The sequence below is a fragment of the Pinus tabuliformis genome, chromosome X (genome assembly GCF_031772625.1).
Source record: "Pinus tabuliformis cultivar Carrire ecotype Pingquan chromosome X, CPIR1, whole genome shotgun sequence".
NCBI classification, from domain to species: domain Eukaryota; kingdom Viridiplantae; phylum Streptophyta; class Pinopsida; order Pinales; family Pinaceae; genus Pinus; species Pinus tabuliformis.
The window spans coordinates 823,572,560-823,860,917 of record NC_142308.1 but is presented as its reverse complement, the minus strand read 5'-3'; positions in this window follow the sequence as shown (position 1 = coordinate 823,860,917).

Sequence of the window (288,358 nt, the reverse complement as noted above, 5' to 3'; positions counted from 1 at the left end):
CTGTGTCTTGTGGTGTCTAACTATGTTGATATTTTTCCAAGATAAAATGTAAATTTTGCTATCTTTCGGAAGTTTTTGTAAGGTTTATAATGCTAATGTATTTAGGAAAATTTGGAACTCCAATCCCAGAGTCTGTAAATTACTTGAATATTCTCTGAAGTACAAAAAAATTGATTTTGGAAAAACTATGTAAATGTTTTGATTCTTAATCCAGCTTTGTTAATAATAAATTCCTAACCATTCTGTTTAATATATATATATATATATATATATATATATATATATATATATATATATATATATATATATATATATCACCAATCCATTTACCATGAAATATAAGTGACATCATTTAAGGAATGTGGCAATCTATGGAAATGGGTATGTATTATTTTATTATGGTTTTAATTTTATTAATCACATATAAATAAAAAATACAATAATTAAATGTTAGCTAATGCTTATCACTAAAGTATGATTAACATTTTTATTCAAAAATAAGAACTCCTAGAAATGGGCAAACATTGTCCACAAAAGGGGGAATTAGATATACAATGTATTGTTTCTTATATAAATCAATGGATTGTATCTTACATAAATCTATTCACTTCCATATATTTAGGAGAGTTTACTTTCCTAAAGAATGTATGTATATTCATAATGAATATTGAAAAATAAGATTTAATGAAGATTAAATCCTAAATTTTATCTCATATGGTATTACCATTAATCTCATCATGAATAACTCACCCAATTTTAACCTTCACTTCTAGATATCTAAGTCTTAAGTGCAACACCAAGTTTAGAAATAATTTATTTAAATTTTTAGTATTTTAAAAGCATGAATCTCAAAAAACATATAAATAATAAAAAAAAATTATTATTAAACTCAACAAACTCTCCCTATATTATTAGAATGCACCAGATATTAGTAACCAGAGTAGATTTTAAAATTATTTATTAAAATGACCAGTAGTGTTCTCTAGGTAAATCCTCTCTGCAGACAAAGACAATTCCTCTAGCCCAATAAGTGGGAATAGCAACCAACATGAAAATCTATGAGATACTTTCTTAAATTACAATCGAAATGAGAGAAGAGGAAGGAGACCTACCTTGTTCTGATGCTATAACACACTCCTTTGTTGAAGATACTGATCGATTGCTCCTCAGGCTTAGTCCTTACTTTTCACAACGTTTGAATACCTGCACAAGAGGCCAAACACACAACAAAGCATAAAAGTGCAATAATCATAATCGAATGTAATCCACTTAACAGATCAAGGAGCATTAAGATAAATGATGCATTGATACAAGAATTTATGGAAAGTGAACCAACAGTTGTATATATTAATGCATAAAAGAGGAAGCATACAACCCAGGCCTTGATGTTAGTAAGCCATCCTTGAGTGAATGTCCAAGTCCAATCTCAAGGTCTCCAAGCACTCCTTCTCCAAGCCAAAGTGAATAGCATGTAAGCACTATCTCAGCATAGGGGTGCAAGTAACCAGAGACCAACCATTTGGGAATGGAAGAGGATGAATATATAGACAGGGAGATGGAGTTAGGATCTCATCAAAGATAGGGGAAGGTCCTCATCTCAAGGAGGAATCTCATTGGATAATATCAAAGGGTAATATTGGGCAAATTCGATCACATCCACAATGAACATCATCCAACTCATCCTTGTGGAAGCCTCTAGATCACGAAGCTTCTCCTCCACTTTGGGAAAACTTGCCTTTTAGGGATCAACACGAGTATCCAAGAAAAATATGTGCTGGCAGCGCAAGGCTCATATGGAGCAGCCTACTGTCAGCATGAGAGGGCAGTTTCACAGTCGTACTAACCCTGAAATTGGGGTTTTGAGCTCATTTTCCTCAAGAAAGGCTCAAGGCAATTTTTCATTAGTTTTCCAGGGAGGATATGGACTGCATATCAGGATGGGTACACTGCATAGTTGTCAAGGTTTTTGCACTTCGGGCTATGACACAGGGAAGTGCAGGAGGTGTGACAAAATACTGCATAACAAATGCCCCCTAAAGCATGAAGGTATAACAGGGAGTGATGGATGAGATGCAATGCGAGCTAGTGCAAGGACTAGAACAAACATCGTCAGGAGACCTGCAAATCAAGGATGCATATACATATACATATATGATACCTCTTCCATATATATGAAAACATGAATCCACAGTATGGACACAACCATCCGAATAGAAAGGACCATGTGAAAAGATCCACGGTATGGGTGCAACCATCTGAATGAAAAGGATTGTCAGGAAGTCTAAGATCCATGGTATGGATGCAACCACCCGACATAGAAGGATCATCATCATCATAGATATAAGGTCCCATGGTATGGTCACAACTATTCGTATAGAGGAAACATGTATACAATGATGAATAATATAGAACTCCACGTAGCCTGAGTTATATCAGACAAAACTCAAGGTCTTGTGCTCCATCCCAACCCGATCAAACTACAAATTCTAACATGCAAATGAATGTGTCAAAGTCAAACATGCTAGAAAACCGCCTGATTACCAGCCAATGATGTGAACCATTAATAGGCACGAGAGAAACCACCAATAATGATAATGGATCTCAAGGTAAGACAATAAAATCTGTGAATGTGAAAATGAAGCTAAAGTTGAACACTCGTGGAATCATTTGATTGAAGGCCAATGATGAAAACTTGTCGTCGAATGTGAAGAACTTGTCATTAAGGAATGCAAGCTGTAAGGTACTAAAAGGGAGTTTCTAAGTCACCTTCTTGGATAATGAGATGAAGTCGACAAGAAGTGACCCATCGAAGGAGGGCCATAATGATTCCCTCATCTTCAACACGAAACAAGGAATAAAGTGGAATAAATGAGTATGATCCAGGACTATTGTAAAAAGTGAGATAATGCATAGGTAGTAAACTACAGATAGGACTTCTCTTGAACATATCGATGACACGACTCCGGAGTGTGGCACCATTTGACTCAACATAGGACCAAGGGTCATGACGATGAATTGGAATAGTTATATGAGAGGAAAAATGGATTACCCAAACCCGTAAGGACAAGTGACTAAGTGAGGATATCCCAAATCTGACACGAGAAACATATGTGTGTCATGTTCAAGAGCGACATGCTGCCTATACAAGAGATGTTTCACTTTCACTTTTTCCCCACTATTTCTAGTGAGTACCCAAATTATTTTTAATCACAATCTTGAAGGGGATATCATATACTTTTCATATAAGTTCATTCTTTGAATGAATCCATCCTAGTAAGTTTTATGAATCCTAGGAAGGAGGAACTCGGTATCATAATGGTGACAAGTCTTTCATCATTTAATTTAAATAATTTCGATGGAAGAATAACTTGGTGTCTTTTTCATATTTAAAGAGTTTGAAAAAGAGGTGAAAAAGAAAACTCCATCAGGTCCCTTTTCGTAATTTGTCTCTCGAATCCAAAAAGTTAGAAAACAATATTCGAGAGAACCTCTTGACCATGTCGACCAAGGAATTCCTTTTTCATAAATAGTCAATCTGAGCCCCAAAAAGGGATAAACATATACTAAGATGATGTCAATTCATTTAATTTAATGAGTTCAAAAAGACAAGTACTTGGCAATATTTTCATTTTTTGAGAGTCAGAAAAGAGCTTAACTATGACTCCACCTGGAGGAACGAGTGGTATAAAAGGATAGTAACTAGTTCCAATGATGATGGAACTGCTCAAAACATGTAAAGGTCGAGAGGCTAGCTAATAAGACCACTCATCGCAGATGTTCCTCACGCAAGGGTAAAACAATCAAGTGAAAGCGTATGATTGACCAAAGAGATGGTGACGATGGAAAGGAAAACACCTAGGCTCATCTAACAAAAATAGGTTGATAAAAAAACAATCACGAGAGGTAAAAAGGGAAATGGTTTCATGTTTACACAAGCTTGAAACATGGGAAACTATGCTTGAGTATACTTGAATATGGTTTCATTTTTTCACATGATTGAAACATGGGAAAAAACTATGCTTGGATTTGGTTTCATTTTTACACAAGCTTGAAACAAAGATAAACTATGCTTGACATCAGTTTTCATGCCCCCATCATAATGGCTCAATTCGAGGTTCATGCCCCCAAGCTTCATTTCCTTCACCTAAGTAGACTACTGGTTACTAACAGGTGGATGGAATGAAGGTTCACTTATGATATCAAGTGAAAGAGTCGATTAAGATTTTAGGAGATCTAATAAAAGACTCGAATTGGAAGGGGATTTTGTTTCATTTCTTAATGAGCTTGACACAGGAAAATAACCATGCTCATGACACCTTGTTTCACTTTTTAATGAGATTGACACAAGTAAAAGAAATATGCTCAAGGGAACCTATTTCATTTTTTAACAAGGTTGACATAGTAAAAGAACTGTCCTCATGGTCCTTGTTTCATTTTTTAACGAGCGTGACACAAGACAAGGAACTCTGTTCGACACCTTGTCTCATTTTTTAATGAGCTTGACACAAGTAAAATAACTCTATTCATGGGAGCTTATTTCATTTTTTAATGAGGTTGACATAGTAAAAGAACTATCCTCATGGCCCTTGTTTCATTTCTTAACAAGATTGACTAAAGACAAGGAACTTTGCTCCATACCTTTGATCACATACCAAAAGAGGCCAAGGGTTCCAATATTTTCTCATCAAATGAGAGAACAACACTTTGGAAGGAATACATGTCCAGGGATCCAAATGAAAAGTTGGGCTCTAATTCCCCCAGTACATGATGTACTACATCACCTACTATATCATTAGCATATGTGGGCGTGGAATAGGTGGTCACATAATTAACCTGTGGCAGGGGTGATACCGCTTGCATATAAGAACCATTTCAGGATGATGATTGATTGGGAGTTGATTCAATACCAATGAATGTAATCTAATCAATGATCACAATGCTTCCTTCATGTGGGAAACACATCACTCAAAAGAGGGAGGAGACAAGATCTCCCATGACATAAACATATTCACGGCCAAGGAGTAGATTAAAATCCAACGGGCCTTGGACAACCATAATTTCTATATAGACAATCTTTCCTCCCAAAGTAATAGGTAACTTAGGAAGGATCTCTAACAATTGACTAGTTCCTCTGTTAAAAGCTAACAAATTCTGGGTGACGGGGACAAGCTGAGGAGAACCTAAATCTTGCCAAGAAGTTGAGGACAAGATGCTAACATGTGTGCCCTCATCTATGACTATGCTAAGTACGACCATATGGTAAGCTTGTACTGTAATATGGAAAGGCACATAAGACAAAAGACGATATCTTTCTAGTCGAATCCAATCAAAAGAAGTGACTAGACTACTCAGAGGGGGTGTCATAGGAATAGGAGAGCTTCCCTCTTGCTCTATGGGGACATGAGAGCTACTCTCATGCACCTCGGGAACGAGAGGATTTTCTTCTAGTTCATTTGAAACTAAAGAAACCAGAAGAACCTGAGCAGCATGAGGTTCACTCTCTACCAGAAAGGCATGATTAATTGAAGGTGGAGCTAGGTCTACCATTTTCTCAACCAATGGTTGGTCGAGAATAGACTCACGAGACTCACTTTCAAAGGGAGCGGGCTTGACCAAAGATGACTTTTGATCAATAATTGGATCAACTGGTGGAGGATCAAGGGAAAGCTTTTCATAACCAACCGGAAGACGAGGTTGGGAAGCAGTAAGGTTTTTCAACTCTTTGAAAGCCTCATCCAGAAGAGGACAAGCAATATTCAAGAGAACCTCTTGACCATGTCGACCAAGGTGTTCCTTTTTCATAAATAGTCAATTCCAATCCGAAAAATGGGTAAACATATTCTGAGATGACATAAATTCATTTAATTTAATGAGTTCGAAAAGACAAGTACTTGAAAATCTTTTCATTTTTTGAGAGTCAGAAAAGAGCTTAAAGATGACTTCACCTAGAGGAACAAGTGGTATATAAAAGGATAGCAACTGGTTCCGGTGATGATAGAACTATTCAAAACATGTAAAGGTCAAGAAGCTAGCTAATAAGACCACTCATTGTAGATGTTCATTAGGTAAGGGTAAAACAATCAAGTGAAAGCATATGATTGGCCAAAGAGATGGTGACGATGGAAAGGAAAAAAACCAAGGCTTATCTAGCAAAAACGGGCTGATAAAATGACAATCATAAGAGGTAAAAAGGGAAATCGTTTCATTTTTACACAAGCTTGAAACATGGGAAACTATGCTTTATTTGGAATGATTTATTAATAATTGTTTATTAAAAAAATATGAGAATCATGTTGAAAGAAGGCTTATCACAAAATGTTTAATAATCGTTTGATACTAAAACCATCATATTAAGCTTACATGAGGCCCATTCAATTGACGTCACACATATGATGGTCATCAAGATGGAGGACGATTTTCAACTCACCCATCACTCTCCACTCAATATCAAATGTGATACCTTCATTAATTTTCTTATGGATGATTAGATTCCATCGGGTGAGAGGAGGGTCGTTAAACCACCTCCCATTTCTCAGACAACATTAGATATGAACTGTTGATTAAATATTGCTACCATCTCTAGGTTCCCACACCTTAGCTAGAAAATTTAGAGCTTCCATATTCAACGATTAACATAAATAAAATTTCATTCAACTTTAGGAAGGGTTTATAAAACTAGATAAAATGTTTTGGGTTGAAGCTACATTAAATAATTGACATGCATAAAATATATTACAAGACTTAAATATTTTCCATATAGTTTGAAATCACTTACTTGATTTACTGAGGAGGTGAAATGCATTCCAAAATTAACGATTTTTGTTGAAAATTTGAAGGGAATTTACCCATAATTACTATGAATAATTGAATCGATAAGAAATTAAATGGATTTACATATAATATGTGTTTTCAGGACTTAGGGCTTATTAAACACTCATTGGTTTCTTTGGGGATTTTTCCAAATAAAATTTACCCATGTGAGAAAATTTCATAACTTAAGGATGGAAAATATTTTTACTGACAATTTGTGAGGAATATGAGGTATGTAAATGGCTTTTACCTATAATTTTCCCTCATTAATTATGGAATTATTATAATATGGATTAAATTACTTCTATGGAAGACTATACAAGGAGATCATTACAATCATTCAAGCCAAGAATGTGTGGAGTCCTCAAGTTAAAAGTGAAAGGGGAAAGAACTAAATTTTAAGCCATCTCCAAGAGACAGAAACACTCCTTTTGAATAATGATTTCCAAAATTAAATTTTCTTTTTATCTGACCAAGTAGTTTTTTTTTTGCTAATGCAAGAGTCAGACCTTCTTTTTCATTAATAAAATACAAAATTTACATCAATCCACTAGGAGTTGTGGACCAAGGAAGATACCCAAAAACCAAACAGAGAATGGGCTCGAGGTAAAAGCCCCTACCCATACAAACCAAACCTTTAAACTCTTAAAAGAAAAATAAAGTTGAAGACGGCATCGGAACTAAATCACTGGTCTAAATAGATATCATATTCGAGAGACCCACCAACCCATGAATTTGTAGAGCAAACCAAAACATTATGCATCTCGTGTGGAACAATTTTCATCCCACCAAGAATAAAGAGCATTAACGCTACCTGCCATCTTCCTAACATGCCTCTTTAATCTCCACCATTGAGCTTGTTGACCCAATCCAATGGCAGTGGCCAAATTTGCAATGTTAAGAAGCGCAACACTTACCGACCTGGACCACCAACCTACCTGATCAATCATAGCCATCAATTCGCCTCGCTTGATCCGACAGCTGAGGATCATATCGCACCAGTCAATGTCACCAAACAATAGCATACGATGAGGGTGGTATTCTAGTCGACCCCACCACCATGGGTAGCCCGCTGTATGGAATCGCTTTAAAATCGGAAATACCATTTCCTACTTGCGAGGCCCACAATCGCTGGTAAACCGCCCCAGACCTGGTATATTGTTCATAAATGAAAAACCCATGGAATTGAGGCCATCAAGAGTGCCTAGATTATGACCTTTCATTGTGTCTTCTCTTCCATAACGAAGGAAAGAAGAAACTCCCACCAACCTGCCTTTCTTCGACGAACCAAAGCCACTCGACTGGCTACCACCTAGATTTGCTGAAAAAGTGCTTACCTGGGTTACAATGGTCAAAATTGGCCTGCAACCCACTGTAGTGTCCTATCTAGGGTGCTAGATTAGGCTATATTTATTATCGACCAGGATCAGTAAACTTCGAGGCATGCATCTACAATCTATAGACATAAAGGATTCCTAACTAAGTGTTCGTGATGGTAGGTTACAGAACTTCTTTACGGAAGGTTGAGGTATGTTCCCTATCACTTGGACACTCAGGTCACTCAACTCATCTACTTATCTAAAAACACTGTGTATTACTTAAACCAAGATTTCAATCCCCTTACGAGGATGCTGTGCATAAAACCCTTGTTTAGTGAACACTCAGCATTCAATGTTTATCATTCATGAAAGATGGAAATATACTAAAATCATAAGCACACTTAAAATCCAAATATATGAGAAATAAGGTTCATGAAGATGCTCTTAAAAATAATGAAAGATTAGATCCCTTACAGGATACAATTCAACGATCTCAACGATTAATCCTTCAAGCTACCATCATAAACATTACTCATACGAATTTCTAATTGAATCAACGAAAGCATAAACTGAACTCTAATCACTGTGCATACTATTGAATATTCAGAAGTTGCAAATGAAATGAAATGACAGTATACCCGTTCCACGCAGGGCCCATCCGCGTTTCATAGGTATACTGGACTGTGCTCAAGCAACTATAGAATCAACGCAACAAGGAAATCGTGACTGCAACCGTGTTTTTGGTATTAAGTTCAAAACTCTATTTTCAAAACGATACAATGATAACCACTAACTGACAACACAGAACTGTGTTTACATATGTTTTTACAACGTTTACATTTCGAAATGAATGTACATTCGTGATGCGGCTATTGCCGCTTTTACTATGGCATAGTTTTTAAGTTGTTTCTATTCTGAACCAATTTCAAAAAGGAATAAAACTATAGCGGTTTAGAACCCTATGTTGTTGTTGCTTTTGTCGCCAACATGATATGCTTTGACCGTCATTGACCGTGCCTCCAGGAGCGTTGGTTCTGCTGTAGGATAGGTGTTCTTCCATGCTTGTACATTCTACTTTTCATCCCTACCCTTTGCTTTAGCCTAGCTGTCATGCCATATGTCAAACAATAAACCAATTACAGGATGTTGCAACTTCCTGTAGTCTTTTTATCAAAAATCCCTAATTCTTTAACATAAAACTCATAAATCAATTCTAATGTATTTAACAACTATAATACTATTAACTAATCAATTTCAAGGGGTCTAAGAGATGTATGAAGGAAAAAGGTAGGCAAACGATGTGTTTGAAGAGGAAAAAGGAGGTCAAGGAATGGTACCAACATCTCTCCCCGACTTAATGAATTAGCATGACCTCATGCTAACCTTGATGTGCTTCCTCTGAACTCTGTCCCTGCCTGTACCTCTACTGCCTTCAACAATGTATCCACATTCTTCTTCACCTGGGCATCTTTCTGACCATGGAGCTCATGCTTTAAACTTTTGTACTTTTCCTTGAGGACCTTCTTTTGGTTGTACCATTTAGTGGCCCACTTACAAATATCTGTTTGTTCAGCTTCAAGTTCCTTAATTTGTTCCCTTAACTTTTCATTCTTCTGTTGAGTCTCTTTACTCTGTGCTCTGAGCATTTCATTTTCTTTCTTGATAACTTTTTCCAGCATATTAGCCTCCATTAGTTCTTCCTTTAACTTTTCAATTTGCTTCTCCAGTTTCTTCTGTTTCTTTATGGCAGGTGGTGAATCTTTTTCTTGCCTGTTATTGCTTTCAACCTCCATCTCAGCTCCTGGTCCAGGTTGTGAGTGGGCACTACTTTCAATATCCATCGGCATAGGTGCATTTGATTCAGGCTGGTCTTCTTGTAGCTGGGCCTTTGATGTTCTCCTGGTTCTTCTTGAATAAGTGGTAAAATTTTTATCTTGCTCTGCTTTACGAGCATCCTATTTTCTCATTTTCCTCGTCCTTATACTGCTAACAGGTGGAGGTACCTTGCTTGCTTTGTGTATGGGAATCTCTTCATCGATATCATTCTTGAATCTTGAGTTTTCCTGTGGTTCTTCCTTGTCCTCTTCGTATTTAATTTGGTTAGCAGCCAAGAACTCCTTCCACGTTTTCCCTCTTCTCTACAATTTATACTCAATAAGAATTTTAATTAACCCAAAGTGATATAAGCTCTTGTCTTCGTTACCTTTCTGCTTTTGGATGGTCTTCGACATTTTGGTTAGGCTTTGCAAGAGGAAGTATGGCAGACTGATAACACACTGCCCTTTCAAATGTAACAATAACTTGATATGGTACAAGTAAAAAATATTGTAGCGGCCTTCACAAGTTACAAACTTTTGGATGATATAAACCATCTCGTCCCAGGGATGCACCAGCCAACTTCTTGGGATGCCTTTCTTCCAATTAACAGACAAAACCCTGGATCTGGACATAAATTGGGTCCATGATTTCTCTTTAAATTTCTTTGTCTTGAAGTACTTCTCCCCTTTTGGGCTGATCCCTAGGGCTTGAGCTATGGTGTCTTCCGAAACTCTGAATGAAAAATTACCTATCAGAGCTTTCTCTCCGTTGAATGTAAAAGCGAACTGTTTGGTGACCTCTTCATTACTTCCACGAAATTTCTCTAAAAAGCGCAGCCACTGTATTTCTTTAAGAATTGAAATGCAATCTTCGTGATATTGGGAACTGTCAGATATGCTTGGTTCGACCCTATTGGTCATTGTGGTCGAGAGTTGTGCTCTAACTCTTCTTGGTTTATGTTTTACAAATTCAACAAAGAAGTTTTGATTTGTTACCTTTTATCTTCCGCCCTAATGCTGCTGACCCGGTGGCATCCTCGGCTGTTTAACACTAGCTCCTTTAGTAACCCAACGATGCTCGATTGACTATCTTGTAATAGAGGTTGAACCCAATTATCTACATTTTCCTTTCGTGGCGCTTGCTACTTTCAGTCTTTACTGTTGAAGTCACAGGAGTCGAACGCTGACATAGAACAACTGAAAATGATAATGAAATAACCGGCTTAACTCAATTCATAACATATTCATCTTTTGAAACAGAGGAATGGCTGTACTGGTCGTATGGATGCCATCATAGAAACGATAGAAGCATATATATGAAGTACTGGGATATGATTCCGGGTAGTCGTTTGCATCATTTGGCTTCGTCGGGTGTTTAAATCATAATTCGGCCGTTTCAAACATAATGAACAAGCCCGCATGACATTTGGTTTCCAAACAATTCACCACGTGTCCTGCTTCTGTTGGTACCCGGCCAAATAGAAACGTTGGGATGGCTGTAGGGTCTAATTGATTGGAAACAGAGATTGAAAAGGGTGATATGAGAGGGGATTAACAAAATCGTATAAGTATGAGAGGGGTTGGAGTATTGGAAGATGATAGGGATTAACACTAGGATAACGAGTGATAGGTATGGAGGTGTCTCTGAAATTGATCGTAGCAGCCACAGTTATTAAATTTAACATTAAAAATTAATCTAAGAATTTAAATGTTAAGAATAAGGAATACATTACACTTTTGTTGGTTGTTCAAGCGTTGCATTGGCATGTTGGGTAGGACTAGTCTCTTTTGACTATTCTTTGTTGTTCACAAGAGGTCCCTTGAGATAGACTCGAATACAACGGGTCCCTCTGAGATCTTGAAGATATTCATGCATCTTCTTTGAAATCCGGAGAAAGAATTATATGTATACAGGTTCCTTGATCTTTGGTATTTGATGAAGTCTTGGTGCCCAGCAACCTGTGGATCCTTGTAGAAACTTGATGAAGCTTTGTTGAAGTAATCCTGAAGTAACAGTCTCTTAACAGGTCCCTTTTTATGTGTCTTAAACAGGTCCCATTACTGCTGGTGTTGGTAACATGGTCTTCTAGACAGAACAGGTCCCCCTGCATAATGTTTATAACCAGGTCCCTCTGAGATAAAACAATGACAAAACAACTTCTTTATTGAAATCTGGAATGCTAAAACAAACTGCTTTGGAAATTTACAGTGAGGAGATGAGATAAGAAATCTTTAAGAATTTATAATGGAGAGATAAGAGAACAAAATGCTGATGCTTCTCTCCCCCACTAAAGTGTTGACTTGTCCTCAAGTCATTATTCAGTTGATAAATGAAACAAGGAACAAAAGAAAAGGAATTCTTACCTTCCAACGAATTGGTTTTCAAGTAAGAATTCAGGGTTAGAGTGTGCCAGAGTCTGGTTTTCACATCTAACCCATTGTTATTATTTTTGGTTGTGTTTTTTTTTTTTTTTTTTAGATTTTTTTGTTTTTTTTTTTGTTTTTTTTTTTTTAATTTCTAAATTGAAATGAAATGAACTAAGGCAGTGTCTCAACCTCTCTTTGTTGAGATATTGTTTGGAGAAAATTTTGCTTGCTGATGGGCTTAGTATAAAGTTTCAGGCGATGACCGTTGACAGTAAAGGAATGACCTTCTCAATCAATAGTTTTGAGCTCGACTGAACCATTGTCGTAAGCCTGAATAATTTGGTATGGGCCCATCCAATGGGTGGTAAACTTGGCTTTATGATCTCTGAATTTAGAGTCAAAAAGTAAAGCCCAGTCACCTTCCTTGAACTGCTTCTTCTTGATATGTGCATCATGCCACTGCTTCCTTTGTTTTTGCATGAGGATTGTGGTTTCCTCTGCTTGCTGCCTCATTTCATCCAGCTGGTTCAACTGCTGAATTATTTCTTGTTGTGCTTGGTCCAGGTCAATTTGCAAATCTGCAGCCAGTTTAAAAGTATGTATTTGAAACTCAATAGGAAGAATTACCTCTTTGCCATACACCAACTGATATGGTGTAAATCCTGTAGTATTCTTCCACGTAATTCTGTAAGCCCAGAGTGCATCTTTGAGCTTCTCTTTCCAATTCTTTCTGTTCATTGCCACAATTTTAGTGATGATCCCTTCCAAAGTTTTGTTTGTGGATTCCACCTGCCCATTGGCCTGTGGATGGTAAGGTGTACTTCTTCTGTGCTTGATTTGGTATTTTTCTGTGATGTCCTTCACTAACTTTGAAGTAAATTGAGTACCTTGATCAGTCACTATTTCCCTTGGTACTCCATACCTTACAAAAATCTCTTCAAAAAGGAAATTTACCACTGTTTGTTCGGTGGCTCTAACTAGTGCTTTTGCTTCAGCCCACTTTGTGACGTAATCAATACATACTTAGATGTACTTCTTACCATTGGAGGTTGGGTTAATGGGTCCTATGAAGTCTAGAGCCCATTTTTCAAATGGCTCTAGGTGAACTTGGGGCTGAAGGGGCATCTCATCTGTAGTTGTTGGCCTGCCCATTCTTTGGAAGCTGTCACAACTCTTCACGTACTTCTTGGAATCCTTAAAAATGGATGGTCAGTAGTATCCAAGACTAAGAACTTTGAATGTTGTTCGCTTAGCTGAAAAATGCCCACCACACGGTTCATCAGGGCAAGATTTTAAAATATCAATTATCTCATCATTTCTTACGCATCTTCTAATAATCATATCATAACCAGTGTAAAATAAATCGCCATTAATCCATGAGTATCGAGCACTTTGTTTGACTAGTCTCTTCTTTTCCTTTGGAGTAAAGTATTGAGGTGTCCTTCCTGTAGACAAATAATTGGCCAAGTCAGCATACCAAGGATTCACTATGGAAATTGCAAATAAATTTTCATCTGGGAAAGAATCTTTGACCGGAACAACCTCACCTAGATTTTGCAGTCTAGAAAGAAAATTTGCCACCTGATTCTCTTTACTTGGTCTATCTAACACTGTGATGTTAAATTCCTGTAACAATAATAACCATCTGGTAACTCTGCCACTATTTATTGGTTTATTCATTAAATTTCTAATGGCAGAATGATCAGTATGTACAAAGACTTCATAACCAGTTATATATTGTCGGAATTTATTCACAGCATATATGATGGCAAGTGTTTCCTTTTCTGTGACTGTGTAGTTTGACTCTGCAGGTGTTATATTTTTGCTAATGAAATAAATGGCATAAGTACAAGATTCCTCTTTTTGGCCTAATGAGGCACCCACTGTAGTGTCAGATGCATCTATAAAAATATGAAATGGTAGGCTCCAGTTAGGCCCTCTTAAGACTGGTGCGGTTGAGAACTTCTTTTTGAGTGCTTCAAATGTTTGTTGGCAGTTCTCATTCCAGTTGAAAAGTACATCTTTTGTTAGAAGCTTAAACCAAGGTAAAGCTATTTTACTAAAATGTTCAATAAACCTTCTATAATAGCTTGCATACCCACGGAAACTTCTTACCTCTCTTTGATTCTTTAGAATTGGCAAATCAACAATGATCTTACCTAATACTATCCCTTCGTTTAACATCATAAAGCACTTTTCATTACTCAGGGACAAATTAGCTTCAATACATCTTTTCAAAACTATTTCAAGGTTCTCTAATGCATGTTCAAATGAATTGTCGTACACTGAAAAATCATCCATGTAAACTTCAACACAATCATGAACTAAATCAGCGAAAATAGCTAATACAGCTCTCTGAAATGTAGCTGGAGCATTACAAAGTCTAAATGGCAAAACATTATAAGCATAAGTGCCCCAAGGACAGGTGAATGTGGTTTTGTCCTGATCTTCTGAGGCTATCCTGATCTAGTTGTAGCCACTGAAACCATCAAGAAAAGAAAATGATGATTTCCCAGCTAAGGTGTCTAACACTTGGTCAATAAATGGTAGTGGGAAATAATCTTTGAGCGTTGCTTTGTTCAATTGTCTGTAATCAACACAAATGCACCACTTACCATTTTTCTTGGGCACTATAACCAATGGGGATACCCACTGACTGTCAGAAATAGGATATATAAAATTAACTCTCAACAGTTTTTGCAATTCTTCTCTGGCAATATCCTGGAGCATGGGGTTCATTCTTCTCTGCGGTTGCCTCACTGATTTGATAGTACTATCTGTATAAATATGGTGAGTGCATGTGTCGGGGTGAATCCCATTGTTACACTAAAAAATGTCACCATGACTATTTGCAGTTAGTATGGCTCCATCCACTGTCATACTATCCTCCTTGGCAAGTCTCATGCCTCTGCTCTCCATGTCAAACTTCAAGAAAGAGAGAAAAGTCATTTAAAGTCAATTATCTCTGGTACGCAGTTTCTCTTAGCCTTACCTGCGGGTACGCAACCCAAGTTCACAATACCTGCGTACTTGTACGCTCTGTATGTAAAGGGGTGGGTGCGTACTCCTGTAAAGGGAAAAAGGCGCAAGTTTCACTCCAAAAAAGTTACTTGTGGTCATTTCTAGAGTCTTCTAGAAGCATGTTTGACGTGTATGAAGCGCCTCCAGATGGTTCATGTATACCTACCAAAGAGGAACTTATCCCATCAATAGGGGAGCTATCCCATCCAAAGAGGGACTTATCCCATTGATGGTGGACCTGAATAACTTCCTCTAGAGCACTATAAATACAGGCATTGGGCCAAAGGGAGGAGAGGTTGAAAGCTGAACATTCCTAAGGGTAGATGCTGCTGGAATTAGGACTTCCTTGTAGAAGCTTGTGAGGAGAGATTACCATCTTTACTTGTTTCCATTGGGAGGTGGGTGAGATGATCAGAGTAAGGGAGAACTCTTGTGGACCCTGGGAGGAGCTTGCACAACACCAAGGCTTAGGTTGTAATGGTTCCTTTTGTTACCTTTTAATACAAATTAGTCCATTCTTCTCAACAATTTGTTATTTATGAGTTGTTTCATATACTCCTTGGTCTATATGTTAAATATGTTTTATTTTATGTGATATTCAGGTGCTATTTAATCGTTTGATTGTTGGTGAATGCAGGTTTCGAAGGGAAGGAGTAGCTCATCCGGATCAACGAAGCTGGACTACTACAACAACGTTGGATTACAGGTAGGATCTAAACACTTGATTTCTCATATTGTAAAAGCATATTTAGGGAAGGATTGCTCTTATTTGTCTTGTTTGTCATTAGAAAGGCTTAGGCTTTCTAGGAAGGTCGGTTGTGTCCGCACTAACAACTCTTTCCGCGTGACAAAATGGCGACTCCGCTGGGGGCTCCATGAATGTGTTTGAGTTATTTTTTATTTGATATTTTGGTCTGAGAAAAATTGCTTGTTTTCTGATTTTTGGTTGTCTAGCTGTGTATTTGGGTGGGTTAGCTTAAAGTCAATTTAGTTTTTTATTTTTCTTAGCCTTGCCAGCAGTACGCAGTCTCTGGGTTTAACACAGTGCGTACTTGTACGCACTGCGTCTTTGTGCACAGTGCGTACCCACGCCTGTGTGAACAGATGACCTGCGTACCCCTGTCAATTTTGAGAAAATTTCAATTTTTGCTTTTTTCTCTTTAGATTTTTCTTTTACTTTGTTTTTACTGCCCAGATCCATCAGTTTACTGTCAAAGATCTTCACCTGAACTTGTCCCGTTAGTGTCGAGGGTTTTGGTGGAATTCATAGGGATTTTGCCTTAGGGTTTGATTTTTAACTGGTCCTGTAGTGACTTCGGCGTTAGAGGTTGTCAAACTTTGGATCTCCCTGGTTTTGATCAGTCCTCTTAGGAGTCGGACCTGTCATAGAAGTCACCCTAGTGAGAGACCTACCTTTGTGTCTTCTCTTTGCAAATCTCGAAAAGTTTGTTTATTAAAGCCTTGAATTCCATTCTTGAGAAAAAAGAACAAAAAGATTTCGATTTTGTTTTTTGGTTAGTTTATGATTCTGCATGAACTGATCCTTAGTTGCATTTTAACTAAGTAAAACATCCGGGAATCATCCTTGTAGGATTTTGTCCTCATTATTTTTTGCTTTTAGGTAAAATTCCTTTTAATTTGCTTTTGAGTGAATTTGATTTGATTGTCTTAGATTTGTTAAATTCGATTTGAAAAAATAGTTTTACATGCTTTATTAACATAGAAAAAACACAAAAAATTCTTTTGGAAAAAGTTTGCTTTGGTAGCATTTGTAGACTTTTGGGAGAAAAAGGAAATTTCGTAGAGTAATTAGTGGTCATGAGTGGTATGTTTTGAAAAGATAAAGAGAATTGTTTCTTTGATTGTCTTTACTAAGAAAGTTGTTTTCTATAAAATTTGCATTTTCCAACTCTCTTAGTTAGGAGATTCATTGAAAAAGAAAAGTAGTGTAAATCATCTTAGGTGCATCTTTGTAGTGGTTGCGAGTCGAGTCTACACACCACCAGTTTCATCTCCATCACCTTTTTGTCTTTAAGAAAAACCATAAAATTAACGCTTAAAGTAAAATCAACTTAGTAACTTTTATTTACTAGGGCTCTGAAACACCAATTTAGATCAGGCTAGTGTCTTGGAGTAGGAGAGTAATTAACTCTCCAAGACAACAAAACCAAACAAGTAGCTTATCTTGTGATAGAATAAATCCAATTGTTTCATTTGTACTCTGGGAAAGCTCCTCTTAAAGGAGAAGCACGAGCTCGTGTACGAACCAGTGAGGGGATCAATCCTCCCTCATTGGGAACGACGCCAGACACGCACGTATTACAAACGGTAAACCTCAGATTAACCATTGTCGAGGAGCCAGGGGTCACTTGTCAAAAACCTTGGATTATTGTCAAGGAACCGGCAAGGGGATTGAGCTTGATACTCTGCCCTTGCGTGCTGTCGGAGAGTAGACTGTTCTCCCAGGTGCATTTGTTGCGTTTGGTAACCTTAGTGACCATTATCTTTAGGATTCTACTGAGGTGACGGTGGAGGGAAGATCCCACTGTACCTGAAGCAGACGTCGGCTAGACTCACTTGGATTTTCCGGGGGGATCACTTCACTCGAGACGGTTAAAGTGGAGGAACTTGTGCCAGTCTATTCATTAAGCAGGTTGCCGGGGTAACTGTTCCACCCGCCACTTCTGTACTGAATCTGACGATGTTGGGTTTCATCTCCAACTAGCGTTTTCGGTGTGGAATGCTACTGTTTGTGCTTGGTTTGATGCCCTAGATTCTTTAAGCGTATGATTCAAATTTGTTTGGTTCTTTAGAGACTTTAGGTGGTTTTCTTTGAGATTTTACTTTGTTTGCGTGTGCAGTAGTTAAAAGTTTTTAACTGTGGCGGAATTACCGAGACAGTCCCGTAGACTTCGGGGCAAGTCTCCTGAGGTTGTTTCTGTGGCCGAATTGTTGAGAAAATCCCGTAGACTTCGGGGTGAATCTCCTCAAGAGGTCCCAAGTCATTACGAAGGTTTAAAGGTCCTTGTAACTCCTCCTAGCGGCAGTAGAGTAGGTTCACCAAAAGAAGGAGAGTCTTCGTTGGTAGTCCATCAAGATTACCAAAGTCTAGAAATAGGTTATAATCCTGAAGCAGTTGAAGTTTCTGAGCTTGCTGGTAGTTTTTCATCTACTAGTGATATAGGCGAAGAACCTGAAATATCTGAACCTATTACTCCAACTTCTAGTGTACTAGATTCACCTAGGGTAGAAAGAGTCATCACCGAAAATCTTCCTACTGGTTTGATAGCTATTGAAGAACTTTCCCCAGAGGAAGAATTAGGCGTGTCTACCCTTGAAGATCAACCTACTATTGATCTAAGGGAGCGTGAATCTATCTTTTACAGTCCTCCTAGAAGTACTACTTGGTACCTTTCGTTAACGAATTATTTAGACAAATCAGGGGTAGGTTTTTCTCCACCTCGTACTCCTTTCCACCTGGAGGTATTTATACTCCTGTAAATATGTCTGGTCAGTCGTCTGTGTTTACTCAATCTCCTGAATTTTTCTTACACGGCGGTCCTTCTGTTCCCACCGGGTATCAGTCACTTTCTGGTACCTTTGCGAGGGCATCTCCTCAACCCATTGATCATGGGTTATTAGCTGGAAACAATGGTAATAAACCATTGGGTGTAGGGGACATTTACATGATGTCAGGTTCAGTTCCCGTTTCTCAACCTCAAGGTGGCCAATTACCGCCTGGGGGGCAGCCTCAGTTAACGCCTGGGGGGCACCCTCAAGGTACACAAATTGTGTCTGGGGGGCAGCCTCAAGGTCAGTATGTACCTATGGTACAATACATGCCTCAAGGTCAACCCCAGCCTCAATATGTACCCCAGGGTCAACCTCAGTATCAATATTTACCTCAAGGGTATCAACCCCAAGGGTATCAACCCCAAGGGTATCAACCTCAAGGTCAAGGTCAACACCAGTATCAGTATTTACCCCAAGGTTATCAACCTCAAGGTCAATACTCGAGTCAAGGTTATCAACCACCTCAAGGTCAGTCGTATGTTCAAGGTATGGGAACTATGCCTTTCAGTTATCAATCCTATCCTCAATCCGGTTATGGATCTCAGTATCCTCAACCTGTTACGGGTCAATACCCCGGAATGTTAGTGTGGGATCCCTCACAGGGTCAACAGGTGTTGCAGCCAAGTGTACAGTTGTTACCTCAAACTAGACAACCCGTAGTTTCTGGTTCACCCCAGCAACACAACCTGTCCAGTCAAACGTTCAAACTTCTGTAACTTCGGTAGTTACTCAGCCGCCAATTACAACTAGTACTCCATCTCAAACGGCTACTGCAACTATCGCAACATCTACCGCACTTACTACTGGAGTATCGACAGCTCCGGTTTCTACTGTCTCTGCAACCACCCCTTGTTATAGACATTTTTGTGCCTCGCAACATGGAGCATGAAATGTCGATAATTACAGGGATCCTCAGTCCCTAAACATGTTTTTCTTACCCCTAGAAGAACAAGGTCAGCAAACCACAGCACTTCCCATCAGTTCTCCACCTGAAAACACTCAAAAACAGGCTATTTTTGGATCATGTCAGTTGCTCCACTGAGCATCTGCGCTGGAATGCAACTGCTCCTCCTTGTACCTGCGCTGAAAGTCAAATCTAATGAAGGCTACCTGCGCTGGGCGAGATTGGCCAAGTGGCACAGTCATTCTGCAAGGTGTCAATTGCCCAGGAAGCTTCCAAACTGACACTTGGTTCATGGGATTCGCCCTGTGATGAGTAAGAGGTACTTGATCTCCATGTGTAAGCAAGGATCTCCAAGTGGACTCAAGAACTGAAGTTTAACTGAAGAGGGAGAGGACACAAGGCAGCTTTATGTCAGTCTCAAGCTGACTCATCCTTTCTTCTTCTCTCCTATATATAGAGCTCTTCTATGAGGTCTAAGGAGGCTGGAATTTTGTGTAAAGCAAGGAGGTGCTGTTGGTTTACAGTTAGAGCTATTGGGTGATTGTTTTACTAGAGGTGAAGAGGAGAGTTCTTGCTGCTGGGGAGGTGCTGCTGGATTGGAGCCATCATTGGTTGTAACCTTCTCAGAACCCTGTTACTTCTATCAATAAAGTTTTGCATGTTCTCCTATATACTTGTATTGCATTGATGTATTGTATTTACATGTATATTTGATTCACTCTAATCCATGTATCAGTTATGAGTACTTGTATCTTGTAGTTTGCTCTCTTGTTTTGTGCAGGATCTGTGTGTAGCTGGACCGGCAAAGAGAGCAAGGAGCTGGGAACAAGAGACAAAGAGAGAGGACAAGGATCGACTAAGCGAAAGACACCAGGTTGGTTAATCTTTTCATCCTTCTCTCTGTACTTTCATAAAGGAAATCATCAAAACTTTACTTTCAGTTGTTGCTAAAGACTGTCACCTTTAGAGTAGGGATAGGGTCATCCGCATCGGATACTTTTCCCCACAACAAACTGGCGACTCCACTGGGGAGCCTAGTATCTTGTTGGTGTTTGTAGTATTTTGCTATTCATTTCTTGAAGAAAAGAGTACCAAATCGAAAAGCTTTTGACTATATCAAAAGCGAAGTAGAGGGACTGCTACTCTTGCTCATTTGTTGAGCAAATTCAAGATTTGAACAGCCTATCTACAAAAGACTCTTTACTCTTTGTGATAGATCTTCATCCTCTTGATCATCCCTTAGCCTGTACTTGACCTATAGCTTTTTATTTCAGCAAAAACAGTGCATTTTTGAGCTTTTTATGACCCGGAATTCTTTGTAGACGAAACTCTCGTGAGTCAGTGCAGGCTGTCCACAGGCAGTCTGCATTACAGCGCAGGTGCTCCCTTCGGGAACTGCGCTGAGAGTCAAACTGGCAGACTAGAACCTGCGCTGGTCCAGTTAGCCATTGTCTTGCTCAGCTTTCCCTCTGTGTCTTGGCCCTGTTTTCACTGAATTTTTAGCTGATTGCTTGCTGGTCATTGTACTTGCTGTAGACCACTTCTCCTTGACATTATTCCGCCTCAGTTGTGTGATGAAACTGTGAATGTTCTTTCAGTATTTCTTGTTGCAGTTACAGTTTCCCATTGTGAAAAGCGAACCAGTATAGCTGTGACCTCTTAGATCCTGAACTGTAAAAGTGTCTTTGTGATCTTATGAGCTAGTTTTATTACTGTTCATGGCTGTTTGAGTTTGTTTGTTTTTCATTTCATGGTTTGAATTCATATATTTTGAGTGTTGAAACAAGTACTTGTAAAGCGTCTTTTCATTTAGATAAAGCTTGTTTGTTTACGCTTCAAATTGAATTCGAAAGTCATACAACAGTTTTCCTTTTGTCTACATCAACATTAAAGGAAAAGAAAAGAAATACATGCATCTTGCATTTGCATTTTTGATAAGTTTGTGTGTCTGATCTAGGAGAAAGTGCATTAGTTTGTGCTTTGTGCTCTGTGTGGAAAGATATTGTTTTTCTCTCCCCTCAGTAGTTAGGATTTTCAAAGCTAAAAAGATTATGAAAGCTTGCTTATCATTTTAGCTGCATTTAGGAATTTGTACCAATACATCTCGTGGTGATCCTGAAAGACAAACTGATAAACAAGATCAACTTAAAATATATTGAATGAATCTAAAAATGCATTGTAACATAACGCTCACAGTAGAGGTCTAGGTAGAGACGTGTTCCGGCGTCGTTAAACGTAGTGACTGTCGATCTCTACGAAGGTGGGTGATTCCTCCTGAGGGACGATAGCACTAATACGGACTTGAGCTCTCGCGTACCGTCGCGTATATTGGGAGACCCCTATAGGATTTTATCCTTTATCCTTAGGAAGCCGTGTCGACCGCCCTACTGATCACGATGCAGTGAACACAGCATTCACGAAGATCGACCACCCGTACCGTAAAACGTATTCTGTGGTTTCGCGAAAGGTTTGGCACACCCTCTGCCTAGATCTCCAGAGCAGTTTCTTTTGGCCTTTTTCAAACTCTATAACTGAAAAGGTCCAACCGAGCATTTGTCACTTCGGGCTCGTTAATACATCGAAGGCGACTAGAGTCATCTTTAGCTTTTTCTCGACTCTTAAAACATGAAAAAGCAAAGTTGTGTCTAAAAGCGTCTAATAAAATTCATTCAATACGGAAACATAATTCCCCTTTTTGTATTTTAGTTGATCAAGTAATCCGCAACCGTGGAGGAAAGTCAATTGAAACCCCGTCGTTCAGGGAGGCTTGCGAGTCAACCGCCTTTGTCTCCGGAACCGAGAGTAGTACGGACGAAGCGAACTCGCTTGACCAGATCAAAATCTCCTTTTAAGGTTAGAACGGAAGTTCCAACAACATCTGAGATTCTGGTCACTCCCAATATTTCTGGAATCCCTGCCTCTATTGAAGAAGTTCAACAGCAACAGAAGGATAGTGGTACTGATCCTAGTCTGAAGACAAGTACTTGCATAACTGAACCAGTTCCATCTGAAACCGGTCCACAGAGTCTTGTTGTTCAAACGACTGTCGCTGTCGAAGCAACCCCTTCTTCGGCACCAGAAATCTTTTACGGACCTGACGGTCTTCCTCTTCCTCCTGGTCTGATTGCAATAGAGGAAATCGTAGAGGACCAGCAAGCAAATACTCCAATTCATTTTGGAGTAGGTACCCCTCTTTTTCCTTCTGCATCAGAAGTTTGTCTATCGCCACCAGAAGTTCCTGAAGAATCGTTAGGAAGTTTATTGGATAGACTTAAAATGTCTGAACAACCGTCGACATCTAGGACTGTGCCAAATGACACAGCGATAGCAGAAGCTCCTGCTGCCACTCCAACGATGTTTTCCGGCATACCATCTGTCCCAACTAGTTCTCATCAACTAGAAGGAGTCCACCCAGGGACTATTATGACAACTTGGTCTGTTCCAGTTTGTTCTTCCGGTATAATACCCGGTAATTCTTATGTTGAAATGAGACAAATTGATCCCTTTGGGAATCAGTTTGGGCCATCCAGTCCTCAAAGGCCATCTATACCCTTGAGATCCGGATTGTTACTGTATGGGGGGCAATATGCCCTTTCACTTCCCCTTTCGGGGGGATACCCATACGGCAGTTTTCAACCACATTCAGGTTTGACTGAAGTAACAACGAGTGGTTGGGTACCTATGTTACCCCAACAACCAAGAGTTGTATATTCCATGCAACAATGTGTACCTATGTCTAGTATCCCGACAACGCCAGCAATTGTAACTGTGTCGCAAGTTCAATCGATGCCTGTTGTATGTCAACCCCAAGTTGTAATGCAACAGCCTATTGACCCTGCAACACAACCACAATCGCCAACTGCCGGGACGACACAGATACAAACGGGAACCATAACCCTGCATCTTGGTCCGTCGGTTCGTGTCGCACAACAAAACATGGCTTCACAACCATGGATGGTGCAATACCAACAACCTCAGTTTCAACAGGTGTACCAGGGGTCTGAGCAACAGATCTTTGCAAATAGTGGGCAACCCTATATTCAGAACGGGTTAAACCAACCACTTTACAGTGGCCAAGCCCACCAACCATATCAGTCATATCAACATCAGTTGCATTATGCTGGTGTGCAAAGGCCTACTGCTCAGGCGATTCCATCATATCCTGGGTACGCCTCGCCAAACCTGAATCAGCAGTTGCCATTCATGGCGACCTTAGAATTACCAGATTTACATCGATTAACGAACGATCCAATCGCCTATGCCCATTGGTGGCCAGCGATTCCTCACAAACTTCCCTCGGACATTCCTAAATTCAATGGAAATCCGGGCGAAGACCCGTCGAATCATGTGATGACATTCCATCTGTGGTGTTCGTCGAATACCTTGAATGATGATTCGATAAGGCTTCGTCTTTTCCAGAGGACATTGACTGGTCCGGCGGCCAAATGGTATATTGAATTACCTAGAGCCTCTTTCGACAATTTTAGTTCCCTAGCCACGACTTTCTTAACACACTTTCAGTTACCTATAAGGTACGAAACTGGGACAGAGATCTTGACCAATTTCAAGCAGACAACAGCCACACATATATCTGATCATATACATGAGTGGCGTCGTCATCGCAGAATGGTAAAAACCTATGTTCCAGATCAGCTATTAGCTGAGTGGTTTATAAAGTCGCTTCTGCCGGCAATAACAGAAGATGTGGCCAAGGGAGGTGTCGTAACAGAAGAGCAAGTGATTGCTCGTGCTCAATATTTGGACTTAGTGTATACTCAGTCGGGCACGCTCTATGATAAGATACCTGATGCCCCCAGACCAGAATTTTCAATCCCTCCTCCTCCCGGATCGAATAGTGACTCTCATGCCGGTGATGGCGTGATTGGAATTGCAAACGCTAAGTCGACAAGGGATTCAGATAAGAAAGCCTGTAAGACTTCGAATCAAAAAGCAAATCAAGAGATTCTTGCTTCGGAGGTAAATGTTGTATCTACGGATAAAGGCAAAAACTCCAATCAACCAGGAAGCAAGAAGAATCAAAACAAAGGGAAGAAGAAGAAACAAGGAGAGTCATCTCCTCGAAAAACTTCTTCAAGCCCTCCTCGAGATAGGAAACCACCTTATGGATGTCAGATATGTGATGAGGATCACTGGACGAGAGAATGTCCATACAAAGCTGATCTAAAAAGATTCTTAAAGAGTTCGCAAACTCCAGCTGTGTTAACTGATCTGTTTCCCGATCGAGGAAAAAATCTGGTTGGTAGTGGAAATGCTTCACCGTCGCAAGTGCTTATGTTATCGATATCGAAGCAACAGGATGATGCTTTAATTTTGACAAGGAACAAAGATTACGGGAATCCACAGGTGTCGAACGATAAAGGTAAAGATCAACCTAGCAGTTCGACAACAACTTCGGCAGAAGTTGTACCCCCCATCACACATGAATTAACAATAAAACCGCCAAAGGGAGTAGTACACAAGTCGACATTTAATCCTCGTGCCAGAGCGGCACAACATTATAATATAGTGGAAGATTTGGCGCAATCGCCATCTGCTATGTCAACTCTTGAAGTACTACAACATTGCCCATCCCAAAGGCAGGCATTGTTATCAGCAATTGGTGGGGTGGATCCTAAAGATTCCAATCTTGTATCCTTTGATCACAAAGGATATGATCCTCAGTTACCAGCTCAACTAGCTTTCCTCATCCAAGTGAAAGCCCTCAACAAAACTGTTCATCGAACAATTATTGATGAGGGGGCATCGACATGTATTATGTCGATGAGTTGCTGGAAAACTTTAGGATCTCCAACCTTGACGCGATCATCAACAACATTAAAAGCATTCGACGGAAGGACATATACCCCTTACGGTATCCTTAGTAACTTGAGAGTTGAACTAGGGGGCAAAACAGTAGAAATAGATGTTGAAGTCATCGATGGCAATCTTGACTATAACATCCTACTGGGAAGACCATGGATTTATGCCATGGAAGCTGTTGTGTCGACCTATTTTAGGAAAATCGCATTCCCCTTTCAAGGAGAGATTATGATCATTGACCAACAAAATTTCCTCCCTAATGGTTCACAAGTTACAGGAAGCGTTCCTCTGATCCATGGAAGCGACCATTCGTTTCAAAATATCAGAGTAGGTCTCCTAAAAGACCCTGCCTTAATGGGTACTTTCGCCCTACCGCCTCCAATTAATCTGGCGGGAGTGGCCACGGTGGAAACCTACAAAATGAAATCTAATCCAATCTTCTGGTTGGATTCGGAAGATTCCTAGATATTTGGTTGGCTTCGAGGATAGTTCCTATCTCAGGTCAACCTCGTTAAAAAATGAAAAACCATGAGGATAGTTCTTTTACTATGTCAACCTCATTAAAAAATGAAACAATCCCCTTTCCAGATCTCAATGGTAAACCTTCATTCCAATCAACAAAGTTGAATGCAATGAAGCTTGGGGGGCATGCACCTCGGTTGCATTATTATGCTGGGGGCATATCGAGTAGTTTTAGCACATAGTTCATGCTCGTTAAAAAATAAACGCAAGATCCGAGCAGTTTTAGCACATAGTTCATGCTCGTTAAAAAATAAACATAAGTTTATGAGCAGGCTTTCCTTTAGAGTTCAAGCTCATTCAGAAAAAACGAACCGGTAAATAACCTTTTGAGATCGTAAATTCATCAGCCATAAAAGCCTTGGTCGTGTTTGTGCACCGTCACCTCCACTGTTCATTTGGCCGATCATTCACCTCCATTTGTGTGTTTACCTCTTTTGTGAAACAGCTGCGAAGAGTGATTTCACCTAGCCATCCTTGTGACACTGCCGTGATTGGAAAATTCCAATTTGTACCTGGAATCTGCTGCTATCCCTGTTTATCACTCGTTCCTCAAAAGACGAGTCTTCTTTGAGCTCTTTTCACTGACTCGTAAAATATGAAAAGTTTGCCGAGTTTTGGCCTTCCAGCTCGTTAAACGACCGGAACGCTATCCCTCCTCTAGATTTTAATCTTTTTGGACCTGAGGGATTATGGCACAAAAAGATCGAGCGCTTGTTTTGTTCGGCTCGTTAAAGCAATCGAAAACTCATCCCTTCTGTATTGTTTTATACTTTTTCGGACTTAAGGGATTAGATGACGAAAAAGGAATCATGGAGTTAACTTTCTGTACCTTTTCAGACTCTCTAAAGATGAAAAGGACCGAGTTTTCTTTGTCGTTAGACTCGTTAAAATGATTAAATAGCGACAAACTTGTCTTTAGACGAGAACGAGTTTCCCTATCGCTAATCTCGTTAAATCATAGCGATGGGCTTGCCCGAAGGGTAGGTTATAGAACAAGCATATGTTATCCTCCTCAAGCTTGACAAAAATAAAGAGGTACTGGTCAGAAATGACTGGGGAAAAATTGGGAGAACATCAAAGTTTAATGGTAGCAAGTCGCTCTTGAACATGACACTTTTCCTCCGTTCCACATCGGGTTGGGTTGTTTCATTCACCGGTCTCATCACCATGGTCTTCGCCAAACCATCCACATTTGGGGTAATGCTACCGATCCATCGCATCAGTGTCGCTATATGTTCAAGAGAGGTCATTCTGAAAGTGTCAACCGTGTCCCATCCACTGCCATACATTATCCTTCATCCATTCATGATCGCCACCCTGAATCATATATCACAGTTTGTTTTCACCTCCACTAAAATCATTAGCCCCGTTCCGTGTCATTGATGTGGGATTCATTAAGGCCCTCCTTTGACGGATCGCTTCTTGTCGACTTCAGCTCATTATCCAAGAAGTTGATCTAGGAACAACCCCATCAGTACTTTGAAGCTTGCATGCCTCAATGGCAAGTTTCTCACTTCCGGCGACAGGTATACATCAATGACCTTCGACCAGAAGATTTTGCGTGGCGTTCGACGCCAAGTCCTTTATTCACGCCACGTGAATTGTACTGCAGTACCTTGAGGGTCATTATCATTATCGGTGATTCCTCTCGCGCTTGTTAACGGTTTTCATCATTGACCGGTAATCAAGCGATGTCTTTCCATGTTCGACTTCAGCGAAATTCTCACATGGATCGACTTGTACTTAGAGTGAAGATCGAACGAGTTTGAAGACCCCGGATCTAGTTTCATCCATCCGGGCTGCGATACATATTCAGGAAATATAAAAGCATTTGTCATGTACATCATTGCAGCAGATGATCATCCTACTCAAAGGATGATAATTTCAGCAGAAAATTATCAGTCTACCATCAGACGATCGTCTGTTCTATGTACCAAAATGTATTTATAAAGCTGAGCATGGGAATGCCCGCCTCAGCTAGATCATGAAAACAGAATGAAAAATAATGTATTGTATTGTATTGTATTACAGGGCACCTCTCAGCACTTGAATGAACTTCGGACCCTCTGGATAAAGCATTTCACCCGATAAACGGCCTCATACTTTAGGGGGCAACTGTTATAGACATTTTTGTGCCTCGCAACATGGAGCATGAAATGTCGATAATTACAGGGATCCTCAGTCCCTAAACATGTTGTTCTTACCCCTAGAAGAACAAGGTCAGCAAACCACAGCACTTCCCATCAGTTCTCCACCTGAAAACACTCAAAAACAGGCTATTTTTGGATCATGTCAGTTGCTCCACTGAGCATCTGCGCTGGAATGCAACTGCTCCTCCTTGTACCTGCGCTGAAAGTCAAATCTAATGAAGGCTACCTGCGCTGGGCGAGATTGGCCAAGTGGCACAGTCATTCTGCAAGGTGTCAATTGCCCAGGAAGCTTCCAAACTGACACTTGGTTCATGGGATTCGCCCTGTGATGAGTAAGAGGTACTTGATCTCCATGTGTAAGCAAGGATCTCCAAGTGGACTCAAGAACTGAAGTTTAACTGAAGAGGGAGAGGACACAAGGCAGCTTTATGTCAGTCTCAAGCTGACTCATCCTTTCTTCTTCTCTCCTATATATAGAGCTCTTCTATGAGGTCTAAGGAGGCTGGAATTTTGTGTAAAGCAAGGAGGTGCTGTTGGTTTACAGTTAGAGCTATTGGGTGATTGTTTTACTAGAGGTGAAGAGGAGAGTTCTTGCTGCTGGGGAGGTGCTGCTGGATTGGAGCCATCATTGGTTGTAACCTTCTCAGAACCCTGTTACTTCTATCAATAAAGTTTTGCATGTTCTCCTATATACTTGTATTGCATTGATGTATTGTATTTACATGTATATTTGATTCACTCTAATCCATGTATCAGTTATGAGTACTTGTATCTTGTAGTTTGCTCTCTTGTTTTGTGCAGGATCTGTGTGTAGCTGGACCGGCAAAGAGAGCAAGGAGCTGGGAACAAGAGACAAAGAGAGAGGACAAGGATCGACTAAGCGAAAGACACCAGGTTGGTTAATCTTTTCATCCTTCTCTCTGTACTTTCATAAAGGAAATCATCAAAACTTTACTTTCATTTGTTGCTAAAGACTGTCACCTTTAGAGTAGGGATAGGGTCATCCGCATCGGATACTTTTCCCCACAACACCCCTCAGACATCTTTACCGTTGTCCGGATCTACAATTCAAACTACGGTCCAGATGCCTGTAGGGCAGCCTGGTTTAAGTACTGTTGTAACAAGTCAACCTCAATTTACCTACCAACAGTACCAGGGACAGTACCAATTCGGTCCTGCTGTCCAACAACCGGTTTACCAGTATCAACCATATCCTGGGTACACTTATCAACAACCTCAACAACCCCAGTACGGTCCGGTTAATCCTAGTTTTCCAGGAGGATATAATATCCCTAATGCGATTCATGTTCCTAGTTATCCTAGATATCCTCCTCCTGGGACTGGCCTTGTGACCCAGAGTTTTAGAGATCCTAACCGGCAGTTACCATTTAACGCAACTTTGGATTTACTAGACTTGACGCGCCTAACGAACGATCCAATTCAATATCTTCCGTTCTGGCCGCCAATGCCAAATAAGTTGCCCAGTGATATACCCAAGTTCGAAGGTAAGTCTGGAGAGGATCCGTCCAATCACGTGATGACTTACCACCTCTGGTGTGCTTCCAATTCTATCTCGGATGATTCGATCCGCTTACGTCTTTTCCAGCGTACGCTCATTGGTCTCGCGGCCAAGTGGTACATTGAGTTACCACGGGCCTCTTTTTACAATTTTAGCCAGTTAGCTATCTTGTTCCTAACTCATTTTCAGTTGCCGGTCAGATACGATAACGGCACGGAGCTATTAACTTCATTAAAGCAGTCGACCTCCACCTATATTTCCGATCATATTCATGAATGGAGACGTCGAAGACGTTTAGTGAAAGTTTTTATCCTGGACCAAATATTAGCTGAATGGTTTGTAAAATCATTATTACCGAAGATTACTGAAGATGTAGCTAAGGCCGGAGTAGTTACTGAGGAGCAAGTCATTGCTCAAGCCCAGTACCTTGACTTAGTTTACACTCAGTCGGGTACGTTGCACGAGAAGATCCTAGATCTTCCTAAGTCGAATCAAATTGCTGCTGCTCCTTCGGGGTCTCATGCTGCTGATGGCATGATTGGTACGGTGAATACTAAAAATAAGAAGAAATCCTCAAAGAATTCTTCTCCAATAATAACCTTACCGGACTCCCCGACAGGAGAATCTTCTCCTGAAATTACTGCCGATATTCATGTTGTAGAGTCATCTACGGCTAAATCAAAAAACGGTGGTAAGAAGAAAGGCAAGAAGAAGGATAAAGCAGACAAGGCTCCAAAGGAGAAAAAAGAGAAGTCGGAATCTAACGATGAAAAGCGCAAACCTCGCTATCCTTGTTTAATTTGTGAAGAAGATCATTTCACAAGAGATTGCCCTCATCGGGCAGAGGTTGTGAAAATCGTTAAAGGTTCCCCAACTCCTGCTGTTTTGAAAGATCCATTTCCGAAGCAGGAGAGTAAAATGATAGGTTCTTCCTCGAGTGCCAGTGAAGAACCCATATTGATGATGTCTCATGTACGGATTGCGACTCGATCGCAAGATTATGGTAGTAAGAATCCTGTTGATGGCAAAGAAGCAGAATCTTCTCATTCTAATCCATCAACCTCAGCTCCCGGTTCCGATCCACTACAGATCGAGAAACCTAACCCGGACTTGGTAATTAAACCGCCCGCCAAGGGTATACTTCGAAAGTCTGCTTTCAATCCACATGCGAGAGTAGTTCAGAATTATAACATTGTTGAGGATTTAGCTGTTTCACCCTCAGCAATGTCGGCTTTGGAAGTGCTGCAATCATGCCCAGCACAACGAAAATTACTCTTGTCGGTTATAGGAGCTGTTGATATTCAGGACCCGAACCTGATAATCTTTGATCTAGAAAATAGTACACCGCGTCTCCCTCATCAAATGGCTTTCCAGATTCCAGTGATAGTCAAAAACAGGCCTATTCATTGGACTGTAATAGATGAAGGAGCTTCTACGTGTATTATGTCGATTCAGTGTTGGAGATCACTTGGTTCTCCTTCACTGAACCAATCCCCGACGATTCTTAAGGCCTTTGATGGCCGTGGGTTCCATCCATTTGGCATTCTACAGGATTTGCCTATAGGGGTTGAAGGAAAAACCGTTAGTCTGGATGTGGAGGTGGTTGATGCCCCTCTAGACTACAACCTTCTTTTGGGTCGCAGTTGGTCTTACGCTATGACAGCGGTCGTGTCATCAATCTTCAGAGTTATAAAGTTTCCACATAATGGTAAGATCGTGACGATAGACCAGCTGGCTTACTTTTCATCCGACCCAGCCTCTTCAGAGAGTATCCAACATGTCGGTAAAACGACTATCCCTTACAAGGATGTTGGTGTAGGATTAGTTAAAGATTCCGGTTTACTGGGAACTTTTCCCTTTCCTTCGATCAATGCAGACCCTTCATTCGCATCCATTCATATGATTACTTCAGACACTATTATTTACGATGATCCTTGGATTGTCCCATCTGAATCTGAAATAGACTCCTTCGGTAATGCAATGCCTTTGAGTCCATATGAAATTGCTTATGAGGCCGTGCAGTCTTTTTCCGACTCCAGTTCAACCCAATTCGACCAAATGAATGTGGTCCGTGAGGAATCACTTTTCACGTCAACCTCAGAACGGATAACGTTTCCCGAAGTTGTGTCATCTGACGAACAACTTCGCGAAATCCTAAGTGTAGACGATCTACCATGGGAAGATCTTCATCATAGATCTTCGTTTTTACCTGAGGGTGATGACTTTGAAAATGATTTTTCATCAATTTTTACAGATGAATATGTCAAAGACGCTCAGAATCCCATGAAACATCCTGATTCAGAGTTGAATTTGGGAAATGTTTCCCAAACTATTTCCATCGACATTTCAGTCAAAATCGGAGTTATTGAAAACATTCATATAGGTGCCTCGTGTACAGATAACGAAATTCAAACATACAAGGTCCTATTTCAAGAATTATGTGACGTGTTTGCCTCGTCCTATGAGGAAATGCCAGGAATTGATCCCTCCATTTTTGTTCATGAAATCAAGACCTACCCGGACGCTAAACCCGTTTGGCAACGTTTGCGTCAGATACACCCTAGGAAAGCGGCTGCAATTAAAGCAGAAGTCGAGAAGCTATTGAAAGCAGGTTTCATTTATCCGATCCCGTTAACGGATTGGGTATCAAATATTGTTTCGGTTAACAAGAAACAAGGAACAATAAGAATATGTATCGACTATAGGGATATAAATCGTGCTTGTCCAAAAGACAACTATCCTACACCCTATATCGATCAAATAATTGATGATTGTGTCGGCAGTGAAATATTTTCCTTTATGGACGGTTTTTCCGGTTACAACCAAATCAATATTCTACCTGCCGATCAACCAAAAACGGCTTTCATTTGTCCTTGGGGAACATTTGCTTACTGCAAATTACCTTTTGGACTTAAGAATGCGGGAGCCACTTTCCAACGGGAAATGTCTTACGCGTTTCACGACATCAAGCACATTGTGCCACCGTATCTCGATGATTTGCCTGCTCATTCTTTACATCGAGCTGATCACCTTGTCCATTTATGCACTATTTTTATGAGGTGTCGGCATTATCGAATTCGGTTGAACCCACACAAATGTATCTTCTGCATAGAAGTGGGACGATTGCTAGGATTTGTCGTTTCAAAAGCCGGTATCCGTGTCGATCCCTCGAAAGTCGAAGCCATCATCAAATTGCCTCCTCCTTCGAGTTTGCGCCAACTCCAAAGTTTGCAGGGAAAAGCAAACTTTTTACGTCGATTCATTCCTAACTACGTCGAGGTTACAAAGGGTTTCACCAGGTTGTTGAAACAAAATGCTCAATTTTCTTGGGATGAGATAGCTCAAAAATATTTTGATGCACTTAAGCACGCGTTGACCCATGCACCATTGCTGCATCCTCCCAACTACAACCATGACTACTTTTTGTATCTCGCCGCCTCCCACTCCACCATTGGAATGGTCTTAGTTCAGGAAGACGAATTCGGAACGGAACATGTGATATATTATCTTAGTCGGACGTTAAATCCCACTGAGCTAAAATATTCGCATGTGGAGAAATTGGCCCTGGCAGCTGTTCAGGCTGTCCAGCGTTTTCGTCATTACATTCTTCTCCGTAAAACTACAGTGATTTCGGATTGCAACCCTATGATCTACATTTTAACAAAACAATTGCTAGGGGGCAAGTACTCCAAATGGATTGTTATCCTGCAGGAGTTCGATTTGGAGTTCGAGAAGTCCAAGTCTAAGAAATCCTTAGTTTTTGCTGAATTAATGTGTGACTTCCCGCGTGCTGACACAAAAACTGTGGCAGAGGAACCCATTGCGGACGAATCTCTATTTCTTATCAGCACTTTAGATCCGTGGTATGGAGATATAATCGTCTATCTCCAAACCCAATCCTTTCGGCCTGAAGCTTCAAAATCGGAACGCCGGAAAATTCGATTCCAGTCCCAACAATAAAGAATTATTGGAGATACTCTTTATCGTCGTGGGGCGGACTTGGTTTTTCATGAAGAGGTAGAAAGGGTTTTGAATGACTGTCATTCTGGAGCATGTGGCAGTCATATGTCTGGGTATGCCACAACTCAGAAGGTGTTGCATGCTGGCTATTTCTGGCCGTCCATGTTTAAAGATTGTATCATTGCAGTCTGAGAATGCCACAACTGCCAAGTGTTTGATCGCAAGATGCGCGCACCACCTGCTCCTCTCCACCCTATAATTGCCGTTGGTCCTTTTGCTAAATGGGGTATCGATTTTATTACTTGTAACCCTCACTCGGCCGGGGGGCATGCGTATATCATCCTTGCGGTTGATTATTTTACTAAATGGGCCGAGGCGATGCCTACATTTGAGGCAAGCGGTAAAACAACAACGATTTTCGTATTCAATCATATTATTGCTAGGTTTGGTGTCCCACAAGCGATCATCACTGACCATGGGCCCCATTTTCGAAACATTATGATGACAAAACTTACAAGCCAGCTTGGTTTACACCATGATAGTTCTACTCCTTATTATCCTCAAGCAAACGGTTTGGTTGAATCTATCAACAAAGTTCTAGTCATCATGATCCGACGGATCATTGGTATTCATCGGTCGAATTGGCACAACATGTTATTCTCAGCGCTTTGGGCGTATCGAACCTCAGTAAAAACATCAACAGGGTTCACTCCTTTCCAACTAGTTTATGGTTTGGAAGCAGTGTTGCCCATTGAATGCAAAATCCCATCACTTCAAATGGCTATCGAATTACTCCCAGCTACTTCTGAAGAGGAGAAGCGTCTGTTATACTTAGCTAAATTAGATGAGACTCGACGTGATGCTGCTTTGGCAATCGAGACTCACGCAAAAAGGATGAAAGCTCAGTATGACCGTAACGTGACCCCTCGTAATTTTTCGGAAGGAGACCTAGTGCTATTATATGATCAAGCTAACGATAAATTAGGTGCTGGAAAATTCGTTCCCATGTGGCATGGGCCCTACATTGTCAAGCGAAAGCTGGCAAAAGGGGCCTATGAGTTGGTAGATTTTGATGGGGACTCTTTGGGTAAGCCCAGAAATGGACTTTACCTAAAGAGGTATTATGCTTAAGTGATGGGTATGGAGATTTAGTTAGTTCTAGTTAGGTTAATTTTCTTTCCAGCTGGTATGATTGCTTATTTTAGGCTGTGTGCTTAGTTTAAAGAGTGTGTTTTTGTCGTTATTCTGGCTTATCTTGGTTTTACTCTTGATATTGCAGATGTCGACGCCTCTCCAAACGTACATTGGATTTGCTGATGGTGCTTGTCGTAGTACACGGAATATCTCTTCCGCAGCTTGGGTTATCTATTCGCCCTCTGACGAGTTAGTTTCTATGCATGGGGTGAGCCTCGGTCAAACAACAAACAACATTGTAGAATACAGTGCAGTGATTGAATTATTATCTGAATCTATTTCATTTGGGATTCGGAGTTTGATAGTGAGGTTAGATTCTGAAATCGTTGTATTACAGCTTAATAGGGTCTATGCCATTAGAAATCCAGTGTTATTAAGATTGTTTTTGAGGGTGCGTCTCTTGGAACGTGAATTTGATTACATTGAATATCAGCATATTCCAAGATCTTTAAATACATTAGCAGATGCAATGGCGTCTCGAATGTTAAATAGACGTTTGTAACAATCATACATGTAAATTTATAAACATTTCATCACACATGTTTAACAAAATAAGCCGGTAATAATGATATATATAGATAGGAGTGTGTCAAAAATATACATCGTCTTCGATCATAGGTTGAAAAACACCTTATGATCGGCAAAAATGATAAGTACAAAAAACCAAAAATGTCATATGTGTCTACAAAAGTGACTAGCCAATCACTGGTGGTGCTCTCTATACGAGACCACTGCCCGCGCTACCCTACACAGGAACCTCCTGAAAGGTCCTGGGACTGCGACCACGTAGCGCTGAAGTCGGATAGGAATGACATCTATAGTGGTCTCTGATATATCCTCCGTCAGATGCTTTAGATCCTGTTCCAGCTCAGCTAAGGTCTCTGCGGCCGCATCCTGTGGGGCTGGTGCTGGTACAGCTGGTACTCTCCTCTCAAAAGCCCGGAGGTTGGCCGGATGCCGTGGACCTACATCTGCATTTTGAAAATTTGTGCTATCAGTTTTGAGACGATATATAATAAAAAACAAAAAAAAAACACATAATTTAAAAACTTGTGAATAATGAAGTACCTCTGTCATCCCATTGTTCTCCCTGTGGAAGAACCATGTCCGGATCATTGCGAAAATCCATTCCGGCATACGGAAAATCCTGAATCGCAAAGACTTGGCCCTCCAGCCAGTGAAAGTAACCATCAGGAAATCGAACAACTGCTGCTCCCTCGTCAGGATGCCGGGCCATTACCGCAACCCATCTCGTCAACTTAGGCTCCCGAGGAGCCCCAACTGGAACTGTAAGATGCTAGGGGATTAGCATTGGAACTCTCTCTAGGGCAAAGCTCACAACTAAAGGCCCATATCCAAAGGTCTTCAGCTGTCCTTTCTTTGCCCTGGTTAGTTGGCCCTTCAAGTTGGCCAACACAACATCGCACCAGTTGAAAATGGTGCCTTGGAAGCAATCTATAGCCATCCGCATTTGGGAACCAGTGGCTATGTGCAAAGCGGCAGCGCCGCAAAGTCTGGTAACTGTAAAGGCAATTACCATGAGTTCAGGTCGGGATATATATTTGATTTCTATCCCCTTCTCCTGGTTTTGATTGTTGCACCACTCTAGCCGGAGACTAGCAAGGGATTGGCCACCCGGCCTAGTCCCGAATAGAGAGAGTTTCTCGCCCCTGTTAGGCAAGCCAATGAGAAAGTATATGTCGGAGGACTCTATCTCGAGCTGGTTTTCTCCGATGTAAAAACATTGATCCTGAATATTCCACCTTTCAACCAGCCACTCTAAGAATGGCACCTAGGCCCTCATGCCAGGTATAGCCCAGTACTTGTAGAGACCGCATGCCTTTAACGCATCAATAGAAGGTTGATGACCGATTGCGGCCAAATCAACGTCTTCGTGCTCTCTTTCACGCCAATCTAGCATGGTGAGTGACCTACACACCAAGAAATAATGATTAGAATTCATTAAACAAATTTTGATTGGTTAAAATTGGGGTTTGGGGTTTCAAAATCCGTGTTTCACGGGGTACGCACCCCGCGTTCAGAAGACAAAGCGGCGGTACGCAGCTGTTCTGAAGACGGGCTGCGTACCCCAACCTTTTTCCCATATACGAAAAAGTCGGGGTACGCAAGTCGCCCATGGGGCACCTGCGTCCCCCGAGAAACGCATTTTAAAACCCTAAACCCTCCAAAAAATCAAACTAAAACTTGAAATGAAATTCTAAACGGATGAAATTGAAGAGGAGGATGTTGTGAAATACCTGAAAGAGACGGCGCTCGATTCTGACGGTTGGGTTCTCCGCAAAGTCCACGGGAAGTTTTCTTGTCAAAAGCCCTTTTCTCGACCTCAACAGTAAAATGGTAAAAATGACATGGTAAAAAGTCTTTTTATAGGTTTTTTGGATGAATGAATGCTAAGTTTGTTTATTTTTCACCATGAAAGGACATTTTTCAATGTATTTTTACCCATCTTAAAGAGGTATGAGTAATGTGTCGTTTTTGTGCAGGACAAAAGGACTTTAGAGTAAAATCATCATTTTTCACGAACCAAAACATCAGAGTCATCTTTTAAGCTCTTTTCTAACTCCTAAAACATGAAAAGATTGCTGAGCATTTCTTTTACACTCATTAAAATGAAATTAAAAGACGGTCCCCTTATAGCTCCTTTCTGACCGTAAAAACAGGAAAATATTGCTGGGTTTTTGTCGTTTCAAACTCGATACGGAAATAAAACGACATGTCCTTGATCGCTTTTTACTTTTCAGGTCAAAGACACTAATCATGAAAGTAATCCTTGGTCGCGAGATCAAGCGGTTCTCTCAGGTATTATTTTATACTTTTTCGGGCTTGGGAGACACAAATTTACGAAAAAGTTCACCGTGCAATCTTCTTTAGTTTTTTCAGACTCTCTAAAATTGAAAAACGCCGAGTTTCTCCTATACTGGACTCGTTAAAATTTCACAGTAAAGGACCTGTTCGATTACAAACAGGAACGGACCACTCCTTCTTAGGGTCCGAATCTAAACTAAGTTGGACTCATCCGAAGGATGAGCTTATAATCAAGCATATGTTATCCTCCTCAAGCTTGTAAAAAATAAAGAGGTACTTGCCAGAAATGGTGGGGGAAAAGAGAGAAGAATGAACTGATTTGTCATCCTTTGTCACAGAAGAACCTTATCACCGCTCTTGAACACGACACTTTCCATTCACCTGGGTTGGGAAATCCTTTGCCTTAAAAGTTGATCAAACCACTTTGAAAGTCTTCAACCGTTTCCGGGTATTAACTTTAGGTCAATTGTCACCAAACCATCTGTCGTGTCGTTATGTGTTCAAGAGGTCTCTGCAAATAAACCATTCATATGCAAAATACTTGTCATCCATTTGACCATCCCTGAGTCAGTCCTTACATCAACATTTCTTCAACTTGAACAATGATTTCGTGTTGTGGGCCTGCCCTGAAACGAGTCGCTTTCTATCGACATCAGCACATTATCTGGAAAGATGACTTAGAAATCGTCAGTACCTTGAAGTCTGCATGCATCAATGGCAGGTTTCTCGCCTTTGACGACAGTTTACATCATTGACTTTCAATCGAAGGATTCCGTGACGTGTTCGACATCAACTCATTCATTCACATTTCATGGATTGTACTGGGTACTTTGACAACCATTGACATCACTGGTGGTCTCTCTCACACTTGTTAATAGTTTACATCATTGACTGGTAATCAAGTGGTTTTTACCATGCTCGACATCAACTCATTTATTCGCATGGATAGAATCGTACCAATTCGGGAAGTAGAAATGAAGACCCTGGATCTAGTTTCCACCATCTAGGCTACAAGGAGTTTTGTATTCATTATACAGTAGACTAATCATAAACAGATGGTTGCGTCCATACTGTGTCTACAAAAGTCTATGATTGTGATGTACTGCAAAATCATTCTTGTATCAAAGCAGTAGTTAGTTCATTAGTTAAAATTTTCTATCTGAGTATGGGAATGCCTACCTCAGCGATGATATCATCTTATATATGTATTTTGTGTTGAATATTTGTAGGTTCTGACCGGGTCCTCCGCAAGATACTCCTTGAAATGATAAAGTACTTCACCCTTCCTAGATCATAAAAACCCTAATCTACTACAGGCTTCGCACTTTAGGGGGCAATCTGTTACACTAAAAAATGTCACCATGACTATTTGCAGTTAGTATGGCTCCATCCACTGTCATACTATCCTCCTTGGCAAGTCTCATGCCTTTGCTCTCCATGTCAAACTTCAAGAAAGAGAGAAAAGTCATTTAAAGTCAATTATCTCTGGTACGCAGTTTCTCTTAGCCTTACCTGCGGGTACGCAACCCAAGTTCACAATACCTGCGTACTTGTACGCTCTGTATGTAAAGGGGTGGGTGCGTACTCCTGTAAAGGTCAAAAGGCGCAAGTTTCACTCCAAAAAAGTTACTTGTGGTCATTTCTAGAGTCTTCTAGAAGCATGTTTGACGTGTATGAAGCGCCTCCAGAAGGTTCATGTATCCCTACCAAAGAGGAACTTATCCCATCAATAGGGGAGCTATCCCATCCAAAGAGGGACTTATCCCATTGATGGTGGACCTGAATAACTTCCTCTAGAGCACTATAAATACAAGCATTGGGCCAAAGGGAGGAGAGGTTGAAAGCTGAACATTCCTAAGGGTAGATGCTGCTGGAATTAGGACTTCCTTGTAGAAGCTTGTGAGGAGAGATTACCATCTTTACTTGTTTCCATTGGGAGGTGGGTGAGCTGATCAGAGTAAGGGAGAACCCTTGTGGACCCTGGGAGGAGCTTGCACAACACCAAGGCTCAGGTTGTAATGGTTCCTTTTGTTACCTTTTAATACAAATTAGTCCATTCTTCTCAACAATTTGTTATTTATGAGTTGTTTCATATACTCCTTGGTCTATATGTTAAATATGTTTTATTTTATGTGATATTCAGGTGCTATTTAATCATTTGATTGTTGGTGAATGCAGGTTTCGAAGGGAAGGAGGAGCTCATCCGGATCAACGAAGCTGGACTACTACAACAGCGTTGGATTACAGGTAGGATCTAAACACTTGATTTCTCATATTGTAAAAGCATATTTAGGGAAGGATTGCTCTTATTTGTCTTGTTTGTCATTAGAAAGTCTTAGGCTTTCTAGGAAGGTCGGTTGTGTCCGCACTAACGACTCTTTCCGCGTGACACCCATGCATATCGGTGTAGTCCCAAGCAAATGCTTTCTGGTATTTTCTCAATAGTCGAATCAATTTCTCTTGCTGAGATGAGTCTAGGTGATGGCCTATGTTCAGAGTTTTCCCTGGACTAATCTCTATGATCTGACTCTGTGTGTTTGTGATGGATTGAACTAGAAAAATATCGTGAAATGTGGTTTGCAAAGATTGAATGGTGCATGTTTCTTGAAAATTTTGGGCTAAAAGTACATCTGCAGCATGATATTGGTCGTTTCTCAAATTTTCGGAAATATCAGGTTGAGAAAGGAACAATTCTACCAAATCATTATTATTTTGTTCTTGGAAATCTTAGATTTGGTCAATGCTAAAAATAGATTGTATTTATTCTTTATCATTGTATTTATCATCAAGCCATAAATTGTGTGTTACTGCTTGTGATTGTGCCGATGGATAAAGAGTGAGTTGTTTTCTTTCGGTCCCTCTTGAAATAATCATGTTACCCGATCGACATCCTGTGAATGCATCAGCAGTCGCTAACCATGGTCTACCAAGGATGATAGGGTGTCCTCCTAGATTGGATTTGGGTTGAAGAACTAAGAAGTACACTGGGTACTCCCAAGAGTCTAGTGAAACAATTATGTCCTCCAAAATCCCTTCAGGAATCACTTTAGACCTATCAGCTAGTTCTAGAACAATCGGTGTGTGTTGCAAATTTATGAGCTGGAGTGTTCTCATGGTTTCAAGAGTCATGACATTTATTGCAGCCCCAAGATCTATTAAAGTGTTTGGAATCTGTATGTTGTTAATGATTGTAGTAACTCTGGGGATACCAGGATCAACATACTTTTCCATTGAGATGGTATTTTTCATAAGGCCAGCTAAATGTCCTATAACATGAATGGTTTGTGGATCAATCCTTTTCCTAGTGGGCTTCTTAAGACACATTTCTTTGATTGCTTTAGTGTATATGGGAATGTCTTTTATGGCTTGCAGTAGCGGAATTTTTATATAGACATTCTTGAGCTCATCTAAAACATCAAACTGTGGTATAGACATTGGAAGTTTCATTTGGACCAATCGGTCTGGAAAAGGTGGATGCAATGGTTGCATCTGCTTATCTTTGGTATCATCGTTTGGTTTTCTTTGATTTGTCATTTCATTTTCATTCTCTGTGTTTTCTTCTTGTTTATCTGTTATTGGAGAATCTTTGTGGAGTACCCTACCATACCTCAAGTTGATATTTTGCAAGGGTAGTGTGGGATATAAGGTTCCCTCTTCTACATTGTAGGCTGCCCTCTCTGCTCTGTTATTTGGATTTGGGACAGTTTGAGCAGGAATTTGAGTAGGTCTGGGAGGTTGTGAGTTAGATGGAAATTGCAGTTGTGGTGGATTTATTGGTGGAGGAGCAGGCAGTGCTTGTTGAGTAGGTTGAGGTTGGTAAACAACTTGCTGCTGAGGATACTGCTGATATGGTTGAGGATGTGATGAATATGGCTGATGATATTGTTGATATGGCTGTGAATATGGTTGGTATGATTGAGGATATGTATGATAGGATTGAGAGTATTGTTGAGATGGTCTCCATTGTTGCTGTGGGTGATTTTGGTGCTGCCATGGCATGGGTACATTCCATGAATTCTGAGCATACATTTGATCATTTACAGGAAATTGAAAATTTTGATTTGGAAACATACCTTGAGGTGCTGGCCTTGGCTGCCATGGTCTCTTTGTGCCCATGTAATACACGTTTTCCATCTCTGCATTAGCTGCCATATTACAGTTATGCAAAACCTTAACTTTAGGACAATTAAATATATCATGATGTTCAGTACAGAAAGCACAAACTTGGATGTTTTCAATGGGCAGTCTTTTAAGGCATGTTTCTTCCGACATTTTGGGTAGAAGATAGCCATTATCTGATCTTCATCTTCTTGTTTCTTCTTAGATTTTAGAGTGTCAATTTGGTTCCCTGAGGTGCTTAACAGATCTGTTTTAAATTCTTCTAACAGATTCCCTATTTCAGCCCTTGTGACACTTGCTAAAGCAGATTTTGTGACTTTGGATGACAGGGTTCTTTTTCCAATTTTAGCTTTGCTCCTTGAATACTTTTCGCATAATTCAGCGATTTCTTCAAAAGGTAAGGTAGAAATGTCACCTTTGCCCATTAAATTAATATCATCCATGTATTCCTCTCGGATGCCTCTCAAGAATATTGTGCGGATCAGATCAAGAGGCATAGTTCGGTGTTTGGATTTTTGTAAGTTGTAGACAAACCGTTCTAAGTATTCCTCTAAGGTTTCATCCTCTTGTTGGCTCATTCTAAAGATATCATCTTCGAAATCTTTGGATCTACAATAAGGTTGATATTTCCTTAGAAATATTCTTCTCATGCCATCCAAATCAATTATCGCATGCTCACCAAGCCTCATGAACCATCTTAAGGCTGATGCCTTTAATGTCGCTGGGAAGAGTCTAAACCTATGGGCATCATCTGTGTAACCATATGTTTGACATACAATGTCAAACTCGAACAAGAATGAGTCTGGGTCTTCCGAAGCCATACCATAAAAGTTTGGTAGCACGGATGGAGGTATGTTTTTCATTTTGATCTCATCATCTTCTTGTGGTTCATGTATAGGAAACTTAAAAGTTGACTCTTCTTTGTCTCTCTGTCATTGATTTGGTACTGATCCATCTCCTTCCTCAGCCATTCTAATAGGTTTCTCTGTGTCAGTGTCACTTGTTTTAAAAAGGAGATTAAAGACAGATTGTTCGGTCACTGTGCTACTTTCTCCTTGTGTGGAGGATCTAAGAAAGTGTTTCTTCTGTGATTTATGTGCTAATAAAGTTTGCCTTTCGATGAGAGTAAGTCTTTGTCCTGACTTTTGTTTATCCTCTAATGCTTGTATGGTGACTTCCTCAGCTGGTGTTGTATTCCCTAAAGAGTCTGCTCCTGATAATAGGTTAGTTTTTGGATGGGGGGTTTTTATGAATCTACCTTGATTGTCTCTAAATCTAGGCATAAATGAACATGATTTCTAAATCTATGTTTTTGATCGTTTTTTGTTTATTGAATTTTTTCTTTTTAAATCCTTTAAGTACGCCTCCCCAGAAACGGCGCCAAAATGTAGTGTCCTATCTAGGGTGCTATATTAGGCTATATTTATTATCGACCAGGATCAGTAAACTTCGAGGCATGCATCTACAATCTATAGACATAAAGGATTCCTAACTAAGTGTTCGTGATGGTAGGTTACAGAACTTCTTTACGGAAGGTTGAGGTATGTTCCCTATCACCTGGACACTCAGGTCACTCAACTCATCTACTTATCTAAAAACACTGTGTATTACTTAAACCAAGATTTCAATCCCCTTACGAGGATGCTGTGCATAAAACCCTTGTTCAGTGAACACTCAGCATTCAATGTTTATCATTCATGAAAGATTGAAATATACTAAAATCATAAGCACACTTAAAATCCAAATATATGAGAAACAGGGTTCATGAAGATGCTCTTAAAAATAATGAAAGATCAGATCCCTTACAGGATACAATTCAACGATCTCAGCGATTAATCCTTCAAGCTACCATCATAAACATTACTCATACGAATTTCTAATTGAATCAACGAAAGCATAAACTGAACTCTAATCACTGTGCATACTATTGAATATTCAGAAGTTGCAAATGAAATGAAATGACAGTATACCCGTTCCACGCAGGGCCCATCCGCGTTTCAGAGGTATACTGGACTGTGCTCAAGCAACTATAGAATCAACGCAACAAGGAAATCGTGACTGCAACCGTGTTTTTGGTATTAAGTTCAAAACTCTGTTTTCAAAACGATACAATGATAACCACTAACTGACAACACAGAACTGTGTTTACATATGTTTTTACAACGTTTACATTTCAAAATGAATGTACATTCATGATGCGGCTGTTGCCGCTTTTTCTATGGCATAGTTTTTTAAGTTGTTTCTATTCTGAACCAATTTCAAAAAGGAATAAAACTACAGTGGTTTATAACCCTATGCTGTTGCTGCTTTTGTCGCCAACATGCTATGCTTTGATCGTCATTGACCGTGCCTCCAGGAGCGTTGGTTCTGCTGTAGGATAGGTGTTCATCCATGCTTGTACATTCTACTTTTCATCCCTACCCTTTGCTTTAGCCTAGCTGTCATGCCATATGTCAAACAATAAACCAATTACAGGATGTTGCAACTTCCTGTAGTCTTTTTATCAAAAATCCCTAATTCTTTAACATAAAACTCATAAATCAATTCTAATGTATTTAACAACCATAATACTGTTAAGTAATCAATTTCAAGGGGTCTAAGAGATGCATGAAGGAAAAAGGTAGGCAAACGATGTGTTTGAAGAGGAAAAAGGAGGTCAAGGAATGGTACCAACACCTGCTGAAGACCTAATAGTGGAAAATATGAAAAACATAATGCTCCTGAATCAACTGGACTCTATCTCCATGGCTCTACTCTGAAACACAATCCTATCTTCATCTGCCTAGTCATGACAATTTGCTTTTAACCTACTCTGAGACAGCTCTTTCCAGCTCATCGCAACCCTGTTCTCTGTGCTGATCACACCTTGATTGGCCAGAAGATCCGCCAATTTATTGGCTGATCTTCGTACATGTTTAAAGCTAACTGTACGAAGGCTATGGAGGTGATGCTGAATCCATTGAAAGCCCTGGATTAGCCTCCAGTTCCTTGAGACTTTTTTCGGCTTTGTTCCCCAGTTGATCCTCTTTACCGATTTGATGATTAACTCAGAATTAGCTTCCACAATCACATTTTGTCGATTATCCTATTCCAGGAAATCTAAACATTGCTCCATAGCCATCAATTCCACCATGTTATTGGTGGCTCTTCCTAAATGATAGTAGAAGATGAAAAGGACACTTCCATTCTCATCCCTTAACACACCTCCATAACCAGCGGTGCCCGGGTTTCCTTTTGAAGCCCCATCAATGTTGAATTTCAAAAATCCCTTGGGGGAGGATGCTAGAAATCTTGCTCAGAATCCAGGGAGATTACTTTCCTATCCAGTCCCTGAGGAATAAGTCCTTGCAAACCCAACTCACTAAGAATTCTCAAATTAGCTATTGAAGGTGGGTTCTTAGGGAGATTTCGCACAATAGTGTCGACCATTTCCTTGAGTTGTTTTAAGATCTGCTCAAAAAGGCATTGGGATGGCCTCTTTTCATTCTTGAAGATTCTATTGTTCCTTTCTTTCCAGACATTCCAAATAATGAAGCTTGGCATGATGGCCCATGCTGAGCCAAGAACTTCATTATCTGAAAAGTTTCTTCTCCATTTGTTTAGGGTATTGATGATACTCCCTTTGTCCCTATCAGTCTGTTGGAAAATGGTGGCAAAAGAATCCCACAAACTGGAGGTGAAAATGCAATTGTTGAGAAGGTGCTCCATTGTTTCCTCTTGGGCTTCATAGAGCTGACATCTGGAAGGCCCCAGGACACCCCTCTTCCTAATATTATCCCACGTCAGAATTTTCCTATGCTAAACCAGCCACATGAAGAGTTTAATTTTCATCCAGCCTTGATGTCTCCATAGGTCTTGCCAAATCTTCTTTGGAGCTTGTGAGTTTAGGTCAAGGAGAATGAGTTTTGCTTCCTTGAGATTAAAGGCACCCTTATTATTGTTTCCCCATCTTAGCTGGTCTTGCCCCTCTAACATCAAAATATTCGTTTGTTCTAACATTTTTTTTAGAGTCTCTGCTTTAGCCTTCAGGGGGCTATCATCCCTAAAATCAAAGTTCCTCCAGGTTCTCCATTTTCCAATACTGTTGGTTTGATCCCAAAAGTCTTTTACTTTAGATAACCCTTTGGTATCTGTCTCTTCCTTGAGATCCCTCAAGTCTTCTTTTAACAATATAGGTTCTTGTTGCCATCTATCCTCCTAGAATAGGGCTAGGTTTCCTTCTCTGATTTCCCAGAAGCTGTTTCCTTGAACTAAGCCCTGGTTCTCTCAGGGCTTATTCCAAATGTGTGAGCCCTTTATATTTCCTCACATTCTTATTAGATCATTGTTTTGACAATTGCTGGCATATTTTTATTTCCAAATCAATGCCCACTGAGCCTCTGGGTCTTTTACCCATTGCCACCATAATTTAGCTCCTAAAACCTTGCTTAGAATCTCAGGATCATCCAATCCAAGCCCTCCATAGTTTTTAGGTTTGCAGATTTTTTCCATGCTACCAAGGCCCATTTCTTTATTTCTTCCCCCTTTCCCCAAAGAAAGTATCTTTGTATGGTTCTAAATTGTTGCAGGACTCCTTTTGGTGCTGGGAGAGCTAATAGCATGAAGACTGGGATTGATTGTAGGACAACCTTGGTTAGCACCAACCTACCAGCCAAGTTTAAAGATCTAATAGTCCATTTCCTGATTTTATCTTGCAATTTGTTAATCACTGGCTCCCAAATGCTCTTATGTAAAGGTTTGGCCGTTAGAGGAACTCGAAGGGAGGATCTCCCTTTGAAAGCCCAAAATTCTGGAAATATTTCTCTAAATAGCAATGTGAGTATTAAAGAAAAAAATCTTAGATTTGGAGAGATTAACTTCCATACCTGAAGCCATGGCAAAGTCTCTCAGGATTTGCTTATAAGCTAGAGCTTCTTTGACCGTGGGGATACCCTGCAGCATGGTATCATCAACAAATTGTTGATGTGTTAAGGCCTAACCCTCTTTAGAAAGTTGGAGACCTTTGACTTTACCAACTACTTTAGCATGCTTGATAGATCGACCCAGCCCTTCCATCATGAGTATAAAGAGAAAGGGAGAGAGTGGATCTCCCTGCCTGAGGCCTCTTGAAGGAATATAAGTCTCCGAGGGAGATCAATTAACAAGAATTGAAAAGTTGGGAGAATTAACTAGGGCCATTACCCATATGATCCAGTTGTGATCAAACTTAAAAGCAATGAGAACTTTTCTGATATAGGTCCAATTCAGCTTATCATAAGCTTTGGCTTTATCTAATTGCATGATCATTCCAACCTTCCTATTGATTCTCAGTGATTGCACCACCTCATGAGCTTGAATGATGTTGTTGAGGATTTTCCTACCTTCCACATATCCAGATTGTTCAACCGACACCAGGGTAGGAAGAAGAGGTTTGAGTCTATTGGCCAAAACTTTGGATATTATCTTGTAGACCACATTGCACAAGGCAATGGGTCTAAACCTATCAGGAGTTTGAGCCAATTCCTATTTATGGATCAGGGGGATAAAGGTGGTATTAAGCGCCTTCAATATGGTTTTGTCCCTCCTAGAGTCTTCCACTACATTCAGAATGTCTTGTTTGACTATATTCCGGCAAGCTTTAAAGAAATCTACATTGAATCAATCCGGGCTTGGTGCCTTACCATTTTTCATTTATTTTAGGACCTCACTAACCTCCTCTTCCGACACTAGTCTATTAAGTTTGAAATTTTCCTCTCTGGAAACCAGCTTAGGTATATGTCTTGATATAACCCTGATGGATTGTTCTCTATTTGAACAGGTTTCCTGTGCAATACCACGAAAATGTTGAACCAGCACTGCTTCTATTTCTTCATGAGAATTGAGAAGGTTACCTCCCTTGTCCTTGATCGAAGAAATCCTATTGTGATCTCTGTTCACCATAGTGGATTTGTGGAAAAATCTAGTGTTAGGTTCTCCTTCTTTTAGTCATTGCACTTTGGATTTTTGTCTCCAAAAAATCTCCTCTTGTTTACATAAGTTCTCCCATTCTTGATGATATTTGGTTGCCTGATCACTTCTATCTTTATCAAAACCCTCCATGATAAGGGTTTGGTTGAGTTCCTGCATTTTTCATTCAACATATTTTTTTGCTTCAAAAATATTGCCATATTCCTTCTTGTTCCACTCCTTGAGCCTGAGCTTGATATGTTTTAGTATTTTTTGAAGAAGGAACATTCTTGTGCACTGAATATTCAAATCTTATACCCACCAATTGGCTATTTTTTTGATGAAATATGGGTGGGAGAGCCAGATGTTTTCAAATTTGAAAGGTCTATTCCTAGGGGTACCTATGCCCTGAATTTCTAGTTGCACCGACCAGTGATCAGAGCCTCCAAAGGGGAGAGCTCTTGCAACTGTGTCCTTGTCCTTGAGCATAAGATCCTCAGAGATTATGAATCTATCTAATTTGGAGGCCACATGAGACTCTCCTCCTCTTTTATTGTTCTAAGTAAAGGTGCCATTACTCATTACAATATCCACTAGCTTCATATTGTCTATGAAGGTTTGAAATGCCCAAGAGTCTTTATTTAGAATTCTGGTACCCCCTTTTTTCTCCGACAATGATTTGATCATACTGAAATCACCCCCCAAGATCCAAGGGATTCTTGCATGTCTTTCCCTGAGATCCTCTTGGGAATCTAGAAGCTTGAGTTTACCATCCATTCTTTGGGGGCCATACACATTAGTGACCAGGTAGATTTCCTTATCTCCCATAGGTTGAATGACCACTGAAATATAATCCCTAGATGCATTTGCATCTATAATGTCAATTTTTTGGAGGTTCCAAAGCGTGAGAATGCCTCTCGCTGCATTCTCTTATTTGACTTCTAGAAACTCAAATCTATTGAGCCATTTGCTGTGAATCTCTTTTATTTTTTGAATGGAACATTTAGTTTCCTGGATGAAGATCACATCCGGTTCTACTTGTTTCATCCTATTACTAAGTAATCTTTGTTTTGTTTTACTGCCTAGACCCCTAATATTCCAAGAAGTGAACTTCATTATTAAAGATTTGTAAAGGAGTAACTAGATAGGTCTTTCATCTTACCTGAGTCTATCATTAGCTTTCCACATTCCATCAAAATCTTGTTCTACTTTTTCTTGCCTCTTTTCTTTCCCGAGTTTCTGGGTGCTAAACCTAGTGTGGTTTTCATAGCTTTCACACCTTCACTACCCTGCCTTTCATTATTCCCTTGCTTTTCCAACCCTATGGTTTGAGTTTTCCATATGAACAGTTGTTGAACTCTGTTGAACTCCTTTGGAGGTAACGAATCCACTCCCTCCTTGGTTCCTTGTTTCAACAATCCTTCTAGATCCAGATTCTCTTTCTCAAGAATCTCCTGTAGTTCATGGTCTTCCATCTCCATCTCACTCTGGGTCATTTCCTGGTCCATTTCCAGTTCTGTGTCACTCATCATTTCTTCTTTCAGTTTATTGATGTTTTGTGTTTGCTCATCATCTTCTCCATTCTCCTCCTCCATTGGACTGCCTCCCTTAGCCTGATCTGCTTTCGTTACCATCTCTTCCTCTTCTAGTGCTTGAAACCTGTTCTGACTAGCCTGTTGCCTTTCTATTTGATGTGGTTTCAATCCCCTTTTTCTCCCTTTTCCTTTCTGGACCACTTTGTGAAAGATTTCAGTATCTTTCATGTGTTAGTTTTACTCTTTTTTTCTGTTTTACTGAGAGGGAAATCTCTAAATAGGTGCCCATGCTCATGGCATTTGCGACATCTGAATGGAATGTGTTCATAATCCACTGTTTGCACCCATTCTTCATCAAACACTTCCAAGATTAACTCATCTGGCAGAGCTCCAAAAAGATCCATCTCCACACATATTCCTGCAAAGGATGTGTATTTCCCCTTCTGGTGGCCTCAGAAGCTTTGACAAAATGCCCTAACTTACTTCCTATGGCAGATAAGGATTCCAGTTGCCAATAATCCAAAGGTAGAGAGTAGAGTCTAACCCAAACCAGGACCGAGGTAAAAGTTTCACGTTCTAGGACAAAATTCATAACCCATGGTCACATATACAAGCCTACAATAGCGTAAAAGTAGGGCCCTCCTTCAAACACTCTGTCCTTATCTTCAATATTTGCAAAGACTACAGTAAAGAATCCCTTTGACCCAAGATGTAGTTCTATGCTTCCTTTTGGTTTCCAGTGGTATTTAATCCATGTTTGTAAATCTTTTTCAGTGGGCCATAAACCCATGAATTTACAAATGATTGCATATGTCTACATGTGGTCCCTATGCGCCTGCAAAGCAGGATCATTCAAAACTACTCTGGGAGTGATTGCAGTTTTGGGTTTGCATGGTCCCTTTTGTGCTTTGTCTTTTGTTCCCTGTTCCTTGTCCGGTTCCTCATTTTCTCTAATGTTGTTATTCTCCCCATTTAGAGCCATCCTGCTCCTCTTCCCTATTTCTTTGCCTTCCATCCGAAGGACCTCTATCATCTTCTATTGGTTTTTTACCTTTGTTGGCCACTGCCTGCTTGTAGGAGGGAGTGGAGCTCCATCCTTTACGTCCTTCCATGGAGAAAAAAATCTGCAAGCCTATAACCCTAGCTCAACAATCGCCCTGCCATAGTTTTCCCTAGGATGCACCTTGTTTTCCTTATAAAACCTATCTGACCAAGTAGTTAATAGACAATTATTGAAACAATTATCAGAACATGTGTATAAAAAACCTTTATTTTCTCATTTAAAGGGGTTGGCTCCAAAGGTGTTGAGATAGATATTTGAGGGTCTAATTACACCTAATGTACATATCGATTTGAAATTTTTTTTGAGGTTATATTATGTTCATTTTTGAGTTAATTTTTATTTATGTGTCCTTATTTTCTCTTATTTTTGTTATGTTCTTCTGATTTAAATCTATGTGTTGTTCTTTGACTTGATCAATTGCAACCTGCTCAAGATTGATTTGATTCGTGTATTCACATTGATATACATACTATATGCAATCTATAACTTGAAGTATTTAATTTTGTTGTTTAATTGAATGCATTAGTGCATGACACTTTTGGTCTAATAACAATAACTCTTTTAAATAATATGTCAGTGCATGCTCCCCATTTCATTTTATGTTTTCTTAGTAACCTGCACCAATTTATTTCAATAATATTAATAAACTAATAATTGACTTGAGAATTGTTGGTTTATTATTACAATTAATGAATTCATTCCATATCAATATATACTATTGCAAATTGCATGATTTCTGCGATTTTTTTATGCACTGTTTAGAAGCAATACAATACATGATATTGATTTATGTCTCATTAGTATTACAAAAAATAGTACACTACTTGAAATATTGGAGTATTTTTGTTGGGTTTTATTTCCTTTGTTTTAATATTTATTTATGTTTTATATCATATTTTGTGGTATGGTTAATTACTCAACTTACAAATTTGAATCCTTTTCTGAATTGTAGGTCCTTTGTTATTATAAGTCTCCTTTTCTTTTGTAGCCTAACCACTCTTCATTTAAATGACACTTCCATATCATTAACCTGGCCATGTTTATTTATTCAATTAGAATATCTATTTAAATTACATTACAAGGGAATACCCCTGTGGTGAAAGGGAGGCCAACCATTTTCACCTAAAGCGAATGTCTTCTTGGATTGTCCTTAGTTACTGGGATAATTTGGGAACCAACATTCCTTGGCACCATTGCCAGGGGAAAAATTGACAAGGTTTCATTTCTTGGTAACTAGATTAATCGTTTAAGTCTGTGACCTGCTTGTGAACAAGGTCATAGTTGTATGCACCTTAAAGGTTTTCAAGTATATATTTATCTATTTTTTTATTCACCTAGCGACTCCTTGTTTGCTTAAATGGATTTTTCTGTGGCTTCTATTTCTAAATGATTTTCTCGTCTTAATTTTTGCAATATACTAGGTTTTCCTAATCAAATGTGTAGCATAGACATGTGGGATACTTACTTGCCATGTTTTTGTGAAGATGAGAATGATGATCCTGTTAAACACCTCATAGAGTTCCACAACTACATTCCAAAGATTGGGGTTCATCATAAGGACATACTTATGAAACTATTCATGATGTCTTTGGAGGGTGTTATGCATAATTTTCACGATTGTGGATAAAGGTGAATTCCCTAGATCTAGTGGTATGATCTAAAAAAACAGAAGACTGAAAACATGAAGTTTTCCTTAGAGAAATTAGAGTATGGGAAAGAAGCCTACTTGAAATCTATAGTAATCCTTTCTTTCCTTCTCACTTGTAAGCTCCAATTCTAGCTCTAAGTGTTATAATTAGAACTTGTGCACACGACTAAACAAAAAAAGGATCCACAACATCCATGTAGCATAATCTGAAATATTTATTCAATGAATCAACATGGCATTTAAATACATGAGTGCAAACATAACACAACAAATATAGGAAAACAAGATACTCTTTGTATTAACAAATATAGGAGAGAGTTTACAACCATAAATAACAGTTGACTTTGTAGATTTCTTCCCAAGTTGACATGTCCTTCCTTATCACAAAGCACACCTCAACATAAACCCTAATGCATGAATATGATGACTCCTTTAGGCTCAAAACAGAAACATGAGGGCACTATCAATCTCCAAAAGCCAACCCAGACCTTATGGGATGCAATAAATTTATAGGATGAGTGTAGTAGTTTATGATTTACCATTCTAGGCTTGATATCCACATATTATGGGAGGATAAGAGATAACGTATCCAAGATAGGATCAGATAGGAATTTGAGCTCTCTATCCATGGTAAATAGTTAAAACTACCTTAGAAGCTTCTGGAAGAGGAGGCTTCAAAGATATTTTTTATTTTCCTGAATTTCCAGAATCAACACACCTACAAAAGGGAGTAACATTTGTTGACCAACATTGGTGCTCAGGTATGCAACATGCACTGAACATAGGTGGCTGAACATGCAATGTACTGTGGGGCTAAAGATAGTGTTTTTGAGAAATTTGTCCCAAAAACTCAAACTTTTTTTGGAGAAGCAATGCTTAGGGATTTGTGAAGGGATTATGACAAAATGTTCAAGGATATTTATTGATCTAGTTTGTAGGTATTTTGCGATGATGTGAAAAAATGGCCTATAACGGATTGCCCCCTAAAGTACAAAGTCATAAGTAATGGATGAGGACTGAAGTGCTTTACCTTGTGACAAGTACATATCAAGAACAAATTGGTTGAGATTATCATCTGTTACAATACATATTATCATCATGATATCATTGCTGAGGGGGGCATACCCATGCTCATCATATAAGCTAAAATTACATGTACAATGATCAATAAGTCTCTTCCATTAATGATAAAGTGTGGACCCATACTTGGATAATATTCTGTATGATCATAGCCATCATACTTTTGTGATATTGTATTATTTCTGAAATCACACCACAAATGGATGGAACTAGATCTGGGGTCTTCAATATCGTTCACTTGATCGCTTAATAGTATGTGTCTAACAATGCGATTAAATGAGATGGAGTCGAACATGGTAGACACCATCTGTTTACCATTGAATGATGTAAGTTTCTAACATACGCAAGATAAACCATTGATGATGTTAATGGCTCTCAAGCTACCATACTACAATCCATATGGTGTGAATAAAGGAGCCGAAGTCAAAAAACACATAGAATATTCTGGTCGAAGGCCAATGATGAAGACCTATCACCGAGAATGAGGAAACTTGCCATTGATGCTTGCAAGATCCAAGGTACTAAAGAGAGTTTCTAAGTCAACTTCTTGGATCATGAGTTGATGTCGACAGGAAGTGACCAATCGTAGGAGGGCTTTGATGTATCCCCCATGAACGACATGAAACATGTATCAAGATTTGAGATAGAATAATGTTGATGTAGAGCTAGTTCAGTAACGACATATATTAATGACATATCATAACATATATCAATTGAAGGAATTCTCTTAAACATATCGATGACAATTTATGGAGTTGGCAACATTGAATCAAAACCAAATGCAAAGAATTTTTGATATGGTGTGTGAACCAAAGAGGAAAACATATTTCCCAACTCAACAATAAAAAATATGAACTGAAAGAGTGTCATGTTCAAGAGCTACTCTCTTCCATTAATAGGTCAAGTACCCTATTTTATCAATTTCCCCAACCATTTCTAGTCAGTACCTCTTTATTTTTGATAAGCTTGAGGAGGATAACATATGCTTCATTTATAAGTTCAACCTTCAGATGAATCCCTCTGAATATTTTTAATGAACCCTAAGAAGGAGTGGTTCGGTCCTATCATGTTTGAAGAGTCCATCATTGTTTGATGCTTTTACGAGTCCAGTGAAGGTGTAACTTAACTCCTTTTTCATGTTTAGAGAGTTTGAAAAAGAGGAAAAAAAAGAAAACTCCAAAGGTTCCTTTTTGTAAATTTGTCTCTTGGGCCTAAAAAGGCATAAAACAATACCCAGGAGAACCTTTTAGTCATTTTTGAATAAAGTATTCCTTTTCCGTAAATATTTTATCATAGTAACACCCTCCTCCCATGTCTACCCAAGTAATCGGCCAACTGGGGTAAACATGTGATGAGAGGCTACTATAATTGGATTTAACCTCCTAGGTGAACTTAAGGAAATGAAATTGATGGAAACACATCATACAGACCTTCCACATTAGCTACATGACCCATAAAGATGATCCCAATGCTTCTGGTAACCAACCCCTGGGTCCCACTGAGGTTTTAGGTCACTTGACCTCTGGACGCTCCCATGCTATGGCCCTGATAATGTCCAGGAGGCTCTGAATGCTCTCATGACAAGGCATGCCAGCGTCTAGGGACTATTTTGATCAGTGTTGTGCCAACGTCCCTGAGATTTGAAACACTTTTTTTAGGCCTAGAGCCCAAGTCACTGCTCAGAATTGGAGGACACCTTCAAAACGTACAGATAACAAGGAAACAATGATGAAAATGCAAACACTTGAATAAGCCCTTAACTAGACCTCTAACCATCACAAACATTTTGTCAAACATGTCACGAATATGTAATCTACAGGTGTAAAAAACAAATTTAAGCACAGGGGCCTCATACTTATTTGAGAATTGTTATGGAGCATTATTCCCCTATATCATTTGCTGCATAATCATCTATTGTGTCATAGATACAATTTTCATTCATTTACAAGTAAAAACATGATGAGAGCCATACATAGCTTCTGCCATAAAACATATACATAACCAACATAATAAAACATAAATACCATGAATACATCAGCCATAGAATCCACATATAAGCTAGTACATTTACACATGAAAAACCAAGGGAATAAATTTCTCATTAATGAATGTAGAAACCAATCAGGGATGGGACTTCCACGTTCCACCTCACCATATATTGGATGAGCCAATTCTCTCTTCAGCCAACCATCCCTGTGCCATATTCAAAGCATCAATGTGGGACTCATAACCAACCAAAAAGAACCAAACAAGCATGGGTGCTACTGGAGTACACCATGAGAAATGTTAGTGCCTCCTAGACTCTCAGGCTTTACCGTAATCCACAAGCCAATCCAGGGATTATGACACCATACACTGAGACTCACTCTCCAGGCTTTATCATACATCCTATCCCGAGACTACTAGGCCCAACGAAGAGAAATACACCTCTTGAATTTACCGTATATCCCTCCATTCATCGACAAGGATTCCTAGGCCCACCGAGGCACACAATCTTGGATTTAGCACAACCCACAATCTAGATCATGGGTTACTAGGCCAGTGGATTTACCGTGATCCACAGTCCAGTTCAGGGACAACAAGGCGATGTGTTTGTCATTTCAGAGATCCACCTCACTTAGCTTCAAATCCATTGGAAATCCAACTCAACTGAAGTATGAGAACGCATCTCATCAAGGCTACTAGGAAATGGCAAGGATAGTCTGAAAACACTGTCACACCTGGAAAAACCCATGTCATAACAACAAAAGAACCACATGAAATACCATACATTCCAAATCTAGCAAGGAAAACACACATAAAAATCGATACTTGCTAAGAATTCTGTTGTAGCTGCTTGATCCTGACTTGCTTGTTCTTACTTCCTCCTTCCTTCTCTTCCTTTCTTGACCCAATGCCAAAGTGCTCTAAGAAAAACTCTAAGTGTCCAAGAGAATGAGAGAGAGAGAGAGATAATAGAAGAGATCTCCACCGAAAACCTATCAAAATCTTGCCAAGTGATCCTCATAAGGCTTTTTAATCAATGAGGCCTCTATTTTCTTCAATTTCCATTATTTTCCTTCAATTTCCTCCTCACATGAAACCTATGACCTTTCACCTTCCTTTTCATAAATAAATGCCAAATAATGCCTCTTGCCTTTCCAAAGCCCTTGCCATTGCCTTTTCCAATTTCCTTAGCCATAATAAACCAAATGAACACTCGCACTAGGATATCTTGCCCAGCATTCATCTTGGAATACATGTCCCATCAACTGTGGTCTTATATATTTTACATAAAGTTTTAACTAGGGCTGTTACAGAACTTTCCCCCTTGGGGGAACACCGTCCTCAGTGTTCAATGACACCTATAACTAGAAAGACCACTGAAAACAAAACAAACTGCCCATGAAGCTTTATAACACAGCTCATTGCAATATTTATAATTACCATATGCTAAAACATGACAAACACACCATTTACTAGAGCTTAACAAAACTCATTACGGTATTTACAATAACAACCACATATACTTGTACACATTTTCTTCACCCAATAAATAATCATACTGTCCGTGGAGCTTTATAAACCAAATCAATAAGGTATTTACAATAATATACACATATACACATTTTCTCAACCAACAAATAAAAGGATACAGTGCTTGCATCCAAAAATAGGGAATCCAGAGGCTCACACCTTGACCCTTAAAAGTAGTACCAGGATTCACCTCCTTCCCAGGAAGTCCAAAATCCTCTGTCAAAGTCAAAGCTGCATCCAACGTCCAATGCTATAATCCCGTGCCACGTTTCCTCTCAGTAAACAGTTACCAGCTCATTGTTCTAGGGTGCACTCCCAATGTGCATCTGATTCCATCCGAAAATGCTAATGACAAAAAAAATCTATCCCCAACCTTCCCTTCTCTGCTAAACAGTCCCTCAGACACTCGAGTTGCCCCCTTCCATGCAGTCACTCACCTTCTAAGTTCCCTGACATCCCCTATCCTGGGTGATCCATCCCTTGACAAGGCTTCCTCGCATAAGAAGGTCAAATAACCAAAGCATATACCTGCCTCAAAACCATCATATCGGTCATAGCATGCTCTTGGAAATCAATGGACACTATTGGGTACTAGTGTCCCACAATGTCACTACTCCTGAATGTTTTACGAGTATACTGTTGCATGTTCCAATTCCTTGTGCTGTTGTTGCTAATTATTGTAGTCAATTTCAACCACCCAATCAAGCATTTCCATGCTTCTTTTACCAAGCACATAACTTCCATTAGATTTAAAATAAATTGAAATAAATTCACATCATACCTCATTGGTATCTCTTCAATAAGGTACACTTACAATCATGTTTACTTCCTATCACAACAAGTTGAATTATAATCTTTGACCAAATGATCATGAATAAAAATATCACATCTGGTTAGATCAAACTCAACCATCATAAATGAAAATCATAAATCACATGTAACCATCATAAACCAGAATCATAGATTGCATGTAATCAACATAGAATAGAATCATAAATCACATGCATAATAAAACTGAAATAAAATACTAATACTTGTCCTTTGATCTATCCTTATCTGCTACCTTTGTCTTTATTCCATACATACACCAGATCAATTGCCACACCCGAAAACACCTAGTGCCTTCTCCTCAACCATATGCACATACACATAGTGTGCATCACACACATTCAAACACACACAACATACAATTTCATGTAATACATACGCCTATACCTGACATACAATGCATACACCTACATCCAATGTACAACACAACATAATACATACACTTATATTCGATGTACAACACAATACAATACATACACCTACACTCGATGTACAACACAATACATATATGTACATAGAGTACAACAAAATGAATACACATATCATGATACCACGACTACACCATGCACATACATATTACCACATGCTTGAAACACAACATGTACGACATGTGCACAATACCACATGTACACCAGTACCATATGTATAACATGTACACAATACCATATGTACAAAGCACCACCTGCACAACATGTGCACAACATCGCATGTACATGACACCGCCTGCATAATGTGTACACAACCCCACATGTACACCACACCACCCATACAATGTGTACACAATACCAGAGGTACACAATGCCACATGCACATGTACATGACACGAGATGTACACAACACCATATGTACGACAAGTACACAACACCTCCTACACAAAACACCACATGTACAACATGTACATTGAACCACATGCTCACAACACCACTTGTACAACCATGAGCACAACACCACATGTACATATAACCACATGTACAACATGCACACAACACCATATGTACTTAGCACCACACGTACAACATGCACACAACACCAAATGTACATAACATTGCATATACAACATGTACATAGCAACATATGTACACAACACCGTATATCCAAGATGCACACAACACCATATGCACACAACACTACATATCCAACATGTACATAGCACAATCTATGCCCAACACTAGATATGCAATATTCACACATTACTATCTATACCTCCCTATACATATCATTTCCTAAATAACATTTACACACAATATAAATGCACAACACTGCATGCACACAACATCACAAATGAAACATGTACAACATATACAACATATGTACAACATTAGTACCACATATCCAAACCACACTAACTCCACCAAACAACCTTGCTTATAGTATCCCTCTACCATCCATGCTTATCATAGCATGCTGCAAAGCATATTTTTTTCTTTTCGCTGATGTATCTCTCAACATTAGCCCACAACATAAACATAGACATACTATAATCACATAATATCAATTCATATCCACATGATACTGACCTCAAAGATATGTCAGGCTACTCTTCCCACTTGATTCCTCATGAACTATGAATCTCTTCATGCCATTCACCTGCATAAGAAATCATTCCTCCACAAGAACGATTCCTGATGACCTTGTCAGATAGTGACAGATACATAGATGCACACATATATATAACATTAGCAAAAAAATATTCACGATCTCATTAGAAAACGACATACCTACATACATACATGTATACATATACATCGACACAATCATGATCACAACATAATTACCAGATATCATAAGTTCAAGGTTAAGAGAAATTCCTTTATCCGTGCAACATATGTACAACATCAAGAGAAATAATTCCCAACATAGCTAAGACATCTGACGCCTCAAATATATTTACTTTACCTTTCCTAATTAATTTTCTCATGATTGTCCTACCATCGTCCATTTACACCAATGGACCAAACCAATCCAACTAAATGTTATACGCTTGCTTTCAATTGCCCTTATACATGCACTGAGCTTCATCTAGGCCTTACATAACCTATTGGGTTTCATTCAACTCTTCCTGGGCTCCATTAACTTTCATCTTTCCCAACGAATTCCCTAGACTCCAAACATAAAAGGAAAGACAAGAAAAAATCAAGAAGAAAACCATGGCAAACCTCAACAATACGACTCCACAACCAAAGTGGTATGGTCGTGAATAAGACACAAGAAAAATCACAATCAAGAACAACAAATCACCAAAATATCAAAAAAATAAGACTAACAATAGACACCATGACTCAATCCCCATGGTTCTTAGTGCTTCCAAGGGAAAGCTCAACCTGAGCCTTCTTCAAGATTCCATGGAAATTTCTTTTCCATGCAATCCCTTGCATCATACTGCCATCAACACATAACTATCAATGCTTAAATAAACATAACAATACACTGGTTACCTTACCTTGTGCCAAATAAGTTTCCTTGCAACTGAACACGTCCATAACATCTCTTAAGGGACTCCAATTCCCTTGACAAATATAGCTATAACTGGACACTAGATGTTATACCTGTCAAAAACATAAAAATGAATATAGCACATACCCACATAGTTTTAGACAAGATTAGGGTTAAGAAGACTTCTCGTATGCAAAACAATCATTCATTTGGAATTAGGGTTTCTAAACATAACCAAATGAATTCTTACCCAATTCCTTTCTTTTACCATTTATCTTGTTGCAATTAAGTCTTATTATGCACTATCACATCATCCAACTATTGGTTATATAAACAAATCAATTATTACCTTGTCACACTAATACCAAGTATGTTACCCTGCAGCTACTCACACATGCCAACCACATGTTCCAAATATCAAGACAATCATATCTATCAATTTTAAATCAACCTTTACCAAGACTAACAATCATGTCATAATCTGTTATGAAACCAGCTCAAGCAAAGATAGAAAAGATAGATCAACGCCTTAGAATTCAGCCTCTTCGAGGGGGAAACCTCCTTTACATTACATAAATGAACAATTCTTGGATGATACAAATGAAAATACCTCCTTTCTATATATAGGAGTCTAAGTGGTCCCAATACAATCAAAGCCTACATAACAATAATATTGTAGAGCACAACAGTAACAATAGTGGGCTTCTATGTGGCACAATAGTAACAATATGGGCACTACATGGGTACATCAATATAATAAGTGGGTTGTACTAATAACAATAAGGGGTTACACTAGTAGTATAGGGGCCTAACATGCCCCTCTCCTTCAAAAAGCGTTGTCCTCAACGCTTGAGTAGTTCTTGATGCTTCTGTATAAGATTCTTGTCCTCCCATGTGGAATCTTCAGCGGGTAAGTCCTTCCACTTGATGAGATACTCTGAAATTGATCGATTTTGCAGCTGTTGGGTTCTTGTTTCTATGACTGCTCCAAGTTCCAATATGATTTTTCCTTCTTCTTCAATTTCTGGAAATATTGTTTGAATTGGGATCTTTTGCAACTTTTGAATAAATGGCCATACTTCTTCGTCCTTCTTCCATTCATCCCTTGCTTTGTTTATCCAATCTGGTTGGATAATATAAATAGCACAAAACAATGCTTCCACATCCTCATCCTTGAAGAGTCTTCCCATTCGGTAAGGTCGCCATTTTTTAAGTGCATGTAGTATTGCCAACATTTCCTTCTCATAAATAGCTTGCTTGAGATGTAGCAGTAAAAATACCCAATCACCTACATCAAAACATTTTTCACTGCGATGTTTATCTACCTGTTGTTTCGTTTGATTTTGCACCGAAGTGGCGTTATCCTTTAAAAGTTGGAGAACTTGTTGTTGATGCTCGATGTGATATTTCACTGCTTGAACCTTTTTCTTCTTGATATGTCCTTCTATCTCTAGAGTTTGAGGAGTGGTAATTTCTTCCAATCCTTTACAAGATATGGTTGGATTCATTTCTTGATGCTCGATGTGATCTTTCACTTCTTGAACATTTTTCTTCTTGATGTGTCCTTCTATCTTGATAGTTTGAGGAGTGGTAATTTCATCCATTGAATTACAAGATATGGTTGGATTCATTTCTTCTTTCTCGATGTGATCTTTCACTTCTTGCACCTTTTTCTTCTTGATATGTCCTTCTATCTTGAGAGTTTGAGGAGTGGTAATTCTTGCCAATGCTTTACAAGATATAGTCTGATTCATTTCTTCTTTCTCTGGGGTTGAGTCCTAGCATATATCCTCTTCTTTTGATGTCTCTTGATCCTTTTCTTCCTCCTCTTCATACTCTATGTAAAATAATTTCTTCTCATCACACTTATGACCTTTAGTGCATTTTCTATCACAATTGTAACAAAGCCCTTTTTCTCTTTTTTCTTCCAATTGTTGTGGTGTAACCCTTGTAGGTTGTGGAAGGCCAGGAGAAGAAACACTTCCATCTTTATAGTTGTGAGGGGTAGACTTCCTTGTTGCCATAATTTTACTTTCCAATATGAAACAAATCCCTTTTACTCTTTCCAAATGTTGTGGTGTTGCTCTAAAGAAGGTGTTGCTCTTTGTATCCTCATAATGTGCTATCATTTCCTCCGTGAGAATTGACCACGTAACAAGTTTTTTACGAGAACAAAGCCCTTTATACCATAAAAATTGATCCGGTTCTAAATATGAAGATGCAATACATACCTTTTGTAACAGTGGTACACCATGTAGATCAAAATATTTCTCCATCTGAAGTATCCAATTTACCAGATCCTTGCCATCAAACTTCCTGATCTTGCTTTTTCTTGATTTTAGGACCTCAATCTTGAAACAATTGTAACTCTATACTTGCAGATATTTAAGTTTTGAAATTTCTATATGTAGTAGCCCTCTATTTCCTCTTTCCAATTCCACCAGTCTGATCCAAATTGGATTCTCCAAGAAATAGTTATGCACAATCTTCCAAGATGACCTGATTATAGACCTTTCCAGAAGAACGAACTTGTATGAAGTTCCACGTGTCCATTTTTCGACCTTTGGCTCTGAAAAAGGTATACAAGAAACTATAGTCCGTCCTCTTTGTGTACCTTTTTATGAAATTTCAATCCAATGCTCAGAGCAAAAGTTATGACGATTTTCCCCAGGTCACCTGTTTTGAATGTAATTCAGGAGTCTGCAAAAAGACCAACTTCCTCAGATCATATCTCCGCCAATATCGCGCGAAAAGCTCTGAAATTCGGACACAAGGTTCAGCGTGCTTTCTTCTCAAATGGGTTTTTTTTGCGACTTCTGAAACGTCACAGAAAAAAGGTATAGCGAAAATGCCACGATGACCTGTTTGGAGCTGCGAAACCCTAGAATCCAAAGCTCTGATACCAAATGTTATGAAACCAGCCCAAGAAAAGATAGAAAAGATAGATCAACGCCTTAGAATTCAGCCTCTTCAAGGGGGAAACCTCCTTTACATTACATAAATGAACAATTCTTGGATGATACAAATGAAAATACCTCCTTTCTATATATAGGAGTCTAAGTGGTCCCAATACAATCAAAACCTACATAACAATAATATTGTAGGGCACAACAGTAACAATAGTGGGCTTCTATGTGGCACAATAGTAACAATATGGGCACTACATGGGTACATCAATATAATAAGTGGGTTGTACTAATAACAATAAGGGGTTACACTAGTAGTATAGGGGCCTAACATAATCCATAGTCAACTCATAGTCATTATACATAATGCTACAATTGTCACCTACTTACACTCAAGTGCATATCAATTATCTCAACACATATGTGTTAGTGAAACCATATTAAAACAAGATCATCTCTTCATGCAATATTATAGACACATACTCAAATCATGCAGTTAATCAAACGTTCAATAACAGATAGATGACATAATAGACACCAACACTTAAACACCAAATAGACGACATAATCAAATATTCAAGCACAAAGTAGATGACATAAGCAAGCTCATACCTTAATGTATCTCAGGGAGGCTATATTTTCTACATAATCAATCTAGTAGAATGATATGACTTCATGACATATCAACTCAAACATAAATAAGGTCATGATATCCATAATAGTCACTAGTTAACATGTTCACATCATAAACTCATAAACAATTATCATTCTGTTGTGACCACCAACAACCCTCCTTTTTCATTAGTATTCACAATAAGACTAATGAAATGGGGACCCTTCTAAAATACCAAATCTTAGAATTTAAGATTGCCTTTTTGTTTTCAATAAAACATGATATCAAAGAAAAACTCCCAACAATATGAATTCCTACCTTTTCATGCTTCATGCACATAAAAACATTACAAGTATTGAGCCTCCTTATGAAAGCGCCATATAACCACAAAAGCCAGGCAAACCCTCGTAAGCGGAAAGTCGAGTACTAAGAAAAACTTTAATAAACCCGCTTTTTAAGGATAGCATTGCATCGCAAAAAAGGTCATGGCAGGCATCCCTTACATAAGTAACTCTTTGAAAATGAGAGAATCCGAGAATGCGAGATTGTAAGCCTTACAAAATCATCGCATATCATAGATTTCAAATACCGCAGTGCCACTTAATGAAAAAAAGCCCAAATTTTGTGAAATGCGATGAGCTTCTCGCAAATCGCAGCTGCCTGATGAAACAATGGTTGTTAAAGAAAATACGTTTTGCGATATCGCGATCTGCGATATTGCGAAGCAAATCACAAATCACTTTATTGCAAATGTAAGGGCTCAGATTTCGATGACAGTACTTTCCGTCGTTCAATGCAGAGTTATGAGCATTAAATTTTAGCTTAACATTCCATTGATGGTTATTTATTAAAAACTATTCGGATCTGGTTTAAAGGACCATCTCACATAAGGTGATATCTTTGATATGATTTTAAAAAATTAAAAGCTTTCCCGTCACCTTATTGTTGTTCATTATTCACCATCATCCTTATCGTATCTTTGTTCTATTCTTCCAATTTTTAGGAGCAGTATGCAGAACAAAACGCAGAGCGTAATGGGAAAGAAAGGCAAAGTTCCCACATCTGAAAAATCAGAGATGACTTTGTTATTTACAAACACCATTTGTACTAGGGAAGCAGGGATATCTACCTAGGAAGTCATGTACTGACTGTTAGAAGAAGAAAACTAGAGAATTATGAAGGTTACAGTTACGGCAGATGGACGTGGCTCATCTGAAGCATCACTAACAGAGCTTGCATGCTTGTTTCTAAACCGTATTGCTACGAGGCCGAAGATACTCCCTTACACAGATATGGTAAAATGGATTATAGACCGCACTGATATATCCGATAGGAAATTCAAGGCACAGAGCCAGGAGGTCATGGGGTCATTTACCCCAAATAATTTAAGGCATATGTATCACCTGCTAGAATCCCAGGCCAGTTATAACAAATAGTTTGTGGAAAAATTTGCTAAAGAAAACAAGGATTTAGCAGACTGCACAAAAAGTTGGTCTGCGAAGGAGGAACCATTAAAGAAGGATAAAAATGGTATGTATGCCACTGGCTCCCTCTCTTCTCCTTATTGTTTCGCTATTGCAATGTTATGTAGACTATTTGGGAAGCCAAATATCAATAAGTTTTCATCAGAATGGTTGCCTTTATTGGATGTGGCCACCAATGCAACCATAATGGATTGGGCCCAAATTTTATCAGATAATTTAGCTTCCGCTATTTTAAGTTATCAAACTAAAAGAAGTTTTTCTCAGAGGTTTTACCCTCCATTCTTTTTAAGTTCCTACGTCATGGATGCCATTTGTTTTGTCTCCGATTTTCCCATCATGGGGTGGAAATGGACAATATAGAACCCTCTTCCTATTCAGGTTTATCACAAAGAACTATGGGAATCCAATTTCGTCCCACATTTCTACAAGATTTGTCATGGAGTGATGCTTCCTATTCATAAAATGCTATATAACAAAGATGCCCCAAGATTCTCCCCAGAAGCTGAAATTGACATTCTCCCTGTGGGAAGGTGGTTCGGGGAGGAGTTATTCACATACATTAGGGTATTTGGGAGCATTGCTTCACCTCACATGCTTCCTTTGTATGTCCTCGAAAAACTAATGGCCCAAGAAATAGCTTACCAGACCTGTGGTGTTGGGGGAATGAGCAAAGAACTCAAGAATTCTAAGAAGGCCATTTGGCCTCAATTCCCTGTAGTCTGCGGGGCTTTTGCATTATTTGATTTAGGGCATGCTTTTAAAGAGGTTGATAATATGCTATGTTTACAGCTACCCAAGTTCCCAGGGAGGTAGTACGATCCCTTTGATGTCATAAAGAATTTCACAATGATGGTCAAAATAAAAGTGTTTACTAAAGAAGATGATCTCTTCGATGATTTCTTTCAGCAGAAGAGCACTCTTAGAGAGATTCTGCATATGGCACAAATTCAGTTTGACCATGGAAAACTTCAAGAGTTTAACCATTACAGAGAACAGAGGTTGGAAAATGTCCCGTTGGACAAATTTCACATTGAACCAATAAGGGAGCCCACTCCCAGTATTAGCATAAGTGGAAGTTCAGGAGAAGAGAAGTCTAAATCAAAGTCCAAAAGGGAATCAGCTGAAAAATCCGGTAAGAAGTCAAAGAGTGAACACAACAAAAGTGAAGGGTCAATCAAAGATACAGTTCAGTCTATAGAAAAGCTTGACCAACAGGTTTTGTCCCCAAAACAGGTCGAGACTCTCGCTCCCCTCGCAAAGCCAACAAAGCCAATTGTAGTAGATCTAGAAAAGGAGTGGGATAATTTTAATGAGCTAATCAACACCGAGGAACAGAGTGCAGAGCCACTGATAAACCCAAGGGAGATAGCCACATAGATGATAATAGAAGAGGTTATTAATACTCAAGACACATTGCATATTCCTGTTGCTCCGTCATCCAAAATTGTACTGAAAATAGAGGAGATTTCTCCTCTTGATGTATTTTATAGCCCGCAACATAAGGCCGTTGTCAGGAGAAAAAGGAATAAACTAAATATAGATATTGTAATCTCTCCAGAGGCTGAACCTTTGGATGTTCTTTGGCAAGATCCAACTACTGAATCCATTAGAAAACCTAACTAGGCTCTCTCAGATCGCAGGGGCATATGCTTTTGCAACAATTGATAAAGCAATTGAAGTTCGAATGTTATTAAAAGAAAAGGAGGATAAGATCCTATTTTTGGAATAGAAACTACAACAGGCTTGCATCAGTCGAGAAGCAGAGATACTATTGGCAAAGCTCCAACAAGACTTCCAACAAATGCAATTTAACTATCAAAGCAGTCTGGTCAATAAAGAAGAACAATTACAGACCATGATAAAATTGCATAAGGATGATCCAAAAATTGAAGAATTCATCACAGAAGCCCTTGTCCTCAATGACCAACTCTTGCAACAGGAAGAAACACTCTTCCAAAGGATATCGCAATGGAATTCCCATTGCAAAAAAAGCGATAACATTACAAATCAAGTCGTAGATTTACGACTTGATTATGATTCAGTTTTTAAGAAAGTTTCTAAATTTTTGAATTGGAAAAATTCAGAGGAAGGAAAAGAGCGGAATTTCCCAAGATCGATGAATCTCATAAAGAAATGTTATTTGCGAAATGGATGCACAACTCAAGGAAGTAGAGCAGGCGATGGAGGAAGCAACAATAGCATCAAACAATGTCATTGACTGCATCAACGAAAATATGCACAAAGCAAATTTAATATCAAAGACCACTCTAAGATTCCTCTCAAAGGCACAGCAGCTTCAAACAAGGTGGAAGCAAATGGTAGAGAAAAATTTAGAGTCAATTAAACAGATAAGCAAGTTAAATTGGGACACTTAATAACAGTACCTGGTAAAGCCACATAGTCAATGGATGACTCTGAAATGCCTCATAACTTTCCACTGAGAAGATAGTACCAAAACTTACCAATTCCGTATTCGAAGTACAATTAAAATATGAGGTCAGCCAACCGATGCTCTTGAAGCCCATGCTGGATACTTGCAACTTAAAAGAATAGATGCATGATTTAGAATAGATATAGTTTTAGTTTGACTTTAGTTCATTTTTGCTTAAAATGAGGAAGGTGGTTTAAACCTCCTCATCTACTTTTGTAATATTTATTTTTAGTTTTCATTAAAGTAGTATTTAAAACTCTCTCATGCATTTAGAGAGGGGTCCAGAATTTTATCAAAAACAATTCTTCAGAACGTGTAGTTTGCCCCCCACTGAGGAGGTTTTGATAAATGAATGGAACGAGGTTTATTTATATCTAATTTAGATGTCTGCTACTGAAATGAACTTTTGTACTCTCAGTGGATATTGAATTATTTGAAGATAAATCTATATTGTTGAAGCTCATGAGTAGAACCTATTACCAATGGTACTTTTATCTCCTAATACTTGTTGCTTATGTGACAAGTGATAAATTATTTTTAGTTATTGATATATGAAAGTCTGAATGTTCAGTTGTCATTATTCAACTTTTGTACAGTGAAAACTATTCTTTCTATGCCGAGTATATGAATAACTCATTATGCGATGTGTTTCTCACAATTGTTTCGGCTAATTTCTTATATGAAACAATCATTTTTAATGGATTCATTTCTAGTAGATATTGAATGATTTTTATTAACAATTGCTGTTGGAAATTACTTTAGATTGCATAAACAAAGTGTTACTCCCGGGATAGTTTAAAGTTAGATGTTTTCCTTCATTAGAATAAAATTGCATATGTTAGTTAATAGATAGATTAGATTTAGAATAAGCATTCTCCCCATAAACCTTTAAAAATAAAAACATCATCCCGTTAGTGTACCATCATAAACAAATTGGGAAACTAGTCCCATCACCCCCAGTCAAAGCCACTATTCCAAACGGAAAAGGAGCTACTTTTAAGGTCCAGACCGGGTAGTTATTCCCCTTGTTGTAGGCCCAATTTTCGGGCCTTTCAACATATTTTGCGCTAGAAGGAGAGCATGAACTATGAATGGCGAGCGAATTCAAATCCATAGCCCATTCTGAGAGTAAATCTCCCTCAACATCTCCTCTGACTTCTTCCTCGCATTCTGAATCTCCAATTTCTAAGCAAGATGTTGAGAAAACAACAACCACTGCTGAAAACCTGAACATTTCAGATAAATCCACTCTTGAACCTCATGAAGTTCAGTCTTTAATTCATAAACTTCAAGGATTTTCAATATCGCCACAGAAATCTGAGTTATCTCAAGGCAATGTGACTTCACAATACATTCCTTCCCATCCTTTTACTAGATTACAGAGTGAAAATCTTGGTATTGAACCAAAAGAATTCCCTCTGCCTAAAAGAAAAAGAGCAAGGAAGACACCGGAAGGGTCTAATAGTGAGACTCTTTCATCATCATCCATTTAGTATAATCCATTACAAAGTCAACTATCCACTCCCAAACTCCATATTGTTGTTCAAGAGGGTACTGGAACTTCAACATCGTCTTCCCAACCACTAGTAACCTCATCTGTGCTTTCCTCTGTTAGTATCTCAATGATGGCAGGAAATCCTCCAGCAAGGCCATGGGCCAATCTAGGGGCAGTCACAATGCCTGTACCCTTGAGTCAATTGTCGGCTCATCCTAAAAAATGGCTCCCCAATTTTAACCCAAATACAACTGTAATGGCAAAAGAACACATAAACAACTTTATGTTGTCAATAAACTGAAATGGAGTTACTGAAGAAAATGTTGTTGTTAGGCTTTTCCCGTATACCTTACAAGGAGCAGCTGGGTCCTGGTATTTTTCATTACCATCAGGATCCATTACTATTTGGAACATTTTCCAAGAGCACTTTTGACTAAATTCGGTGATGATAGTCTACAGCGACAATAATCAATGATCTCTCAAATCTTAAACCGAATCAAGAGAACCTATCAAAGATTTCAACTCGCAATTTAATAAACTCTTAAATAAGATTCCTACCACATCTAAACCTAGTGAAGAGGTTTGATTTTAATGGTATATATCCGCCTTACCTTCGAATATAGCAATCTTTGTAGATAGGGCTGCTAAGCCAACATTGGCTGAAAATATGAAAGAAGCGATAGTGATGGAAAAATGTATTCTAGCTTTAGAAAAGAAAAATGCTATAGATGAAAGAAAATCTAAAAAGGTTACTTTTAGAGATGACCCTAAGAAAAAACAATCAAAGGACCCATTCGAGTTGGAAGGGTTACAGAAAGTTTTAAAAACCATGTCCAACGAAATGGTTGATATTAAGAAACAAGTGGCAGAAACCTCTTCCAAGAAACCTTTCAAGCCTTTTAGGAAGAATCCTTCAACCGATCCGAAGCCTCCCAATGCTATAACAAACACAGAATTGGAAGGGAAATAATAGGAAGTTTCAAATGAGGAACATACGGATGATGATGAGGTTGTAGAACTACAAGGAATGTGTGACTTCATTCTTCTGGATGAAGAAGATCAAGACATGTTACCAGTTGCTACCAGAAGTAGAAATCAACTTGATCCTCCACAATCCAGCTCTAAACAGAAAAACCCAAGCCCAGCTTCTAAAGATAAAATCGCAAGTAAGAAATCCTCACCAAAGGATACTCAGATAAACCCACCCCATTCTGATTTAACAACTCCATCTAAAACAGTTATCATTTCCAATGAAATGGAATATAATATTGTTGAGGACATGAAGAAGACTAGGGACAACATTACTTTTCATGAGCTGAGTAAATTAAAGCATCAATAGAAACTACTTTTGAAAGAACTGCATGCAGTACTGATTGCGTCTCTACCTACCGTTGTAATCTCACAAGATACTAATGAAATGAGAAGACCTTCGACTGGTATGTCAAATAAAGTTGATCCAAATGACATTGCTTTAATTGGAGGAAGGTCAAAATCCCATACTCCTCCATTCCTCCTTACCTTTGAAATTTTCAATAAAAATTTTCATAATTGTTTGGTAGACTCTGGTGCTTCATCTAATATTTTTCCTAAGACAGTTTGCACAAAGTTTAATGTCCAACCTCAAACGTTTGCAGTACACATAGTCCAGCTGGATCGGTCTCAAGTCGAAGTTATCGGAGAGATCAATCAAGTAACCATAAAGCTTTCATCGAATCCAAAGGTATGTCAAGTCATTGATATACTTGTTGCAGATATTCCTGAGTTTTATGGATTAATTCTTAGCAGGGATTGGTCAGAAAAGCTTCACGGTTACTTTGCAACCGAATGGTCACACATGTGGCTCCCTTACAATGGTAAACCAAATAAAATAAAGGCTGATTGAGAAAGACACCAAAAATACATAGTAACAAAGTTAGAAGGAGAAAATGAACCTATAGCGTACAACAATAATATAATTGCAAACTATTCTGTTGATTTGTTCTTAGGAAATTTCAATGCTCATACTTTACCTTTTTTAGAAAATTTAGTTTTATCTCAGATAGAAATTTTTTCTCAAACGGATACTTCTAAATGCATTAATTTTGTAGATAGGCCTGTAAATAAATCTTTGTTTTGGAAATTATTTTTCGATGGTTCTAAGTCTAATGATGGAGCAAGAGCACGTTGTATATTAATTAGTCCAAAAGGAGAGAAAACCATGCTAACCTATAGACTCGTGTTCGATTGCACAAATAATACTGTGGAATATGAAGCTCTAGTTCAAGGGTTATACAAGGCAATCAGACTTAACATTAAATATCTACAAGTCTTTGGGGATTCTGAGATTCTTATTAAGCAAGTACGAAATACTATACATTGTCTATCAAGTCACCTAAAGCATTAGCAATCGTTAGTACAAGACCTGACTTCACACTTTATAGCATTTAATATTTCATCTATTCCCAGACTCCAAAATGCTCTTGTCGACCTCCTGGCTAATGTAGCTTCCAAGCTCATTCCCTCAGAAGACTATAGTCCAGATAGATTCTTAATCGAATTAATCATTAGACCCTCCATCTCGGATAATGTTACCAACTGGAGAGTTTTTAACGATGATCGTGATATTGTAAGTTTTCTGACTTCAAAAGGCTCTTATAGTAATTAGATAATTGATGAAGACCAACATGACAAGCAAGTACAACAAGGAAGCACCAATAATTCTATACCCAAATCTATAGTCAAATTAGAATACCTATATGATTTAAAGGACAGATTCAAAAGGTCCACCAATTCAAAACTTTAGATTTTAACTCTAAGATATGAATTAGTGAATCTAGGAACTGACATAAAGCCACAGAATATCAACTTAGGTCTTGGTCTAACTCCCGAGGAAAAATCAGCCTTCATTCGAATCTTGAAACAGTATAAAAATATCTTTGCCTGGAATTACGATGACCTCAAAACTTACGATACTTCAATAATACAGCATACAATTCCGATGATCGCTGACGAAAAACCAGTCCAATAGAAGTTGAGGAAAATCCATCCTTTAGAAAACCAAATTAAGTCTAAAATGAACAAATTACTGAAAGCAAAAATTATTTTTCCTGTTCGACATTCTAGATGGGTTTCCAACCTGGTACCAGTTAGAAAGAAAAATGGAGATATCCAGATTTGTATTGACTTTCGAAATCTCAATAAAGCCTTCCAAAAGGACAATTTTTCACTACCCCCTATGGAACAGATATTACAATCAGTTGTAGGGTCTGAATTGATGTCCTTTTTAGATGGATTCTCCAGATATAGCCAAATTTTAGTCCATCCGGATGATCAATTGAAGATGACATTCAGAACTAAATGGGGCACGTATGCATATCAAAAGATGCCATTTGGATTGATTAATGATGGTGGCACATTTCAAAGGGTCATGGATATTGAATTTAAAGGATTAGTGAATAAGTTAGTGGTGATTTACTTAGATGACATAACAGAGTATTCTAAAAAACGTAGTAGTCACCTCAGAGATTTAAAGAAAATCTTTCAACGATGTCAAAAACATGGAATCTCACTTAATCCAAAAAAGTCATTTTTTGCATTAAGTGAAGGAAAGCTTCTCGGATCCATAGTGTCTAAATTTGGAATCCATATTGATCCATACAGGATTAAGAAGATTTCTGAGATATCCTTACCCCATAAAAAAAAGCAATGAAATACTTTCCTGGTCAGATCAATTTCGTTAAAATATTTGTCCCTGATTTCTCAAGAATTGTGTCACCTATCCAAGCAATGATTAAGAAAAACTCTCCCTTCAAATGGGTCAGGTAGAACATCAATCGTTCAGCCTGATAAAACAAGTGATTATAAATGCCCCATCTCTAGTGACTCCAAACTCTGATCCTTTCATTTTGTATACATTTGCCTCTAAGAAATCATATGCTACAATACTTACACAAGCCAACCAAAATAAAGTCGAAGCCCCAATTGCCTTCTTCAGTTCAAACTTGCAAGGAGATGAATTAAATTATTCTGACGTTGAGAAACATGCTTATGCTGTATTCAAAGCGATCAAACACTTTAGACCCTTTCTTCTCAAGACTCATACAAAAATAGTAGTACAATTTCCAATGGTAAGAAATCTTTTGGTACAGAAAGATGTAGGTAAAAAGAGAGCAAATTGGGTCACAGCCCTGCAAGAATATGACTCTGAAATCAAGCCAAAAAATATTGTAAAAGGTCAAGTTTTTTGCAGGATGTTGGCTGGAGAATCTCACATATCAGAAATGTAGTCCCCAGACAATGAGGTACAAATGTATGAGGTAAGCCTAAACGATAATGAGTCAAGATATGTTGATATCATGTTTTACTTAAAGAATGGAAATTCTCCTATACATTTGAATCATACAAAGAAAGGAGCCCTAAGATTAAAAGCCAAGCAATATCAAATTGTAAATGATGTACTCTTTGGAATGAATTATGATTCTTTTCTTCTTATATTCCTTGAGAAATCTAAAGCTGAAAAGGTATTGCAGGAACTTCATGATGGACCAGCAGGTGGACATTATGCAAGAGATGCGACAACACACAAAATCTTGCGTGCAGGCTACTACTAGCAAACATTATTTAAGGATGCACATAGCTATGTAAGAAGATGTCAAATTTGTCAAATTGCTACTGGAAGACAGAAGAAACCATCATTGCCATTACAACCGATCAACATTGATCAACCATTTGAACAATGGGGATTAGATATAATAGGTGAGATCATTCCTCACTCTTCTAAATAGCATAAGTACATCCTTACAGCTACTGATTACTTTACCAAATGGGTAGAAGCAGTTCCACTCAAGTCAGCAAACTCTGAGAGAATCATTGATTTTATAGATCAATTCATAATTACCAGGTTTGGCTTACCTTCGGCTTTAATGTTTGATAATGCATCATATTTTTTTGGTAATGCTATGACTGAATTTGTGCTCAAAAGAGGCTTTAAACTTAAGTATTCTACCAATTATTACTCGCAAGGGAATGGGTTGACCGAATCAACAAACAAAAACTTGACCAGAATCATTATACGGACCATTGATCGAAATCATAGAAATTGGCATAAGTCTTTGAAGTACGCTCTTTGGGCAGATCAAATAACTCAGAAAACTTCTATTGGCACTTCTCCTTTTAATTTAGTTTATGGGAAAGAAGTGGTTCTCCTAACACACCTAGCTATTCCTTCTTTAGCCTTAGTTCAATTCATCGAAGAAACTCCTTCCTCATCCTTGCAACTAAGACAATTGTAGATTATTAAGCTAGAAGAGGAATAAGAACAGGCCATAATTACCCCATGCACATCATCAACAATTAGTAAAGGCTTCTTTTGATTCAAACTTGGTATCTAGAAAATATTTTTAGCTTGGAGATTTAGTATTGAAATGTGATAAAGCTCATGAAGAGAAAGGCGAGCATACTGAATTCCAACGGATGTGGCTTGGACCATTTCAAATTGTTGAAATCATAGGTCCATCAATTTTCATGTTACAAGACTTAGCAAGAAAAAGAGAGTCTTTACCTATTAATGGGCAGATCCTTAAAAAATACTTTCCATAGAAGATGACCTCTTCTGTTTTTATAAATTATTATTTTTAGCTTGTTTTTCTTTTTGATAATAAAATAGGTTGAAAATGTTTACCTTTGGTTTCCACGAAAAGAATAAGTGTCTCTTGTCAATTTTGTTTTTTCTCTTGTATAAGTGGAGGAGGTTAGGAGAATTAATCTTTATTTATGAAACACATGGTCAAGTGCTATAATTCTAAAAATTTAACTTGTTCTTTTGTTTCAACTTTATGAGTTTTGATTAAAAACAACCTTCAGTAGAAGTTTGCTTCATATCAGTCATGAAAAGTATCAATAACAAGACAAAGATTCTCTACAGAAAAGCTACTTTTAAAAATCTACATTTGTCATCCAGAAGAACTGTTAAGGAACCAATGACTTCCTCCCCACTTTAGAAAATTGTAAGTTTCAAAGAATAATCCAGTTATGCACTTCAAACTTAAATAATAAGAGGTCTCATCAAGAGCCGACTTATCATGATCATAAAGATTATAACTAACTGACATTGCCAAATTGCATACCAAAACAGGGTAATGACTCGAGATTGTTTGAATGAAAAGACAAGGGGTCTCATCATGAGCCAACCTGTTCAGTTAAGTTATAAATCAAGTGAATGGCACTGTCAAATTTGGCCACCAAACCAAGACATTATTCTTTAAGAATTAAAAGAAAAGAAAAAGTAATAAGTGTAGATGAGGATTTATCTTTGAAAATTGCATATTTCTTTAGTAGGATACTGGATCATTGCTGGGTAACAGGTAATCCTATCGAGGCTATGAACGCCTGCTGGCAGTAAAGGCTCTACCTATGACAAATGAGTACACCTAAACCTGATCTACAGAGATGTCTTTGTTTTTATCTTTATAAACCAAGTAATGACTGATGTAAGTACAATGACTAACTTTGGGAAGAAGATAATCAGAATTAGGATAGATGGAACAAGATACTGTTAGCAAATAGCACTGTGTACCTTATATTTCTACAGTAAAGTTTGATTTTCCAAAACCATTTCTGTTTTAGAAGTTTTAGAAAATTCAAAAAATTATCAGAGATAACTGGTTCTTTCAAGTGAATCGCCAATTGTTGTGACCATCAAAAACCCCCCTTTTCATTAGTATTAGCAATAAGACTAATGAAATGGGGACCCTTCTAAAAAACCAAATCTTAGAATTCAAGATTGCATTTTTGTTTTCAATAAAACATGATATCAAAGCAAAACTCCCAACAATATGAATTCCTACCTTTTCATGCTTTATGCGAATAAAAACACTACAAGTATTGAGCCTCCTTATGAAAAGCACCATATAACCACAAAAGCTAGGAAAACCCTTGTAAGAAGAAAGTCGAGTACTAAGAAAAACTTTAATAAACCCGCTTTTTAGGGATAGCATTGCATCACAAAAGAGGTCATGGAGGGCATCGCTTACACAAGTAACTCTTTGAAAATGCGAGAATGCGAGAATATGAGAATGCAAGAATGTGAGAATGCAGGATAGTAAGCTTTACAAACTCATCGCATATCGCAGATTTCAAATACCGCAACACCACATAATGAAAAAATGCCCAAATTTTGCGAAATGCGATGAGCTTCTTGCAAATTGCAGCCGCCCGATGAAACAATGGTTGTTAAAGACTATAGGTTTTGTGATATCGTGATCTGCGATATTGCGAAGAAAATTGCAAAATCGTTTTATCACAAATCTAAGGGCTCAAAGTTCAATGACAGTACTTTCTGTCGTACGATGCAGAGTTATGAGCATTAAATTTTAGCTTAACAGTCCATTTATGGTTACTTATTAAAAATGATTCAGATCTGGTTTAAAGGACCGTCTCATGTAAGGTGATATCTTTGATATGATTTTAAAAAATTAAAAGCTTTCCCGTCACTGTATTGTTGTTCATTATTCACCATCATCCTTATTGTATCTTTGTTCTCTTACAATTTTCAAGAGCAATATGCAGAACAACACACAGAGCGTAATGGGAAAGAAAGGCAAAACTCCCGCACCTAAAGAATCAGAGATGAATCTATTATTTACAGACACCACTTGTACCAGGGAAGCAGGGATATCTACCTAGGAAGACATGTACCGACTGTTAAAAGAAGAAAACCTGAGAATTATGAAGGTTACAGTTACGGCAGATGGACATGGCTCATCTGAAGCATCACTAACAGATCTTGCATGCTTGTTTCCGCACCATATTGCTATGAGGCCGAAGATACTCTCTTACACAGATATGGTAGAATCGATTATAGACCACGCTGATATATCCGATAGGAAATTCAACGCACAGATCTAAGAGGTCATGGGTTCATTTACCCCAAGTAATTTAAGGCATATGTATCACCTGCTAGAACCCCAAGCTAGTTATAACAAACAATTTGTGGAAAAATTTGCCAAAGAAAACGAGGATTTAGCAGGCTGCACAAAAAGCTGGTCTGCAAAGGAGGAACCATTAAAGAAGGATAAAAATGGTATGTGCACCACTGACTCCCTCTCTTCTCCTTATTGTTTTGCTGCTGCAATGTTATGTAGACTATTTGGGAAGCTAGATATCAATAAGTTTTCATCAGAATGGTTGCCTTTATTGGATGTGGCCAACAATGCCACCATAATGGATTGGGCCCAAAATTTATCAGATAATTTAGCTTCTGCTATTTTAATTTATTGAGCTAAAAGAATTTTTGCTCAGAGGTTTTACCGTCCATTCTTTTTAAGTGCCTACGTCATGGATGCCATTTGTTTTGTCTATGATTTTCCCATCATGCGGTGGAAATGGACAGTATAGAACCCTCTTCCTATTCAGGTTTATCGCAAATAACTGTGGGAATCCAATTTCATCCCACATTTCTACAAGATTTGTCATAGAGTGATGCTTCCTATTCATAAAATGCTATATAACAAAGATGCCCCAAGATTCTCGCCAGAAGCTAAAATTGACATTCTCCCTGTGGGAAGGTGGTTCGGGGAGGAGTTATTCACATACATTAGAGTATTTGGGAGAATTTCTTCGCCTCACATGCTTCCTCTGTATGTCCCCGACAAAATAATGGCTCGAGAAATAGCTTACCAGACCTGTGGTGTTGGGGGAATGAGCAGAGAACTCAAGAATTCTAGGAAGGCAATTTGGCCTCAATTCCCTATAGTCTGCGGGGATTTTGCATTATTTGATTTAGGACATGCTTTTAAAGAGGTTGATTATATGCTATGTTCACAACTACCCAAGTTCCCACGGAGGCAGTACAATCCCTTTGATGTTATAAACAATTTCACAACGATGGTCAAAATAAAAGTGTTTACTAAAGAAGATGATCTCTTTGACGATGTCTTTCAGTAAAACAGAACTCTCAGAGAGATTCTACATATGGCACAAATTCAGTTTGACCATGGAAAACTTCAAGAGTTTAACCATTACAGAGAACAGAGGTTGGAAAATGTCTCGTTGGACAAATTTCACATTGAACCAATAAGGGAGCCCACTCCTAGTATTAGCATAAGTGGAAGTTCAGGAGAAGAGAAGTCTAAATCAAAGTCCGAAAGGGAATCACCTGAAAAATCCGGTAGGCAGTCAAAGAGTGAACACAATAGAAGTGAAGGGTCAATCAAAGATACAACTCAGTCTATAGAAAATCCTGACCAGCAGGTTTTGTCCCCAAAACAGGCTGAGACTCCCGTTCCCCTCGCAAAGCCAACAAAGCCAATTGTAGGTAGATATAGAAAAGGAGTGGGAGAATTTTAATGAGCTAATCAACACCGAGGAACAGAGAGAAGAGCCACTGATAAACCCAAGTGAGATAACCATAGAGATGATAATAGAAGAGGTTATTAATAATTAAGACACATAGCATATTCCTATTGCTCTGTCATCCGAAATTGTACTGAAAATTGAGGACATCCCTCGTCTTGATGTATTTTATAGCCTGCAAAATAAGGTTGTTGTTAGGAGACAAAGGAATAAATGAAAGATAGATATTTTACTCTCTCTAGAGGCTAAACGTTTGGATGTTCTTTGGAAAGACCCAACTACCGATCCATCGGAAAACCTAACTATGCTCTCTCAAACAGTAGGGGCATATGCTTCTGCAACAATTGATAAAGCAACTGAAGTTTAAATGCTATTAAAAGAAAAGGAGGATAACATCCTATTTTTGGAACAACGACTACAGTAGGCCAGCGTCAGCCGAGAAGCAGAGATACAATTGCAAAGCTCTAGCAGGACTTCCAGCAAATGCAATTGAACTATCAAAGCAGTCTAGCCAATAAAGAAGAACAATTACAGACCACGATAGGATTGCGTAAGGATGATCCTAAAATTGAATAATTCATCATAGAAGCTCTTGCCCTCAATGACCAACTCTTGCAATAGGAATAAACACTTTGCCAAAGAATCTCACAATGGAATTCCCATTGCAAAAAAAGTGATAACATTACAAATCAAGTCATAGATTTACGACTTGATTATGATTCACTTTTTAAGAAAGTTTCTGAATTTTTGAATTGGCAAAAATCGGAGGAAGGAAAAAGAGTGGAATTTCCCAGGATCAATGAATCTCATAAAGAAATGTTATTTGCGAAATGGGATGCACAACTCAAGGAAGCAGAGCAGGTGATGGAGGAAGCAGCAATAGCATCAAATAATGTCATCCACTGCATCAACGAAAATCTGCACAAAGAAAATTTAATATCAAAGACCACTCTAGGATTCCTCCCAAAGGCACAACAACTTCAAACAAGGTGGAAGCAAACGGCAGAGGAAAAATCAGAGTCAATTAAATAGATGAAAAAGTTAAACTGAGACACTTCCTGGCAGTACCTGGTAAAGCCACATAGTCAATGGATGACTCTAAAATGCCTCATAACGTCCGCCAAGAAGATAGCGCCAACACTTGCCAATTCTGTATTCATAGGACAATTAAAATCTGAGGTCGGCCAACCAACGCTCTTGAAGCCCATGCTGGATATCTGCAACTTAAAAGAACAGATGCATGATTTAGCATAGATACAGTTTTAGTTTGATTTTAGTTCATTTTTGCTTAAAATGAGGAAGGTGGTTTAAACCTCCCCATCTATTTTTGTGATATCTATTTTTAGTTTTCATTAGAGTAGTATTTAAACCCCTCTCATGCATTTAGAGAGGGGTCTAGAATTTTATCAAAAACAATTCTTCAAAATGTGCAGTTTTCCCCCCACTGAGGAGGTTTTGATAAATGAATGGAACGATATTTATTTATATCTGAGTTTGATTTCTGCTACTGAAATGCACTTTTGTACTCTTAGTGGATATTGAATTATTTGAAGATAAATCTATATTGTTGAAGCTCATGGGTAGAACCTATTACCAATGGTACTTTTATCTCCTAATACTTTTTGCTTATGTGCCAAGTGATAAATTATTTTTGGTTATTGATATATGAAAGTATGAATGTTCAGTTGTCATTATTGCACTTTTGTACGGTGATAACAATTCTTTTTATGTTGAGTATATGAATAACTCATTATGCGATGTGTTTCTCGAAATTGTTTCGGTTAATTTCTTATACGAAATAATCATTTTTAATGGATTCTTTTCTCATAGTGATTGAATTATTTTTATTAACAATTGCTGTTGGAAATTACTTTAGATCGCATAAACAAAGTGTTACTTCCAAGATAGTTTAAAGTTAGATGTTTTCCTTCATTAGAATAAAATTGCATATGTTAGTTAATAGATAGATTAGATTTAGAATAAGCATTCTCCCCATAAACCTTTAAAAAGAAAAACATCATTCCGTTAGTGTACCATCATAAACAAATTGGTAAACTGGTCCCATCACCCCCAGTCGGAGCCACTATTCCAAACAGAAAAGGAGTTGTTTTCAAGGTCCAGACTGGGTGGTTATACCCCTTGTTGTAGACCCGATTTTCGAGCCTTTCAACACATTCATAGATAATAATCCCATCTGCACAGCTAGTCTAGATTAATATGACATTATATCACATAATATTAACTCATACCTGAATTTCATAATCTTAACCATTTGCATAGACCAATCCAACTTAGTATGACACATATAACATCAAGATATTAATGCAATAACTCTAATCATCAAGTTATTAACATATAACAACAACAAGTTATATGTCATGCTCATCAACAATATATAACCTAATTATGAAGCTAACTATCATACAACAACAAGTTAACCTATACCAAACTCATCAACAACATATAACATAATAATTAAGTTATCTAACCTAAAACAACAATAGCAATGCATACCACCATAGGTTACTATTATTCATGACTATTCAATACATGTGCATATGACTATACTAATCAACTAGCATCTATCATGTATGTAACCATAGCATCAATAGAATGAAAGCCATACACATAACTGTAATGCATATAACAATCCTTAACCTGCATACCTACATGCTCAACATACAAAACTGTATGATGATATGCTCTTACCCCGAATTCTAGTGCTGCAAACTCACTTTAATGATCTGCATCTACTGCTTTACCTCATTCAGCACATTAGCATCATAACATACCAATAACATCATGATGACCTAATTGCATACAATGACTTCACAATGCATGTTTGACCTACCATACATGCATAACCATAACCATGACAATGCATGCATAACAACATATAGACACCGACATGCATAACCAATGCATACACAACCATAAAATCATGACAACACATCCCACAACATCATCAAACTTCACATGGTGACATCACTACAACCATGATCAACACCATGCATATGAAACAAGCACATGGACTACAATCATAAGGAACACATATGCAATCAACATGAATGCATGACCAACACACCACACATCCAGTCTAAGGGGTGAAACATGGTCTGATACCACTCTGTGATATCAGATATGACCCAAAGAGAGTGTAGCCTACTCTGATACCACTATGTAACACCCTCCTCTCACAACTACCCAGGTAATCGACCAACCGGAGTAAACATGTGACAAGAGGCTACTATAATTGGATTCAACCTCCTAGGTGACCTTAAGAAAATGGAATCAATGGAAACACATCATACAAACTTTCCATATCAGCTACAAGACCAATAAGAACTTGTAAAAATTTCACCTGTAGAAAAAACGGATATATGCAATGTCCTAAAGCATAATACTTGTTCTACTTCTACAAAGCATTAAGCAGAAGCATAATCGAATTTATGAGAAACATCAAGTAGAAACATGCATAACTGATCAAGAGAAACAATCACACATAACACAAGATATATCCAGGGGAAAGCATCAGCATAAAACCCCAACCATGTATTATCAATCAAGTGGAGATCCTCAACAACATACAAAAAGAATCAGCTCAATAGCTATCCTGCTCTCTCTGTAATCAGAAGATGAAGATCATAAACTAACTAGGCCTCAATATATACGCCAAAAGTCATCCAATCTCCTATAATATGTATTTCTCTTGGAAATAGATCCTTCTCCATGCAAGGAATACTTACTAGAAATATCCAAGCATTTGATAGTACATTGTCCCTTATCTAATCTCAACTGGGTCTTTGATAGAACTGATGTGCAACAGTTTTCCATGAGTGAATCCTCAGTTATCTAAAATAATAGTTGTCACATGCATGCAAGCATCAAAAAACTATATTTCATTATTTTAACAACTTGTTAAAATAATCTAACTGGACTTGACTAGTTAGAACCAAGTCAACTGATTCTCTCATTATAGAACTCATACTTATTCCCTCAATTAGTGGAGGAAATTAAGGATAAATTCCTCAATCAGTGGGACAACTTGTGTGCATGCTCACAAAGACTTCAAATTTGAATTTCCTTAACTAATTAACTCAACTGAATTAATTAATTAATATTTACAACTTCTGTTAAGACCAAAATTAATTTTACTTCCTATAGATAGACTAGGGACTGCTATAAATAGGAAGGGACCTAGAAATGGTATTTTTAGAACTTTCTATTTTTAGCAATTTCACCTCTCACCCAATGTGACCAATGACCTCACTGGCCAAACTGCTTTTTTAGCACATTCTAAATTTAAAATTTCTTGTTGCACATTTTTCAACACTCCCTCTCAATAAGAAAGGTTTTCTCTCGAACTCGATTCTATAACTCTGGAATGTTTTGCATGCAACACATCTACCCGGTCCAATTGCTCCAACAACACTTGGAACAAATACACTCCCAACTGACCACTCTGTTGGGCTAGGAACATACTCTAATGCTGAAGCTCTACCTGCTGCAGACAAGTGCTCCCTCTCTGACATCTGCACTACTGCAACATCTCCATGCATCTCGCACCATTGCACACCTTTCTGTGCCACCTAGCACTGTGCGAAACACTTGTGCCTCTCGCATTGCTACAGCCTGCTAGCTATGCACTATCCTGGGATTCCCTGCACTGTCATTCTCTCTGCCGCTCCATCCGCATCTGTCTCTACCCAATCAGTTAGTTCCTGCCACTCCACATCGGGGTTCTTGTAGCAAGGTCTCATCCAAGAGGTTGGGTACCTCAAGGATCATGCCCCTCTTCCTTGGGATGATCAATCCACATCACCCCACCTCCTACTAGGAGGTATGGCTGCATGCGATCCCTCTACCCACCTGGCTCGAAGTTTCCCCCTACTAGAGGTCTTTGCATGAGTAGATGTCTCTACTTGATCTCCACTCAGCTTCCCTTGTTGTGGCTGCTCCAGAATCTCCTAAAGCTACTGCACCAATCGTGGCTCCTCCACGATTGTCTGAGACTTCTTCTGGTTCTGCATGTTGAGAGGTAATATACCCTCCCTCTCAACCACCAAGTCTCTATTAGTTGCCTTGTTGCTCAAGGCTTTGCATGCATCTTGAACCTCAAGAGCATACAGGTTCTTAACCTGTGAACCAATCTGCTTCACCTGTCTAGTGATGATGTGTCTAAGGAAAACCTTTCCCTTAATGAAGACTACATCATAGCCTCTGTCTTCTAGCATCATGACCAACACCAAGTTTCTCTTCAGTCCTATTACATACTTGACATCGGTCAAGGTAAGGTGAGATCCATGCTCCCTCTAAAAAATAACCGTGCCTACACCTGAGACACTATACTTCTCATCATTACCCATCGCTATGAGTATCTGGAGATCTTTCTCCTCCAAAGTACTAAACAAACTCTTTTCCTCGGTCATGTGGAAAGAAGCTCCACTGTCAAGAAACCAACCACTTCCCACCATGGATGAAACCATGCATGCGAAGAGTGTGAAATCCAACTCAAACTATGAAGCAAGTGCCTCACCTTCAGATCCTTCCCCGGATCCCTTCTTGGATTTCCTCCATGGACAATTTGCAGCATTATGGCCCACCTCATTACGATGAAAGCATCGCACTTTCGATTTGTCAACCTTCTTCCCATCATTGGAAGAACTGGATTCGAAAAGAGAAACCTTATCCTTCCCCTTCTTCACCTTACTCGCTAATGCACAGTTCTCCTCATCATGCATGGATGAAGAACTATCTCTAGTGCTCCATCTGATCTCCTCTTGCATCAAATCCGACCATAGTCGTTCCCAATCTGGTAGTTTCTCCCTTCCATTCACCGAGTCTTGGTAGCTATGCCAGCTCTTAGGAAGGCCAAGGAGTGCTAGACTCACCATGTTCTCATCCGGTGTCACGACCCCTACACTTTCAAGCTCATCCCTGCATGTGATGAGCATGGTTAGATACATAGAGGTTTTCTCATCCCTTTCACACTTGATCTTTTGAAGTTTGTCCTTCAGTGCCAGCTTCCTCTGATCACTGCAATTTTGATATAAAGCTTTCAATGTTTTCCACATTGCATGCAGAGTCTCCTTCCCATGGAGGCTCGAGACAATGTGATCTCACACTCCCTCCAAGAGAATTCTCCTAGCTCTAGCCACACACTTCCTCCATTCCACCTACTTAGTCTTGTCAGTAGGCTTAGGAATTTCTTGATCAATGAAATCCTTAAGGCCATTATCTTCCAAAACTGCCTCCATGGCACCATGCGATCCTTCCAAGCTATATAGTTTGAGCTGCCATCAAGGGCATACTCAAGCCTCAAACCATAGAACGCCATCGATGAAATAGATGTGATAAGTGTTAATTGCCTAAATCTACCTCAGGCTGAAAAAGGCAGGTCTAGGGTAACATAAAACCACGCTTAACCTGGTAGCTAGACCTACTTGGTCGGTAGAGGGCTCTCTCCTTGTCAATCTCAGGAAAATATAGCAAATGAGGCTTCAAATGACTGATGTAAAGACTAATTTTAGGCTAGGTATATGCTTAGAGAAGTTTTATTGAATTTTATGGTCGATTGTTGGATCAAATGTGAAAGGCAGTTTTGGGTCTGGGGAATGAACTCAGTCTTGCAAAGGTTTCTGTGGGGCAAGGTAGGAAAATGATTTAGTACTTCAGATTAGGTGTAATGGTGAGTCTTGAGACTGGTGAGGAGTTGGAGAGGGCATGAATGTGTCATGAGTCCTCTTCAAACAATAGAAAACATATAAAACTAATGAAACCCTAAGGTAGAGCACTGCAACATCAATGATTTCCACCTTTATACTTGATTCATTTACTTAGGCAGAAAAGAGAGAGATAATGGCACACATAAACACATGATAACTTGAATTACAAAAGGAGAAACAATACTAAGTCACCTTGCCACAAGAATCCCACAAAATGTTGCAAACCCTGGTTTATTTCCTTTGCCAAATTGCAGAGATGATGTACAATAGTGCTTAAAACATTCACAAGAGTCCAACCTTTACAAATGACTGAAAAAACATATCATATAGACTTCAAAACCACTTGATATATCCATCAGGGGTCGAATCCATGAGAATAGGGGTGGTTTCAACCATATCTAAACTAGGAACACAAAAATAGGCAGTGGAACAACTTGCCTCTTAAACCTAGGAAACTGATTCATTCAACTCTAAACCACCTACAACTGATGTATCTATCTTATCAAGTAAATTTTTATCATTTTTACATCATAGTACATCAATTTACATCATTTCACATCATGAATTTGAACATAAGAGAGAAAAAGTCAAACTAGAAGAAAACTAGGCGAAAAATAGAGTTTTTGAGCAAAATTGGCACTTTTTCATCCTGTGCATAGCGCCACTTTTTCTGTGCGTAGCTATTTTTCCAAGCTGCTTTTGGAGGGATTTCTGAGGTCCAAATTAGGTGTAGGATAGCTTCTTCGAAATCCTAGTGAGTCTACTTTCTGGAACAACTCGATTTTTTTGATTTGGAGTCCATTTTCCCCTCCAAAATTGCAATCTCCCAAGACTGCTTCCTGTGTGGCCCAAAAGTGGCATAAAGGGCATTTTTTGGGTGTTTTTGGCCCTTTTGGAGGTCAAAAACTTGTCAAAATTTAATAGTAATTTTTGAGCATGCATAAATTTTCATAAGGAATCCAAAAATGACAAGTTTTATTCAAATGGAGGTCCCTATCAAAAGAGAGTGCCAGGTGGCACTACGCACCTATCGGAAAAACCTGTTTTTTCCATGAAAAATACAAAAATGTAAAAAATTTTACCAAATTTCTTGAAATTTGGCATGAGTGATCTATGTCAAGTGCTATGCTGAGCCAATGCAGCTTTAGCTAAGATCTTGATCTTATCTTTCTCTTTCTTGCTTCTCAAAGCTTTCCTTAACTTGGCTTTTAGGCTCCTTATCCTTGTTTTACAAATTTTGTTTTGTGCCAAATAGTGATAAGCCATGTGGCGCAACAACTTTTTCTCCTAATTGGATTTCTCAAGAAGCTTCTCCAAGTGAATGTTCACCTTCTCCAACACATATTTCCAGTCATTGTCCTTTTGCTCAATGGATGTCAACTTGCCCTTTTCCCTCTTGGACTTTTGTCGATTTTCTTTAATGACTTGCAGCTCCAGGAGTTCTTGTTTGTCAGTAAGCTGTTTTTTTTCTTGCTGAAGAAAGTTGATAATCCACTTAGCCCTCTCAAGGTTAAGTGATAAGGCCTGGATGTTTGCTTCTTTCTCTTTGATGACCTCCTTGATTCTTGAGCTTTGGGAGCCCAAATCAGTATCCTCCTCCTGAATCAAAACAAAATCTCTCTCCTAACCTTTAGAAGGCCGTTCATCATGCAATGGTTTCTTCCCTTTATCATGTACCTACTCTGTTAAAGAAGAAGGAAAATCCCCTTTCACCCTGGGTGAATATAGCATTTTCATGTGGTTTGATGAAGGAAATGAGACCCCTTCCACCCCAGGTGGAGATAACACTCGTTTGGCGGTTGCAAATAGTCTCCTTGTGCCCTTTTCATAAGTGACAAATACTGGCACACCTGTAGTTTGAGTCTCATGAACCTCTGGCTGATTTGAAGGCCCTCCTTCCTCTTGAAACACTGATGGGGTCACTTGAGGGATTTTGAAAACCTCATGTGAAATTAAGGTATCCCATGAAATATTCAACAAGCTCAGCTGATGCAAAACAACAATCTTGATCAATGAAAAATGATAAATACTATTGAACTATTGAGGAAGAGGTTTCCTTTGCACCAATGTAGTCATTTTCTCAATATTTTTGCATATGAAATAGGGGAGGTTCATCATCCTCACTCTAGTGAAATGCATCAATAATATAACATGGTAAGTGTACAAGCGAGAAAACCTCCCTTCGCAGGTGAAATATTTGATAATAAGCTTCATGAGTGGAGCATAAGTGTCATTTAGGTATCTGAAAGGAAAGACCCTACTGATTTGCTTTTGATAACTAGCCTTGACATAAGACTCATAATTCTCTTTGCCCACAAGCTCTCCTTATTTCCATTGTTCACCCACATTTGGAATACATGTTGCTGCAGCTATGGTTTCAGGTGTCAAAGTGAAGGAAACACCTGCTAAGTTCACTTGGCCATTGTGAAGATGAAGGACAAATAGCCTAGCAAGTTCATGGTGGTATTTCACCCTCTCCACCATCTCACAAAACTAGTAGAAGGACTGATGTTTAAAACATGTTATTGCAAGAGGGAAAACTTGTAACTCTGTGAGTGTGGTGGGCTCCTCCCAGATGTGTTTTCCTCCCTTATGTGGTTTTCTTGGTGCATGAATCTCTTGGGAGGAATCACTCACAGTTTCTTCATCCCTTTCATAAGCTGAATCTATTTCCATATTTGCAAATGTAGAGTGTAGAATGATGAGTATGAAGAGATTTTCTTGAAGTATAGGTGACTACTGTTTTCTTCTTTGGGGTTTGATGGGTTGATTGATAGTATAAGTACAAAGGAGGATTTTGATGATGGCTGTAGGGTTTTTAGGGAATGATAGGGTTTAGGAAAGGGGAATTAGGGTTTGGGGAATAGTGGGAGTTAGGTATACGGCTTAGGGTTTGGTGATAGGGGATAAGGTGAGTGTAAATGGGAGAGGGAAAGGGGAAGGGAATTAGGGGAATTTAGTGCAGGGGGTGGGATGTGGGAAAATCATTCAAGGGATTAAAAACAACAAGAATGACAAAAGCTACAAAACCCTAGATAGTTTTGTCAAGGCAATTTGAAGCAACTAGGGTTTGATTTTTCACCATTCAAAACACCATCAAGGATGACAAAATCTCTTGCTATGGCAAATGGGAGGGTGCACTTACTTTAAAATATGATATTTGCAAATTTGGAGGCTTTGGATAATCTATGGAATGAGTTTTGAGCTTGGTTGACAGGTGCACCGCGCCAACGCCCAGGTGCGTAGTGCCTGGGAGGTGCATCATGCTCGTTGAAATCTCTTTGAAAATCCTATGCCCGGTGCGTAGCACCTGGCAGGTGCATCGCGCCAGTGCCTAGGTGCGTCACGCTGGGAAAAATCTTGAAATTTGCTGCAACTTTCCCTTTCTATCCTTAAAGCGCGATTTTTCTTCTTGTTCTCTCTCACTTTAGCACAAAATGATGTCTTCTCACACAAAGGATCCCTTTAAATACAACTAAATTTAATTTTTCATTTAGAAAAAACCCACTTTCTAAATTCCCTTTTCACTTTACTTTTAAAAACCTTGTTTTTGCAGTGTGGCTCTTTTTTTTCATTTGATGAACTAATGCTTTGGATTTTCTTGTATTTTTTGCAGTGGCTAGAGTGTTGGAGTTTGGCAAGGTGACCAAGGGCTGCAGATGATGCTTTATTACATATGAAAGCAATAAAATTACATAAAATTTGTACATGAAATGGAAAAAACCTTGTTTTCACCTCAAAACATAGTTTTGAGGTAAAAACCCTTTATGGAGAAAATCATCAGTAGAATTTGTGATTTTATGAACTTATTAGACATCCTCATGTGGCTGCTGACCTCTTATTGAGTTTTTGAAGACCATGGTGGAAAACCCTAGACCTAATGAGACCTAAAACCCTAAAATGACTTTTGCAAATGGAATGAAATAAAAATGATAGTGGATGACCTGTACAGGTGAAAATAGGCCAGCGGATGAAAGGCATGAGGGAAATTGACAAAGAACCACCACCATCAGATGATCCATGACCTAATGGAGTGCAGCTGATCGGATGAGACACCTAATATGCATGCAAAAAGAGAAATTTGATCACTGATGGAGGGATGAAGATACCGACACCATCAATAAGAACTTGAGATCTATATCCTGAATAATAAACTTTGAATTTCTCCTGCTAGTATGCTATTCTTTCTTGATCACCTATGCTCTAATACCATGTAGAAATTTCACCTATAGAACAAACCAATATATGCAATGTCCTAAAGCATAATACTTGTTCTACTTCTACAAAACATTAAGCAGAAGCATAATCGAATTCACGAGCAACATCAAATAGAAACATGCATAACTGATCAAGAGAAATAATCACACATAACACAAGATATATCCAGGGGAAAGCACCATCATAAAACCCCAACCATGTATTATCAATCAAGTGTAGATCCTTAACAATATACAAAAAGAATCGGCTCAATAGCTATCCTGCTCTCTCTGTAATCAGAAGATGAATATCATAAACTAGCTAGGCCTCAATATATAGGCCACAAGTCCTCCAATCTCCTATAATACGTATTTCTCTTGGAAATAGATCCTTCTCCATGCAAGGAATACTTACTAGAAATATCCAAGCATTTGATAGTACATTGTCCCTCATTTGATCTCAACTGTATCTCTGATAGAACTGACATGCAACAGTTATCCATGAGTGAATCCTCAGTTATCTAAAATAATAGTTTTCACATGCATTCAAGCATCAACAAACTATATTTTATTATTTTAACAACTTGTTAAATTAATCTAACTAGACTTGACCAGTTAGAACTAAGTCAACTGATTCTCTCATTATAAAACTCATACTTATTCCCTCAATCAGTGGAGGAAATTAAGGATAAATCCTCAATCAGCGGGTCAACTCATGTGCATGCTCACAAAGACTTCAAATTCAAATTTCCTTAACTAATTAACTCAACTGAATTAATTAATTAATATTTCCAATTGCTGTTAAGACCAAAATTAATTTTACTTCCTATAGATAGACTAGGGACTGCTATAAATAGGAAGGGACCCAGAAATGTTATTTTTAGAACTTTCTATTTTTAGCATTTTCACCTCTAACCCAATGTGCCCAATGACCTCACTAGCCAAACTGCTATTTTTATACAAGCTATTTTTAGCACATTCTAAATTTAACATTTCTTGTTGCACATTTTTCAACAGAACCATCCCAACAATTATGGTAACCAACCCTGAGGTCCCACTGAGGTTTTAGGTCACTTGATCTCTAGACGCTCCCATGCTATGGGCCTGGAAAGTCCAAGGAGGCTCTGTATTCTCTCATGACAAGACATATGAACATCTAGGGACTATTTTTCTCAGTGCTGTGCAAGCGTCCCCGAGATTTGAGCCTCATTTTTAGGCCCAAAGCTCATGTCACTGCCCATAATTGGATGACACCTTCAAAAAAAAAATATAACAATGAAACAATGGTGCAAATGCAAACACTTGAACAAACTCTTAACCAGACCTCTACTAGCCATGACAAGCATTTCGCCAAACTTGTCATGAATATGTAATCTACAGGTGTAAAAAACATATTTAAGCATAAGGGTCTCATACTTATCTGAGAGTCGATATGAAGCATTGTTCCCTTATATAATTTGTTTCATAATCATCCATTAGGTCATAGATACATTGTTCATTCATTTACAAGTAAAACATGATGGAAGCCGTATATAGCTGCTATCATAAAACATATACATAACAAACATAATAACAATAGAAATACCATGAATACATCAACCATATAATTCACATATAATTCAGTACATTTACACATGAAAACCAAGGGAATAAATTTCTCATGAATGAATGCATAAACCAACTGGGGATGGGACTACCACGTTCCACCCAACCATAGTGTTATAGACATTTTTGTGCCTTACAGCTATAAGCATGAAATGTCCATAATTCAAGGGATCCAAAGTCCCTAAAGATGTTGTTAGAGCTCCTAAAGGAACAAGGTCAACCAATGACAGCTTCTCCCAGAAGTTCTCCACCAAAAAACCACTCAGAAACAGTCAATTCAGGATCAATTCAGAGGCTCCACTAGCTGCCTATGTTGAAATGCAGAAGTTACACTGACTAGGTGCACTGCAACACAGGTGGAAGCACTACCAGGGTTCGCTGAGCAGGAAATGACAAATGGCAAGCTCATTCAACGAGGTGGAAAGACCATGGAAGCTTCCAGAATCTTCTCCAATGACACTTGCCTCAATGAATTCAACTAGTGATGAGTAAGAGGTTCTCAAACTCCAAGTGGAAGCAAGAACTGACAGAGAGAAGCCACAAGTCAAAACATAAGCTGACTCATCCTCTCTGCTTACATCTATATATGGATCTCTCACCCAGAGGTTCAGGAGGCTGGAATTTTGTACTTTGCAGAGAATTGTTGTTGGTTTGAGATTGAGATTAGCACATTGGGTGATTTATGCTTTGTTAGAGGAGAGGAAGGGATTCCTTTGCTGGGAGGTAGATGCTGGATTGGAACTCACTTGGTTGTATCTCCTCTTGGACTTTCTTATTCTATCAATAAACTACTTGAGTTTCTCCTACATGCTGTGTACCAATGATGTTTTGTTATGCTTACATGTTTAGCTTAATCTGATCTTGAGCTTTTTATGAATGTATATCTGTATCTTTGTGTAGTTTCTCTCTCTTGTGATCTTGCAGGAATTTGGTGAAGCTGGGCCGGTGAAGGAGCAAGAAGCTGGGAGCTACTGAAGAGAGGAGTGATTTGGATCGACAAACTAGCGGAAGACAAAGGTTAGTTACATCCTTCTTCCTCATTTACATTTCATAAAGAAGAATACTCAATTAGTTTACCTCGTTTGTTGCTAAGGCACTATCACACCTTAGAGTGGGATAGGGGCATTCCGAATTGGATACTTTTCCCAACAACAAATTGGCGACTCCACTGGGGAAAGTATCTTGTTAGTTTATTTGTGTTTCTATTGTTGTTCTTCTCATAAACTCAGGAGTGCCGAATCGAAATGCATTTTCCATTTTCAAATGCAAAGTAGAGATCTGCCACTCTAGTCCACTCACTGGGCCTATTTTTATGATCTGAACATCTGATCCACAAGTGCTCTAACAGCCCTTTGTGATAGATCTTAGTCCTCCTTTAAATCATCCTCTTAATTGTACCTAATTGATAGCTTTTATCCGGCCAAAAACTGTAGATTAAACTGCAAATCGTGACCCAGAACCCAGAGACAATTCTCGTTTCTGCTTCAGCGCAGACTCTGTGAAGAGGTTCTGCATTTCAACGCAGGTCCCGTGAAGGATACCTGCGCTGAAGTTCAGTTTCTCTGTGCTGAGGGTGCGCTGATCAGCCTTTGTCTTGTGCAGCTGTGGTTCCCTGCTTCCTTTTGCTCAGTTTTATCTCTGTTTTTTGTAGCCTGTTATCAGTCAGTGTACCTATCTGAAACCCCTTTTCTTTGCCTCAATTCCGCCTCAGTTATATAAAGGAACTGTATTTGTTCTTTGTGTATTTGTTACATCATTTGCATTTTCCCATTACAAAAGTAAACTAGTCATACTGTCGCCCTTAGATCTAGACCTGTCGTAAGTGTCGTTTTGATCTTAGGAGTGAGTTTGTTTGTTGTTCACAGTTGATTGAGCTTTTACTTTTGTCGTTTGGTTTGAATTTATGCATTTCTAGTGTCAAAACAAGTAAATCATAAAGTGTCGTAATCGTCTTTTTGATTTCGAAAAAGGAACTTGTTTATGTTTTCACTTGAAATCGAATTCAAATTTGTACAACAGCTTTCCTTTTAGGTATCAATATTAAGAAAGCGAAAACAAATACATGCATATGTGCATTTTCATTTTGACAGTTTGCATGCTTTGATTTAGGAAAAGTGCATTTACAGTGTGCTCTATGCTCTTTGAGAAAAGATTGTGTCTTTCTTTTCCCCTTGTAGCTAGGATTTTCATTGTTGAAAAGATATAAAAGCTTGCTTATCATCTTTAGACTGCATTTAGGAATTGTATCATACATCTCGTGGTGATCCAAAAAGGAAAACTTCTAAGAAAGATCAACCTAAAATAAATTGAATGAACTTAACAACGCTTTGTAACTTAACGCACAACATAGAGGTCTAGGCTAGAGACGTGTTCCGGCGTCGTAAAACCTGGTCACTGGTCGCCTCACTGATGGTTGGGTGATTCCTCCTGAGAGACGATAAGTGACAGTACGGATTGTGCTCCCACGTACCGTCGAGTATATATTGGGAGACCCCTATAGGAATAAAACCTTTATCCTTAGGAATCTGTGTCGACCGCCCTACTGATCGCAATGCACTGAACACATCATTCGGGAAGATTGACCGCCCGTACCTTAAAAAGTATTCTACAGTTTTGCAAAAATTTTGGCACACCCTCTACCTAGAACTCCAGAGCAGTTCCTTTTGGCCTTTTTCAGACTCTATAACGGAAAAAGTCCATCCGAGCATTTGTCACTTCGGGCTCGTTAAAACATCGAAGGCGACTAGAGTCATCTTTTGCTTTTTCTCGACTCTTTAAAACTGAAAAAGCAAGTTGTGTCTAAAGCGTCGTTAAAATTTATTTTAAACGGAACAATCACCCCTTTTTCCTGAGTTGATCTTTAGGTTGAGAAAATGGAGCCCACCAACCAAGGAATTCCCCTTGGTGGAAATCCTAGTCCCTTCTCCTCTTGGGGAGATGTTGGTGCGCCCCATATGGCCACATTGTCGCTTCCAGGACTGACAATTGGCTTACCGGTCTGGCTCTTCTCAACCAATGTCGTTCAGAACACCACTATTCCTGAACAGTCGAATCAACAGTTAGACCAGTCCAGAGTTTCCCACCATCCTTCTACTTCCTCTAATTCTTCCTCTCCTCCTTCCTCTTCGCTTGATGGAACTGGTAAAACAAAAAACCAAGTTCCTAAGGAGAAGAAGGAAAAGAAGAAGAAGGAGCCAAAAGCGACTGGGGGCAAACAAGTGTCATCTAAAAAAATCCACACACAGCACTAACTAGGCCTAAATCACCATGTGTCATATGCAAGGGAGACCACTTCCACAGAGATTGTCCCTGCATCCCTCAGATACTAAGGGACTGGTCTCCCCGTTTGCACAATTTGGTGGCATCAACCTCTGATAGCCATGTTGAATGCACACCGTCAACTAGCGAAAGTGAAGTCCTTGGACAAAAAGGGAGAGCTATATCCCCCTGTAAACTGTGCGAAGGCAATCATGCCATCCACCGTTGTCCCTTCTTAGACGAAGCGAAAATAGTTTTGGATGATCGTCCGGTTTCACCGTTACGACTTCCTCCTGGATATAAAAAACTCTTGCCGAGTCCTTCGTTAGTTGAAAATCCAGCTGGCCCACTCAAGTGGTCAGCTGAAGTGCCGGTCATTGAAGATGAACCAGCTGAATCCATACCTGACGAAAGTCAAAAGGTCGAGGCAGCAGTTGACCCGGTCTTGCCTTCAGAGGATTTATCTTCGAATGATACAGTCACTGAAGAGGATGAAGATGACACCATCCAAATTCTCTTCATCAACACAGACTCCGACGAGCACGGGGGCAATCCCCCCATTCCTTTATCGCAGGAAGGAAGTTCGTCAGAAAGATACCCGGCCGTCTACTCGGTCCCACCTCCAAGCAACCTAGTTGTCTCCTTCGACTGGAACCAACTAGGCAGACCCCGTTTGCCAGCAAGCATACCATTCAGAATTATCGTCCAAATATACAGAATGGTCATGGTTGGCACCATCATTGATGAGGGGGCATCTATGAGTATCCTTTCCTCTACTGCTTGGAAAGCGCTTGGTTCGCCAGCGCTTTTGCTTGAAATGAGAAATCTGACGGGCTTTGATAAAGGAACCAGTCGACCTTTAGGGATCCTCCCCAATGTGACTATCACATTGAAAGGGAAGACCATTCAAATGAACGTGATGGTCGTTCAAGGACCCTTGGATTATAACCTACTCCTTGGACGAGACTATATATATTGCATGGGAGCCATCGTCTCCTCACTCTTTAGAGTAATTTGTTTTCCGCACGAAGAGTGGTCAAGCTCGTGGACCAGCTTTCATTTCCCGGATCACGCATCGCAAATAGTCATATACCATCCCTAAATGGTCTCTTCACGCAAGAAATGTCTCAACCCATGGTCCGTCCTCCCAATGAGCGCGAGTAATTCGGAGGGATATGACTGGAACCCAGGGGGCATGCGTCCTGGTCTGCTTCGGCAGGAAAACTTTGGGTATAGGGTAGGTTTCTGCGGGAGAATATGACTAGTCCGTACCCTGTCCGTGGTTGGAAGTGGGGTTGTTCTGGAATAAGATTCTTTTTTCAAAGTTATGTGTTTAGCACTCGTTGTCACTCACCTTTGTCTATCTTGGTGGACATCGCCGAAGAAGTGTTTTGTTTGAAAGATTAATAGAACAATCTTTGGGTAACCTGAAAGAGGTAGGCCTTTCCTGGTAGAACAAATGTTTTATCTGCAAATTGAGGGGTAACCTTGAAACTCTGTTTTATACCTGGGGGCATACAAACCTTTTGGAGTGCAAGCAAGGGGCGGCTATTTATTTTTTAAATTTTTAGGTCCTCCCTTTAAACCTGTAGGTCTAACCCTTTAAACTCGTAGGATTAGTCATTTCCGAACTTGCATAATGAAAGGATGCGGGGCATAGCTTTGTAAGGCGCAAGCTCCATAAAAAATGGCATCTTACATGAGACATTCTTATCATATGACTGGATAATCGAGCAGTTTTAGCACATAGTTCATGCTCGTTAAAAAATAAACATAAGACCGAGCAGTGTTTTTCCGCATTTAAGCTCGTTAAAAAATGAACTACCCTCCGGTAAATAACCACCGTGAATGTAACATTATCAGCCACTAAAGCCTTGGTCGTGTTTGCACCGTCACCTCCACTTTTCCATTGGCCGATCATTCACCTCCATTTGATTGTTTACCCATTTTGGGGAACAGCTGCGAAGAGTGATTTCACTAGCCATCCTTGTGACACTGCCGTGATTGGAAAATTCCAACCCTTACCTGGAATCAGCTGCTAACCCGTTTTATCTCTCGTTCCTCAAAAGACGAGTCTTCTTTAAGCTCTTTTCATCTGACTCGTAAAATATGAAAAGATTGCCGAGTTTTGGCCTTCCAGCTCGTTAGAGCGACCGGAAGTGCTATCCCTCCTCTAGATTTTAATCTTTTTGGACCTGAGGGATTATTGCACAAAAAGATCGAGCGTTTGTTTTGTTCGGCTCGTTAAAACTATCGAAAATTCATCCCTTCTGTATTGTTTTATACTTTTTTGGACTTAAGGGATTAGATGACGAAAAAGGACCTTCGGAGTTGACTTTACATACCTTTTCAGACTCTCTAAAAATGAAAAGGACCGAGTTATCTTTGTCATTAGACTCGTTAAAAACATTAAATAGCGACAAACTTGTCTTTAGAAGAGAACGAGTTTCACTATCACTAGGCTCGTTAAAACATAGCGATGGGTTTGCCCGAAGGGAAAATTATAGAACAAGCATATGTTATCCTCCTCAAGCTTGACAAAAATAAAGAGGTACTGGTCAGCAATGACTGGGGAAAAATTGGGAAGAAACTCAAAGAAATTTATTGGTAGCAAGTCGCTCTTGAACATGACACTTCCACTCTGTGCCAGAGTCGGGTTGGGTTGTTTCATTCACCGGTCACATCACCATGGTCTCGCCATACCATCCACCTTTGGGGTAAATGCTACCAATCCATCACATAAGTGTCGCCGATATGTTCAAGAGAAGTCATCCAGAGAAGTCAACCGTGTCCCATCCACTACCATACATTATCCTTCATTCTTTCATGACCGCCACCCTGAACCATATATCATCAGATCGTTTTCACCTCCATCAAAATCATTTGCTCCGTTCCGTGTCACTGATGTGGGATACATTAAGGCCCTCCTTTGACAGATCGCTTCTTGTCGACATCAGCTCATTATCCAAGAAGTTGATCTAGGGACACCCCCTTCAGTACTTTGAAGCTTGCATGCCTCAATGGCAAGTTTCTCGCTTCCGGTGATAGGTATACATCAATGACCTTTGACCGAAAGATTTTTCGTGGTGTTCAACGCCAAGTCCTTTATTCACACCACGTGAATTGTACTGCAGTACCTTGAGGGTCATTATCATTATCGGTGATTCCTCTCGCGCTTGTTAACGGTTTACCTCATTGACTGGTAATCAAGCAATGTCTTTCCATGTTCGACTTCAGAACATTTCTCGCATGGATCGAATTGTACTTAGAGTGAAGATCGAACGAGTTTGAAGACCCCGGATCTAGTTTCATCCATACGGGCTGCGATATATATTCAGGAAAAATAAAGACATTGACATGTACAGCATTGCAGCACAGACAATCATCGTACCAAAGGATGATGATTTCGGCAGGATCATCAGTCTATCATCAGACAATTGTCTGTCCTATGTACATAAAAATGAATTTATAAAGCTGAGCATGGGAATGCCCGCCTCAGCTAGATCATGAAAACAGTATGAAAAATAAAGTATTGTATTGTATCTTATTACAGGTCTCCTCCCAGCATTGAATGAACTTCGGATCCTCCTAATAAAGTATTTCACCCAATAAACGACCTCATACTTTAGGGGGAAACTGTTATAGACATTTTTGTGCCTTACAGCTATAAGCATGAAATGTCCATAATTCAAGGGATACAAAGTCCCTGAAGATGTTGTTACAGCTCCTAAAGGAACAAGGTCAACCAATAACAGCTTCTCCCAGAAGTTCTCCACCAAAAAACCACTCAGAAACAGTCAATTCAGGATCAATTCAGAGGCTCCACTAGCTGCCTATGTTGAAATGCAGAAGTTACACTGGCTAGGTGCACTACAACGCAGGTGGAAGCACTACCAGGGTGCACTGAGCGGGAAATGACAAATGGCAAGCTCATTCAACGAGGTGGAAAGACCATGGAAGCTTCCAGAATCTTCTCCAATGACACTTGCCTCAATGAATTCAACTAGTGATGAGTAAGAGGTTCTCAACCTCCAAGTGGAAGCAAGAACTGACAGAGAGAAGACACAAGTCAAAACATAAGCTGATTCATCCTCTCTGCTTACATCTATATATGGATCTCTCACCCAGAGGTTTAGGAGGCTGGAATTTTGTACTTTGCAGAGAATTGTTGTTGGCTTGAGATTGAGATTAGCACATTGGGTGATTTATGCTTTGTTGGAGGAGAGGAAGGGATTCCTTTGCTGGGAGGTAGATGCTGGATCGGAACTCACTTGGTTGTATCTCCTCTTGGACTTTCTTATTCTATCAATAAACTACTTGAGTTTCTCCTACATGCTGTGTACCAATGATGTTTTGTTATGCTTACATGTTTAGCTTAATCTGATCTTGAGCTTTTTATGAATGTATATTTGTATCTTTGTGTAGTTTCTCTCTCTTGTGATCTTACAGGAATTCGGTGAAGCTAGGCCGGTGAAGGAGCAAGAAGCTGGGAGCTACTGAAGAGAGGAGTGATTTGGATCGACAAACTAGCGGAAGACACAGGTTAGTTACATCCTTCTTCCTCATTTACATTTCATAAAGAAGAATACTCAATTAGTTTACCTCGTTTGTTGCTAAGGCACTATCACACCTTAGAGTGGGATAGGGGCATTCCGAATTGGATACTTTTCCCAACAACAATGCTGGAATTTTTTACTTTGCAGAGAATTGTTGTTGGTTTGAGATTGAGATTAGCACATTGGGTGATTTATGCTTTGTTGGAGGAGAGGAAGGGATTCCTTTGCTGGGAGGTAGATGCTGGATTGGAACTCACTTGGTTGTATCTCCTCTTGGACTTTCTTATTCTATCAATAAACTACTTGAGTTTCTCCTACATGCTGTGTACCAATGATGTTTTGTTATGCTTACATGTTTAGCTTAATCTGATCTTGAGCTTTTTATGAATGTATATCTGTATCTTTGTGTAGTTTCTCTCTCTTGTGATCTTGCAGGAATTCGGTGAAGCTTGGCCGGTGAAGGAGCAAGAAGTTGGGAGCCACTGAAGAGAGGAGTGATTTGGATCGACAAACTAGCGGAAGACACAGGTTAGTTACATCCTTCTTCCTCATTTACATTTCATAAAGAAGAATACTCAATTAGTTTACCTTGTTTGTTGCTAAGGCACTATCACACCTTAGAGTTGGATAGGGGCATTCCGAATTGGATACTTTTCCCAACAAACGAGGAAAACTAGGTGCACTGCAACGCAGGTGGAAGCACTACTAGGGTGCGTTGAGCGGGAAATGACAAATGGCAAGCTCATTCAACGAGGTGGAAAGACCATGGAAGCTTCCAGAATCTTCTCCAATGACACTTGCCTCAATGAATTCGACTAGTGATGAGTAAGAGGTTCTCAACCTCCAAGTGGAAGCAAGAACTGACAGAGAGAAGCCACAAGTCAAAACATAAGCTGACTCATCCTCTCTGCTTACATCTATATATGGATCTCTCACCCAGAGGTTCAGGAGGCTGGAATTTTGTACTTTGCAGAGAATTGTTGTTGGTTTGAGATTGAGATTAGCACATTGGGTGATTTATGCTTTGTTGGAGGAGAGGAATGGATTCCTTTGCTGGGAGGTAGATGCTGGATCGGAACTCACTTGGTTGTATCTCCTCTTGGACTTTCTTATTCTATCAATAAACTACTTGAGTTTCTCCTACATGTTGTGTACCAATGATGTTTTGTTATGCTTACATGTTTAGCTTAATCTGATCTTGAGCTTTTTATGAATGTATATCTGTATCTTTGTGTAGTTTCTCTCTCTTGTGATCTTGCAGGAATTCGGTGAAGCTGGGAGCTACTGAAGAGAGGAGTGATTTGGATCGACAAACTAGCGGAAGACACAGGTTAGTTACATCCTTCTTCCTCATTTACATTTCATAAAGAAGAATACTCAATTAGTTTACCTCGTTTGTTGCTAAGGCACTATCACACCTTAGAGTGGGATAGGGGCATTCCGAATTGGATACTTTTCCCAACAACACATAGATTGGCTGAACAAAATCTCTCTTCATCCAATCACCCCCATGCCATATTCCAAGCATGAATGTGGGACTCATAACCAACCAGAAGGAATCAAACAAGCATGGATGCTACCAGAGTTCTCCATCTACACCGTGAGGAATTTTAGTGCCTCCTAGTCTCTCAGGCTTTTCTATAATCCACAGTCCAATCCATGGATCACTGGGCCCTACACCGAGACCCACTCTCTAGGATTTAAAGTACATCCTATTGTGGGACTACTAGGCCCAACGAATAGAAATCCACCTCTTGGATTTACCGTATATCCCGTCATTCACCAATAAGGATTGGTAGGCCCACCGAGGCACACAATCCTGGCTTTACTACAACCCACAGTCTAGCTCAGTGGTTACTATTCCAATGGCTTTACCATGACCCACATTCCAGTTCAGGGACCACTAGGCCATGTTTTTTTCATTTTGGAGATCCACATCACTTAGCTTCGAATCAATTCGGCAATCCATCTCAACTGAAGTATGAGAACCCATCTCATCAAGGCTATCCGGAAATGGCAAGGGTAGGATGAAAACACTGTCACACCTGGAAAAACCCATGCCATAACAACAAAAGAACCACATGTAATACCATGCATGATAAATTTAGAAAGGAAAACACACATGCAAATCGATACCTGGAAAGAATCATGTTGTAGTTACTTGATCCTGCTCTTCTTTGTTTATTACTTCCTTCATCTTACCTTCTTTTCCTTTCTTGATCCAATGCCAAAGTACTCCAATAAAAACTCTAAGTCTCCAAGAGTATGAGAGAGAGAGAATAGAAGAGAGCTCCACCGAAAACTTGTCAAAATATTTCCAACTGATCCTCAAAATCCTTTTCATCAATGAGGCCTCTATTTTCTTCATTTTCCATTATTTTCCTTCAATTTACTCCTCACATGCAACTTGTAACCTTTCACCTTCCTTTTCTCTTATTTTCCATTATTTTCATAAATAAATGCCAAATAATGCCTCTTGACTTTCCAAAGTCTTTTCCATTGCGTTTTCCAATTTCCTTAGCCATAATAAACCAATTGCACACCCGCACTAGGATGTCTTGCCCAACATTCAAATTGGAATACGTGTCCCATAAACCATGGTCTTATATATTTTACATGAATTTTTTACTAGGGCTGTTACATTAAACTTATACTAGGAAGATATATTTTCATTTACTTTAACGAGTTTGAAAAGATCAGTGCTCAATGATCTTTTCATGTTTTGGGAGTCTGAAAAGAGTTGAAAGATGACTCCTCCTAGAGGAACAAGTGGTATAGAGGGTAGAAATTGGTTCTGGTCATGATGGAACTACTCAAAACACATAGAGGTCAAGAGGAAGGCTAATAAGACCACTCATCATAATTATTCCTTAGGAAAAGGTAAAACAACGAAGTGAAAGCATACGATTGGCCAATCATATGGTGACAATGGAATGATAAAACCAAGGCTCATCTAGCAGAATCAGGCCGATAAAAATGGAAATCATGAGAGGCAAGATGAAAATGGTTTTATTTTTACACAATCTTGAAACATGTGGAAACTATGCCTGAAATAAGTTTGCATGGCCCAAACATAATGACTCAATTCTAGGCACATGGCTCTCAAGTTCATTTCATTCACCTAAGTAAACTACTAGTTGCTAAAAGGTGGATGGAATGAAGGTTGATTTATGATATCAAGTGAAAGACTCGATTGGGAATTTATGAGATCTAATCAAAGAATAGAATTGGAAGGGAATTTGTTTCATTTTTTTAACGATCTTGAGACAGGAAAAGAACTATGCTCATAGTACATTTTTTCATTTTTTAATGATCTTGACACAAGAAAAGGAACTATTCTCTGAGAACCTTGTTTCATTTTGTAACAAGATTGACACAAGAAAAAAAACTCTACTCTGGGAACTCTAGTTATATTAACCATGGCTCCCCAAATGCCATGGCTTCCAAGAAGCTCGCATAAGATGGGAGAACAATGTTCTATAAGGGATACAAATCAAAGGATCAAAGGGAAATATCATGCGCTAGTTCTCCTAGTACTTGATGCACTACATGACCTACTAGATCATCAACAAACATGAGCATGGAATGGGTTGCCACATAATTAATCTATGGTGGGAGAGATACCACTTGCATATAAGGACCATTTAGGGAGTTGGGTTGATTGGGAGTCAAATTAAGACCAGCAAATGAAAGCTAGTTAATGGTCACAAATTTTAATTTTCCTTCATGTGAGAAACACATCATTGTTGTCTAGGCAATCCTCTCTATAGATAGAGACGATCCCTCTAGCCCAATGAGTGGGACTAGCAACCTACATGACAACTACTAGACACTTTCTTAAGTTACAATCAAAATAGGAGACGAGGAAGATGGCCTACCTCATTTTGTTGCTATAATATCCTCCTTTGTTGAAGACCTCTAATTGCTTGCACCACAGGCTTGGTCCTACTACTCACAGTGTTTAAATTCCTGCACAAGAGATCAAGACACAACAAAGCATACAAGTACAAATATCATAATCAAAAGTAACCTACTTAACAGATCAAGGAGAATTAAGATAAATGATGCATTAACATACACATTTATGGAAAATGAACCAATATTTGTATATATTAATATAATAAAGGAGGAAGCATACAACCAAGCCATGATGTAAATAAGGTCTCCTTGATGAATGTCCAAGTCTAAGCTCAAGCTCTCCAAGCACTCCTTCTCCAAGCCAAATGAGTAGCATGTAGGCACAATCTCAGCATAAGGGTGCAAATAGCCAAAGACCAACCATTTGGGAATGGGAGAGGATGAATATATAGGTAGGGAAAGGGAGTTAGGATCTCTCCAAAGATAGGAGAAGGCCCTCATCTCAAGGAGGTAGCTCATAGGTATAATACCAAAAGGCCAAGTTGAGAGGAATCGACCTCGTCAACACTGAACAACCTCCATCTCATCGTTCTGGAAGCCTCTAGATCACGAACCTTCTTGTCCTTTTTAGGAAAATTTCCTTTTAGGGATCATCGCCGGTATCTAAGCCAAAAGTGTGATGGCATCACGGGGCTAGTATAGTGCAACTAGCGACCATCGCAGTTTTTCAGTGTCAGGGGAGCGATGATGCCAAAATTAGGGTTTTAGAGCCATTTCCTTTAGGGGAAGCTCAAGGCATTTTTCCATCATTGTTTTAGGGAGGATCTGAGCTGCATATTTGGATGAGTACACTACATGATGGTCATGTTTCAGGCACTTTGGGGTATGTCATGGGGAAGTACAGTAGGTGTGACAAAATATTATGTAACAGATGCCCCCTAAAGCATGAAGACAGAACAGGGAGTGATGGCTGAGATGCTTTACGAGCTTTTGTAAGGACAAGAACAAATATTGTTAGGAGACTTGAAAATCAAGGATGCATATGCATATACATATATGATATCAAAACATGAATCGACAACATGGACACAACCATCTGGATAGTAAGGAATATGTGAAAGGATTCATGGTATGGATGCAACCATCCAAATGAAAAGGATCATCAGTAAATCTAAGATCCAAGATATGGACACAACCACTCGATATAGAAGGATCATCATAAATGTAAAGTCCCATGGTATGGTCACAACCATCCATATAGTAGAAACATGTGGACAATCATGAATAATACATAACTCCACGCAGCTTGAGTCAGATGGAACAAGACTCAGGGTCTTGTGCTCCATCCGAACTCGATCAAAGTATGAATTCTAACATGCGAATGAATGTGTCAAAGTCGAATATGCTAGAAAACCACCTGATTACCGGCCAATGATGTGGACCATTAACAGGCTTGAGAGAAACCACCAGTAATGAGAATGGTTCTCAAGATACGATAGTACAATCCGTGAATGCAAAAATGAAGCTGAAGTCGAACACTCATGGAATCATCTGATTGAAGGCCAATAATGAAAACCTATCGTTGAATGTGAAGAACTTGCCATTAAGGCATGCACACTCTAAGGTACTGAAAGAGAGTTTCTAAGTCATCTCCTTGGATAATGAGCTGAATTCGACAAGAAGTGACCCATCGAAGGAGGTCCATGATGATTCCCCCATCATCGACATGAAAAAAGGAATAAAGTGAAATGAATGAGTATGATCAAGACTATAGCAAAAGGTCAGACAATGTATAGGTAAAAAACTACAGATAAGACTTCTCTTGAAGATATTGGTGACATGACTCCAGATTTTAGCAAAATTTGACTCAACATAAGACCAAGGGTCATGATGAAGAAATAGAATAGTCAAATGAGAGGAAAAATGGATCACCAAACCCGGAAAGACAAGTGAATGAGTGAGGATATCCCAAACCCGACACGAGAAGCAGAAGAGTGTCATGTTCAAGAGCGACATGTTTCCTATACAAGAGATGTTTCACTTTCACTTTTCCCCACTATTTCTAGAAAGTACCCATTTATTTTTACACAAGCTTGAAGAGGATACCATATGCTTGTTGTATAAGTTAATTCTTTGATTGAATCCATCCTAGTGTGTTTTACGAGTCTTAGGAAGGAGAAACTCAGTCTCTTCATGGTGACGAGTCTTTTGTCGTAAAATTTTTAACGAGCTCGACGGAATTATAACTTGATATCTTTTTCATATTTAGAGAGTTTGAAAAAGAGATGAAAAAGAAAACTCTATCATGTCCCTTTTCGTAATTTGTCTCTCGACCCGAAAAGGTATAAAACTATATTCGAGAGGACCTCTTGAACATGTCGACCAAAGTGTACCTTTTTCATAAATAGTCAATCTCAACCCAAAAAAGGGGTAAACATTTACTGAGATGATGTCAATTCATTTAATTTAACGAGTTCAAAAATAAAAGTACTCGATGATCTTTTCATATATCGAGAGTCAGAAAAGAGCTGAAAGAGGACTCCACCTACAGGAACGATTGGTATAAAAGGATAGCAACTGGTTCTGGTCATGATGGAACTGCTCAAAACATGTAAGGGTCAAGAGGCTAGCTAATAAAACCACTCATCATAGATGTTCCCCAGGCAAGGGTAAAACAACCAAGTGAAAGCATATGATTTGCTAAAGATATGGTGACGATGGAATGAAAAAACCAAGGCTCATTTGGCGAAAATCAGAGGATAAAAATGACAATCATGAGATTTAAAGTGGGAATGGTTTCATTTTTACACAAGCTTGAAACATGGGAAACTATTCTTGGATTTGGTTTCATTTTTACACAAGCTTGAAACAAAAATAAACTATGCTTGAGATGAGTTTTCATGCCCCCAGCATAATGAATCAATTCAAGGTACATGCCCCCCAAGCTTCATTGCATTCACCTAAGTGGATGGAATGAAGGTTCACTTATGAGATCAAGTGAAAGATTCGACTGGGATTTTACGAGATCTAACCAAATACTTGAATTGGAAGGGGATTTGTTTCATTTTTTAATGAGCTTGACACAAGTAAAGGAATTATGCTCATGGAGACCTATTTCATTTTTTAATGAGGTTGACATAGTAAAATAACTATCCTCATGGGAACCTTTTTCATTTTTTAACGAGGTTGACATAGTAAAAGAACTATCCTCATGAGGACCTATTTCATTTTTTAATGAGGTTGACATAGTAAAAGAATAATCCTCATGGCCCTTGTTTCATTTTTTAACAAGCTTGACATAAGACAAGGAACTCTACTCCCTAACCCTTTATCACAACCCAAAAGAGGCCATGGATTCCAATAGGTTCTCATCAGATGGGAGAACAACACTCTCGAAGCGATACATGTCCAGGGATCCAAATGAAAAATCAGGCTCCAATGCACCCAATACATGGTATACTACATCACCTACTAGATCATTAATAGATGGGGGCATGAAACAGGTGGCCACGTAATTAGCCTGTGGCAGGGGTGATACCACTTGCATATAAGAACCATTTAGTGATGATGGCTGAGTGGGAGCTGATTCAGGGCCAATGAATTTAAGCTAATTAATGATCACAATGCTTCCTTCATGTGGGAAACACATCACTCGAAAGAGAGAAGAAACAAGAGCTCCCATGACATAAACATAGTCACGACCAAGGAGTAGATTAAAATCTAAAGGGCCTTGGACAACCATCACGTCTATATAGACAATATTTCCTCCCAAACTAATAGGTAACTTAGGAAGAATCCCTGACAGACGACTAGTTCCTTTGTTAAAAGCTAACAAGGACAAGCCGAGGAGAACCTAAATCTTTCCAAGCAATTGAGGACAGGATTCTAATAGATGCACCCTCGTCTATGACTCTTCTAGGTATGGACATATGGTAAGTCTGTAATGTAATCTAGAAAGGCACATAAGGCAAAAGGCGATATCCTACCAGTCGACTCCAATCAAAATAAGCTACCAAAACACTTGGAGGGAGTGTCGTAGGAACAAGAGAGCTACCCTCTTTCTCTATTGGAACAAGAGAACTACTCTCACGCACCTCGGGAATGCGAGGATTTCCCTCCAATCCATTCGAAATTGAAGAAACCAGAAGAACCTGAGCAATATGAGATTCACTCTCTACCAGAAAGGTATGATTAACTAAAGGTGGAGCCAAGTCTAATATTTGCTCAACCAATGGTTGATCGATAATGGACTCATGAGACTCACTATCAAAGAGAGCGGGGTTGACCAAAGATGAATTTTGATCAATCACTTGATCAACTAGTGAAGGATCAGGGGGAAGCTTTTGATACCTAGTCGAAAGACAAGGTTGAGAAGTTTCAAGGTTTTCCAACTCTTTGAAAGCTTCATCCATAAGTGGAAAAATTTGAATGGGATGATTACCTTCACATAACTTATAGGGAAATTTGACTTTTCCCTTTTTCCCATGAGCTTTACTATTACTAGTTGAGGTCTCGTCACCAGCATGAACTCCAGAGGCTGATGACAAAGTTTGATGTGAACATGCGGACCACACTTCTAAGACCTTAGTAATACTAGGAAAATTCCTAAGAAGGTGGTCACCCTTACCTAACATGCAAGGGAATTTCACTTTTTAGGGCTGATTGGAAGATTTTTCTTCATTAGTTTCATCTCTAACAATAATTGTTTGGTTTCCCCCTTATTTTGTTTATTCTTCTTCATCTTCTTCTTCTTATTCTTAGCTTTTTGGTTACTATAATCCAAACTTTCACGAGGCGAAGAGGAAGAATGAGGTGAAGAAATAGGTGAAGAAGATAAGGGGTCAACTTTAGGATCAACATGAGGTTGATATTGTTCAGGTGGAGGAGAACTCGGTTGAAAAGAAGTTTGGACACTCAGAAACATCGAGGTCAAAAATAACCAAACTGACAGACCAATGGTCAATCCAGGAAGGGACAACGTCGCCATATAGGGAGCACCAGTATTTCCAAAAGAGGGAAAATGCATAAGATTCTCGTCAAAGGGGTTTCCTTGACTGGTAGACTCAGGAAATGTTGCCATTGGCCTCAACCTAAGATCTATTCAAGAGTATTTCCATAGGAAGGATGTTCTGTGGTCAATTAATTGATTTTATAACTTTAGCAAAAATAAATCAAAAAGAGGAAATCTAGGCAAAAGGGTTTACCAAGTATCTGTGAACCGCTATATACACCTCAGTCAAAACCAAGGACTTAATGTATTACGACCAATCTCCCTGACTGTTATGTTTAGTGTATCACATTTACAAGGTGGCTGACTCAGTTACCTAGGGCTAAATGATAACAACCTAATGGGGTCTCCCAATATATACTCGACGGTACGGGGAGCACAAGTCTGTGTTATCATTGTCTAATGCAGAACTGTTTGATGAGAGCGTCCCTATATAATTATCATATTGAAGTGTCTCCTATATACTTGAAAGTATTGGAGAACCTTCTATATACTTCCATACTAGGACACGATTTCACCCCCGGGATACACTGCAGGCAGTTAATGACAACTGCCATGTTTAAAGACGTCAGAACACATTTCTAGCCTAGACCTCTAGATATTTGCGTTAAGTTCCAAATGCTCCTTAGGTTAATTGAGGTAAATTTTAAGTTTATCTTCAATTAACTTTCAGTTTAAAGGCTCAAAATGATGTCACCTGAACACTTATGATGCAACTATATGATAAAAGGAAATCTTTTCATTCGATGAAGGCTAAACTAATCTAGGGAAGAAATTCCAATCAATAATGCATCATGCAAAATGCCTTCCACTAACTTTCACTTCATTCTTTCCAAATGCAATGCAAAAAGTAAAAAATATTTTCACTTTTCACTATCCTAAATGCAACTTTTTGAAAGAAAAATGATTTTGACTTTACTAAGATGCACTTATATGAATTATGTTTTTCTTTTCATTTTGAATGATTTGATGCACCTAATACAATTTGTAGCTTTCAATCACTGAAAAATGTGATCTATTTTAAATGATGAATCTCAAAAAATAACTTTTTAATGCAACTAATCTAATGCATTTTCACGGAAAGTAAATTTTGAAAGAAAGGCTAAAACAAATTCAAAACAATGTTTTAATGATTTCCAGAGAAAACAACACTCAACCAATCAACAAAATCAACATCTCAATGACACCAACAAGCAACAAGCGATGACCAATTGACTAGAAACCCTAGAACTCAATCAGATTTCACTTCAAATCCAATGAGACAAATTTTGCAAATTAATCAAGGCAATCAATAAAAAATACTAACAAATCCAAGCATACAGGATGGGAAAAGACCTTAGGGGCCAAGTCACACTGGATTCTAAGCCAGAAACCTTAAAAATTCTCACATTCAAGGATCAGTACTACTTTAGATAGAAAAACCTGTGATGATTGGGTTATCATTGCTACTTTTAATAGAAAAACCCATGATGGTTGGGGTCATGAGAACTAATTTATATAACAAAAGTAGCAATGATTTTCAATGCGACCAAATAGTGAGGAATTTTTTTTCATCACGACTGTATAGGTAAAAACTTGTGCTGCGAGCACGAATGTTAGAGCTACACCTGTGATGGGTGAGGAATATGGGAAAAACAAAAATATTCCAAGAAACAATCTAGACTTAGCACTCCAAGGCAATAATAAGTGATGGTATAAACCCATACTGATGCACACAAGTCGAGAAATCGACGGTTGGTCAAACTAGTCAACAGATCAGATGGAAGGAATGGATGGAGAGGGTCATGCCTTCCCCAGAGGAGTCACCCTTTTGTTGTCTAGGAAATCCTCTCTGTGGACAGAGATGATACCTCTAGCCCAATGAGTGGGACTAGAAACCTATGTGGCAATCTACTAGACACTTTCCTAAGTTACAATCGAAATAGGAGACGAGGAAGATGGCCTACCTCATTCTAATGCTATAATATCCTCCTTCGTTGAAGACCTCAAATCGCTTACGCCATGAGCTCGGTCCTACTACTCACAGTGTTTAAATGCCTGCAAAAGAGATCAAGGCACAACAAAGCATACAAGTACAAATAACATAATCAAAAGTAACCTACTTAACAGATCAAGGATCATTAAGATAAATGATGAATTAACATACACATTTATGGAAAATGAACCAACAATTGTATATATTAATAGAATAAAGGAGGAATCATACAACCAATCCTTGATGTCAATAATCTCTCCTTGAGTGAATGTCCAAGTCCAAGCTCAAGCTCTCCAAGCACTCCTTGTCTAAGCCAAATGAGTAACATGTAGGCACAATCTCAACATAAGGGTGCAAATAACCAAAAAAACCATTTGGGAAAGGAATAGGATGAATATATATGTAAGGAAAGGGAATTAGGATCTCTCCAAAGATATGAGAAGGCCCTAATCTCAAGGAGGTAGCTCATTGGGATAAGACCACAAGGCCAAGTTGAGAGAAATCAACCTCATCCACACCGTACAACCTCCAGCTCGTTGTTCTAGAAGCCTCTAGATCACGAATCTTCTTGTCCTCTTTGGGAAAATTTCATTTTAGGGATCATTGATGAGCACTAATATTGCAGCAAGGATGTTATAACTCCTGGGCTACCAGCTTTGCTTATCAACTTGGGGTTCGTACAAACTTGGAGTTTTTGAATGGTGAGTGCATGGATGACGATGGTGGATGAAGTGAGGTGCTAGATCATGAATGGGGTGAATTTTAGGGACCTAACAAGTCCATCATTTGCCTTCAGATTGCTTCCAGTAGGATTTTTGGGTCATTGTAATTCCTACAGGATCATCCTGTAGGTTTTCAAGGGATCTTGTAGGAATACAGGGGATCCTATAGAAAACACAGCCTGTGCATAAATCGAAGCAATGGAGTGGAAAAGAGATAAAAATTATGGAGGGATGCATGGTAAGGAGTGAATAAAATGAATATGTGAGTGGAAGGGGTCTCCTTGGGATCCTCTTTTGCTCCTTGACTGTCCTTCTCGCTCACCTGCAAATGGAAATTTCATGATAATTTTTTTTTTTTTTTTTGAAAAAACAACTAGGCTACCTCAAAGAGGTTTTCACCCTAGCTGTTTTCCCTGGGCGCCTCAAGAAAGCTTTTCACCCAAGGATCTTCTTATTCTCTTTTTCTTTTTCTTTCTTTTTTGTCAACATTGGGCTGCCTCAAGAGATTTTCAACCCAAAGATGGAACTTAGGTGCTTCATGGAGGTTTTCACCTGAGTCCTTATTCTTTTTTCTTTTTCCTCAATGATTTGATGAGGGAGGAGCTAGAACATTCTCTACTGTCATCACTATTTTATTGATATCATTAACGAACTCTTGTTTTGATAAAGATCTCTTGTACATTTTTAATCGATGTCCATTAACAAGAAAAGGAATGGCTTCTTCATCTATGGTTCTAATTTGCACTGAAACATTATCATGGCATCTTTCCACAACATAAGGTCTGAGTCATCTTGTCCTTGACTTGCCCATGAAGTATTTATACTTAGAATCATATAACAATGCCCAATCGCCTTCCTGAAATTGCTTCTCCTTGATATTTTTATCATGCCAGATCTTCCTCTGAAGTTGAACTACCTCTGTATGTAGGAGGGTCTGCATTCTGAATTCATCCAAACCATTCAATTGGAACAATCTCTCTTTCTGTGCACTGCTGAGATCCAAATATAGTTGGGCTACCATCCTTAATGTGTTATATTCAAATTCAATGGATAACAAGGCCTTTTTCCCATAGACCAGCTCATAGGGTGTGAATCCAGTGGTGGTCTTCCATGTGGTATTATAGGCCTAGGTGGCCTCAACTAGCCTTTCTACCCAATCATTCCTACTGTTGCTCACCACCTTGGTTAAGATGTTGTCCAGTGCTATGTTGGTCACCTCCACTTACCCATTGGCTTGTGGATGATAGGGAGTGTAGGTAATATGCTTGACCTTGTGATGGCTGAGCAAGTCTTTGATCATGTTGGAGGTAAACTAGCTACCTTGGTCTGTGATCAGCTCTCTAGGGTACCCAAATTTGTAGAATACATTCTCCATTAGGAACTCGACCACCTTCTCTTATATTGTTGCCTTAATTGCCTTGGTTTCAGCCCACTTAGTCAAATAATCAGTGTACACAATAATGTACTATTTTTGCTTTGAAGAAGGGTCAATAGGCCCAATGAATTCCATGCCCCAATTGTCAAATGGCTCGAAAGTCACTTGAGGCTACATAGGCATTTCATCTCTTGGAGTGGGCCTTCCCATCCTCTGGTGCCGATCACACTGACTAGTGTATTTTTTCACAACTAGATGAAGAGTGGGCCGATAATAGCTCGCTTGTAAAACTTTGAATGTTGTCCTCTTTGCTGCAAAGTGAACTCCACAAGGCCCATCATGACAGGTAAGAAGGATTTCAAATACTTCCTCTTCTCTGACACACCTTCTCAAGATTTGATATGGGCCATGTTTTAAAAGATTGCTCCCAATCCAAGTGAAGGGGGAACTTTTCCTGACTATCTTGCTCTTTTCTTTGGAGGAAAAGTTTGTTGGGAACTGTGCTGATACCAAATAGTTTTCTATATCAACAAACCATGGAGAGAGAACTGAAATAGAAAATAAGTGCTTGTTTGGTAACTGGTCATCCACCATTCCTTCTTCACCTATAGGAAAATTTACCCTAGATAAAAAGTCTACAACAACATTTTCCTTACCAGGCTTATCAACAATGGTTAGATCAAACTGTTGTAATAAAAGTAACCATATTATAATTCGAGCATTCACATCTGGTTTGTTCATTAAATATTTGATTGCAACATGGTTAATATGCACAAATGTTTGATAGCCTGTAATGTAATGCCTGAATTTGTTTAATGAATGCACAATAGCTAGGAGTTCCTTTTCGGTCACTGTATAATTTAGTTCAGCCTTTGATAAGTTCTTACTGATAAAATAGATAGCATAAGGCAGTTTTTCATCTATTTGACTTAGGGCTACTCCTATGGCTTTGTGTGAGGCATCAACATGAATATGAAAGGGGAGGGACCAGTTTGGGCCTTAGAGAATTGGTACAATGGTTAACTTATCCTTTAGGATGTCTAAGGCCTCTTGACAACTTTTTGAGCATATAAACTCAGAATCATTGGCCAACAAACCAAATAAATGAGATGCCAACTTGATGAAGTCCTTTATGAACCTTCGGTAGTATCCAAATAACCCTAGGAAACTCCTGACATCTCTCTACTTTTGGGGAGGTGGGACCCTTTGGATGAAGGCTATTTTGTTTGGGTCCACCTACAGTCCTTGCTGAGATATTGAATGACCTAGCATGGTCCCTGCAGTCATTAAGAATTCACATTTTTCAGGACTAAGAGATAGGTTCATTTCAATGCATTTGTGCAACACTTTTCCTAGGTTAGACAAAGCTTCTTGAAAATCATAGCCATAAGGTGTAAAATCATCCATATAAATCTCCACCGCATCATGGACTAATTTGGCGAAAATACTCAACACTGCTCTCTAGAAAGTGGTAGTAGCATTGCATAGGCCAAAAGGAAGGACCCTATAGGCAAAAGTACCCGAAGGATAGGTGAATTTGGTCTTATCCTGGTCTTCTGGGCAGATTTGGATTTGGTTTTACGCATTGAATCCATCTGGGAAAGAGAAAAACCTTTTCCCTGCCAGTCCATCTAGCACTTGGTCAATGAAGGGTAGAGGAAAATGATCCTTGTTTGTGGCTTTTTTCAACTCCCTGTAATTGACACAAATCCTCCACTTACCATTTTTCTTGGGAACTAACACCAAATGAGAGACCCACTCATTGTCAGAGATAGGGTAAATGAATACTACATCTAGCAGTTTTTGTAGTTCTTCTTTGACTATATCTTTAAGAGCTAGATTCATCCTCCTTTGTGGTTGTCGGACCAGCTTGCAACCTTCTTTGATGTATATGTTGTGAGTACACACTGAGGGGTGTACTCCCTTCATTTCCTTGTAACTCCAAGCGAAGGCTTCTAGATTTTCCTTTAACATGTTGCATAGCTTCTCCTCTTCAAGAGAAGAAAGAGATGGATTGATTTTCAAGGTTCTCTCTGGGCCAAATCCTATGGTTTTGACATGGATTGGGTTGGAATCGACCAAGAATAAGTCAATTGGATGATTGTTTTAGGTTTCCTTTACTACTTCTTCTAAAGGTAATGAACCGAGAGTTGGACTTTGGAGTAGGTGTTCAATCAAGTCATCCTCATCTTGTCCTCCTCCTCCCATGGTTTGTTCCAAATCATAAAGTTGGGCGGAATAAACTTCATCTTCATCCTCCTCCTCCAACCATAAAGGTAAATCATGCTCTAGAGAAGGTTGAGCATGAGGGTATAGGACTAACTAATTGGATGAGAGGATAACTAGTAAGCTTGGCCTTAGGTTGGAGAACTAGGAAATCTACAGGGTACTCCTAGGAGTCAATGGAGACCATCACATCCTCCACAATTCCCTCAGGGGTTATAGTGGAATCATCTACAAGTTGTAGAACTGTTGTGGTCTTCCTCAATGACCCTTGGAGATTGAGCTTGAGCATGGTGTCCTTGGTCATCACATTAATGGCAGCCCAAGATCAATCAGAGTGTGTGCGACAATGGTGCCATTGATGTGCACATCTACTACAAGGCTTCCAAGGTCCAAAATACATTGATTATGGTGACATGGATGGAAAGAAGGAGAGGGAGTGTGGAGAGAAAAGGATACTCACGTTATGATCATTACTCATCATGTAGGTTTTTCAAGGGATCTTATAGGAATACAGGGGATCTTGTAGAAAACACAATCTTTGCATACATCAAAGCAATGGAGTGGAAAAATGGAAAAAATGATGGAGGGATGCATGGTAAGGAGTAAAGAAAATGAATATGTGAGTGGCAAGGGTCTCCTTGGGATGCTCTTTTCCTCCTTGACTGTCCTTCTAGCTCACCTGCAAATGGAAATTTCATGATAATTTTTTTTTTTGAAAAAACAACTAGGCTGCCTTAGAGAGGTTTTCACCCTAGTTGTTTTCCCTGGTTGCCTCAAGAAAGGTTTTCACCTAGGGATCTTCTTATTCTCTTTTTTTTGTTTTTTGTTTTTTGTTTTTGTCATCACTGGGCCGCCTCAAGAGGTTTTCAACCCAAAGATGGGACTCAGGCGCCTCATGGAGGTTTTCACCTCAGTCCTTATTCCTTTTTCTTTTTCCTCAGTGATTTGATGAGGGAGGAGATAGAATTTTCTCCACTGTCATCACTATTTTATTGATATCATCAACGAACTCTTGTTTTGATAAAGGTCTCTTGTACAATTTCAATCGGTGTCCATTAACAAGAAAAGTAATGGGTTCTTCATCTATGGTTCTGATTTGCACTGAACCATTATCATGGCATCTTTCCACAACATAAGGTCTGAGCCATCTTGTCCTTAACTTTCCCTTGAAGTCTTTATACCTAGAATCATATAACAATGCCCAATCACCTTCATGAAATTGCTTCTCCTTGATATTTTTATCATGACAGATCTTCCTCTGAAGTTGAACTACCTCTGTATGCAGGAGGGCCTACATTTTGAATTCATCCAAACCATTCAATTGGAACAATCTCTCTTTCTATGCATTGTTGAGATCCAAATCTAGCTGGGTTTCCATCCTTAATGTGTTATATTCAAATTCAATGTACGACAAGGCCTTTTTTCCATAGACCAGCTCATAGGGTGTGAATCCGTTGGTGATCTTCCATGTGGTATTGTAGGCCCAGGTGGCCTCAACTAGCCTTTCTTCCCAATCCTTCCTGCCGCTGCTCACTACCTTGGTTAAGATGTTGTCCAGTGCTCTGTTGGTCACCTCCACTTTCCCATTCGCTTGTAGATGATAGGAAGTGGAGGTCCTATGCTTGATCTTGTGATGGATGAGTAGGTCTTCGATCATGTTGGAGGTAAACTGGTTGCCTTGGTCTGTGACCAACTCTCTAGGGTACCCAAATTTGTAGAATACATTCTCCCTTAGGAACTCGGCCACCTTCTCTTCTATTGTTGCCTTAATTGCCTTGGTTTGAGCCCACTTATTAAAATAATTAGTGAACACAATAATGTACTATTTTTGCTTTGAAGGAGGGTCAATAGGCCCAATGAAGTCCATGCCCCACTTTTCAAATGGCTTGAAAGTCACGTGAGGCTGCAAAGGCATTTCATCTCTTGGAGTGGGCCTTCCCATCCTTTAGCACTGATCACACTGACTAGTGTATTTTTTCACAACTTGATGAAGAGTGGGCCAATAATAGTCTGCTTTTAACACTTTGAACATTGTCCTCTTTGCTGCAAAGTGACCTCCACAAGGCCCATCATAACAGGTCAGAAGGATGTCAAAGAATTCCTCTTCCTTGACACACCTTCTCAAGATTTGATCTGGGCCAAGTTTGAAGAGATTTCCCCCAATCCAACTAAAGGGGGCGCTTTTCCTAACTATCTTGCTCTTTTCTTTGGAGGACAAGTTTGGTAGGAACTATGCTAATACCAAATAGTTTGTTATATCAGATAATCATGGAGAGAGAATTGAAATAGAAGATAAGTGCTCGTTCGGTAACTGGTCATCCACCATTCCTTCTTCACCTGCAGGCAAATTTACCCTAGATAAAAAGTCTGCAACAACATTTTCCTTACCAGGATTATCAACAATGGTTAGATCGAACTGTTGTAATAAAAGTAACCATCTTATAATTTGAGCATTCACGTTTGGTTTGTTCATTAAATATTTGATTACAACATGGTCAGTATGCAAAAAAGTTTGATAGCCTGTAATGTAATGCCTGAATTTGTTTAATGAATGCACAACAGCCAGGAGTTCCTTTTTGGTCACTGTATAATTTAGTTCAACCTTTGATAAATTCGTACTGATAAAATAGATAGCATAAGGCAGTTTTTCATCTACCTGACCTAGGGATGCTCCTATGGCTTTGAGTGAGGCATCAACATGAATATGAAAGGGGAGGGACCAGTTTGGTCCCTGGAGAATTGGTGCAGTGGTTAACTTATCCTTTAGGATGTCTAAGTCCTCTTAACAACTTTTTGACCATATAAACTCAGAAGATTTGGCCAAAAATCCAAATAAAGAAGAGACGAACTTCCTAAAGTCCTTTATGAACCTTTGGTAGTATCCATCTAACCCTAGGAAACTTATGACATCTGCTTTTGAGGAGGTGGGACCCTTTGGATGATGGCTATTTTGTTTGGGTCCACATGCAGTCCTTGCTAAGATATTGAATGACATAGCATGGTCCCTGCACTCATTAAGAATTCACATTTTTTAGGACTGAGAGATAGGTTCATTTCAATGCATTTGTGTAGTACTTTGCCTAGGTTAGATAGGACTTCTTGAAAAATCATAGCCATAAGGTGTAAAATCATCCATATAAATCTCCACTGCATCATGGACTAATTCGGCGAAAATACTCAAGACTTCTCTCTAGAAATTGGCAGGAGCATTGCATAGGCCAAAAGGAAGGACCCTATAGGAAAAATTACCCCAAGGACAGGTGAATGTGGTCTTATCCTAGTCTTTTGGTCAGATCTGGATTTGGTTGTACCCACTGAATCCATCTAGGAAAGAGAAAAACCTTTTCCCTACGAAGCCATCTAGCACTTGGTCAATGAAGGTTAGAGGAAAATGATCCTTCTTTGTGGCTTTGTTCAACTCCCTATAATCGACACAAATCCTCCACTTACCATTTTTCTTGGGAACTAACACCAAAGGAGAGACCCACTCACTATCGGAGATAGGGTAAATGAATCCTGCATCTAATAGTTTTTGTAGTTCTTATTTGACTATATCTTTAAAAGCTTGATTCATCCTCCTTTGTGGTTGTCGGACCAGCTTGCAAGCTTATTTGATGTTTATGTGGTATGTACACACTAAGGGGTGTACTCCCTTGATTTCCTTGTAACTCCAAGAGAAGGCTTCTAGATTTTCCCTTAACATGTTGCATAGCTTCTCCTCTTCGAGAGCAGAAAGAGATGGATTGATTTTCAAGGTTCTCTTTGGGTCGAATTCTATGGTTTTGATGTGGAGTGGGCTGGAATCAACCAAGCATAAGTCAATTCGATGATTGTTCTGGGCTTCCTTTACTACTTCTTCTAAAGGTAATGAACCGAGAGTTGGACTTTGGAGCAGGTGTTCAATCAAGTCATCCTCATCTTGCTATCCTCCTCCCATGGTTGCTTCCAAAGCATAAAGTTGGGTGGAATAAACTTCATCTTCATCCTCCTCCTGCAACCATAAATGTAAATCATGCTCTAGAGAAGGTAGAGCAAGAGGGTATATGACTAACTGCTTGGGCATATGCCCATTCTTGATGGTCATATTTCCAGCTCTGTAGCTAATGTAAGCATTGGATGTGGCCAACCATGGCCTCCCAAGGATGAGAGGATAACCAGTAAGCTTAGCCTTAGGTCGGAGAACTAGGAAATCTACAGGGTACTCCCAAGAGTCAATGGAGACCATCACACCCTCCACAATTCCCTCAAGGGTTACTGTGGAACAGTCTGCAAGTTGCAGAACTGTTGTGGTCTTCCTCAATGACCCTTGGAGGTTGAGCTTGAGCATGGTGTCCTTGGTCATCACATTAATGGCAGCTCCAAGATCAATCAGAGTGTGTGGGACAATGGTGTCATTGATGTGCACATCTACTAAAGGGATTCCAGGGTCCAAATATTTTGGACATATTACTTGCCCCAACATTAATTCGGACAACTGCCCAATGACATTAATGGTAGGGGCATCCATTTTTCTCCTCCCTAGATGCTTGAAGCATTTCTCCTTAATCAACTTATTGTAAATGTGAACATCTTTTATTGCCTAGAGAAGGGGGATCTTTACACATACATTTTTTAGTTCTCCCAAAAGTTTAGTCTCTTCTGGGGTAGGCTAGAGTGCTTGGTCTAATCTCTCAGGAAAGGGTGGATTTACTTTAAGGTTCCTTTCCTCTCTTTCTTCTTCAACCTGCTTAGGTGGAGGGGGAGGTTTGTTATTTGGGAGAACTCTCCCAGATCTCAAGTTAATCTCCTGGATTTCCACAACATAAGCTGGATATGATGTCTCTCCATTGTATACTTGTTGAGCCTGCCTATTGTTCGGGTTCGGATTTGGATGGGCAGGGATCTGGGGTTGCTTGGGTGGATCAAAGTGTAGGAGCTGTGGTTGGGCAGGTGGTGGAGGCAATATAGCTGGAGCATTTTTGTATTGGGGCCTCTACCCATGGAGTGGTGTATTCCACTGAGGTTGTGTTAGAACTTAAGGTTGAAATGACTAGTTGGCTGGTTGGGAATGATACGAAGATGCATTGGACTAAGGAGGGGGTGTAGACCTGGAAGGATGAGCAGGGGGTCCCCAAGAAGGTATAGTTGTGGTTTGGTTGGGGTTGTAATATGTTTGGGATGACCCTTGCATGCCCTGCTGGTATGGTATAGGCCCAGGAGGTCTCCTTTGGTTAATGTAGAAAAGCTGCTTGGTGACCCCTTTAGCTCCTTGATATACAACTTTCAGTCTGGGTAAAGAAGGGCACTTTTCTGTGGAGTGGTTTTCTTCACAGACCGAGCAAATTTCAATACAGTTCAATGGACATTCATTCCTAGGATGCCTCTTGGTGCATCTAGGACAAAAGATGGCCAAGGATCTCTTTGCTTCCTCCTGCTTCCTTTTAATGTTCATGGTGTCCATTTGCAAGGCAAGGGTTTGTAGCATCTCACTTTTGAAATCTTCCATCATGTTTCGAATTTCACCCTTGATGGATGAGTTGGAAGATGATGTACTGGCCATAAGATGACTACCCCTACCCTTTTTCCTAGCTTCCCTAGAATGGTTTCTAAAGACAGTCTTGATATCCTCATAGGGTAATTGGTAGATATCTCCTCCTGCTAACAAATGTAAGGTATCCAAAAGATCTTCTCTTACTCCCCTAAGTAGGACCAACTTTAGTGACTCAGGGTCAAGTGTGCACTTGGCCCTTTTGTAACTGAGCTGGAATCTTTCTTCGTAGTCTTCTAAGGATTCATCATGGCATATGGTCATCTTGAAAATTTGTTCTTTAGTATCCTTTGACTGGCAGTAGTCCCAATATTTGTTGTTAAAGGCCTACTGCATCTGAGCCCAAGTTGTGATGTTATCTCCAGGTAAACCCATGAACTAGCACAATGATGCATCCTTGAGGGTAGATGGAAATAGTTTTAACTTTTGCTCATCATTTGTATAGTCATAGGTTTGGCATATAACAAAAAACTCAAACAGGAAAGTTTTGGGGTCCTATGTGGTCAGGACATGGAAATGAGTTAGGGCAGAGGGGCTTATATTTTTCATCTTAGTGTCCCCATTGGTTTCCCTAATGGGGAAGGCACCCTTAACTCTCTCTCTATTCCCTCTGTCATTTCAGTTTTTAGCCATTGGTTCAGTAGGAATGGGTTCCTCTTCTTCTTCTTCCCCTGTAGGTTCTTCAAATATGACAGGTTGCTCACCTAAGGGTTCCTCCAATTCACAGCCACCAAAAAAGAGAGAAGTTTGGTTGTTGGATGCAGTGGGGGTATTTGGAAAAAATTTCCCTAAGTTGTCCCTATTCCTACGAGGCATGAAAGGAAATATTTTTTGGGTTGGTTTTGTATTCCTTTTAAAACTTGAAAAGTACTTGCAGAATTGAAATTGATGATTGAATGACAATTAATGACAGAATGAAAAAGCTACTTGCTGAATTGAAATCCTACTTGCAGAATGGAAAGGAAAGCAGATAATGCAAAATGAAAGAAAGGAAACAACTAGATTAATTTTGCAGAAATAAACTAATGGCAGAATATTGCAGACAAGAAATAGAAGAAGAGAAAGTAGTAATCACATTCTACTCAGACACCTCCCTAGCAACAGTGACAAAAAGTGATGAGCGCCAATATTCCAGCAAGGATGCTGCAACTCCTGGGCTACCAAATTTACTTATCAACCCTGGGTTCGTACAAACTTGAAGGTGATAGTGCTGTATGCACAAGTAAAAGTGATGGTTCTACTTTTTGTCACTATTCAGCTAGACAGAGACCACTGGGGTTCCAAGCCAGACTTCTATAGAGTTAGAAGAAGCTTGATTCTTTGATGGAAGAAGGGAAAATATACTCTAAGAGAGATTTACTCTACTGTAGTAATGGAAAAGACAACATGTAATGCTAAACCACACCATACCCTAATTAACCATTTAAGAATCTATGCTAAGCAGAAATGCTAAATCAACAATAAAAAAATGCTACTATCTAAGTTGCAGAAGTAAAAAGCATCAAACAATACTAAGGTGCAAGCAAAGAAACTCAACTAAATCTGTTTTCACTTCTTTTTTTTGGTTTTTTAAGAAAAATCAAGTATGCAAACTAATTGTTCTTGTGGATGTGATAGGTGGATGAAAGGTGTTTGAGGATGGCTAGAAGGTTTATGAAGTGTTTGGATGGTGTGGAGGGGTCCTAGGAGGCTTGTCGTGACTTCCTAGAGGCTTCCCATCAATTCGGCCTCAAAACAGGCCATTTCAGGAAAACCTATAGGATGTACTAGAAACCTATAGGATGATCCTGTAGGAATTACAGGATACAACCAAGAGCTAATTGTGAGGTGTTGGAGGTCTTGGGAAGCTTGGGAAAGGTGTGGGATGGGTGGAATGGAGTGTTAGAAGGTCTAGGAGCACTTAGGAGTCAATATCCAAGATTAGATATGGCTAGATTCGCTCAATGTGTTTAGGAGAATTTCAATGAAAAATGATGAAAAACTAGTGAGGGTGTTGGTGAAACAAGGGATGGCTAAGGTGGATGAAGTGGAAGGTGGTTGCTGGTTATGAAGTCTTGGTCTCCTCCTGAAGTAGCTGCTCTACTTAATACATGTGTGTCTTCCAAAAACTATGCAACAAGATACATTTTCATAAACTAGAAAAGAATGAATCAATTGCCTATATTATGCATGAAGAAAGTTGCTGAAGGGAATGAAAGCATGAGTGAGATCTTATTACAGAAATGGAGATGAAAAAATGATGACAATGAAATATGCCTTGCAACATTAACCAACTACTGAATTAAAGACAACAAAGTCCAAAGCTCATACAAGAACTAGAAATCTGTGTTTTTGGGGCTGCTGAAGGGTCCCTTCCTCAAGTCATGGTCCTAGAGGGAGGAAGTGTGGCTAAGACACCTGTTGATGACCTTGTGGTGATCATTTTTCTCCTTGCTAACCTGCTACTTTAAAGAAGGCACAAATGGAAGCAAACTATCACACAACCAATCTAATCTACATTCCTAGTAATGGAAATGAATCTACTAAGAAAATTAACAATTAAGCTATGAATCTACACTAGCATACATGTACAATAAAGAGGAGCCTTGGATGGTAGGTTTGGGACCTAACCCAAGAGCTTCATCCCTCTAAGTTAACTCAGTGCTGGCTCAAAACAAAACTCATTCTTATTACCAAAACAACCGATTACATCAAAAGAAATGTCACAAGTCTTGCAGCTCGAAAATAGAGCAGAGTTTTACAATGAAAATTTGAATCCTACTGAGGTCCTAGGCCTCTCTACTTATACATCTAAAGTCTCCAATGAATTCCTTAAAATTAGGGAGGCTCGGCTCCCAAACTTGAGATAAACTAGTGCTTTGTCTTTCACTTGCTCAGCTGCCTTCTAGTTCTCATGATTTGGCTGTTTGCACTTCGAGCTAATGGAGGAATATTTGAATGGAGGGGTAGTAAATGAGGAGGATTTACCTCCTATAATCCCTATCCCTTGTCCCATTTGAGTTTTGACCTTGGTATTTGCCAAAATTCCTTGCTTTTATCCTTTAATCCTGCATTAAATTCACATTAGACCACAATGCAAAATATCCAACTCTAACTCATCTCATAAACAAAATATAATCAAAAGTATGCAATAAGTTATGAGAATAGTTGGTTTGACTAAGCTAGGAGGTGAATTAAGGCCCATATAATTACCCAATGATGAGGCTCATCATCACCCCCCTACTGAAAGTGTTGTTAATCCTCTTAGCAACTTAGTCAATATCCATATCCTTCATGGCTCTGGTAACCTCTCTGACATCCCATGCCTCTGTTGTGGTCTCCTCTTCTTGTTCATAGAATCCTTGTTTATTTTCTACCTCTTCCCACTGCCTCTTTTTTTCTTCTTCTTTTCTCCTTTCTAGCATCCCTAAGAGTAGTGGTGGACTGAGTTTTAGGCCTATCCAATTGACCTTCAACCTTTGCGTAGATAGCTTATACATAGGTGTCATGTTGAGTGCCTCTATCAACCTTTGAGGGAAGTGATATTCTCTTATATTTAAGCTGTATGGCAGTTTGTTCCATCTCCTTAGGCAAGCATGTATACTATCATCTCCTAAAAGCCTAAACATGTCCTCAAAATGTGAAATTTCTTGCTCTTGGGCAGCAAGATATCTATGTGCCAGCTGAGGATCATTTATAATCAAATTATGGGTACTGACGAGGGACATGGGATTTGATTGTTCAACTCTAATCAAAAGAGGTTCAATTTTCTCTCTTGCCAATATCCTTTTCATCTCTGCATCTCTTGACTCCTCATGGTTCATCCATGACGCCAAAGCCATTAATTGTAGATCTCCTAGCTTGGCATTAGGGTCCCAAACATTCATGTCTGTGAGGGCCATGTTGTGCAAATAAAACTCATCCATTTTGACCCTATCCTCTAGTGTGCTTTGATCACAAAGATCAATAAATTGCATGTAGTCCTGACATGGCATGGTTCCCCTCTGTGGTAGTGTCTTAATTTGAAACTGTAGCCATTGTTCTTTGGGGTAGAGAGCATAGGATTTAGCTGGCATCCTACACTGGATTGCCTCTAAGGAGAGGCTGGCCATACATTCTAATTACTTCTCTCTTTCCTGCAGTTGTCCCCTCAACCATGCATTTTCTGTCTGTTACAGGGAAAAGTGTCTATATAGAACTACTCTATCCCACTAAGGTGTGACAGCTGCCTTAGAAACAAACAGAGAAAAGCTACTTTACCTTTATGAATTATAGATAGAGAGGAACAGAAAGACCAACCTCTGTCTTGCGCTAATCTCATGATTTGATTCCCCTCTTCTTTGATAGTCTTTAGCTACCTGCTCCCTTGCACTCCCAGCTTCACAAAGTACCTGTAAGATCACAGAAGCATAGCACTATACAAAGGCATGGATCTATAATCATAAACAATCTAGGATCATATGTAAATTGACCATACAAATGTAGCAAGCATCAATGACACAAGAGCATGGAGGAAAACTTGAATAGCTTTTATTGATAAACAAGAAAGAGCCAAGAGGAGTTACAACCAGTTGTTCTAACCCAGCATCAACCTCCCAGCAAAGAAGCCCCTCTTCACCTTAAACAAAGCTTATATCACCCAACAATCTGATGTTTGTCTCAAGAAACCAACAACAATTCCTTACAATATGCAAAATTCCAGCCTCTGGATCTCTGGGATGAGGGATCCATATATAGATATCTGTAAGGGGGATGAGTCAGCTTGTGATTTGAGTAGTGTCTTCTCTCTGATAGTTCTTGCTTCCACTTGGAGATTGATGATCTCTTACTCATCCTTGGTCGAATTCAGTGAGGCAAGTGTCACAGGAGAAGATTCTGGAAGCTTCCATTGCCTCTCCACCTCGCGGAATGACACTACCATTTGTCATTTCTCGCCCATCGCACCCCACAGAAGGGATTTTTGAAATGAAACACACCCACACAGTGTATTTAGGTGAGATGCAATGCACTTAGCCAGTGGAGCAGTTGAAATGATCTTGTTTTGACCAATTCTGAGCAGTTTTTCATGGAGAACTTCTGGGAGAAGCTGTAATCTTTTGACCTTGTTCCTTTAAGGGTTAGAACAAAACTTTTAGGGACTTAGGAGCCCTTGATTTATGGACATTTTATGCTTGGGTTTGTAGGGCCCAAAAATGTCTATAACAGTTGCCCCCTAAAGCATGAGGTCCTTAATCTTTTGATGTTGGGTGAAATGCTTTATTATGAGGATCCGAAGTTCTTTCAAGCTGGGAGGAGACTTGTAATAAGATACAATACAATACATTATCTTCATAATATTTTCATGATCTAGCTGAGGCGGGCATTCCCATGCTCAGCTTTATAAATTCACTATCATGTACATAGGACAGACAATCGTCTGAGTGTAGACTGATGATTCTGATAGAGCCATCATCCTTTTGATTGGATGATTATCTGTGCAACAATGATGTACATTTGATGTCTTTATTTCCCTGAATATATATTGCAGCCTGGATGGATGAAACTAGATCCAGGGTCTTCAATCTCGTTCGATCTTCACTCGAAGTACAAGTCGATCCATGTGAAAGTTGTTCTGGAGTCGAACATGGAAAGACAGCGCCTGGTTACCAGCCAATGATGTAAGCTGTTAACAGGCGCGAGACGAGTCACCGATAATGATAATGACCCTCAAGGTACTGTAGTACAATTTGCGTGGTGTGAATAAAGGACTTGGCGTCGAACACCACGTAAAATCTTTTGGTCGAAGGCCATTGATGTAAACCTGTCGTCGGAAGTGAGAAACTTGCCATTGAGGCATGCAAGCTTCAAAGTACTGAATGGGGTGTTCCTAGATCAACTTCTTGGATAATGAGCTGATGTCAACAAGAAGTGATCTGTCACAGGAGGGCCTTAATGAATCCCACATCAATGACACGGAATGGAGCAAATGATTTTAGTGGAGGTGAAAACGATCTGGTGATATTAGGTTCAGGGTGGCGGTCATGAAAGAATGGAGTATAAATGTATGGTAGTGGGTGAGACACAAGTGAATTCTATGAATGAATTCTCTTGAACATATCGGCGACACTGATGTGATGGATTGGTAGCATTAACCAAAAATGTGGATGGTATGATGGGACCATGGTGATGTGACCGGTGAATGAAACAACCCAACCCGACTCGGACACGGAGTGGAAGTGTCATGTTCAAGAGCGACTTGCTACCAACAAAGTTTCTTCAAGTTTTCTTCCCAATTTTCCCCAGTCATTGCTGACCTGTACCTCTTTATTTTTGTCAAGCTTGAGGAGGATAACATATGCTTCTTCTATAATTTGCCTTTCGGGCAAACCCATCGCTATGTTTTAACGAGCCTAGCGATAGTGAAACTCGTTCTCATCTATAGACAAGTTTGTCGCTATTTAAACTTTTAATGAGTTTAACAACAAAGATAACTCGGTCCTTTTCAATTTTGGAGAGTCTGAAAAGGAACGTAAAGGTAACTCCAAAATTTCTTTTTCGTCATCTAATCCCTTAAGTCTGAAAAAGTATAAAACAATACAGAAGGGATGAATTTTCTATACTTTTAACGAGCCGAACAAAACAAGCGCTCGATCTTTTTGTGTAATAATCCCTCAGGTCAAAAAATATTAAAATTTAGAGGAGGGATAGCACTTCCTGTCCCTTTAACGAGCTGGAGAGGCCAATGGCTCGGAAATCTTTTCGTTTTTTATGAGTCAGTTGAAAAGAGCTTAAATGAGACTCGTCTTTTGAGGAACGAGTGATAAAATGGATAGCAACTGATTCTAGGTAAGGTTTGGAATTCTCCAATCACGGCAGTGTAACAAGGATGGCTAGTGAGATCACTCTTCGCAGCTGTTCCTCAAAATGGGTAAACAATCAGATGGGGGTGAATGATCGGCCAATGCAAAAGTGGAGGTGACGGTGCAAACACGACCAAGGCTTTAATGGCTGAAGTACTACATTCACGATGGTTATTTACCGGGGAATAGTTCATTTTTTAACGAGCTTAAACATGGGAGGAAACATTTGCTCATGGCTTATGTTTATTTTTTAACGAGCTTGAACTATGTGCTAAAACTGCTCGATTAATGCAGTCGTGTGATAAGAATGTCTCATAGAAAATGGCAATTTTTAGAGTTTTGCCCCACATCCTTTCTTTATGCAAGTTAGGAAACGACCAATCCTATGAGTTTAAAGGGTTATAGGACCTACAAATTTAAAAAAATAAATAGTCGCTCTTCGCTTGCACACCAAAAGGTTTGCATGCCCCCAGGTATAAAACAGAGTTTCAAGGTTACCCCTTCTTTATTCCGTTAAAACATTTGTTTTACCGAGAGAGGACTACCTCTTATAGGTTACCCAAATATCGTTCTATTCACAGCGCAAAAAAAACATTTCTTCGGAGACGTCTACCGAAATAGACAAAGGTGAGTGAAGGAGATTACTCCACTCACATAACTTTGACAAGAGAATCTTGTTCTAGAATAACCCCCTCTTCCAATCACAGACGGGAGTAAATACTAGTCATATTTTCTCGCGGAAACCTACCCTATACCCGAAGTTTTCCTGCTGAAGCAGACCAGGGTGCATGCCCCCTGGGTTTCAGTCATGTCCCCCCGAATCACTCGCGCTCATCGAGTGGATGGACTGGGGATTGAGACATTTCTTGCATGAAAAGACAATTCACGGATGGTATATGACTATTTGCTATGCGTGATCTGGGACATGAAAGCTGGTCTATGAGCTTGACCACTCTTCCTTTATGCGGAAAACACATCACTCTAAAGAGTGATGAGACAATGGCTCTCATGCAATAAATATAGTCTCGTCCAAGGAGTAGATTATAATCTAGGGGTCCTTGAACTACCATTACGTTCATGTGAACGGTTTTCCCTCTCAATGTTATGGGCACATTTGGAAGGATCCCTAATGGTCGACTAGTTCCTTTATCAAAGCCTGTTAGATTTATCATCTCAGGTAAAAGCGATGGCGAACCAAGTGCTTTCCAAGCAGTTGAGGAAAGGATACTCACAGAAGCCCCCTCATCTATGATGGTACCAGCCATAACCATTCTATATATTTGAACAATGATTCGGAATGGTACACTAGCTGGTAAACGGGGTCTGCCTAGTTGATTCCAATCGAAGGAGACAACTAGGTTGCTTGGAGGTGGGACCGAATAGACGGCCGGGTACGACTCTGACGAAATTCCTTCCTGCGGTAAAGGAACGGGTAAATTGCCCCCATGTTCGTTGGAGTCTGTGCTTATGAAAAGAATTTGGATGGTGTCATTCTCTTCGGTGACTGTATCATCTGAAGATGGAACCTCTGAAGGCAAGACCGGGTCCACTGCTACCTCAACCTTTTGACTTTCGTCTGGTATGGGTTTAGACGGTTTGTCTTCAATGATAGATGCTTCAGCCGACCACTTGAGCGGGCCAGCCAGATTTTCAACTAGTGACAGACTCGGCAAGAGTTTTTTATATCTAAGAGGAAGTTGTAACGGTGAAACTGAACGATCATCCAAAACTCTTTTGGCTTCGTCTAAGAAGGGACAATGGTGGACAGCATGATCACCTTCGCACAGTTTACAAGGAAATCTATATTTTCCTTTTTGTCCTGGGGCTTCACTTTCACTAGTTGACGGTGTGTTTTCAACATGATCATCAGAGGTTGACGACACCAGGTTGTGCAAACGAGGAGACCAGTCCCTTAAGATCCGAAGGATGCAAGGACAATCTCTGTGATAGTGGTATCCTTTGCAAATGACACATGGTGATTTAGGCCTGGTCGGTGCAGTGTGTGGATTTTCATTAGACGATGCTCGTTTGCCCCATTCGCTTTTGGCTCCTTCTTCTTCTTCTCTTTCTTCTTCTTTTCCTTCTTCTTCTCAGGTACTTGACTTTTGGCTTTACCAGCCCCATCAAGCGAAGAGGAGGGAGGAGAGGAAGAATTAGAGGAAGTAGAAGGTTGGTGGGTAACTCTGGACTCGTTTAATTGTTGGTTCAATTGTTCAGGAATTGCGGTGTTCTGAACGATGGAGGTTGAGAACAGCCATACAGGCAAGCCGATTGTCAGTCCTGGAAGCGACAATGTGGCCATATGGGGTGCACCAACATCTCCCCAAGAGGAGAAGGGACTAGGATTTCCTCCAAGGGGAATTCCTTGGTTGGTGGATTCTATTTTCTCAACCCAAGATCAACGTAGGAAAGGGTAATGAATATTCTGTTAAAATAAATTTTAGACACTTTGACACAACTTGTTTTTTCAGTTTTTAAGAGTCGAGAAAAAACAAAAGATGACTCTAGTCGCCTCCGATTTTTAATGAGCTTGAAGTGACAAGTGCTCAGATGGACCTTTTCTGTTAAGGAGTCTGAAAAGGAACGAAAGGGACTGCTCTGGAAATCTAGGTAGAGGGATTACCAAACCTATCGCAAAACTGCAGAATACTTTTTACAGTACGGCAGTCAATCTTCCCAAATGCTGTGTTCAGTGCATTGCGATCGATAGGGCGGCAGACACGTATGGATAAAGGATTAAGCCTATTGGGGTCTCCCAAAATATACTCGACGGTACGTGGAGCACAAGTCCGTACTGGCACTTATCGTCTCAAAGTGGAGGAATCACCCAACCATCAGTGAGAACAACAGTTACCAGGCTTTACGACGCCGGAATACGTCTCTAGCCTAGACTTCTAAATGTTATGCGTTAAGTTCCAAAGCGTTGTTAGATTCATTGAATTTATTTTAAGTTGATCTTGTTTATGAATTTTGCCTTTCAGGCTCACCGCGAGATGTAGATGCAATTCCTAAAATGCAATCTAAGATGATAAACAAACTTTTTATCTTCTTTGTGCAATGAAAATCCTAGCTACTAAGGAAAAGAAAGACAGAATCTTTTCACAAAGAGCAAAGAACACACTCTAAATGCACTTTCCTAAATCAAGCCAATCAGACTGTCTATATGCAAATTCACATGCATGTATTTGTTTCCGACTTTATTAGTATATGAATGCTAAAAAGAAAGTTGATGCACAAATCTGAATTTCTTTTCAAGCGACAAATATCAACAAGTTTCTTTTCGAAATAAAAAATGGAGACGATCATAACACCTTACGATTTTGAAATGAATACTTTTTCTTGACACTAGAAAATTACAAATTCAGACCAAAAGCAATAGTAATAGGATAATCGACCATCAACAACAATCAAACTTTTTCCTACAATTGAAATCGACACTTGCGACAGTTTCAAATCAAAGGACGACAGTACGATTATGCTACTTCTGCAAAGGAGAACTGAAAATGACTCAACAAACACACAAAAACATCTACAGTTCTTTTGTACAAAGGAGGCGGAATAAAAACAAGGAAAAGGGGTTTCAAACAGACATATATTGATCACAGGCAGCAAAATTCAGGAATAGAACTAGAAAGAATGAATCACAGAAACCAAAACTGCACAGAGCCTAGCCTGATCAGCGCACCTGTAACACAGAGAATTTGAAATGTAGCACAGCTTGTCCACTTGGGAAGTGCGCTGAAGTTTAGATTCTCTGAACAGTACCTGCGCTGGGCCAGAAACGAGACTCTGTTTGGGTTCCGGGTCACAGTTTGCAGTTTAGTTCTTGGGTTTTGGCCGAGAAAAAAGCAATCAGTAATGCAACAATCAGGGGTAGATCTAAAGAGGATCTAAGAGCTATCACAAGGGCAATCAGATAGTTTGTGAATCAGTTGTTTAAATCATAAACAGATCCAGTAGATGGATTGAAGTAGCAGTTATCTACTTTGCATTTGATATGGAAAATGCAGTTCGAATACTACCTGTAAGTTTATGAAAAAGAAAACAAAGAATGATAAACAAACAAACTAATTCGTCCCCAACGAAGTCGCCATTTTGTTACAGGGAAAAGTGTCTATATAGAACTTCTCTATCCCACTAAGGTGTGACAGCTGCCTTAGAAACAAACAAAGAAAAGCTAATTTCGTTTTTCCTTTATGAATTATAGATAGAGAGGAAGAGAAAGACCAACCTTTGTCTTGCGCTAATCTCCTGATTTGATTCCCCTCTTCTTTGATAGTCTTTAGCTACCTGCTCCCTTGCATGCCCAGCTTCACAAAGTACCTGTAAGATCACAGAAGCATAGCACTATACAAAGACATGGATCTATAATCATAAACAATCTAGGATCAGATGTAAATTGACCATACAAATGTAGCAAGCATCAATGACACAAGAGCATGGAGGAAAACTTGAATAGATTTTATTGATAAACAAGAAAGAGCCAAGAGGAGTTACAACCAGTCGTTCTGACCCAGCATCAACCTCCCAGCAAAGAAGCCCCTCTTCACCTCAAACAAAGCTTAGATCACCCAACAATCTGATGTTTGTCTCAAGAAACCAACAACAATTCCTTACAATATGCAAAATTCCAGCCTCTGGATCTCTGGGATGAGGGATCCATATATAGATATCTGTAAGGGGGATGAGTCATCTTGTGATTTGATTAGTGTCTTCTCTCTGATAGTTCTTGCTTCCACTTAGAGATTGATGATCTCTTACTCATCCTTGGTTGAATTCAGTGAGGCAAGTGTCACAGGAGAAGATTCTGGAAGCTTCCATTGCCTCTCCACCTCGTGGAATGACACTGCCATTTGTCATTTCTCGCCCATCGCACCCCACAGAAGGGATTTTTGAAATGCAATGCACCCACACAGTGTATTTAGGTGAGATGCAACACACTTAGCCAATGGAGCAGCTGAAATGATCTTGTTTTGACCAATTCTGAGCAATTTTTCATGGAGAACTTCTGGGAGAAGCTGTAATCTGTTGACCTTGTTCCTTTAAGGGTTAGAACAACACTTTTAGGGACTTAGGAGCCCTTGATTTATGGACATTTTATGCTTGGGGTTGTAGGGCCCAAAAATGTCTATAACACTGTCTCTAGTTGATTTCTCATTATAGCTTCTGTGTCCCTTAATCCACTTAGCTCTCTGCCTATTTCTTTGAGTTTCTCCTCCATGTGCCCAATGTCTTCCAACCCCCTTAAATTGGCAATCTGCATCCATCGATGAGTTCTGGCCCTCTCATTCTCAAGCTCGAAGAGTAGTGGGATGGAAAATTTTTAAGGTATGACCCTGCCTCCTTTAATAAACCGATAATAGGAGTCTAAGTTAGGTTAGGGGCTACGTTCCTTTATCTCTGGGTCCTCCTCTTTAGCTTCTTGTTGCTCCCCTACCTTTCTTTCCAATTTCTATGCCTCCTATAGATTCAGTAGAGTATCCTATAGGACTGTTTTTGCTTCCTGTAGATTTTGTTATGGATCCTATAGGATTGCCTAACCGTTTGAGTAAATTTATCTAGTAGTAGGCCTCCTTACATAGGCGATAGGGGACTTAGGGGAATATATTTTGTCTTTTTATGTAGGGGGATATCCAATCTCAATAGGAATTTTGGTTGATGTTTGTGGCTTCCCTTGTCTTATTCTTCTACTCTTTCTTGTCTTGAAATATAGTGAGGTCTGCCTTTGCCTTTTTCCCTTTTGCTTGATTGGGGTGCTGAGAGTAGTGAGGGCAACTGCCTCTCTATCAGTGGCCTCTAGAGACACCTTAGGTGACTCCTCCTTATGTTCTATCCCCTCTGTTCTATTTCCTTCTTCCTCTCTATCTTTCATGTCTTCTTCTTCTTGTAGATCTTCATCATCTCTATCAGTTTCCTCCTTAATTTCCTCCTCTATTTCTTCATCATCCTCCTTCTCTTCTCCCTATTCTTCTTCATCTTCATCATGTTCCTCTATTTCATCTCCTTCTTCATCCATCTCATCCTCATCTCCTTTTATATCTTCCTCCTCCTGTTTTACTTCCTCTTCATTGACAATAGGACTAACATCATAAGTGAGTGCTTTGATGTCATCCTCTATTGGCATGTCTCTAAAAATTGATCATGTTATAGGGGTTTTGAGGTTTTGGAGGGAATATTCAATGAGGTTCCTATTCAACCCATGGTGAGCTAATTGTTTGGAATTCCCATCCTTCACTTTGATGCTTGAATCTATGAGTGATTGAAGCAATAAATATGGTATGTTGAGCCTTTGATGGGGGGGTGTTTCTACTCCAAATCTTAATTCTTCAAGGATCTTGAAATGATAGCCATAAACAACACTATATACCCTCACATGAGATTTATTTGATTAGTTGGTAGCTTACTTCCCTCCATCGATATGGCAGACTTTCCCTCCTTACTCCATATTTTTCCTCAGTGGGTTCTTCACCTTATAAAAAGAATTTTCTTTTGACAACCTGGCTATCTCCTTTGTCTTCTTTTCTCCATGGAATTCCTAGGGGAAGTGTGGTGACCCTGCTGACAAGCTCAGGGGTGAGATCTATAGTTAGGCCCCTTATTACAACAATGGCATGGATTCTGTTTTGTGGAGGTAGGGAGAGAGAAAATTCTTGAGCCACCTCATCATCATACCCTCTAAATTTTTAGAAAAACCCCATCTAGTTATGTCTTATGAAGATTTCAAGCACTTGGGGGTGTTGTTGGATTCTCACAGTGTTTGTGGGCTCTCTCCTATTAAACCCTCCTTTCATCTTGTTGGTGAAGCTTGAGGAGAAAATGAGAGGGTTGAAACAATTTTTCAAATGTAGGAGCAAAACAGAGTTGACTGTGTATTTAATTCCTTTCACACAGTTGCTAAATTTACTCAAATTTAGAGTATCCTTGGTTCATTTACTTGCAAAGGGGAATGTAATTTTAGTGCCTACCTCTTTAGATTGGTTGTAGTGGCCAAGTCCCATGATATCCCTTCTGAACTCTTCTCTTCCAATCCTGTACACAGTCTCTGTGTATCCTGTAGATTGTATCCTATAGGAATTCCTATGCATGCTCCTGTAGGAATTCTTGTGTAGTGAATGATGGATCTTTGCTTCTAGTGGGTGGCCTGGGTTATGAGAGTGACTTGAGTGAGGGAGTTTCAAGGATTTGAAATGCATGAATGCATGGGAAAGATGTTTTATTTCCTCTTATGGTGATTTAGGGTGAGGTGGTGTGCTGGCAGCAAAGGTACGTTGCCATTTTTGGATCGTTGGTCCCCACTACCACCTCATCATTTCCCACTCCTTGTAATCATCTTCCACCTTGTAGATTTGTAGTTTAACTACTTTTTGTCCTACTCCTTCTCTGTCTTTGATTTGACTGCAACCACGTGTGAGAGGACACCCAGTTATGCATGTGCTGACTGAACGAAGGTGGCCAAGTTAACTGGCCACCTTTTCACTTATAAACCAACTATCTCATAACCCTTACAATTTTTGATAAAATGATGCATATGAGAGAGCAAGCGGGATACTTACCTGTGGTTTCAATGCTATGTTGTAGTTGTCAAAGACCAAAGGTGCTGCTATGTATATTTGTTTCATGCCATTCTTCTTCCTCGTCTTGTTGTCTGCTAATGGTTTCTCTATTTTCACAGGTATTTGTGGCTAAAGATCTAATGTTGCTGCTTTGGAGCTCCTGGATCATCCTGGTGAAGACTTGTTGCTGGTGTGATTGGAATTCTGTGGGATAGCTTGCTACAGGATTTCCTACAAGATGTCCTGTAACTACTTCTCCCTCATAATTCTTTAATAATTTTGCTTGCTGGGGCTGTGAGGATGGTGACATGGATGGAAAGAAGGAGTGGGAGTGTGGAGAGAAAAGGATACTTAGGTGATGCTCTTTACTCCTCTTTGTTTCCTCTTTTTTTTTTGAATACTAGAAGAAAACTGTTGAAACTGATCTGTTTTTGAATGGTGAGTGCAAAGATGATGATGGTGGACAAGGTGAGGTGGTAGATCATGAATGGGCTGAATTTTTGGGACCTAACAAATCCATCATTTGCCTTTGCATTGCTACCTATAGGATTTCTGGGTCACTGTAATTCCTACAGGATCATCTTGTAGGTTTTCAGGGGATTTTGTAGGAGTACAAGGGGATCCTATAGAAAACACAGTCTTTGCATAAATCGAAGCAATGGAGTGCAAAATGACAAAAATGATGGAGGGATGCATGGTAAGAATTGAAGAAAATGAATATGTGAGTGGCAGGGGTCTCCTTGGGATCCTCTTTTTCTCCTTGACTGTCCTTCTCGCCCACCTGCAGATAGAAATTTCATGATAATTCTTTTGTAATTTTTTTTATTTTTTTTTTTGAAAAAACAACTAGGCTGCCTCAGAGAGGTTTTCACCCTAGACGTTTTCCCTGGGCGCCTCAAGAAAGGTTTTCACCCAAGGATCTTCTTATTCTCTTTTTCTTATTGTTTTTTTCTCTATTTGTTTTTTGTCATCACTGGGCCGCCTCAAAGGTTTTCAACCCAAAGATGGGACTCAGGTGCCTCATGGAGGTTTTCACTTGAGTCTTTATTCTTTTTTCTTTTTACCTAGTGATTTTATGAGGGAGGAGCTGGAACTTTCTCTACTGTCATTATTGTTTTATTGATATCATTAATGAACTCTTATTTTGATAAAGGTTAGTTGTACATTTTCAATCGGTGTCCATTGACAAGAAAAGGAATGGCTTCTTCATCTATGGTTCTGATTTTCACTTAACCATTATCATGGAATCTTTCCACAACATAAGGTTCGAGCCATATTGTCCTTAACTTTCTCTTGAAGTCTTTATACCTAGAATCATATAACAATGCCCAATCACCTTCCTGAAATTGCTTCTCCTTGATATTTTTGTCATGTGAGATCTTCCTCTAAAGTTGAACTACCTCTATATGTAGGAGGGCCTACATTCTGAATTCATCCAAACCATTCAATTGGAGCAATCTCTCTTTCTATGCACTGTTGAGATCCAAATCTAGTTAGGCTGCCATCCTTAATGTGTTATATTCAAATTCAGTGGACATCAAGGCCTTTTTCCCATAGACTAGCTCATAGGGTGTGAATCCATTGGTTGTCTTCCATGTGGTATTATAGGCCTAGGTGGCCTCAACTAGCCATTTTTCCCAATCCTTCCTATTGCTGCTCATCACCTTGGTTAAGATGCCCTCCAGTGCTCTGTTGGTCACCTCCACTTGCCCATTAGCTTGTGGATGATATGGAGTGGAGGTCCTATGCTTGATCTTGTGATGGTTGAACAAGTCTTCGATCATGTTGGAGGTAAACTGGCAACCTAGGTCTGTGACCATCTATCTAGGGTACCCAAATTTATAGAATACATTCTCCCTTAGGAAGTCGGCCACCTTCTCTTCTGTTGCTGCCTTAATTGTCTTGGTTTTAGCCCACTTAGTCAAATAATCAGTGCACACAATAATGTATTGTTTTTGCTTTGAAGAAGGGTCAATAGGCCCAATGAAGTCCATGCCCCGCTTTTTAGATGGCTTGAAAGTCACTTGAGGCTGCAGAGGCATTTCATCTCTTGGAGTGGGCCTTCCCATCCTCTGGCACCGATCACACTGACTAGTGTATTTTTTCACATCCTAATGAAGAGTGGGCCAATAATAGCTTGCTTGTAACACTTTGAATTTTGTCCTCTTTTCTACAAAGTGACCTCCACAAGGCCCATCATGACAGGTTAGAAGGATGTCAAAGACTTCATCTTCCCTGACACACCTTCTCAAGATTTGATTTGGGCCATGTTTGAAAGGATTGCCCCCAATCCAAGTGAAGGGGGCACTTTTCCTGACTATCTTGCTCTTTTCTTTGGAGGAAAATTTTGGTAGGAACTATGGTAATACCAAATAGTTTGCTATATCAAAAAACCATGGAGAGAGAACTGAAATAGCAAATAAGTGCTCTTCTGGTAACTGGTTATCCACCATTCCTTCTTCACCTGCAGGAAAATTTACCCTAGATAAAAAGTCTGCAACAAAATTTTCCTTATCAAGCTTATCAACAATGGTTAGATCAAACTGTTGTAATAAAAGTAACCATCTTATAATTCGAGCATTCACATTGGGTTTTTTCATTAAATATTTGATTGCAGCATGGTCAGTATGCGCAAAAGTTTGATAGCCTATAATGTAATGCCTGGATTTGTTTAATGAATGCACAACATCTAGGAGTTCCTTTTCGGTCATTGTATAATTTAGTTCAACCTTTGATAAGTTCTTACTGATAAAATAGATAGCATAAGGCAGTTTTTCATCTATCTGACTTAGGGCTGCTCCTATGGCTTTGTGTGAGGCATCATCATGAATATGAAAGGGTAGGGACTAGTTTGAGCCCTGGAGAATTGATGTAGTGGTTAACTTATCCTTTAGGATGTCTAAGGCCTCTTGACATCTTTTTGACCATATAAACTCAGAATCTTTGGCCAACAAACCAAATAAAGGAGAGGCCAACTTGCTAAAGTCCTTTATGAACCTTCGGTAGTATCCTGCTAACCCTAGGGAACTTATGACATCTCTCTGCTTTTGAGGAGGTGGGACCCTTTGGATGATGGCTATTTGTTTGGGTCCACCTGCAATCCTTGCTGAGATATTGAATGACCTAGCACAGTCCCTACAGTCATTAAGAATTCACATTTTTTAGGACCGAGAGATAGGTTCATTTTAATACATTTGTGAATCACTTTTCCTAGGTTAGACAGGGCTTCTTGAAAATCATGGCCATAAGGTGTAAAATCATCCATATAAATCTCCACCACATCATGGAAAAATTCGACGAAAATACTCAAGACTTCTCTCTGGAAAGTGGCTGGAGAATTTCATATGCCAAAAGGAAGGACCCTATAGGCAAAAGTACCCCAAGGATAGGTGAATGTGGTCTTATCCTGGTCTTCTGGGTAGATCTGGATTTGGTTGTCTCACTAAATCCATCTAGGAAAGAGAAAAACCTTTTCCCTGCTAGGCCATCTAACACTTGGTCAATGAAGGGTAGATGAAAATGACCCTTCTTTGTGGCTTTGTTCAACTCCCTGTAATCGACACAAATCTTCCACTTACCATTTTTCTTGGAACTAACACCAAAGGAGAGACCCACTCACTGTCAGAGATAGGGCAAACGAATCTTGCATCTAGCAGTTTTTGTAGTTCTTCTTTGACTATATCTTTAAGAGCTAGATTTATCCTCCTTTATGGTTGCCGAACCGACTTGCAACCTTCTTTGATGTATATGTGGTGAATACACACTAAGGGGTGTAGTCCCTTCATTTCCTTGTAACTCCAAGCGAAGGCTTCTAGATTTTTCTTTAAGATGTTGCATAGCTTCTCCTCTTTGAGAGCAGAAAGAGATGGATTGATTTTCATGGTTCTCTCTAGGCCGAATTCTATGGCTTTGACACAAAGTGGGTTGGAATCGGCCAAGCATAGGTCAATTGGATGATTTTTCTAGGTTTCCTTTACTGCTTCTTCTAAAGGTAATGAACCGGGAGTTGGACTTTGGAGTAGTTGTTCAATCAATTCATCGTCATCTTGCTATCCTCCTCCCATGGTTGCTTCCAAAGCATAAATATTGGCGGAATAAACTGCATCTTCATCCTCCTCCTCCAACCATAAAGGTAAATCATGCTCTAGAGAAGGTTGAATAGGAGGGTATAGGACTAACTGCTTGGACATATGCCCATTCTTGATGGTCATATTCCCAGTTTTGCAGCTAATGTAAGCATCATTTGTGGCCAACCATGGCCTCCCAAGGATGAGAGGATAACCAGTAAGCTTAGCCTTAGGCTGGAGAACTAGGAAATCTACAGGGTACTCCCAGGAGTCAATGGAGATCATCACATCATCCACAATTCCCTCAGGGGTTACTGTGGAATGGTTTGCAAGTTGCAGAACTGTTGTGGTCTTCCTCAATGACCCTTGGAGGTTGAGCTTGAGCATAGTTTCCTTGGTCATCAAATTAATGGCAGCCCCAAGATCAATCAGAGTGTGTGGGACAATGGTGCCATTGATGTGCACATCTACTAAAGGGCTTCCAAGGGTCAAAATATTTTGGACATATTACCTGCCCTAGCATTAAGTTGAACAGTTGACCAATGACATTAATGGTAGGGGCATCCCTTTTTAGCCTCCCTGGATTCTTGAAGCATTTCTCCTTAATCAACTTATTGTAAATGGGAACATATTTTATTTCCTGGAGAAGGGGGATATTTACATATAGATTTTTCAATTCTCCCAAAAGTTTAGTCTCTTACGGGGTAGGCTGGAGTGGTTGGGCTAATCTCTCAGGAAAGGGTGGATTTACTTTAAGGTTTATTTCCTTTCTTTCTTCCCCAACCTCCTTAGGTGGAGGGGGAGGTTGGTTATTCGAGAGAACTCTCCCAAATTTCAGGTTAATTCCTAGATTTCCACAACATAAGCTGGATATGATGTCTATCCATTGTATATTTGCTAAGCTTGCCTATTGTTCAGGTTCATATTTTCTTGGGTAGGCATCTAGGGTTTCTTGGGTGGAGCAGAGTGTAGGAGCTATGGTCGGGCAGGTGGTGGAGGAAATAGAGCTATAGAATTGTTGTAATGGGGCCTCCACCCCTGGAGTGGTGTATTCCACTGAGGTTGTGGCAGAGCATAAGGTTGAAATGACTGGCTGGCTAGCTGGGAATGATACTGAGATGCATAGGACCAAGGAGGGGGTGTATACTAGGAAGGATGAGAAGGGGGTCCTGTTGTGGCCACCAAAAACCCCCCTCCTTATTTAGTATTAGCAATAACACTAGATAAGTGGGGACCCTTAGTAAAAAAATTCAAAAAATTCAATTAAGGCTCATGTATTTTACTCCTTAAGAAAACATCGCATCGTGCAAAGAATGATAGGACATTTCCTTATAAGTAAAAATGATAAACTGCAAGATTGCGACGTGAACTTCGTCACATCACATGCATTAAGAAATGCTCACATTGGAAAACCTTTAAAAATCGCTGATATGCGATATGCGATGTCGCCATATCGCATATCGTAAAGTTGCATAAAAAACACATAACAGTTTAACGATTATAGCAATCTGCAATTTTGCGATACTGCGATCTGCGATTTTGCGATAGTGCGATCAAACGACCTTGCGATAACACAGCACAATGAAATTGCAATAATGCGATGTTGTGATACTGCGATATGAATCACAGAAACATCCCATCACAAATTTCCCTGGCTCAATATTCAAGAAAAGTTTTCCATAAACCAAAAACTGGATACGCGCTTTAACGACAATTAATGAATGATACGCCAGTTGTTAATGAAAGACGGTTCTATGTTGTTCGAAGAGTCAGGTTACGTCAAGTGGCATGTTTTTGTACATCCGTAGAGTTTAAAGCTTTCTTGTCGATTTTTATTGTCATTACTCTTTCCTCACTTACTGCAAGGACAAAAAATAGAAGTAACACAAAGCAATGTGTAGGAAGCCATGAAGGAAAAGGGTAAAGCTCCAATGCTCAGAGATAGAGAAAATATGCCCTCATAAAAGGATACCACATGCAACAAAGCTGCAGATTCACAGATTGTTGTTGAGCTATCCGTTACAGATATTTCATTCACAACCATGGTTGAATGAGTAGTTGAACAATGCTGATATCAACAAGCGGTTTAAGACTCAAGGTCAGAAGCTCACGAAAGCAGTATTTTTACAAATTTTGAAGCTTATACCCGGTGAATGAAAAGCGCTAAAGGCGAAAAACGCATCAGAGAGGCCCGGATCAAAGAATAGAGGTAGTTTCCGATGCAAAATTAGCATCACTGAGAAAATTGCTCAAAAATCAAAGCCTCTAACTGCTCAGTCATTTGTAAGCCTGGAAAATGCAAGAAAGCAATGGTATAGAACAAACTGGAAACATAAAGCTGAAAGAAAAGGCAGAAGCAATTCGAGGATTAACCAAGTAGAACTTGGATTATTACTGGGCATACACAGTAAATCCACATAGCCAGAAGGATGACTCTCGAGTATATCATCGATTTTGCTAAAAAGATGGTGCCAACTCTTACCATTTCTATTTTCTTAGCTCAACCAAAAGCGGAAGATAGTCAGCCGACTCTACCCAGGCAAATATTGAATGCTCGCAACATTAAGGAGCAAATGCAGAAATAGTTAGATATTAGATTTAATTTTTAGAAATAGTTTTGCTTAGAAAAAGGGCGGTCATTTAAACCGTATCCTGAATCTGTGTAATTAAGTTATTTAGTTAGTAGTATTTAAACCCTTCTCATGCATTTAGAGAAGGGTCCAGAAATTTATCAAAAACTTGTCCTCAGAACATGCACTTTTGCACCCTCAGAGGAGGTTTTGTTGAATGAATGGATCAAGATTTGTTGATGTTTGCATTTGATATCTGCTACTGATGTTGCACTTCTGTACTCTTAGTGGATGTTAGAGTAAGGAGAGATAAATCATTGTTGCTTGAAGCTTATGAGTAGGACTAGTCATAAATGGTACTTTTATCTCTTGACCATTTCTGCTTATATGTTAAAGTGATATACAATTTTTAGTTATTTATGCATTATTGCATGAATGCTTGAATTATCATTTGGTACTTTTGTACGGTGATAGCTATTTATTTATGCCTAACGTATGAATAGCTCATTATGTGATATGCTTTTCACAACTGTTTCGTCTAACTTTTTATGCGAAGTGGTTCATCTTTATTGATTTCCTTTCTTATAATCGCTAAATGATCTTTATTACCAGTTGTTATTTGAAATCTCTTTAGATCGCATAATAGAAGAATTACATACCGGGTTAGTATAGATTTAGATGTGTTGTTTATTAGATTACAATAGCATAAAATTAGATTAAAGTTTGAATTAGGATATCTTAGATAGGAACTGTTAGATCAGCAACATCAAATTCTACACACACACACTCATAGATTGGGAAACTGGTCCCATTATCCCCAGTCAGACCCGCTATACCAAACGGATAAGGAGCTGCCAACCAAGGTCTGGACTGAGCAGGTATCCCCCTTGTTGTCGACCCGATTTTCGGGGCTTCAACATATTTGGCGCTAGAAGGAGGGCCTGAACTATGAATGGCAAGTAAATCCAAATTTGAATACCATTCTGAGAGTAAATCACCCTCATCATCTCCCCCAACTTCTCCATTACATTTAAATCCAGAGTCAAAAGTCGCTCGAGTATCAACCGTTGCTACACACCCTGATATTTCAGAACAATCTACTGTTGAACTTCCTGAAGTCGAATCCATGATTCACAAACTTCAGTGATTTTCCATTTCTCCTCAGAGGTCTGATAAATCTCAAGGTAGCATGACTTTGAAGTACAACCCTGCTCATCCCCTGACCAGGCTAAAGAGTGAAAAGTTTGGTGTCCAGCCAACCGAATTACCTCTTCCCACCAGGAAAAGAGTGAGGAAATCACCTCAAGAGTCTGACAGCGAGACTCTTTCGTCAACATCGTCCATCTCAACTACTTCACCGCGAAGTCAACCATCCACTCCACCACTCCAGATCATCGTCCATCCATCCACTGGAACACCCACTACTCTTCCTCAATCATCTACAATCGTAGTATCCTCATCCTCCCAGCCACAAGGATCATCTTCTGCACTTTCCTCTGTTAGTAGTTCAACAATGGCCCAGTCTCCATGGAATAACCCTGGGGCAGTCTTAATGCCTGCACCCTTGAGTCAAATACCGGCCCATCCTGAGAAATGGCTGCCTAAATTCAATCCCGAGGTAGGTATGCTAGCAGAAGAGCACATAAACAACTTCATGCTTTCCATTAATCTCAATGTTACTAATGAAGATGTTGTTGTTCGGCTTTTTCGTTATACTCTGCAAGGAACAGCCGGGTCATGGTACTTTTCATTACCCTCTGGATCCATCACAAGTTGGGACATCTTCCAGGAACAATTCCTAACCAAGTTTGGTGATGACAGGTCTACGGAAATGTTAATCAATGACCTATCCAATCTTAAAGCCGAAACTAGAGAGCCTATCAAGCATTTCAATTTACGTTTCAACAAAATGCCTACTGCTTCCCAGCCCAGCAAAGAAGTACGATGTGAATGGTACATCACCGCTCTACCATCGAACATAGCAATCTTCGTGGACAGGGCCAATAAAACAACCTTAGCCAAGAACATGAAAGAAGCAATAGCAGTAGAGAAACGAATAATAGCCCTGGAAAAGAAATCTACGATAGAGGAACGTAAATCCAAAAAAGTCACCTTCAAGGAAGACTCCAAGAAGAAACAAGCAAAAGATCCATTTGATTTGGAAGGATTGCAGAAAGTTCTAAAGACCATGTCCAATGAAATGGTCGACATAAAAAAGCAAGTACCAGAAACCTCTTCAAAAAAGCCCTACAGAGCTTTTAAAAGAGGTCCTTCAACGGATTGAAAGCCACCCAATGCCATTTCAAATCTTGAATCCGAGGAAGAGGAAGAGGAAATTGCCACTAAAGGGCAGACTGATGATGAAGAAGTTGTGGAATTACAAGGAATGTGGGATTTCATCCTCCCACAAGAAGAAGACCAAGAAGTATTTCCAGTTAGCACACGAAGCAAAAATCAGCTTGATCCTCCCCAAACTACCCCTAAGCCGAAGAGCGCAAGCTCTGCAATAAAGGATAAATTCGCAACAAAGAAAACGATATCTAAAGTGACTCAAACTAGCCCAGTCCAAACAGATGAAACGACTCCATCTAAAACACTGGTAGTGTCGGATGAAATGGAGTACAATATTATTGAAGACATGAACAAGACTAGGGTTAACATCACCCTTTACAAACTGAGCAAGTTGAAGCATCAACAGAAGATAATGATGAAAGAATTACATGTCGTGCCAGTTGCACCTTTGCCTGCCGCTGTACTTTCTCAAGCTTCCCATAACATGGGAAGACCTCCAACTAACGCGATCAATAAGATTGATCCAAATGACATTGCTCTAATTGGAGGAAGATCAAGATCTCACACTCCCCCGTTTCTCCTTACTTATGAAATCTTCAATAAAAATGTGCACAATTGTTTGGTAGATTCTGGTGCTTCATCGAATATTTTACCCAAATCTATATGTGCCAAGTTAAATGTTCAACCATAGAAATCCGCAGTGTGCATAGTTCAGCTAGATCAATCTCAAGTCGAAGTGATTGGCGAACTAAATCAAGTAACCATAAGATTGTCATCCAACCCGAAGGTATGTCAGGTTATTGACATTCTAGTTTCCGATATCCCAGAATTCTATGGCTTAATTCTTAGTAGGGATTGGTCAGAAAAACTCCATGGATACTTCGCATCCGACTGGTCGCACATGTGGCTGCCCTACAATGGTAAACCGAATCAAATAAAAGTTGAATGAGAGCTACACCAGAAGTACATAGTAACGGAGTTAGAGGGAGAAAATGAACCAGTAACGTATAACAACAGCATTATTGGCAATTACTCGGTAGATTCTTTCCTCAGCAATTTCAATGCTCATGCGTCACCCTATTTAGAACACTCTATTTTGTCCCAAGTGGAAAATTTTTCTCTAACTAATAGTTCGAAATGTATCAATTTTTTAGATAAACCTGTAAATAAATATTTGTTTTGGAAATTATTTTTTGATGGTTCTAGATCTCACGAAGGAGCAGGAGCAGGATGCGTTCTGATTAGTTCAAAAGGAGATAAAATCATGCTCACATGCAGACTCGAATTTGATTGCACAAACAATACAACAGAATATCAGGCTTTGGTTCAAGGCCTGTACAAAGCAATCAGGTTATACGTCAAGTATCTTCAAGTTTTTGGAGACTCTGAGATTGTGGTTAAACAGGTATGTAACACTATACATTGCTTATCAGGTCATTTAAAACATTATCAATCCTTAGTACAAGATCTGACTGAGCATTTCATAGTGTTTAATATCTCTTCAATCCCCAGACTCCAAAACGCAAGTGCAGACCTTTTGGCTAACGTAGCTTCTAAGCTTATTTCGTCCGAAGATTTTAGTCCAGATAGATTCTCAATAGAATTAATCTTTAGACCATCCATTCCTGACAACATCACAAATTGGTGAGCATTCAATTATGATCCTAATATCGTAAATTTCCTCACATCTGAAGGATCCTACTCCAATCAAATAATTGACGAAGACCAGCAAAATCGACAATTGCAACAAAATAGCACTAATAATGCTATACCTAAGTCGGTGGTCAAGTTAGAAGACTTGTACGATTTGAAAGATCGGTTTAAGAGGTCTACCAATTCAAAACTCCAAAGTTCAACCTTGAACTATGAATTAGTAAACCTAGGGACCGATGCTAAACCACAAAACATTAATCTAGGCCTCAGCCTAGCCCCTGAAGAGAAACTAGCATATATTCGTCTTTTGAGACAATATAAAAATGTTTTTGCCTAGAATTATGATGAGCTGCAAACATACGACACTTCCATCATCCAGCACACTATTCCCATGATCGATAATGAAAAACCTGTCCAACAAAAGCTAAGAAAGATCCACCCCAATTTAGAAAATCAGATAAAAACTGAGCTCAATAAGTTATTCAAAGCCAGAATAATATTTCTCGTCAGACATTCCAAATGGGTCTCCAATATGGTACCTGTTAGGAAGAAAAACGAAGATATTAGGATTTTCATTGACTTTCGGAACCTTAACAAAGCCTGTCAAAAAGATAATTTTCCTCTACCACCTATGAAACAGATACTGCAGGCAGTGGCAGGCTCAGAATTAATGTCTTTCTTGGATGGATTTTCAGGATACAATCAAGTGTTGGTACATCCTGATGATCAATTGAAAACCACATTCAGAACTAAATGGGGCACATACGCATATCGAAAGATGCCATTTGGTTTGATTAATGCTGGTGCCACATTTCAGAGAGCCATGGACATTGCATTTAAAGGTTTAGTCAATAAATCTGTAGTAATTTATTTGGATGATATAACAGTGTACTCGAAGAAGCGAAGCGACCATCTCAAAGACCTGAAACAAATCTTTCAACGATGTTTAAGGTATGGAATTTCACTTAACCCAAAGAAATTTTTTTCACGCTAAGTGAAGGGAAACTTCTAGGATTCATAGTGTCAAAATCCGGTATTCACATTGATCCCGACACAATCAAAGAAATTTCTGAAATATCCCTACCTCATAGCAAAAAAGCCATACAATCTCTCCTTGGTCAGATCAACTTTTTAAAGAGATTCGTTCCAGATTTTTCACGAATCGTGTCTCCTTTGCAAACCATGATAAAAAAGAATTCAAATTTTAAATGGGGTCAAGATGAACATGAAGCTTTCAACCTAATCAAACAAGCTATTATTAATGCTCCATCTCTAGCAACTCCGAATTTTTCAGAGCCTTTTATTTTATACACATTTGCCTCAGATAAATCGTATGCTGCGATTCTAACTCAAGAAAATCAAGAAAAAGCGGAAGCTCCAATTGCGTTTTTTAGCTCAAATTTACAGGGTGTTGAACTAAATTATTCAGACGTGGAGAAACATGCTTCTGCTATTTTCAAAGTGGTCAAATACTTCAGACCTTTCTTACTTAAAACCCATACTAAGATCATAGTACCGTTTCCAGTGGTAAGGAATATTCTAGTACAGAAGGATGTGGGTGAGAAAAGGGCCAATTGGGTTACTGCCTTACAGGAATATGACATTGAGATCAAACCAGCAAACATTGTAAGAGGTCAAGGCTTCTGCAAAATGCTGGCTGGAGCATCGCAAATTTCTGAAATTCCATATGAAGAGGTACAAATGTGTGAGGTAAGCCTAAACAATGCAGAATCATTATATGCTGATATCATTTATTATCTTAAGAACGGGTATGCTCCTTCACACCTTGATCATACTAAGAAAAGAGCTCTAAGGTTGAAAGATAAACAATATCAGCTCATAAATGATATTCTTTTTAGAAAAAATTATGATTCTATTCTTCTTAGGTGTCTTGAGAAGCTGAAGCTGAAAAAGTTTTGCAGGAACTCCATGATGGGCCGGCAGGTGGACACTAGCAGGATATTACTGTCCCACGCTGTTTAAAGACTCGCACAGTTACATGAGAAGATGTAAAGTCTGCCAAACTACTGCTGGAAAACAAAAGAAGCCGTCCTTGCCACTACAACCATTAAACATCGAGAAACCTTTCAGTCAGTGGGGCTTGGACATAATAGGTGAGATTGTTCCTCACTCTTCTAAGCAGCATAGATACATCCTCACAGCAACAGATTATTTTACTAAGTGGGTAGAAGCAGTTCCACTAAAGACGGCTAATTCTGAAAATATCATTAAGTTCATAGATCAATTTATAATCACCAGGTTTGGATTGCCATCCACTTTAATGTTTGACAATGCATCATACTTTTCTGGAAATGAAATGACTAAATTTGCACTTAAAAGAGGATTCAAACTTAAATATTCAGCTAATTACTACCCACAAGGTAATGAGCTAGCTGAGTCAACAAATAAAAACCTAATCAAGATTATTAAAAGAACAATTGATCAAAATCATAAAAATTGGCACAAGGCTTTGATATATGCTTTATGGGTAGATTGGATAATGCAAAAAGCTTCTATCGGCACTTCTCCCTTTAATTTAGTTTATGGGAAAGAAGTGGTTCTTCCGACTCACTTAGCAATTCCCTCTTTGTCTTTAGTACAATACATTGATGAAGTACCCACTTCCTCCTTACAGCTAAGACAAATGGAAATAATTAAATTAGAAGAACAACGAGAACAAGCTAGGAAAACGCATGCTCATCATCAAGCACTAGTAAAATCCTCTTTTGATTCAAACATAATGACCAGAAAAGATTTTCAGATGGGAGATTTAGTTTTAAAGTGGGACAAGGCTCATGAAGAAAAGGGCAAACATACAAAATTTCAAAGTATGTGGCTTGGTCCTTTTCAGATTGTAGAAGTCATAGGTCCATCAACGTTTGTGCTACAGGATTTAGTAGGTAAGAGGGATCCTTTGCTTGTTAATGGACAAATTCTCAAGAAATATTTTCCATAGAAGATTATTCTTCTATTTTTGTAGAATAGTTGTTTTTTTTCTTTTCATAATAAAACCAGTTGTGAGTGGTTACATTAGGCATTTACGAAAAAGACACCAATTCTCCTTCAGATTTTGAACTTTTCGCTTGTATAAATAGCAAATCTTTTGGAAAATTGATCTTTATTATTGATAGATATAGTTAAAAAATTTAGCCTAGATATGATACTAGTTTCAACTTCAAAAAATTTGATGAAAGCAACCTTTAGTGAAGAAATTGTTTTATCGCAGTACAATGAAAGGTATCAATAACAAAATAAAGATTCTCTGTAGAATAGCTGTTTCCAAAAACTCTATTATTGTCATCCAGAGTTATCTTAAGGAAACAATGACTTCCTCCCTGCTAAGGAAATCGCAACGTTCAGAGGAATAACCCAGGGATACACTTTATCTTGAAGAATAAGAGGTCTCATCACGATCCGGCTTATCATTATCACAAATATTATAACTTGCTGACTTTGCCAATATTGTACACCACAACAGGGCAATGACTCAAGATTGTTGCAATCAAAAGACAAGGGGTCTCATCACGAGCCAGCTTGTTCAGCAAAGTTATGAATCAAGTGAATGACTGTGTCATAATTTGGCTACCAAACCAAGACATTGTTCTTTAAGAATAAAAAGAAAATCAAAGCAATGAGTGTGGATATGGATTTTTCTTTAAAAGTTGTAGGCCACCTTAAGTAGGATACAGGATCATGGCTGGGTAATAGGTAACCCTGTTGAGGCTATAAATGCCTGCTGGTAGCAGAGGCTCTACCTATGACAAATGAACATATTTAAAATTGGTTTACAGAGGAGACTTTGTTTTATCTTTACAAGACCAAGTAATGGCTGATGTAAATAAAAGGACTAGCCTGAGGAAGCAAATAATCAAAGTAGAAAATGGTTCAAACAAAATATCATTGACGGTTTAGAGCATAATGTACTTTATCTTTCCATAATAAAGTTTAATTTTTTGAAAAATTTTCTGTTTTGGAAATTTGAAAAATTCAATAGAAAAACAGAGATAACTGGTTCTTCCAAGTGGATCGCCAACTATTGCGGCCACCAACAACCCCCCTCCTTATTTAGTATTAGCAATAACACTAGATAAGTGGGGACCCTTAGTAAAAAATTCAATTAAGGCTCATGTATTTTACTCCTTAAGAAAACATCGCATCGCACAAAGAATGATAGGACATTTCCTTATAAGTAAAAATGATAAACCGTGAGATTGCGACGTGAACTCCATCACATCGCATGCATTAAGAAGCACTCACATTGGAAAACCTTTAAAAATTGCCGATATGCGATATGCGATGTCGCCATATCGCATATCGTAAAGTTGCATAAAAAACACATAACAGTTTAATGATTACAGCAATCTGCGATTTTGCGATACTACGATCCACGATTTTGCGATAGCGCGATCAAACGACCTTGCGATAACACAGCACAATGAAATTGCGATAATGCGATGTTGCGATACTGCGATATGAATCACAAAAACATCCCATCACAAATTTCCCTGGCTCAATATTCAAGAAACTTTTTCCATAAACCAAAAACTGGATACACGCTTTAATGATAATTAATGAATGATATGCCAGTTGTTAATGAAAGACGGTTCTGTGTTGTTCGAAGAGTCAGGTTACGTCAGGTGGCATGTTTTTGTACATCCGTAGAGTTTAAATCTTTCTTGTTGATTTTTATTGTCATTACTCTTTCCTCACTTACTGCAAGGACAAAAAACAGAAGTAATATAAAACAATGTGCAGGAAGCCATGAAGGAAAAGGGTAAAGCTCCAATGCTCAGAGATAGAGAAAAGATGCCCTCATAAATGGGTACCCCATGCAACAGAGCCGCAAATTCACAGAACGCTACTGAGCTATCCATTACAGATATTTCATTCATGGCCATGGTTGAATGAGTAGTTGAACAATGCTGATATCAACAGGCAGTTTAAGACTCAAGGTCAGAAGCTCACAAAAGCAGTATTTTTACAAATTTTGAAGCTTATACCCGGTGAATGAAAAAGCGCTAAAGGTGAAAAACGCATCAGAGAGGCCCGGATCAAAGAACGGAGGCAGTTTTCGATGCGCAATTAGCATCGCTGAGAAAATTGCTCAAAAATCAAAGCCTCTAACTGCTCAATCATTTGTAAGCCCGAAAAACGCAAGAAAGCAATGGTAAATAACAAACTGGAAACATAAAGCTGAAAGAAAAGGCAGAAGCAATTCGAGGATTAACCAAGTATAACTTGGATTATTACTAGGCATACACAATAAATCCACATAGCCAGAAGGATGACTCTCGAGTATATCATCGATTTTGCTGAAAAGATGGTGCCAGCTCTTACCATTTCTGTTTGCTTAGCTCAACCAAAAGCGGAAGACAGTTAGCCGACTCTACCCAGGAAAATATCGAATGCTTGCAACATTAAGGAGCAAATGCAGAAATAGTTAGATATTAGATTTAATTTTTAGAAATAGTTTTGCTTAGAAAAAGGGCAGTCATTTAAACCATATCCTGAATCTGTGTAATTAAGTTATTTAGTTAGTAGTATTTAAACCCTTTGTTAGGATATTCCGACACATAGGATATAGTTAAGTTCAACTTGGTCTAGTATAGAGTTAGGTTAGAGTTAGGTAAAGTGTGTTTCTTTACCGTTGTACATTTTGTAACTTACAATCCGACGGTCACGATATGTAGTGATCCGACGGTTCACTCTCACCTCGGTATTACCGACACTTGATCCGTGGCTTGACACCCGATTGGTCCATGAGTTCTATTTAAAGCGCATGGAGGGTCATTGTTCGGGTAATCTGTGCATGAGAGAAGCTTATGTAAATTTTCATTCTTTGATTAATAAATTGTCTGTACCCACGTTGGGACAGGCCGTGGACTGTTTCCCTCCTTGCACTCTGAGGGTTTTAACCACGTCAAAAATACTGGTGTATTGATTTGAGATCTGGTTGTGAGCGGTGTCCTCTTGGTATTCTTTCTGAGGAACTTACCCTGTAAATTCCTACATGGTATCAGAGCTATTTGAGGGCCGCGTCCGTTGGTGATCCAAATCTGAAGCCGGTAGAACTGCATGCGGCTGTCGTTTCCTAGATCTGCTGTTTCTGACTGCTTTCGGGCCGAGAGGACTGCTCTGTTGCGTTCAGAGCATCTGTTTCAGTGAGGAACCCCTTTCGTTTCACGCGAAAAGGTTTCCGGTAGCCCTAGCTGCGTCATTTTTCAGATCGGGAGGTATACAGTGTTTTTTTTGCAGTTTACTGTCTTTTTCTCTCTGCTTATTTCGGTTTCGGTTTATTTAGCCTTTTTTTTTCGGATCTATACCTTTCATTTCTGCGTATGCTCTTTGCCCTGCGACTCTGTGCGATCTGGGCAAATCAGAAACAGAAAGAAAGGATTTTTCTCATGCGTATGCTCTTTTCCCTGCACCTTAGTGTGATCTCGGAAAATCAGAAACATTGAGAAAAATATTTAGTTTTTCGGCTAAAAGCTAACTTTGAGATTTTTTTTTAAAATTTCTAGTTTTTTGGCTAAAGCTAACTTCGAGCCGTAAGGTTCGTTTTTCTTTGGATATTCGTGTTGGGTTTTGTGTTTTGTGTTTTGTAGGGGAAAAGAGTCTTCCCAAGGCAAGCACGCCCCCCCCCCCCTCTCTCTCTCTCTCTCTCTCTCTCTCTCTCTCTCAAATATTTTGTATAGATCAATTGGTTCAAAGACCTTTTAAGAGAGTAGAGGTCTTGGGTTCAAGTCTCCATTTTGTGGGGGCGGATTTTTTCATTCCCGCACATTCGCGCACTTTGCCGGCAACGTCAACAATTTTTTTTCAAAAAGCCATAACTTCTTCATCCGGAAGCCTTTTTCAGAGCCGTTTTTTTTAAAACCGCCTATTTTTTCGAGATCTATCCATTGGACCACTTACTTTCAGCATCTTCAGCTTCAGTTGTTTTTCAAAAAATGGAAAGTCCATGCCAAGTCATTCTTGACAGCACTAACTACTTCCAATGGGTAGCCTACATGGGAGATTTACTTAGAAGTAAAGGTCTCTTCAGAATAGCCACAGACCAAGAGAAGAAACCCAAAGATGAAGACAAGGCCGAAAAATGGGAAAATCGACAAGATCAAGCACGTGGTTTGATAGGAATGTCTGTTTCTCCTGATCTTAGATTCCACATTGCAGAAATTGAAACTCCTCATGAAGCATTAGAAAAACTTGCTAAAGTTTTTGGGATTAAAAATGAAATTAGAGCCCATCAACTTGAGAATGAGTTGCTTACTTTGGATCCTAATAATTTTTCTTGCATTGAAGATTTCTTGTCCAAATTCAAGACCCTTAGATATCTCTTGGAAGGTGTTAAAGTTAAGAAAGAAGATGGTAACCTTATTTATTCCATCCTTACTAAGTTGGGACCAGCCTACTCTGTATTTGTTTCCACTTTCCATTCTACCAGGGAAGCTTTCATTTGTCAAGGCAAAGACTACAAGCCCCCTTCCTTTGACTCCTTTTGTGATTCCTTAATAAGAGAACAAGAAAAACTCTTACACCTTGGTCTTCTTAATCTTGGAAACTCTTCCTCGAAAGCGTTAGCCGCCCAGCAGCAACCAAATTCAAAGAATCCTAAGAAGTCTTATCCTCAAAGGAATGGTCCTAAACCAACTCAGCCTCAAGATGAAAGATCATTTCAGCAATATGACAAGACCAATAAAAACAAATGGAAGAAGACTGACAGACATTGTAACTTTTGTAATCGAGATGGCCACTTAGAATCTAAATGCTTTAAGAAGATGGAAGCCTTGGAAGCCGCAATGAAGAAACATAACATCCATCTGGAGCCTACTTCAACTTCAACTTCCGGAACGGCATTTTCTGCATGTCATCGTCAATCATCTCAGTCTGGTTATGCATTAAATGTATCTTCTTCTTCTTCTCATTCTCATGAGTGGCTCATTGATTCTGGAGCCTCTTGTCACATGGCCAAAAACCAAGCCATGTTTTCTTCTTTAAATGATTGTAACACCAAAAATATATATGTTGGTGATGATAGATCTCTTAATGTTGTAGGGACTGGAACTGTTCATCTAGACAATGGTCAGTTCAATGATGTATTATGTGTTCCAAACTTATCCTGCAACCTTCTATCTGTCTATCAGATAACTCATTCAGGTGAAGGTAAAATTGTTGAATTTTCACCTCATGATGTTGTAATCAAGGATCTAAAAGATCCTAAACAGATTCTAGCTACTGGTCTTGCTGATGATTCCAAAAGGTTGTATAAGTTTCACAACTTTGGGTCATCCCATCTTCCCTCAGTATTTGTTGCTCATAATGATGAAGTGAGCAAACTTTGGCATGAGCGGTATGGTCACTTAAACTATCGCTCCCTTCAGCATCTATGTAAAGAAAACATGGTGACAGGTCTTCCTATGGTATCTTGCAAAGATGGTGTTTGTTCCGGATGTGTACTCGGAAAACATCATCGGGACAGTTTTGACAAACGTGCCTCTTGGCACGCCTCAGCCCCTTTACAGCTTGTGCACAGTGATTTATGTGGTCCTCTTCCTGTTGCTTCATTCTCTGGCTGCAAGTACTTCTTAACTTTCATTGATGATTTCTCCAGACGCACTTGGGTATACTTCTTAAAACTCAAGAGCGAAGTATTTACCACCTTTTTGGCCTTCAAAGCATTCGTTGAAAAACAATCTGGACATCAAATTCTTAAGCTAAGAACTGATAATGGTGGAGAATATGTTAAAAATGCATTCATCAACTTTTGCACCGAAAATGGAATTCAAATGCAACATACTGTTCCATACACTCCACAACAAAATGGTGTAGCTGAAAGGAAAAATCGCACCTTAAAGGAAATGGCTAATTGTATGCTGCAATCTAAAGGACTCAGTCTTAGTTTTTGGGCCGAAGCAATTAATTGTGCAAATTATATAATCAATCGCACTCCTACTAAGGTTCTAGAGAATATCACTCCAGAAGAAGCCTGGAGTTCCATTAAACCAGATGTAAGTCACTTTCGTGTGTTTGGAAGTGAAGCATGGGCCCATATTCCAGATGAAAAGCATAAAGCCTTAGAACCTAAGAGTGAGAAATGTACTTTTGTTGGATATTCTGAAGATGTAAAAGGCTATAGACTTATTCCATTTAAGTCCAAAAATGTTATCATTAGAAGAGATGTAAAATTTGATGAAAATAAATCGGCCTGCGAGCCTAGTCCGGCGGATGTGCCACCTCTTCCTATCTCTTCTATCTTTGAAAACATTTCTTCTTCTGATGATGAAAGCGAGGATGATAATCCTTCCCCACCTTCTCAGGATCCTCAACTTCCAAGATGGGTCCGTGCTACTCGGGATGCAGCAGGTGATCTTTCCGGTGATCCTACAGATCAGCGACGTACACGTTCTCAGTTTGAAAGAGCCTCTTCTTTACTGGCTCAAGCTCCAGTAAATCATGATCCTGACACTTTTGCAGAAGCTTCAGGCCATCCACATTGGGAAACAGCTATGAATGAAGAATATCATTCATTGATGATAAATGATACATGGGATCTTGTTCCTCTACCAAAGGGACGCAAACTTGTTAGATGCAAATGGGTTTACAGAACCAAGTATGGACCAGATGGGAAAGTTGATAAACATAAAGCTCGTCTAGTTGCTAAGGGCTTTTCACAGGTTGAAGGCATTGACTACACTGAAACCTTCTCTCCAGTTGCCAAAATGAACTCTATCCGCCTTGTTCTTTCCCTTGCTGCCTCTTTAAAATGGGAAGTCCATCAAATGGATGTTAAATCTGCCTTCTTGCATGGTGACTTGCAGGAAGAAATCTATATGGAACAACCCATTGGCTTCATACAAACAGACTCCAGCCTCGTTTGTCGACTTAAGAAATCCCTTTATGGCCTCAAGCAAGCTCCTCGAGCTTGGTATGCCAAAATGGATAGCTTTCTTTTAGAATCTGGCTTTTCTAGGTGTCATTCTGACAATACTGTCTACACCAAGAAAGTGGGCAACTCTCTCATCATCCTTGTTCTTTATGTTGATGATCTTATTCTTACTGGTAGTGATCCCAACCTTATAAACCATGTGAAGTCCAGCCTTAAAAAGAAATTTGAAATGACAGACTTAGGACACTTACACTATTTTCTCGGTCTTCAAGTCTTGCAATCCCAAGAGGGTATTTTCCTTTCCCAGTCCAAGTATGCTTGTGATATTCTTCGTCATTTTCACATGGAAGACTGTAAGCCAGCCACTTCTCCCTTTCAGTCTGGAGTCAAACTTTCAGTCTCTTGTACTTCTCCTGAAGTTGATGCTACCTTATACCGTCAACTTGTCGGAAAACTCTTGTATTTAACCCATACTCGTCCTGATCTTTCCTTTGCTGTTGGCCTTGTTGCTCGTTTTATGCAAAACCCCCGTGAAAGTCATTGGAAAGCAGCTAAAAGAATACTTCGTTATGTTCGAGGTACAGTACAGTTTGGGATTCATTACAGTGCCAAAGCAGCTCCTCTGTTAGTTGGTTTCACTGATTCTGATTGGGCTGGTGACCTTGATGATCGGAAGTCTACTGCCGGTTATGTCTTCACTCTTGGTTCAGGACCTATTACATGGGCTTGTAAGAAACAGGCTGCCATTTCTCTTTCATCAGCAGAAGCAGAGTATCGTGGTGCCGTGGAAGCTAGTAAGGAAGCCTTGTGGCTTCGTCAGATCCTATCAGAGTTTGGCTTTGAGCAGCAGCATCCAACCACACTTTGGTGTGATAATCAAAGTGCCATTCAGCTATGCAAAGATCCAGTCCAGCATCAGCGCAGCAAACACATTGAACTACACATGCACTTCATCAGAAAGCTCATTCATGACCATGTTCTTGAAGTGCAATATTGTCCAACAGATGATCAGGTTGCAGACATCTTCACAAAGGCTCTCACAGAGGCGAAGTTCACTAAACTTCGATATATGCTTGGAGTTCAGGAAGTTGTCACTAAGGGGGGATAGGCTCTAGTGCCTCCTTCCTTCTCCTATTGTGTCATATTTGTAAATCCTTCAATCCTATCCCAAGTTGTTCTTAAGGGGGGATGTTAGGATATTCCGACACATAGGATATAGTTAAGTTCAACTTGGTCTAGTATAGAGTTAGGTTAGAGTTAGGTAAAGTGTGTTTCTTTACCGTTGTACATTTTGTAACTTACAATCCGACGGTCACGATATGTAGTGATCCGACGGTTCACTCTCACCTCGGTATTACCGACACTTGATCCGTGGCTTGACACCCGATTGGTCCATGAGTTCTATTTAAAGCGCATGGAGGGTCATTGTTCGGGTAATCTGTGCATGAGAGAAGCTTATGTAAATTTTCATTCTTTGATTAATAAATTGTCTGTACCCACGTTGGGACAGGCCGTGGACTGTTTCCCTCCTTGCACTCTGAGGGTTTTAACCACGTCAAAAATACTGGTGTATTGATTTGAGATCTGGTTGTGAGCGGTGTCCTCTTGGTATTCTTTCTGAGGAACTTACCCTGTAAATTCCTACACCCTTCTCATGCATTTAGAGAAGGGTCCAGAAATTTATCAAAAACTTGTCCTCAGAACATGCACTTTTGCACCCTCAGAGGAGGTTTTGGTGAATGAATGGATCAAGATTTGTTGATGTTTGCATTTGATATCTGCTACTAATGTTGCACTTCTGTACTCTTAGTGGATGTTAAAACAAGGAGAGATAAATCATTGTTGCTTGAAGCTTATGAGTAGGACTAGTCATAAATGGTACTTTTATCTCTTGATCATTTCTGCTTATATGTTAAAGTGATATACAGTTTTTAGTTGTTTATGTATTATTGCATGAATGCTTGAGTTATCATTTGGCACTTTTGTACGGTGATAGCTATTTGTTTATGCCTAATGTATGAATATCTCATTATGCGATATGCTTTTCACAACTGTTTCGTCTAACTTTTTATGTGAAGTGGTTCATCTTGATTGATTTCCTTTCTTATAATCGGTGAATGATCTTTATTACCAGTTGTTATTTGAAATCTCTTTAGATCGCATAATAGAATAATTACATGCCGGGTTAGTATAGATTTAGATGTGTTGTTTTTTAGATTACAATAGCATAAAATTAGATTAAAGTTTGAATTAGGATATCTTATATAGGAACTGTTAGATCAGCAACATCAAATTCTACACACACACACTCATAGATTGGGAAACTAGTCCCATTATCCCCAGTTGGATCCGCTATACCAAACGGATAAGGAGCTACCAACCAAGGTTCGGACTGGGTGGGTATCCCCCTTGTTGTCGACCCAATTTTCGGGGCTTCAACATATTTGGCGCTAGAAGCAGGGCCTGAACTATGAATGGCAAGTAAATCCAAATCTGAATACCATTATGAGAGTAAATCACCCTTATCATCTCCCCCGACTTCTCCATTACATTTAAATCCAGAGTCAGAAGTCGCTCGAGTATCAACCGCTGCTACACACCCTGATATTTTAGAACAATCTACCGTTGAACTTCCTGAAGTCGAATCCCTGATTCACAAACTTCAGCAATTTTCCATTTCTCCTTAGAGTTCTGATAAATCTCAAGGTAGCATGACTTTACAGTACAACCCTATTCATCCCTTGACCAGGCTAAAGAGTGAAAAGTTTGGCGTCCAGCCAACCGAATTACCTCTTCCCACCAAGAAAAAGCTAGGAAATCACCTCAAGAGTCCGACAGTGAGACTCTTTCGTCAACATCGTCCATCTAAACTACTTCACCGCGAAGTCAACCATCCACTCCACCACTCCAGATCATCGTCCATTCGTCCACTGGAACACCCACTACTCCTCCTCAATCATCTACAATCATAGTATCGTCATCCTCCCAGCCACAGGGATCATCTTCTGCAGTTTCCTCTGTTAGTAGTTCAACAATGGCCCAGTCTCCATGGAATAACCCTAGGGCAGTCTTAATTCCTGCACCCTTGAGTCAAATACCAGCCCATCTTGAGAAATGGCTGCCTAAATTCAATCCTGAGGCAGGCATGCTAGCAGAAGAGCACATAAACAACTTCATGCTTTCCATTAATCTCAATGGGGTTACTAATGAAGATGTTGTTGTTTGGATTTTTCCTTATACTCTACAAGGAACAGCCAGGTCATGGTACTTTTCATTGCCCTCTGGATCCATCACAAGTTGGGATATCTTCCAGGAACAATTCCTAACCAAGTTTGGTGATGACAGGTCTACAGCAATGTTAATCAATTACCTATCCAATCTTAAAGCTGAAACTAGAGAGCCTATCAATTATTTAAATTTACGTTTCAACAAAATTTTCAACAAAATTCCTAATGCTTCCCAGCCCAGTGAAGAAGTACGATGTGAATGGTACATCACCGCTCTACCATCGAACATAGCAATCTTCAAGGACAGCGCCAATAAAACAACCTTAGCCGAGAACATGAAAGAAGCAATAGCAGTAGAGAAACAAATAATAGCCCTGGAAAAGAAATCCGTGATAGAGGAACGTAAATCCAAAAAAGTCACCTTCAAGGAAGACTCCAAGAAGAAACAAGCAAAAGATCCATTTGATTTGGAAGGATTGCAGAAAGTTCTAAAGACCATGTCGAATGAAATGGTCGACATAAAAAAGCAAGTAGTAGAAACTTCTTCAAAAAATCCCTACAGAGCTTTTAAAAGAGGTCCTTCAACGGATTGAAAGCCACCCAATGCCATTTCAAATGTTGAATCCGAGGAAGAGGAAGAGGAAATTGCCACTGAAGGGCAGACTGATGATGAAGAAGTTGTGGAATTACAAGGAATGTGGGATTTCATCCTCCCACAAGAAGAAGATCAAGAAGTATTTCCAGTTAGCACACGAAGCAAAAATCAGCTTGATCCTCCCTAAACTACCCCTAAGCCGAAGAGCGCAAGCTCTGCAATAAAGGATAAATTCACGACAAAGAAAACGATATCTAAAGCGACTCAAACCAGCCTAGTCCAAACAGATGAAACGACTCCATCTAAAGCACTGATAGTGTCTGATGAAATGGAGTACAGTATTATTGAAGACATGAAAAAGACTAGGGCTAACATCACCCTTTACAAACTGAGCAAGTTGAAGCATCAACAGAAGATAACGATGAAAGAATTACACGCCGTGCCAGTTGCACCTTTTCTTGCCGCTGTACTTTCTCAAACTTCCCATAACATGGGATGACCTCCAACTAACGCGATCAATAAGATTGATCCAAATGACATCGCTCTAATTGGAGGAAGATCAAGATCTCACACTCCCCCGTTTCTCCTTACTTATGAAATCTTCAACAAAAATGTGCACAATTGTTTGGTAGATTCTGGTGCTTCATCGAATATTTTACCCAAATCTATATGTGCCAAGTTAAATGTTCAACCATAGAAATCCGCAGTGCGCATAGTTCAGCTAGATCGATCTCAAGTCGAAGTGATTGGCGAACTAAATCAAGTAACCATAAGATTATCATCCAACCCGAAGGTATGCCAGGCTATTGACATTCTAGTTGTTGATATCCCATAATTCTATGGCTTAATTCTTAGCAAGGATTGGTAAGAAAAACTCCATGGATACTTCGCAACCGATTGGTCACACATGTGGCTTCCCTACAACGGTAAACCAAATCAAATAAAAGTTGAACGAGAGCTACATCAGAAGTACATAGTAACAGAGTTAGAGGGAGAAAATGAACCAATAGCGTATAACAACAGCATTATTGCAATTACTCGGTAGATTCTTTCCTCGGAAATTTCAATGCTCATGCGTCACCCTTGTTAGCGCTTGGAATTTCACCTCAGGCTGAGAAAGGTAAACTCCAAGGTAACATCAAACCACTTAGCCTCGTAGCTAGCCCTACGGGGCAGGAGAGGGCTCTCTCTGGTCTATCTCAGTAAAGATATTCAATGGGCGAGATGACCAATAGGGAAACACTGATTTTAGGCTAGTAAACTGATCAAGAGGTTTAATTTGGGATTTTTAGGTTTTTGGTGGAAAATTGGGGAATGTCAATTTTGGGTGCGGGGATTGGACACAGTTTCTGTAGGGGGTTCTTTGGGGCGAGGTAGGAAACAGTATTGATGCCTTTGATAGAGGTGGATGGATGAGAATGATTGGTGAGGAGTTAAGGAGAGCAAGCAATAACCTTGAATTCCCCTTAAACAGTTGGAAACATTGATATTAAGCAAACTTAAAAGCAGAGCATGACAGTCATGAATTCTACTTTAACACTTCATTTGCCTAATGTGCAGAAGGAAAAGTAAGGAAATGATTCACATAACACACTTACAAGTACAAAGAGAAACACACCATCAATACATGTGACCACAAGAATCCCAAAAAGGACTGCAAAACCCTGGTCTTCCTTTGCCAAAAATTGTAGAGATACAGTGAGTAATACAATAAGAGCTTCTCCCTCAAGAGTCCAACCATGAAAATGAGCAAGAGAGTACATATTTCCCTGCCTCTAGGGGTAGAGCTCACTATCCTAGGAGCTGTTTCAACCAATTCTAAACTAAGCACTGAAAACTAGGCAGTCAAAACAACTTGCCTCTATAAGCTAGGAAACCAGTTCATTCATTTAATTTTCACCTATCTCATGAATGAATCTTCTAGAAGAGATACATAAGTGTAAAAGTGTCATAAAATTACATCATTTACAACAAGGAGGATAAAAATAAACTCCAAAAAGTCAAACATAGTCAAAACTGCGTTTTGCTGAGCTGTAGGCTGAAATCCTGAGCAATTTCCCTGATGGGTCGCGCGCCATTCCTGAACGGGTCGCGCGCCTTTGAGAGCACTTGTGGGGCACTTCCAAGTGTCCAAATGGGGAAAGAGTAGGCTTGTTGGAAAGGTCTGGATGTCTACTTTCCAACCCAAGTGGAATTTATGAATTTGGTGGTCATTTACACCTCCAAAATTGAAATCTCCCAAGGCTGCTTTCTATGTGTCAAAAATGTGGCAGAAAGTCATTTTTTGCTTATTTTTTGACTTTCTGGAGGCTCAAAACTTCATAAAATCTCTTGGAAATGGGTGAGCATGTGTAACTTTTCATGAAAAATCCAGAAATGCTGAATTTTCCCGGAACGGAGTAGCCAAATGAAAGGGTCGCGCGGGGGGTGAGACCCGTTGAGGGGACAAAACCTGTTTTTTGCCTGAAAAGAACAAAATGACCCAAGATGCTAAAAATTTCTTGGAATTTGTGATGGGGCTGAGCTATTTAGTGCCATGCTCCTTCAAGGAAGCCTTGGCCAAGATGTGGAGGGGGTCGGACCTTTTTCTTCGTTTTTGTGCTTTGGCCAACCGCCTTTGGAGGACTTTCATCTTCGCCTTGCACACGTGCATCTGTGCCCAATAGTGATTCTTCATATTCCTGAGAAAGTCCTTATCTTGGTTGGCCTTGGCCAGCAACCTCTCCAAATGAGCATTGACCTGGAGAAGCTCATGGTCATCACTTTTCTCATGGTCGGTTTCGGTTTCTGACATGGTTTCAAGAGCAAAGTGGCTGAAATGTACTGTTGTTTCTGCTTTGAAAACTGCTGATTAAAATGTTGTTTTAAGGGGACAAGAAGCACAAGGGAAATGTTAGGGAAGGGATACTTTAAAGGGAAATTGGGAATAATAATGAAACAGGGAGTTTTAGGGGAAAAATCATTGCATATACATCATTATACAATTTTACTTACAAGGATGTTATGGGAGGTAGGGTTAGGATTTTAATTTTTTGATTTCTTGGGGAGAGGGATAGGGTTTTAGGCTCTTAGCAAATTTGTAAGGGAAGTTTAAATAAAATGATAAGGAATATGTAATGGGAGGTGGAAAATAGGAAAGAAAAGGGATACCTCAAAACAACATAATAAACCCTAGCAATTTTGACAACATTAAGCCCAAAAGCACAATGGAGACTTTTACTTGCGAATGAAGACCTTTAAAAATACAATCATGATCTTCTTGAACTGTAGCAAGTAATAATTTTTCATGATGGAGGGCCTACCTTGCAAAATTTGGCAATTTGTGGTTCCTTGGCAAGTTTGCTGGCGGTTTTGGTAGAGAGAGTGCTGATGGGTCGCGCGCCTCACCCAATGGGTTGCGCGCCTTCAACGGGTCGCACGCGTTATAACTTAACACTGGCAAGGGGCGCCTGACGGGTCGCGCGCCTCCAATGGGTCGCGCGCCTGGTTCAATGGGTCGCGCGCCTTCCCAACTCACACAATTCACTCAAACTCTCTTGGAAACAATTGCTCTATCACTTGAATGCACAATGAGGCTTGATGGAGGGAGATTGGTTTCCTTTTGTCCTGAAATTGATTGATTTGATGCTTTTCTTTGATAATTTTTGCAGGGATAGCATCTGAGGGATCTTGACAAGGGAGCCAGGGTTACATGTTGTCCTTTGAATCATTTTGAATATTTACAATTTTTACAAAATTTTGAGAAATGACCTTGGCTTTAAAAACAGGGTTTTTAAATCCAAGGTGAAAATTAGCTGCACAAGATAGAATCTTTCGAAGAAACACTTTGAAAATCATCCCTCTGGCTTGCTGGGCACTTATTGACCTTCAGAGACATGACCTTGAAGACAAATTTGACCTAAACCCTAGACCTAGAAATTTTGACCTCAAGACAAGACAAGTAACCTTGAAAAAGTTTAATGACTAAAACAACTTGATCCAGCAGTGCCAAGAGGGGAATAAAGACACCAGCTCCTCCATCAGGGTTATGGCATGCCTAATGGAATGCAAGACACTGATGAGACACCTATTTATGCAGATGCAAAGAGCTTTGATCGCTGATGGAGGGCTACTAGACCGACTCTAACATTGGCTCCAATGGGGATGGTAGCTCTTTGGAGGTACCAAGAACCTCAGACCTCTGGGAGAGCAGACCAGTGTTTTCAACCATTGGGCAATGGAGTCAAAAACTCAAGCTGCAATGCATGACTGAAAACTGATGACTTGACAACACAAATTGGCTCTCACTCAACTAAAAACTGACTCAATACTTAAACACAACCGACCAACTGAAAATGATGCTCAAAGGGGAGCTTATTCATCAAAACCTACTCTAACAGTTTCATTCATCACCTGATCAAGTGAAATGAAACAACCAATGCAACCAAGTAAGTATTCTGTCTGCTGGTTGAATTCTCCACAAGTTCTCGCTTATGAATAACAAGAGAGAACTACTGAAAGGCAACTCCCATGACAACTTAGAAACACATCCGTTGAAAGATATGAATTCTCTATCCACCTCCAAAAACACTGCATAAGGATCTTGAAATTCAAGCACACTGGAACTTAGCTCATCCAATGGATTACTTCTCTTTCCTTCATACCATGAATGCAAACTTTGATCTGAGCCTTGTGACGAGACCTCTACTGAAAATAAGAAAGAAACTAGCTGCCGGATCAAATTCATATCAGCACATGTTTCAAGCTCACATGTAGTCAATGGAGAAAGACTTTGACTGCAAACCTCATCCAAAACATCAGCTGTTGGATCATGAAAAAATTGAAAAGGCTGCTGCAATGTATCCATTGAAAATGTATGACATCCTTCTAGCTGTTCATATTTTTCTTGAGAGATTTTACAAAGATTCTGCCTTATAACCTGAAATGCTTCGAAACAAAAGGGTATAGAATCTTCCTGCATCATCAAATCATGTATTTCGTCTTCCACAGCTTCATCTGTAATCTGCCCTTCAATTTCATTTGGTGGTTACAAATCTGATGCTACAGGTTGCTCAAGAATTTTGTTATCTGTCTCATCCTCAACATTAACACTGAGAAATTGCTGATTTGTGATAGGCTGTTCATTTGAAGATTTACTATGCAATCTACCCTCCAAAAACTGAAACGATTCAAAACAGAATGGTACGGAGTCACCTTGAATCGTTAAATAATGTGTGTGCACTTCCAAGTCTTCATCTGCAACTTGACAATCAATGGCTTTCGGGGGTTTCAAATCTGAATATGAGAAGTCTTGAACAAAATTTCCTTTGCTCTCAAGATGATTCAAATCAAGACTTGTTGACATTTGATTTTTGATTGCATGGTAGTTATATCTGATGAACTGAAACGAATCAAAACAAAAAGGCAAAGATCCTTCACTTATTTCAGACTTTGATGCACTTTCCTCATCACTGTCATAGCTGATATGTGATGGCTGAACATTGTATTCAAGCTGCTGAAAGTGAACTTCTTCCTCCTCCCACAAACTAGCTACTGATTTGTCTACAAGATTAGCTTCTGTTTGGAGAACATAATCATCATCATACTGATCATACTGAGGCAAATCATCGGTATAAAACATATCATCAAGCATGCAGGTCATATCAACAGTTATTTCTTCGCCAAGGTGATCTACAAAACAATCATTATCAGATCTATGACAACTAGGATAAGAAACAAAATGTTTTGGATCAGCAACTTGTTCTTCTTCAATCAACGAGCCATGAGTTTGAGCATCATAAGCATTTCTTGCGGTGACCTTCTCCATCATCTTTTCCACTGCACTTACCAAAATGTCAAGTTTCACCTCTAGAAATGTTGATTCGGCCGGATCTATGTTTTTCATCTCTTCTTCTTTCAACCTTGCCCTTCGGATCAGCAGATGCGCCTCTACATTTACTGCACTGTTTTGCATCTCATGAAGTGTTGCAATATCCCTTTCTCTCAACTGAAACTCCATCTCCGGATCAAAGGCACCCGGATAGTGCAAGAGAGTAGATCTAGGAGAAGGCCTTATATCAACTGGCATCGAATAATAAACTTGGTTAAATCTGGCTGAAAATTGTTGTACTGTCTCCCCTGGCAATCTTTTCAGCTGGTTATACTCTTCTACAATCAAGAAAAGGTTCTGTCCGATCATCCACCTGTTGAGAAAAACTTTGACAAACTGCTGGAAATCTGAGATGCTTGCGTCAGGCAAGGCTTTGAACCAACTCTTCACTTTGGCTTGCAAAGAAAGAGCAAAAAGCCTTATACTGATATCCTCTTCATCAACTTCAAAAAGATCTAGAAAATTCTCAACATTCTGCAAGTATAGATCATAGTTTTTGGGGAAAGAATGAAGAACAGAAGGTAAAACAAGAGGTTTATACCGATCTGGAATTTTACAAGGTGTAGGGATATGTACAACAGGTATAGAATTAGTCTTGGTTGCTTGAGATTCATCAATTTGAAGATGGTCATCACAAAATTCGGAAAAAGGATCTTGATCAAGCTCAAAGGTATGCAAATCTTTGGTATTCACAATCTTCAAAGGGAAAGAATCAACTGCAGGCCTGGGATCTTTTCTCAAGCATAGTATACTTTGCAACGCAGTCTTGACATTCTTGGGAAAAGAGAAGAAATAATTTATGACAAAGAACAAAATGTCTTGGATGAAATTCCAACTTGAATACCTGGTCTGTCCATGTTGTCCTTTCATGTTTTTGCTGGTCGAGATCATCCTCCAGTGGAGTCTTTGGATCTGATCTCGAAAATGATTTAGAGTCGCCAAGTGAATGATTTCAGCCTTTCAAGTGTCTGATCGTTTTTCACTATCAACAATCAGATCTGAACTTGATACATGTACTGGGGTAAAATGCAAATGAAGTGGCCGTATTCACAAGCTCACGGAGATGGACTGAAGCAACGTTTATCTACTTCCGCTTATGCAAAGCAAAAGCGTTTCGAAGGCTACCTGACATAACTTCAGGCTCCGTCTAAGACTTATGAAACCAACACATCAACCCACAAACAAGTTTGTTATCCCTAGTATGGTCGCCAATATGTTAGCGCTTGGAATTTCACCTCAGGCTGAGAAAGGTAAACTCCAAGGCAACATCAAACCACTTAGCCTCGTAGCTAGCCCTACGGGGCAGGAGAGGGCTCTCTCTGGTCTATCTTAGTAAAGATCTTCAATGGACGAGATGACCAATAGGGAAACACTAATTTTAGGCTAGTAAACTGATCAAGAGGTTTAATTTGGGATTTTTAGGTTTTTGGTGGAAAATTGGGGAATGGCAATTTTGGGTGCGGGGATTGGACACAGTTTCTGCAGGTGGTTCTTTGGGGCGAGGTAGGAAATAGTATTGATGCCTTTGATAGAGGTGTATGGATGAGAATTACTGGTGAGGAGTTAAGGAGAGCAAGCAATAACCTTGAATTCCCATTAAACAGTTGAAAACATTGATATTAAGCAAACTTAAAAGCAGAGCATGACAGTCATGAATTCTACTTTAACACTTCATTTGCCTAATGTGCAGAAGGAAAAGTAAGGAAATGATTCACATAACACACTTACAAGTACAAAGAGAAACACACCATCAATACATGTGACCACAAGAATCCCAAAAAGGACTGCAAAACCCTGGTCTTCCTTTGCCAAAAATTGTAGAGATACAGTGAGTAATACAATAAGAACTTCTCCCTCAAGAGTCCAACCATGAAAATGAGCAAGAGAGTACATAATATAGATCATCTAACATCTTTCCCTGCCTCTAGGGGTCTACCTCACTATCCTAGGAGCTGTTTCAACCAATTCTAAACTAAGCACTGAAAATTAGGCAGTCAAAACAACTTGCCTCTATAAGCTAGGAAACCAGTTCATTCATTTAATTTTCACCTATCTCATGAATGAATCTTATAGAAGAGATACATAAGTGTAAAAGTGTCATAAAATTACATCATTTACAACAAGGAGGATAAAAATAAACTCCAAAAAGTCAAACATAGTCAAAACTGCGTTTTGCTGAGCTGTAGGCTGTAATCCTGAGCAATTTCCCTGATGGGTCGCGCGCCATTCCTGAACGGGTCGCGCGCCTTTGAGAGCACGTTTGGGGCACTTCCAGGTGTCCAAATGGGACTAGAGTAGGCTTGTTGGAAAGGTCTGGATGTCTACTTTCCAACCCAAGTCGAATTTATAAATTTGGTGGTCATTTACCCCTCCAAAATTGCAATCTCCCAAGACTGCTTTCTGTGTGTCAAAAATGTGGCAGAAAGTCATTTTTTTCTTGTTTTTTGACTTTCTGGAGGCCCAAAACTTCATAAAATCTCTTGGAAATGGGTGATCATGTGTAACCTTTCATGAAAAATCCAGAAATGCTGAGTTTTCCTGGAACGGAGTAGCCAAATGAAAGGGTCGCGCGGGGTGTGAGACCCGTTGAGGGGACAAAACCTGTTTTTTTCCTGAAAAAACCAAAATGACCCAAAATGCTCAAAATGCTTGGAATTTGTGCTGGGGCTGAGCTATTTAGTGCCATGATCCTTCAAGGAAGCCTCAACCAAGATGTGGAGGGGGTCGGACCTTTTTCTTCGTTTTTGTGCTTTGGCCAACCGCCTTTGGAGCACTTTCATCTTCGCCTTGCACACATGCATCCATGCCCAATAGTGATTCTTCATATTCCTGAGCAAGTCCTTATCTTGGTTGGCCTTGGCCAACAACCTCTCCAAATGAGCATTGACCTGGAGAAGCTCACGGTCATCACTTTGCTCATGGTCGGTTTCGGTTTCTGACATGGTTTCAAGAGCAAAGTGGCTGAAATGTACTGTTGTTTCTGCTTTGAAAACTGCTGATTAAAATGCTGTTTTAAGGGGACAAGAAGCACAATGGAAATGTTAGGGAAGGGATACTTTAAAGGGAAATTGGGAATAATAATGAAACAGGGAGTTTTAGGGGAAAAATCATTGCATATACATCATTATACAATTTTACTTACAAGGATGTTATGGGAGGTAGGGTTAGGATTTTAATTTTTTGATTCCTTGGGGAGAAGGATAGGGTTTTAGGCTCTTAGCAAATTTGTAAGGGAAGTTTAAATAAAATGATAAGGAATATGTAATGGGAGGTGGACAATAGGAAAGAAAAGGGATACCTCAAAACAGCATAATAAACCCTAGCAATTTTGACAACTTTAAGCCCAAAAGCACAATGGAGACTTTTACTTGCAAATGAAGACCTTTAAAAATACAATCATGATCTTCTTGAACTGTAGCAAGCAATAATTTTTCATGATGGAGGGCCTACCTTGCAAAATTTGGCAATTTGTGGTTCCTTGGCAAGTTTGCTGGCGGTTTTGGCAGAGAGAGTGTTGATGGGTCGCGCGCCTCACCCAACGGGTCGCGCGCCTTCAACGGGTCGCGCGCGTTATAACTTAACACTGGCAAGGGGCGCCTGACGGGTCGCGCGCCTCCAACGGGTCGCGCGCCTGGTTCAACGGGTCGCGCGCCTTCCCAACTCACACAATTCGCTCAAACTCTCTTGGAAACAATTGCTCTATCACTTGAATGCACAATGAGGCTTGATGGAGGGAGATTAGGGCTTTTATAGCCTTGTTTGAATTAATTTCATGTCATAACCCACTTTATAATGTTTTTCCATGACACTTTATAAACTTGACTTTTTTGGTTTCCTTTTGTCCTGAAATTGATTGATTTGATGCTTTTCTTTGATAATTTTTGCAGGGATAGCATCTGAGGGATCTTGACAAGGGAGCCAGGGTTACATGCTGTCCTTTGAATCATTTTGAATATTTACAATTTTTACAAAATTTTGAGAAATGACCTTGGCTTTAAAAACAGGGTTTTTAAATCCAAGGTGAAAATTAGCTGCACAAGATAGAATCTTTCGAAGAAACACTTTGAAAATCATCCCTCTGGCTTGCTGGGCACTTATTGACCTTCAGAGACATGACCTTGAAGAAAAATTTGACCTAAACCCTAGACCTAGAAATTTTGACCTCAAGACAAGGCAAGTAACCTTGAAAAAGTTTAATGAATAAAACAACTTGATCCAGCAGTGCCAAGAGGGGAATAAAGACACCAGCTCCTCCATCAGGGTTATGGCATGCCTAATGGAATGCAAGACACTAATGAGACACCTATTTATGCAGATGCAAAGAGCTTTGATCGCTGATGGAGGGCTACTAGACCGACTCTAACAACCCTATTTAGAACACTCTATTTTGTCCCAAGTCGAAATTTTTTGTCGAACTAATAGTTCGAAATGTATCAAATTTAGATAAACCTGTAAATAAATCTTTGTTTTGGAAATTATTTTTTGATGGTTCTAGATCTAACGAAGGAGTAGGAGCAGGATGCGTTCTGATTAGTCCAAAAGGAAATAAAATCAAGGTCACATGCAGACTCGAATTTGATTGCACAAACAATACAACAGAATATGAGGCTTTGGTTCAAGGCCTGTACAAAGCAATCAGGTTATACGTCAAGTATCTTCAAGTTTTTGGAGACTCTGAGATTGTGATTAAACAGGTACGTAACACTATACATTTCTTATCAGGTCATTTAAAGCATTATCAATCCTTAGTACAAGATCTGACTGAGCATTTCATAACGTTTAATATCTCTTCAATCCCCAGACTCCAAAACACAAGTGCAGACCTTTTGGCTAACGTAGCTTCTAAGCTTATTCCGTCCGAAGATTTTAGTCCAGATAGATTCTCAATAGAATTAATCTTTAGACCATCCATTCCTGACAACATCACAAATTGGAGAGTATTCAATGATGATCCTGGTATCATAAATTTCCTCACATCTAAAGGATCCTACTCCAATCAAATAATTGACGAAGATCAGCAGGATCGACAATTGCAACAAAATAGCACTAATAATGTTATACCTAAGTCGGTGATCAAGTTAGAAGACTTGTACGATTTGAAAGATTGGTTTAAGAGGTCTACCAATTCAAAACTCCAAAGTTCAACCTTACACTATGAATTAGTAAACCTAGGGACCGATGCTAAACCACAAAACATTAATCTAGGCCTCGGCCTAGCCCCTGAAGAGAAACTAGCATATATTCATCTTTTGAGACAATATAAAAATGTTTTTGCCTGGAATTATGATGAGCTGAAAACATACGACACTTTCATCATCCAACACACTATTCCCATGATCGATAATGAAAAACTTGTCTAACAAAAGCTAAGAAAGATCCACCCCAATTTAGAAAATTAGATAAAAACTGAGCTCAATAAGTTATTGAAAGCCAGAATAATCTTTCCTGTCAGACATTCCAAATGGGTCTCCAATATGGTACCTGTTAGAAAGAAAAATAGAGATATTAGGATTTTCATTGACTTTCAGAACCTTAACAAAGCCTGTCAAAAAGATAATTTTCCTCTACCACCTATGGAACAGATACTGCAGGTAGTGGCGGGCTCAGAATTAATGTCTTTCTTGGATGGATTTTTAGGATACAATCAAGTGTTGGTACATCTTGATGATCAATTGAAAACCACATTCAGAACTAAATGGGGCACATACGCATATCGAAATATGCCATTTGGTTTGATTAATGCTGGTGCCACATTTCAGAGAGCCATGGACATTGCATTTAAAGGTTTAGTAAATAAATCTATAGTAATTTATTTAGATGATATAACAGTTTACTCGAAGAAGAGAAGAAACCATCTCAAAGACCTGAAACAAATCTTTCAACGGTGTTTAAGGTATGGAATTTCAGTTAACCCAAAGAAAAAAAAATTCGTGCTAAGTGAAGGGAAACTTCTAGGATTCATAGTGTCAAAATCCGGTATTCACATTGATCCCGACAGAATCAAAGAAATTTCTGAAATATCCCTACCTCATAAAAAAAAAGCCATGCAATCTTTCCTTGGTCAGATCAACTTTGTAAAGAGATTCGTTCTAGATTTTTCACGAATCGTGTCTCCTTTGCAAACCATGATTAAAAAGAATTCAAATTTTAAATGGGGTCAAGATGAACATGAAGCATTCATCTGATCAAACAAGCTATTATTAATGCTCCATCTTTAGCAACTTCGAATTTTTCAGAGCCTTTTATTTTATACACATTTGCCTCAGATAACTCATATGTTGTGATTCTAACTCAAGCAAATCAAGAAAAAGCGGAAGTTCCAATTGCATTTTTTAGCTCAAATTTATAGGGTGCTGAACTAAATTATTCAGAAGTGGAGAAACAGGCTCATGCTGTTTTCAAAGCGGTCAAATACTTCAGACCTTTCTTACTTAAAACCCATACTAAGATCATAGTATTGTTTCCAGCGGTAAGGAAGCTTCTAGTACAGAAGGATGTGGGTGAGAAAAGGGCCAATTGGGTTACTGCCTTACAGGAATGTGACATTGAGATCAAACCAACAAACATTGTAAGAGGTCAAGGCTTCTGCAAAATGCTGGCTGGAGCAACGCAAATTTCTGAAATTCCATATGAATAGGTACAAATGTGTGAGGTAAGCCTAAACGATGCAGAATCATTATATGCTGATATCATTTATTATCTTAAGAACGGGTATGCTCCTTCACACCTTGATCATACTAAGAAAAGAGCTCTAAGGTTGAAAGATAAACAATATCAGCTCATAAATGATATTCTTTTTAGAAAAAATTATGATTCTGTTCTTCTTAGGTGTCTTGAGAAAGTTGAAGCTGAAAAAGTTTTGCAGGAACTCCACGATGGGCCGGCAGGCGGACACTATGTTGGAGATGCTACTGCACATAAAATCTTACACGCAGGATATTACTAGCCCACGCTGTTTAAAGACTCGCACAGCTACGTGAGAAGATGTAAAGTCTGCCAAACAACTGCTGGAAAACAAAAGAAGCCATCCCTGCCACTACAGCCGGTAAACATCGAGCAACCTTTCAGTCAGTGGGGCTTGGACATAATAGGTGAGATCGTTCCTCACTCTTTAAAGCAGCATAAATACATCCTCACAGCAACAGATTATTTTACTAAGTGGGTAGAAGCAGTTCCACTCAAGACGACTAATTCTGAAAATATCATTGAGTTCATAGATCAATTTATAATCACCAGGTTTGGATTGCCATCCGCTTTAATGTTTGACAATGCATCATACTTTTCTGGAAATGCAATGACTGAATTTGCACTTAAAAGAGGATTCAAACTTAAATATTTATCTAATTACTACCCACAAGGTAATGGGCTAGTTGAGTCAACAAATAAAAACCTAATCAAGATTATTAAAAGAACAATTGATCAAAATCATAAAAATTGGCACAAGGCTTTGATATATTCTTTATGGGCAGATCGGATAACGCAAAAAGCTTCTATCGGCACTTCTCCCTTTAATTTAGTTTATGGGAAAGAAGTGGTTCTTCCGACTCACTTAGCAATTCCCTCTTTGTCTTTAGTACAATACATTGATGAAGTACCCACTTCCTCCTTACAGCTAAGACAAATGGAAATAATTAAATTAGAAGAACAATGAGAACAAGCTAGGAAAATGCATGCTCATCATCAAGCACTAGTAAAATCCTCTTTTGATTCAAACATAATGACCAGAAAAGATTTTCAGATGGGAGATTTAGTTTTAAAGTGGGACAAGGCTCATGAAGGAAAGGGCAAACATACAAAATTTCAAAAGATGGGGCTTGGTCCTTTTCAGATTGTAGAAGTCATAGGTCCATCAACGTTTGTGTTACAGGATTTAGCAGGTAAGAGGGATCCTTTGCATGTTAATGGACAAATTCTCAAGAAATATTTTCCATAGAAGATTATTATTCTATTTTTGTAGAATAGTTGTTTTTTTTTCTTTTCATAATATAACCAGTTGTGAGTGGTTACATTAGGCATTTACGAAAAAGACACCAATTCTCTTTCAGATTTTGAAATTTTCAATTGTATAAATAGAAAATCTTTTGGAAAACTGATCTTTATTATTGATAGATATAGTTAAAAACTTTAGCCTAGATATGATACTAGTTTCAACTTCAAAAAATTTGATGAAAGCAACCTTTAGTGAAGAAATTGTTTTATCTCAGTACAATGAAAGGTATCAATAACAAAATAAAGATTCTCTGTAGAATAGTTATTTCCAAAAACTCTATTATTGTCGTCCAGGGCTATCTTAATGAAACAATGACTTCCTCCCTGCTAAAGAAATCGCAACTTTCAGAGGAATAACCCAAGGATACACTTTATCCTGAAGAATAAGAGGTCTCATCACGAGCCGGCTTATCATTATCACAGATATTATAACTTGCTGACTTTGCCAATACTGTACACCACAACAGGGCAATGACTCAAGATTGTTGCAATCAAAAGATAAGGGGTCTCATCACGAGCCAGCTTGTTCAGCAAAGTTATAAATCAAGTGAATGATTGTGTCATAATTTGGCTACCAAACCAAGACATTGTTCTTTAAGAATAAAAAGAAAATCAAAGCAATGAGTGTGGATATGGATTTTTCTTTAAAAGTTGTAGGCCACCTTAAGTAGGATACAGGATCATTGCTGGGTAATAGGTAACCTTGTTGAGGCTATAAACGCCTGCTGGCAGCAAAGGCTCTACCTATAACAAATGAGCATATTTAAAACAAGTTTACAGAGGAGACTTTGTTTTATCTTTACAATACCAAGTAATGGCTGATGTAAATACAAGGACTAGCCTGAGGAAGCAAATAATCAAAGTAGAAAATGGTTGAAACAAAATATCATTGACAGTTTAGAGCATAATGTACTTTATCTTTCCATAATAAAGTTTAATTTTCTGAAAAATTTTCTGTTTTGGAAGTTTGAAATATTCAAAAGAAAAACAGAGATAACTGGTTCTTCCAAGTGGACTGCCAATTGTTGTGGCCACCAACAACCCCCCTCCTTATTTAGTATTAGCAATAACACTAGATAAGTGGGGACCCTTAGTAAAAAATTCAAAAAATTCAATTAAGGCTCATGTATTTTACTCCTTAAGAAAACATCGCATCGCGCAAAGAATGATAGGACATTTCCTTATAAGTAAAAATGATAAACTACGAGATTGCGATGTGAACTCCATCGCATCTCATGCATTAAGAAGCGCTCACATTGGAAAACCTTTAAAAATCGCCGATATGCGATATGCGATGTCGCCATATCGCATATCGCAAAGTTGCATAAAAAACACATAACGGTTTAACGATTACATCAATCTGCGATTTTGCGATACTGTGATCCGTGATTTTGCGATAGCACGATCAAACGACCTTGTGATAACAAAACACAATGAACTTGCGATAATGCAATGTTGCAATGCTGCGATACTGCGATATGAATCACAGAAACATCCCATCACAAATTTCCCTGGCTCAATATTCAAGAAACGTTTTCCATAAACCAAAAACTGGATACTCGCTTTAATGATAATTAATGAATGATACGCCAGTTGTTAATGAAAGATGGTTCTATGTTGTTCGAAGAGTCAGGTTACGTCAGGTGGCATGTTTTTTTACATCCGTAGAGTTTAAAGCTTTCTTGTCGATTTTTATTGTCATTACTCTTTCCTCACTTACTACAGGGACAAAAAACAGAAGTAACACAAAGCAATGTGTAGGAAGCCATGAAGGAAAAGGGTAAAGCTCCAATGCTCAGAGACAGAGAAAAGATGCCCTCATAAACAGATACCCCATGCAACAGAGCCACAGATTCACAAAACGCTGCTGAGCTATCCGTTATAGATATTTCATTCACAGCCATGGTTGAATGAGTAGTTGAACAATGCTGATATCAACAGGTGGTTTAAGACTCAAGGTCAAAATCTCATGAAAGCAGTATTTTTACAAATTTTGAATCTTATACCCGGTGAATGAAAAAGCGCTAAAGGCGAAAAACACATCAGAGATGCCTGGATCAAAGAACGGAGTCAGTTTCCGATGCGCGATTAGCATCACTGAGAAAATTGCTCAAAAAGCAAAGCCTCTAACTGCTTCGTCATTTGTAAGCCCGAAAAACGCAAGAAAGCAATGGTAAAGAAAAAACTGGAAACATAAAGCTGAAAGAAAAGGCAAAAGCAATTCGAGGATTAACCAAGTAGAACTTGGATTATTACTGGGCATACACAGTAAATCCACATAGCCAAAAGGATGACTCTCGAGTATATCATCAATTTTGCTAAAAAGATGGTGCCATCTCTTACCATTTCTATTTGCTTAGCTCATCCAAAAGCGGAAGACAGTCAGCCGACTCTACCCAAGCAAATATTGAATGCTCGCAACGTTAAGGAGAAAATGCAGAAATAGTTAGATATTAGATTTAATTTTTAGAAATAGTTTTGCTTAGAAAAAGGGCGGTCATTTAAACCGTATCCTGAATCTGTGTAATAAAGTTATTTAGCTAGTAGTATTTAAACCCTTCTCATGCATTTAGAGAAGGGTCCAGAAATTTATCAAAAACTTGTCCTCAGAACATGCACTTTTGCACCCTCAGAGGAGGTTTTGGTGAATGAATGGATCAAGATTTGTTGATGTTTGCATTTGATATCTGCTACTGATGTTTCACTTCTATACTCTTAGTGGATGTTAGAGCAAGGAGAGATAAATCATTGTTGCTTGAAGGTTATGAGTAGGACTAGTCATAAATGGTACTTTTATCTCTTGACCATTTCTACTTATATGTTAAAGTGATATACAGTTTTTAGTTGTTTATGTATTATTGCATGAATGCTTGAGTTATCATTTGGCACTTTTGTACGATGATAGCTATTTATTTATGCCTAATGTATGAATAGCTCATTATGCGATATGCTTTTCACAACTGTTTCGTCTCACTTTTTATGCGAAGTGGTTCATCTTGATTGATTTCCTTTCTTATAATCGCTGAATGATCTTTATTACCAGTTGTTATTTGAAATCTCTTTAGATCGAATAATATAAGAATTACATGCCGGGTTAGTATAGATTTAGATGTGCTATTTATTAGATTATAATAGCATAAAATTAGATTAAAGTTTGAATTAGGATATCTTAGATAGGAACTGTTAGATCAGCAACATCAAATTCTACACACACACACTCATAGATTGGGAAACTGGTCCCATTATCCCCAGTCGGACCCACTATACCAAACGGATGAGGAGCTGCCAACCAAGGTCCGGACCGGGCGGGTATCCCCCTTGTTGTCGACCCGATTTTCAGGGCTTCAATAGGTCCCCAAGAAGGTTTAATTGTGGTTTGGTTGGGGTTGTAATATGCATGGGATGACCCTTGCATGCCATGATGGTATCCAAGCCAATGATGAGGCTCATCAATCATCACTGGTATCCAAGACAAAAGTGTGATGGCATAGCGGGGCTAGTATAGTGCAACTAGTGACCATTGCGGTTTTCAGTGTGAGGGGGGCGATGATGCCAAAATTAGGGTTTTAGAGCCATTTACTTCAGGGGAAGCTCAAGGCATTTTCCATCATTGTTTTAGGGAGGATTTGAGCTGCATATTTGGATGAGTACATTGTATGATGGTCATGTTTTTGGTACTTCAGGGCATGTGATGGGGAAGTGCGGGAAGTGTGACAAAATACTGTGTAACAATCACATGAAAGAATGAAGAGAAAAAAGTTCCTAGGTGATTAAAATAGTCACACCCAAGGAGTAAATTAAAATCCAAAGGGCCTTGGACTACCATTTAATTAATATATAAAATATTTCCTTCCAAAGTAATATGAAATTGAGGAAGTATACCTAACAGTTGACTAGTTCCTCTGTTAAAAGCAAACAAATTCTGGGTAACAGAACAAGCTACGGAGAACCTAAATATTCCAAAGTAGTTGAGGACAAAATACTAACATACACACCTTCATCTATGGGTGTGCCATGTATGTCCAAATTATAAACTTGTACTATGATCTGGAAGGGCACGTAAGGAGGAAGACAATATCCTGCCAGACGACTCCAATCAAAGGAAGTGACCATACTGCTTGGAGGGGGTGTCATGGGAATGGGAGAACTTCCCCCTTGTGCTATGGGAACGGGAGAAGCACTCCCCCGTGCTATGGGAAATGGAGGATTTCCCCCCTATGCCATGGGAACAAAAGGATTTCCCCTTGTGTCATTGGAACGGGAGGAGTTCCCGCTAATTGATTGGAACCTGAAGAAATAAGAAGAACCTGAGCAATATGAACTTCACTCTCTATGAGAAAGGTATGATCAAATGAAGGTGGAATCGAGTCAACCATTTTCTCAACCAATGTCTGGTTGGGAAAAAACTCATGGCATTCATGTTTAGAGAGAGTGGGATTGATTGTAGACAAATTTTTATCAATCACTTCATTAACTAGTGGAGGATTAGGGGAAAGCTTCTAGTAACCAGCCAGAAGTTGCGGCTGAGAAACAATAATGTTTTCCAACACTTTTTAGGCTTAATCTATATAAGGACAAAGGTGAATAGGATGATTTCCTTCACATAAACTACATGAAAACTTCACTTTACCCTTTTTCCCATGGACCTTATGATCACTAGTTGAAGGTTTGTCATCAGCATGATCTCCAAAAGCTAACCACAAAGGTTGATGTGAGCTTGTGTACCACACTTCTAATACCTTGGGAATACTAGGAGAATATATAAGAATATGGTCACACTTACATAACTTGAAAGGGAATTTAACTTTGCGGGGGTTATTGGAAGGCTTCTCCATACTATTTTCATCCGTAGCAAAGATTTCTTGGTTCCCCTTGCTTATATTTCTACTTCTTCTTCACCCTTTTCTTCTTCTTCTTATCTTCCTAGTTACTAGAATCAAGAATTTCACTAGGAAAAGAGGAAGAAAGGGATGAATAAGGCAAAGGGTTAACTTTAGTATCAACCTAAGGTTGATGTTTTTCATGTGGAGGACTACTTGGTTGAGAAGCAGTTTGGACATTCGAAACCATAGGGGTCGAAAACAACCAAACTGGAAAACCAATGGTAAATACGGGAAGAGACAATGTTGCCATATAAGGAGCACAGATATTTCCAAATAGCAGAAAAGGACCAAGATTCTCGTCAAAGGGGTTTCCTTGACTAGTGGTATAAGGAACTATTTCCATTAGTATTAACCTAAGATCCACTAAGGAGATGTTGCATGGTGTTACAGATTCATTTGGGCATATAAACCCCAACTTATAGGATGATGTTATTAGAATTCATCAACCGCTAATACAGTTGTTACATGCCCTAAAGATGTTAGTCATCAGAATGCCTTACTCCCAAAGAAGCTCCATCACAGAAAACATCCAAAAGGTGCCCCTAAGGAGATCAACACAGGAAGCCTTCTATCAGGCTGCAATGCATTGCAGGAGCTACACTGACTGAGTGTTATGCATAGCACTTAGTCCCTCTTTAGCCTGTGATGAGTGAACTTGGGCAAATTTCCATGAGGGTTTGAAGATTCCTTATCCATTAGAAGCCTCTAGAAGTTTTTCAAGTGCCACCTGCCCCTCTAAGTTCACCCTTGGATGACAAATGAAATCAGGAAACATCAACCTCCTATCCCCTCTTTCATGGAACTAATTTCTAAAAATAGAAAGGCATTCATCATCATCATCATTGATGACACAACCTCCTTCACTCATCTATAAATAGATCACTCATCTAAGAGAACTAGGCTGAAAACTATTGAGTTGCAAGGAGATGCTGGTGGTATGAGATTAGAATTGAGTGCAAGTATTGTGATATTGTTGGAATGTCTTGCTTTTCATGAGGTGAAGAAGGATTGAATTGGAAGGACGACACTGGATCGAACTCGCATTGGTTGTAATATTTCCTCTTATCAATAAAGTTTTCGAGATTTTTCCCTTATGCTTGTGTTTATGTTAAATGCATTCATGTGTATATCATGCTTTCGATTCCGTGCTATTTATGAACAATAGATCATTATGCTTTGACGGGTTTTTGTTTCTGTAAGTTGTGTAGGTACTTCTCAAGCGATTTAAGTATGGGAAGGAGTAGCGAAATCCGTCAAGGGAGATAAGGAACAAGTGGAAGTTACAAGTAGGTTCTCTATCCCTTATTTTATCTGTTGTTTATAGGAAAAATTAAGATTGCTTTGACTGTTGTTTCTAGATCAACTACTAGATCTAGAGGGTTAGGCATTTATAGAAACACTAAATATTCCTGAAACAAATTGGTGACTCCACTGGGGAGATCATTTTCCCTTTTTAGTAGCTAAGTAGCCTCTTAGAACATTCCAATATACTATACTTGCTGTCATTTATTGAATTCAATTCTAATCCACTGAAAATTGAATCAAATTTGAGCCAAAAACACCTTCAAAATTGCTCACTGTAATCATTGCACTGTCCTTAACTGAGACCTGTGATGCATTGCAGTTCCCGCATTGGTATAGAGCGATTCAGTGCACTGTCTATCACCATAGCCTGTGTTGATCTCTTGAGGATCATTTTTCCCATCTAGGAGCTGAAGTTTTTGTCAATTTTCATCTTTGATTGAATTGCTTGTTGAATATGAATGATGTCTCATCTCTGAAACCATCCTTCATCTCTTTAATTTGGCCCTATTTAGACTAGGATTAGTGAATGTTTTTTATGTATTTGTTTTTTCATTTGCAATCCACTGTCGAAAAGTAGTTTTGATCAATTGTCGTTTAAGTATAAAAGTGTCATCAAATCGTCATTTTCTTCATAAAGTGAAGTGTCGTAAAGTCCTCCTTCATAGCTAATTGATTGATCTATTTTCTGAATTTGATTTGATTTTCATTTAAAGTTTTGAAAAGCTTCATTTCTTCAAAATTGAAAGTGTCGTTTAGTCTTCCTTTCTCTCTTAGAAGAAAATTTTCGTAAATCGCCATTTTTTATGAAAAAGTTCTGAATCGTTTGTGCATTAGTTTTTCTTATTGCATCATTCACATTAAGAGAAACTGAAAAGAAATACTTGAATTTGCATTTTAGAGTTTCAGTTTGTGTGCTAAAAGGAATGGTTTAGGGAATTTCATTAGTTTTTGCTCTTTTTTGTTTGTTCAAAAGTACTTCTATGCTCTATCCCTCATAGTTTGGATTTTCATTGTTGAAATTAAACGAAAAGAGTGCTTATCATTCTAGTTGCATTCTTAGGAATTTCAGAACACATTTCACGGTGAACCTTCAAAGGCAAATTTCTAAGCAAGATCAACTTAAAATAAACATCAATTAATCTAACAACGCTTCAGAACTTAACGAAAAACATCTAGAGGTATAGGCTAGAGACATGTTCTGACACATTTAAACCTAGTGGCTGTCATTTTCACTGAAGGTTGGGTGATTCCTCCTATTTGATCTAATAAGTGCTAGTATGGACTTGCGCTCCCTGTACTGTCACGTATATAGTCGGAGACCCCAATAGGTTGAAATCCTTTATCTCTAGGAAGCCGAGTGTGCCGCCTTACCGATCACAACACATCAAACATAGCATTCAGGAAGATTGACTGCCGTATGTAAAGTCCTTGGTAATTTCTCTTTCATTTATCACCAAGCTGTATATTCCAATTTTGTGATTAGTTTGGTAAACCCTCTTGTCTAGAATCTCCAGAGCAGTCACTTTCATTCCTTTTTGACTCCTTAAAATAAAAGGATCATCTGAGAACTTGTCCTTTCAGGCTCATTAAACATTGAAAGCGACTAGAGTCATCTTTTGTTTTTTCTTGACTCTTTAAAAATGAAAAAGCAAATTTGTGTTCCAATGTCGTAAAAATTAATTGACCGCGGATAACATCCTCCACACATATTTCTTAGTTGATCTTAGGTTGAAACATATGGCAAAAAATCTGGAGTCCACCAATCAAGGAATTCCTTTTGATGGAAATCCTAGTCCTTTTCCTCCATTTGGAAATATTGGTTCTCCATATATGGCTACATTGTCCGTTCCGGGATTTACCACTGGCTTGCCAGTATGGTTGTTTTCAACCTCCTTGGTTCAAAATGTCGTGATTTCTCCGTAATCAAGTACACCTCCAACTGGAGAAAATCAACCTCCAGTTGATCCTAAAGTTGACCCTTTGTCTTCTTCCTCGTTTGTTTCTTCCTCCCCTTCTTCCTCTTCGCCTGGTGAAAGTATTAGTACTAGTAACCAGGTGGCTAAGAAGAAGAAGAAAGGGAAGAAGAAGAAGAAGGGAAACCAAGAAAACATTGCTTTGAATGCAACATTTGATGAGAAACCATCCATCAAGCCTCACAAAGTTCGATATCCATGCAAACTTTGTATGGGAGACCATCTTCTTCGAAGTTGTCCTGATATTCCTTAGACCTTAGAAGAATGGTCCTCTCGTTCACATCATCCAATGTCATCAACTTTTAGAGATCATTTTGGTGACACACCATCAACTAGTGGTAGTAAAGTTCATGGAAAGAAGGGCGAAGTCAAGTTTCCATGTAGGTTATGTGAAGGGAATCACCCCATTCACCTTTGTCCCTATCTGGACGAAGCCCAAAAAGTGTTGGATAACCGTTCTGCTTCACCACAACGATTTCCATCTAGTTACATGAAACTCTCCCTAAATCCTTCACTAGTTGATGGATTGACTGACCAAAATCAACCGTTGGTCAAACCCACTCTCTCTGAAAGTGAATCCTTTGAGTATATACCCGACCCAAATCAATAGGTCGAGGTAACAATTGACTCGATTCCACCTTCAACTAATTGTACCTTCCCTAAAGATTGTGAAAATGATACCACTCAAGGTCTTTTCATTTCTTTAGATTCTAATGAGCTTGGGGGCAGTCCTCTTGTTCCATCAAGGCAGGAGGAAAATCCTCCAATTCTCGTAACTCAAGGGGTTAATTCTCCTATTTCTATGGGACCCCCTCCAAGTAGTCTAGTCACTTCCTTTGATTAGAATCGACTAGCAGGATTATGCCTTCCTTCTTATGTGCCTTTTCAGATCATAGTACAAGTTTGTAATATGATTGTATCCAGCACTATTATAGATGAAGGTGCATCAGTGAGTATCCTTTCCTCAACTGCTTGGTTCGCCACCGCTTGTGCCTATTACCCAGAATTTGTTGGGTTTTAACAGAGGAACCAGTAAACCATTAGGGATCCTCCCTCAGTTACCTATTACTTTGGGAGGAAAAATCATTTATTTGAACGTGATGGTAGTCCCAGTCCCTTTATATTTCAATTTACTTCTTGGGCGCAATTATGTTTATGGCATGGGAGCTATTGTTTCCACACTCTTTCGAGTGATTTGTTTCCTTGAAGGCAGAATTGTTACCGTTGACCAACTTTCATTTCCCGGTCCAAATATGGCTCCTAGTCAACCATCTTCCTTGAATGGTCCTTTGTAACAATGGTATCATCCCCGCCACGGGTTAATTATGTGGCAACCTGTTCCATACCTACATCATGACGATCAATTCAGTGATGTACAACATGTACTGGGGGCATTTGAACCAGATCTCTCCTTCACGACCTCTTATAAGTTGTGATCAATGGCTTCGAGGATAGTTCCTTTTCTTGTGTCAACCTCATTAAAAAATGAAACAAGGAGTACAAGGATAGTTCCTTATCTTATGTCAACCCCGTTAAAAAATGAAACAAAGAATACAAGGATAGTTCCTTATCTTGTGTCAACCTCGTTAAAAAATGAAACCAACGATATGAGGGTAGTTATTTTACTGTGTCAACCTCGTTAAAAAAATAAATAGGCCAATGAGGATAGTTCCTTGTCTTGTGTCAACCTCGTTAAAAAATGAAACAAAGAGTATGAGCATAGTTCCTTGTCTTGTGTCAAGCTTGTTAAAAAATGAAACAAGGAATATGGGCATAGTTCCTTGTCTTGTGTCAAGCTCGTTAAAAAATGAAACAAGGAATATGAGTAGAGTTCCTTGTCTTATGTCAAACTTATTAAAAAATGAAACAAGGACCCTTGGAGCAAATTTCCAAGTCGAGTCTTTGATTAGATCTCGTAAAATCCCAATCGAGTCTTTCACTTGATCTCGTAAAGGAACCTTCATTCCATCCACCTGATAGCCACGAGTAGTATATTTAGGTGAATGTGATGAAGCTTGGGGATCATGCACTTAATGGTAAAAGTTAAGTTTCCCTATAGTTTATGTGAAAGGAATCACCCCATTCACCTTTGTCCCTATCTAGACGAAGCCAAAAAGTTTTTGAATAATCGTCTTGTTTTACCGCAGTGACTTCCATCCAGTTATAGGAGACTCTCCCTTTCATCATGCTGGGGGCATGTAAACCAATCTCAAGCATAGTTTTTCGTTTCAAGCTTGTGTAAACATGAAACTGAATCCAAGAATAGTTGTTTGTTTCAAGCTTGTGTAAACATGAAACTGAATCCAAGCATAGTTCCCTATGGTTCAAGCTTGTGTAAAAATGAACCCATTTCCATTTTAACCCTTGTGATTGCCATTCTATCAGCCTTTTTTTCATTAGATGAGCCTTGGTTGTTTTCATCCCATCGCCACCATCCCTTTGGCTGATCATACGCTTTCACTTGGTTGTTTTACCCTTTTTGAGGAACAGTTGCAATGAGTGGTCTTATTAGCCAACCTCTTCACATAAATCAACATGCTTGGGAAGTTCCAACATCACTGGAACCAGTTGCTACCCTAGACACCACTCATTCCTCAAAATGGAGTCCTCTTTAAGATCTTTTCAAACTCTTTAAATATGAAAAGATTGCTAAGCGCTTGTCTATTCTAGCTCATTAAACGATTGGAAACGACATCTCTCTTGTGTTATTTTATGCTTTTTCGGACTTGAGGGATTATTTTACAAAAAAAAAACTTATAGAGTTTTATTTTCGTCCCTTTTTCAAACTCTCTAAACATGAAAAGGACTGAGCTATCTTTGTCATTAAACTCATTAAAATATCAAATAACATCTAGACAAGGCCGAGTTTCACCATCATTAGACTCGTTAAAACATCAAATCGTGATGGGTTTGCTTGAAGGTTGAATTATAGAACAAGCATATGTTATCCTCCTCAAGCTTGATAAGAATAAAGAGGTACTGGTTAGCAACGACTGGGGAAAATGGGAAAAAATAGAGAAAATTTTATGGTAGTGAGTCGCTCTTGAACATGACACTTCCACTTCATCTCTGTGACTAGTTGGGTTGGGTCATTCAGTTTGATGGTTATCACACGATTGGTCTATCACACCATCCATCACTTTTTTTTGGGTCAACGCTACCAATTCATCTCAGTGTTGCCAATATGTTCAAGAGAAGTCATCCAGTTAAAACTTCATCCGTTGCAATACTGTAAACCTTCATTTTCGTGACCATTATTCTTGAACCTTGTGTCGTCAGTCGATTCTCATCTCCAAAAATCATTTACCTCATTTCATGTTGTAGATGTGGGATACATCATGGCCCTCCTATGACGAGTCGCTTCTTGTCGACATCAGCTCATCATCCAAGAAGTTGAATTAGAAACACCCTTTCAGTGCTTTGAAGCTTGCATACATCAATGGCAGGTTTCTCGCTTCTGACGACAGGTTGACATCAATGGCCTTCGACTGAATAATTTGCATGGTGTTCGACATCAAATCATTTATTCACACCATGCGAAAGGTACTGTAGTACCCTTTGGGTCATCATTCTTATCGGTGATCCCTCTTGTGTCTGTTAATAACTTACATCATCGGCTGGTAATCAGACAATGTCTCTCCATGTTCGACCTCAGAACATCTATTCACATTGTTAGACTTGTACATTGGGTGAAGATTGAATGAGATTGAAGACACCAGATCTAGTTTCATCCATCTGGGCTGCGATATATTCAGGATTACCAAATCAAATGTACAAATTCCTTACACAGATGGTCATCCTAATCATGGATCACGAATCTATATCTATAGAAACATAAGTCTATATCTATAGATGACTATATGATTTATGTACATGTAATGAAAGTTTATAAGCTGAGCATGGGAATGCCTCCCTCAGCTAGTTCATGAGAAAAAATAAAATTATCATGATGTGTTGTATTGTAATTGATGTAGGTCGCCTTTCGTTTCGAAACTTCCTATTCTCATGATAAAGCATTTCACTCGACATAGATATTTACAACCTCATGATTTAGGGGGAAACTGTTACAGATTCATTTGGGCATATTAACCCCAACTTACAGGTCGATGTTATTAGAATTCATCAACCCTAATACAGTTGTTACATGCCCTAAAGAAGTTAGTCATCAGAATGCCTTACTCCCAAAGAAGTTCCATCACAGAAAACATCCAAAAAGTGCCCCTAAGGAGATCAACACAGGGAGCCTTCTATCAAGCTGCAATGCATTGCAGGAGCTACACTGACTGAGTGCTATGCATAGCACTTAGTCCCTCTTTAGCCTGTGATGAGTGAACTTGGGAAAATTTTCGTGAGGGTTTGGAGATTCCTTATCCACTAGAAGCCTCTAGAAGTTTCTCAAGTGCCACCTACCCCTTTGAGTTCGCCCTTGGATGACAAAAGGAATCAGGAAACATCAACCTCCTATCCCCTCTCTCATGGAACTAATTTCTAAAAATAGAAAGGCATTCATCACGTACGTGTAGAAAATCTCCCCAAATGTTATTTTTGGTGTATCATGAGTGACAAAGTGACCAACTCAGATTCCTAAGGCTGGCTTTCATCCTATGGTGGACTTCCAAAATATACCCGAAGGTACGTGAAAGTGCAGTCCGTATTAGTGTTGTCTAATGCATAACCATTCGATGAGAGCATTACCATATACTTAGAGTACATGGAGTGCCATCAAATATACCTGAAGGTACATGGAGAACGATCCAATATACCTTACGTACGTGGAATACTGAATACCTCCAGAATGTAACGCAAAAAAAGAATGAGAAATCCTATGTTTAAATACGTCGACACACGTCTCTAGCTTAGACCTCTATGTGTGTCATTAAGTTTCAAATGATCCTTAGGTTAATTGAGTGAATTTTAAGAGTTTATCTTGAATTATGTTTTGATTTCGAGGCTCAAAACTCAATGTCACTTGAACGCACCTATGATGCAACTAATATGACAAAAAAACACTTTTCATTTTCCTTTTAACAATGAAAGGCCTAATTAAGTAGGGGAATAATAAATAAATCAACAATGCAACAAATAAGTGATGCAACAATTGATCTACTTAACTTCACTATTCCAATTAAAATCAAAGCCCTATATGCAATGCAAATAATTATTTTTCTTTTCTTTTCTTTTAATGTTTCAAATGCAAAGAAACATATGAATGCAACTTGATCGTTGATGAAAAGAAACCACACAAACTTTAACTGTAATGTAAAAGTTACTTTTCAAATTCAGCAATTAATCTATGCATACAAACCCGAATTGAAAATAATAAATAAAGAACGAAATAAAATCTTATCAAAAAGTTGATGACACTCAGAGGTGATTAACAATCATACACAATTTTCACACAATGGATTTCCTTTATAGAGACACAAAAAAACTAAAATAATCAAGGAAAAATTTATGGACAAAAGTAGAAAAAGGAGCAAGGCAAAGGAATGCAAAATTTTTCATCCTACAGGATCAATGTAGGTGCAAAATAGGAACCAGTGCACTGCAGCGCAAGTGCAGAACAAGAACCTGTGCACTATAGCACACGTACAAAGAAGAAATAGGTGCACTGGGGCACTCTGTCTTAGAACAAAGAATGCGATGAAGCTAATTTGGTAAAATAAGAACACAAGAAACGTAACCAAGCTCAAAAAATTGTTTTCCTAAGGTCAATAACTGTTTGAATAGGTCAATCAAGATCACTATGAGAGGTGAAAAGGTGTTAAGGTCAAGGAAACCACTAAGGGAATTTTCACGATTGCAGATAATGGTGAATTCCATAGATATAGTGGTATAATCTAGAAAAATAGAAGACAAAAAGCATGAAGTTTTCCTTAGAGAAATTAGAGTATGGGAAAGAAGCCTACCTGGAGATTGTAGTAAGCCTTTCTTTCCTCCTCGCTTGTAAGCTACAATTCTAGCTCTAAGTGCTATAATTAGAACCTGCACACACAACTAAAACAAGAAAATGATCCACAAGATCCACATAGCATAATCTAAAAACTCCATTTGAATCAACATGACATTGAAATACATGAGTGCAAACAGAACACAACAAATATAGGAAAACCTGATACACTTTGTATTAACAAATATAGGAGAGAGTTTACAACCATAAATAGTAACTGACTTTATAGATGTATCCCCGTGTTGAATTTTCCTTCCTTTTCATAAATCACACCTTAACATCAACCCTAATGCATGAATATGGTGACTCTTTTAGGCTCAAAGAAGCAACATGAGGGCACTATCAATCTCCAAAATCCAACCCAAGCCTTATGGGAGGAAGTAAATTTGTAGGATGAGTGTGGTAGTTTAGGATTTACCATTCTAGGCTTGAGATTCACATATGATGGGAGGATGAGCTCAAGGAATAAGAGATAAGGTCTCCAAGATAGGATCATATAGGAATTCAATCTCTCTATATGTGGTAAATAGCTGAAATTACCTTAGAAGCTTCTGGAAGAGGAAGCTTAAGAGATATTTTTTATTTTCCTAAATTTCTAGAATCAATGCACCTATAGAAGGGAGCAACATGTGTTGAACAACATTGGTGCTAAGGTATGAAACATGCGTTGAACGTAGGTGGACAGACATGAAATGTGGGTTGGGGCTAAAAATAGTGTTTTTGAGCATTTTTCGTAGAAAATCAAACTTTTTGGAGAAGTGATGCTTAGGGATTTGTGAAGGGATTATGACAAAATGTTCAAGGATATTGATTGATCTGGTTTTTAGGCCTTTTGGGATGATGTGACAATTTACTATAACAAAGGGTAACACATGAATATGGTATAGAAGGATTCCTCTTGGTGGTATTTCATCTTTAGAGGATTTTCACACAATTTTCGATGAATATTATAAAACTATATATTCCTCTGACTCACTTCTTGAATATTGTGGCCTTTCAAATGAGATTTGTAATAAATCTGATTTAGACCTTAAAGAAAGTGAATCTTGTGTTAATGATGAAGTTAGATTCCAGGACGATGAATCTAATGATTCTAATTAAATGTGTCTACCCTCTGAATAACTTTACATCTCGTTTTGGTTGCAAAGAGAACCTTAAGAAATCTAATGATGTAATCACTAATCTCAACTTTGGTTTTTGTTTATTTGATTTCCCTGATTATTATGTGGATAAAGTTTGTGAAGCAGGGCATGTTGAGGAAGAAATTATGTCTATCACAACATCAACCCCATCAATTCATGACTATGTAAATCAGATATCAACTCTAGAAGACATATGTGATAGTGTTTTTAGAAGTTGTAATATCAATCCATATGTTGTTTATGTCGATGATTCTAAGCCACCTACATACGATGTGTACGATGCTGAGTATTTAACCTTTGATCACAATTTTTAATTAGGAGATAGTTTAGATACATGTTCTGATTACAATTACGACTTGATTATCAATAGTTTTATATTGATATACATGAAGGTATAATTGATTCAACACCTTTCCATCTTCCTTACATTGAATCTTTTCATGATAATTGCATTACACAACATACAAACTTTGTGTCTGACCTTAGAGATATTAATGTATTAAATTTTGTGGTCATTATTTTATTTTCTAACTTCATTTTGACTAATCCTATGCCCACTGAAGAAATTAAAGAGGAAGAGACATACAAAAATGCTTTGTATGAACAAGTCACTGAGATTGCAAGGTCTCATTAATCAGAATCCATTAAGGGCTACATGATTTTGTTGAACAATGGATGAGTGCATATTTGAAGAAATTTCTTCAACTTATCAATTAAACATATTTCACGAAATCTTGGTAAATGGATTCTTCCTTTATTTTTTCAACAATTGATTATATTATTGTTTCTTATAAGTATGAAGCCCGGAAAACAGAACCATGTAGCTAGTAAGCTTTTAACCTCGATGCATTGGCTTTACAATTTCATTGATATTTATTTTTATATTAAAACACATATGTATATAAGTTTCTATAGATAAACAAACTTCTTCTTAGGATTAGAATGAACAAAGATGAAATTATTTACATCTTAACGAATCCTTATTATAACTAGAATGGAATATGGATCTATGAGTCCTTAGTATGTACCTTATTAGCAAGTTTTTAATACATATTTAAAGACTTCGTTTGTAAATCAAGGTTGAGGAGTATCTGTTTTTCTAAAGGGATCAAATCTCAATACCTCTAGTAGTCTTGACTTCATATTGAACATTTTTGACCTCTTATTACTTTTCATACTACTTACACATTACTACCAAGATTATTGGATTAATTCATAAGTACTCAACTATAGCCATAAGGTTTGGCTTTCATAAAATTTAATTGAAACTTTGCTAGAACTAGTTAGCCACAATCACAACCATGCAGGAGACCTTCCCTAATCACCATACTACCCTAGGGACATGAACCTATGTTTTCTTGGGTGAGGCATGCTGATATCTCCACAATGGTTATAGATGCTCACATACAGTGGAGAAAAACTAGTGGTGCTAGATTAAAACCTAGTGTGTGATCCTCCCACTCCTTCTATTGAGGTATCTTCCAATGGGGTATGCTGACATCTCCGTCGGGGTTACGAATTCTCACTGATAGCGAAGCAAGGTCAGTGATATTGGACTAAGTCTAATGCATAATCCTTTCATCCTATAAAAACACTCATAAATGGAAAAATAAATAAATTGAAGGGAAACCTATAACACGAAGAGTAAACAAGAATTCAAAAAGTTCCTTATCTTAGGACAGTGGAGACCTATAACACGAAGAGTAAACAAGAATTCAGAAAGTTACTTATCTTAGGACAATGGATGACTCAGTTGGGGCTATGGACACTCGCTGTCAGCAAAGAGACATCTAATTATGGAAAATCATGTTATGCAACAAAACAAGAACTGGATCCCTGATAATTGGTCTCCATAGTTTCAATAAAACCTAATTCTAAATGAAAGTCATCCTTATGAATCTTAATTAGTGCTATCACTTATGCAATTCCTTGATAATTAACTGTAAGCAAGTATGACCTATATATGTTTTGAAATGCTCTTGGGGAATGAGATATATACCAATTTATTATAATGTGTCCTAAATCATTATTGCAGTTACCCCGCTACATTGAATATACAAGTAAATGTCTTATATATGTGAATAATTATCGAACCCATCAATCTTTAAGTATTGGGGCCTCATAATTGTCCTTGTTTCATTCTTGCTATTGATCAACTGAAATGTTAAGATGTAAATTTTTTCCTTCTATTGATTTGCATTTTTGTCTTTGAGTTTACTTTTCCTCATGAATCAACTCCATACCCAATGCAAAGGCATCTGGTTTGCTGTTCTTGATGCCTCACAGGGAAACACCATCCCAAGTAGGATCCAGATGTTGATACGAAATATATCCCTCATAAAAAACTTGAATTTTGCAAAACTTTTCCTATTTCCGTTCGCCTAAACCTCCTGGGATCATATTTGAATCTTTATCGTTAACTCCTAGTCATATAAAAAGGAAAGAATTAGTAAAATATATCAAATGAGATTTAAACAATGAGGAATGAGGTTAATGATATAAGAGACATCATTTAAAGAATGTCACAATATATGGATATGCATATGTATTATTTTATTATGGTTTTAATTTTATTAAGCACATATAAATAAAAAATACAATAATTAAATGTTAACTAATGCATATCACTAAAATATGATTAACATTTTTATTACAAACTAAGAACTCCTAAAAATGAGCAATGTCCACAAAAGGGGGAATTAGATATATATAATGGTTTGTTTCTGATATAACTCAATGGATTGTTTCTTATACAAATATATTAACGTCTATATATTTACGAGAGTTGACATTCCTAAAGAATGCATGTATATTCCCAATGAATATACAAAAATAAGATTTCATGAAGACTAAATCCCTATTTTTACCTCATATAACATTACCATTAATCCATCATAAATTACTCACCAAATTTTAACCTTCACTTCTAAATATCTAAGTCTAAGTACAAGACCAAATTTAAAAATCATTTATTTAATTTTTTATTATTTTAAAAACGAATCTAAAAAAACATATAAATAATAATGAAAACATTACTATTAAACTCAACCACATCTCCCTCTATTATTCAAATGCACCAAAGATTAATAACCAAAGTAGATTTTAAAACTATTTATTAAAACGACCATTGGACATGAGATATGACCCCTTGATTAAAGGTGGCTATAGTAGTAGTGAGAGGGTATAGTTCATAAAGAATCGAATCCATTTCATTGTTCCGATGAGTCATTGGCCATCTGACCGCCTAAAGAAGCATTTTTATGGCTTAAACCCAGCAACTAAGAAGGTTTCCCAAATTCTGTTCCAATCTAAGTTGTTCTTGGCTGTGCCAAAGTAGGCAGCGTGAGCGATCAAGCAGCGATCCCTTTCCCTTTCTTTCCACAACTACTCCTTTTCCATTCAACCTTTTTTTTCTAGAGCTAACCTTTTCCAGATTCCATATCCATTCCACCAGAAGAGCTAACCATCATTTCCAGAGCTAACCTGAAGGCATAAGCAATCTGCCGTATCAAACCAGAATCAGAAGCAATCCGGGAGCTCACCTACAACCTGCACCTTAGCTAGAAAATTCAGAGCCTCCACATTCAATTAACATACATATAATTTCATTCAACTTTACGAAAGATTAATAAAACTTGATAAAACATTTTGGGTTGGAGCTACATTAACTTATGAGAATTCACATGATTAAAATACATTTAAGGAATTAAATATTTTCCATATAGTTTGAAATGGAGTCGTTTACCGAGGTAGAGGAATTGTCCGAATAGGCAAATGTGGCCAGAATTCGGGCAAAAAAATTCAAAAAATCTTGTAGAGGCAATGTTTGAATCGTGATTTTGATGGTGGAAATGGGTTCATCACCATCAAAAACGTCTAGGATACCTAAAATTTTGAAGTTTAACAACTATAACTTGGATTTACAAAAATCAATATCGGATTTTCTCTAAATATAACCAGAATTTCCATAACTTTCCGAGCAATTCCTCTGCCTGGTTAAACTAAGGTGTTTGAAATAACTTACTTAATTTACTGAGGAGGTGAAGTGCATTCCAGAATTAACAATTTTTGTTGAAACTTTAAAGGACATTTACCCAAAATTACTATGAAGAATTGAATGAAGAAACAATTAGATGGATTTAATTATAATATGTATTTTCAAGATTTAGGGTTTATTAAAAGCTCGTTGATTTTTTTGGGGATTTGTTTAAATAAAATGTAAACATTTCCTAATTTAAGGATGGAAAATATTTTTAATGTGATAATTTGTGAGGATACGAGCTATGTAAATAGCTTTTACCCGTGATTTTCTCTCCATTATTATGGGAGAAAATTTAGGATATAAGGTGTTTTGGGGATTTGTTTAAATAAAATGTAAACATTTCCTAATTTAAGGATGAAAAATATTTTTAATGTGATAATTTGTGAGGATACGAGCTATGTAAATAGTTTTTACCCGTGATTTTCTCTCCATTATTATGGGAGAAAATTTAGGATATAAGGTAAGGAAAAGACACCGGATTGCATTTACAATTTGTTATTGGATTATTTAAAAGACTCACTTTTATTTTATGTTATATATGTTATTAATTATGGAATTATTATAATCTTGATTAAATTACTTCTATGGAAGATTATATGCGGATATCATTACAATCATAAGACAAAAATGCGTGGAGTCCTCAAGTTCAACCTCAAAGGGGAAATAACTAAATTTTATACCATTCTTGAGAGACCAAAAACTTCTTTTGAATAATTATTTTCAAAATGAATTTTTCTTTTTATTTAATCAAGTAGTTAAAAGACAGTTATTGAAAAGCTAATAAAATTTTTATATAAAAAAATCTTTATTTTCTCATTCGAGGGGGTTGGCTCCAGAGGTGCCGAGACAAATATTTGAGGGTCCAATTACACCTGTTGTACAGATTGTTGCAAAGTTTTTAGAGGTTATAATATTTTCATTTCTGAGTAATTGAGGGTCCATTGTTGCAAAATTTTTAGAGGTTATAATATTTGTATTTCTAAGTAATTGAGGGTCCAATTACACCTGTTGCGTGGATTGTTGCAAAGTTTTTGGAGGTTATAATATGTGCATTTCTGAGTAAATTTTTATTTATGTGTCCCTATTTTCTCTTATTTTTGTTATGTGCTTCTGATTTAAATATGTGCGTTGTTCTTTGACTTGATCAATCACACTCTTCTCAAGATTTATTTGATTTATGTATTCACATTGATATACATACCATCTGGAATGTATGAATTGAAGTATTTAATTGATTTGTTGTTGGCTTGATCAATTGCAATCTTATCAAGATTTATTTGATTTATGTATTAACATTGATATACATAATATCTGAAATGTATGAATTGAAGTATTTAACTGATTTGTTGTTTAATCAGATGTGTAGATGCATTGGTGCATGACACTTTTGTCTAATAACAATAACTCTTTTAAATAATATATCAGTGCACACTTCCCATTTCATTTTATGTTTTCTTAGTAATCCACACCAAATTATTTGGAAAAGATGAACAAACTAATAAATGACTTGAGCATTATTGGTTTATTAATATAATTAATGAATTCATTCCCTATCAATATATATTATTGTAGATTGCATGATTTCGCCTATTTGTTTATGCACTATTGAGAAGCAATACAATATAGAATATTGATTTTTGTCTTATTAGTATTACAACAAATAATACAATACTTGAAATGTTGGAGTAATTTTGTTGGTTTTTATTTCTTTTGTTTTAATCTTTATTTATGTTTTATGTCATATTTTGTAGTATGGTTAATTACTCAACTTGCATATTTGAATCCTTCTTTGACTTGCAAGTATTTTGTTATTATAAGTCTCATTTTCACTTCTAGCCTAACCACTTTGGGAGGCCAACCCTTGTCACCTAAAGCGAGAGGGTTTTAAACCTGCAGTGAATGTTATTAGGAAAAATACTTGGGGGGGGAGGGGGGGATCAACATTTTTAATTCACTTTAACTTTCAATTTCACATTCAGAATTAGCTACACTATTGTTCTTCATGTAACCTGTGTGCGTACATGACTCTGGTGAATGGAAACCGTGTATATCCAAATTACTTAATTTATCATATCTTTCATTAGTGATTTAACTTAACCATTGCATTATTAATTCATTAACCATCCAAAATGTAGTAAATAAAAAATAAATCACAACACATAAGCAACAAACATAGAACACTTAGGTTTTAGGTGGAAACTCAATGTGGGAGAAAACCACCGTTGTTGTCATCTCTATCTTCTTTCTTATTATATAAAGAGAATATTCATTACACCTTGTACTAGTGTAGAATCTTACTGGCACATAAGAACCTACATACTGGATGCTACAACCTTCATTCATTCTCCAACACCCACTAGAAGGGAGCTACAACACCTTGATCTCGTTTACTGGCTCCTACCAAATGTGAGCACCTATCCCCTGACCAAGTTTACTAGCTACCACTGGAAGGAAGCTCCAACTCCCTTACCTAAGGCTCCAACCCTCAACACCCCTCCTGGACCATGTTTCATAATATTTTAAATTGGAAACACCTATCAAACAATCATCAAACAACTTGTAGGCCACCTTTTATTCACATTGGACCCACATTAATAATAAACCCAAAATGAATCTCAACATTTGAATCACTGAAGCATTGTAAACCAACTGAACCACTGAAACATCAAGTTACTGAACCACTGCAAACAGATCAAGTCAATGCACAATGAAACCACTATAGATATTAACCATCCATATCAAGACATCATTGATAGAAAACAACAAATACAATATAACTCATTAATTTTCATTATTAAGCAACATTGCAAACCTTTACCATATGCAACTCAAAATACATACGCGACTATTATTAAGTAGACCTGCGTATATAAATGCTTATCATGTACAACACCCATGTACAAGTTTCAATATACTCAAAAACATATCTTAGAATATATACGTGACTAACAAGAAACAAATACACATATGTACACAACTATCTAGAAGTAAACCCACATACAAATCTCAAATTACTGAAACATACCTTTCACTATAACATAACTTCACGTTTCACAACTTTAACTATCAAAACTACAAAATTCTTGAAACTTATTTAGATCAAAAGATCACTATAACCACAAATCTGTCATTGATAGCTACTTAAACATTTGCAACAAGCAAATCAATCAAGCATATATATCAACATATCTTCAAATATTTTAGATCCAAGTCTTTTCCTTGCTTCCTAGTGCCAGCCTATTTCATATCAAATCACACATGAATAAACCATTCACTTGCACCCATAACACCTTGATCTCCATCTCCTTATATAGCTTTTTCCTTAGCCAATACCTTAGGTAAATCCCTTGGTAATGTTGTTAGTATTTTTTGATGGGATCAAATAAACGTTACCACCCCAATTACTATGGGAAATTACCATGGTAATGACCCTTGGTGTCCAGATTTCCATGGTTTAGATTATGTACACAACTTTTTATCACAAGACCAATGCATGTGCATGGCCCTACTTCACAGTAACTGCATATAATTTTTAATCTTTACATTTTTCATTTGTCTGTAACTGAACTTCCATTTCTTTGTCCATATCCTCTGTAACATCTGTACCAATATTCCTAATATCTGCATTAGTTCCACAATCATCATATTATCACTATGTTCACATCAAAGACATATTAATCAAGCAAGTTGCCATCAAGGACAACACATTAGCCATAATGCCAACAAATGTCTTCTCGGGTTGTCCTCAGTTACTGGGACAATCTAGGAACCAACAATGTTAATTAATAATAATTATTTATCCTTCAAGTAGTAATGGATGGTTGCATGAAGTGACCAATAGGTTCTCTCCATAACCATACATTCAACCACTACCTTAAGGTGAAGTGTTAGTACATAATAGTTATGAAGATATGAGATGTATTGTTGTGCTAACATAGGAATCAATATGTTTTTATATGACTTAGTCGTTATAAAAAAGAGAGTAAGATATACCATAGTTTGGAAAATTGGTCCTAATGAAGACTTTTATGCTTAAAGTATAAGGCCTTTAATATGATATTTTTTGTTGCATTATTATAAAAAATGGTAAGTTTTTTTAGTTTGATATTTTTATGCCAAGGGTACATGAATAAATTTGACACACTTTTTATTGGCCTACATGAAAATTGAATCATTCATAGACCTTTTAATCATAAGTTTTAACTCAAAAGCATATAAAAGTCATTTTCTAGGTCAATGAAATGGATCACCATCTTCTTTGGCCTCAGATCAAGGTGACTTTCATTTATGATTCCAACTCCTAGGTTTCACGAGGTTAGTTAACAATCAATTTGTAGTTCAAAGTATATGAATCTATTCATTTACAAAATACATCTATTAATTTACATAATACTACAAAAATTTTATTCCCTCCATTGTCTAGGTTAAAGTTTGGGACCATATTGCCTTTAATATAATATAAGTTTACCATCTCATCCATTACCAATGATATATGTGAGTTGAAGTGAGTTAAAAATGCTTTGAAGCAAGACATTTATTGGATTTATTTTAAATGAATATATTTCCCACCCACCAAGAAGCATGTAACAAATTCCACATCCCAAGGGTACCTACCATGGATAAATTGATTCACTATGATGATGAGTTTGGAATAAAACACTTCTTCCAATTTAGGATTAAAACCCAACCTATAATCGCTATGTGGAGATTTGTTGCAATCCCCAACCTCATCTTCCCATTCCCATATGATCAACTTGCCTATATATATAGATATATATATAATCTTTTATATATCTATATATCTATATATATATATATATATATATATATATATATATATATATATATATATATATATATATATATATATATATCTATATATATCTATAATCTTTTATTTTATTGGTTTTCATTCTCTACCTAAGAGGCTCCACTTGGTGGTAATGATCTTGCCTGGGCGGTTCATGGCTCTCTATGTGTTCCAATAGTGAAATAATCTTGCAAATGGAAACTATGTGGGCTTAGTATTTTGAGTGATATATTCCTTCTATGGAAACCATGAGAAGCTTAGGGATGTGAAATTTGGGGCCTACAATTTCATAATTGCAAGTATTAAGAAAGAATCTCTCCTTGTCAATATCAAAAGAATATGGTCAATAGAGCTTGAGATGACTAATGTAAAGACTAATTTTCTGCTAGGTATGTGCTCTGAGGAGTTTGATTGAATTTAATTTTGGTTTGCTGGCTCAAATGTGAAAGGAAAATTTGGGTCCGGGGAATGGACACAGTCTTGCAAAGATATCTATGGGGCGAGGTAGGAAAATGGTTTAGTACTTCAAATTGAGTGAGATGGAGAGCTTTTAAACTAGTGAGGAGTTGGAGAGGGCATGAAAGTCTCAGGGATCCTATTCAAACAACTGAAAACATAAATAACTAAACAAGCCCTAGGTAGAGCACTGCAACATCAATGTATTCTACCTTTATCCTTGTTTCATTTAGTTAAGATGAAAAGAGAGAGATGATGGCATACATAAACACATGTAAACTTGCAATTATAGAAGGAAAAACAATACCAAATCAATTTGCCACAAGAATCCCACAAAGCACTACAAACCCTGGTCTATTCCTTTGCCAAACTGCAGAAATGAATGTAAAATAATGCTCAAAGCATTCACAAGAGTCCAACCTTTACCAATGATTGAAAAAATACTAGATATAGGCAACAAAAAACTCATGCTAGGCTTTAGGGGTCGAATTCATGAGTTTAGGAGCTGTTTCAACAAGATCTAAACTAAGAACTGAAAAGTAGGCAATGGAACAGCTTGCCTCTAAAACCTAGGAAACTGATTCATTTAGTTGCAAACTACCTTTTCATGATGTATCTACCTCCATGAGTGAAATTTTAGCATATTTATATCAAAATACATCAATTCACCTCAAATCACGTCATGAGTTTGACTATTAGAGAGAGAAAAGTCAAACTGAGAAAAAACTAGGCGAGAAGCAGAGTTTTTTGGCAAAAATGAAAAAATTTCATCTTATGCATTGCGCTCCTGTCCCTGTGCGCTGCGCTACTTTGCAGTTGATTTTGGAGGCCTTCTTATGCACTAGATTTTCTCCAAGTGGGCTCGTTGGAAAGGTCTACTTGTCTACTTTCTAGAACAAGTGGAATTTCTAAATTTTGTGTCCACTGGCCCCTCCAAAAATGAGTTCTCCCAACACTACTTCCTGTGTGGCCAAAAAGGGGCAGAAATTGCATTTTTGAGGTGTTTTTGATCCTTTAGGAAGCTCAAAACTTGACAAAATTTCTTGGCCATGTGTGAGAATTCATATTTTTGCCCAAGGAATCCAAAAATGTTGATTTTTCCTCCAAATGAGGTACCTAGCAAAAGCGCGTGCCAGGTGGCGTGGCGCACCAGGCAAAAAAACCTGTTTTTTGGTCCAAAAATTCAAAATTTGCAAAAAGTATCCCAAATTTCTTGAAATTTGGGCTAAGTGTCCTACATCAAGTGATTTGCTGGGCTAAGGAAGCCTCAGCCAAGATCTGGAGTTATCTTACTCTTTTCTCTTCCTCAATGCTTTCCTCAACTTGGCCTTCAAAGTCCTAATTCTTGCTTTGCAAGCTTTGTTTCTCGCCAACTAGTGGTAGGCCATGTGCCTCAACATCTTTTTCTCTCCATTAGCCTTCTCCAGCATCTTTTCCAAGTGCATGTTTGTCCTCTCAAGCCAAGATTCACGATCAGCTTCAATTTATTTTTCAAGTGGTGGCAACTTGGTTTTCCTCCTCTTGGCAGCTTGCCAGTTTTTTCTTATGTTTTGGAGCTCCATGATGGTTTGCTGATCCTCTAACTATTTGTTCCTCTGCTCCAGATAGTTGATTATCTACTTGGACCTTTCCAGGTTGAGAGACAAGTCATGAATGTCATCTTGCTGCTCCCGAATGATCTCCATGAGCTTTGAGCTCAAATCAGTGTCATCATCCTGAATAAGAATGACATCTACCTCTTGACCTCCTGAAGGCCCCTCATCATGTAATGGCTTCTTACCCTTGTCCTTTACCTGCTCTACTATTGGAGGAAATGAGACCCCTTCCACATTGGGTGGAGATAGTACTCGTTTCGCTGCTGCAAACAATCTCCTTGTGCTCTTTTGGTAAGTGACAAACATTGGCACACTAGTGGTTTAAGTCTCATGTACCTCTTGCTGATGTGAAGGCTCTCCTGCCTCATGAAAAACTGATGGGGGCACTTGAGGACCTGTGAAGACCTCATGTGAAATGAAATCCTCCCATGAAACATTCAATAAACTAAGCTGATGCAAAACCACAATCTTGATCAAGGCAAAGTGATAGATGTTGTTATACTGCTGATAAGGAGGCTTCCTTTGCATTAATGTGGTCATTTTCTCAATATTCTAGCAAATGAAATAGGGGAGGTTCATCATCCTCACCCTAGTAAAATGCATCAACAATCTAATATGATAGGTGTACAGGCGAGAAAATCTGCCTTCACAGCTGAAATATTTGATTATGAGTTTCATAAGGGGAGCATATGTGTCTTGTAGGTACCTAAAAGGGAAGACCCTATTGACATGCCTCTAAAAACTAGCCTTGATGTAAGGCTCATAATGATCTTTGTCCACCAAATGTCCCTTATTCCACTGTTCACCTACATTTGGAATACCAGTTGCTTGATCTATAGTCTCAAGAGTCAAGGTGAATGTCACACCTACCAAATTGACCTAGCCATTGTGAAGATGGAGCACAAAGAGTCTGGCAAGATCATGGTGGTAATTGACTCTTGCCACCATCTCACAAAATTGATAACAAGATTGATGTTGGAAGCATGTCACAGCAAGAGGACAAGCCAACAACTCAGTAAGTGAAGTAGGCTCCTCCTGGTTATGTTTTCCACTCTTGTGAGGTCTCCTTGGTGCATGAATTTCTTTGGAGGAGTCACTGACTGTTTCCTCATTTCTGTCATAAGAAGAATCTGACTCCATGTTTTCCAATGCTTGAGTTTTCTTAGATGAGTATGAAGAGATTTTAGATTGACAATAGGTATTTGCTGCTAAAAGATAGGGATTGATGATAAGGACTGTGAAGGGACTGTGTATGAGGGGGTTTGGGATGCTACTTGTAGGGTTAGTGGAAATGGAAGGGTTTGGGAATGATATTTAGGGTTTAGGGTTGTTAATTAGGGTTTGGGATAAGTGAAGGTAGGGATTATGGTTATTAGTTTTAGGGATAAGGGGAATAGGTAAGTGTAAGTGGAAAATGGAAGGATAAAAGAGGTGAATGAGATGTAGTGAGGGAGTGAAAATGGTAGGGGTGGGATTTAGACAGCAAAAACAATAATTTACAAACCCTAGGCAACTTTTTTCAACAAACTGTGCAAGGAACTAGGGTTTAAATTTTTCCCTATTGAATCACCATAAATACTGATGAAAACTCATACATTGGCCATATGGGAGTGTCAACTTACTTTTGGAATGAAGAATTTACGATTTGGGAGCTTGGAGGAAGATTTGGATGAATTTCATGGTTTGAAAACTGGTGCGCCGCGCCCACTGACAGGTGCACTGTGCCTCTCTGGTGCGTCATGCCAGTTATAAATTTCAATATAAATTGCGCTCTGTGTGCACGGTGCAGGCTAGGTGCACCGCACCTTGACCCAGGTGTGCCGTGCCTGCAAATTTTCACTGTATGGATGCAAAATCGCTTCCTTGGCTCAAAAACATGATTTGTGCTTGCTCTCCTCTCCTTTGGCATACAAATGAGCCTCCTTTGACATTTAAAAACTTTATATACCAATGGTTTTAATTTTTCACTTATGAAAACCCACTTTCCTAATGTTTGTCTTTCATTTGCTTTTTAAAACTCTGTTTTGGGCAGTTTGTCTTACTTTTTGCCTTTGATGGACTAAATGCTTTGACTTTTTGTTTCTTTTGCAAGAAATCGAGTGTGGAGGCTTGGCAAGGTGACTAGGGCTACCTCTTGAAATTATTACATATAGAAAAAATGAAATTACATGAAATTTGTACATAAAACATAAAAAAGTTTTTCCTCAAAACAGGGTTTTGAGGAAAAATCAAGCATTGAGCATATGATTATTGAAATTATTGTTGCTGAGACTTTATTTGACCTCCTCATGTGCCTGTTGACCATTATTGAGTGTTTTCAAGACCTTATTGACAAGACCCTAGACCTAATGAGACCTAGAACCCTAAAAATGACTTTTGTAGATGTAAAAGCAAAAAATGACTACAAATGACCTAAATGTATGAAAATGGGCTAGCAGGTAAAGAACATGAGGGAAAATTTATAATATGTTCCTACCATCAGATGATCCATGACCCTAATGTAATGTATCTGATTGGATGAGACACCTAACATGCAATTCAACAAGAAAATTTGATCACTGATGGAGGGATGAAGATACCGACACTAACACCTTCCAAAAGAATGATCTTATACAATGAAGTTGTGTTGTGAAACCTCAAAACATAATGACTCCAAAGAACCTACCTCTAGAGTGGAGTTAACCAATACCCCTATATGCAAGGGTGGTTGCATGTTCCATTCATTTCATCCTACATTACCATGCCCCTAATTCTACATGCTTTACACTATGTTTCCCAATGCATAACAATGGATTTATTAACATAAGATGAAGAAGGGATGGAAATCTAAGGGTTTTTTTATTATCGATGCTACCACTGATTCTACCAATTGTATGATTCTCATTGTTAAAGCCAATTTTTTATGAGGAATTATAGGGTTGAAGTTGTTGTTTCCCTTTAGTACTTATGTAGAGAGCGCTAAGAGGTCAAATTCAAGGTCCCATGCTAAAAAATCAACTAAATTAGTGATGGGGGGAATATAAGGCCTTATCACCATGAAATAAGCTCTAAGGTTCAAACCCGTGCTCATGAACCCCCACCAGGTAAGCACATCAGGCTAAAGGAAGATTTTTGGAGCATACGCACCCTTTTGGTTAAAGTTCAAGCAGGTTAATGGGAAGATCACTGTCCAACTATGCCCGAACAACCCCCAACAACATTTTGGGGGGGTAACCCATGCGAGTGATAGGAAGACGCTACACCCAGAGTTTACAAGTCAACTTGGTAGGTCCATTGATCCAATGGCCCAGATTAATTCTCGGGAGTAACTGATGGATTCAGCGTCTCACTCCCCTACCCGCTGGAGGATGGTGAGGACAACCTGCCATGACGGTCAGTCTACTGGTGCTAATTCAAGTGAGAAGGGAATCCCATGATGTCACCCCCACGTTAGCTAACCATTGGCACCTCTCCACCTACAAAAACCATTCCCACCTTGAATTTTTGAAAATTTTGAACTATTTCTTTGTGAAAATGCCTCCCGGCTTCCATCTATTCTGAAAACACCATCCAACTATTCAGTCGGTCCAAAACAACCTCTCCAATGTTGTTTTCAGCTATCTCCAGGGAAACTAGGTAACTGCTCATTCCCTTTCTGTTTCTAGGAAAACTAGTGTCTTTTCAAGCGACTAACCCTCTAGGTTTGGCAGCTACCCTAGAAACAACAGTTTAAAGTAATTCAACGATTTCTTCTATGTGTAATGGATAAGAGAAAGATAGTAGGACCAACCTAGAACTTCCGCTTAATCCCTTGTTTGATCTCTCTCCCCCTTGACAGAGCTTGCAACTCCTCCTCGTACTTATCCCGCTTGGAGAGTACATGTAGAAACACAGTAACAAAGAACTGTCAAAGCATCTTGATCTATTACAACATACACATTACAGAATTAGATATATAATGAACATATAATAGCATTCACAAATGATAACATTCACAATTTCATAATCATATGGAAGAAAAATTGAAGAACTTTATTAAATAGAAGGGAGAATTACAACCCAGTTGTTTGATCCAGCATCATCCTCCCAGCATCAAGCCCTCTTCACATCATGAAATAGCAAGATAACACCAACAATACAATGCTCTTTCCTCAATTACAAACTATCAAAACTTACTTGCAATTCACAACATTCTAGCCCCTAGATCTCTTAGATGACGGATCCATTTATAGATGTGTGTAAGGGTGTGAGTCATCTCTAGGGTTTGATTAGTGTCATTCCACTTGTTACATTTGGTTCCATAAGAGAAGAGATAACTGAAGTTTAGATCTCTTACTCATCCTTGTGCAAATTGAGAGAGGCAAGTGTCATAGGAGAAGTTTCTAGAAGATTCCATGAGCAACCACCTAGCAAACTGTCTTGGACATTTGTCCATCCTCATCCATCCCACCCTATAGAAGGCCCAAACAGTATGCATCGCACCTGAGTAGTGTTCACTCAGTATGCATCGCACTTGGCCAGTGTAGCAGTCAGTATGGTTTAGTTTAGGCCATTTCTGGATGGTTTTTCAGGTGGAACTTTTGGGGAATGATGTAATCAGATGACCATGTTCTTTTAGGGTATGAAACAACTCTTTTATGGGTTTATGAGCCCTAGTTTATCGACATATAAGATTGGGGTTGAAGTGCCCAAATATGTCTATAACAGTTTCCCACTAAAGCATGAAGTCATAAATCTTAATGTCGGTGAAATTCTTTTTCATGAGGATCCGAGGTTTCGAAACTGGAAGGTGACCTGTATAAGATACAATACAATACATCATCATAATATAATTTTCATGATCTAGCTGAGGCGGGCATTCCCATGCTCAACTTTATAAATTCATTTCATGTACATAGATCAAATAGTCGTTGACAAATGCAGATTGGGGATTCTTCAGATGTAGAGTCATCATCTTTGGTTAGGATGACCATCTGTGTAGCGCCTTTGTACATTTGATGTTTTTATATCCCTAAATATATCTCAGCCTGGATGGATGAAACTAGATCTGGGGTCTTCAAAATCATTCAATCTTCACCCGATGTAAAAGTCAATCCATGTGAAGAGATGTTCTGAAGTCGAACATGGAAAGACATCGCCTGATTACCAGCCAATAATGTGAGCTGTTAATAGACGCGAGAGGAATCATCGATAATGATGATGACCCTCAAGTTACTACAGTACAATTCACGTGGTGTGAATATATGATCCGATGTCAAACACCACGCAAAATCTTTCAGTCGAAGGCCATTGATGTCAACTTGTCGCCGGAAGTGAGAAACTTGCCTTTGAGGCAAGCAAACTTCAAAGCACTGAAAGGGTTGTTTCTAAGTCAACTTCTTGGATAATGAGTTGATGCCAACAAGAAGTGACTCATCGTAGGAGGATCTTGATGTGTCCCACATCTATGACATGAAACGAAGCAAATGATTTTCTGGAGGTGAAAACAATCTGATGACACAAGGTTCAGGAATGGCGGTCATGAAAAATGAAGGTCGAAGGTATTGTAGTGGATGAGACATTAACTGGATGGTGAATTCTTGACTGAATGACTTCTCTTGAACATATTTGCGACACTAAGATGAATTGGTAGTGTTAACCCCAAAAGATGGATGGTGTGAAAGACCAATGGTGAGACGACCAGTGAATGGAATAACTCAACGCAACTCAATCACTGAGATGAAGTGAAAGTGTCATGTTCAAGAGCGACTTGCTACCATAAAGTTTTCAAGTTTTCTTCCCTTTTTCCCCAGTCATTTCTGACTAGTACCACTTTATTTTTGTCAATTTTGAGGAGGATAACATATGCTTGTTCTATAATTTTCCCTTCGGGCAAACATGTCGCTATGCTTTAACGAGTCTAGTGATAGTGAAACTCATTCTTATCTAGGTGGAAAAGTTTGTTGCTATTGTTTTAACGAGTTTAACGACAAGGATAACTCGATCCTTTTCATGTTTAGAGAGTTTGAAAAGGGATGAAAAGGGAACTTTGTCTCGTCCAGAATGGACAAGTTTGTCTCTATTGTTTTAATGAGTTTAATGACAAGGATAACTCGGTCGTTTTCATGTTTAGAGAGATTGAAAAGGGACGAAAAGGAAACTCCAGAGGTTCTTTTTCGTAGAATAATCCCTTCGGTCTGAAAAATATTAATATAATACAAAAGGGATGACTTTTCGATCACTTTAATGAGCTGAAAAGACAAGCACTCAAACGTCTTCGTGAGATAATCCCATAGTTCAAAAAAGATTAAAATGTACAGGAGGGATGGCGCTTCCAACCACTCTAATGAGCTAGAAAGGCCAATTGCTCGAAATTTTTCGTGAGATAATCCCTTGGGTCTAAAAAATATTAAAATATACAGGAGGGATGACATTTCCAATCACTTTAACGAGCTGGAAAGGCCGGTGCTCGACAATCTTTTCATATTTAACGAGTCTAAAAAGGGTTTAAAGGAGACTCGATTTTTGAGGAACGAGTGGTGTCTAGGGTAGCAACTAATTCCAGGTAAGCTTGGAACTTCTCAAAACATGGTCGTTTGTGGGAAGAGGTTGGCTAAAAAGACAACTCGTCACAGCTGTTCCTCAAAAGGGTAAATAACCAAATGGAAGCGTATTGATCGACCAAAAGAATGGAGGTGATGAAAGGTACACAACCAAGGCTCAAAAGGATGATAGAACGACAATCTCAAAGGTTATTTACCGAAGGTGGGTTCATTTTTTAACAAGCTTGAACCGTGGGGGAACTATGCTCGGTTTTCATTTTCATTTTTTTACAAGCTTAAAATGGAAATATATGCTTGAACTAGTTTCTATTTCTACGCAAGCTTAAAACTAAAAAGCTAGAAATGGAAAAAGCTAGAAAAGTCAAAACTAAAAAGCTAGAAACGACAAAAATAAAATTAAAAAGGAATTGAAAAAAGTTTGCATGCCCCCAACATGATGAAAAGGAGAGTCTCCAGTAGCCATATGGAAACTTACTAAGGTTAGGCAGGATGGTTTCCTCCGCAGAATAGAAAAAACACTTCCTTGGCTTCATTCACAGAATAGGAAAAGGTGAATGGTGTGTCAGACCAATCACATAACCTACAGGGAAACTTATCTTTTCAGCTGGGTACATCTGCAAAATAGACAAGGGTGCATGCCCCCTATGCTTCGTTACATTCACCAGACTACTCATGACAATTAGGTGGATGGAATGAAGGTTCATGAGACACCATTGATATAAAAGGACCATTTAGGGATGATGATTGACTTGGAGCTATGCTTGAACCGGGAAATGAAAGCTGGTCAATGGTGACAATTTTTCCTTCATGTGGGAAACACATGACTCGGAAGAGTGTTGAAACAATAGCTTCCATGTTATAAACATAGTCATGTCCAAGGAGTAGATTGTAATCTAACGATCTTCAGACTATCATCACATTCATATGAACAGTTTTCCTTCCCAAAGTGATCGGTAACTTAGGAAAGATCCCTAACGGTTGACTGGTTCCTTTTTTAAAGCCTAACAGATTCTATGTAACAGGCATAAGCAATGGCGAACCAACTGCTTTCTAAGCAGTTGAGGAAAGGATACTCACTGATGCCCCTTCATCTATGATAGTGCTAGATACGATCATTTTGTAAACTTGTACTATGGTTTGGAAAGGTACATAAGAGGGAAGGCGGGATCTTTCCAGTCGATTCCAATCAAAGGAAGTGACTAGACTGCTTGGAGGGGGTACCGAGTAAATGGTTGAATTAACCCATTGAGTTTCAAGAACTGGAGGATTTTCCTCTTTTTGTGAAGGAATGGGTGGATTGCCCCTAAGTTCATCGGATTTCGATGTAACCAAAAGAATTTGAATGGTATCGTTCTCACTCTCTTCAGGAAGGGTACGATCTTCTGAAGGTAAAACTGGGTCAACTGTCACCTCGACCTGTTGACTTTGGTCGGGTATAGACTCATAAGTTTCACTTTTAGAGAGAGTGGTTTCGACTGATGGTTGATTTAAGTCAGTCGATTTTTCAACTAGCGAAGGACTTGGGGAGAGTTTCTGGTAACCAGATGGAATTCGTTGCGGTGAAGCAAGACGGTTATCCAACACTCTTTTAGCTTCATCCAAAAAAGGACAATGGTGAAGGGAATGATTACCTTCACATAACCTAAATGGAACTTTGACCTTTCCCTTCGGTCCATGAGCTTCGCTATCACTAGTCGAAGGAGTGTTACCAACATGATCACCAGAGGTTGATGACACCGGACGGTGCGAATGGGGAGACCATTCTCTCAAGATATAAGGAAAGTAGGGACAATCTTGATGAAAATGGTCTCCTCTACAAATTATGCAAGGAAATTTGGGTTTAGGAGCTTTAATGTGCGGATTTTCACTAGCTGATGCATCCAAAGCAATGGTTTCTTGGTTGCCCCCTTGCTGAATTGGCTTCTTCTTCTTCTCCTTCCCTATCTTCTTCTTCTTAGCCACTTGGCTATTAGCATCACTAATTTTACCAAGCGAAGAGGAAGAAGGGGAGGGAGAAACAAATGAAGAAGAAGGCAAAGGGTCAACTTCAGTATTAGCTGGAGGTTGATTCGATTGCAGAGGAGTTGTGGCATTTTGAACCACAGATGTTGAGAATAGCCATACTGGTAGGCCAATGGTAAGTCCCGGAAGGGACAATGTGGCCATATGAGGAGCACCAATATTTCCCCAAGAAGTAAAAGGACTAGGATTCCCCTCAAAAGGGATTCCTTGATTGGTGGACTCCATATATCTCAACTTAAGATCAGTTAAGGATCAAGGATGTTATTCCGAATTCAATTAATTTTAATGACACTTTGACACAGCTTTGCTTTTTCAGTTTTTAAGAGTCGAGAAAAAGCTAAAGATGACTCTAGTCCCCTTCGATTTTTAATGAACCTGAAGTGACAAGTGCTCAGATGGACCTTTTCTTTTAAAGAGTAGAAAAGGAATGAAAGTGAATACTCTGGAAATCTAGACAGAGGGATTACCAAACCAAACGCAAAACTGCAATATACACCTTGGTGATAAATTAAAGAGAAATTACCAAGGAGTTATGTACGACAATTAATCTTCCTGAATGTTGTGTTTAGTGCTTTGCGATCAATAAGGCGGCAGACTCAGCTTCCTATGGATAAAGGATATAAGCCTATTGTGGTATCCCAATATATACGTGACGGTACGGGGAGCACAAGTCTGTGCTAGCACTTGTCGTATCAACGAGGAGGAATCACCCAACCTTCGATGAAAACGATAGTTACTAGTTTTTACGATGCCAAACACGTCTCTAGCCTAGACCTCTATATGTGTTGCGTTAAGTTCCAAATCGTTGTTAAGTTCATTGAGATTTATTTTAGAGTTGATCTTGTTTAAAGTTTTCCTTTCAATGGCTCACCACGTGATGATCTTTTGAAATTCCTAAAATGCAATCTACAATGATAATCAATCGTTGTTTATTTTGAGCAATGAAAATCCTAGCTACTAGGGAAAGAAGATTACAATTATTTCAAACAAAGAGCAAAGAGCACACACTAGTGCATTTTCCTAAATCATTTTTCCCACACAAACTAAATGCAAATGCAAATTCATGTATTTGTTTTCATTCTCCTTAATGTGAAAAATGCCAAAAAGGAAAACTAAATGCAGTAGAGATCTGAAATACTTCTTTCAAAGCGACATTTTCGACAATTTCTTCTTCAAAAGAGAAAGGAAGACTACACGACACTTTTCATTTTGAACAAGAAAAATTCTTTCGACACTTCGAATATCAAAAAATCAAACCAAATACTTGACGAAAAGTTCAATCGACTACTCAGGGAAGGAAGAATCCATGACACTTCTCTTTTCGAAACAAAACGACAGTTACAACACTTTTTGCATCAAAGCGACAAATCGATTTAAACAAATTTTCGACAAAGGATTGTAAATGACGAATAAATACAAAAAACATTCACTAATCCTAATCAATGGAGGCTGATCTATGTGATGCAAGTAGGCTTCAGTAAGGAGGCACTGTTCATAAGCAGAAAAAAAAACTAAACAATACTGAAAATAAGGACAAAAACCCCCAATTTCTAGAATGGAAATAGGTTCAGTCAATCATCGCACCTGGGTTTCAACGAAATATGGATGCATCACACTTTATAGACTCAATAGGTGCGATTCATACTGGTTTATAGTGGCAGACAATGCGATGGGCCAGAGAGTGCAACTGAAGTGGGTTTTGGCTCAGATGTGCAGTTGTTTTCAGTTATTTAAGCTGAGCTATGATGGACAGTAAAGAGAAAAGTACAGAGGAATGTCTTGAGAGGTCACTGAGCTACCAAAAGGGCATCTAGAATGCTTGTAAGTCAAATGTTTAATTCATAAACTAAACTAGAGATTGACTGAAGCAGCATTCATCTAATATGCAATTGCAGAGCAAGATCAGTTTGAAGGCTACTTGGCTAACTTCAGGCTCTCTCTATAGTTTATAAAACAAACAATAACAACAAACAAACAACTATTCGATCCCCAGCGAAGTTGCCAATTTGTTTCTAGGAAAACTAGTGTCTTTTTGAGTGACTAGCCCTCTAGGTTTGGTAGCTACCCTAGAAACAACAGTTTAAAGTAATTCAACGATTTCTTCTATATGTAATGGATAAGAGAAAGATAGTAGGACCAACCTGGAACTTCCACTTAATCCCTTGTTTGATCTCTCTCCCCCTTAACAGAGCTTGCAACTCCTCCCCATACTTATCCCGCTTGGAGAGTACCTGTAGAAACATAGTAACAAAGAACCGTCAAAGCATCTTGATCTATTACAACATACACATTACATAATTAGATATATAATGAACATATAATAGCATTCACAAATGATAACATTCACAATTGCACAATCATATGGAAGAAAACTTGAAGAACTTTATTAAATAGAAGGCAGAATTACAACCCAGTTGTCTGATCCAGCATCATCCTCCCAGCATCAAGCCCTCTTCACCTCATGAAATAGCAGATCACACTAAAAATATAATGCTCTTTCCTCAATTACAAACTATCAGCACTTGCAATTCACAACATTCCAGCCCCTAGATCTATTAGATGAGGGATCCATTTATAGATGTGTGCAAGGGCGTGAGTCATCTATGGGGTTTGATTAATGTCATTCCACTTGTTACATTTGATTCCACAAGAGAAGAGATAACTGAAGTTTAGATCTCTTACTCATCCTTGGGTGAATTCAGAGAGGCAAGTGTCATAGGAGAAGTTTCTAGAAGATTCCATGAGCAACCACCTAGCAAATTGTCTCGAACATTTGTCCATCCTCGTCCATCGCACCCTCTAGAAGGCCCAAATAGTATGCATCACACCTAAGCAGTGTATCACTCAGTATGCATCACACTTGGCCAATGTAGCAGTCAGTATGGTTCAGTTTAGGCCATTTTTGGACGGTTTTTCAAGTGGAACGTTTGGGGAATGATGTAGTCATATGACCATGTTCTTTTAGGATATGAAACAACTCTTTTAGCGTTTTATGAGCCCTAGTTTATTGACATATAATATTGGGGTTGAAGTGCCCAAATATGTCTATAACACTTTCGCTAAAATTCATTTGACTATTCATTGGAACATGAAGAAGGTGACCCCTAATCCCTCTAAAACTTGTGAGGTTAAACCCTCCTCTAGTGTCAAGCATCTCATGGAAAATAAGGCACAAATTGTAGACCCCTATAGTTCTTACCACCTCGTAAACCTTCGATTGAACTTGTATGGTAGTCATGTTAGAGGGGAAGACCCATTTTTGGTGGTTGATTCAGGCTTGTACTTCAAGATTGCACCTTGAGTTACCATTTCCCTAAGTTTATCTCTTGGATAAAAATTCTTACATAAATGAGAAGAACTATTTTGTCTCCTCAACTAGGGTCAAAATCCATGAGGTTATCCCAGAGCTAATTCAAAAGGCCCTTATTTACCCAAGCTCCTCTGAACCCCAAAAGTTCACATAAGCCACATTGGTCCACCATTGCACTACCATTCCAGCTAATGAACATCAATCCTTTTTGAAAATGGTCCTGGTCCCTGTCCTACAGTCTCTGCTTATTGCTGTGTTGTAGTAGCTACAACCACCCTCCAAAATTTTGCCTTAGCTTCATTTTGGAGCCTTCCTACCAACCTTCCTTAACAACATGTCTTGCCTTGTCAAGTACACAAGTTTCAGTGGTTTTCTAGCAGACTGCCAGCCTATGCACGATGGCTTGTTGCAGCCCCCTCACAGGCTATTTCTTCGGACTTGGTCTAGCTGCAGGCTGAGCATCTCCCTCAAGAAATTGTGAAATTCTGGAGAGGAACCAACCTTCACTCTATAAATTGCGCAATCTTGTCTGACAGTCTGTTGGGCTCCAGAATTGCGCAAAGCTGCCTGTCAAGCTTCACTGGAAAATATGCACAATTTCTCCTAGCAAGAATTCTTAGCCCATGAATTGCGCAATTCTAGGCAGCAATCAGCTGCTCAACCCAGAAATTATGCAAACCTTCTGGGAATCTAGCCCAGCTCCATCCCAGAAATGTGCAAATTCCCCCTCCTCCCCCCCACATCTGAGTAGGCTGTTGCATATGCCACTGAGTTGACCGGTTCCACCCAGGACAAAGAAAAATTGACTTGCATGGATGGGTTTCTTTTTCCTAGAATAGCAAAAGCTACATGCAAAAATCATCCCTAGATTTTAGGGAGCTATTTTTAGTAGCTGGAGGTTACATGCAAAGATCGTTTTAGAATATTTCCTCCAAGTGTCGCTTTTCGTAGATTTGTGGCATGCACATCATGAGCCTCAAAATTATTTATTTGACGCTTGAAATCTCATTTCTTCACATCGATCTTGGAGTTCTAACATCCCACAACACATCTAGGAGTCTTCGACTCATACAACTCAACTATTTTTGGGTAAGCCATCTTAACTTGTCTTTTGCAACATTTCTGTCTCTTTTTGTGTTTTGGCTTGTGTGAGTGTTGTTTTCTTGAATTTTGTGAACGGTTGTTGTCGTTTACATGCATACTAGCTTGTACTTGCACCATTTCAGTTTTCGTCAACATCTCATTGCTGTCGCATGCATGAAACTGTTTTGCACGAATGTTCGCCGATTCGGTGACTTGCTTCTCCCACATGCATGTTGTTCCATTTTTGAATCTTTCATTCACTTTTTTCATACACAATCATTCAGTCTTGCTTACACTTAGTATCTCCATGCATTCACATTCACATTTGCTCTCAGTTGCACGTTGGTGGGTATAGGCAGCGTTAGCCCAGACTCTGCCTCACCAAGACAACATTGCGCCATCCTGAGAGAGAAGGTTCTCTCTTCCTCTCAGAAAATGCACGTTTCTACCCAGTGACTATCCTCCAGTATTGCATTGTGCATTTCTGAGGGACAGTTACTGCTGGCCCAGAAAATTGCGCAATGTAGTCACTGGGCTTGCAACCATTGCTAGCTGAAATTGCGCATTGCGCAATTCCACCAGCTAGCAAGCCAACCTGGATTGCACAATTCCAGTAGCCATCCAGCCTCCCAGAGAACCCAAACTTCCTTTTGTGTAGTTCTGGCAGCCAGTCTCCTAGCCTCCCAGGAAAAGTTACGCATTCCTTTCTAGTCAATCCCCAGGCATGTTGCATGTCATTTCTCAAGTTTCCTTTGGTTTTAGTTGATATATTTCTTTCCATGCATGTCGCTATGTCTCCAAGAGAGCAGGATAAAAGGACACTGACGAAAGTTCAACTGGAGTAGTAGTTGAGCAAGTGTCTACAAGTCTACTGATCTATGAAGACACCAAGATGATTGTAGACAAGGACATAAAGCTGAAATGGCAAGAGGTCAATGATGCATTTGTAGGAAAATTTGGGGAAGACCTCGAAGACTGCTGAGTCTACATGAACATCCAAAAGTCTGGCTTGTACCGGATTACATGCAGGTATCCCTTGCTCCCATGCACAAACATGATACATTGGATCGTCTTGTACACTGATCCTAAGATGATGACATTGAGCAATGTCAGTGGGACGAAGATTGCGACCCTCAGGATTATGAGTAGATGTATCATATGTCAAAGCCCATGATCACTATGGTGACTCCCTTCATCATACCCAACAATTCCAACTGCAGATATATCTTGAAGAACTAGGTGAAGGAGCCAGATAAATTCAGGATGACACTCAACCAGGTCTACAAGACGAAGATAACGTGTAAGGCATATCAATACTTGGTCATCTTTGCATGTCTTCTGTATGGCCAAGAAAGCATGGAAACCTTCCCACAGAGTTGGGTGATCATGTTGGACCAACTGGCTAGAGAAGGAAAAGCATGCAATTGGTCCGAAATGTTGGCTCACCAGCTGAAGGAACAGGTAACAAGGTCTTGACAGCCGCCCAAATGTATGCAAGTAGAAATCTACATGTCCACCTACATCTTGGATGCAATGTGTGCCCGTCAGGAGTTCCTGGGCTTGGAGTGGGCATGGACATTGGTGGAGACCTCTGTGAACACTTATTGTAAGATGTCGTCCTAATGTAGCTTCAGAGGAGTTATCACACGACTTTTCGATCATCTTTCACCTCAGTTTACAAGATGATATTCGAACAAGATCCACCTTACATGTCGAAGGCAGGAATGGAGGCACTAATTGATATAGTAGATTGGTATGCCTCACTGTCCGACACCTTCATACAGATGTACAATGTGGAGAAGCCTCCACATGTTCTACTGAATTTTTCCTTGGATAAACTCGTCGTGCAGGAAGTAGCATATCACATCTCAGCAGGATTATTAGCTAGGATGCACCGGAAGAAGAAGGCACCTTGGCCCACTCTTCCATTTCACATTGGGTTTTACAAGATACATACTTTCAAGCATGCAGATGTTGAAGCAGAGGATGAAGAAATATCCATTCGACACCCGAAGTTATGACCCGTATGACTCGCATTGTCTTGTGAAATACCACTGCACGAGAGTACAATTTAACTAGATCCATGGGGCATTTCATTGGGCAGAGGAAGACCCATGGAGATATTGCTACAGTTTCTCCAGACACAATGAACCGGTCAGCCTCATTGTGGAATGGGTAGCCAAGAAACATGAAGCAAAATCCGAGAGAGCACCAAAAGCAACAGAGGTGAACATACCAATGCTAGACAAGGGCAAGAGGAAGATTGTCGACTGCATGGAGGAAGAGCAAAGCTGATATTTCCAAGCAGAACCACTTGTGTAGAAAGAAAATTTGGCAATAGAGGTGAAGAGGCAACAACATGACAAGAGAAACGCGCAAAGGAAGAGAGAGAAACGAAGAATGGAGGAAACAAAGAAGGAGTTGCATGAGTTTAAGGAGCAACTCTAGAAGGCACAGGAGCTACATAGAGAGGAGAAGGAAGTGCAACAGGAACAGGTACAATAGGGGGCGAAACTTGTACAGACAGATGAAACTGAGCCCGTACAGGTAGTAGACTCATCAAAATAGTTGACATCAGGTAGGTAGACAGGGTGAACCATCATAGGAGCTGGACTTTGATTAGGAGATAGAGAAAGCACTTGAACAGATGGATACATATATGGAGCAACGTGAGTTAGAGCAAGACATCGACCTCAGGCCTCGCCACCAAGAGGTCAACCCACTAGCTTCAATGCATCCAGAAGAGGAGTAAGTCCCAAGCGACCAAGGAGACACCGAGATCCTTGGAGATCAGCCAGAAGGAGAGATGCACAACATCTCATTCGACAAGTCTCAACATAGAGTTGTGTAATCATCTTAGAGTGTCGACTATGGATGATCACACATCTCCTGCATAGTTTGAGAAACAAGTGATCATGTCTGACGTGCGCAAATATCCAATACCATTGGCTGATGCTACTAGAGCATATGCCAAAGCCACTAGCTTGAGTGTTCACTTCCTAATAGCTGAGAATGAGTGAATGGCTAAGGAGCTACAGACAGCCAAGTAGGGAGGAGAATTGGTTACAACATCTGCCTAAGTAGAAATGAAGAAGGAAATACTAGATGAAGTATTGTCCCTTGACACAGTCATGTGGGCATTGTATTCCAAGTTTGGTACCATACATAAGGCAGACGTCCATCTCAACGGTTGGCAACAACGATGTGTTAGAAGAGGACATATCTTGTCGAACATGCATACTGCTTTTGATTACATGCAAACATGGATGATGAGATATAAGGGATACTCATTACACTTGCCTAAGATGATGAAGCCCAGAGTGGTTGAGCTGAAGGCATGCATCCAAAGTTAGATTTGGAACTATGAAGATCTCCCACAGCTCATCACTAGGCTATAGGTTTCCCATGCATATGTATTCAAGAGTATGGATGTGATGCAGGAGCATCAGAATAAGCCAGTAATGTGAAAATCTGTTCACATGTTGTGGCTTGACAGAGTGAATTTCATTTACTGTTTGGTCAATTTTAGATTACTGAGGAAGTCAATTTATCAAAAAGTTTGTTATTGTAATAAGTGAGAGATTTCTTAGAGATATGCATAAGAAACTTTGAATTAAAAGATTTCTGTTAGATTTTAATAATATAATATTTCATTAGTTATTTGTTAGAGGAATTAGTGGAAGAAGTATAGAGAAAATTGTAATAGGCAAAGAGATTCTTTGTAGAGGGCAGAGGGTATGGAGTGATAGCTCAGAGTTGTGAGGAGTGTGTTGTAACAGTGATCATTCTTTGTAAAATTGAGTAAATAACGAAACTCTATCTTTTCCTATATTGTGAATAAAATCACTGTTATATTCATCACTGTATGGCGAGTATAAAAGATTGATGCGGTTGTTTTCTTTGTAATTGTTGAAAGGGTTGTGATCTGTATTTATTTTAACTTCTAGACATAATTAAGTAAGCGGATACGAAGGTCATTAACACATAAATTGCATCAAAATCTTGGAATAGAATGAAAATATACAGTGTTGATTGTATAAGATATCAGTTCTGTGTAATTATCGCATCGGAGTGGGAGAGATTGCCATATCACACCAGGTCGCAATATAAACGGATGCGAAGTGTTATAAATTAGTTTTGAAATTGGATCGGGTACATAATTATCGCATTGGAATTGTGGAATCTGCGATAATTGAGTGACATTTCATTCCGGCGAGATGCGATCTCCAATGGTTATCACATCGGTGTTATGGTAAGGAATAAACACTCGTAGATTTTGCAAGAGCGATTCAAAACCGCCGATTTTTAATACATCGGTGCAGATTAAACATGGGAGAATTGCGATATATGTATGGATCAAACTATTATGAAAGAGTTTTAACGCTATTTGAATGATGTAAATGGTCATGTCAGAGTCGTAAGGAGAATTGAAACGGTTTTTTTTTTATGTGATCAAAGAAAGGACTTTGATTCCGATCTGTCCAAAGGAAAATTAGTGATAGCAGATCCATAGTTAGTAATCGGCAAAGAACCCAGAGCTACCGCTGCATCAAATTTTGGTATCAGAGCAGAAGAAAGGAGTATTTGTAGCAAAGATGCCACCGAGAAGGGGAATTGGTCGAGGGAGACCATAACCAAATGCAGTTCTGTTGGAAGAAGTGCGGAACTTGCGTGCACGAATGGAGACAATGGAGACAGCCCAAAGAAGAGTGCATGATGAGGGAGCTGAGAGTTCTTCAGAAGAATATGATGTAGATGTGGAAGTAGAAGAAGAGAGTGAAAATGTCAAATTCATCAAGATGCTGGCAAAGGTTGGAAGAAAACCCAAAATGGAGATTCCTATGTATGAAGGGAGTCTGAATGCCGAGGAGCTTATGGATTGGATCAGATCCATAGATCAATATTTCGATTATGAAGAGGTTGAAGAGAACAAGAAGGTAAAGTTTGCAGTCACTAGATTGAAAGGTCATGCAGCCATCTAGTGGGATGAGGTACAGACCTCAAGAACAAGAAAAGGGAAATCTAAGATCAAGTAGTGGGATAAAATGGTAAGTAAACTGAAAGCCAAGTTTTTTCCCAAAGATTATCGTTTGAATCTTTTTAAGCAAATGAAAAATCTGAAGCAAAAAGGAGTGTCTGTTATGGAGTACACTGAAGAATTTTATAGATTGAGTATCAGAACAGGGCATGTAGAAGATGATTTGGAGAAAATATCTAGATATGTAAATGGGCTAAGGTATGAAATACAAGATGAGATTAGCTTGTTAAGTTTGAAAACTATTGAGGATGCCTATCAAGCAATTTTGAAAGCAAAGGAGAAAATACTGAGGATACAGAGTCAAAGGAACAGAGGGAAGAGCTCAGCAAGAGGTAGAGGAGCTGCCAGATCTAGAGGAACACAACATCAATTTGAAGCAGGAAGTTCAAGTAGCAAATCACCATAGATAGGTGAATCCAGTAGAGGAAGAGATGTTAGATGTTATGCTTGTGGAGAATGGGGACACATGTCGAGGGCCTATCCTCATAACAAATCAGCAAGCTAGAGGGGTGCAAATGTGGCTGAGGCAGAGCCAGAACCACCTCGACTTATGGGGAAGGAGGAACCACTAGAAGAAGGTGAATCATTACTACTTAGAAGAACTTTGCTGAGATCAAAAAGGAGACTGGAGAACTTGCGAAAAGGAAGAACTTGTTCAGGACTACATGCAAATCAAAGAATAAGTGCTGTAAGGTTATAATTGATAGCGGGAGTACTGACAATCTTGTGTCCACAGAGATGGTAGAAAAGCTCGGGTTAGCAAGGACGACACATCCTGCACCTTACAAAGTATCTTGGCTTTAGAAGGGTCATCAAGTTATTGTGATAGAACAATGTAATGTAGAAATGCAGATCGGTACATACAAATATGTGATCCTATGTGACATAATGCCCATGGATGTATGTCATGTGTTATTGGGAAGACCATGGTAATTTGACCAGAAAGCGATTCACGATGGGAGAAGGAACACATACACCATAGAGAAGGACGGAATTAAACATACGTTGCTGCCAGTGAAGAATGATGTTGACAAAGAACTGCCTGAGAATAATATTATGTTGATAAGTGGCAAAGAACTGCTTCATGAAGTCGACAAGAGCGAAGAGGTACATTTTGCTATTGTAGGGAGGCCTCAGGTAATCTTAACCTCCATGAATTTAAATGATTTGCCTGAAGAAATTCAATCTATGTTAAATAATTACATGGATATCATTATGGACGAATTACCAAATGAATTACCACCGATGAGAAGTGTGAGTCACCATATCGATTTAATACTAGGAGTAAGTCTACCTAATAAAGCTGCATATAGACTAACTCCCCAGGAAAACACAGAGATTGCAAGGCAAGTACATGAGCTGATGAACAAGGGGTTGATTCGAGAAAGTTTAAGCCCGTGTGCTGTGCCAACGGTACTTAGTCTGAAGAAGGGAGGAGAATGGCGCATGTGCACTGATTCCAGAGCTATCAACAAGATAACAGTCAGGTACAGATTTCTTTTGCCCATAATAGATGATATAATGGACTGTTTAAGTGGATCCAGGTACTTTACTAAAATAGATTTGAAAAGCGGGTATCATCAGATCAGAATTCGGGAACGTGATGAATGGAAAATAGCTTTCAAAACCAACAGTGGACTGTATGAGTAGTTAGTGATGCCTTTTGGGCTTACTAATGCACCCAACACATTCATGAGATCAATGAACGAAGTCTTGAAAGAATATATAGGTAAATTTGTTGTTGTTTACCTTGATGATATTCTAGTTTTTAGCAAAAGTAAAGAGGAGCATTTGGAACATCTGAAAGTAGTCTTGAAAACTCTACAGAAAGAAAAACTACTAATCAATTAGAAGAAATGTAGTTTCATGAAAGAGTATCTGGTATACTTGGGATTTGTGATTTCCAAAGAAGGGTTGAAAATGGATCTGGAGAAGGTACAAGCAATCAGGAACCGACCTACTCCTAAGAGAATATTTGAGGTAAGAAGTTTTCATGGACTTGCTAGTTTCTACCGAAAATTTATGAAGGGGTTTAGTCAAATTTGTGCACTAATCCTTGACACCATCAGGGAGGTCAATCATCCATTTCGATGGACAGAAGCAGCTGACAGGAATTTTAATTTACTGAAAAAGAAGATAACAGAAAAGCGAATTCTAACATTGCCAAATTTTGAGAAAGTCTTTCAAGTGGAAACCGATGCAAGTGGAGAAGCAGTTGGTGCGGTGCTAAGCCAAGAGCAAAGGCCGATAGCATATTTCAGCAAAAATTTAAATGATGTGAAAAAGAAATATTCTTCCTATGACAAAGAATTTTATGCCATTATGCAGGCACTAAAAAAGTGGAGGCATTACTTGCTGCCAAAGGAATTCATCTTATATTCAGATAACTATGCTTTGCAGTTTATTAATAATCAGCCAAAATTAAATCAAAAGCATGCCAAATGGGTGGAATTTCTGCAAAGTTTCACTTTTGTAATAAAGCATAAAAGTGGTAAGTCTAATAAAGTGGCAGACGCATTGAGCAGGGTAAGTTTTCTTTTGCAAGAGTTTAAAGTGGGTGTTGTAGGTTTTGATGAAATGATAGAAATGTACAAGGATGATGAGGATTTTAAAGACATCTACACAACAGTTCAGAATCCGGTGAACCATAACAGAAGTCAATGGATGGACTACGTTATTCAAGGAGGCCTGTTATTTAAAGGCAGCAAATTATGTATTCCTAAATGTTCCATGAGAGAGAACAGAATTAAGGAAAATCACAGTGGAGGTTTATCTGGTCATTTTGGACAAGATAAAACCTTCGCTCAGGTGAATGCTTTTTATTATTGGCCTAAAATGCAAACTAATGTTAAAAAGTTTGTTGAGAAATGTAGGGTATGTCAATATGCCAAAGGAAGTAGTCAGAATATTGGTCTATATCAGCCATTGCCCATACCAGATCGACCATGGGATCTAGTGAGTATAGACTTTGTTCTGGGTTTACCAAAAACTCAGAGAGGAAATGATTCTATTTATGTTGTAGTAGACAGATTTTTGAAAATGGCACATTTTATTGCTTGTAAGAAAACTCATGATGCAACCTACATAGCAAATTTATTCTTTTCAGAGATTGTAAGATTGCATGGTTTACCTATAACCATTGTATCAGATCAAGATACTAAATTTGTAGGGCATTTCTGGAGGACAATTTGGAAGAAGTTGGGGACTAAACTCAGTTTTAGTTCAGTGTACCATCCTCAAATAGATGGACAAACTGAAGTAGTGAATAGGAGCTTGGGAAATATATTAAGAAGTCTGGTACATTAGAATCCCAAACAGTGGGATTTGGCATTAGCTCAAGCTGAATTTGCTTACAATGATACACCAAATCGAAGCACTGGAATGATTCCATTTCAGTTTGTCTTTGGAATGCATCCGAGAGGAGTATATGAGCTTAGAAACTTGGGAAAACAGGAATCTAGGAGTGCAAGTGCTGAAGATTTTGTTGAACAAATGAAGAAGCTACAGGAAGAAGTTAAAGGTAAATTGCAGGAAAGCAGCAGAAGATACAAGCAAAGAGCAGATCTGAAAAGAAGAGAAAAAGAATTTCAAGTGGGAGATTTAGTCATGGCATATTTGAGGAAAGAGATATTTCCTACAAAGACTTATAACAAACTGAAACTGAAGAAGATAGGACCTTGTAAAATCAAAAGAAAATTTTCAGCCAATGCATATGAGATAGAATTGTAGGAAGGAATCGGAATATCCCCCATTTTTAATGTTGTAGACTTATATCCATATAAGATTCAATTGTAGAATGAAATTACAGCTGATGAAATTCAAACTGTAGATTGGGATGAACAAGTACCAAAAGCATCCAAGAAGGAAGTGGAAGCTATCTTAGATCAAAGAATGTTCAAGAAAACTCGAGGGCAGGCATATTTCCAATATCTGGTCAAGTGGAAAGAGCAACCAATGGAAGACTCGAGTTGGTTGAAAACAGCTGAATTATAGAGATATGGAATAAACCCAAAAAATCTAAAGGACAAATCTTTTCTTCCCCAAGAGTCTGATGCAGGAGCATCAAAATAAGCCAACAATGTGAAAATCTGTTCACATGTTGTGGCTTGACTGAGTGAATTTCATTTACTGTTTGGTCAATTTTAGTTTACTGAGGAAGTCAATTTATCAAAAAGTTTGTTATTGTAATAAGTGAGAGATTTCTTATTTTAGATTAGAGATATGCATAAGAAACTACGAATTAAAAGGTTTCTGTTAGATTTTAATAATAGAAGATTTCATTAGTTATTTGTTAGAGGAATTAGTGGAAGAAGTATAGAGAAAATTGTAATAGGCAAAGAGATTCTTCGTAGAGGGCAGAGCGTATGGAGCGATAGCTCATAGTTGTGAGGAGTGCGTTGTAACAGTGATCATTCTTTGTAAAATTGAGCAAATAACGAAACTCTGTCTTTTCCTATATTGTGAATAAAATCATTGTTATATCCATTACTGTATGGCGAGTATAAAAGATTGATGTGATTTTTTTCTTTGTAATTGTTGAAAGGGCTGTGATCTATATTTATTTTAATTGCTCGACATAATTAAGTATGCGGATACGAAGTTCATTAACATAGAAATTGCATCAGAATCATGGAATAGAATGAAAATATACAGTGTTGATTGTATAAGATATCGGTTCTGTGTAATTATCGCATCGGAGCGGGAGAGATTGCCATATCACACCAGGTCGCAATATAAACGGATGCAAAGTGTTATAAATAAGTTTTGAAATTGGATCGGGTACATAATTATCGCATTGGCATTGTGGAATCTACGCTAATTGAGTGACATTTCATTCTGGCGAGATGCGATCTCTAGTGGTTATCGCATCGGCGTTATGGTAAGGAATCAACACTTGTAGAGTTTGCAAGAGCGATTCGAAACTGCCGATTTTTAATACATTGGTGCAGATTAAACATGGGAGAATTGCGATATATGTATGGATCAAACTGTTATGAAAGATTTTTAACACTATTTGAATGATGTAAATGGTCATGTCAGAGTCGTAAGGAGAATTGAAACAATTTTTTTTTTATGTGATCAAAGAAAGGACTTTGATTCCGATCTGTCCAAAGGAAAATTAGTGATAGCAGATCCATAGTTAGTAATTGACAAAGAACCCAGAACTACCGCTACGTCAGGATGTTGTTGTGCACACACATGTGATCCCATCTATTTGGACTCTCACCCAAGCGAAGACAAAGGCACAGGTCTGACTAGAGCTTGACCCGTACTTTGACAAGTTGATGTGCATAGCCACCATCCTAGACTTGATGATCAATGCAGACACCATGTGCAAGTATGTTGCTGGTCCAACCACACTCAAGACAATGATGCGCATGCTATTAGACGAGTTGGACAAAGGAGCTTGAGCAATGTACTCAGATGCTATGGAGGCAAGAGTTTGATTCCAAAAAGATGTCACCTTAGAGTACACAAACACCATCGCGGACTACCAAGCTTGGCATTAGTTCGCTACTATCAACCACCATGAGGATGTCAAAGAGTTGGTCTTCCAATAGTTGTCTAAGTCATAGTGATGTTTTGCATGGCTTGCTCAAGCCATTTTGTCTCACATGGGTACATGTGCATTGCAATGTAATGTATTGTCAAGTGTAAGTTCAAGTGTAAGTTCAAGTGTTGATAGTTCGATGTAATAGTCATAGAGTAGATGAAGAGTCACGAGGGTAGTTGAACTGTCACAAAGTGGACTATCAAGGGCCACCCCACCCTTTGCTATAAATAGTCCCTCATAACTCATTGTAAAGGATTTTGGTCAGCCAAGCTTCCGATAGGACTATCTTAGAGAGAGCTTGGACAATATTGTAATGAGCCTTGGCGGTTGTGGTTGTAACGTTCTGCTGTCGGAACTAGTGGTTGGACATGGATGTATTGTATGAATGGAACTTACACTTCCTAATTTAACAGAGCCAACACGTTTCATGCATATTTTTTATTGTATTTAAACTATCTTAAGTACTCTAAATGATATATGTATCTGTCTGCTTACGCATGCATGTGTAGCTATTTTTATATATGTAAATATGAATCTTTCTGAAATGTGTTGTTGGTTTAACCATCACTTTGGATTGCTAGCTTACTTGCCTTCCATGTTGTGATGCATCTTTGCTCATGTTCCCTTCTTAACTCATGCTATCATAGGTTTCCAAGGGGCGCACTCACCTCACCCTCTGTGTGTTAGAACCGCTCATGCATCTTCCTTCACTTACTACATATGTCACACCCTTGCAACCAACAAGGACATATTACTTGCCTCTGTATGAAACCGCGGTCAAGGAATTACCGTACGACCCAATGTTGAGACTCCTACACCAAACGGTCTAATTGGGACTTCTTACCAGGGAGATCTCCTAACATGTTAGCGGGTCCAACACCGTGAACATGTTGATAATTTCCATATAACCCTCTTTGTAGAGCCTATTGATGAGCCCCATAAATGGGTAATTATATGGGTTCATTTTTCCTCCTAACTTAGCTTAATCCACCATTCTCATTAGTTTATTGCATGTTTTTTTATTATACTTATGCTAATAGAGTGAGTTGGGTTGGTCATTATGCCATGGAGTCTAATGTGTGTTTAATGCAAATTTTGGTCAATTTTGGAGATAAAGTCAAAGAGTTAATGGAAAATTGGCAACAATAATTTGAAGTAGACAAGGGAGAGGATTTATAAGAGGGTATCCCCCTCATTTATGACTCCCCACTTCGAATTCTCCATCATGCATCTCAGAGCACAAGCAGCCATATCAATGCACCAAAGAGGAAGCCGAGAAAGTGGAGGATAACTTCTATTCATCTCAAGTTTTGGGAGCCAAGCCTCCCTGATTTTAAGGAAGTTGTTGGGAGATTCAGTTGTATAAATAGAGAAGCCTAGGGCCTCATTAGGTTGGTGGAAGTTAGTCAAATTTTTGAATTTTTGTTGTAGCTTTACTCTTCTCAACTTCGAGCTTACTTTTGTTGATAGTTTCATGTAATCCTATTATTATTTTGATAATGAAGATGAGATCTTGTTTTAGCTAGCACTAAGTTACCTCAGAGGGCTGAAGCTCCTAGGTTAGGGCCCAATCCAAGTAGCCAAGATCCTCTTGTTTTGTATTTATATGCTTTGTTTCAGTTTATGAATTAGTTGTTGTTAGATAAATTTCTTTCTTAGTTAAGAATAGGTTGCTTTTGGTGATTTAAAAGGTTGTTTCCATTTTTTTATGAAACCAGCTCAAGAGAAAGATAGAAAAGAGAGATCAACGCCTTAGAATTCAGCCTCTTCAAGGGGGCAACCTCCTTTACATTACACAAATGAGCAATTCTTCGATGATACAAATGAAAATACCTCCTTTCTATATATAGGAGTCTAAGGGGTCATAACATAATCAAAGCCGACATAACACTAATAATGTAAGGGCACAATAATAACAATAGTGGGCTTCTATGGGGCACAATAGTAAGAATATGGGCACTACATCGGTATATAAATGTAATAAGTGGGTTGTACTAATAACAATAAGGGGTTACACTAGTAGTATAGGGGCCTAACATGACCCTCTCCTTCAAAAAGTGTTGTCCTCAACGCTTGAGTAGTTCTTGATGCTTCTGTATAAAATTCTTGTCCTCCCATGTGGAATCTTCAGCGGGTAAGTTCTTCCACTTGATGAGATACTCTGAAGTTGATCGATTTCCTAGCTGTCGGGTTCTTGTTTCTGTGACTGCTCCAGGTTCCAATATGATTTTTCCTTCCTCTTCAACTTTTGGCAATATTGTTTGAATTGGGATCTTTTTCAACTTTTGAATAATTTGCCATACTTCTTCGTCCTTATTCCATTCATCCCTTGCTTGGTTTATCCAATCTGGTTGGATAATAGAAATAGCACAAAACAATGATTCCACATCCTCATCCTTGAAGAGTCTTCCCATTCGGTAAGGTCGCCATTTTTTAAGTGCGTGTAGTATTGCCAGCATTTCCTTCTCATAAATAGCTTGCTTGAGATGTAGCAGTAAAAATACCCAATCACCTACATCAAAAAAAAATTCGCTACGATGTTGATCTACCTATTGTTTCATTTGATTTTGCACCGAAGTGGCGTTATCCTTCAAAAGTTGGAGAACTTGTTGTTGATGCTCAATGTGATCTTTCACTACTTGAACCTTTTTCTTCTTGATATGTCCTTCTATCTCTAGAGTTTGAGGAGTGGTAATTTCTTCCAATCCTTTACAAGATATGGTCGGATTCATTTCTTGCTGCTCGATGTGATCTTTCACTTTTTGAACATTTTTCTTCTTGATATGCCCTTCTATCTTGATAGTTTGAGGAGTGGTAATTTCAACCAATGAATTACAATATATGGTTGGATTCATTCCTTCTTTCTCGATGTGATCTTTCACTTTTTGCACCTTTTTCTTCTTGATATGTCCTTCTATCTTGAGAGTTTGAGGAGTGGTAATTCTTGAAAATGCTTTACAAGATATGGTCTGATGCATTTCTTCTTTCTCTGGGGTGGGGCCCTGGTGTATATCTTCTTCTTTTGATGTTTCTTGATCCTTTTCTTCGTCCTCTTCATATTCTATGTAAAACAATTTCTTCTCAACACACTTATGACCTTTAGTGCATTTGTTATCACAATTGTAACAAAGCCCTTTTTCTCTTTTTTCGTCCAATTGTTGTGGTGTAACCCTTGTAGGCTGTGGAAGGATAGGAGAAACAACACTTCCATCTTTATAATTGTGAGGGGTATGCTTCCTGGTTTCCATAATTTTACTTTCCACTATGTCACAAAGTCCTTTTACTCTTTCCAATTGTTGTGGTGTTACTCTAAAGAAGGTGTTGCTCTTTGTATCCTCATAATGTGCTATCATTTCCTCCGTGAAAACTGACCACGTAACAAGTTGTTACGAGAAAAAAGCCCTTCATACCATAATAATTGATCTGGTTCTAAATATGAAGATGCAATACATACTTTTTGTAACAGTGGTACACCATGTAGATCAAAATATTGCTCCATCTGAAGTATCCAATTTACCGGATCATTGCCATCAAACTTCCTCATCTTGCTTTTTCTTGATTTTAGGAGCTCGATCTTGAAACGACTGTAACTCTGTACTTATGGATCTTTATGTTCTGAAATTTCGACCTATAGTAGACCTCTGTGTCCTGTTTCCAATGCCACCAGTCTGCTCCAAATTGGATTCTCCAAGAAAGAGTTATGCACAACCAAGATGACCTAATTATAGACCTTTCAGAAGAGCGAACTTGTATGAAGTGTGTCACTGTTTCGACCTTTGGCTATGAAAAATATATACAAGAAACTACAGTCCATCCTCTTTCTGTACCTTCTTATGAAATTTCAATCCGATACCCAGAGAGAAAGTTATGACGATTTTCCCCAGGTCACCTGTTTGGAATGAAATTCAGGAGTCTGCAAAAAGACCAAATTCCTCAGATCATATCTCCGCAAATATAGCACAGAAAGCTCTGAAATTTAGACCTGAGATTCAACGCAATTTCTTCTCAAATGGGTATTTTTTTTTAGCTTCTGAAACATCGCAGAAAAATGTTATAGCGAAAATTCCATGATGACCTGTTTGGAGCAGTGAAACCCTAGAATCCAGAGCTCTGATACCAAATGTTATGAAACCAGTTCAAGAAAAATATAGAAAAGAGAGATCAACGCCTCAGAATTCAGCCTCTTCGAGGGGGAAACCTCCTTTACATTACAAAAATGAGAAATTCTTCGATGATACAAATGAAGAGACCTCCTTTCTATATATAGGAGTCTAAGGGGTCATAACATAATCAGACCTGACATAACAATAATAATGTAAGGGCACAATAATAACAATAGTGGGCTTCTATGGGACACAATAGTAACAATATGGGCACTACATGGGTACATCAATGTAATAAGTGGGTTGTACTAATAACAATAAGGGGTTACACTAGTAGTATAGGGGCCTAACACATTTCAGTTTGCTGTAGAAGGTTGAACAATAATAGGAAAAAGATACAGAAAGGCTAGAAACAGAGCCTTGGCCTCCTTTCCTCCCTTTTTGGGACCATGAACTGAGACCAAGACTCTCTTGCTGCCACAAAAACACAGATTTGCCTTTTCCATAGGATTTCTGGTGTTGCAGTTTGTTAGAAGGTTAATGGTTTGTTGTAGATCTATTTCACCATGCTTATTTCTTCCTTTGCAATAAATTTCCTTCCATGCTTTCTTTCCATGTAGCATTTTTCAGCATTTACTTTCCTAGATCAGAATTTTGGATTAGCTTGATGCAAAGTTCTATTTTTTTTATGTAGCTAGTTTCCTTGCTTGCTTAATCTCATGATGTGAGTTTCAGTTCTCTTGCAACAATCCTCTTCTCACAATAAGGCAGCCAATCAGCCATCACCATTTCTCTTTGATCTATGTTCCACAGGTCACCCCAAAGTCCCTCACAAATCTGCCTTAGTTTTCTGCACTTTTCTCATGAACTGTCCTCTCTTTCCTTGAACAAGTCCAACCATATTTCTCTTTCTTGATCCTTCTTGATGAACCCTAGACACCTTAACACATCACCCTAGCCTTCAACTACCCTTTCCACTCACTTTCCCACCTTCAAAATCTCCAAAACTTCTCTCGGCATCCTCTTGTAGACCTCCTGTAGATCCCTTGCAGCCTCCCGTAGATTTTCCTGTAGGTGTCTTTTTGAAGTTAGATTGCAGGAAAAGCCTCCAGAAGGGCACTTGGAACCTCCTAAGACCCATCAACACCTTCCTACACCTCTGCAAACTCCAAATTCACCCTCCATCGCCACCTAATCGCTGCCACATTCACAAACAAATAAATTACATGCATGACAATTTCACCTAAAAATACATAAAAATCCAAAAATATGTTTTTTTCTCATTTCCTTCTATAAATGTCTTCAGTAGATGTTGTTTACTTCCTAAGCAGGTAATGACATTCATTTTATGGTTTTTCATCTCTCTTTCTGCAAAAGTAGGGTTAGTCAGTTAAGTAGGGTTTACTAGGTTTACTTCACATTTTAGTCTTCTTTCTCTTTCTGCAAGTAGAGTAGCCTTTGTAGGGTAAACTTTCCTTTCTTTCATCATATATAAAGCTTTTTCTGGAATTCATAGAAGTTGGCTTGAGTTCCTAGTGATCTTGTGCCAGCTGACTAAGTGACAGTCTACAGTAAGAACTAGTACTTGTGCATACAACACCATCGCTTCCAAGTTTGTTACGAACTACCAGGTTGATAAAAGTAAAGTAGGAAGCCCAGGAGTTGCAGCATTATTGCTGCAATACTGGTGCTCACCACCTTTTGGCACCGTTGCCGGAGAAGCATCAGAGTATTTTATGATTACTTCTTTTCTTCTTTTTTCTATTGCAACATTCTGCTAAGTAGTTTATTTCAGCAAAAGTAGATTAGTCATTTCCCCACTTTCCTTTCAATTCTGCAATTTCCATTTCAGAAAAAGTAGATTAGTCATTTCCCTGCTTCCCTTTCAATTCTGCAATTTCCATTTCAGCAAAAGTAGATTAGTTATTTCCCTGCTTTCCTTTCAGTTCTGCAATTTCCATTTCAACAAGTTCATTTCAGTTAGTTGCAATTTTTTTCTTCAACTAATTTCAGTTTTGCAGGTACAAGCAGAAAAAGCAAAAATCAACCAAAATATTTATTTTCATGCCTCAAAGGAATAGAGATAATTTAGGAAAATTCTTGCCCAACACCCCCACCACATCACATAGCGACCCTTCTCTCTTCTTCGGTGGCAGTGATCAGGAAGAAACTTTAAGTGAAAAACCAAATATATTTCAAGAAACTATAGGGGAAGGAGAAGAAGAAAACATCCCTCTTGAGACAATGGCTGAAAATAGAAATGCTAGGGGGAGTGGAGAAAGAGTAGAGGGTACCTTTCCCATCTGAGAGACCAATGGGGACACTAAAATGAAGAACATAAGCCCTTCAGCCCTACCTCACTTCCATGGATTGACTACAGAATATCCTGAGACCTTTTTGTTTGAGTTTGTTGTTATCTGTTGAACCTATGACTATGCAGAAGATGAGCAAAAGTTGAAACTATTTCCTTCTACTTTCAAGGATGTAGCATTGTGCTGGTTCATGGGGTTACCTGGCAATAGCATCACAAATTGGGCTTAGATGCAGCAGACCTTTAATAACAAATATTGAGACTACTGTAGGTCAAAAGACACCAAGGAAGAAATCTTCCGAATGACCATGGGAAGTGATGAATCTTTGGAAGATTATGAAGAGAGGTTCTAGCTCAGTTATAAAAGGGCCAGGTGCACACTTAACCCCGAACCTCTAAAGTTCATCCTACTCAAGGGAATTCTGGAAGACCTTCTAGAAACCCTCCATCTACTGGCTGGGGGAGACATCTACCAACTACCTTATGAGGACATAAAGACTATTTTTCGAAACCATTCTAGGGTAGCCAGAAAGAGAGGTAGGGGGAGTCAACCAATAGCCAGTACCTCCTCATCCAGTTCATCCCTCAAAGGTGAAATTGGAAACATGTTGGAAGACTTCAAGAGTGTGATATTGCAGAATCTTGCCATGCAAATGGATACCTTGCATATCAAAAGGAAACAAGAGGAATCAGAGAGGGCTTCGTCCATTTTCTGTCCTAGGTGCACCAGAAGGCATCCTAGGAACAAATGTCCATTGAACTCTATAGAGGTTTTTTCAGTCTGTGAAGAAGATCATTCTATAGATAAGGTCCCTTCCTTGCCCAAACTTAAAGTTGTATACTAGGGGGCCAAAGGAGCCACTGAACCACTCTATTTCATGAACCAAAGGAGACCGCATAGACCTAGACCATACCAGCATGGGATGCAAGGGACATCTCAGGCATACTACAACCCCAACCAAGCCACTTCCATACCTTCTTGGGGCCCTCCTACTCATCCTTCCTGGTCCACACCTCCTCCTTGGTCCTATCCATCTCAATATCATGCCCAACCAGCCGCTCATGCATTTCAATCCTATGCGCAACCACAACCTCAGTGGAATGCATCTCATCAAGGTTGGAGGCCCCAGTACAAATCTCCTCCCACTCTTTTTCCCCCACCACCTGCTCAACCACAACCATTGTCTCCTGCTCCACCAAGGAAACCCTAAATTCCTACCTAGCCTAACCTGAACCCAAACAACAGACAGGTCCAACAAGTATATAGTGGGGAACGATCATGCCCAACATATGGTGTGGAGATTCAAGAGATTAACCTAGGATCTGGGAAGGTTCTCCTAGATAGCCAGCCTCCCCCTCAGGAGGTTGAGGAAGATAAAGAGGAAAGTGAACCGAAAGCAATTCTACCCTTTCCTAAGAGATTATCCGGGACAACACAACCCACCCCAAAAGAAACTGAACTTCTGGGAGAATTGGAACAGTTATGTGTAAAGATATCACTTCTCCAAGCTATAAAGGATGTGCCTATATATAAAAAGGTGATCAAAGAGAAGTGTTTTAGGCATCCAGGCAAGCACAAGAGAGATTCCCCAACCATCAATGTAATAGGACAATTGTCTGACTTGATGTTGGGGCAGGTAATCTGTTCGAAATATCTAGACCCTGGAAGCCCAATAGTTGATGTCCACATCAATGGCACCATGATCCCACATACCTTGATTGAACTGGGAGCTGCCATTAATGTGATGACAAAGGACACCATGCTCAAACTCAACCTCCACGGCTCCTTGAGGAAGACCACGACAGTATTGCACCTAGCAAACCACTCCACCATGACCCCTGAAGGAATTGTGGAGGATGTGATGGTATCCATGGATTCTTGGGAGTACCCTAATGATTTCTCAGTTCTCCAGCTGAAGGCAAAGCTCACTAGGTATCCTCTCATCCTGGGAAGACCCTGGTTGGCCACTACCGATGCTTACATGAGTTGTCGGGCTGGGAACATGACCAGCAAGAACGGGCATATATCCAAGCAACTAATCCTATACCCTCCTACCCAACCCTTGCTAGAACATGATCTACCTCTCTGGTTGGAGGAGGAGGATGAGGATGAAGTCTATTCTGCACCACTGTGTGTAGTAGAAACTGTCATGGGGGGGGAACTGCAAAATGAGGATGATATCATTGAAAATTTAATTCAGAATCCACCCCCCAATGTTTTTCCATTAGAAGATCTAGTGAAAGAAACCCAACACAATCCCTTAACTGATCTCTGTATGGCTGACCTGACCTCTCTCCATGTTAAGAATATAGAGTTCGGCCTAGAAAGAACCTTGAAAATCAACTCATCCCTATCCACTTCCCAGGAGAAGGAACTGTGCAGCTTATTGAGAAAACATTTAGATGCCTTCGCTTGGAGTTATAAGAAGATGAAGGAAGTGCACCCTTCAGTATGTACTCATCATATATACATTAAGGGAGATTGCAAACTGGTCAGGCAGCCTCAAAGGAGCATGAATCAAACCCTTAAAGACATTGTTAAGGAAGAATTGCAAAAATTACTTGATGCAGGATTCATCTACCCCATCTCCAACAGTGAATGGGTCTCTCATTTGGTGCTAGTGCCAAAGAAAAATGGTAAGTGGAGAATCTATGTCGATTATCGAGAATTGAATAAGGCCACTAAAAAAGGACCATTTTCCTTTGCCTTTCATAGATCAAGTGTTAGATGGTCTGGCGGGGAAAAAGTTTTTCTGCTTCCTATATGGGTTTAGCAGGTATAATAATATTCAAATAAGCTTGGAAGACCAAGATAAGACCACTTTCACTTGTCCTTCGGGTACCTTTGCATATTGGGTCCTTCCTTTTGGTTTGTGCAATGCTCCAACCATTTTTGAGAGAGGAGTATTGAGTATATTTTCTGAACTGGTTCGTGATGTAGTGGAAATATATATGGATGATTTTACTCCTTATGGTTCTAACTTTCAAGAAGCTTTATCTAACCTAGGAAAAGTTTTAGATAATTTTATTGAAATGACCATGTCCCTCAGTATGGAAAAATGTGAATTTTTGATGACTGAAGGGACCGTGCTAGGTCATGCAATATCTCAACAAGGATTGCAAGTGGACCCCAACAAAGTTGCCCTCATCCAAAGGGTCCCACCTCCTCAAAAGGTGAGAGATTTTTGAAGTTTCCTAGGCTTTTCTGGATATTATAGAAGATTCATTAAATATTTTAGTAAGTTAGCCTCTCCGTTGTTTGGTATTTTGGGAAAAGATGTCGAGTTCATATGGACTGAAAACTGTCAAGAAGCCCTAGATACCTTGAAAAGAAAACTCGTGACTGCCCCAATTTTGAGAGGCCCAAACTAGGGCCTACCTTTCCACATTCACACAGAGGCCTCGAAAAAAGCAATAGGAGCAGCCTTGGGACAAATTGATTAAAATTTACCTTATGCCATATACTTTATAAGTAAAAATTTGTCAAAGGCAGAGTTAAACTACATGGTAATCGAGAAGGAACTCCTAGCTGTAGTGCATTCCTCAAATAAATTCAGACATTACATCACAGGCTATCAAACCTTTATACACACTGATCATGTTGTAATTAGGTATTTAATGAATAAACCAGATGTAAATGTTTGCATTATTAGATGGTTGCTTTTACTGCAGCAGTTTGATTTAACTATTGTTGATAAGCCTGGTAAAGAAAATGTTGTTGCTGACCTTTTGTCTAGATTAAATTTTCCTGCAGGTGAAAAAGGAATGGTGGATGATCAAATGCCAGATGAACACCTATTTGCTATCTCAGTACTCTCTCCATGGTTTGCGGATATAGAAAATTACTTGGTTTCAGCACAGTTCCCACCACACCTATCCTCAAAATAGAAGAGCAAGATCGTGAGGAAAAGCACCCCTTTCACCTGGATTGGGGGAAACCTATTCAAACTTGGCCTAGATTAGATATTGAGAAGATGTGTTAGGGAGGAGGAAGTTTTTAACATTCTCCTGACCTGTCATGACGGGCCTTGTGGAGGTCATTTTGCAGCAAAGAGGACTGCCTTCAAAATATTGCAGGTAGGCTACTATTGGCCCACTCTTCATCAAGATGTGAAGAGATATACCAACCAATGTGATCGGTGCCAAAGGATGGGGAAACCTACTCCAAAGGATGAGATGCCCATGCAACCTCAAGTGACCTTTGAGCCATTTGAGAAGTGGGGCATGGACTTTGTGGGTCCTATCAACCCTCCTTCAAAACAAAGGAAATACATCATTGTGTGCATCGATTATCTGACAAAATGGGCAGAGACAAAAGCAATCAAGGCAGAAACAGAGGAAAAAGTAGTTGAGTTTTTAAGAGAAAACATATTCTATAAGTTCGGGTATCTAAGAGAACTGGTCATAGATCAAGGCAGTCAGTTCACTTCCAATTTGATTGAAGACCTGCTCACACATCATAAAATCAAGCACAGCACTTCCACCGCTTACCATCCACAAGCCAATGGGCAGGTGGAAGTCACTAATAGAGCTTTGGAAGGAATTCTAACCAAGGTAGTGAGCAAAAATAGAAAAGATTGGGCAAATAGACTAGTTGAGGCCACCTGGGCCTACAACACAACATGGAAGACCACCATAGGGTTCACACCCTATGAACTGGTCTATGGGACGAAGTCTTTGCTGTCAATATAATTTGAATACAATACACCAATAATGGCAGTTCAGCTAGACCTAGACCTCAGCCATGTACAAAGGGAAAGACTGCTCTAGCTCAATAGATTGGATGAACAAAGATTGTAGGCCCTTCTCCACACAGAGGTAGTTCAGCTTCAAAGGAAAATATGGCATGACAAAAATATCAAGGAGAAGCAATTCCAAGAGGGAGATTGGGCACTACTCTATGACTCAAGGTTTAAAGACTTCAAAGGAAAGCCGAGGACAAGATGGCTGGGACCCTACACTATAGAAAAATGCAATGACAATGGTTCAGTTCTGATCAGAACCATTGATGAGGAAGCCATCCCCATGCTTGTCAATGGACATAGGTTGAAAATTTACAAGAAGCCCATCTCCAAGTGAGATTTCATTGAAGATATGAATAAGACAATGTTGGTAGTGGAGTAGGTCTTAGCCTCCACTCCAACCACTCACTGAAGAAGCAGAGAAAAAGAAAAAATAATAAGGACTCAAGTGAAAACCTCCATGAGGTGCTTGAGTCCCATCATTGGGTTGAAAACCTCTTTTGAGGCGGCCCAGTGATGAAAAAAACAAAAAAAGAGAAAGAATAAGATCCCTAGGTGAAAACCTCCCTTAGAGGTGCCCAGGGCAGGAAATTAGGGTGAAAACCTCCTTGAGGTGCCCTAGTTGTCTTTCAAAAAAAAAAAATAGAAAAAGGGCAAAGGAAATTGACTTTTAATGTGGATTGCAGGTTATAGGTGGATGACAGGGAGTAAGAGAAGATGCCACAGAGCCTACTTCATCTCCTCCACACTCTTCTCCATCATTTTTGACATTTCTTCTACCTCACTGTGTTTTTTCCAAAGACTGTGTATCCTACAAGAGGCCTTGTGTGTTCTACAGGAAGCTCCTGTAAAAATCACAGAGAGCCAGAAATGGATTTTAAAAATAGTTTGAGGGGTTGAGAAGTTTCATGAAGAGCATGTAGGCCTTCCTATAGCTATCCACCCTCCTGGCCATCCATCCCACACCTGCACCACCTCATCATCATCGATTTCTTTCCTTCCTGTCAAAAAACACAGAAACCAGTTTTTTAGAAAAAGAAAAACAAAAAAAAAGGGAGCAACACATCCAAATCTCACTTGCAGCTTACCAAATACCTCTCCACCTCCATTAGCATCTCTGGTATCATCCTCATAGCTCCCAACACAAAAATTAGCTAAAACTTTTAAAGGGAGAAGCAACTACAGGAGCTCCTATGGGATTTCCTGTAGCAGCTAATCCCCTTAAAATCAACCTACAACATCAAAAAAAGTGCGACCAGGGCATTGAAGAGGATGTTTGAAACCAGATCCAACCAAAGGGTACCTGCACAAAGCAAACAAGCCACACATCAAGGAGCAGAAAGCATACAACAGAGGAGATACATGCATGCAACAACTGAAATACGAGCATGCAGCAACAAAGGAACCAAAATGCACCACAACACGAACATTCGACTTGCAGGTAAGTGTCTAACCCTCTCCTCTATTGCATCTGTGTAATTCAAAAATATGCATAAGGGAATGAGATGGTTAGTGTTGAATGAGAAAAGGTGGACAGTTAATTGGCCACCTTCATCTAGTTGATTGCGCTCATCCGGAGATGCCACCACATGTGTGCCTAGTCAACTCACAAAAAATCCAAAGGACAGGTAGTGGAGGGTATACAAAATTCCTACACCTCTCAAAACTCCAAAGTCTCCCTCCATCCCCACCTAATCACTATCACATTCACAAACAAATAAATTACATACATGACAATTTCACCTAAAAATACATAAAAATCCAAAAAGATGTGTTTTTCTCATTTCCTTCTAGAAATAGCTTGAGTAGATGTTGTTTAATTCCTAAGTAGGTAATGGCATTCATTTTATGGTTTTTCATCTCTCTTTCTGCAAAAGTAGGGTTAGTTGGTTAAGTAAGGTTTGCTAGGTTTACTTCACATTTCAGTCTTCTTTCTCTTTCTGCAAGTAGAGTAGCCTCTATAGGGTAAACTTTCCTTCCTTTCATCACATATAAAGCTTCTTCTAGAATTCATAGAAGTTGGCTTGAGCTCCTAGTGATCTTGCATCAGCTGACCAAGTGACAGCTTGTAGTAAGAACTAGTACTTGTGCATACAACACCGTCGCTTCCAAGTTTGTTACGAACTACCGGGTTGATAAAAGTAAAGTAGGAAGGCTAGGAGTTGCAGCATTATTTCTGCAATACTGGTGAACCATCCTATCCCTAATTGGTCATCTATTTAGGGATTATGATGCAAATTTAGCTTCTAATGCCTCTTTAGGGTTTCTAAGGAAAATGATGCAGTCTAGCCATTTGTTTGACATCCCTGCTTACCTAGTAGAGACCATAAGATTCCAGCTTCACAATTTCCCCACCACCTCCTGTTTAAGGTATTACTCCTTGTTGTTCTTCTTGTTTTTGTACACTTATGTGGTCGAATTCGAGTGCTTGGGTCTCATTTTGGTGGCTTCCAATAAACAAAGGAAGTTTGTTTTCGACTGGGAAGTTGCTGCTAGGAAAAGACAAGAGCTTGAGGGCTATTCCCAGTTTATATTCTCCTAAATGGCCATTTCCTACAAAATCATCCATGGTGTTTCCCCTCCTAGAGTTATCCCTTAGAAAAAAGAAATCCTCCAAGTCAGCAAGGATACTAGGGTATGGGATTGGTACCTATTCGAGGACTTAACATAAATCAAGGTCTATGGGTGTGAGTTTCCTCCTTACCATTTACCTGTCTTTATGCCCATGAAGATTTTCACTCTTGAATTCATCATACAAAGCCTTAATGTAGACCAAGTTCAGTTTTTCCCTGCTAAGAAGAGATATATGTTTAAATTGGGCAAGCCTATGGGACCTTTTATTTTTAATTACAAGTAGGCCCATAGGGTAGTTGAGTAATTACTTAAACATATGAATTTTTATCTAGGGGAGATCTTGCATTATGATCCTCATGGTGTCATAATCAATAGAAGGGAGAGCATAAAGGCCTCGACTTATGAACATGAGGATAAGCCTTTGATTCATGGCCTATTAATATAGAGATGGATATTGAAACTCAAGCATCGAAGGACAAGGCACTGAAAAGGATTGTTGACCAAACTGAAGATGTCGAGATGGAAGATGTACACCCCAGTAAAAAGGCAAAAACCGAAGAGATAGAGGAAGAAGAAATTGAGACCAGGTTGGTAGAGACAAGACCAGATCAACCAGGATTCCAGGTGACCTTGGAAGACCCATTACAGACTGCTAACTCATCCTCTTCATAGGTAGCTATTTTAAGTTCCAAAGGAAGTGCAACTGTTACTGAGCCAAGCTGGCCTATTGGAAAGGAAATTGAAGAAAGAAACAAGAAGGTAAGGGAAGAAATGCAACAACAAATGGCATCTCACTCAGTTCTATATCAAATTAGACTTTTGGATGCCATGGACATAGAGAGAAATCAAATGAAGTTCTCCCTGCAACACCCACTAACACAATCATTGCCTTCAAGCTCTCAGTTCAAGGCCATGTGTGTTTCATTAGACTTGACTAGTTTCCCTCTACCAGATAAGATTAAATTCCATAGGTAAGTAGGGGAAATGATGTACAATGAGCTCAATAGGAAAGCAATGACCATTAACAAGGCTGAGAAGCTGCTAGAGAAGGCCACAACAAGGTTGAAATAGGAGAGAGCTAACTCCATAGCTATACACATGTAGAATGGGAGCTTCAAATAGATGATTGGAAAGTTGGGGGTAAATCTAGAACACAAAGCTACATTTGAAGGCCTCCTCCAAAGTTCACAAGTGGAAATACAGGGGCTAAGGCACAAACTGAAGGTTCTAGGTAGTGAATATGTGCAATCTAAGGAAATTGCATAGGTGGAAGAAGAGAAAGAAATCATGAAAAAAGAACTAATAGGAAGAAACAATTAGATAATATCCCTCAAGTAGCAAGCAACAGAACTTCAATAGAGGATAGACACGCACATTTTTGTAGTGCTTGTTCCTGAAAATCCCCAAAATTCCATATATAATCTCACCAAGACTCTCATCGAAATCCATCTTTTAGAAGGGGAGATGAAGAAAGTGCAAAAGTATTTGGACATTGCCCAAAGATACCTATCACAAAAAGGAAAAAACCGTGAGACAACTAGGACCAATGTAGACCTAATTGGTAAGGACTTATAGGTAACAGACCAGGAGATTGTTGAACTAAAAGGCAAGCTGAAAGGAAACATGTCTCTCCTACAGGCCAAGAAACTTGTCTGGGATGAAATCTTAGCAGAAATGAAAAGAAACTTAGAGTATATAACTTTGATGGATGAACAAAATTTTGTGATAAAGGATTATGAGTTTTTAATCCTTGCTGTCAAAGAATATGGGGAAAATAACTCCCATGTTGCCAAGAAGTTCATTCAATTTGTGAATGAAAGGCCACTGAGTGAGTGGAGGCTAATTGATGTAGTGGATAGAGTGTCTGCTATCATGGAGATCTCTAAAGTTTTCAAGAAGGAGGAGGCCAGAGTCAAAGATGAGGAATGCCTAAGGGTGGTATAGAAAGATGTGGGTGATTTACATGTTGATTTTGATGAAAGAGTTAGGGCAGGGTTTCCTAGATACTAGGATCTTATGGGAATACAAATCCCATGGACACAATACAACCCTATGTTAGTGGAATCCAAGAAAAAGGAAAATTATTCTCATGAGAATATTGGCACCCTTAAAGGTAAAACAATGGTTAACTATCTCATAAAGGAATTCCAACTGTTAGGGTTGGTAAAAACCCTATTTTTCCCTAGGTTGGACTATATAGGGGTCACGAATCTCAAGATCGCATATCAACAATTCTTTCATGCTCTTTTACCAACTCCTTTACCAACTAGAAATTCAAGAAAACCAATTCTCCTCTCTCTCTCTGAAGAGGAATATGAAATTGAAGCACATGAGGAAGAAGGGGATGATTTGGATGCCCCACTAGATGATGGTGAGATCGAAAATTATTGTATATAGTTTGCTAACTTCATGCATGCTCAGTTACATAGAAAGTATGACCTCAAATCCTCCAGGAAAAGGTCAAGAGTGCAAGACCAAAAAGATGAGCCCCCTCCGTCAAATTCTCCCAAATCAGCTGAGAAGGGAAAGAAGCCTTTGGACCAAGTCTCAACAAAAAAGAAAGTGTCCTAAGATTCCATTCTTTACAAGCTTGAGGTTTCTAAAATAGAGCAGTCACCCTTACCATCCAAACCCATCTATGATAGAGAGAAAGAGCCCACTGAGGTTTCACAACCGATAGGACGCCCTTTGCCTTTAATATTCAAAAATAGTTGGAGAAGGTAAAAATCTCCATTCCCTTAACTAAATTATTGAAACAGCCAAATTACAAAGCTCAAGAATCTTAGTTCATGTGTCCACCTACAACAACTCCTATGAAAGATAACTTTAACCTCCAAGAAGAAATTCCCATGGTTGTATTTGGACCTCATGTTAACGAGCAAGATTCTTCCACTGCCCCTTTCTATGTTCCTTTGGTGATTCATGAACTTATTTTACATAATTGTATGTTCGACTCAAGAGCCTTTCACAACTTGATGCCATTGTCTATGATGGAGCAATTGGGGATGCAAATAAAAAAATCATATAAGGAACCATACTCTTTTTATTCCAAGAGAGTAAAATGTCTAGGGATGATTAAATATTTGGTGGTCAATTTGGCTCAAATTCCTATAAAAAGTGTAGTAATGGACATTGTGGTTGTTGATATCCCTGCAAGGTTTGGTATGCTCTTGTCCAAGTCATGGGGGTCTAAGATTGGAGGATCTATCAAACTAGATTTAACATATGCTACCATCCCTGTGTTTAGTGGAGAAGAAAGATGATTGTATAGAGAATCGATATTTGTAAAGATAGTTACAAGGGATGACTGTTCAAATAATGCTCTTGTGTTTAGTAAAGAGAAAGATTTCTCCTTTTTGCTTTTAGAGGAAAATGATCTAATCCTGGATGAAATGCATGTGGAGTGTTCTATCCAGCTAAACAAACAATCACATGAATGTGATAAAGTATGGAAGCTATACTTTGATGACGCTTATTACAGGGAAGGAAATGGAGAAGGTTTGTTGTTGGTATCTCTAGAAGGAAACCTAATTCCTATTTCATTCAAGCTAGAGTTTGAAGCCACTAATTATGTTATTGAGTATGAAGCTTCATTGTAAGGACTGCAAGCTACCATGAATCTCAACATCGGGTGCATGACAGTGTTTGGAGACTCATAATTGGCGGTGAAGCAAATTACAAATCAATGTCAAGCTAAACACCCAAGATTGAAGGCTTACTAAAACGAGGTATGGGACATGATTGATAATTTATTATTAGCCTTTAATATCCAATTTCTGCCCAGAGATAGAAATCAGATGGCTAACTCCTTAACTATAGCTACTAGTAACTTCAAGCCTCCTCAAAACTTATTACTCAGATATCAAGTTGAGGTCAGGTACAAACCTTTAGTGCCAGACAATGTCAAAAATTGGTAGGTGCTTGAAGATGAGGAAAAAATTAAACACTTCATGGAGGTTATTGGAGAGTTTTCAAACTTGGTGATTGACTAAGAGGATGCGGAAGTAATAGATGAACAACAAATTAGTTGGGGAGAAACAATTGATGAACAAAAGATTTTACAATTAAAGGGTAACACCATCCCCAGGGGATTGGCCCCATTAGAAAGGCTACTTAACTCAAATGATGTGGCTACCAAACCTATCAAGCAAGAGCTGGAAAATTGAAACATTGGTACAAACCAAGACCCCAACATGTTAAAATTATAAAAATGAGTTCCTGATGGGCACAAGAAAAAGTATATGGACCCATTTAAACATTATATGGATGTGTTTGGTTGGTATTATGATGACCTAAAAACATTGTATACTACTATAATTCAACATAAGGTAACTTTAAAAGGCGGGGTGAAACCATTATAACAGAAGCTCAAAAAAATTAATCCTTTGTTACTCCCATCAATTGAAAAAGAGGTAAAGAAGTTTCTCCAGGACAAAACCATTATACCTTTGAGATATTCAGATTGGGTAGAAAACTTAGTCCCTGTCAAAAATAAGAATGGGGAAATAAGTTTATGTATTGACTTCAGAAATTTGAACAAGGATTCATTAAAAGACAATTACCTGTTGCCTAAAATGGACTACATTCTAAATAAGGTGTTAGGTTTAGCCTGGATGTTTACGATGGATGGCTTTTTTGGATACAATGAAGTGGATGTCCACCCTAAAGATCAGAAGAAAACTGCTTTCACCACACCCTGGGAACATTTATGTATGCCATAATTCCCTTCAACCTCATAAATGCAGGAGCCACTTTTCAGAGAGCCATGGATATAGCGTTTGTGGGAGAACAAGACAAATTTGTGGTAATTTACTTGGATTACATCACTGATTTTTCAAAAATAGATGAAGAGAACATTGAACATCTAAGGCTCACTTTTGAGAAATGTAGAAAGTATGGGTTGTCTTTAAATCCCAAGAAATCTCAGTTCGCTCTAAGTGAGGGAAAACTGCTAGGGCACATTGTGGCAAAGGAGGGGGTGAAGATTGATCCCAAAAGGGTGGAAGCCATCAACAACATCCCATTACCAAGAAATAAGAAAGAAATCCATGTTTTCTTGGGCATAATCAACTTTTTAAGGAGGTTCATACCAAACTATGCTAAGATAATCAAATAAATTATAGAGATGTTGAAGAAGGATAAAGAAGTGAAGTGGACTTTAGAAGCTCGGGAATCATTTTCCAGAATAAAAAAGGCTTTCACAGAAGCTCTTGTATTAGTTAACCCAGATTATTTAAAACCATTTTTCATTTTTTTTCTTCCCCTCATACAATCGTTGTTGTCTTACTGCAGAAAAATGATGAAGGGCATAAGCAATCAATTGCATTTTTCGGTCAGGTGCTAAGAGATGCTCAGCTAAAATACAATATTTTAGAGAAATAGGCCTATGCCTTGGTCAAATACCTGAAGTATTTTAGAATCCATGTCCCTAAATCAAATATAACTACCTATGTTCCTACAACTACTGTGAAAGATATCCTGGTGCAGGGTGATAGTGAGGGAAAAATAGGCAAATGGATTGGAAAAATATAGGAGTATGATATGTACATCAAACCTACTAAGATGATCAAGGGTAGGGGATAGCTAAAATCCCATCTGAAGCAAATTTCCAAGAATTGGGCATAAAATTACTGGTTGGAAAAGATGGGGAAAGTGAAAAATTGGGGCAACAACAATGGATTGAAACCTCAGCCTAGAAAATCCAGATGAAATACACTGTGTCCCATTGGTATAAACATATTTTCCATTATCTACTTTTTCTAAGGTGTCCAATAAATTTTGATAAATTTAAGTATAGGGCTCTAAGGATACAAGCCCAAAAATTTGTTATCTCAAATGGCCAATTCTATTGGAAGGACCCAGTGGGGATTTTACTCCTATGTTTGGTTGAAGAATAAAGCCATAATGTAATTGATGAATTCCATAATTATGTCTATGGAGGTCACTACAAATGGAGAGATACAACCCAAAAAATCCTCAAGGCATGCTTTTATTGGCCTAATCTATTCAGCGAGGTGCATACCTACGTTTGAGCCTATGAGAAGTACCAAACGTTTGCAGAAAGCAGAAGTTAACACCTTTTCCTTTAATCCCTGTTTTCGTTGAAGAACCTTTCAGGAAGAGGGGGTTGGACTTCATTGGGGAAATACATCCACCTTCTAGTGGTCAACACAAGTGGATGCTCATAGCTACTAATTACTTCGCTAAGTGGGTATAAGAGGTGCCAACCCAAAATGTAATGAATGATGTAGTCATTAAGTTCATGGAGGAAAACATCCTTGCTAGGTTTGGCTGCCCCAAGAAGATTGTCACTGAAAATGCTTAGGTGTTCAAGTCAGCCAATTTTATTGAATTTTGCCAAAAATATAACATAATAGTGGACCATCCTACCACCTATTATCCACTAGGAAATGGATTGGTTGAATCTTCAAAAAAAATAAAAATGGTAAGGATTCTGAAGAAAACAATATCAGAAAATAAGAAGAATTAGGATTCACAACTGAAATTCTCCCTATGGGCCAACAAGGTTACCACCAAGAGGTCCTATGGGAAGTCCCCTTTTGAGTTGGTTTATGAGAAGGCTGCAATCCTCCCCATGCATTTATCTTTGCCTTACAAGATGTTTAGGAGGAGCCAAATGCTCTGTCCTAAAGGATAAATTAGTTGGTAGAACTTCAAGAGAACAAAGAATAGGTGAGTCAGAGTTTGATCTATTACAGGAAAAAATGAAGTCCCTATTTGACAGAAAGGCAAAAGACAAATATCTATAGGTAGGAATGCTTAGATTTTATGTCAGAAGGGAAGACAAAGGAAAAAATGGCAAGTTTGACCATCTATGGTTTGGACCTTTCAAGGTTGCAGAAGCAAAAGGGAATAATACCTTCTTGCTGGAAAATTTAGATGGTGAAGTGCTTGAGCTACCAGTGAATGGGAAGTTTCTCAAGCCTTACTTCCATCACTGAAGAAGTCCACTCTCATCCACTGTAAATACCGGTGAGCCATTGTAAATATAAACATTGTTTTATGGTTTTCATTACTTCTTTTTGTTTTATATAGGTTTAAATAAAATCACGTCATACCCAGGGAGTAAGGCACTAATATGCAGGTTCTCAATACATTGTATACAATACATTTTCCCCATTTGGCACCAATTTTGTTGCCCTTTAGTACTTATGTAGAGAGGGCTAAGAGGTAAAATTCAAGGTCCTAGCTAAAAAATCAACTAAATCAGTGATGGGGGCAATTATTAGGACCTAGTGCCATGATAGAACCTCCGAATTTCAAACCCACGCTCATGGACCCCCAACAAGTAAGCGCAATAGGATAAAGGAAGAGTTTTGGAGCATACATGCCCTTTTGGTTAAAGTCTGAGAATGTTGATGGGCAGATCACCATCCATATACATTTTCTATCCAACTGACAACATTTCTTGGGGGTAACATGCGCGGGTGATAGGCAAGCACTACCCCCCAAAGTTGACAAGTCAACTTGGTGGGCTTGTCGATCCAATGACCTGATTAATTCCTGGGGTTAACCGATGGATCCGACGTCCCTCTCTCCTACCCACTAGAGTATGGTGGGGACCACCCGCCATGACGACCAGTCCATTGGCACTAATTCAAGCAAGCGTGGAATTAAAATTAAAATGGTAACATCTCTGCCCTCCTCCCGCTCCCTTCCACCTGTCACTTGTTACCACCCAATCCACTTTTTCCACTCGTCCCCCCATGATGTCACCCCCACATCAGCTGACCGTTGGCCCATATCCGCCTATGAAAACCCTTCCCGCCTTGAATTTTTGAAAGTTTTGAATTTTTTCCCGGTGCAAACACATCTCACCTTTTTTCTATTCTGTAAACGTTTTCTAACCATTTAGCTGGTCCAGAACAACCCCTCCAACATCGTTTTCAGCTATCTCCAGGGAAACCAGCTAACTAGTCAATCCATTTCATCTACAATTTATTTGATTATTCATTGGAACATGAGGAAGGTGACCCTAAGCCCTCTAAATAGCATAAGGTTAAACCCTCCTCTAGTATCAAGCATCTCATGGACACTGAGGTGCAAATTGTGGAACCCTCTAGTGCTTACTGATGAGCCCATAAATGGGTAATTATATGGGCTCATTTTGCATCCTAACATAGTTTAATCAACCATTCTCATTAGCTTATTTCATGTTTTTTTGATTATATTTATGTTTATGGAGTGAGTTGGGTCGATCATTATGCCATGGAGTCTAATATGTGTTTAATGCAGATTTTTGTTCAATTTTGGAAATAAAGTCAAAGATTTAATGGAAAATTGGCAGCAATAATTCGAAGTAGACAAGGGAGAGGATTTATAGGAGGGTATCCCCCTCATTTATGACTCCCCACTTCGAATTCTCAATCATGCAGCTCAGAGCACAAACAGCCACATCAATGCACTAAAGAGGCAGCTGAGCAAGTGGAGGATAACTTCTGTTTATCTCAAGTTTTAGGAGCCAAGCCTCCCTGATTTTAAGGAAGTTGTTGGGAGCTTTAGTTGTATAAGTAGAGAGGCCTAGGGCCTCATTAGGAAGTTAGTCAAATTTTCGAATTTTTGTTGCAAATTTGCTCTGCTCAACTTTGAGCTTACTTTTGTTGACATTTTCATGTAATCCTATTATTATTTTGATAATAAAGATGAAGTCCTTTTCGAGCTAGCATTGAGTTACCTAAGAGGGATGAAGCTCTTGGGTTAGAGCCCAATCCAAGCAGCCAAGCTCCTCTTGTTTGTATTTATATGCTTTGTTTTAGTTTATTGATTAGTTGTTGTTAGATAAATTTCTTTCTTGGTTAAGAATAGGTTTCTTTTGGTAATTTAGAAGGTTGTTCCCATTTGAGTTTTCTATAGCAGGTTGAGTAGTGATAGAAAGAAGATATAAAATGCCATCAATAGAGCCTTCGCCTCCTTTCCTCCCTTTGGGACCATGAATTGAGGCCAAGACCCTCTTGCTGCCACAAAAAACACAGACTTGCCTTCTTCATAGGATTTCTAGTGTTGCAGTTTGTTAGAAGGTTAATGCTTTGCTGTAGATCTCTTTCACCATGTGCATTTTTGTCTTGCAATAAGTTTCCTTCCATGCTTTCTCTCATTGTAGCATTTCTCAACATTTATTTTCCTAGATTAGAGTTTAGACTAGCTTGATGCAAAATTCTGTTTTTTTGGTGTATCTAGTTTCCTTGCTTACTTAATATCATTGTTTGATTTTCAGATCTGTTGCAACAAATCTCTCCTCACAAAAAGTTAGCCAATCAGCCATCACAATATCTCTTTGATCTATGCCCCATAGGTCGCCCAGTGTTCATTTCAAATCTGTTCTGCACTTTTCCACAGACTTTCCTCTCTTTCCTTGAACAAATCTGACCATCTTTCTCTCTCCTAATCATTTTTGATGGACCCTAGACACCTTAACACATCATCCTAGCCTTCATCTACCATTTCCACCCACTTTCCTACCTTCAAAACCTCCAAAATTGCTCTCGGAATCCTCCTATAGACCTCCTATAGACCTCTTGTAGATCCCCTGCAGCCTCCTGTAGATTTTCTTGTAGGCTTATTTTTGAAGTATGATTGCTGGAAAAGCCCCCAGAAGGCCACCTGAGCCATCCTAGGACCCATCCACACCATCCTACACCTCTTCAAATCAAAAACTCACCCTCCATCACCACCAAATCATTGCCACATTCACAAACAAATAAATTACATGCATGACAATTTCACATAAAAATCCAAAAAGATGTTTTTTTCTCATTTCCTTCTAGAAATAGCTTGAATATATTTTTTTTACTTCCTATATTAAGTAATGGCATTCATTTCATGGTTTTTCATCTCTCTTTCTGCAAAAGTAGGATTAGTTGGTTAAGTAGGGTTTGCTAGGTTTACTTTACATTTCAGTCTTCTTTTCCTTCCTGCAACTAGAGTAGCCTCTGTAGAGTAAGCTTTCTTTTCTTTCATCACATATAGAGCTTCTTCCGAATCCATAGCAGTTGTATTGAGCTCTTAGTGATCTTACGCCAGTTGACCAAGTGATAGCTTGCAGTAAGAACTAGTACTTGTGTATATAGCACCATTGCTTCCAAGTTTGTTACGAACTACTGGGTTGATAAAAGTAAAGTAGGAAGCCCAGGAGTTGCAACATTATTTCTGCAATACTGGTGCTCACCACTTTTTGGCACCATTATTGGGGAAGCATCAGAGTATTTTGTGATTATTGCTTTCTTCTACTTCTCTATCTCAACATTCTGCTAAGTAGTTTATTTCAGCAAAAGTAAAGTAGTTGTTTCTTTTAGTTTTTGCATTTCCTTGCTTTCATTTTCAATTCTGCAATTTCCATTTCAACAAAATTAGAGTAGTCATTTCCTTGCTTTCAGTTTTGCATTTCATTTGTTTTCCTTTTCAGTTCTGCAATTTCATTTCAGCAACTTCATTTCAGCAAAAGTAGATTATTCATTTCCTTGCTTTCAGTTCTGCATTTCATTTGCTTTCCTTTTCAGTTCTGCAATTTCATTTCAGTTAATTGTAATTTGTTTGTTCAATCAATTTTAGTTTTGCAGGTACAAGCAAGGAAAAAAACAAAAACCAACCAAAAATATTTCCTTTCATGCCTCGTAGGAACAAAGATAATTCAGGAAAATTCTTGCCCAACACCCCCACTACATCACATAGCCACCCTTCTCTCTTCTTCGGTGGCAGTGATTAAGAAGAAAATTTAGGCGAACAACTAGAGATATTTGAAGAACCTATAGGGGAAGAAGAAGAAGAAGACATCCCTCCTGAGACAATGGCTGAAAACAAAAATGCTAGGGGGAATGGAGAAAGAGTAGAGGGTACCTTTCCCATCCAGGAGACCAATGGGGACACCAAAAATAAGAACATAAGCCCTTCATCCCTACCTTAGTTCCATGGTTTGACCACAAAATATCCTGACACCTTCTTGTTTGAGTTTGTTGTCATCTGTCGAACCTATGACTATGCAAAAGATGAGAAAAAGTTGAAACTATTTCCTTGTACTCTCAAGGATGCAGCATTGTGTTGGTTCATGGGGTTACCTGGCAATAGCATCACAACTTGGGCTCAGATGCAACAGGCTTTAACAACAAATACTGAGACTATTGTAGGTCAAAAGATACCAAGGAAGAAATCTTCTGAATGACCATGGTAAGTGATGAATCCTTGGAAGATTATGAAGAGAGGTTCCAGCTTAGTTACAAAAGGGCCAGGTGTACACTTGACCCTGAATCTTTGAAGTTGGTCCTACTCCAGGGAATTTCGGAAGACCTTCTAGACACCCTCCATTTACTGGCCAGGGGAGATATCTACCAACTACGTTATGAGGACATAAAGGTTGTCTTTAGAAATCATTCTAGAGCAATAAGAAAGAGAGGTGGGGGGAGTCAACCCATAGCTAGTACCTCCTCATCCAATTCATCCATCAAGGGTGAACTTGGAAACATGCTGGAAGACTTTAAGAGTGAGATGCTATAGACTCTTGACATGCAAATGGATACCTTGCATATCAAAATGAAACAAGAGGAAGCAGAGAGGACTTTGGCCATTTTTTGTCCTAGCTACACCAAGCGACATCCTAGGAACGAATTCCCATTGAACTCTATAGAGGTTTGTTCAGTCTGTGATGAATATCATTCTATAGACAAGTTCCCTTCCTTGCCTGAACTTAAAGTTGTATACCAGGGAGCTGAAGGAGCCACTGAACCACTTTATTTCATGAACCAAAGGAGACCGCATGGACCTAGACCATACCAGCAGGGGATGTAAGGGACATCCCAGGCAGACTACAACCCCATCCAAGTCACTCCCATACCTTCTTGGGGCCCTCCTACTCATCCTTCCTAGTCCATGCCTCCTCCTTGGCCCTATCCATCTCAGTATCATGCCCAACCAGCCACTCATTCCTTTCAATCCTATGTTCAGCCATAACCTCAGTGGAATGCAACTCATTAGGGGTGGAGGCCCCAGTACAACTCTCCTCCCACTCTTTTTCCTCCACCACTTGCTCAACCACAACCATTTCCTCTTGCTCCACCAAGGCAACCCCAATTGCCTACCTAGCCGAACTCGAACACGAATAATAGACAGGCTCAACAACTATATAGTGGGGAACCATCAAGCCCAAATTATGCTATGGAGATTCAAGAGATTAACTTGTGATTTGGGAAGGTCCTCCTAGATAGCCAGCCTCCCCCTAAGGAGGTTGAGGAACATAAAGAGGAAAGTGAACCTAAAGTAATTCCACCCTTTCTTGAGAGACTATCCGGGACAACACAGCCCACCCTAGAAGAAACTGAACTTCTGGGAGAATTGAAACAGTTATGTGTAAAGATACCACTTCTCCAAGCCATAAAGGATGTGCTTATATACAATAATATGATCAAAGAGAAGTTATTTAGGCATCCAAGTGGGTGCAAGAGAGATACACTAACCATCAATGTCATAGGACAATTGTTTGAATTGATGTTGGGGCAGATAATCTGTCCGAAATATCTAGGCCCTAGAAGCCCAGTAGCTGATGTCCACATCAATGGCACCATGATCCCACACACCTTGATTGATCTGGGAGCTGCCATTAATGTGATGATAAAGGAAACCATGCTCAAACTTAACCTCCAGGGCTCCTTAAGGAAGACCACGACAGTATTGTAACTAGCAAACCTGTTATCGGGAAAACTAGTGTCCATTCAGAGTTGCTAGTCCCACTAAGATGGGTAGCTATCTTAGAAACAAGAAAACTAAAGTTACTTGTGTTTTCCTTTATGAGAGATAGATGAGAGAGAAGCAGAGAGTACCAACCTTAGTCTTTCGCTAGTCTCCTTGCTCATTTCCTCTCTCCTTTGATAGAGCTTTCGCCACTCCTTTCTCACTTGTCCCGCTTCAAAGAACACCTGCAGAGTCAAGGCAACAAAATACCATCAAAGCATAGAGATCTATAACCATAAAAAATGTAGGATCAGATGTACATTAACCATATAAATGCATATACAAATACAAGATTAAGAGATATACAAACATATGGAGGAAAAATCAAACATATTTATTGATAGAAGTAGTAGAAGAGAGGATTACAACCAAGCTGTCTGATCCAGCATCATCCTCCTAGCATGAAAGCCCTCTTCACCTCATACAAAGAAATATCACCCAACAATGTCTTCAAAGAGAAACCAACAGCACTTCCTTGCAAATTACAAAATTCCAGCCTCTGGATCTCTAGGATGAGGGATGCATATATAGATGTTTACAGGAGAGTGAGTCAGCTTTTGGGATTTTGATTAGTGTCATTTCATTGATAATTCTTGGTTCCACTTGGAGATTTCATGATCTCTTACTCATCCCTGGGCAAATTCAGAGAGGCAAGTGTCATATGGGCAGTTTCTAGAAGATTCTCTGGGTTTCCACCTAGCAAACTGCTTCTGCCATTTGTTTGCTCTTGCTCATCGCACCCTATAGAAGGGATTTCCAGTATATATCACACCCCCTGTGTGCAATAGTTGAGATGCATGGCACCCTATGCATGGAGCAGTCTATATGGTCCAGTTTTGACCAGTTTTGAGTAGTCTTTTAGGGAGAACTTCTGGGAGATGATGTAATCAGTTGACCTTGTAGTTTTTAGGGTTCTAGAAGCCCTTGGTTTATGGACATATATGATTGGGGTTGCAGTGCCCAAATATATATATAACAGTTTCCCCCTAAAGCATGAGGTCGTAAATCTTCTGATGTCAAGTGAAATGATTTATAATGAGGATCCAAGGTTTTGCGAACTGGAAGGTGACCTGTAATAAGATACAATACAATACATTATCTTCATAATATTTTCATGATCTAGCTAAGGCTAGCATTCCCATGATTATCTTTATAAATTCATTTTCATGTACATAAGACAAACAATCGTTTGTGTGGTAGACTGATGATTCTAGTAGAGCCATCATCCCTTAGTTTGTATGATTATCTGTGCAGTAATGATGTACATTTGATGTCTTTATTTTCCTGAATATATATCGCAACCCAGATGGATGAAACTAGATCTAGGGTCTTCAAACTCGTTCAATATTCACCCAAAGTACAAGTCTATCCATGTGAAAAGATGTTCTGATGTCGAACATGGAAAGACATCGCTTGATTATCAGCCAATGATGTAAGCTGTTAACAGGCACGAGAGGAATCACCGATAATGATGATGACCCTCAAGGTACTGTAGTACAATTCACGTGGTGTGAATACATGAGTTGATGTAGAACACCATGCAAAATCTTTCGGTCGAAGGCCATTGATGTAAACTTATCGCCGGAAGTGAGAAACTTGCCATTGAGGCATGCAAGCTTCAAAGTACCAAAAGGGTTGTTCCTAAGTCAACTTCTTGGATAATGAGCTAATGTCGACAAGAAGTGACCCGTCGTAGGAGACCTTAATGAATCCCACATCTATGACACGAAAGGGAGAAAATGATTTTGTAGAGGTGAAAATGATTTGATGATAAAAGGTTCAGGGTGGCGGTCATGAAAAATGGAGAGTGAAGGTATTGCAGCGGATGAGGCGTTAGTTGGGTGGTGAATTCTCTGAGGGACTTCTCTTGAACATATCGGTGACACTGAAATGGATTGGTAGCGTTAACCCCAAAATGGATGGTACGGCAGACCAATGGTGATATGACCGGTGAATGGAATAACCCAACCCAACTCAATCATGGTGATAGAGTGAAAGTGTCATGTTCAAGAGCGACCTGCTACTAATGAAGTTATTCAAGTTTTCTTCCCTTTTTCCCGAGTCATTTCTGACCAGTACCTCTTTATTTTTGTTAAGCTTGAGGAGGATAACATATGCTTGTTCTATAATTTTCCCTTCGGGCAAACCTGTCGCTATGTTTTAATGAGCCTAGCAACAGTGAAACTCACTCTTGTCTGCATGGACAAGTTTTGTCGCTATTGTTTTACAAGTTTAATGACAAATATAACTCGGTCCTTTTTAGTTTTATAGAGTCTAAAAGGGATGGAAAGGCAACTCCAGTAGTCATTTTTCGTAATGTAATCCCTTAAGTCCGAAAAAGTGTAAAATAATATGAAAGGGATGAATTTTCAATAATTTTAACGAGCCGAACAAGACAAGCGATCGATCTTTTTGTGTAATGATCCCTCAGGTCCAAAAAGATTAAAATTTAGTGGAGGGATGGCACTTCTGATCATTTTAACGAGCTGGAGAGGCCAATCACTCAACAACCTTTTCATATTTTACGAGTCAGATGAAAAGAGCTTAAAGGAGACTTGTTTTTTGAGGAACGAGTGATGTTTTTGGATAGCAACTAGTTCTAGGTAAGGTTTGGAACTTTTCAATCATGACAATGTAAAGAAGGTGGCTAATAGAATCACTCGTCGCAGCTATTCCTCAAAAAGGGTAAACAATCAAATGGAGGTGTATGATCGGCTAAAAACGAGTGGAGGTGATGGTAAGAACACGACCAAGGTTCAAAAGCTGATAATTAAGCAATCACAATGGTTATTTACCAAAGGTGGATTCATTTTTTAATGAGCTTAAACTTTGAGGGAACATTTTCTCATTGCTAGGTTTATTTTTTAACGAGCCTGACTTCGCGTAAAATTGCTTGTTGCTAGGTTTATTTTTTAACGAGCATGAACTTTATGTAAAACTGCTTGTTCCAGTCATATAATAAGGATGTCTCATCGATAGGTTCATTTTTTAGGGAGCTTTCCCCATTCGAAACTTTGCTCCAGAGCCTTTCGTTATGCAAGCTAGGAATGACCAACCTGCGAGTTTAAAGGGTTAAAGAGCCTACAAACTAAGAAAATAAAAGGTCACTTTTCACTTGCATGCAAACCCCTAGGTATAACGAAATAGAGCTTCTAGGTTACCATACATAAGTTCTTGCATTAGCAAGATTGTTCCATCTGTGTAGCAAACAAAATACTTCCTTGGCGATGTCCATCGAAATGGACAAAGGTGATTGTTGTTAGTCCCAATCACATAACCTTTGACGGGGGAATCCTTTTCCAGTCTAAATCCATTTTCCTAAATGGACAGAGGTATCATACTAGTCATATTCCTACGCAGAAACCTACCTTATATATGGGGTTTTTTCTGCCGAAGCAGACCAGGCCGCATGCCTCCTGGGTTTCAGTCACAATCATCGAATCACTCGCAATAATTAGGTGGGCAGACTGGAGATTGATGAGACATTCCTTGCGAAATAAGACCAATTAGGGATGGAATTTGACTAATAGCTGTGTTTGAACTAGGGAATGAAAGCTTTTCTACGAGCTGGACCACTCTGCCTTCATGTGGAAAACACATCACTCGAAAGAGTGAGGAAACAATATCTCCCATGCTATAAATGTAGTCACATCTGAGGAGTAGATTGTAATCTAAAGGCCCTTGGACTACCATCACATTTAGATGAACGGTTTTCCTTCTCAAAGTTATAGGCAAATTTGGAAGGATCCCCAGTGGTCGACTGGTTCCTTTGTTGAAGCCTGTCAGATTTCGAATCTCAGGCAGAAGCGATGGCGAACCAAGCACTTTCCAAGCAGTTGAGGAAAGGATACTCACAGAAGCCCCTTCATCTATGATAGTACCAACCATGATCATTCTGTAAGCTTGCACTATAATTCGGAATGGTACATTAGATGGTAGGCAGGGTCTTCCTAGTAGATTCCAATCAAAGGAAACAACTAGATTGCTTGGAGGAGGGATTTAATAAATGATCGGATAAATCTCTGACAAAATTCCTTCCTATGATAGAGGAATAGGTAGATTTCCCCCATGTTCATCAGATTCTGTGTTTATGAAAATAATTTGAACGGTGTCGTTCTCATTCTCTTTGGTGACAGTATCATCTGAAGGTGGACCCTCTGAAGACAAGATTGGGTCGACTGCTGTCTCAACCTGTTGACTTTGGTCCAGTGTGGACTCAGAGGGTTTATCTTCAATGATAGGTGCTTCGACCGACATCAAGGGTGTGTCAGTCGAATTTTCAACTAGCGATGGACTCGGCAAGAGTTTCTTGTATGGAGGAGGAAGTCGCTGGGTTGATACAGGACGGTTATCCAAGACTCTTTTAGCTTCGTCTAGGAAAGGACAATGGTGGAAGACATGATCGCCTTCACACAGTCTACAAGAGAATTTATATCTTCCTTTCTTTCCATTGGCTTCGTTTTCACTAGTTGATGGTGTGCTCTCAACATGATTATCAGAGGTTGAAGACAACGGATTGTGCAAGCAGGGAGACCAATCCCTCAGGATCCGTGGGATATAGGGACAATCTCGATGATAGTGGTCTCCCTTGCAAATGACACATGGATATTTATGTTTGGAAGGTGCAATGTGTGGATTTTCACCAGACGATGCACGATTGCCCCCTTTTTCTATTGGATTCTTCTTCTTCTTCTCCTTCCCTTTCTTCTTTTTCTTAGTTACTTGGATTTTAGTGTTACTGGCTTCACCAAGCAAAGAGGAAGAAGGGGAGGGAGAAACATACGAAGTAGAAGGTAGGGGAGCAACTTCAGTATCATCTGGTTGCTGATTTGATTGCTGAGAAATTGTGGTGTTTTGAATGACAGAGGTCGAGAAAAGCCAAACTGGCAGGCCAATTATGAGTCCTGGAAGGAACAATGTGGCCATGTGTGGAGCACCAAAATCCCCCCAAGAGGAGAAGGGACTAGGATTTCCCCCAAGGGGAAATCCTTGATTGGTAGAGTCCATTTTCTCAACCCAAAGGCCAATGAGGGAACAATGATGTTATTCCAATTAAAATAAACTTTATGACACTTTGACACAACTTGCTTTTTCAATTTTTAAGAGTCGAGAAAAAGCTAAAGATGACTCTAGTCGCCTTCGATTTTTAATGAGCCTGAAGTGACAAGTGCTCAGATGGAACTTTTATTTTAGGGAGTCTAAAAAGGAACGAAAGTGACTGCTCTAGAAATCTAGACAAAGGGATTACCAAACCAATCGTAAAACTGCAAAATAGTTTTTACGGTATGACAGTCAATCTTCCCAAATGCTGTGTTCAGTGCATTGCGATCAATAGGGTGATAGACACAACTTCCTAAGGATAAAGGATGTAGCCTATTGTGGTCTCCTAATATATACTCGACGGTACGTGGGAGCACAAGTCCGTACTGGCACATGTTGTCTCAAATAGGAGGAATCACCCAACCTATGATGAAAGTGATAGTTACCAGGATTTACGACGCCGGAATATGTCTCTACCCTAGACTTCTAAATTTTGTGCATTATGTTCCAAAGCGTTTTTATGTTCATTGAGGTTTATTTTATAGTTGATCTTTCTTAAGAAGTTTTCCTTTAAGATTCACCGCGTGATGTAGATATACAATTCCTAAATATGTAATCTAAGATGATAAACAGTCGTTTACTTTCTTTTTGCAATGAAAATCCTAGCTACTAAGGAAAGAGAAATGAAATTCTTTCAACATAGAGCAGAGAGCACACACTAGATGCACTTTTCCTAAATAAATTCTAGCATGCAGTCTAAATGCAAATGCACAATCACGTATTTTTTTTCAATTTCCTTAATGTGAGAATGAAAAAGGAAAACTAAGTATAGATCTGAACTATCTTCTTTCAAAGCGACAATACTAACAATTTTCTCTTCAAAAAACGAAAGGAAGGCTAAGACGACACTTTGTGATTTTGAATTTAAAACTGCTTTCGACACTTGAAATACTATTAATTCAAATCAAATACAATGGCAAAAGTGTAATCAACTATATAAAAGAGGAATGCTTTGTGACACTCTTTTTCTTGATTGAAAACGACACTTGCAACACTTTCAAATCAAAAGACGACAGTTCGATTAAGCTACTATTTGCAAAGGAGAACTGTAAATGATGAAAAATACATAAAAAAAACATTCACAATTCCTTCTGATGGAGGCTGAATAATGCAAAGGAAGATGGTTTCAACAGAGATATACTGATCATAGACAACAAAACTACTGAATAAAGCTGAATACAATGAAGAAAAAACCAAAATCTGGAGGCAGAAACAATCTCATTCAATCATCGCACCTGTAACACACGGAAACAAGGATGCATCTCACCTGCAACACACGGGATGTGCGATGCATCCAGATTTCCAAGAGGAGACAGTACGATGATCCAGGGACGAGACTAAGCTTGGTTTTCACTCACAGTTTGCAGCTAAGTTCAAGGGTTTAGGCCGAGCTAATGATAGTCAGTAAACACAAAGTATAGGGGTTGATCTAATGAGGTTATTTGAGCTACCACCAGGGCACTTAGGATGTTTGCAAGCTAGATATTCAGTTCATAGACCAGCCCAGATATTGACTGAAGCAGTGTCGATCTACTTTGCAGTTGCATAGCAAAACCAGTTCGAAGGCTAGCTGGCTTAACTTCAGGCTCTGTCTGTGGTTTATAAAGCAAACAATAGTAACAAAACAAACAAAATATTCGCTCCCCAGCGGCGTCACCATTTTTTTATCGGGAAAACTAGTGCCATTCAGAGATTCTAGTCCCACTAAGATGCGTAGCTATCTTAGAAACAAACAAACTAAAGTTACTTGTGTTTTCCTTTATGAGAGATAGATGAGAGAGAAGCAGAGAGTACCAAACTTAGTCTTTCACTAGTCTCCTTGCTCATTTCCTCTCTCCTTTGATAGAGCTTTCGCCACTCCTTTTCACTTATCCCACTTCAAAGAACACCTGCAGAGTCAAGGCAGCAAAATAGCATCAAAGCATAGAGATCTATAACCATAACAATGTAGGATCAGATATACATTAACCATATAAATGCATATACAAATACAAGATTCAGAGATATACAAACATATGGAGGAAAACTCAAATAGATTTATTGATAGAAGTAGTAGAAGAAAGGATTACAACCAAGTTGTCTGATCCAGCATCATCCTCCCAGCATGAAATCTCTCTTCACCTCATACAAATCAAGATCACTCAACAATGTCTTCAAAGAGAAACCAACAACACTTCCTTGAAAATTACAAAATTCCAGCCTCTAGATCTCTAGGATGAGGGATCCATATATAGATGTTTACAGGAGAGTGAGTTAGCTTCTGGGATTTTGATTAGTGTCATTTCATTGATAGTTCTTTGTTCCACTTGGAGATTTCATGATCTCTTACTCATCCCTGGGCGAATTCAGAGAGGCAAGTGTCATATGAGTAGTTTCTAGAAGATTCTCTGGGTTTCCACCTAGCAAATTACTTTTTCCATTTGTCTGCTCTCACTCATCGCACCCTACAGAAGGGCTTTCTAGCATGCATCGCACCCCCCATGTGTAATAGGTGAGATGCATCACACCCTATGCATGGAGTAGTCTGTATGGTCCAGTTTTGACCAGTTCTGAGTAGTTTTTCAGGGAGAACTTCTGGGAGATGATGTAATCAGCTGACCTTGTTCGTATGAAACAAATGTTTTAGGGTTTTAGAAACCCTTGGTTTATGGACATATATGATTTGGGTTTCAGTGCCTAAATATGTCTATAACAAGACCACTCCACCATGACCCCTGAAGGAATTGTGGAAGATGTGATGGTCTTCATTGATTCTTGGGAGTACCCTGCTAATTTCCTAGTTTTCCAACCGAAGGAAAATCTCACTGGGTAACCCTGGTTGGCTATTGTCGATGCCTACATCAACTGTCAAGTTGGGAACATGACCATCAAGAATGGGCATATGTCCAAGCAGTTAATCCTATACCCTCCTACCCAACCCTTGCTAGAACATGATCTACCTCTCTGGCTGGAGGATGAGGATGAGGAGGAAGTTTATTCTGCACCACTTTATGCATTAGAAACTGTCATGGGGGGTAAACCACAAAATGAGGATGATATCATTGAACATTTAATTCAGAATCCACCCGCCAATACCTTGCCATTAGAAGATATAATGAAAGAAACCCAAAACAATCCATTAACTGATCACTGTGTGGCTGACCCAACCTCTCTCCATGTTAAGAATATAGAGTTCGACCCAGAAAGAACCCTGAAAATCAATTCCTCACTATCCACTTCCCACCAGAAGGAGTTGTACAACTTATTGAGGAAACATTTAGATTCTTTCGCCTGGAGTTATAAGGACATGAAGGGAGTGCGCCCTTCAGTATGTACTCATCATATATACATTAAGGAAGATTTCAAACCAGTCAGGTAGCCTCAAAGGAGGATGAATCCTGCCCTCAAATACATTGTTAAGGAAGAATCGCAAAAATTACTGGATGCAGGATTCATTTACCCCATCTCTGATAGTGAATGGGTCTCTCCTTGGGTGCTAGTGCCAAAGAAAAATGGTAAGTGGAGAGTCTGTGTCAATTATCGGGAACTGAACAAAGCCACTAAAAAGGACCATTTCCCTTTGCCTTTCATAGATCAAGTGTTAGATGGTCTGGCGGGGAAAAAGTTTTTCTCCTTCCTAGATGGGTTTAGCAGGTACAATCAGATTCAAATCAGCCCAAAGGACCAAGATAAGACCACTTTCACTTGTCCTTGGGGTACCTTTGCATATCGGGTCCTTCCTTTTCTTTTGTGTAATGCTATAGTCACTTTCTAGAGAGCAGTATGAGTATATTTTCTGGCTTGGTTCATGATGCAGTGGAAATATATATGGATGATTTTACTCCTTATGGTTCTAAATTTTAGGAAGCTTTATCTAACCTAGGAAAAGTCTTGGACAAGTGTATTGAAATGAACTTGTCCCTCAGTCTGGAAAAATGTGAATTTTTTATGACTGAAGGGACCGTGCTAGGTCATGCAATATCTCAAAAAGGATTGCAGGTGGACCCCAACAAAATTTCCATCATCCAAAGGGTCCCACCTCCTCAAGAAGTGAGAGATGTTTGAAGCTTCTTAGGATTAGCTGGGTATTACAGAAGATTCATTAAAGATTTCAGTAAGTTAGCCTCTCTGTTGTTTGGTATTTTAGGAAAATATGTCGAGTTCATATGGATTGAAAACCGTCAGGAAGCCCTAGATACCTTGAAAAGCAAACTTGTGACTGCCCCAATTTTGAGAGGCCCAAACTGGGCCCTACCTTTCCACATTCACACAGATGACTCAAAAAATACAATAGGAGAAGTCTTAGGACAAATTGATGAAAATTTACCTTATGCCATATACTTTATAAGTAAAAATTTGTCAAAGGCAGAGTTAAACTATACGTAACCGAGAAGGAACTCCTAGCTGTAGTGCACTCCTTAAACAAATTCAGGCATTACATCACAGGCTATCAAACCTTTGTACACATTGATAATGATGCAATTAGATATTTAATGAATAAACCAGATGTAAATGCTTGCATTATTAGATGGTTTCTTTTACTGCAGCAGTTTGATTTGACCATTGTTGATAAGTCTGGTAAAGAAAATGTTGTTGCTAACTTTTTGTCTAGAGTAAATTTGCCCGCAGGTGAAGAAGGAATGGTGGATGGCCAAATTCCAGATGAACACCTGTTTTCTATCTTAGTACTCTCTCCATGGTTTGCTGATATAGCAAACTACTTGGTTTCAACACAATTCCCACCACACCTGTCCTCGAAGGGGAAGAGCAAGATCGTGAGGAAAAGCGCCCCTTTCACCTGGATTGGGGGAAATCTCTTCAAACTTGGCCCAGATCAGATCTTGAGAAGATGTGTCAGGGAGGAGGACGTTTTTGACATTCTCCTGACCTATCATGATGGGCCTTGTGGAGACCATTTTGCAGCAAAGAGGACTTCCTTCAAAATATTGCAAGCAGACTACCATTGGCCCACTCTTCATCAAGACGTGAGGAGGTATACTAGCCAATGTGATCAGTGTCAAAGGATGGGGAAACCTACTCCAAAGGATGAGATGCCCATGCAACCTCAAGTGACCTTTGGCCATTTGAGAAGTGGGGCATGGACTTTGTGGGTCCTATCAACCCTCCTTCAAGACAGAATCAATACATCATTGTGTGCATCGATTATCTGACAAAATGGGCAGAAAAAAATGCAATCAAAGCAACAACAGAGGAAAAAGTAGCTGAGCTTTTGAGAGAAAACATATTTTATAAGTTTGGGTATCCAAGAGAAATGGTCACAGACCAAGGCAGTCAGTTCACTTCCAAGTTGATTGAAGACCTGCTCACACATCATAAAATCAAGCATAGGACTTCCTCCCCTTACCATCCACAAGCCAATGGGTAGGTGGAAGTCACTAATAGAGGTTTGGAAGGAATTCTGACTAAGGTAGTGAGTAGCAACAAAAAAGATTGGGCGGATAGACTAGTTGAGGCCACTTGGGCCTACAACACTACATGGAAGATCACCACAATGTTCACACCCTATGAATTGGTCTATGGGAAGAAGGCTTTGTTGTCAATAGAATTTGAATACAATACACTAAGAATGGCAGCTTAGCTAGACCTAGACCTCAGCCATGCACAGAGGGAAAGACTAATCTAGCTTAATGGATTGGATGAACAAAGATTGCAGGCCCTTCTCCACACAGAGGTAGTTCAGCTTCAGAGGAATATATGGCATGACAAAAATATCAAGGAGAAGCAATTCCAAGAGGGAGACTGGGCATTGCTCTATGACTCAAGGTTTAAATACTTCAAAGGCAAGCTGAGGACAAGATGGCTGGGACCCTACACTGTGGAAAAATGTAATGAGAATGGTTCAATTATGATTAGAACCACTGATGAGGAAGCCATCCCCATGCTTGTCAATGGACATAGGTTGAAAATTTACAAGAATCCCCTCTCCAAGCGAGATTTCATTGAAGATCTGAATAAGAGAGTGATGGCAGTAGATCAAGTCTTAGCCCTCCACTTCACCCACTCACTGAAGAAGCAGAAAAAAGAAAAAATAATAAGGACTCAAGTGAAAACCTCCATGAGGCACATGAGTCCCATCATTGGGTTGAAAACCTCTTTTGAGGCGGCCCAATGATGAAAAAAAAAAAGAAAGAGAATAAGATCCCTGGGTGAAAACCTCCCTTGGAGGCGCCCAGGGTAGGCAAATAGGATGAAAACCTCCTTGAGGCGCCCTAGTTGTCTTTTAAAAAAAAAAAGAGAAAAGAAGGAAAAGAGAATTGAATTTTAATGTTCATTTCAGGTTACAAGTGGACCACAGGGAGAGGGAGAAGATGCCATAGAGCCTATTTCATATCCCCCACACTCTTCTCCATCATTTCTGACCTTTATTCCACCCCACTGTGTTTTTTTTGGAAACTGTGTGTTCTATAGGAGGCTCCTGTAGAAATCACAGAGAGCCAAAAATGGTCTCAAAAATTAGTTTGAGGGGTTGATAGGTTTTATGAAGAGCATGAAGACCTTCCTACAACTATCCACCCTCCTTGCCATCCATTCCATGCCTGCACCACCTCATCATCATCATTTTTTCCCCTTCCTGTCATAAAACACAGAAACCAGTTTTTTAGAAAAAATAAAGGGAGCAGCACCTCCAAGTCTCACTTGCAACTTACCAAGTACCTCTCCATCTTCATCAGCATCCCTGGAATCATCCTCATAGCTCCTAACACAAAAATTAGCTAAAAATTTTAAAGGGAGAAGCAGCTATAGGAGCTCCTGTAGGAATTCCTGTAGCAGCTGATCCCATTAAAATCAAGCCACAACAGAAAAAGAAGTGTAGCCATGGATACCAGATCCAGCCAGAGGATACCTGCACAAAGCAAACAAGCCACACATCAGGGAGTAGAAAGCATACAACAGAGGAGATGCAAGCATGCATCAACTGAAATACGAACATGCAGCAGCAAAAGGAACCAAAATTCCTCACAGCAGGTACATTCGACTCGCAGGTAAGTGACTAACCCTCTCCTCTGTTGCATCTATGTAATTGGGAAATATGCATAAGAGAATGAGATGTTTAGGGTTGAACGAGAAAAGGTGGCCAGTTCACTAGCCACCCTCATCCAATTGACTGCCCTCATCCGGAGATGCCACCACACATGTGTTGAGTCAACTCAGAGAAAAATATAATGGACAGTTAATGGAGCACCTGCAAACTTCGATGCAATGATGGGAAGTGATTGTAGGAAAGAGCCATGATGACAGGGTAGTGGGGACTAATGGTCCAAATATGGCAACGTACATTTTTGCTAGCTCACCCCATCACCGGAAATATCTCAAAGAAGACATAAGTACTCCTCCTCGAAACTCCTTCACCACCTTTTCTTCCATTTCATCCTCGTCCACTTAGCTATAGAAAGCTCTATACCACCCCCATAACCTCAAAACCATCGTTCTCCATCGCTTTCATCCATCCTCCTGCTATCATCATTCTACAGAAGCACCTACAGGCAGTTCTATAGCAGGGGAAGTACATTGTTTTTAAGGAGAAAACACAGGGTATTTGCTCGATTTCTGGCTTGAGGAGGTAGGTTCTGTGCATACGCACCTTGATTATCAATATATGCAAGGAATGATATAATTTTAAGGAGAAATTGAGTCCATAGAAGGAGAGAATTTACATAAAAAATTTATGCATGTTTTCTTAAAAAAAACACAGTTTTTCCTCTGTTTTCCTGTTTCTTCAAAATTCTTGTCTCCATCTCTACCTTGTGTGTTAAAAATGGGTATAAGTATAATGAAAAGTGGATTCATGAGGAAGGAGCCCACAAATTCAGCCAGGCTCCATGAACATCCCGAAGTAGTAGCCATTTTCACCAGAGCAAATTGGATGCCATTTTTGAAAATTTCCAAGGGTTTGATGAAGAAGTGGCTCAGGAGTTTTCCCTTTCTTTAGTCCCTCACTCAAGGACCCATGCCACTGTTACTTTGAGAGGTATCTCCATGGAAATCACCCCAGAATTTATCAGTAGGTTTACCACCCTTCCTCTTGGATTACCTTGGAGAAAAGATGGAAAGCCAATTGGATAGTCTGCCATGAAAACCTTCTTCCAAAACAATGAGCATCCTGTAGAAGACAAAAATGGCATTAGGAGGACAAGCATACCTTACCCTTGGGAATCTGGGATGAGATTAGTTACTAGATTATCAAATATATTTCCTGTGAAGGGAGGTATAACATAGTTTATGGCTACTATTTCAGACTTCTCCATGAGTTGAGATATGGCATGGACACTCTAACACCCCAGAAACTTAGCATCCCCTATTTTCTCCTACAGTCCTTCATGGACTCTAGCATTAAGTTGAAGGATGGAGGTCCAAATCAGTTGGCTCACCATGGGTTAATTAAACTGTTGGTGGAAGACGTCCTCCATACCTTCACAATCCTCATAGCATGAGAAATCTTCCGAAACATGACAACATAAGATAACATAAAGGCCCTCACATATGATCTCAGTCCTTCTAATAGTGAGGGAGAAGAGCAGCAAGGGGGAGAAGGGGAGGAAAATAAGGAACAAACAGAGGAGGAAGACACCAAAATAGAGAAGGAGGAAACTAAACCAGAGGAGGAAGAAACCAAAACAGAGCAAGAGGAAACAAAACCAACAGAGACAGAGAAGACAAATGGAGAGAAAAAAGGGGCAGAAAAGATAGAAGTGTCTCGTGAGACCCTAGAAAGGGAGGCAATAGCTACTCTCACTACCCTTAGCACCCTAGTTAAACCCAAACAAAATATGAAGAGGCAAACCTCAATGTATTTCAGGGTTTAGAAGAGCACAAGGATCAAACAAAGGAAGCCCCAGCCTTCTTCTAAAGTGCCCGTTGTAATTGAAGATTCACCCATTGTCAAAGGGGAAGAATCTCCCTCTAAAACCCCTATCACATATGAAAGAGGAAATCCCAGATCTTCCACCTGGAAGGAAAGAGTGCAACTACAAGACTAAAAAAAAATTCTACAAGAGGCACAAACGGTTCTACAGGAGACCCTGTCGAGACTACATGAGACCGAAAAACTTGAAAAAAGGCTAGAAGGATAGTCACAGGGGAAGGAGGAAGCAACAGAGACTCAAGAACCTGATCCCCAACCTAGTTTGCGATCTTACTACAATCTTCTTGAGGGGGGGAAAATCATTCCTTAGAAATTTGCAATCCCACTTTTCTTTGAGTTGGAGAAAGAGAGAATAAGGAGCCATAGTTGGATGCAAATCACCAAATCCAAGGGAGTAGAGGATATTGGCCACATGGAGAACAAGCTTATAGAAATGGGTAGGGAGTTAAGTGCTATAAGACATAGAGAGGCAATCACAAGAACACACTTGGAAATAGAAAATGCATTACTTAGAGGACAACTGCAAGAGAGGGAGACACAACTAGCATGCATGGCTAGTTGGTCTATGGAGGCACTGCAGTGCAGAACACCAACAAAATCATATGGATTATACCTCAAGGACCAATGGCTGCAGTTTCAAATAAAGACTTTGGCACAGAGAGGCATAATGTCTTTCCAAGATTAAAGACAGTTTATGGACCTATGTCACCAAAGTTCAGCAGAAGACAAGGCAAAAATAGCAGAGTTCTATTTTCATAACATGGCCCTCACTGATATGAACGTGTGGGACCCCAATGCTAGGCTAGGCGACTTGCAACTGATGGCCATGGCATCATGGATGAATAATGAGGAATTAAGGGCAGCAGAGATAAGGAAGTTGATGATAAAGGAGCAGAATGAGCCCTTGATGATCAGAGCTGATCCATCAGACCCCATGGATCTCATCAGCACACACCAGCTACTTGCAAACAATCCCCAAATTGCCCCTAAGTATATCAATGATCAGGCTCAGGCCATTGCACATTTTGAGGACATGGAAAGGTTGCTTGGGGAAGGCTATATTCATGCTTGTATGAGGAGGTGGAACACCCTACCACACAGTCTGCAGATCAAGGAGTATCACTCACCAACAAGGATGAAAGAAGCATTAAGGAGAGTGCCACTGTACAAGCCCTCTATGCAGAATTTGGAGGTCAATTGGATTTGCCTCAAATTGAGTCCCCCACTCTTGCTAGGCCTGCTAGAAGGTAGAAAAGAGGAAGAAGAACAATAATAGTGGGAAGAGATGGACAGAAAGGAAGGATTCCATGACAAAGAAGAGTACCTCACATTAGAAGCATGGGATGTCAGGGGGGCCATCAGGGCCATCAAAGATGAGGAGTTGGATTCAATTGCTCAGAGGATGAGCAACACCTTCAGTAGGGGGGTGATGATGAGCCCCATAAATGGGTAATTATATGGGCTAATTTTTCCTCCTAAAATAGTTTAATCAACCATTCTCATTAGCTTATTGCATGTATTTTTTATTATATTTATGCTTATGGAGTGAGTTGGGTCGGTCATTATGCCATGGAGTCTAAAATGTGTTTAATGCAGATTTTTGTTCAATTTTGGAAATAAAGTCAAAGATTTAATGGAAAATTGGCAGCAATAATTTGAAGTAGACAAGGGAGAGGATTTATAGGAGGGTATCCCCCTCATTTATGACTCCCCACTTCGAATTCTCCATCATGCAGCTCAGAGCACAAACAGCCACATCAATGCACTAAAGAGGCAGCTGAGCAAGTGGAGGATAACTTCTGTTTATCTCAAGTTTTGGGAGCCAAGCCTCCTTGATTTTAAGGAATTTGTTGGGAGCTTCAGTTGTATAAGTAAAGAGGCCTAGGGCCTCATTAGGAAGTTAGTCAACTTTTTGAATTTTTGTTGCAGATTTGCTCTACTCAACTTTGAGCTTACTTTTGTTGACAGTTTCATGTAATCCTATTATTATTTTGATAATAAAGATGAAGTCTTTTTCGAGCTAGCATTGAGTTACCTCAAAGGGCTGAAGCTCTTGGGTTAGGGCCCAATCCAAGCAGCCAAGCTCCTCTTGTTTGTATTTATATGCTTTGTTTCAGTTTATGGATTAGTTGTTGTTAGATAAATTTCTTTCTTGGTTAGGAATAGGTTGCTTTTGGTAATATAGAAGGTTGTTCCCATTTGAGTTTTCTATAGTAGGTTGAAAAGTGATAGAAAGAATATATAAAAAAGCCATCAACAGAACCTTGGCCTCCTTTCCTCCCTTTGGGACCATGAACTGAGGCCAAGGCCAAGACCTTCTTGCTGCCACAAAAAACACAGATTTACTTTCTCCATAGGATTTCTAGTGTTGCAATTTGTTAGAAGGTTAATGATTTGTTGTAGATCTCTTTCACCATGCACATTTCTGTCTTGCAATAAGTTTCCTTCCATGATTTCTCCCATTGTAGCATTTCTCAACATTTACTTTCCTAGATTAGAGTTTAGACTAGCTTGATGCAAAATTATGTTTTTTTGGTGTATTTGGTTTCCTTGCTTGCTTAATATCGTTGTTTGATTTTCAGATATGTTGTAGCAAATCTCTCCTCACAACAAGTCAGCCAATCAACCATCACAATCTCTCTTTTTTCTATGCCCCACAGGTCACCCAACGTTCCTTTCAAATCTGACTTAGTTTCTGCACTTTTCCACATACTTTCCTCTCTTTCCTTGAACAAATCCGACCATCTTTCTCTCTCCTAATCATTCTTGATGGACCCCAGACACCTTAACATCTCATCCTAGCCTTTAGCTACCCTTTCCACCCTCTTTACTACCTTCAAAACCTCCAAAACTACTCTCGGCATCCTCTTGTAGACCTGCTGTAGACCCCCTGTAGATCCCCTGTAGCCTCCTGTAGATTTTCCTATAGTCTTCTTTTTGAAGTCCGATTGTTGGAAAAGCCTCCAGAAGGCCACCTGAGCCATCCTAGGACCCATCCACACCATCCTTCACCTCTGCAAATCCCAAAGTCACCCTCCATTGCCACCAAATCTCCGCCACATTCACAAACAAATAAATTACATGCATGATAGTTTCACATAAAAATACATAAAAATCCAAAAAAATGTTTTTTATCACTTCCTTCTAGAAATAGATTGAGTATATTTTGTTTACTTCATTAAGTAATGACAGTAATTTCATGGTTTTTCATCTCCCTTTCTGCAAAAGTAGGATTAGTTGGTTAAGTAGGGTTTGCTAGGTTTACTTTACATTTCAATCTTCTTTTCCTTCCTGCAAGTAGAGTAGCCTTTGTAGAGTAATATTTCCTTTCTTTCATCACATATAGAGCTTCTTATGAATCCATAGAAGTTGGCTTCATCTCCTAGTGATCTTGTGCTAGCTAACCAAGTGACAGCCTTCCGTAAGAACTAGTACTTATGCATACAACACCTTCACTTCCAAGTTTGTTACGAACTACTGGGTTGATAAATGTAAAGTAGGAAGCCTAGGAGTTGCAACATTATTGCTGCAATACTAGTGCTCACCACTTACCACCTAGAAGACCTTCGATTCAACTTATATGGTAGTCACGTGAGAGGGAAGACCCATTTCGGGTAGTTGATTCAGGCTTGTACTACCAGATTACACCCTAAGTACACCATTTCCTGGAGTTTTTCTCTTGGTTAGCAGCTACTTACATAGATGAGAAGAATTGTTTTATCTCCTTAACTGGGGTAAAAATCCTTGAGGTGACCCTAGAGCTAATTCAAAAGGCCCTAATTTACCCAAGCTCCTTTGAACCCCAATAGTTCACAGAAACCACATTGGTCTACCATTACACTACCCTTCCAACTGATGAGCAACAATCCTTTCTGCAAATGGTCTTTCCCCCTGGCCTACAATATTTGCCTATTACTGACAGTTTCCCTATAAATCTCTTTGCAGAGCCTATTCAACCCATCCTATCCCTAATTTCTCATATGTTTGGGGATGATAATGAAAATATAACTTCTAAATCCTCTCTAGGGTTTCTAAGGAAAATGATGCATCCTAACCATTTTTTTGACATCCCTTCTTACCCAGCTGAGGTCATAAGATTCCAGCTGCACCATTTCCCCACCACCTCCTATTACTCTCTGTTGTTCTTCTTGTTTGTGTACACTCATGTGGATGAATTCGAGTGCCTGGGTCTCATTTTGGTTTCTTCCAATAAACAAAGGAGGTCTGTTTTCGACTGGGGCGTTGCTACTAGGAAAAGACAAGAGCTTGTGGGCTATTCCCAGTTTATGTCATCCTACATGGCCATTGCCTACAAAATCATTCATGGTGTTTCCCCTCCTAGAGTTCTCCCTCAACAAAAAACAATCCTCCAGCTCAACAAGGATACTAAGGTGGGGGATTGGTACCTATTTTAGGACTTCATAGAAATTAGGGTATATGGGTTTGATCTTCCTCTTTACTGCTTACTTGTGTTTATGCCCATGAGGATTTTCATTTTTGAATTCATCAAATAGAGCCTTAATGTAGACCAAGTTCATTTTGTTCCTACTAAGAAGGGATATATGTTTAAATTAGGCAAGGCTGTTGTAACACCCTCCTCCCACATCTACCCAAGTAACTAGCTAACCGGGGTGAAAATGTGATGAGACGCTACTATGATATTATTTTACTTCCTAATTGTCAATTAAGGAAGTGGAACCAATGGAAACACACCATACAAACCTTCCACATCAGAAAAAAAACTCTTGGAAGCCATCCCAACCACTCAGGTAACCAACCCCTCGGTCCCACTAAGTTTTTAGACCATTAAACCCCAAACGCTCCCTTGATATAGACATGCATGTGTCAAGGAGGCTCCAGACGCTCCCAAAACATGGGTATGCATGCATATGTGGACTTTTCTCCTCAGACATGTACTTGCGACTGCATAATTTGTGTCACTTTTTTAGGCCCAGAGCCCAAGTCATTGCCCAGATTTCAATGACAGGATCAAAAATAAATTTACACAATAAAATAATGATACATTTGCAAAATCATTGACAAGGTCTAGACTGGACCTCCTCAAGTCAGATGTCATCACTTTGGTCTGAATCAGGGGCACCACACTCTCCGCCTTTCTTGGCAACATTGGATATACCCGATTTGTACAAACTTACAAATGACCCCATCTATCATAAATTAAAATGGATGTCGATCCCGCAAAAGATACCAATAGACATCCCCAAGTTCAAAGGAAAGCAAGGGGAGGATTTGGGCACCCATATCACCACCTACCATCTTTGGTGTGTTTCAAACTCCATGGTGGATGATAATGTCTAGTTACATCTTTTTCCCCGAACCCTCATTGGCAACAAAGCTAAATGGTACATTGAGTTACCACGCACATCAGTAAACACCTTCGACAGTTTAGCGAGGAATTCCTAAAGCACTTCCAACTACCCATCCGCTATGAGACTAGGACAGAGCTCCTCACTTCATTACGTTATGATACCACCACCCACAAATATGTAATCTACAAGTTTAAACAATAGATCTGAGCATAAGAGTCACATACTTATCTGAGAATTGCTACGAAACATTGATGCCTTAACACATTAGATTCCATTTCATCTATTAGGCCATAGATACATTGTTCATTCATTTACAAGTAAAAACATGGTGAGATCCATATATAGCCACTGTCATTATACATGCTCATAACTAGCATAATAAAAACAAAAATACCAAGGAAACAACAACCATATAATCCACATGTAGACCAATATAATACTCATGAAATAAAAAGGAGAAATAACCTCATATTGATGATGCATAGGCCAACCGGGTTCGAGACTTCCACGAAGCACCCAACCATAGACATGTTTGAGCCAAATCTCTCTTCAGCTAGTCACCCTCGTGCCATATTCCAAGCATGAATGTGAGATCTCATAAAACACATCAATCAAAACCATTTAGGGCTTCTAGAGGCCAAACTACCTCAACCCATCAAACAGTAATTCCACCTCATGGTCGGACATCAAAAACCGTCACCAAATTGGTATCTACCTAAGCCTTCTAGGGCTTTAGAGAATTCATTCCAACCAAGGCTCAAAGACTAGTAACTCAACCCACAGTTGATATAGGGCTCCAAATCATTTGTCCAACTAAGGCTCAAAAACTAATAACTCAACCCACCAAGAGATCCATAGCATTTTTCCAACCAAGGGTCCAAGACTAGTAACTCAACCCAAGTTATTATAAGTCTCTAGAGCATTTGTCCAACCAAGGCTTTAAGAACTAGTAACTCAATCCAAGCTAAAGGAAACTTGAGAACCAATAAGAGAAACAAAGAATACCATGGCTATCCAAGAAATGGAAAGGCTAGGAAAATCCACTGTCAATCTAGGAAATACTCCATGCCAATGACAAATCATAACCAATAAACCACATGCATAAGCCATGCATGCCAAAAATAGTGAAGAGAACATACATGCAACTCGGTACCTACAAGAAAAACCCACTGTAGCTACTAATCTCCATGTCCTCTCGCTCTTTCCTACTCTTCCTTTGCCTTCTTGCTCCAAAACTGCAAGTATGCCACACTCTCCAAGAGTGCTCCAAGAAAACTCAAGTGTCCAAGAGTATGAGAGAGAGAATAGAGAAAGAGCTCCAAAATTGAATTGACAAAATTTTTTGAACTAATCCTCATAAGCCTTTTTACTAATGAGGCCTATATTTTCTTAATTTTCCATTATTTTCCTTCATTTTCCTCCTCACATGCAACATGTGAGCTTTCACCTCCCTTTTCTCCTAATTTCCATTATTTTCATAAATAAATGTGCCAAAATGTCATTTTTCCTTTCCAAAGCCTTTGCCATTGCCTTGACAATTTCCTTAGCCATTAATCAATCACCAGTGATCCCCATCACTATGATTTTCCCAAGATTCAGCTTGGAATACATGTCCCATGATCGTGGTCTTATATATTTTTACATACCAAGGCTGTTATAGAACCCTCCCCCTTGGGAGAACACCGTCCTTGGTGTTTAATGACACCTATAACCAGCAAGACCATAGAAAACAAAACATATTGCCCATGGATCTTTATAACATAGCTCATTGTAGTATGTATAATGACCATATGCTAAAACATGACAAACACACCGTTTACTAGAGCTTTATAACACAACTCATTAATTGATTTACGATAATACCAACATATAGTATTTACAATTATATACACATACACACATATGGACACTTGCTAAACCAAAAAATAAAAGGATACAATGCTTGCACCCACAACAAGAGAATCCAAAGGCTCACACCTCCATCCTCAAAGTAAAACCAGGATTCACCTCCTTCCCAAGAAGTCTAGAATCCACTACAAGTTCAAATCTGTATCCAATGTCTAATGCTATAATCCTACACCACTTGTCCTCTCAGTGAACAGTTACCGACTCATTGTTCTAGGGCACAATCCCAATGTGCATTTGATTCCATCTAGAAATTTTAATGACCAAAACAAATCCATCCCCAACCTTCCCTTCTTTGCTACACAGTCCCTTGGAAAATCCAGTCACCCCCTTCTGTGTTGTCACACACCTTCCAAGTTCTGCTAGTACCCCCATCCCAGGAAGTCCATCCCTTGCCAAGGTTTCCTTGCATCAGAAGGTCCAAAAACCAAAGCATATCCCTACCTTAAAACCATCATACTGATCATAGCATGCTCATAGAAATCAATGGAAACTATTGGGTACCAATGTCCCATAATGGCCCTGCTCCCGAAGTGCTTTACCAACATATTGTTGCATGTTCCAATTCCTTTCACTGACAATGCTAATTCTTGTAGTCAGTTTCAACCACCCAACTGGGCATTTTTGTGCTTCTTGTTAGTGTCAGTCTTTGCAGCCTTCCTTTAGTGATCAAACATGCTCTTACAAAGTGATTTTAAGGTGTCAAGGTCAAATTTTGTCATTTTAGTGAGTCTTCAAGCAAAATTTGGTCACTAGGCATTAGGTCTAGGGTTTGCTCTTACTTTTGTCAAAGTTGTCCAAATTTTGGTTCATGTCACCATTTAGATGAGTGTTCCATCATTCAAAGGGTTGTCATCATCACGTCAGGTTCCATTGAGTCATTTTACACCTTGTTCATGCTTCAATTGCGCCTAAGTAAGGTTCATTTCCCTCTCCTAGGGTTTTGAAGGCAATTTCTCTTGGATGGTCAAATCATTAGAAAAACTTGTATCCTGATGTTCCTATGCCTTCCCCTATCCTTAATGTACCTTATTAAACACTTCCCATCATTGAGATCCCTCAAATTCCTCATTTTTGCACAAACCCTAGTTTCTTGCTACAAACCCTATTTTCTAGGCTAGGCATGTGTTTTACCCTTTTGTACCCCTTCCCCTCACTCAATTTCTGAGATTACACTTTCCCCTACTTCCTAACATCCCTCCCTACTTCCCAAAATTTCCTCAAGAATTTAGAAGCTCCCTATCCCCTTCATTTCGCTTCATTTTGACAAATCTCTTGTTCCACACATCAGGGTAGGTTTTACTCAAATGATGTTTCTGAGCAAGGAAATATGAATTTGGAAACAATGAGAGGCTTTTTTGTCCAAAACAGGGCAAGGAAGAAAAACCTCCTTCACTTTTCACACAGGTGTCATGGTTTTAAAGAGATGTCAAAAATACCGTTGCCTCAGGAGAATTGAATGCACCTCTGGAGTGACCTTGGAAAAATCAAGTTTTCTCCTAGCTTGGTTGGCCAAATTACTTTCTTGATGAGTCAAATAATAACTAGACACAAATATATTTCCAATGCGCTATCATGAGCTCAATTTGGAGTTGAGGAACACCTTCAAAAGTTGATTGCAACAGCACTCTGCCTTGAGGCAGCCTCATTTGGCACATTTTGACCAGTCTTTGGAGATTTAATTTTTGACAGGGAAATGAACTCCAAATTGAAAAATTCCAACCGGGTTGGAAAGTAGACTCAACTACCTTTTCAACGAGATATATTGTGCCCAATTTGGACATCAGGAAGGCCTCCAAATGCCTTCTGAAAAATGCATTACGCATTGTGTTTGTGCGCGACGCACATAGGTCGCGCGGCGCATTGGGCAATTTTCTGCAGTGTAAAAATACACTGGCGTGCATGGTGCGTTGGGCTGGTGTGCAGCAGATAGAGCTGCCAAGGCCGATTTTTTCAAAATATTGCTCCAAATTTCCAATAACAAGCACGGATTTTCCAGGTAGAGCCTCTATCTTGATGTTTCATCCAATTTTGTGATATGTTATGGTGGTTTATGGATGGTGATGGTCTAAACATATAATCAAACCCTACCTTGTCAAAGCCTTCACATAAAAATGGCTGCCTAGGGTTTCAACTATTTGCCACCAAGTTTTTTCTCTTCCCATCATTTTCTTTTCTCCCTTATTCCATTTTTCCCTGATTTCATTGTTCCCTACTCCCTAAAATCATCAAACCCCTATCCGAAATTCTCTGTCCAAAATTCTCAAATCCCAAATCCCAAACCCTAACCCTAAAAACCTCTCCTAAACCTATACATAAAACCCCTCAAACCCTCCTACATTTTCCCAACAAAATCTATCCCAATACCCCCTAATCCCTCACTATTTTCCTTCCTCCTAACAGTTCCTTGTTCTGTTTTCCCCTTGGTGGCAGAGGTCAAGCACATCACAAAAGAGCAGTCCAACACAGTATTCATACATCAGCAGCTATTTCTCCAAGGTAATTTATATACCAGTAGTTATGTCATCTGATCATTCATCTAATTATGAAGTGGAAACCCAAAGTGACTCACCCATGGAGGAACATGCACCCAGGGGACCTCATAAAGGTGGAAAAACATCAGGGAGAATCGTCAAGCTGCTCAAAGGAGGAGGATTAAACTCTCTTCATTGGAGCAAGAGATAGAGGCTGATCGAGAGTCTTGGCTTAAGAGGGCCAATACTCATCTTGAGAAGCTGTTGGCGAAGGCAAACAAGGACAAGGACATGCTCAGGCACATGAAAAACCATTATTGGGCACGAAATCACGTTTGCAATGCAAAGATCAAAATCCTGAAGGCAAGACTAAGGAAGGCACTACAACGACGCCAAAGACATGATAGGCTCCAAATATTGGTTGAGGCTTCCTTGGCTGAACATGATACTCAATGATAGACCTACAGCCCAAATTTCAAGAAATTTGGAGAAAATTTTGTCAATTTTGAATTTTTTGGCTTTAAAACAGGTTTTTCTGCCCAACGTGTAGCGCCACTTGGAACGCGCTTATAATTGGGAGATCCTCTAAAGGAAAACTTTGCATTTCTAGATTTTTCATCAAAAGTTGTGTATGCTCATGGATTACCTAAGGATTTCATCAAGTTCTGGGTTGCCTAAAGGGTCAAAAACACCCTAAAAATGACCTCACTGCCCCTATTTTGACACACAGGAAACAGTCTTGGGAGATTGAAGTTTTGGAGGGGAAAATGACATCCAAATTCAGAAATTGCACTTGAATTGGAAAGTAGACAGGTAGGGATTTCTAACAAGCACACTTGGGCTCAATTTGGACTTTAGGAAGTGCCTCAAAATCAGCTCCAAAGTGGCGCGACACATACAGGTTTCAGGCGTGGCACATAGAGGATTTTTGCCTATTTTTCACTCAGTAGCTCAGAAATTTGCCCAGTTTTGACCAATTTTGCTTTTTGATGTTACTCTTGACCTTTCATGATGTAATTTGATAACTATGATGTAATTTTGACACATTTTTATTTGTTCTAGAGGATTCATTCACTAAAAGGTGAAAATTAAATGAATGAATCAGTTTCCTAGCATATAAGGGTAAGTTGTTTGACTACCTAGATTTCAGTTCCTTGTTTAGAATTAGTTCAAACAGCTCCTAGAATGATGAGCTTGACCCCTAGATGCAAGGGAATAGGTTTGGCTTGTCTATATTATGTAATTTCTAAGTCATTTTCATGGTTTGACACTTGGGATTGCTTAGCACTCTATTGTACATTTCATTTTTGCAATTTTGGCAAAGGAAAGACTAGGGTTTTGCAGCACTTGTTGGGATCCATGTGGCTCTATCTTTTTATGGTGTGTTTCTTTATGTATTTGTAAGTTAATTGATTTTATTTTGTATCATTTTCCCTTCTCTTGTCTTCTACAATTAAACAAATGAGTGATTAAGGTAGAATTCATGGACTGTTATGCTCTGCCTGGATATTTTGTTTAATTCTTCATGTTTTTATCTGTTTGATGAGGACTCTTGAGACCCTCTTGCCCTCCTTGGCTCCTCACCGGTCTGATCCACCCATTCATTCAATTCAAAGCATCAAATCGATTGCCTTCCTTGCCCCAATCAGAACTCTACAAAAATCTAGCCTCATCCCCGAACCCAAAATTTGTCTGTCCATTTTTTCAAACAAAACCCCCAAAAACTCAAAACAAATCGTTGTACTTAATACCTAGCCTAAGATCAGTTGTTAAATCAGTCATCTAAAGCCCCATCGATTATCTTTCACTGAGATTGACCTGGAGAGAGCCCTCTCCTGTCCTCGTAGGGCTAGCTATGAGGCTGAGCATGGTTTGATGTGGACCTAGAACCTTGTCTTTTCAGCCTCAGGCAAATCTAGGCTCTAACACTTCCTATACCAAGCACATAACTTCGATTAGATTTTAAATAAAGTGAAATAAATTCACATCATACCTCATTAGTAGCTTGTCAATAAGGTACACTTGCAATCATGTTTACTTCCTATCACAACAAGTCAAACTAGTTGTTTGATAAAATCATCATGAATAACCATATGACATATGGTTAGCTCAAACTCGACCATCATAGATCGACATCATAAATCACATGTGACCATCATAAACTAGAATCATAGATCACATGTAATCACCATATACCAGAATCATAAATCACATGCATAATAAAAATGAAATAAAATACTGATACTTATCCTTTAATCAATCCTTAGCTTCTACCTTTGTCCTTATTCCATACACACACTAGATTTGTTTCCACACCCGAAAAACATCCAATGCCTTCTCCTCAACCATGTGCACATACACATAGTGTGCATCACACACATACAACCAAACACAACATACAACACCATGCACCTACACCTGACATACCACGCATACATCTACACCCAAATTACAATACAACACAACACATAATTCTACATCCAGTGTACACCACAACAAAATACATACACCTACACCCAATGTACAAAAAAATACATATACGTACAAAAAGTAACACACAACAAAAACACATGTCACGATACCAAAACTACACAATGCACATACATAGAACCGCATTCCCGAAACACAACATGTACGACATGCACACAATACCACATGTACATCAGTACCATATCTACAACATGTACACAATACCGCCTGTACAAAGCACCACCTGTAATGTGTGCACAACATCACATGTACACGACACCACCTACACAATGTGTACACAATGCCACATGTACATCATACCACCTGTACAATGTCTAAATAATGCCAGACATACACAAAAGCACATGTGCATGTACACGACACTACCTGTACACAACACCATATGCATGACATGTACATAACACCACCTACACACAACACCACATGTACAACATGTACATGACACCATTTTCTCACAAAACCACTTGTACAATCATGCACACAACACCATATGTACATAGCACCACATGTACAACATGCACACTATTAATCAAGGTTGTCATTGATGTCAATATGGAATTGGCCGAGATGGAAAATATTCTTGAGATGCCTAATGAAAATTATGAAACCCTAGAATGTGATGATAAGTTTGAAGACAATAGATGCCTATCTCTAGATGATGATGTCATAAATCTTGTTTGATAAGAATGTCATCAATTAATATGTCAACTCACTAATAAAGAAGTCTTAAGAAGTGCTAAGTGCCAAGTATTTAGAAGCCCTTGATGACATATGGAGGACTACATTTGATGATGTCATACTCTTGATGAATGCCCAGAATTGATGATGGAACTTGATGAGGCCTTGATAACATGGTTAGAGATCATTTGATGGTTGGGAGACTATTTTGGACTTCCCTAATGATGTTGCACTATGGATGAACTTGTATTTGATGACATAATTGATGTGTCATGCTACATGGTTACTGCACTCCTACATAATGACTCTATGATCCTATGATGACATTGATAATAATGAATAATCCAAAAAATGAAGAAGCCACACTGTCCCAAACATTGCTCATGTTGTCCCAAACTTTTTTATGCACAAATTTTAAGGATAGTCACAAAGAAAATATATTTTGGACACCTTGGAGGCATCCTTTCAAAATGGACCCTAGACCATCTTAAAGAGGATTTTTTCCTCTTTCTAAGGAGCCTTTATTTGCCCAAAAATCCCAATAGTTTGTGAGATATTGAAGTTTTAAGTTAAGGAAATTATTCCTAGTAGTGAGCCGACCTACACTCAGTCATACAAGTCGACATCACTTCAAGTAGACATGTCCCTTTAGTTGTAAATGAAATCTCTATAAATATACATCTAAACACTTCATTTTGATAAGCAATTCAGGAAAGAATTTAGAGATACGAAGTACAAGAGAAGACAGAAGGCAGAGGAGAACAAGGAGACTATTGTTTATGACAAAAGAAAGGGATAATTGTGTTTGGGCATAAAATCTTAGTCGAAGCTGCCGTATTTTCCGTGGTCAAAGCTGCCTAGTTGTTGTGGTTGACACTGCCGCAGTTGCTGTGGTTGAAGCTTCCGTAGTTGTCGTGGTCGAAGCTGTCGTAGTTGCCATGGTTGAAGCTGTCGTAATTGCCATGGTTGAAGCTACCATGGTCGAAGTTGTCATAGTTGTCATGGTTGAAGTGTTGATTTATTTCGATTGGACAAATAGAGGCTGTTGAAGTCTTCTCTTGAGAACAAAATAGGGCAAAGTTGGAGAACTTTGTGAAGTAGCATATTGAAGATTTGTGGAGACTATTGAAGATCATGATGCATTGAAGCCATTATGAGGTGACCTTGAAGAATTTTTGTTTGGGTAACATGAAGAGCAGTGGTGACACCTTCATGTGAAGAACAAGGTTGTCATCGATGATGTGCTATGGAGACTAAGTGAAGGCATAGCTGAAGATTGATAGGGCTTATTGAAGAAAACATTGGGAGCTGTGAAGCATAATCAAACATACCTTGAAAAAGTGAAGCTATAGGGTTGGAGCCCTTGGGGTTGGTGCCTCAAAATTGACAAGGTTGGTGCCTTGGAAAGTCCATGTTGGTGCTTGAAAAATATAGGATTGGTGTCCTTGGAGTTGGTGCTCCTAAACTCAAGGTTGGTGCCTTGGATAATATAGGGTTGGAGCCCTAGAGGATCAAAGTCCTCAAGTAACTAGGCCGGAGCTTGAACCAGATATAGGGTTGGTGCCCTTGAGGTTGGTGCCTCAAAATTGACAAGGTTTGGGCTATGTAAGTCCAAGTCGGTGCTTAACAATATAGGTTGGAGCTTGGGAGATTGAAGATCAATGTCTTCACCTAGGGTTGGAGCCCTACATATATTTTGCTTGATTTATTGAATAAATTAATAAAAATATTTATTCTTATTGTTCATTTTGTGTTCTAAATATAAGTGATCTAACTGGTAAAAGTAACAATTGAAAATAAATACTGATTCACCCGCCTCTCTGTATTTCCAACAATTGGTATGAGAGCCAGTACCTTCACTCAAAGCCTAACAGCTTGAAAGTTGATCATTAGAACACAAATGGAAAAGCCAAGGAAGAAAGTCTCCAATCCTCCTAAAGATGTGTCTCCCTTAACCATCGAAATTGAATTCAATCAATTTGTGAAGGTTCCATTGTTCAATGGAAAATTTGATATATGGGAGGCAAGAATGAGGAATTTCTTAAAGACTCAAGGCATTGAAGTTTGGAAATCGGTGATTACTAATAGCATGATGGATGGATAATCTAAGGAACATAATACAAGAGCAATTAAAACAATATTGAATGGGCTACCTCATTCTATGAAGGCCAATTTTGAAAATATTTCGTTAGCAAAAGGCATATGGGATAAACTTCATGTTCTTCACTCAAAAGGAGCATTGGCAATAATCTTTAGTCAATAAAATGATGGAAAACAAGAAGGACATCTAGAGCCCATCAAGGAAGGTGAAAATAAGAGTGATAACATCAAGGCTAAAGAAGACCTAGAAGATGAAGAGCATGAAAAATATTTTGAAGAAGATGTCCTCACTAAACTTATGGTTACCATGGAAGAGATTAACAATTTGAAAAATGAAAATGAGGAACTTAAGAAGAAAGTTCAATTTGATGACCAGGAAAAGACAAGGAAGGAAGTTGACCTTGTCAAGCTTCAAGTACAAGAAAGAGATGAGGAGCTTGCCAAGATTAAAGAAGAATTTCATCAAAACAAGAGAAAGCATCATGAAGAAGTCATATCCATGACAAATCAATTGGATAAGGCAAAGAAATGGGAAGATACCTTGTCAAGCCACCTTGAACAAAGGCACAAATGCTTGAACAAACTTGAAGCAGAGATCGGTCAATACAAGGAAGATTTCTCCTCCCTTAGATCTCAACTATAAGAAGTAAGGAAGCAAGCACAAGGAGCTGAGAAGTTGATGGAAGCTTTGACATTCATAGAAGGACAAGATGATGAAGCAAAAAAGGAGAGAAACACCATGATATGCCAACTAGAAGAAAAGGATGATGACATCACCAAGTTAAAGTCAAGAATCACTTCGCTTAAGGCCTAATCATGTGAATCAACCAAGATGAAGGAAGAAATGGAGATCATTCTATTAAAGAATGATGAAGAATGCAAGAAAATGAAGGAAGAAATTGTCTTTCTTAAAAAGGAAGTTGACTTGCTAAATAAGAACTTGAAAATATCTCAAACCCTAGATGACATCCTAAGTCATCAAAGGTCTCCCCTTGATAAATCAAGTCTTAGCTATGAAGGTGAATCAAGAAAGAATGATGCAAACCCTATTTCTTCAAACAACAAGAATGTGAGGAAGCCTAAAAGAAATTTTGATGCTCCCAGTTCCATCAAAGTCAAGGAGAAGAGTCAAGAAAACTATGGAAGAAACCCTCCTCCAAAATGAAATGCAGATAGTGTCAACGATGCAAGAAGAAATGGTTATCATCAAAGGATCCCAAGGCAAAAATACTTCAGAAGTACATCAAGGAAATATTCTTCTCCCAGGTACCAAATTATATTTCTTGGTTATTGCTATTCTTGTACAAACATTGGGCACATGGCAACAGATTGTATGGCATATCACACAGATAAATATAATGGTTCCCATCAATCTCCGAGAAGAAATTTTGCAAAAAGAAGTCATGAATTCTTATTCATGAACAACATATAGTGCTTTAAGTGTCATAACATTGGACATATGGCATGTGATTGTAACTTGACTTGGGCCCCTACACAAGCTAGAACAGTGCCAGAGAAGAAAGCTACACAAGTATGGAGAAGGAAGCAAATTGAATCTATAAGTCTCTTGAACACTCCAATCAACAACAAATAGGAGAATATGACATGGACCAAGTTATTTTAGATCTGGGATCTGAAGCTAATCTCCTAAAAAATAAAACATGGGAGCTAATGGGTAAACCGAAGTTACAAGGGTCACGTATTCAACTAAGAATGGTGAATCAACAAAATATTGTTTCTCTAGGAAGATTAGCAGGCATTACAGTGGATATTGAAGGGGTGCACACTACTACTGATTTTGAAGTAATATAAATTGTGGATGACAGTAACCCCTATCCTGCATTACTTGGACTAGATTGGGAATTTGCTAACATGGCTATAATTAACTTAAAGAAGATGCAAATGATATTTGAAAGCAACAATATGAGAGTCATCATTCCCTTGGATCCCTTAGAAGGAGCAAGGTATACTGAACCAGTTAAACAGGAGTACAATGTAGTTGATATATATAACATCTATCAGATGATATCAAAAGAACAAGATTGTGTTAACCCTACTCAGGAAAAGTTGAGTTGGGAGCATGGTAGTTCGTGTGCTTCAGATTTAGAATAAGAATTGGAAAATAGGAAAAAACAAGTTACATGAAGTATCTACGAGGCGATGTGCAAGAGTTACTAAAAAATTTCATTGTATGACAACTGAGGTATGTGACTTACCTTTTTATGATGGTTTGGGTGATATAAATAATTTTCTTTGAATAATGTGAAGAACAGACACCAGAGTGTGAAAGATTGTTAGCTCTAGATATAGCCCTAAGAGCTACTCCTGCTAGATGGTGGGGTACACATAAGAAGAATATAGGAACTTGGCAAGAATGTCGAAGGTTGATATGGATAAGGTTTGGTCAGGTATAAATAGAGATGGCAAATAAATATGATGGTCAGATTGATCCTAGAGAGCACATCTAGCTCCATATGACATCATGGAAGGATATTCCACGAGAAGAATGGGTGCATGGGTTCATGCATACATTGGAGACAATTCCTCAAAACTGGCACCTAGAAACAGAACTTCGACATGGTAATACAAACTAGGAAAATATGGTTGATGGGTTTATATTGACATTTACCTTTGAAGATAATTTTTGATATATAGATTCATCCCTTTAGTTAGTTAAAAGGAAGATTTTTGAGAATGAAATTCCAGTCACTTGGCAGCTTGATTGGGTTGTGCAACTACAGAATGTATTGGAATGCTATGACATCACTGTAGAAGAAGATGAAGACCCTCATAATATTGACATAGCATAATGTGAAGGCTAACACAAAATGAATGGACCTGAGTTAGAAATATTTGATACAACAAAGCCATTGAATACAAAGAAGGTGAATATAGGATTAGAAGAGGAGTCAAAGTTTGCAATGACAGGAGATTATTTGGATGAAGAAATAGTCAGCAAAGTGACAAAGCTTCTCCATGAATACCAGGAGTTATTTCCCACTAAGTTTTCATATATGAAGGGCATAGTAGGAGATTTAGGAGTTATGAAGATTCCTCTAAATCCCAATACGAGAGCCATTTAACCAAAGGCCTTATAGATTGAATCCAAAGTACAAAGAAAAAGTGAAGAGAGAGCTTGAAAAAATGATAGCAGTTGGAATCATTGAACCTATGGAAGAATCAGAGTGGGTAAGTCCTATGGTGGTACAAGAAAAGAAAACACAAGGATAAATCAGGATTTGTGCTTATTTAAGGAAGTTAAATGATGTATTCCTACATGAACCATTTCCTACTCCTTTCACTAATGAAGTATTGGAAAACGTAGGAGTTCAATAATCCTATTCATATACAGATGGATTTTTAGGATACCATTAGATTAGAATTGCACCAGAGGATCAACATAAGACCACCTTCGCTATAGAATGGGGTTCATATTAGTATACAGTGATGTCTTTTGGACTGAAGAATGCCCCTACCATATTTTCAAGAGTGGTGGTTGCAGCTTTCAAAGAATATATTCACAAGTTTTTGGAAGTATACTTCAATGATTGGACAGTATTTGGGTTATTTAAGAAACTTGTTGTGAGCTTAAGACTGATGCTTGACACATGTAGGTAGTATTAGATTTCTCTTAATATCAAAAAGTGCATATTTTGTGTACCTTTTGGTATATTGCTGGGACATATTGTTTGCAAGCAATGATTGATGGTGGATCCTGCAAAAAAATTCTATTATTTTGAATTTACCTCCACCAAAGATAGTGAGACAACTTCACACCACATTGGGATATACAAAAAATTTATCAAAGGATATGCACAGATCATTGCACCTATGGAAAAAACTGGTGAAGAAATATGTAACATTCCTGTGGAATGAAGAATGTCAAAAGGGCCTCGACACTTAAAAGAAAAGATGGTAACTTCTTCTATCCTGGTATTCCCAGATTAGATGAAGGAGTTTCATGTTCATGTGGATGCTTCATGCGTAATTATAGGAGTGGTATTGGCACAGCCTGGTTCAGGAGAATTGATCACCCTATATCTTTTACAAGTAGGAAAATGTATAAAGTAGATAAGAACTATACAACTACAAAAAGGGAAGTACTGGATATGGTATATGCTTTACAAAAGTATAGACATTATTTGTTGGGATCACATTTCAAGATGTTCATAGATCACTCTCCACTAAAGTATTTGGTCAATAAGCCTGTTTTAGGAGGAAAAATATATTGATGGCTATTATTATTTCAGGAGTATGACTTTGAATTTGTTGTTAAGCCAAGAAGACTAAATTCTAGATCTAATCATTTGTCAAGGTTGGAAACAGGAGAAGAACCAACGAATATAGAGGATAATCTTCTTTATGTGCAAATGTTTGTGATCAAAATAGCAGATGATCACTTCGTTGATATTATTCAATTCTTAACCATAGGGATGGCTCCTTTAGAATACACCACGCATCAAAATAAAGAATTGGTGGTTAACACAGAAAATTTTTCGCTAATAGTAAGACATTTGTATAAGATGGGACCAGATGAAATATTGTGCAGGTATGTTCCTGAGCACAAAAGACAGATAATTTTAATAGAAGCTTATAGTGGCGTAGCTAGTGGACATTATGTAGGGAAAGATACTGTGCATAAAATTTTAAGCACGGGATTATGGTGGCCTACACTACAAAAAAATGCAAAGGAGTATTGTCGAGCTTGTGATGTCTATGAAAGAACAGGAAAACCTTCAAGAAGAGATGAAATGTCACTAGTACCACAAGTAACATTGCAGGATTTTGATAAACGAGCTGTTGATTTTGTTGGACCTATCAATCCACTAGGAAAAATGATTGGTACGAGGTATATAATCACTAGGACTAATTATTTCACAAGGTGGGCCGAAGCACAGCCAGTGAAGGATTGCAATGCAAAAACTGCTAGAAAGTTCATCTTTGAATACATAATGTCCAGATTTGGGTGTCCAAAGATATTGATAAGTGACCAAGGGTCACATTTCTTGAATAAGACTATTGAAGCATTAACTGATGAATTTAAATTTTATCACCAAAAGAGTAGTCCTTATCATCCTCATCCAAATGGAACTATGGAAGCAATCAATAAAATTTTGGAGAATATAATGACCAAGGTATGTAATGTAAATAGGGATGACTGGAATCTTAGAATTCTAGCAGTATTATGGGCTTATAGGACTACATGCAAAAAGTTGACAAGTCAGACACCCTTTAGGTTGGTTTATGGGAAAGAAGCTATGATGCCCATGGAATACATTGTCCCTAGCCTAAGAATTGCAGCTTTTACAAATATGGAAGACCCCAACATAATGGAACATGAGGGGAATTTTGAGGTCTAAAATGGGCCTCCTAAGAAAATTGTACAACCAAAATCAACCTTATAACAACCAATAGTATTCAAGATGATGATGTCAACCATGGGAGATGATTCACCATTTTGGAGTAAAAAGTTAAAAGTTTAAAAAATAATAAAACTACTTTTTCAACTCATATTTTCAACTTATCTCCCTTAAGTTTTACTCAAATTTTGAGAGAGATTACTCATTGGATGAAAAATTTGATTCCTCGTCCAAGGAGTACCCATGTTGTATACTTTTGATCAACGTTGCTACATGAAAAATGAGAAATACATGAAAAAACATGATTGCAATCATGTTTTTCGTGTATTTCTTATTTTTCATGTAGTAGGGTTCATCAAAAGTACACAACATGGGTACTCATTGGATGAGGAATCAAATTATGCATCCATCAATTATTTTTTCTCGAAATTTGAGTAAACCCATAGGAAGATAAGTTGAAAATACGAGTTGAAAAAATAGTTTTCTATTTTTTCCCTCTAAAATTTGATGATGTAATCTAATCTTATTTTATTATTTCCACTATTCTTTTCCAATAATTTCCTTAGAAGGCCCATTTTATACCTGAAAGTACCCCCTAATGGAAAGGATTTCATGGTTAGTTGCTTTGGAAGAAGACATGTTTATAGCGAGATTTCATCAACAAGTACAAAAAGCGAGAAAAAAGTCTTGGCATGACAGGAACATTAAACAAAAGTTTTAGGAAGGAGACCTTGTTATCCTCTATGATAGTAAGTTTGTGAAATTTCCAAGGAAATTCAAAACAAACTGGTTAGGCCCATATGTTATTAAGTATATCACTGATGGAGGTGTTGTGGAATTAATGCAGTTAAATGGAGAATTAATTCAAGTAAAAGTAAATGGAAGTAGGTTGAAGTTGTACATGGACAACACGCCCCTATAGCTTTTCCCTAAAGAAGAAAGAAGGAAAGTCTTAGTGTCACATGCAGTTGAAAGTGGGCATTGCACTATAAACTATGCTGCAGAGAGAGATTCGACGAAGAAAGTACTTCGCTATAGTTGGGAATATGTTGAAGGTCATAGGAAGTCGCGACATAAGACAGAGGTGTGCTACAATAGCGAATGTGTCAAAGTTCACCAGGAAAGTAGAAATATGACCGTTAAAATGGAAAAGACATGCACAATGTTACATTTAAGATGACAGGCTAGGAGAATTTAAGGATAGATATGCATTTAATGACGAAATCTGAATAGAATCGGGACAAAATCAAATCTAATGATGAGGTTCAAAAGCCGTAATTTTTATAAATAGACGACTCTTGCTTAGATTAAAAAATTTGTTGAATCAAGAGATAGATTGATTTATAGTCTAAAGAAGCTGCAGGAGACTTCGTTGTGTATGTCATCTGAGCAATCTTAGGAGGAGATTGTACAAAATTTTCGTGAGCAGGGAATGTCTGGAGTCATGGAAACCACTGATATGTCTGCACCAATAGTTGAAACACCTCTAGTATCATCATCCATAGTAGCAACAACGTCTCCACATAAACAATGAATATCACCAAGGCATAATAAAATCAAGGAAGAGAGAACCAAGAAAAAGAAAGACAAGAAGCCTGCCAAATTTGTGAAACCTCAGAAGAAACCTGAGCAGGTCAATATTGAAGAAGAAGTAGAGGAAGGTGGAACATTGTTCATCTCACCTCTGTCGTCATACATCTCGTCGAGGAAGCCAAATGACAAACCAATAAAGGATTCCAAAGATGCAAAGTATGGGACATTCACACCACTATTGCAGGAAGTTGTGCCATTTTTAGGAGAGGTTTTAGGAAAAATCCCACAGCTCAAATTTATATACTATGATTTTAATGACTGCAATGAGTACCCTCAGTTCACACCAAACCAGTACTTGCAACAGGTTCACTACCCAGATAGAGTAGTGATGAGATTGGAACCATAATGGTGGGTGAATGGGTTGGCGCAGTCAGGATAGCTTAATATGTTGAATGTGTCATACTTCGTCAGAAGTTTAGCAAACACAGCGTGTGTGCACCAATTGTTGGTATTGATACATGATGGACACCTATGGATGGGGAATAAAATCCCTATAGACCAAATTTTGATCTGGAGGATCACAAGATTACCATACCAAGGGTGGAACCCCATGGAGGAGTTTGTGGGAAAGGATCAGGACAGCGATTTGGTGGAAAATATGAAGAAGTACGAGTTGGTCAAAGGAAAAAGGAGCTATAACATAAAATCTATCAGGCTCGATCATGTAGTCTGCTTCACCGCACACATTTTGGCTAGAAAACTTATGATGATGTTAGGATATTCCGACATATAGGAAATAGTTAAGTATAATATGGTCTAGTGTATAGTTAGGTAAACTATGTTTCTTTAGTATGTACCTTTTGTAACTTACAATCTGACGGTCATGATATTTTCTAGAAAGGAAGTGATCTAACGATTCATTCTTTCCTTGGTATTACCATCACTCGATCCATGGCTTAACACCTGATTGGTCCATGATCTCTAGTTAAAGAGCATGGAGGCTCATTTGTAAGGTGACCGTTCATGAGAGAAGATTATGTAAATTTTCTTTCTTTTACATTAATAAATTGCCTGAAGTGGCCTCGTTGGCTCAAGCCATGGATTGTTTCCCTCTTTGAGTGTTTTAACCATGCCAAGAGTACTGGTATACTGATCTGTGATCTATTTATGAGTGGTGTCCTTTGGTGTTCTATCTGAGGAACTTACCCTGTAAATTCCTACATGGTATCATATCTATTTGAGGACCGCATCCGTTGGTGATCCAAATCTGAAGCCGGTACAACTGCATCTAATTGTCGTTTCCTAGATCTATTGTTTCTAACCGCTTTCGGGCTAAGAGGATTGCTCTATTTTGTTAGGAGCATTTTTTCCAATGAGGAACCCCTTTTGTTTCACACAAAAAGGTTTCTGATAGGCCTAGCTATGTCATTTTTAAGATATGGAGGTACATAACCCTTATTTGCAGTTTTAGTTATTTAACTCTATGTTTATTTTAGTTTATTTATCTCTCTGTTTTTTACTATCGGATCCATACCTTTCATTTCTACATATCCTCTTTTCCCCACGACTCTGTGCAATCTGGGCAAATCAGAAATAGAAAGGAAGGATTTTTCTCATGTGTATGCTCTTTTTCGCTGCGCCTTAGTGTGATTTCGGAAAATCAGAAACATTGAGGAAAATATTTGGTTTCTAGTGAAATCTAACTTCAAGCCATAAGGTTTATTTTTTTTGCATGTCTTTTTTGAGTTGTGTGGTTTTTTGTTTTGTAGGAAAAAAGGGCTTTCTCAAGTAAGCACGCTTTTCAAAGCTTCAGTGATTAAAAAAAAAACATTCATCTTTTCCAAAAATTACTACCCTTTTAGACTAGCTCACTTGGTCCAAAGTTACTTTATGAGGATAAAGGTCTTGGGTTCAAGTCTTTCTTTTTGTTGAGTTACTTTTTCGAAAAGCACATGTAACTTATGTTTTAAAGTTACTTTATGTACAAGTTTTCTCACCCATTATAAAAAGTGAATCACTAATAATTCTAAGTATCTTTATCTTTTATTTAAGTTACAATTTAGTGGGTAGCTCATAAAGTACCATTGCAAAAGTGACTTTCACTTATTTATAAAAGTGGGTCATATAAAAAAAAATTCTTTAGAAGTGAGCTAATTAGATAAAGTTTGGGGGGGGGGGGGTGTGGGGGTTAATTTTTTTTAAATATAATATTATCATTCACTTCCACACATTCACGTACTTCGTCGGCATCTTCAACAGCGTTTCTTCAAAAAGCCATAACTTCTTCATCCGGAAGTCGTTTTCAAAGCCGTTTTGTGTAATCATCCTAATTTTTCGATATCTTTTCATTGGAACACTTAGTTTTAGCATCTAAGCTTTAGTTTCTATTAAAATGGAAATTCCATTCCAAGTTATTCTTGATAACACCAACTACTTCCAATGGTTGTCCTACATTGAGGATTTACTTAGAAGTAAAGGTCTTTATAGAATAGCCTCAATCCAAGAGGCTAAACTTAAAGATGAAGATAAGAAAGACAAATGGAAAAATAGGCAAGATCAAGCATGTGGGTTGATAGGGATGTCTATTTCTCCAGACCTTCGATTCCATATCGTAGAACTTGATACCCTTGATGAAGCAATGAAACAACTCAATAAAGTTTTTGGAATTAAAAGTGAAATTAGAGCCCATCAACTCGAAAAGTAGTTGTTTATGTTGGACCCCAATAATTTTTCTTCCATTGAAGATTTTTTGTCCAAGTTCAAGACCCTTAGACTTCTCTTGGAAGGTGTTAAGGTTAAGAAAGAAGATGGTAGCCTTATCTATTCCATTCTTACTAAGTTGGGACCAGCCTACTCTGTGTTTGTTTCCACCTTACATTTTACACGAGAAGCCTTTATTTCTCAAGGACAAGACTACAAGTCCCCCTCTTTTGATGCCTTTTGTGATTATTTAATAAGATAACAAGAAAAACTCTTACATCTTGGTCTTCTTAATATTGGAAAGTCTTCTAAGAAAGCCTTAGCAGCCTAGCGGCAACCAAATTCAAAGAATCCTAAGAAGCAACATCATAAAAGGAATGGTCCTAAACCAAACAAGGGTCCTAAGCAATTTTAGTCTCAAAATGAAAAATCAATTCAACAAAATGATAAGGCAAATAAAAACAAAGGGAAGAAGACTGATAGACATTGTAACTTTTGTAGTCATGGTGGCCACTTAGAATCCAAATGCTTTAAAAAGATGGAAGTCTTGGAAGAAGCAATGAAGAAGCATAACATCCATTTGGAGTACTCAACTTCAACTTCATCTTTAGGAATATCACTTTTTGCATGTGGTTGTTAAGCATCTTGGTTTGGTTATGCACTAAATGTATCATCTTATTCTCATTCTGATGCGTGGATCATTGATTCTGGAGCTTCTTATCACATGTCCAAAATAAAAGCCATGTTTTCTTCTTTAAATGATTGTAACAACAAAAATATATATGTTGGTGATGATAGATCTCTTAGTGTTGTAGGGATTGGAACTATTCATCTAGAAAATGGTCAATTTAATGATGTATTATGTTTTCCTACCTTATCCTACAACCTTATATACGTATATTAGATAACTCATTCAGATGAACGTAAAATCATTGAATTTTCACCTCAGGATGTTGTAATTAAGGACCTAAGAGATCCTAGACAGATTTTACCTACTAGAATTATTGATGATTCTACAAGGTTGTATAAGTTTAACAACTTTGGGTCATCAAATCTTCCCTTGGTATTTGTTGCTCATAATGATGAAGTGAGGAAACTTTGGCATGAGCGATTTGGTCACTTAAACTATCACTCCCTTCAAAATATATGTAAGGAAAATATAGTGATAGGTCTTCCTATGGTATCTTATAGAGATGGCATTTGTTCCGGATGTTTACTCGGAAAAAATCATCGGGGTAGTTTTGAAAAGCGTTCCTCTTGGCACACCTCATCCCCTTTACAGTTTGTGCACAGTGATTTATGTGGTCCACTTCTAGTTGTTTCATTCTCTGGCTACAATTATTTTTTAACTTTCATTGATGATTTCTCCAGATGCACTTGGATATACTTCTTAAACTCAAGAGTGAAGTCTTTAACATGTTCTTAGCCTTTAAGGCCTTTGTTGAGAAACAATCTAGACATCAAATTCTTAAGCTAAGATCTGATAATGGTGGAGAATATGTTAACAACAAATTCATCAACTTTTTCACTGAGCATGGAATTCAATTGCAACATGTTGTTCCATATACTCCACAACAAAATGGTGTAGTTGAAAGGAAGAATCACACCTTAAAGGAAATGGCTCATTGTATGCTTCAATCTAGAGGTATTAGTCTTAATTTTTGGGTAGAAGCAATTAACTATGGAAATTACATATTAAATTGCACTCCTACTAAGGTTTTATGTTATGAAACCAGCTCAAGAAAAGATAGAAAAGATAGATCAACGCCCTAGAATTCAGCCTCTTCGAGGGGGCAACCTCCTTTACATTACATAAATGAACAATTATTGGATGATTCAAATGACAAAACCTCCTTTCTATATATAGGAGTCTAAGGAGTCACAATATAATCCAGCCGACCTAACAATAATAATA